At 46.0% G+C, this 288,358-nt stretch overlaps 1 protein-coding gene across 1 annotated transcript; it reads right to left on the bottom strand.

The window, feature by feature from the left end:
• Positions 1–101,930: 101,930 nt before the first annotated feature.
• FAM135B (family with sequence similarity 135 member B) lies at positions 101,931–288,064 on the bottom strand. Its single transcript, XM_084848731.1, has 19 exons — positions 287,988–288,064; positions 248,226–248,305; positions 198,876–199,015; positions 194,752–194,822; positions 189,847–190,020; positions 187,719–187,845; positions 162,262–162,415; positions 160,490–160,539; positions 153,699–153,854; positions 151,544–151,617; positions 146,116–146,270; positions 142,452–144,477; positions 137,879–138,045; positions 133,077–133,168; positions 124,980–125,077; positions 124,482–124,633; positions 122,298–122,408; positions 118,348–118,461; positions 101,931–102,527 (listed from the first exon to the last, which is right to left on the bottom strand). Exons 1-19 carry the CDS (start codon positions 288,062–288,064, stop codon positions 102,322–102,324), a joined length of 4,224 nt encoding a protein of 1,407 aa, XP_084704857.1. The 3' UTR covers positions 101,931–102,321.
• Positions 288,065–288,358: the final 294 nt, after the last annotated feature.

Genomic DNA, 288,358 nt, shown 5'->3' with positions numbered 1-288,358 from the left:
AGTGGCAAATGGTGCTCGGTGAGGGAGTGGATGTCTCCACGCCTCTGCTGAGCACCCCGTGTACTGCCCAGCAACTCTCCCTGCACCTCTCACCTTTGTCAGGTAAGTGCTAGGGGTTCAGCAAGCACTGCACGGGGTGGGCACAGGGTGATCCATCCATCCTTACTCCCATATGCCAAGGATTTTCCTGAATGCTATGGATCCTGGAGAAGTCTATATTTTAGGGGTATCTCCAAAAATGCTACAAAACAGCCAAGGTACCACTGGGTGAGACAGTTCACCTTAGGATCATTTGGTTGTCTCTATAGGTTCAGACTCACTGCTGGGACTGGAGAGGGCAGGAATGGATGAGCTCCTACCCTTTGCAACTATCTGACTGTTGTATGTGCTATGAGGGAAGGTGTGTCTGGCTTCTTGCCTTAGCAGGGATGAGTAAGGGACAGGGGAGGGCAGGTTGCAGCTGCTTCTTTTGGCCCATGCATAAACTCCAACCTCTTTTTTCCTCACCTATATTTCTTTTCCCTTTTAAATCTCACAGTAATTACAACAGTAAGATTTCTATCTTGACATGCTCACCTAGCACACCCCATTTAATTGATCACAACACTCATGTGTAGAACCCCTGGCCAGAGATGCTGATAGTGATACTCCTGAGGATATCACACATGTTCTGAAGCAAAAGAGAGGTGACTCCCTCCTCTAGTTCTTACAGAAGGGCTCCGTTACTCTCTTTCTTTGAAGAGACTGTAACACAACATTAGTTCTGTGCAGATGACTCTCCTCCAAGCATTCAGTGAACAAGTGAGAGGGGAGTGGGATCACCCCTGCTAGCCTCACCCCCAGTTGACAGTGAAGCCTGAATCACCCCCGCCCCCATCTGTAGCCACAGATGTCAACAAAACACACTCGAGTGGTGGGTTAGGAACAGACTTCACTGGGGATATAACAAACTTACATCTCAAGGTAAGCCAGCTGGTTTGAGCCCCATGGTCAGCATCACTTACAGGAGGAGGAAGGAAGAAGAATAAGAAAGCAGAGGGAGGGGACAAGGAAAAAGGCAGAAGGACCTCTCAGAGATCCCCTCCCACCTAACTCAGGTACATATTAGCCCTTCAAGTTCAGGTTAAGTGACTCATGGCCATATTCCCTCCAACAGACAGAACCCTGCTTGTGGTTTCCTGGTCAACAGCTGGTTGGCCACTTTATGAAGAGCATGCTGAACTAGATGGACCCTTGGTCTGATCCATCATGGCTCTTTTTATGTTCTTAATATTCTCTCACACACACACCCTGCCGATGCCTGTATCCACCATAAAAATGACTGTACCATAAAAGGATTACTCTCTAGAAAGAGGAGAACTCCGGGTTATCAGTTGTGTTTACTCAACGTGATAGTCCTTATGGACTATACAGAGCATGTCTCCCTCTGTATAAAGAGTTTTTGAGCAGCGCCCCAGAATAAACCATAATTTTGCTTGGCACATGTGAATGCAGCCAAAGTATAGTGCGCATGATTTCAAATGAATATTCTCTTTATTCCAACAAGGATGCCCAGATAACACACACACAGGTTCAGATAATGTGTAACTGGAGAGTGGAATCGTACTCACTAGCCACACCCCCAATGCTGATATATCTGACAGCTATGTCCCTGATGGCTGCGCACTGAGTGATATTCTGAAAGGGGCCTGTTACATGTACAGATGTGTACACATAGGGCTATTCCTTCCTTGGTAGGAGCTAGTGCTGTGCTGAATCCTGCCCCCTGTTTGGGGATTATTATTTTTTCTCTCCCTGCCAAAGAGGCATTGTTTTTTCTGCCTCTTTCATGGGAAGGGGGGGGGATTTTGAATAATTCTCATGTTGGTTAAGGGGACTACATTTCTACATACCTTTTTTTAAGTTTGGGAAGTGGCTGAAGATCTTTCATTTTTTTCAAAAACGTTTTTACAGACAGGCTTTTCCAGCCCAGGAGCATGTCTTGTGCAAAGACTTGCAAAGAGTCCTGGGCTGCTGCTGCAAACAAGAACAAATGGGGCTTCTGGAGCTTCTGGAAAAACTCTTGTCTTGCTTGCTCTGTGTTGCTGCAAGGAAGAAGAGGGGTTTGGTTTGTTTGTTTGTTTGTTTGTTTTTCTAAAGCTCTAAAAGCTCAGTTTGCTCTTTCTTTGCAAAGAAGCTTCTGCAGCCTTGGAGCGCTTCCTGAATGCCTGTAGGAGAGGGTGAGGTCACCTGGTCTCCTGGGAGTTTGGAAAGAGCTGCCGGGCTGGAGAAGCCTTTCTATAAAGTGTCCTGAACTACAGCAAGTGCAGGGGTGTTTTTCTAAAAAAAAAAAAATAGAAAGAAGACCTCCCCAGCCACTGCCTATATACTAAAAATGTTAAGTGGAAATCCTTTCCTCCTCCCCAAGGAGAACGCTATTCGAAATTCTCACCTCTTCCATTCTCTTCCACCAGAGTTTTTGTTTTGCCTCCACCCCTCCAATGAAATGCCAAAAATGGAAAAATTGAAATATTCAGCACAGTACTAGTAGGGACCCCCATTCACTTCCTGATCTAGGCATGGGAGAACTAGGGATGCTTGAGCTTCTCCAAACTTTACTTCAAACCTTGGTTCAGCTCTCTCCCCTTCTTGTTTGCAACCTGTGTTGTTGTTGTTGTTGTTGTTGTTGTTGTTGTTGTTCTTTCCAACAGGAAAAGTGCAGTTTTCAAAGTTGTGCATTTTTAAAGCTCTGCTTCCCCCCCCCCCTTTTTTTTTTAAGTGCACATTTTGCAAATGCAAGTTGGGGAAGTTGCAAACAGTTTCTGAGAACGTGCTCTCAGATTGATAAGACTAGTAGCCAGTGATAAGACTAGTAGCCAGTGATACTGGAGGGAGCACATAGCCATCGGGACTAGTAGCCATTGATGGCCTTCTCCTCCATGAATTTGTCCAATCCCCTTTTAAAGCCATCCAAATTGGTGGCTGTCACTACATCCTGTGGAAGAAATTCCTTAGATTAACTGTGTGTGGTGTGTTCGTATGTGTTCTTTTGACAACATTATATGCCAGACATCGGAAGTATATGGGGTGTGTTGTGGGATTTCTTCAGCAGCAATGGTGCTGTGGGGCAAATGTGTACAGAGAACTGAAAAATATAGATGTGTGCGCATGTGTGTGTGTGCGTGCATGTGTGTGTGTGTGTGTGAGAGAGAGAGAGAGAGAGAGAGAGAGAGAATTAAGCTGCTGTGGAATGCTTCCTTGAGAAACTGTGTTTCCTCCTGCTGCTTAGAACATGATAAAAATCACTTATTCATAAGAAAAAGACATCCATCCCCTCTCCCAACTGTTCCCTCTTCACAGTAAGATTTCATAATTCATTAGTGTGTTGTTGTTTTTTCTCTTATGAACACAGAAGTCTTCCTCCACAATATGTGACTGTGCTAGCTAGGGGTGTTGCAGTAATCTGGCAGGTTCCGTTTCTGATGTGGATATCGCTGTTCCACTGGGGCAGATAATTATCCCAAACCTTCATTATGTCTGATTTATTTCATAAGGACTGATTTTGTTTTCCATCAGAAAATAATAGTAATAATTGTTTCCATCACCTCCCACCCCTACCACATCTGGCACCATTGTGAAGCCTATCATAATACAGGCAATACATCCCTGCCCTTACTCTTCCTGCTGGGACAAAAATGGCAGCTAGGGAACATCCTAGCTGTCACTAGGACTGTGAACCACGTGGCAGCAAAAAAGGCGGGGGAGGGATGTTTAATCTCCCCTGGACACCCTGTCATTTTAAACTAAGCGAAAGCTTCTGTTAAAAAGATAGTTTTGGCCAGGCCCTACAGACGGTTTCAAAGGAGTATACGAGCAAAAGCTGTAATGCAGCTACTAAACAAGCTAATTCAATCCTTAAAGAGAAACAAAGTGTCCAGTTCACAAGAAGTAGCAACATCACTCTAGTCAATGCCAGTCAGACCTAGGGATGTTGTGGGCATCTGGCTGGGGTTCGAGGCCCAGTGAGAAGTTGCCAGTTCCCTGGTCCCCTGGACATCAGTCCACAGATTCCTGGGCTTCACCGACTTGGCACACAGCAAGTCCCCGATCCCTCACTGAGCTGCAAAATGGCAGCTTGGCCTTTTTCATAAAGGTTGATTTTACACAAATGGTGGCCATAAAGCAACCATTTATGCAAGATTACAGGCATAAATGGCAACTTATGCCTGTAATCATGTATACATGGCCTCTTTACAGTCACCATTTGTGTAAAATTGCCCTTTATACAAAATAAAGGCAGAGCAGCCATTTTATGCAAGATAAAAAGTGAGGGATTGGCTGGCTGCGTGTCACTCACTGGGCACCCAGAGACTGCCCTGTGACTCACCGTGCATGGCGAGCAGGGGCAGTTGGCCAGTGGGGGTCCAGCAAGCAGCATGCAACCTGGACCGTAAGTTCAGTCATCCCTAGTCAGACCACATCTGGAGTGCCGTGTCCATCTCTGGGCAACACAATTTAAGACAGATATTGACAAACTAGTGTGTGTCCAGAGGAGGGAGACTCTAGGGGTCTCTAGGGATGTATGAGACAGATGCAGAATAGACCCATCTTCCACATCTGGGACACCTAACCTTGACAGGGGGTCCTGCTTCTCTACAAGGGATGTCTTCCATGGGAACAGGGCAGCAGGGGAAGGACTCTGCAAGGGAATGGACTTCTGGGGTGTGACCTAAGATGCAACGTCAAGTTAAAGGGGTGGAACAAAGGTGTCTTTTGAGATGTAGCATGCATTTGTGAGCTAGGTTTCCTTGACAGGATCGAAAGTCTGATAGTGATCTTTAGCAGCCACTTTTATGTATTTAACTGACAACGGCAGTAGACTTTGCTGGATGCAACATCTTTCTAACCTGAAATGCTTTGTTGTCTTGTTCCTTTGCTGGAACTATGAATTTGTTTGGATTTATTCTGTATTTTAACTCCATATCTGTGTAGATCGTTTAATGGGAATACCAGAAACTGGACCTTGTTAAGGAACTGAATGATAACCTTTTCTCTGCTGATTTATATTGTGACTGTAAAGGTGCAAAGCAAATTCCTGTAATTGCTGCAATAAAGGCTTTACTCTGAAACCTGAACCACAGTGTTGGGAAGTTAGGATTTGGCAAAAACAAAGCTTACAATCTGATACAGACTTAAGATGGAACAAGCATTGAGATGGAATTCAGAGAACCTCAGTCAGTGGGCTCAAATTTGGCTGATTCACACATCGGAAACTGAGTCCGGTGAGGAATGCTTGGAAGAGCTGAGCATGGTTAGCTTGGAGAAGAAAAGATTAAGGAGACACATACTACCCATCTTCAACTATCTGAAAGGCTGTCACACAAACGATGGAGCAGAGTGGTGTCTATTGCTGCAGAGGCCAGGACTAGCACCAATGGACAAAAACAGGGATGGACGGATGGTCTTGCCAAGATGGGCTTTTTTGTGTTCAAGCTCATTCCATCCCATTTCCACACAAGCTTCCGTGTGTGTGTATGTGTGTGTGTGTGTTCAAAGGAGTCTGTTCAGACAGTCATACTCATTTTTCATAATGTATTCATTCATGTATGGATTTTTGTGTGCATTTTTAAACATATGCATTTTTGGATTCACAAATCTATTGACTAAACTGTGTTTGTATGCATTTTGTAAATGTGCCATTTTTCCTGGTGCATTTTTTTTCAAATGTGTGCACGATGTTGAACACATGTAAGCTCAGAAATGTGTAGTTTCCCAACCACAAATTGTGTTCAGGCCCACATTTGGACCCAGAAGGTTGAAAAACAGAGAAAATTTCTCACACATCCCTAGGTGGAAATTGCAGAGAGGCAGATTTTGGCTAAACATTAGGCTGAGAGCTGTTAGAAAGGAACAAGACTCCCTCGGGAGTTGGTGGGAAATCATTGGCTGCAGGTATTTAAGCAGAGGCTGGTGGCCATCTGCCAGGGATGCTGCAGTTACAGCCTGTACTGCAGATCCTATTTTGAGCAGAGGGTTGGACTAGGTGACCTCCATGGTACCTTGTAAATTGGAATGCATTAGTTTCACTTCCACATTTGAATGTTTTAAATCCTAAGTTCTTTCACTCCTGGAGATGAAGAAATGTGAAAATGTTGGTAAATGCTTATGAAAAAATGAACCAAACGAAATCCTCACCCATCTGCACTGGCCAAATGCAATAGGTACAGCTATTCCCGGCATAGAGTACCTGCCTGTCATATAGATGCTAAAGATGAGAAGCCTGTCAGGGGGTGGGGGGGATAGGTGGCAACCCTAATTAAGCACTAACATGGCTAATAAACAAGGATTCAAACCCAGAGTTTTAAGAGCAAAGCGCTTAAAACCCTGAATCTGGATGGATGAATCTGCCAATTTTGGTTTCTCCTACATTTGCATTTTTTAAAACCTCAGGTTCATTTTGTCCCAAATATGGAGAACTTTATGCATTTTGATAATTTCTCATCAAAATCAAACTGAAATGTAATTCACACCCATCTCTGTGTCTAACTCTGATCCTATCAAATTCATAGAAAAGAATAAGGCTTTCCTTAGAGCCAAGAAGCAGTGTGCTTTGGTTATTTGGTTATTTCGGAAGCAGAATGCCTTCCATTAACTCATCCTGGAGAACAAACGATGTGGGGAGTTCTCTTCCTTCTCTGGGTATGGACTTCTCAGCAGCATCTGGCTGGTCCTTTCTGGACATGGGATGCTAAAGCAAATAAACTTTTTGGAGCTGTATAAATTAACAAGGGTGAATAAAATTTGTATTTTAAGGCACTCCAAAAGTGCCATAGAAATTATTATTGATGATGATGATGGTCAGAACTATGGCACTGTTTGAGGGGAGGCAGGAATGCAACCTATCAAGAGGGAGAGATGCAATGTTCCAAGTGTGGTATAGGTGTGATTTTGTTTCTGCTTTACAGAAGCAGGATTTCAGGCAGAACTCCCTCTGAGTTGCAAGGACAAACGATGTGGGGAGTTCTCTTCCTTCTCTGGGTATGGACTTCTCAGCAGCATCTGGCTGGTCCTTTCTGGACATGGGATGCTAAAGCAGTCCCAAATATGGAGAACTTTATGCATTTTGATAATTTCTTATCAAAATCAAACTGAAATGCAATTCACACCCATCTCTGTGTCTAACTCTGATCCTATCAAATTCATAGAAAAGGATAAGGCTTTCCTTCTTAGAGCCAAGAAGCAGTGTGCTTTGGTTATTTGGCTGCTGGACACTACTACAGAATCAGTTCATTCCACTGAGGTTTCCCAAGACTGGCTTAGTCATTTCTGTGACCAACGTCCAAATTAATAGCTGAATAGATTCTCTCCTTCCCACCTCCGCCATTGCTCATGTAGTCTATGGTTGTGGTTGTTAACTCTCAGAAACACAGGCACCCCACATATCTGGGAACAGTCACTGTGTAGGTGGTGGGTTCTGGTAACGTGCACATCACCTCCCCTCTGCCCGCCCTGCAGAAAAGCCCTGCACAATAACTCATCATCTTGGGCCATGGGAAAATCAAGGCACTCCACTTTTTCTAACCTATTTGAGATGACATTTGGCTGCCTCTTGATATCCACAATTCCTCCTGTTCGGAAGGAAGGCGGGCAGGAGGCAGCCTGGGATGTTTGTGAACGAACAGCTCCACCTAGCGCTCACTAGATGATTCCAGCTTTTTTAAAATGAATTTTTAATGCTAATAAATACATTTGAAGCTGGAGATAAAATCTCTCTCTCTCTTTCTATCTATTTCCCCCGACATTTTGGGAAAGGGATTGGTGTTTGTGAAATGTGCACTCATCCCTGTTTTGTCTGTGATAAGGAGGTTTTACAAGTTTTATATTGTTCCAGAAACCAGAAAAACCTGTTTGTCTGGAGGCACCTGAAGACGGAAAGAAACAAGTAAAAGCAATGTCTCTCTCAAATCAATTTAACCTCCTTTAAAAAAATGTTGTCTGTATCAAAATTCAAACCTTTTTTTTTTTTCCTAAATGCATCACTGCCATTAAAATTAGACTAAAAATGTCTTATTCTTTAAGGTTCCATGGGTTTTTTTGTTATTGTTATATCATGTTGTTGTTTTCAAATTCATGAACCCCCTCTTTATGGGAGGCAATGGATTGGATGCAGTTTTATTTGTACATGAAACAGGCAGATACCTGGAAGCCTGTAAAAAGTAGGGATGTATGAGAATTTAATTTTAGTTCACAAATCACTCAGAAATGCCCTGTTGGCAATCTCGAACATGAACAGGAGAGCATTGTTCTCCAAAAAATGTTTTCAGATTGCTGAACTTGCTTTCACAATCACGCAATGTGTACCTGAAAAATGTGCAAGTTTCTCAAAATGTGCACATTTTAAATCATCCAGACTTTAGACTTTGAGGGAAATTTGCACCATTTGGGGAATTTATTTGCACAGATTTAGGAATTGTTTGTGCAACTTTGACATTCGATAGCTGTTCATTTTGTGCTATTTTCCCATTCACACAAAACACACAGTGAGCACAAACATGCCTGCAAATCGAGGAGAGATGAGATGAGCAATGAGCTGATGTACAGTGAAACTCGTCTCAAACTTTGCTCATTCTTAATTATGCATGATTTTTCTCACTGTTGTGAGCCTGTTTTTATTGTGCATTTGCATCACAAAGCTTAATAAGATATCAACCTTTATTATGTATAGCATGCATAATGCAAAGTCAGGGAAGAATTATTCAAGGAAGAATTCAGATAACTTTAACAAATTTGAACATTGCATGCTTGCCCATCCCTCTTGGTCTCTGTTAAATTTCATTCTGTTATTTTCTGTCCAGTTTTCTAGCCTATCCAGATCATTGTGAATTTCATTTCCATCTTCTAGCTATCCCATCTATTTTGGTGTCATCTGTAAATCTAATAAGCATCCCCCACCCCTCTTCCTCCAAGTCATTAATAAAATGTTGACAAGTCCATGGTCCAGGACCAAACAGCATTCATGTCAAGGTGCCTAGAGACAGAATGCTTTAATTTTCATGTCAGACTGACTGATCTACAATTCCTCCGATCTTCCTTTTTGCCCTTTTTTGAAGTCCGAGACAACATTTGCCCTCCTTCAATCCTCTGGTACTTCAACCATTTGCCAGGATTTTTCAAACATAATACATAGAGTTTCTGAGAGTCCATCTGCTAGCTCCTCTTAAACTTGTTTAAGGTGCTTAGATATTCCCTGATCATCTCTTTGTCCATCTCAAACTGCACATCTACCCGTTCAGCTTGTTCATCACATATGTCAGATGCGAGACAGGTCCTCTTTTGGGAGAAGACAGAGCCAAAATAGGAGTTGAGGAGTTCCGTGTTTCCTTTGTCACCTGTCAGCAATTTGCCATCTTTTATTTTTAGATCATTGCTCAGCTTTTTGGGTAGCCACATTGGCTTCTTCTGTTGTCTTTCCTCATTGGGATTGTTTTTAATTGCACCTTTAGACCCAGTCTTGTTGGTTTTAATTAGGGATGTATGAATCCCTTACCTGGCTCCGTTCTGGGGATCCGCGGTGGGGGGAAAGTGATCCGTCCCTCCAACGGGAATCCTCCCCGGCCAGCTCCGCTCCACAGCGAGTCCGCAGAGGGCCATCCGCAGCCAAACCTCCATCCGCTTCCGGGCTGCGGACGCAAATGGCAGCTTCTGTAGCGGCCACCATTTGCATCCCTGCATTGCCGTGATAGGTTACGTATGTATTTACATAGCCTATCATAGCAAAGAGCAGGGACTAGGGATGTACGAAAGTCACTTACCTGTTCGCGGATTATGTTGATGGGGGGGGCGCTCCGTCCCTCCACCAGAATCCTCACCGGGGGGGGGAGGCGCTCTGTTCCTCCCCCCCGGAATCTTCCACGGCTGGCTGTGCTCCACGGCAGCTCTGCGGAGCAGCCGGCCAGGCCCGGCCAAGCCAGAGCCATCTGCAGCCGGATTTCCAGCCGCGGAGGGCTCTGGGTACAAAACAAAAACAAAAATCGTGTACGCAAATTTGCGTTCCTTATTTTTGCCCTCTTAATCTATGTAAATATTTTCATAGACTATGATGGCAAAAATCAAGGGGAACGCAAATAGCGTAGTGGGCGCTATTTGCGTCCCTTTTTGATTCCCCGTTTTAGCCTTCGTAAATATTGACGTAGGCTAAAATGTTCCGCCACGGAGTTCGGGGGGCAGAATGCACTGGCATTCAGCCTCACCTTGACCCATGGCAGAATTCTCTGCCATCCCTAGTAGGGACGCAAATGCTGTAGCGGCCGTCATTTGTGTCCCTGTGTTAGCCATGATAGGCTATGTATATATTTATGTAGCCTATCACAAAAAGAGCAGGGACGCAAATGGCATAGCGGCCGCCATTTGCGTCCCTGCTCTTTGCTGTGATATACGTAACCTATTATGGCAACGCAGGGACGCAAATTGCACAGGGACGCAAGTATTTGCCAATACTTATGTAGCCTATCTCGGCTAACGTAGCAAGGGAAAGGGCAGCCGCAGACCAGAGCCTGCACCTGCAGAAGAGGGCAGCGGATGGCCAACAAAAGGTAGGGTCCGTCCCGGGGAGGTTTTGCAGGGTGGTGGGGGGGATTGCTCCATTCTGCCATGGACTCTGGGGGGCCGGATTCTAAAGAATCTGACCTCACTGTAGTCCATGGCGGAATTCTCTAACATCCCTACTTTTAATGGGACTCTTCTAAGCATGACTAAATCTGGATCCTAGCTAATGTACAAAATTGCATTAATGCAAGGTATACAGCAGAAGGTCATTTTAAAAACAAATGTGCATGCTATATGCAGTTTTTTGTTAGCTTTTCAAACAAAGAAACCACGAACGGGAATTCAAACATCATTAAGGAAAATAAACCCATTCAAAGTTTAAGGTGGGAGCAGAGTACTTCTTCTGCACTGGTTGTCAATCCATTCCTCAATCTAATTCAAAGTGCGGTTTTAACCACTGAAGTCCTAAATGTCTTGGGGAAGGTTTCCTGAATGTATGTCTCCTCCCATGTTTACCTACCTGGACAGTAAGTTCATCATCTGCAGTCCTCCTCTAGATGCCCCCGCAAAATGAGTCAAGGCAGATGGCTACAAGACAGAGGGCCTTTTTAGTGGCGGCACCCCATTTGTAAAATCCTCTCCCCAGAGAGGCTCGCCTGGCAGTGGCACCTACACATTCTGATCTTTCCTGTGCCCAGTGAATAATGAGGTGTGTTTTTTTTCCATTTTCCCCAGGCATATTAAGAACAGTTTTAGTCCCTTTATTCTGTTACTGGTTTTAATTTGGTTTTATGTTGCTGTTATGGTTTTATTTTTTACTACTAGTTTTGTCTTTGTTTTGTCCTGCATTGGTTTAATTTTGTTTTAATATTCATACCCCATTTTAATGCACTGTACACAGCCCAGAGAACTTTGGTTGTTGGGTGATTTAAAAGTAGAGTAAATAAATAAATAAATAAATAAATATTCTCCCAATTTTTCAATGGAGTTCTCCAATCAAAAAATGCATATAAAATGCTTATATTGGGGACAATAACATTAAAAGGTTATAAACAATGTGTACATTAGGTAAAATGCAGGAATTAGGAGAAATGTGCACAAAAATGCTGATGAACGTTGATGTAAAGTTTCAAAAAAAGATTCACAGTTCAGGAGAAATTGAACATAGAACAGGATAAATTTTCAAATTTTGAGATAAATTGAACACAAGACTGGAAAAAAAGAGAAACTGAGATTTGTCTATCCCTGTTCTCTAATGAACGTTTTTCACAACTCCAAGCTGTGGCCACTCTGCTCAGGTATACATAGAAAAATAAGTGTGAGACCTTGACTGTCTTCTATGACTTTCAGCTAGGAATGTAAGAGCATTATGTTAATGACTGCAAATCATGCAAATATTCCATGACTACAGCCTCAAATGTGAACATGAGCAGGAGAGCATGTTTTCCAAAAATGTCCTCAAATGCCTAAACTCGTGTTTGCGCTCAGGATGTTGTGAATTTTTTTATGCCTTACTCTATTGAGGAAGAGTGTGCATTTGGGGTGCACTCTTCTGAAAATATGCATGATTCCCATTCAAAATCCTCACTTTCCCCATTCAACCGAAATGAGAAAAGCACACAGACAAACCAACAAGGGGAAAGGAGGCCCAATGAGCTTCAAATTAGTGTTTGGAAAATCCAGGCAATCACGGAAATCATTTGTTCACCCATCCCTGCTTCCAGCCTCTGAATCACTGCATTAATTGGGTAAGTAAATCAGACATTAAGGACACAATCTTATGCATGTTTAGACAGAACAAAGTCCTACAATTCCCAGCATGCCCCAGTTAGGATTGCACCCTAAAGGACATTTCATGGTAGTTATCACATTGCAACTGATTGTGAAAACAGACTCTCAATATCCACCACCAAGTGCATCTTCAGATATTAGAAAAAAGCTAGATGACCAATGAAGGTTACTTTGGCTCCACTTCCTGTAACATCCAAATGTCCCCCCCCCCTTTCTTCTCCCTGCTGTTGTGTATCAGGCTATACCAGCTTACTTTTCTCCTTCTTGTAGCAATGACCTTCCTCATCCAAGTTCAGACATACGTACATCCTTTCTCTCTGTTTCTCTAAGCATCTGAACATCAAGGGAGATCAGCCAGTTGATAATTGGGTCTGATTGGAGATAGTAACATGCTTTACCTGCAGGCAAATTATACTCATTCAGGTGTGGAACATTTTCAAAATGTCATGGCACTTGCTTCCAGGCTGGCCCAATAAAGTCACCCACTTAGCAGTGAAATGGATAACCGTTTTTCTTCCCTGGTCAGTGGAGTCAGACTACATTGTAAATAATGCATGTGAAACCGGAGGGAGGAGGTCTCTGGTTTCTCCAGCCAAAAGCCTTTTCTATAACAACATGGGGAGTCTGTGGGTGGTTTTAAAAACAAATCTGCACAACTTGTAGCCCATCAAGCTAAACGCAGACTATTAGTGATGGTAGCCCATCGAAGAGCTCGACAAATGGGGGTATTGTGAGAAATGAAGTAAAAGAGATACAGCATCTACTACTGCTTGGGATGGTGGGAGCAGAACAATTATTTATTTATTTATTTAACCAAAACCCTGTCTTTCCACCAAGCAAATGGCATTCAAGGTGGCTAACAGTAATAAGAACAACAATTTTAAAATAAAAACATGGTTAAAACCATCATAAAACAAATAGATTAAAAACACATACTCATGCACACACAGCAATAAAATAATGAAAACAGCACCCAACAGACTAGCTTACATTGCAAAGTCTTGCTTGGATGAAGTACAGCAGAGATCCAGCCAGCCAAGCCTCCACTGGCAGACAGTTCCATAGCCTGGGAACCACCGCTAAAAAGATCCTCTTGTGTCACCACCAAGTGTGCCTCTGATCGTGGCAATACTGAGAGAAGGGCCTCCCCCCAAAATCTTAAAACCTGAGCAGGCTTGTATGAGACAATACATTATTTCAAATAGCCTGGGCTCAAGTCATGTAGGGCTTTATGGGTCATAAACAGCACTTTGAATTGTGCCAAGAAACAGATCGGTAAGCACTGACGCTGTTGTAACAAGGAAATCACTTGCTACTAGTAAGTGGCCCCGGTCAACAGTCTGGCCACAGCATTCTGAACCAGCTGAAGTTTCCAAACACTTTTCAAAGGCAGTCTTTCAGGTAGCCTGGTTCCAAGCTGAATAGTGCAACTGTCATAATCCCTGCTCCTCCTCCCAAAGTCAATGGATAGGGGATGCTGGAAGTTGTAGTTCAGTTCCCATGATCCCAGGCGGAAGGAAAGGGCACAGTTGCATCTCACTTACTGCATCTTCTTTCACTTTTGAAAGAAACACAGGGAAGGTAGATGAGGCCAGACCTGCTCACCAATTTCTTACTGTTGCCTACCTGAGACTTCAGCCAGCCTGTCAACCAGCCAGCTATTCCTCTTGGTGGGTCACAACCTGTACACATGTGACTTTTCTCATTGCTGAATTACTCCTCAATAGGAAGCTCTTGATATGAGCCAACATTGCATTTAGTCAGGCAATCTATCTAGGTGTGTCCATCTCTGTAGGATGACCACAGACTTCCAATATCTCAGTCTGACAGGCAGAGGAAGGGGTTCCTATCACCTGCTACATGAAATCCTAATAACTGGAAGTGCCAGGGGTAGCATTTGGGCTGTTCTACAGGGAAGGCATGTGGCAACTTGACCAATAGTTCTTCTTATCCTTCTTCTCAGTGGATTGAGCAAAAATTCTTGTCTCTGGTCATTCTGAAATCTTTGTAAATACTTGGGACCTCTGTAACAAGGATGGCCAACCTCTGTAGGAAAGGGGTAATTCTGTACTCCAGACATTAATATAAAATGTAATAAATAAATAAATAAATAAATAAATAAAGCCCCAGGAATTCTCCAAACCTGTTACCAGAGGATTCAGGCTTTATGATAAGGTTATCAGTCATCACCGTGCAGTAAATGTGCACAGGTGTGGAACACATATATGTGGATGGTATAAGGACATAGGTTGAGGAGTGGCCTGATAAATAAATGTGCTTCTTGAAATGTTCCCTCATCTGCAAGAGGCAGATTGGTGTGGTGCTTCCTTGTCTTTCAAGGATATTCACAGGGTAACATCTCTTCTCTATCAAATAAGCCTGGTGTGTGATATGGCTTAGGTCTACATAGTGACTGGAAAACTTACCAGGTGTCAAGGGCTCCTTGGAGGGCTCTCTCAGTCTAATCCTGTAGCTAAGTCCAGACACAGACAAAGGGATTCCTTTCAAAGCTTTATTCTTCTTTTACAACTTAACAACTATACCGTTTGCAACTAGATCTGAGCAGCACAGTACCTATGCCCTAAGTTGGAACAGCTGGTCCCCGTTTGAAAGGGAATTACTGGCAGACCCCTGAACTTAAGGACTAGGGAGAGTCCCTCCCCTTTTCCCTTGGAGCCTCTGGGCGCAGCCATTGTTTGCGCGCCAACCTGGCACTTCGCCTCCTTTCCGCGCCCTCCATCTGGCGCCGCTCTCTGCGTCTGCGTTGCGCATCCACCAAGTCTGCTATCTGTGCTTGGTCACTCCTTGGACTGCTAACTAAACTAGGAATGCTGGTGGGAGGAATCTCTGTCAGCTGTTGGTCCTGGGAAAGGGGAGCGCGCTCCTCTCCCAGGAACGACTGCTCTTCCTCAGAATCAGAACTACTCTGGGATTCTATGGGCTCAGTGTCCACCTTGACACCAGGACAGAAATCATAATTTGCTCCCAAGGTTCCAAATTCATTTGTCCAATCTTGGATGGAAGTTCTCCATTATTCTAAGTTCTTATTTTGTACGTATGAACTCCTACAGAGCACACATCTCCTCCATGCCTACCAGCCAGCTTGCCCAGGCTGCATTGCTCCCCTCCCAACCTCCTCTTCCTTGAAACGACATGTGTATGTGCTCCTAGAAAGTGCAGCTCTCTGCAAAGGTAGTGTTTCAGCCAGTGATTACTACCTAGAATTCCCATGTGACCACCCCATACGACATGCATTGGCATGGACCCATGACCATTCCAGCAAGTGCCTGTCAGGCAGAAACACTAACTCTGAAGATAACTGTGGTGCTACAAGTATGAAAGGAGGTTTCCTAACGAACTTTAGAAACACTCCTTTCTGGATGAAAGGACTGAAAAAAATAAGTCATGCAGGTGCTCATGATCAATCTTGATCTGAATAGCAAAGCTTGCTGGATAGCGATGCAAGCTTGGTATATATATGAGCATTATGAACATCTCACATTTGACTTAGGAGCCACCTAATTTCAGGTTTCACCAGCGTCACTAGGTCTAAGTAGTATTGTTCAACCAGTTTGTTGGGATGGATCCTTGGGACATTTGCTGAAGGGCAAGAGGAAGAAAATCAGTAGTTCTTTGTTTCATTTCCTACGATGATGACAACATTTCTGGGCTGGTTTCCAGAACTGCCACCAGAGGGGATTGGTGCTCCATATGGGATCCCTTAACTGGCAGCTGAAACAGTCATACCCTCTCTGGAGGATGACATTAGAATGTGAAACCAACCAGCAGGGCTCAGCTATTTAGACCACTGCTAACTACTTTCTATGGGACTGGAGTCTCTTGCTTTTAATAACTCAAGGAACCCAAGTGCAGGCTATGCACATCCCTTTGGTTCTTAACACATTGCCATTAATAATGCAGGCTGTTTTGTTTCACAGCAGCAGAATATTTTAAAAGGAACATCTTTGAAACTCTTTCAGATGGATGTTGCTTGTCTAATTAGCAATATGTTTGTCACATTTCTGCCTCATTCCAAAGAGAATAGCTCCCCAAATGCCAGAGTTTCCATTGCATCTCATTAAGAATGTATGGCCCATTACAGTTATGATACCTGTAATAGTATTGACTCTTTGGAGGAGGAAAACACATACACACACACACACTCCTTCAAAGGCTGGTCTTAAAAGAATGCACTGAAATCTGAAATTCAGGAGAATTTACACAGTCTTTTGTGTATTCCCCACATCAGTAAGTCAAGACATGTGTTTTACTAAAGCCTCTCTTTGAGAGTGAAATTCACCAAATATGTAACACCACTCAGCCTAGAAAGAAGGAGTCATTACTATTGGAGAGAAATATATTTGAAATATAACAGCAATGAATTCTAATGCTTTGACGCCAGCATAAACATTTGCAAAGCCTTTCTAATTTTAAAATTGTCCCCAAACCAAATACTGCCTATTAACATAAGGGCATAAGAAGAGCCCTTAAGGATAAAACCTGCTTCCTGTCATGTTTTCCAGTTTCAGTCCCCACTCCTGATTCAGAGGAGAACTCAACAGGGAGGAGGTTTCATCCAGTAACCCATCACTTGCTACTTTGGGACCTTCCAGGTCAAAGAGTCTGGCTAAACCAGACTACTTTGTCTCAGAGGGGACCCTTCCAATGCAGTCTTTGCTGCCTCCACACTGCAGGAGTCAGCAGCTTCAGAATCAGATAATGGTCCTTTAAGAAGTAGACAGCTCCTCAGAGGGGGCAGAGTTAACATCAGTTTCAGACCTGTCAGCCTTCAGAAGGCTTCAGAAGGCCTCTGCATGTTGCTGAAACAACAGCTCTTCTTGAGTAAGTTCCAGCTCATACCTGCCATAGTGCATGGTCCTGGCAGACCCTGCCTGCTCTTACCCTGCCATGCTACCTTATTGGATTTGACACTGCCTCGCTCTAGTAAGTGTAACTGATTCATATTGGCTGCCCTGGGAACCTTGAGAAAAGTTAGATGGGACACTTTACAGAGTGGCCAGCCAGATTCTTCCAGGTAGGTTATACATGGGGTATGAAAGGATAGGCCTTTCTCACTGGTGCTCATCAGCAACTGGTATTCAGTGGCATAGTGAACATGAAGGCGCCTCAGTGTAGTCGTCATGGTGAATTGATGCTGAGAGAGCACTCCATGGATCTGTCTAACCCCCTCTCAAAGCCATTAACGTTGGTTGCTATTACCCCATTCTATGGCAGTGAATCCATTAATTCATTCTGCATTGAATGAAGAAGTGATTTCCTTGTCTGTTTTGCTGGTCAGCTCCACTGGATGACCAGGGCCAGATCTCTACCTTGTGTCATATCGTTATGATCCCATCATGGCACCACTATAATCCTCCTGTGCATTCATACCTCATAGGACACACACACAATGACAATTGTTGCAGTGTTTTGGATAATGTGGAACAAAATACTGGAAATAACACTACAATACTGGTATATAGAATGTGCAATATCCCCCAACGGTTATTGGTGCACTTCACCCCCTCTATAAAGCAGTAGTGTAGATCTAGCCCTGGACTCTTAGGGTTATGGGAGTGGGGGGGGAGTATTTCAGTGTACTTCTCTGTACTATGTAGAATCTTATAAACCTCTACCTTGACTAATTTCAATATTTGATTTGAAAGTAGTGAATTGGACATAGCTGACCAAAGTACTGGGGGGGGGGGGATCTCATCAAATATTTGTGTTGGCTCTGTGTTCTAGGGCATCCTTTTGTTTCTCTGGCTGCTGCTGCTTCTCACCATTTTCCTCCTCCACCACCACCTCCTCCTCCTCCACCCACACTATCCCAAGATTCATTTACCCACACTGTCATCTAACCTCATGGGCTGTGGTGGAATATGGCCATGGGAGACCACCATCTGGTCTTCCAACCTCCCTGCTGCTCTTATCTCCGATTAATGATTGGCGATAAGAGAATTCCCCTCCTCTCTCCGATGCTGCAATCAGTCCCTTTAAAAAGCCTCCACTAGTGCCAATGGAGGTTTTTAAAAGCCTAATTACAGCAGGGGGAGGGGAGATTTGCTGGTAAAGGGAGGGCTAACCCTCTCCTCCCCAATGCTGTGACATTGGACAATGCTGTCCCCCCCCCCGGAAAACCATGCCTTCCCCAGTGTAATTAAGCTTTTCAAAAGCCTCCATTGATACCAAATGGAGGCACATATATGGTGACTGTAGTGGGGATGATGTGCATGTGATTCTGTGTGTGTATATGTAGGGGTCACATGCTGGCAGAGAAGTGGCCCCACCCACAGCTGGCATGGGCCTCTGACATGGTTGCTGAGAACCAATTTGGCCTTTTGTTCAGGGCAAAAATAGTTCCTCACCCCTGCCCTAGGATTAAATGGCAATGCAAGCAAATTGAGCAAAATAGAAGGAAATCGTGCTGAGAAGAACAGCATCCAAATGTACAAACTGAATGTGTGCTCAATGAGTGCGGAAAAGCTGAAAACAGAAGGCACATTTTGAAATTAATTGAAAATGGACACAAAACGAAGTGTGCAGTTTTGCCCCAGCTCTATCACAACAGGAATGGGAATTTCTCCCATGCCAAGATGACATTCTGACTTCAATTTTCTGTGCGTGTGTATTATGGTGTTTCGGTATGGCAGATGTGAGAGGCACCTGTGCCTCTGCAGACTCACAAAAATGCATTCTCAGATGTAAAGTTGTATATAAACAATGATGCCACCTGGCTGGTATTTTACCAGCCTGCTGGATTAGTAATGCTTGGGCTGTTTACTGGCCAGGCAGTGGAAGAAAGGTGGTCCAGGAATCTCTTCTCAACCTGCTCAATGGTAATTATCAACAGCCAGTGTGGTGTAGTGGCAAGAGCGTTGGACTGGGAGCTGGGAGATCCGGGTTCTAGTCCCCACTTGGCCATGGAAGCTCACTGGGTGACTTTGGGCCAGTCACAGACTCTCAGCCCAACCTACCTCACAGGGTTGTTGTTGTGAGGATACAACGGTGAGGAGGAGGATAATGTAAGCCGCCTTGAGTTCCTTGCGAGAGGGAGAAAGGCGGGGTATAAATGCAATAAATAAATAAATAAATAAAATTTTAAAAGGCTGGCAAGTCCTGAGTTTCAGGAAATGACCCACCACTCGGCTTGCAAATGCTCACCAAGTCAGGGGCGCCACAGGGATCCATTATGCCAGAAGTGAAGAGGATTTCCCCGTGACAGCCATCCCTAGTTAACCTCTGCCTCCAGTTCCCTGCCTTTCCCCTGTCATTTCCCCATGTCAAATTTTAGATGTAATCTCCTTGGGGCAAAGGAACGTCCTCTTATGCTCTGTAGAGTGCCATGCATGATGATGGCACTATGTATGAATAAATCAGTATGGTGTAGTGGCAAGAGTGTTGGACCGGGAGCCGGGAGATCCGGGTTCTAGTCCCCACTCGGCCATGGAAGCTCACTGGGTGACTTTGGGCCAGTCACAGACTCTCAGCCCAACCTACCTCACAGGGTTGTTGTTGTGAGGCTAAAATGGAGAGGAGGAGGATCATGTAAGCCGCCTTGGGTTCCTTGCAAGAGGAATAAAGGCGGGATATAAATGCAATAATAATAATAATAATAACAGCTGTCACCCCTAGGGGCCAGTTAATGCAGGCATGTTCTTCATCGATGACTGCAACCAGGGGTGGGGACGTAGGGCTTTTTGAAAGGAAAAATTAGAACTGCACAATGATGTCTGATTGTGCACCACAGCAGCACAGCTGTGCACTTTCCTTATGTGTGCAAACATGCTTTGTTGCGTAGGGCACAATCCCGTTGGGATAGGCAGCCACCTCCAAGCTTGGAGGAGACGGCCTATCCAATGCAGGGCAGGAGCAACATGGAGGGGATCCTCTCCTCCGCACTTCAGCCACCCTGCATTTGCGGCTAGACAGCTAATTTTGACTATCTAGCCACGGGAAGTCAGAGCGGTGGGTGGGGGGGTGGAGGCTGGATGACACATAGGAAGTGTTGGATAGGCACTTCTGCTCTCCCTGCCCCGTCCCCAACAATGCCCCATTTCTGCTGCTCTTACCAGCATGGAGTGCAGGGTCGATCCATGCTGCCTATGAGGCAGGGTGGGAGGAGGCGGAGGTCGGTTCTCAGGGAGCCGACCTTGGAGCATGGGCTCGGAGGTCAGTTCCCAGGAACCGACCTATTCTGTGGCCATCTAGCCACTGACTAGCGAGCATAGGATTGCACCGTAAGAGCCATGGCACGTGACATTTTGTGGCACACTCCCTGATTTGTCTCCACCAGTGGTAAATTTGGAAGTGCAGGCACTCATCATGACAGTCTCCATAGCCACGCCACCAAGGAGAGTCCAAAAATCCAGGCACCTGTGTTGATCCCTATCAGCAAACCAGCCCTAGCAGTTCTATCTCCACCAGGAACAGGTCTCTAGTAAAGCTAATGGATGTGAATTGCCCATTCAAGACCAAGCCACCATAACATACTTCTGCAGTACAACATGTTACATGGCAGTGTTGCTGAGAAAATTCATCCCACCCACTCCAACACCTGTGAAGATTGCAGCTAAGCTCAGAAAGCAGAGAGAAATCTGATGGGGGTGGCAGATGATGCCAGAGTCCATGCTAATCAAAAAGTGCAGGTGCTGCATCTCAGTGAGCCCTGGTGCCACTACACCACTGGTCTCTACTAAGCCCAAATGTGTGGGGAGAGGATAATTCCACTCTATGGCAACTGCCAGAAGAGTGGCACTCCGAAGGTGCTGAATATGAGCCAACAATGTGATATGGCTGCAAAAAAGACAAATGCTATTTTGGGCTGCATTAATAGAAGGATAGCTTCGAAATCACGGGAAGTACTAGTTCTCCTCTACTCAGCACTGGTTAGGCCTCATATGGAGTACTGTGTCCAGTTCTGGGTGCCACACTTTAAGAAGGATGCAGACTAGGGATGGCAGAGAATTCCGCCACAGATCTCGGGGAGGCCAAATGCACTGGAATTCAGCCCCCCGAAATCAGTGGCAGAATGGCCTGCCCCCCCGCCCCCCCCTTACGGATCCCCCCGGGACGAGACTTACCTGGGGCGGATCTTCCGGGCAGCGGCGGCTCCTGTGGCGGCGGCGGCAGCTGGTCTTCCAACCGGCTGCCGCCGCTGCCATTTGCAGGTTTTTGTTTTTGTTTTTTACACACACGTAATAGGTTACATAAGTTTTTACGTAGCCTAAAACGTCTGGGTAAAAAAAAAAAAAAAAGGCGTATGCAAATGGTGGTGGTACAGCCCAAACAGGGGGTTGGACGCAATGTTGTTATAGGCCCCTTCCAACCCTACTGTTCTAAGATTCTATGACATATACCTCTGAGTAGGGATGTGTGGATCCACCTGCCCACACTTGCCAGTCCCTGGACCACACCTGAGCCCCTCCTGCACTCAGAAAGCAGCCCACACTCACCCTGGAGGCCTCATCGAACTCCCTGGTCTCCATTTTTTAAAAAATAAAATGGCAATTGCAAAAATGCAAATTTTTGCAATCGCCATTTTATTATTTTTTAAAATGGTTATGGTGGAGCTCTACGAGGCCACTGGGGTGAATGCAGGCTGCTTACCAAGCATGGGCAGGGGACACGGGGGCAAGTGGGGGCAGGGCCTTGGCAAATGGGCCTTGGGGAGGTGGAAAGGGGGGGTTTCACCAGATTCCCTGATGGAATAGGGTGCCCACACCATCCCTACCTCAGAGTAGGGATGTACGAAACACCTACCGGGCTCTGTGCAGGGCAATCTGCGGTGGGGGGGAAGCGCTCCATCCCTCCACCCAGAATCCTCCCCGGCTGGCTCCAGTCCACAGCAACTTTGCGGAGCCGCCGGCCAGGCCTGCCCACAGCCGGACATCCGGCCGCTGGGCTGCAGAGGGATGCAAATGGCGGCTGCCATAGCCGCTGCCATTTGCATCCGTGTCTTTAGCTGTGATAGGCTACGTAAATATATACGTAGCCTATCATGGCTAAAGACACGGACACAAATGGCGGCGGCTACAGCGGCCGCCATTTGCATAGGGAAGTACGAAAATTCCGCCATGGATCTCAGGGAGGCTGAATGCCAGCGCATTTGGCCCCCTGAAATCGGTGGCAGAACGGCCTGCCCCCCCCGGCCCCCCCAGGACAAGACTTACCTTGGGCAGATATTCCTGGGGGCAGCAGCTCCAGCGGTGGCTCCGGCGGCGGTTCGGCAGCAGCTCTGGCGGCCGGTCTTCCGACAGGCTGCTGCCGCCACCATTTCCAGTTTAAAAAAAAAAAAATTAATAGCTACGTAAAGGTTTACATAGCCTATCACGGCTAGGTTTTTTAAAAAAAAACATGATAGGCTACGTAAATGTTTACATAGCCTATCACGGCTGACTTAAAAAACAAACAAACACGCATACGCAAATGGCGGTGGCCATGGCCGCCGCCATTTGCGTTCCTTATTTTGGCGTGTCTTAGTCTACATAAACATTTACGTAGACTAAGACGGCGAAAATAAGGGGAACGCAAATAGCGTAGCGTCTACATTTACGTAGCCTATCACGGCTGACTGCAGGGACGCAAACAGCGGTGGCTACAGCCGCCGCCATTTTTGTCCCTGCTAGCCAGCGGCCAGTTGTCCGGCTGCTGGCGGAGCTGGCCGACGGCTCTGCAGAATCCCTGCACAGAATGCACAGCTGGCCGGCCAGGATTCCGGGGGGAGGGACGGAACGCCTCCTCCCCAAACATAAACATAATCCACGAAAGGTAAGTGCCTTTCGTACATCCCTACATTTGCGTTCCTTCCTATTGCCGTGATAGGCTACGTATATATTTACATCACGTATCACGGCAAAAGACAGGGGCGCAAATGGCAGCCGCTATGCCATTTGCGCCCCTGTCTTTTGACGTGATAGGCTACGTAAATATCTACGTAGCCTATCACGGCTAAATGTTTGGATGCAAATGGCTGCGGCTACACCATTTGTGTCCCTGCCCTGAGCCATGATAGGCTATGTAGATACTTATGTAGCCTATCATGGCTTTCCAGGGATGCAAATGGTGGCCGGCGCAGTGGCCGCTATTTGTGGCGGCAGCCCGGCAGCAGCTGGAGCTGCCGCTGCTGCACCCAGGTAGGCTCCGTTTCACGGGTGGTGGGGCGGGTTGCTCTATTCCACCATGGATTCTGGGGGGCCGAATTCACTGGAATTCAGCCTCCCTGGGTTCCATGGCGGAATTCTCTAACATCCCTTCCTCTGAGTACCAGATGCTGGAGAGAGACCAAGGTATCCTTCTGGCCTCTCCTAGACATGGATAGGGGTGGACGAAAGTCACTTACCTGTCGTCGAAGGCCATTCACGGTGGGGGGGAGGCACTTCGCTGCTCCCCCCGCGAAGTTCAGGCTGGGGGGGAGGCGCCTCGCCTCGCCCGGCCGCGAACGCGAAAGTAAAAACAAAACAAAAAAAACTTCCCCTGATAGGCTACGTGACGATTCACGTAGCCTATCACAGCTAGATCTGCAAAGTCAGCCATGATAGGCTACGTGAATCGTCACGTAGCCTATCACGGGTGACTTTAAAAAAAAAAAAAGCGCGTACGCGAATGGCGGCCCCCATAGGGAGCCGCCATTCGCGTTCCTTATTTAGTCGCTGTAGTCTACGTAAATGTTTACGTAGACTACAGCGACCAAATAAGGAACGGGAATAGCGGCTCCCTATGGGGGCCGCCATTATCCGTACACTCTTTTTTTTTTTTAAAGTCACCCGTGATAGGCTACGTGACGATTCATGTAGCCTATCACGGCTGACTTTGCAAATCTAGCCGTGATAGGCTACGTGAATCGTCACGTAGCCTATCAGGGGAAGTTTTTTTTTTTTTCTTTCATTGCAATGGCGGCAGCGGCAGCCGGTCGAAAGACCGGCTGCCGCTCCCGCCTCGCTCGAACACCCGCCGAACCGCCGGCCGGACCAGCCACCTGGAGGGACATTCGGTGAAGGTAAGTCCCGTCCCGGGGGGGGTGCGGGGGGCGGGGGGGTGCGGAGGATTTCTCCCCGAAACTTGTTCGGGGGGCCGAACGCATTGGCGCTCGGCCCCCCGAAGTTTCGGGGAGAAATTCTCCGCCATCCCTAGCATGGACAAGTACATGAGATGGATCCTTGATTTGAGCCAGCAATTAAGTTCTTCTGTTCTTCTCATTCATTTTCAGAGTAAAGGTACCATTACTGAAGAATATGTAACAGCACTGCAAATTCACAGAAGTCCAGGTGTGCTGCCCAGCAGGTTGTGTTTCCCACAAGCCCACCTGTCATTCACCTGGAGAACAGTTTCTCCATCTTCCTTGTTTTCCTAGGGAGCTGGATGTTATTATTAAGCATTCCATTTCAAAAGGTGCATCTCTCTCTGTCTCTATTGCTTGTTCTCACTCGCTGCAAAACCGCAGCACTGTGCCACCACCAGCCTCTAATTGATGTTTTAATCCTTCATTTTGTTTGTATGAGTGACGGAGAAAGAGATGCCAATTAAAGAACCATTTTCCTGCTGTTATAGATAAAAAGATGTGTAAATGAAAGGGGGAAGAATAGATTGATGTGACATTTGGCAGAATTGTAATATGTAAACCAGGAATAATATGTCTCATGGCAAGATTTGCAGGGAGGTCTCCTATTCTTCTGAATTCCAATATTCATAATAATTATAGATGGATTTTGGATAACACCTTTGCACTTCACTATATAACTACTACATCACCACTACACACACAAATATGTTGATATATTGATTCAAAAAGAGCCATGCATGTCCCAAGGCCCAGCCACTTTTGCCCCAGTACCCTCCAACCAATCTACAGTGACAGATTGCCTGTAGTGATGTGTGCAGAGACCCACACCTTCCAAAAAATTCACTGGTTGTATGGAGTGCACTCTTGCTTTCTCTCTGTTTTATTCCCCTGAACTTCCTCAGATGTTTCTCCTGAGCAAGAATTTCATAAATCCTCATTTAGACAAAATGCAAGGGCAACTCTAATACTATCCAGGTATTACTAGCTTTGTCAGTAATATGGCAACACTACCCTTGGACTCCAAAAGGGACATCTAGGGATAGCAAGGAGATGAACCCACTAGCACTTCACATTTATGTTCAACACTGGTCATATATTTAAGAACATCAGAAGAGTCACACTAGATCAGACCAAGGTCAATCTAGTAAGACATGAGGGCAGTAGAACCCTCCCACTCCAGTAACTGGTGTACATAGGTTTACTGCCTCTGCTACTAGAGGTAGCATATAGCTCTCAGGACTAGTAGCCATTGACAGCCTTATCTTCCATGAACTTGTCTAACCAGCTTTTAATGACATCCAAATTGGTGGCCATCACTACTTCTTGTGTATCAAATTTCATACTTTCTGTGCTGTGTGAAGAAGTCCTTCCTTTTATCTGTCCTGATCCTGAATCTCCCACCAAACAGTTTCATGGGATGACCCCATTGGGTTCTAGAATTATGAGAGAGGGAGAAAAATCTCTCCCTCTCCATTTTCTCCACACAATAGATAATTTTGTACGCCTCTGTCATATCTAACATGAGTAAATGGATCAGTGATTCCTTCATTGGCAAAGCACCTAAAATATGTTTGACCCCTCTCTCAAAATCTCCACTGCCCCAAAATAGACCAAATCCCCCCCCCCCGCTCACACAAACACAAACACACAGATTTTCACAGGCTATGAACTGGACATGCTAATGATTTCAGATAAGGTCACCATCCCTATAGTGGCACAATGGGGTGGGTGGGTGGAATCAATGCTTCAGGGCCACTCTGATAGCCATGAGGTGGTAGATACATTCAAGCCACCCTTTTTGTCCTCTCCTGGCACATGACATGATAGGGAAGTCTTGTCTCTCAGACTGCATATCACTTCCACCACTCAGCTGAGCTACTTAAATGGGAGTAGATTTAGTTTTATCATTAAATCATAAGAGGTGGGATTAAGGATTGTTTCCTCTTTTTTATTTCTCAGCTTTCAGGGTTCAAAGCAGGAAGAATCTTTGACATAAGCAGCAACTCTAATACTGAGGATTAATTTATTCACTTCACTCAGTGGCTGGAGATGTCTCTACCTTTTCCAAGATATTATCCTCACCTCTCCCTAGTCCATCAATGCCTCCCACCTGCACACCTGATGAAGCCTTCACCCTCTACCCTCCCTCTCTCTCAAACATTTTACAGAAAAGCTTTCATTGTCTGGTTCCAAAATGCCTCTTGTTGGAGAGATTAAAACCTTTCTGAACTTCTCTGAACTTTTCTTCCTTCCTTCCTTCCTTCCTTCCTTCTTTCTTCTCAGAAAAGGGAAGGTGTGGAAGGGCAACAAAGAAGCTTGGCACTTCAAATACTAACAGATTTATTGTAACATGAGCATTCCTGGGCTAGAGTCCTTTCCCCTCGCTTCAAATTTTCACTTGCAATCATACCAGAAATGAAGAGGCGAGACTCTAGTGTTGGATTAACTAGGGCCAATTTATAATTTTGTAATAAAGATCTACATCAACAAATCCTAGCTGAGTGGGATATAGCTGATGCTAGCACCTGTTTACCCTTCATGGATCACTGATTAATTCAGGTGACCATCATATCTACGACTGTGGGCAAGAATCCCTTAGAAGAAATGGAGTAGCACTCATAGTCAACAAAAGGGTGGGAAAAGCAGTACTGGGGTACAATCTCAAAAACAATAGAAGGATCTCAGTACGAATCCAAGGCAAACCATTCTACATCACAATAATTCAAGTCTATGTCCCAACCACTGAGGCCGAAGAAGCTGAGGTTGATGGGTTCTATGAAGACCTACAACACCTTCTAGAACTAACACCAAAAAAAGATGTCCTCTTCATCATAGGGCATTGGAATGCTAAAGTAGGAAGTCAAGAAAGCACCGGGATAACAGGCAAGCATGGCCTTGGTGTACAAAATGAAGCAAGACAAAGGCTAATAGAGTTCTGCCAAGAGAACACGCTGATCATAGCAAACACTCTTTTCCAACAGCACAAGAGGCGACTCTACATGTGGACATCACCAGATGGTCAATATCGAAATCAGATTGATTATGTACTTCACAGCCAAAGATGGAGAAGCTCTATACAGTCAGTAAAACAAGACCTGGAGCTGACTGTGGCAGTGTGGCTCAGATCATGAGCTTCTTACTGCAAAATTTCAGCTTAAATTGAAGAAAGTAGGGAAAATCACTAAACCATTCAGGTATGACCTAAATCATATCCCTGATGAATATACAGTGGAGGTGAGGAATAGATTTCAGGGATTAGACCTGATAGAGTACCTGAGGAACTATGGACGGAGGTCCATAACATTATTCAGGAGGCAGCAACTCAATCCATCCCAAAGAAAAAGAAATGCAAGAAAGCCAAGTGGCTGTCTGAGGAGGCTTTACAAGTAGCTGAGGAAAGAAGGAAAGTGAAAAGCAAGGGAGAAAGGGGAAGATATACCCAATTGAATGCAGATTTCCAGAGAATAGCAAGGAGAGACAAGAAGGCCTTCTTAAATGAACAATGCAAAGAAATCGAGGAAAACAACAGAATGGGAAAGACTAGAGATCTCTTCAAGAAAATCGGAGATCTCAAGGGAACGTTTTGTGCAAAGACGGGCATGATAAAGGACAAAGAAGGGAGGGACCTAACAGAAGCAGATGAGATTAAGAAGAGGTGGAAAGAATACACAGAAGAACTATACGGGAAATAATGTCCCTGATAGCCAGGATAGTGCGGTCACTGAACTTGAGCCGGACATCCTAGAAAGTGAAGTCAAGTGGGCCTTAGGAAGCATTACTAACAACAAAGCTAGCGGAGATGACAGTCTTCCAGCTGAGATATTTAAGATCCTAAAAGATGATGCTGTTAAAGTGCTGCACTCAATATGCCAACAAATTTGGAACACAAAACAGTGGCCACAAGACTGGAAAAGGTCAGTTTACATTTCAATTCCAAAGAACGGCAATGCCAAAGAGTGTTCAAACTACCATACAATTGCACTCATTTCATATGCCAGCAAGGTTATGCTCAAAATCCTCAAAATCAGGGCTTCAGCGGTATGTGAACCGAGAACTACCGGAAGTACAAGCTGGGTTTCGAAGAGGCAGAGGAACTAGAGATCAAATCGCCAAAATTTGCTGGATCATGGACAAAGCAAGAGAATTCCAGAGAAACATCTATTTCTGCTTCATTGACTATGCTAGGGATGTCAGAGAATTTCGCCACGAATCTCGGGGAGGCTGAATGCCAGCGCATTCGGCCCCCCAAAATCAGTGGCAAAATGGTCTGCTCCCCCCCCCCAGGACAGGACTTACGTTGGGCTAATCTCCCTGGTGCCGGTGGCTCCGGTGGCGGTGCAGCGGTGGTTCAGCGGCAGCGGCGGTCGGTCTTCCGACCAGCCGCCGCCACTGCCATTTCCAAGTTTTTAAAAAAACAACAACACGTAATAGGCTACGTAAAGATTTACGTAGCCTATCACGGCTAGATTTTTAAAAAATACCATGATAGGCTACGTAAATGTTTACGTAGCCTATCACGGCTGAGTTAAAAAAAAAACACCCGCGCATACGCAATGGTGGCGCCCATGGGCGCCGCCATTTGCGTTCCTTATTTTGGCACGTCTAGTCTACGTAAACATTTACGTAGACTACGGCAAAAATAAGGGGAACGCAAATAGCATAGAGTCTACGCTATTTGCGTTCCCCTTATTTTCGCCGTAGTCTACGTAAATGTTTACGTAGACTACACGTGCCCAAATAAGGAACGCAAATGACGGCCCCCATGGGCGCCGCCATTTGCATATGTGCTTTCCCCCCCCCCCAAAGTCAGCTGTAATAAGCTATGTAAGGATTTACATAGCCTATCACGGCTGACGGCAGGGACGCAAATGGCGATGGCTACAGCCGCCACCATTTAAGTCCCGGCAGGACAGCAGGATTCATGGCCAGAGGGATGGGGCGCCTCCCCCCCGCCCAGAATTTCGGGGGGAGGAACAGAGCACCTCCCCCCCACCATGAAGCAAGCTGCGGGATAAAGTAAGGGACTTTCGTCCATCCCTGTAAGATGATGTTCTTAAAGTCAAATGGTATCATTAATTACCATTGGTGATCTTTTACTCAGGAAAGGCTTGTTTAATGCAGGATGTCTTTAGCAGATTCCAGAAACAGAGCGATATTGGTCCCTGCCTGATATCACTGGTGGGGAATTTCACAGCAAGGGAACCAGTACAATAAATTATGTGTTCCAAGAGGACTCTAAATGGACTTCAGGCCCATACAGAATCATCAGGAGTGCTTCATCCAATGATCTCAGTGACTGGACTGGTTGATATGGGAGAAGTTGCCCTCTCAAGTATCCCAGTCCCAAGTTGTTTAGCACTTTACACACCAATGGCAAAGCCTTAAACCTGGACTAGTAGCAAATAGGTAGCCACTGCATTTCCCTCAGCACAGATGTTACATGCTGAAAACTGGCAGCTGCATTAGCTGATACTTCTGGGCCAACCTTAAGGGCAGCCCCACATAGACTGTATTGCAGTGATACTTTCTTAAGCTCATCAGTGCCTTTGCCACTGTAGCCAGCCTATCCCTGCCGAAATAGCTTCCAAATAGTCCTCAACAACAGATCCATGTAGAATGTATTGGTCTAAGCACGATGTGAGCACCAGGGCATGGCTGAGCATAGCAATAATCCCTCTGGTAAGGCAATGAGGAACCATCTCTGTATTTTTCTTTGCATAGGATTGGTGGCAAACCTACTTAGATTAAATTGGCTTGCTTTGCATGTTAGCTTTAAACATCCTAAGGATTCTACAACATCAGGTTAGCTACATGTAAAAAGCTTGAAGCTTTCCACTCCTATGAAGCATCATAACTGTGTTTGATGCCTGAGTTCCAGTTGCTCTCTACTATCTTCCTCCTCCTTGAAAATCCTCTGGATTATGACCTTCATGGTCTCCCTAGACTGACCCCTCTTCTTTCTCCCCACAAGGACATAAATCAGTGGGTTCACACTACTTATTTTTGTTGTTTATTCATTTAGTTGCTTCTGACTCTTCATGACTTCATGGACCAGCCCACATCAGAGGTTCCTGTCATTCATCGCCACTCCCACCTTCTCCAAGCTCATGTCCTTCACCTCCAGAATATCATCCATCCATCTTGCCCTTGGTCAGCCCCTCTTCCTTTTGCCTTTCACTTTCCCTATCATCAGCATCTTCTCCAGTGTATCCTGTCTTCTCATGATGTGGCCAAAGTACTTTAGTTTTGCCTTTAATATCCTTCCCTCAAGTGAGCAGTCCGGCTTGATTTCCTGGAGGATGGACTGGTTTTATCTTCTTGCAGTCCAAGGCACTCTCAGAATTTTCCTCCAGCACCACACTTCAAAAGCATCTATCTTCCTTCGCTCAGCCTTCCTGATGGTCCAGCTCTCGCAGCCATAGGTTACTACGGGGAATACCATTGCTTTCACCTTTGTTGTCAGTGTGATGTCTCTGCTCTTCACTATTTTATCAAGATTTGTCATTGCTGTCCTCCCAAGAAGTAAATGTCTTCTGATTTCCTGGCTGCAGTCAGCGTCTGCAGTAATCTTTGCGCCTAGAAAGACAAAGTCTGTCACTGCCTCCACGTTTTCTCCCTTTATTTGCCAGTTATCAATCAAGCTGGTTGCCATAATCTTGTTTTTTTTTTTTAGGTTTAACCGCAACCAAGCTTTTGCACTTTCTTCTTTCACCTTTGTCATAAGGTTCCTCAGCTCCTCCTTACTTTCAGCCATCAAAGTGGTATCATCTGCATATCTGAGATTGTTAATGTTTCTTCCAGCGATTTTACCTCCAGCCTTGGCTTCATCAAGCCCAGCACGTTGCATGATGTGTTTTGTGTAGGGATGTACAAAAGTCACTTGCCTTTTCTATGGGGTGATTCGCGGTGGGGGGGAGGCACTCCGCACCTCCCCCCAAATCCTAATCTGGCCGGCTCCACTCCGTGAAGATTCTGCGGAGCTGCTGGCCAGGGTCACCTGCAGCCCAAAATCCAGCCGCTGGGCAGCCTGCAGGCAAAAAAACACAAACAGCGTACGCAAATGGCAGCGGCTACGGCGGCCACCATTTGCATTCCCTTTTTTCCTGCTGTTTTAGCCTACGTAAATATTTACGTAAGTTATTATGGTGGGAAAAAAAGGGGAACGCAAATAGCGTAGTGGGCGCCATTTGCATTCCTTTTTTTTCCCACCGTTTTAGCCTACGTAAATATTTACCTAAGCTATTACGGCAAAAAAAAAAGGAATGCAAATAGCGCCCACTACGCTATTTGCATTCCTCTTTTTTTGCCATAATAGCTTATGTAAATATTAACGTAAGCTAAAACAGCAAAAAAAAGGGAATGCAAATGGCAGCCGCCACAGCTGCCGCCACTTGCATACGCTGTTTTTTTTTTTTTAGCTTGACGTGATAGGCTACGTAGATACTTATGTAGCCTATCACGGCCTCAGCAGGGACGCAAATGGCGTCCCTGCATTAGCCGTGATAGGCTACGTAATTATTTACATAGCCTATCACAGCTATGATGAGGAAGCGAATGGCAGCCGCAGAGCGGCCACCATTTACAAGTCAGCGAGGATAGCAGCAGGTAAGTGCTCCATTTTGCGCGCCTTTCATGGGGGGGGGGCTTCGTTCCACCATGGATTTTGGGGGGCCGAATGCATTGGCATTCGGCCTCACCGAGATCTGTGGCAGAATTCTCTGTCATCCCTAGTTGTGTGTACAGGTTGAATAGGTAGGGTGAGAGTATGCAACCCTGCCGTACTCCTTTCCCAGTCTTAAACCAGTCCGTTGTTCTGTGGTCTGTTACCGTTGCTACTTGGTCATTATACAGATTCCTCAGGAGGCAGACAAGATGACTTGGTATCCCCATACCACCAAGAACTTGCCACAGTTTGTGATGATCCACACAGTCAAAGGCTTTAGAATAGTCAATAAAACAGAAATAGATGTTTTTCCGAAACTCCCTGGCTTTCTCCCTATCCAGCGGATATTGGCAATTTGGTCTCTAGTTCCTCTGCCTTTTCTAAACCCAGCTTGTACATCTGGCAATTCTCGTTCCACAAATTGCTGGAGTCTGCCTTGCAAGATCTTGAGCATTAACTTACTGGTATGTGAAATAAGTGCCACTGTTAGATAGTTTGAACATTCTTTAGTGTTTCCCTTAGCAATATTCAAATGGGAGAAAAAGCAGACAATGAGAAAGCCACCTGGCCATGGACCCCAGATCTTTTGAGCTGTGGCCCAGATCTTTTGAGCTGTGGCCCAGATCTTTTGAGCTGCCCTAATTGCTTTTTCTTTTTTACATTTTCCCATTGACTCGCATTGGAAAATAGAAACGGCCATAACTTTTTTTTAGTTTGCATGATAAATACATGAAATTTGGAGACCTGGCAGCCTTCATGGAGCTGATTGAACCTACACCAATTTCAGGCAGTTATGTCCAGTCACTTTTGTGCTAGTCACAGGTAGGGATGTCAGAGAATTCTGTGACGGATCTCAGTGAGGCCGAATGCCCGTGCATTCAGCCCCCAAAATCCATCGCAGAATGGTCTGCCACCCCCCCCTGCCCCCTGCGGATCCCCCCCCGGGACAAGACTTACCTGGGGCGGATGTTTCGGATGGCGGCGGCTCCAGCGGCGGTGGTGGCGGCAGCAGCTGGTCTTCCGACTGGCTGCCGCTGCTGCCATTTGCAGTCTGTGTTTTTTTCTTCTTTTTTTCCCCATGGAGGTGATAGGCTACGTAAAGACTTACATAGCCTATCACGTCTGGGTAAAACAAAAATGCGTACGCAAATGGCAGCGGTTACGGCCGCCGCCATTTGTGTTCTTTATTTTTCTCCATCTTAGTCTATGTAAATATTTACATAGACTAAGACAAAGAGAAGAAAGGGGAACGCAAATAACGCCCAGTATGCTATTTGCGTTCCCCTTTCTTTTCTTCGTCTTAGTCTACGTAAATATTTACGTAGACTAAGATGGCTAAAAATAAGGAATGCAAATGGCAGCGGCCGTAGCCGCCGTCATTTGTGTATGCGTTCTTTCTTCTTTTTTTACCCAGAGCCCTCCGCGGCCGGAAATCCGGCTGCGGATGGCCCTGGCCTGGGCCTGGCCGGATGCTCCGCGGAGCTGCTGCAGAGCACAGATGGCCGTCGAGGATTCCGGGGGGAGGGATGGAACACCTCCCCCCCACCATGAACAGAATCCACGAAAAGCTAAGTGACTTTTGTACATCCCTAGTCACAGGTAAGATTTGCTATTTCCAAGAAAATCTGTTAAAGCAAAGAGCTATAAAAAAATTTGTGCTTCCACATAAGTACATAGAGTTTCGGGACCCGGCATCCCGTATACAACTGACTGAATCTGCCAAATTTCAGACAATTAGGCCTAGTGGCTTTTATGCTAGCCACAGGTAAAATTTGCTTTTCTCAAGAAAATCCATCAAAGTAAAGAGGTATAATTGTTTTGTGCTTCCACATAAATTCATGGAATATGTGGCAACCTGACAGCCCCTATGGAGCTAAATGAACCTGACAAATTTCAGACAGGTCCAGTGGCTTTTGTGCTATCCATGGGTAAAGTTTCCTTTTCTCAAATACTAAGACAAACATTAAAAACTGTCAAGCCACATAGGGGATTAGAGATCCTAATTAGACGGTGTTTAAGGTGACCATTAGGAGATCACTATCCCTAATCTCTGGGGTAGCGGTTTGTTGTTGTTGTTTGTTTGTTTTTGAGGTGCAAAAAACCCTCTCTCTCTCTACTTTTCCGCTCTTACATGCCCACTGTTGGGAACTTGCTTGCAATGAAATTTTGAAGAGGGAGAAGGAAGGAAAGAAAGAGCTCCATTTGAAATACTGGTATTGCACACAGCATCTGATTGCACTGCCCCAAACTGGAACCATTGGCTTCTGCAGAAGTTTAGTAGCTTCAGTAAAGCAAAGGATCCAATCAGCTTCCACAAACGTCTTTCTCCCCCTCCACTGTAATTTCTACTAAATAGCTGTAGGACTCAAATTATCCCAAAAGGAGGGCTAGGACTATGCGGTGTCATGATCGAGAAACTGCTGGGGCGTTTAAAAACGTTCTACAGGGGTTTTTGTTCTGTTCTGTTCTATTGTTTAACAATGCCGTATCACTGGCTGATAGGGATGTACGAAAGTCACTTATCTTTTCGAAGGGTGACATTCGCGGTGGGGGGGAGGCACTCCGTCCCTCCCCCCGAAATTCTGTCCAGCCAGCTCCGCTCCGCAGAGATTCCATGGAGCCACCAGCCAGGGCCGCCCACAGCCGGACATCCAGCCACTGGGCAGCCTGCAGGGACGCAAATGGTGGCTGCTGTAGCTGCCGCCATTTGCATCCCTGTATTTTTCCATGATAGGCTACGTAAATATTTATGTAGCCTATCAAGGCAAGCAAAATATTTATGTAGCCTATGAAGGCAAACAACAGAGCATGCAAATGGCAGCGGCTACAGCGGCTGCCATTAGCATTCCCTTTTTTTTCGCCATTTTAGCCTACGTAAATATTTTAAAAAATTTTAAAAAAATAATGAAAAAAAGGGAATGCAAATGGCGGCCGCCATAGCCGCTGCCATTTGCATACTCTGTTGTTGTTTTTTTTGCTTGCCGTGATAGGCTACGTAAATACTTACGTAGCCTATCACGGCCTCCGCAGGGACGCAAATGGCGTCCCTGCATTAGCCGTTATAGGCTACATAATTATTTAGGTAGTCTATCATGGCTATGATGAGGAAGCGAATGGCGGCCGCAGATGCGGCTGCCATTCGCAAGTCAGCGCGGACGGCAGCAGGTAAGTGCTCTGTTCACACGCCTTTCATGGGGTGGGGGCTTCGTTCCACCATGGATTTTAGGGGGCCGAATGCACTGCATTCAGCCTCACCGAGATCTGTGGCAGAATTCTCTGAGATCCCTACTGGCTGAGGGGTATTGACTGCAGATGCAAATAGCATCCAGTATGCCATTTGCGGCTGTAAAGGTCTTAGTTTAAGCTAAATGCAGCCATTTATGGCTGCATTTACCTTAAACTAAGGCCTTGATGGCTGCAAATGGTGTAGTGGATGCCATTTGAATCTGCAGTCAATACCCCTCAGCCAGCGATACAGCATGGCGGCCATATTGCTGGTGCTCCAGAGCTGGAGGATCCAGCTGAAGAGGATTCTGCAGGGAGGCGGAGGTAAGTGCTCCATTCCACCACAGACTCTGGGGGGATGGATTCTTTAGAATCCAGCCTCATTGGGGTCTGTGGCAGAATTCTCCGCCATCCCTATATGCATGTTTTGTCATTTGTGGGTTGTTCGTTTTTTGCATGAATTCTAGCTTCAGTGGTGAAGCTGGGTAGCTTCAGTGGAAGCTATGGCACTTAGTACATCCTCACAGTTTCTCAATAACTTAGCCCTAGTTTTGAAAACAGACTCATTGGCTGAATCCTGGTGAAGTCTTGGCACAAATGAAGTTATGGGGAGGAAGACACAATGAGAACTTGTGCATAACAAGGAAGAGGTAGAGGAGAGTTGCAGCAAACAAGACATCTGTTTTTATGAAGAGTTGCTAGAGGATGGTAGGATGAGGAGGGATGGTTGCATGGAGGGCAATAGAATTTGTAGGGAGAGAATGTAAGTGCACAGTGGTAAAAGAAAGGCATTCTGCACATGCTCAGAGGCACTCTATATTTAAGAACATAAGAAGAGCCCTGCTGCATCAGACCAAGGTCCATCTAGTCCAGCATTCTGTTCACACAGTGGCCAACCGGATGCCCAAATGAACCCACAAGCAGGACTTGAGTGCAATAGCACCTTCCCACCCATGTTCCCCTGCTGCTAAATACATTCTAGTAATTCTAAATTTGCATGCATGTATATCCTACAGAAACTTCTCAGGTTTCTTGTCTTGGGGAAACTTCTAATGGCCTGTGCATTTTCATACAAATTTACCCAAAAACTATTGGGGAAGGGGTGAAGGGAAGGGATAGCAAATCACTCCCTCCCCCAAATTGGACAACTCCCCTTCCAAATGAACTGCTGCACCTATCCTTCTGAAACTTTGTCGGTTTCTTACTTAGGGACAACTCTAGGCTGTCTGTAATTTTCAGAACAATGGTCCATAAGGAACATAGGGATATTAATATGTCTTCTTTTGGAGACCTCAAAATGTCAAGGCCAACCTTGCACAAAAACCCTTGTGGCTATCATTCTGAAATTCAGCAGACATGATCTCCTCTGATGGGGCAATGAATCCTGAATTTTTAATCCAATTCTTTCAAGTAATACAAATGTTATTGGAAGTTTCCTTTAAAAGAAAATCAAAATATAAGCCCTGCACCTATTTTTCTGACATTGGGCAAGTGTAATCCCCGTCTAGTGGGCTACTATGCCTGAAATTATTATCCAGTTCTGACCAAGAGAAAAAAGTTACAGGTGTATTTTTTTTCCTAATTTCCCATGGTAGTCAACAGGAAGCAGAAAGACTCATTTTTCCAAACCTTGACTCAGGTTTTGGTGCTGAACTGAAGTGGTCTGACTACAAATTTGCCAGAGCAGAAGCGGGATGTTTTCCAAAATGCTGAATCAGGTAGGGATGGCGGAGAATTCTGCCATGGACTCCAGTGAGGCCGGATTGTAAAGAATCCAGAGTCCATGGCAGAATGGCCTCCCCTCCCCGCCACCCCGCCACCCCGCAGAAACCCCCCAGGATGGACCTAACTGGTGGTGGATGCGGCAGCGGCTCTGGCAGTGGCTCCAGCTGTGGATGAATCAGCGGCGGCAGCTCTGGCCACTGCCAGGCTGCTGAGGCTGCAAATGGTGGCCGTCGTAGCGGCCACCATTTGCGTCCCTACGTCAGCCTATGGCAGGCTATGTATATATTTATGTAGCCTATCATGGCTAAAGCAGGGACACAAATGGCATCCCCTACACCATTTGTGTCCCCACTTTAGCCTTGATAGGCAACATAAATATTTACGTAGCCTATCATGGGCAGGGATGTACGAAAGGCACTTACCTGGTCCCACAGCTTACTTTGTGGTGGGGGGGAGGTGCTTCGGTTCTCCCCCCGAAGTTCAGGCTGGGGGGGGAGGCACCCCACCTCACCCGGCCGAAATTCAGGCCAGGGAGAAGCGCCCCGTCTCCCTGGCCGCAAAATAAAAAAGAAAATGTAAAAAAACCCCACACACCCGTGATAGGCTACGTAACGATTTACGTAGCCTATCGTGGCTAGATTTCCAAAGTCATCCATGATAGGCTACGTAAATCGTTACATAGCCTATCACGGGTGACTTTGGGAAAAAAAAAGTGCGTATGCAAATGGCGGCGCCCATGGGCGCCGCCATTTGTGTTCCTTATGTGGTCCCGGGTAGTTTACGTAAAGATTTACGTAGACTACGGCGAAAATAAGGGCAACGCAAATAACCCCATTGCCCTTATGGCGAAAATAAGGGCAACGGGGGGGCGGGGGCGCGGAGAATTTCACCGCCAATTTCGGGGGCAATTGCCCCCAGATTCGTGGAGAAATCCTCCGCCATCCCTAACATGGGCTAGCGTAGGGATGGTGGCTCCGCGGCCTATCATGGGCTAGCGTGGGTTGGCCCAGCCGGTGGCTCTGTGGACTGGCCGTGGAGTGGAGCCAGCTGGGCAGGATTCAGGGGGGGAGGAACGGATCGCCTCCCCCCACATTGAGTATTCCGGGGGGAGGAACGGATTGCCTCCCCCCACCTGCAGACCCCAGCAGAGCCAGGTAAGCAGGGTTTGTACACCCCTAGAGTCAGGGTATGAGTGGAAGGGGGGGGTCAGTGAACAGTGAACACTTTGTCTGTCTGTATGTAATATATAAACACATGCAAGCACACCGCATGCACCCCACAAACACCCGTGCGCGCGCATGCGCGCGCGCGCACACACACACACACACATATATATATATATATATATATATATATATGATGTGTGCTTAGAGTCAGGGATAGATGATGGATGGATGGATGGATAGATAGATAGATAGATAGATAGATATGCTAATTTGTGTTATGGGCCTGTGCTCCAGATCTTTTAAGAACCTAGCAACACCCCTGGGGGCACTTAGAAATGTGCACATTTTCCCCAGGTACATTATATTGCTGAACTGCAGTGCCATGCACACATTTTTCAAATATATGTATTTTGTCCACACATTTCCCAATTGCGTATTTTGTGCTCTTTTTCCTGTGACAAACCTTGTTGGTCAGCTTGCAAAAATGTGGATTCCAGTATGCAACTATCTCTCAGCTTGCTGAAAGGCTCAGAAGGTGCAAATCTAGTAAATCCATTATAATTATTAATAAAGCACCTTGATTATGGCAACCAGTTTGATTGATAACTGGCAAATAAAGGGACAAAACGTGGAGGCAGTGACAGACTTTGTCTTTCTAGGTGCAAAGATTACTGCAGACGCTGACAGCAGCCAGGAAATCAGAAGACATTTACTTCTTGGGAGGACAGCAATGACAAATCTTGATAAAATAGTGAAGAGCAGAGACATTACACTGACAACAAAGGTGAAAGCAATGGTATTCCCCGTAGTAACCTATGGCTGCGAGAGCTGGACGATCAGGAAGGCTGAGCGAAGGAAGATAGATGCTTTTGAAGTGTGGTGCTGGAGGAAAATTCTGCGAGTGCCTTGGACTGCAAGAAGATCAAACCAGTCCATCCTCCAGGAAATAAAGCCAGACTGCTCACTTGAGGGAAGGATATTAAAGGCAAAACTGAAGTGAAAAAATGAGAAGACAGGACAGCCTGGAGAAGATGCTGATGCTAGGGAAAGTGGAAGGCCAAAGAAAGAGGTGCTGACCAAGGGCAAGATGGATGGATGATATTCCGGAGGTGACGGACTCAACCTTGGGGGAGCTGGGGGTGGCGACGGCTGACAGGAAGCTCTGGAGTGAGCTGGTCCATGAAGTCACAAAGAGTCGGAAGCGACTGAACAAATAAATAACAAAACCTTGATGAAGTGAATTTTCTCACCCATCCCTACTTGTACCAGCACTGTAGATCATCACATAGTGATGTTCCCAGTGGCTGTAGTGCCCCCTCATTAAATAATAATGAAATCACTCCTACCTGAATCTTTGCCCCCCACAAACCAATGCCTGCCTCTTCCCAATTTCAGGAGTCATTTCTGTCCCTGAAGACCCCAGGGATTTTTGCAAAAACATTTGCATATGAATGTTTTCCACAGCCATAATATGTTCACTAATCCACTGCATTGGCAATTAATGATACAAACCTGTACTTCTTCCTATGCCATGATAATTTAACAGCTGAAGTATGAAAGAGACCCATGATTCCAATTAAGTCCATATGGAATAAAATCCAATTTGCAGAAGAGGAATTTATTTCACATGAGAAACAATCTGCCACAAAAATAAATTCCTTAGCAGCAGCAGCAGCAGCAGCAGCAGGGCATGTGTGCTGAGTGGTAAATAGCAGAAGAACAATCATTCATCCTCTGGCGAACCTCATACATCACAGGACTCCCCACCAGGCTTCCAGAAACCAGAGCATGCTGTTTGTTTCTGAGCATACTGTTTGTTTCTCAGGCTTGCTAAATTATACATTGACAGAACTTTTGATCATCTGAAAGGGGAGGTAGAAACAGGGGAGAAAGTGAAGGAAAACCACAAGAAACAGCTCTGGCAAATTGCTGGCTGTAGATCACTAGCAATTCTCTCTCTTTTCAAGGTTCCCTCTACAACTGTCAGACACTGAAATATAGAAAACAGCCTTATATAGAAAGAATCAGCAAAAACAGAGACTTAAGGAGCTCCCAAATTACACATGAAATGAGATGTTTTCGTCATCTATTCCATTATTACATTTATATCCCACTTTACCCCCTCTTGCAAAGAACCCTAGGCAGCTTATATAGCCTCCTCTCCATTTTACCCTCATAAAAACAACCCTGTGAGGTAGGTTAAGCTGAGTCACCCAGTGAGCTTCATGGCTGAGAACAAACTTGAACCCAGTTCTCTTGAGTCCCAGTCCAACACTCCTACCACTAGACCACAATAAGTCACCTGAGTTTTCAATGTAAAATTTAATGTTTGACATTATAAGTGTCATTCCTCATTGAGGTAGTAAAATCTGTAGCTGGGCTGAACTGCTTCAGAGGAGTGCAGTTGGGGCGCTCACATGACTGAAACAAACACAGACAAATGCACACACACACGCACACACACACACACCTCTACATAGAAAACTAGAAGTTATGGAGATGGATACTAGACTGGTTTTCCCCCTCACACCTTACTTTTCTATGCAGAAGGAAGGAATGCCTCTATACAGAGTGTCTTTATACCTCCACTTGTGATATAAAGCGGTAAAGCCCAGACACTGTATTCATGTTACCACTCCCAATGAATGACAAACTTTAGAATTTCAAACTTTAAGCTCTGCATTCAAAATGTAGGTGGAGGGATGTTGTTTTTAATGTTGTTGTTGGTGGGGTGTGTGTGTGTGTGGGGGGGGGTAGCCACCATGTTTTTTCCCCAGAGATCCAATGTGTCACTCTGCAAACAAAATGTCTGGTGCCTGTTGAAAAGAGCTTTGCCAACCAATCCCATCCTAATTACATATAACAAATATTTTAAATTTTTACTACTTAAAATAGGAAAAGGGGGAAAGCCACATGCCACAAATGGTAAGCCCCCAAACTTTTCCACCACTACCCAAATTGGCTAAAATGCCACCTCCCCATCTGCCACATGAGGGTGAGATGGTGGATTGGGGGTGGGCATTTGGGCTGTTGTTTATTCGTTCAGTCGCTTCCGACTCTTCGTGACTTCATGGACCAGCCCACGCCAGAGCTTCCTGTCAGCCATCGCCACCCCCAGATCCCCCAAGGTCGAGTCTGTCACCTCCAGAATATCATCCATCCACCTTGCCCTTGGTCGGCCCCTCTTCCTTTGGCCTTCCACTTTCCCTAGCATCAGCATCTTCTCCAGGGTATCCTGTCTTCTCATGATGTGGCCAAAGTACTTCAGTTTTGCCTTTAATATCCTTCCCTCAAGTGAGCAGTCTGGCTTTATTTCCTGGAGTATGGACTGGTTTGATCTTCTTGCAGTCCAAGGCACTCTCAGAATGAATTTCCCTCCAACATTTGTGCTCAGCAGTGATTATGTTTAGGCAGAGCAGGGTGGTGTATTTCCCTGATTTTGCTGTGTTATTGCTCCCTACATTCATTCTGTTCTGCCTACGTTCTGGTTTATCTTGGAGAATTTCTAAACTGCGTTTTGAATTGTAGCATAACTAGGGATGGGGGAGAATTTCTCCCCGAAACTTCGGGGGGCCGAGTGCCAATGCATTCGGTCCTCCGAAGGTTGTTCGGGGAGAAATTCTCCGCCCCCCCTGCCCCCCGCCCCCCCCGGGATGGAACTTACCTTTCACGAATGCCCCTCCCGGCGGCGGGTCCCGGCGGTGGTTCGGCAGGTCTTTGTCAGGGGCGGGGGCGGCAGCCAGTCTTTCGACTGCCTGCCGCCACTGCCATTACAAGAAAAGTAAAAAAAAAACAAAAACGCCCCTGTGATAGGCTACGTAACGATTAACGTAGCCTATCACGGCTAGATTTGCAAAGTCAGCTGTGATAGGCTACGTTAATCATCACGTAGCCTATCACGGCTGACTAAAAAAAAAGCGCGTATGGCTAATGGCGGCCCCCATAGGGAGCCGCCATTCGTGTTCCTTGTTTGGTCCCTATAGTCTACGTAAAGATTTACATAGACTATGGCAAAAATAAGGACAACGCAAATAGTGTTGCCCTTATTTTCGCCGTAGTCTACGTAAAGATTTACGTAGACTACAGGGACCAAATAAGGAACGCGAATGGCGGCTCCCTATGGGGGCTGCCATTTGCGTACGCGCTTTTGTTTTTTTTTCAAAGTCACCCGTGATAGGCTACGTGACGATTAACGTAGCCTATCATGGCTGACTTTGCAGATCTAGCTGTGATAGGCTACGTTAATCGTTACATAGCCTATCACAGGGGCGTGGGGTTTTTTTTGAAGTTCGCGGCCGGGGAGACGGGGCGCTTCTCCCTGGCCTGAATTTCGGCTGTACGAGGCGGGAAGCCTCCCCCCCGGCCTGAATTTTCGCCGGGCGAGGAGGGAAGCCTCCCCCCCTGGCCTGAACTTCAGGGGGAGCAGCAAAGCGCCTCCCCCCCACCGCGAAGCAAGCTGCGAGACCAGGTAAGTGACTTCCGTGCATCCCTAAGCATAACTCAATGCAGCTTTCAGTTTGCATCTCCCCCTCTGAGGTTTTGTAATTTTGTCAGTGAAGTCTGGTGTCTCAGACTGATTTTGGTGGGGCTGTGAATCCATTTGGGGTTTCCTTCAGAACCAGCCAGAACTCTAAAGGTGCTCTCTGAGGTGCCGAATCCTATCCCCAAAATAGCTTCAACACCTTGAGTAACTCCTTCGGAGTTCTGGCTGGTTCTGACTAAAACCCAGAGTGGACTCACAGCCACCAGCCTCCAGTACAAAAATGAGTCTGTATCACTCTATTGTCTACCCTGCACCCCTCCTTCAACCATGGTGCCACGGTGAACTTCCCTACCTCCTTGTTCCACTTCCCAGTCCACAGACTGCTCCACAAAATTAGTCCTACCCACAGGGCCTGTGTGAGGATGAAATCACTGCTGAACTGAGAACTTTCCCTTCATTTCTCAGACGCTGGATTGGAAACATTCCACCTGCTTCTTTGCCACTAAGCAATTCATGACATGAGCTCAACTAATCGGTGTCAGAGGCTTCAATGCCGTAAGTGCAATACTGTTTATGTTTCTCAAGTGCTACAACAATGTGAGGTGTACGCCTCCGCAAAAGAAGAACCTAAATTGGTGTTTGCACTTTAAACTTGAATGCATCCAAGAGCAAACTTTTGATTGCTGTGAATGCGCATCCCATATCCCTTAAAAAAAAAAATCTTTCCAACCAACCTGAGATCTAAAATTGTGCCATGGGCAGGCTCAGTCGTGCCAGTGCCAGTAAATTCGAACTACTTTGTCTCCTCCATCGTAGGGCTGTTTTATTTGTTTCCCATCCACCCGGGGCTTCATATTCCCATACGCTTCAGATGGGAGCCAAAAGAAAATGTCACACAAATTTAAAATAATAAATAATTATTGTATTATAAATAATATAAACTGTATAACAAAAGACATGCCTGTCTGTCTGCCAACACCATAGAACCAAGATTGTGACAACTAGACTTTTGAAACCTGGCATGCATACTAAGGAAATCCTGTGGGTGGGTGCCTCATGGTTATTTTGTTTTTGAAGTTCATTCATTAATTGTCATTAATTTAAATGTGTCCATGTGATTGAAGCCTGGAGTAACATCTTCATCCACAAGGGGCAGACATCCCTAACCAGCACATAACTTTGCAGTGCATGAAGCTAGAAGCTAGGAGTGATTGGTAGGCAAAGGAGCCACATTATACACCAGCCCTCTCTCACCTGCAGGGAACAGAGTGCACAGATTCCTCCCTCTGGGAGCTATATAGGCGCTGGTGCACCAAGGCAGGGCATGAATGACCCTAGGTGCAAATAAGCAAAATTCAGACTTACCGAAATTCTCCAAATCCTACCTTGAAGCTCATTCCAGCTCAAGTCCATATCAGACTGAGAGCTTTATTTTTTCTTTTCTCATGAAAATCTGTGCATATTTTGTGCATATTTTTTCCAGATGTGCACATCAATTGAGTGTATCTTTGAAATGTACATATGCATTCTTCTCCCATTGATTAAAGCACATTTGTGCCCATTTTTCAGAAGTCCGCTTTTTTTCATGCACAGTCTTCACATGCTGTCGAACACATTTTGGGGAGGGTCCACGAATCACATTGCAAGCTCAGAAATGTATGGACTTTGACCACAGATTGCACACATGGCTTCATTCAGACAAGGGTGCATGCGATGTGTCCAATGCTGATAGTGGGGTATGTTTGCGTGGAAGCTTTGCCGTATCAAATTAAGGGCTATTTCAACCCATGCAAAGCTGGGTCTATTCACTAGTAAATATAATTAATAAATAAATAAAATTCAGCAAAACTTGGAAGCCCAGTTACTGACTGTTTGCTGGGCTCCTGACAATTGCTGCATTGGCTGGAGAGCATCGTTGAAAGATAAGCCCTGCTCAGAGCAATTGCTGTCCAGCAGCACTTCAAAGAACAAAAAGAAAACAAAATCCAGCTGGATGGAGACGAATCAGCCGCTTAAAAGAACATGAAAGCAATGTGTGCTTGGGGGCTTCTACCACTGGCTCTCTGCTTTTAGTGCTTTGGCATGTTCCTATATTTCATGCACTTTGTGAAATGTAAGCACCGCAGCAGCCTCGGAAATTGTTTTGCTTAATGTGGTCTGGGGGGGTTTCAGTGCATCAAGAGCTCTTTGGCTAAACCACTCGAACGATGATATATGTGTGAAATGTTCTGCTACCCACTTATGCTTAAACTTCTTTTCTTGTTAAGTTCCTGTCCTCTGAGAGAGGTGTTGCCATTTGGGAGGTCAACACAGGATCTAATCAAACAGACCAGTCCTCATGGAAGCGATTTGGGGAAGCTATTTTTTGAAGCCATAAAATATGCCATGTGAATTATCCAACAGTGCTGACGTTGTAGCACCTGAGTGTTGGCATAACTATGGTCCTCATGTTTAACAGCAGCATCAGCAGCGTCAGAAAGAACAGCAATTTACAACTTGGTCTCCAAATCTGAGACCTGGGTGCCCACTTCAGTCTCCTTCATACTTCATCTGGCCCTGTTCATTAAAGAAACAACATCACTACAGGAGTGTCTGTATTTTACAAATTGAACATTTTGCTGCCTCGTAATGGAATAATAAAAACAAAAAACAACCATCTGATTTCTATTGTTAAATAAGCTGCTAGCCCTTATTGTGGCTTTAAATCATGTCGTTTGCCTTGTATCTAGCAATATTTCCAAACAAAGGGAGATGGGGAAAAACTTCCAGGAGTAATTGCATACCTCTAGGGATGGACGAAAGGGACTTACCTGGTCCCGCGGCTTGCTTCGCGGTGGGGAGGAGGGGCTTCGGTTCTCCCCCTGAAGTTCAGGCGAGGGGGGGGAGGCGCCCCGCCTTGCCCGGCCGAAATTCAGGCCAGGGAGGAGGTGCCCCATCCCTCACTGCTGAAATTCAGGCCGGGGAGGAGCGCCCCATCTACCCGGCCGTGAAAAAAAAATAAAGTAAAAAAAGCAACACACACCCGTTATAGGCTATGTAATGATTTACGTAGCCTATCTCGGCTAGATTTCAAAATTCAGCCATGATAGGCTATGTAAATCATCATGTAGCCTATGACGGGTGACTTTGAAAAAAAAAAGTGCGTACGCAAATGGTGGCGCCCATGGGGCGCCGCCATTTGCGTTCCTTAGCTTGGCACATCTAGTCTATGTAAAGATTTACATAGACTACGGCGAAAACAAGGGAACGCTATTTGCGTTGCCCTTATTTTTGCCATAGTCTACATAAATCTTTATGTAGACTAGACGTGCCAAGCTAAGGAACGCAAATGGCGGTGCCCCATGGGCTCCGCCATTTGCGTACGCACTTTTTTTTTTTCAAAGTCACCCGTGATAGGCTATGTGACGATTGACGTAGCCTATCACGGCTGACTTTACAAATCTAGCCATGATAGGCTACGTTAATCGTCACGTAGCCTATCAGGGGGCGTTTTTTTTTTTTCTTTTATTGCAATGGCGGCAGCGGCAGCCGGTCGAAAGACCGGCTGCCGCTCCCGCCCTGCTCGAACACCCGCCGAACCGCCGGCCGGACCCGCCGCCGGGAGGGACATTCGGCGAAGGTAAGTCCTGTCCCGGGGGGGCGGGAGGGTGCGGAGGATTTCTCCCCGAAACATGTTCAGGGGGCTGAACACGTTGGCGCTCGGCCCCCCAAAGTTTCGGGGAGAAATTCTCCGCCATCCCTAACTTCCAGTAACCTCTTTATTTCTTGGCATAATTGGATACAACTTGCAGAGATAGTTGCCCCTTCTTATGGGATCAAGCCTGCTAAGTTTCAGTTGAATAGGTGCAGGGAGCTTTGTGCAAGAGCAGCCTTTATGGTTTGGCAGTTTCCTCCCCAAATGATGTGCTTATCTCCCTACATTTTTGGTGGGAAGTTGTTATGAAAATGGCATACAGCATATAGGTAGTCCTAGTTAAGAAACCTGCAGCATATAGGTAGTCCTAGTTAAGAAACCTGGAGCATTCTAAGGCATCCTGTGAGGCCTTGGCAAGGCACTTTGCAGGTAAAATTGATCAGATTAGGTGTGTTGCTCTGCACGCTGTGGATACAGTTAGTGAGCAAGAGGTGGCCTGTGGCAAACCGGTTTTGTGGGATTGGTTCCAGCTTCTTCCTCCTGATGAAGTGGACAAGGTGCTTTCATCTGTAAGGCCGACCACCTGCTTACTTGATCCTTGCCCATCGTGGCTCATTATGGGCTGCAGAGAGAGACCGGGTGAGGGGATCAGGGCGGTGGTGAACGCCTCCCTTGAGGAGGGAGTGATGCCATCAGCCCTCAAGGAGGCAGCGATAAGACCGCTCTTAAAGAAGCCCTCCTTGGATCCTCAAGTTCTGAACAACTTTCACCCAGTCTCAAATCTGCCATTTTGGGGCAAGGTGATTGAGCAGGTGGTGGCGGTGCAGTTGAAGGCACACTTGGAAGAAACTGATTATCTAGACCCATTTCAGTCGGGCTTCAGGCTTGGGCATGGAACAGAAACGGCCTTGGTCGCCTTGGTAGATGATATGAGGAGGGCTCTGGATAGGGGTGAATGCTCCTTCCTTGTTCTCCTTGACCTCTCAGTGGCTTTTGATACCGTTGACCACGGTATTCTTCTGGAGCGCCTGGAGGGGTTGGGCATTGGAGACACCGTATTTCAGTGGTTCCGGTCCTTCCTCTCCGGCAGGTACCAGAGGGTAGCACTGGGAGAGGAGGTTTCGGACCTGTGGCCACTCACTTGTGGGGTGCCACAGGGTTCCATCCTCTCCCCGATGCTATTTAACATCTTTGTGAAGCCACTGGGGGCTATCATCAGGAGGTTTGTGGTGCGGTGTCATCAATATGCGGATGACATGCAGCTCTACCTCTCATTCAAATCTTCACCAAGGTTGGCTGTAGAATCCCTGTCCAAATGTCTGGAGATGGTGAGTGGCTGGATGGGGAGGAATAGGCTAAAGCTGAACCCTGACAAGACCGAGGTACTTTTGGTGGGAGACAAGAGGAGGCTAGGGAATGTTGACCTGGTGTTGAATGGGGTACAGCTACCCTTGAAAGACCAGGTCCACAGCCTGGGGGTCATTTTGGACTCCCAGCTGTCCATGGAGGCTCAGGTGTCAGCTGTGAGCCGGACAGCGCTGTATCAACTCCATCTGATACGGCGACTGCGCCCCTTCCTTCCCGACCATCTGCTCCCATCGGTAGTACATGCCCTGGTCTCCTCTCGTTTAGACTACTGTAATGCGCTCTACGTGGGGTTACCCTTGAAGACGGTTCGGAAGCTGCAGCTGGTACAGAATGCGGCGGCTTGCCTGATTAAAGGCAGCTGCCGGCGAGATCACATCACTCCAGTGCTGAAGGAGTTGCACTGGTTACCAGTTGTTTTCCGGGCCAAATTCAAGGTGTTGGTTTTGACCTTTAAAACCCTATATGGCTCCGGCCCAGCCTATCTTAAGGAGCGCCTCCAGCAGCAACAGACAAGCCGCTTAACAAGATCAGCCTCGTATGGCCTTCTCTCTGTCCCATCAGCCAGGACAGCTAGACTGGTGGGGACGAGGGAGAGGGCCTTTTCTGTAGTGGCCCCCACTCTGTGGAACTCCCTCCCTAGGGAACTCCGTCATGCCCCCTCTTTAATGAGCTTCCATCGTGCATTAAAAATGTGGCTGTTCAGGCAGGCATTTGGGGTGGGTTAGGGTATTTTAGAAAATGTTTTTATTGTAGAATTTTATTGTTTTATTGTATGTTGTACATCGCCCAGAGTGGCTGGGTGACCAGCCAGATGGGCGATTAATAAATTAAATAATAAAATAAAATAAAATAAAGTTTCAGGAGAATAGGGACTGTAGTGTGTGTGTGTGTGTGAGTGAGTGAGGGGAATGTTCAATGGGGGCAATGTTCAACCCTTCTCCATAGATTTTTTGTTTTGGTGTTTTGTTGTTGTTAACTGGTATGAAAATTGCACATGTCATAGATGTGTCCCTAGGCAAGAAACCTTCAACAATTTCAGGAGGATAGGTGCAAGTGCTAGGTAGGGATGGCAGAGAATTTCTCCCCGAATCTTCGGGGGGCCGAGCGCCAATGCATTCGGCCCCCCAAGATCGGCGGTGAAATTCTCTGCCACCCCCCTGGGATGGGACATACCTTTGGCGAATGTCCCTCCTGGCGGCGGGTCCCGGCAGCGGTTCGTCGGCCTTTCGTCAGGGGCGGGAGTGGCAGCTGGTCTTCCAACCGGCTGCCGCCGCCACTATTACAAAGTGTAAAAAAAATATACCCTTGTGATAGGCTACGTAACGATTAACGTAGCCTATCACGGCTAGATTTCCAAAGTCAGCCATGATAGGCTACGTAAATCATTACGTAGCCTATCACGGGTGACTTTGAAAAAAAAAAAAAAGCGCGTATGCATTTGCGTTCCTTATTTGGTCCCGGTAGTCTACATAAAGATTTACGTAGACTACGCTGTAGTCTACGTAAATCTTTACGGAGACTACCGGGACCAAATAAGGAACGCAAATGGCGGCGCCCTATGGGAGCCGCCATTTGCGTACGCGCGTCTTCTTTTTTTTTCAAAGTCAGCCGTGATAGGCTACATAATGATTTACGTAGCCTATCACGGCTGACTTTGGAAATATAGCCATGATAGGCTACGTTAATCGTTACGTAGCCTATCACGGGGTTTGTTTGTTTGTTTTTTTACACTTTGTTTCACAGCCAGGGAGACGGGGCGCTTCTCCCTGGCCTGAATTTCGGCCAGGCGAGGCGGGAAGCCTCCCCCCCCTCGCCTGAACTTCAGGGGGAGAAGCAAAGCGCCTCCCCCCCACCGCGAAGCACCCCTGCGAAAAGGTAAGTGACTTTCGTACATCCCTAGTGCTAGGGAGGTATGGCAAATGAAAAACAGTTTAAGCCCTTTTGTTTTCTGCTCATTTGGCACTGAAGTCACACAGAAGTATCAGAAAGTGAAATAGGTAGATGATGAATGTGGAACTTTCAGTGGAAGAGAGAGAAGGACTTCCACATCCAGCATTTCTTAAGCAAGCGCCCAATGCAACACCTTCCCAGGTAGGGATGGGAAAATGTGGTGATTTTGGTTTCTCTCAGTTCCTCATTTTTTTCAGCATAGGGTGGATACTAACCTACTTAACAGGTTATGAGACACATTCCATGAGCATTCTCAATGGGACATTTGCATTTCCTTTAGAAAGTAATGGTTAAACCAACCAACAACTAGGGATGTACGGACTGCGTAAAATCCACTCTGCCTGTACTCCACAGATTGTCAGGCACTTTTTGTTCCATCATCCGCCCACAGATGGATGCGAATATTTTTTTTTCCATTGTGCGGAAAAACATGGAAATAATTGTGTAAATATTTACTTAAGTATTTACGTAAGCATTTACACAATTTACCTCAGTACATAACATTTAGCATATTGAACCTAGGGATGTCAGAGAATGGCCTGCCACCCCCCGCCCCCCGCGGATCCCCCCCAGGATGAGACTTACCTGGAGCAGATATTCCAGACAGCGGTGGCTCCAGCGGCGGCTTCGGCGGAGGGGGTGGCTGGTCTTCTGACCAGCTGCTGCTGCCATTTGCAGTCTGTTTCCCCCCCATTCGTGATAGGCTACGTAAAGACTTACGTAGCCTATCACGTCTGGATTTTTTTTAAAAAACACGCATATGCAAATGGCGGCAGCTACGGCGGCCGCCATTTGCGTTCCTTATTTTTGGCCGTCTTAGTCTACGTAAATATTTACGTAGACTAGGATGGCGAAAATAAGGGGCAACGCAAATAGCGTAGCTATTTTTTTTTTTTAACCCAGACGCGATAGGCTACGTAAGTCTTTACGAAGCCTATCACGGCTGAATACAGGGATGCAAAGAGCGGCTACAGCTGCTGCCATTTGCATCCCTGCTAGCCAGCGGCCAGATGTCCAGCTGCTGGCGGAGCAGGCTGGCAGCTCCGCGGAATCCCGCAGAGCAGAGCCGGCCAGCCAGGATTCTGGGGGGAGCGACAGAGCACCTCCCCCCTCCAGCAGAACCTGGCAGAGCCAGGTAAGCGGGGTTTTGTACACCCCTAATTGTCCCCCATTCCATTCAATGTTTCCTTGGACTCCACATGGCCTGAGGGGGCGCTCCACAGTAGATTCCACAAGTTGGATTCTTAGAAATCTGAGCTCATTTTAATCCATCTCGAATTTCTCCAGCATCCCTACAACCAATATCAGGACGTACAAATGCTTTAGTCATGCAGACTTCACAGGCACAGAACATTGCTATAAACCCATACTCACTCTTGGTCTGAATAATGAAAAAGCTAAGGTTCATTGGTTAGTCATCCAGGATTGGTACACACTGGGGATATTTTATTCTTGGTTGTTAAGTAAAAAATTGCTTTAAACCATGGTGATCTGCGGGGAGGGGGGTACTAGAAAGGGAATCCAAGGAAGAGAAGCAGCACAGCCCAGGGTGGCTGGCGAGCAAGGAGAAGATTAGAGCGTCGACAGATGGAAAGAGTAAGCTGGACTGAAGCAGTCTTATCCTTGACAGCAGCATGAGTCCTCCCACAAGGCCAATGCCTGTTATTTTGTGCATATGGGCGATGCATGGCCCCATTTTGTGTGTATGCAAATATGAACATTTTCACGATCACCGGGCTTTTGTTTTCTTTCAAAAAATGGCAAGTGTGGGCAGGGGGCAAATGGGGACAGGAGTTCAGTGAGCATGGCTCAGGAGTGCCGGGGGGGGGGGGTGTCTGCTGGATTTCCAGACGGATTTGGGTGCCCATGCTGTCCCTAGGTTGAACATGCTCAGTGGGCACAGAATGCTGAGTGAATGATGGGGAATGGACAGGCAAACATGGGGAAGGGAGTATGGAATGGAATATCCTGGAAAGGGCACTGCAGGCTGGCACCTTGAATAAGAGGTGCACTGCAACATTTTGTTTCAGGTCCCACTTGCCAACATCTCTCAGCCATGATCACTCAATGATATCTCCCTACTCAGAGACAGTAGGTTGGATCCAGATTTCGTTGTGCTGAGAGTACACCCCTTTGAAACGAATGGGACTTAAATAAGCCATGAGTAATGTAATGTAATTTCAGTGGATCTACTCTACGTATGACTAGATCTGGATCCAATGCAGCATATCTTTCTGCAGTATGCTTCTTGGGTATCAGATGCTGGAAACAAACAAGGTGACCATCACCTTCAAGACCAGGCTTGTGAGTTTCACGGAGGCCTCTAGGTAGCTACTCTTGGAAGAAGTATGCTGAACTAGACAGGCTTTTAGTCTGATCAAGCAAGACAGTTCTAAGCTGATGTTACCAAAACAGGTCTGGCCCTACCATTAGGCAGAGTGAAGAGGTTGCCTCGGGTGGTAGATGCTGGCTGGGAGGCAGCAGCAAGGCATTGGAGGACAGACCCATGTGCCATGCCACCTGCTGTGTGCTTCCCAAATCAGCCTGCTGCAGGGAGATTAAACTGCCAGTCCAGCTGGCTTTTCATCATCATCATCATCTATTTATTGGGCAACCAAGTGCAGGTTATGGCCAAAGAGAGGTATTGACACCTATCAATGCAGTAGAGGGTATTAGTTCTGTTACCAGGTTAAAGTTCTATTTTGAGTATACAAATGCTCAGTGCCTTACAAGAATATGCAGAGACCACTTTTTGTAAGAAAAACATGTATCTTTTGGGGCTGTTCTGAGTTCGGCTGCAAATCTAGCTGTGTTAAGCATAACAAACTTGGATGTTTTTGTTGTTGTTTATTCAGTCAGTAGCTTCCGACTCTTCGTGACTTCATGGACCAGCCCACGCCAGAGCTTCCTGTCGTCCGTCTCCACCTCCAGCTCCCCCAAGGTCGAGTCCGTCACCTCCAGAATAAATTTCATTTTAACCATACTATTAAGGTTAGCTACAGGTGCTCAACATCTCACTAAATATTTATCTCTTGGAATTTTATATAACCTGCAGCATAGCACGTAGTGCATTGTATCCTCAATCACATGACTGCCACAAATATGGAAACATTGTTTCCTGGAGATATACCATAGAATCATAGAATAATAGGGTTGGAAGGGGCCTATAAAACCCTCTGCTCAATGCAGGAATCCAAGTCAGAGCATCCCTGACAGAGGGCTGCCCAGCCTCGTCTTGAAGGCCTCCAGTGTGGGAGAGCCCACTACATCCCTAGGTCATTGGTTCCATTGGCATATTGCTCTAACAATCAGAGAGTTTTTCCCTGATGTTCAGCTGGAATCTGGCTTCCTGTAACTTGAGTCCTTTATTCCGTGTCCTGCACTCGGGGATGATCGAGAAGAGATCCTGGCTGTCCTCTCTGTGACAACCTTTCAAGAATTTGAAGAGCACTATCCTATCTCCCCTCAGTCTTCTCTTCTCAAGGCTAAACAGGCCCAGTTCTTTCAGTCTCTCTTCATAGGGCTTTGTTTCCAGTCCCCTGATCATCTTCGTTACCCTCCTCTCAACCCTCTTGTCTGCATCCTTCTTAAAGTGTGGTGCCCAGAACTGGACACAGTACTCCAGATGAGGCCTAACCAGTGCTAAGTAGTGGGGAACTAGTACTTCACATGATTTGGAAGCTATGCTTCTATTAATGCAGCCCAAAAGGGCATTTGCCTTTTTTTGCAGCCACATCACATGGTTGGCTCATGTTCAGCTTGTGATCTACAACAATTCCAAGATCCTTCTTGCTTGTAGTATTGTTGAGCCGAGTATTCCCCATCTTGGAACTGTGCATTGGGTTTCTTTTTTCCTAGGTGCAGAATTTGGCATTTATCCCTATTACACTTCATTCTGTGGTTTTCTGCCCAGCCTATCAAGATCACTTTGAATTTTGTTTCTGTCTTCCATGGCACTAGCTATCCCACCCAATTTTGTGTCAGCTGCAAATTTGGTCCTCATTCCCTACACCGCCTCCTCCAAGTTATTAATAAAAATGTTGAAGAGCACTAGGCCCAGGAGTGAGCCTTGCAGTACCCCGCTCATTACCTCTCCCCAGTTTGAGAAGATCCCATTGATAAACACTCTGAGTCCGATTCTGTAGCCAACTATGGATCCACTTGAAAGTTGTTTCATCCCGCCCATTTTTAGCTACTTTGCTAATCAGGACATTGTGGGGCACTTTGGGATACCCTCTTTTAGGATAAGACTGAGCCAAAGTAGGAATTGATGCAACCTTTGCTGAAGTTGAGGTATATTATGTCCACAGCATTCCCACAGTCCACAAGGAAGGGTACCTGATCAAATAATGAGATCAGATTAGTCTGGCAGGATTTGTTGTTGACAAATCCATGTTGGCTTTGAGTAATCACTGCATTGTTTTCAAGGTGCTTACAGATGGATTGCTTTATCATCTGCTCCAGAATTTTCCCAGGAATTTATGTCAGACTGACTGGTCTGTAGTTCCCAGGTTCCTCCTTTTTACCCTTTTTGAAGATAGGGACAACGTTAGCCCTCCTCCAGTCATCTGGCACTTCCCCCATCCTCCATGATTTCTCAAAGAGAATAGACAGTCGTTCTGAGAGTTCTTCTGCCAGTTCCTTTATTACTCTAGGATGCAGTTGATCTGGCCCTGGAGATTTGAACTCATTCAAAGTAATTAGGGGTTCCTTGACCACAAGCCTATCAATCTCAAGCTGCAATCCTGCCCCTTCAGCCTGTACTTCACCTTCTCCAGGGGGTCATAGACTCTCTTTTGGGAGAAGACTGGGCCAAAGCAGGAATTGAGCACTTCTGCCTTTTCTTTGTCATCTGTTATCATTTTGCCATCCTTATTTAATAGTTGGCTTTTGTACATAGAATGGGAGTGGGCATCATCTTGTCCTTCACATTAGGCAACAAAATGTCTCGGGCCACCCCTGCCTAAGAAGTGTGATGAACTACAGTGTGGACCAGCCCTACTGCCATTTCTTTTTCAATGCAGGCATAGTCCTGTTCATCCAGCTTTTGTTGTTTTTCACTGCCATCTATCTGGAGCTGCTGGCACTTTGAAGGCAGCTTTTAATCTTTCTGTGCCTCAGGAAGATCAATCTCACTGATGACCCCACTGCAATAAAAGCTCAGTGTTTGTATAATGGACAGTTATTTTAATATTCCTGGCTCTTACATACTCGAATGCAAAACAGTGAATGGGAAGCTAACGCTGTCGCCTTTTTGTGGCTCTGCTTCCTAGTGTGCTTAACAAAAGACACACCGTGTATCAGTGATCTGGCCAAGAATCCTCCAGATGCAGTTTTATTGGAAAGGGGACGATAGGACTGCATGAGGCATGAATTATGCAGGATGCTGTCACCAGCGAAGCAGAAACGTTTTTGTTTATGGTCCATAGCTGTTCTTTCAGCTGATGGCTCTCTTTTGTCCTGTGACTTCTGTTGAAGAGAACATGATTGCATTCCTGTCCATTTTCTGTCCCATCTCCATTTGGAACTAGTCCATATCCCTAAAGCTAATTCCCATGGAACTCAAAGGGAGGGCTTTTTGGCATGTCGATCCATGGTTCCATATGCTAAAAGAGCAATTCAGAACCACTACGAATAATTGCTACCTTTCCGGCAACAAAACTGAAATGAGTATTTTCTCATGATGGCCTGGAACAAGCCCTAGCTTGCATGGCCAATGGTCAGGGATTATTGGATCTGTAGTCAAAAACATCTGGAGGCTTCCTAACCCTCTTCTAATCCTTTCCCTAGAGATCCTGAGAAGGAAGGAACAATCCTAAAGCTTTACATGGAATGCAGAGCCTGGAAACCCAAAGGACACTTCCAGACAGAAGGCTTCTAGTGCTCACAACCAAAATGTCAGGCTTAATTCTGAGCTCAGGGAGACAGCAGCTCAGATTCAGAAGAGGAGCAGCCAGAACTGGGGGAGACTTTTTCACAGTCCAGTTCAGATATGGATAGGCGTGCTTCTCAGGTTACCAGTAGGGATGTCAGAGAATTCCTCCACGGACTGAAATGGGATCGAATTCCCTTCAGTCGGTGCCACGTAATCCTCTGCGGAACAGCACCACGAGGTCCTGCGGAGCCATTAGTCATGCGGCTTTTTTTTTGTCATCTGCACAGAGTCGCCAAATTTTCGTAAATAAAAACACAAGGTAGTATATTCCGATAATAAGTACGTAAGTTTTTTTTAAAATAAAAATAAAAAAATGAATTGTGCTCACCGCCTTGTTTGTGGGTGTTCTTTTTCAATTGAAATCCTCCATCTCCGTTTACTTTCAGCCAAAACACTTCCTCCTCCTCGGAGCTTCCCAAAACAAGGCTGCCCTAGGTGTGCCTGAGCGATGCACTCTTTGTTTAAAGCAACACTGTTTGAAAGAAAGAAAAAACCTTTTAAAATGACCATGCCGGTCTGGAGCCCTGCACGAGTGTTATTAGGGATGTACGAAAATCACTTACCTTTCGGGGATTATGCTGATGGGGGGGAGGCACTCCGTCCCTCCCCCCAGAATCCTGGATGGGGGGGAGGCACTCCGTTCCTACCCCCCCCCCAGAATCTTGGCCGGCAGGCTGTGCTCCACAATGATTCTGCGGAGCCACCGGCCAGCTCCGCCAGCAGTTAGTTCTCCTCTCCATTTTAGCCTCACAACGTCAACAACAACATTGGATGTGGAAATAGAAAGCTTAGCAGGGAGCATAATACCTCTCGTGCAGGGTTCCAGACCAGCATGGTAATTTTAAAAGGCTTTTTCTTTCTTTCAAACAGCATTGCTTTAAACAAAGAGTGCATCACTCAGGCACACCTAGGGCAGCCTTGTTTTGGGAAGCAAGTGAAGTGTTTTGGGAAGCCTTGTTTTGGGAAGTTTCCTAGGAGGAGGAAGTGTTTTGGCTGAAAGTAATTACTTCACGTCTCAGGGCAGGGGGAAAAATACATAAATATCTATGAAAAATAGCCTTTCTTACGGACGTTATGCAGACTCACAGAGATGGCTGGGCACCAGAATTACGGCTGTCGGTACGGATTTATCTTCGTAATTTTTGGAGCGAAAAAAAAAGAAGAGAATTCTGGGGGCTTGCGAATGACGGTACGGAGCACTGGCTGCAAACTGCAGAAGTCACGCGGCACGGAAGGTACACAATTCATACATCCCTAGTTACCAACTTCCAGGTGGCTGGGCAAGAAGCTTCATCCTTACCCCCCCCGTGAGAAGCAGCGAGCAGCCGGAGGAGGGGCTTGAGGTCTGTGACCTAAGAGATGCCTGGCGGAGATGCAGAGCTAAGAGGGAAACATCAGAGAAGAGCTCAGAAGGTCAAAAGTGATGTGTGAGAGGCTACGCAGGGGAGCAGCAGGCGAGGGGCGGGACCTCCCTCACTAAGGTAGCGTAGTCAGACAGCCACCCTTTCAAACTGCGGGCAGCTTTCATTTATCCCATTTGAATCCCCTGGAGGCATTCTTTTGTAACTAGAGAGTCTTTGAGGATTTGCATCTGTAACGAACCTGTGAACAATGAAATAAAGGCATGAGACTGAAGCCTCTCTTTTGTGTGTTTGTGAGTGCTTGAGGAAAGAGGGGGCCAAGGGAATCCTGACACAGAAGGAAGATGGTCCATCTTTTCCTCCTTAATGTATTTTCTGAAGAAAAGAAAAGGTTGGAAGTTGCAGTGCAAAGACATGGAAGGCCCCACTTATGCCTGTAATCCTGCAGTAAAAGGGCCCCTTTACAGCCGCCGTTTGCACAAATGGGGATTTATGAAAAAGGCTAAGCCTCCACTAAGGATGGCAGAGAATTCCGCCATGGACTTGAAAGGTTGTCACTTGAAAGGTTGTCACAGAGAAGAAGGCCAGGATCTCTTCTTAATCATCCCAGAGTGCAGGACACGGAATAATGGGCTCAAGTGACAGGAAGCCAGATTCCGGTAGAACATCAGGAAAAACTTCCTGACTGTTAGAGCAATACGACAGTGGAACCAATGACCTAGGGAGGTGGTGGGCTCTCCCACACTGGAGGCATTCAAGAAGACAAGGCTGGACAGCCATCTGTCAGGGATGCTCTGACTTGGATTCCTGCATTGAGAAGGGGGTTGGACTTGATGGCCTTGTAGGCCCCTTCCAACCCTACTATTCTATGATTCTATGACTCCAGTGAGGCCAGATTCTTTAGAATCCAGCCCCCTAGAGTCCGTGGTGGAACGGCCTCCCCACCGCACCCAGCGGAATCCCCCCAGGACGGACCTACCTGGTGGCGGATGCGGAGGATGCAGCGGCGGCTCTGGCTGCTGCCGGGCTGCTGTGGCCACTATTTGCGTCCCTGTGCTAGCCCTTGATAGGCTACATATATATTTACGTAGCCTATCACAGGCTAGCGTAGAGATGCAAATGGCATCCCCTACGCAGGATGCCATTTGTATTCACAGCAGCCCAGCAGCAGTTGGAGGCCCCGCTGCGGGTTGTCCTAGCCAGCGGCTCCGTGGACTGGCCGTGGAGCGGAGCTGGCTGGGCAGGATTCCAGGGGGGAGGAACAGATCGCCTCCCCCCCATCAAGGATTCCAGGGGAAGGAATGGATTGCTTCCCCCCACCTGTGGACCCCAGCAGAGCCAGGTAAGTTGAGTTTCGCACACCCCTAAGCCTCCATTTTTACACAAAGTAGTGGCTTGGCAGATTCGCAGGGACTGCCATGCTTGCCCAGCTCAATGCTCCCACAACATCCCTCTTGCCTTACAAAGCTTCTAGCCTTACTGCTGGAAGAGGGCTTCCCCTCACTAATCCATCCTGCTAACTACTGTTGTAATCAACAAACTGGCATGGGTCAACTCACAGGAGGATTTCTCTAGCAAAGTGGTAGGGCCTGGATGCTTCATAAGGCAAATTAGGACCATAACAATGTGGGAGATCCTTGCTGGTCCCAGTGACTCCATCCTGCCCTCCACATGTGGATTTGGGCCAGAAAGACCAAGGAAAAGTGCAGGGGCATCGAGGGTAAGTTGCAAGCAAGCACTGATCATTGGGGATGCCTGGCTTCCAGTTTCCGAGCTTTGTGGAACTTGAGCCAAAATGAGAAAGTCCCTGAGTCTGATGGACTCCCTCTGCTTGTGTCTCTGGGCTGCACCTGACAAGCTAGTGCCCCCACTCACATGCCCCCCACCCCGTGCTCGCTGAGCTGCCCTCACCTATCCTGAACCATCCTCAAGCCCCGTTGTTCCCTTGGTTTCCCTTTTGAGAAAAAAATTGCACCTCAGGAACTTCTGTAAAACTAATATTGCACACATAGTGGTCATAAAGGCCCCATCTACACAATATTACAGGTGTAAATTGGCCATTTACACCTCTAATATGGTATAGATGGGGCCTGTACGGCCACTATGTGCACAATATTAGATTTACAGAAGTTTCCAAGTCACCATTTCCCCCCCACACACAAAATGGCGACCGCAGGAGTGATGGGTGTTCAAGGACAGCTCATGTGAGGGTGGCTCGGTGAACACGTGGAGTGCATGAGCAGGTCTGAGGCCATGTGAGCAGGGGCAGTTGCTTGGCAGGCGCCTGGAGGACGCGGGGGCGAGTCCATCCATCGCTAATATTTTGCACTGTGCGTGTGTGTGCGAACCATCCAAGCCTTACTGTTTTGCGAGAGGAAAATGGTGAGTTGACCCATACCGGTTTGCGAATCCTCCTGTGAGTTGACCCATGCCATAGCAAATACTGTTTAAACAAACAAAATTTGAGTAAAAAACAACAACAACTCCTATTGCAACACACTTCATGAGGTTTTTTAAAAATTGTTTGCTTGTTTTTAGGGAGCGTTTGTTTTGATGATGATGAAGAGCATGATGATGATTAGCGTGTGGCTGCATGTGTACAATCCATCATTGGCATTCCAAAATTCATAATTCCTAATGTAATTCCTAAAGAGCAGAACCCAATGGATATTGGAATAACCATGCAAAACTGATGGAATCTACTCATATCAAATACATGTAACAGAAATATAGAGGTAATGCAATAAATGTATAAATGTATAAATGCAATAAATAAATAAATATAGAGGTACCATTAAATAATTGAATATCCCAATTTCTTACAACTTGAAAACGGTGGCTTGGATCTATCGGACTTAAGTTATGCATGGCTAGCTTGTGCCACTGAGTTCAGTGGGTCGAATCGAAGCATAACCAGGTCTGGATCTATCCCATTGTTCTTTGCTGTGTGAGTAAAATTGTGGGCAATTGTTTTATTGCACCTTAATTAACATTTGGCACAGTTGCCAGGGGCCAGGTGAAGTTCCGTTCAGGATCTGAATCACCACCAATTGGCCATTTTGCACTAGCTAATATCTCCCTCTTTTTTTACCTTATCTCCTGGAGTGTGAGCTTGAGTCATTTGCTTCCATCATCAAGACCTCTCAGGGCCATTCTGTGTGTTTGTGGCACACTGCAGTTCATATCCTGTGGGATAATCTTTGGGAATCTGATCCATGGAGAAAATGCTGCTATAGTAAATGCCACTGAAGCGAGTGCCCTTTACAACTTAGTTGTATTTCCAAGTGACTGGGTGCCGGAAGAACTGGGTTGCTCTCTCTCTCTCTCTCTCTCTCTCAGCACAGCTTGAAAATTGTTTCAAAGCCTCTGCAGGGCGATGAGGGGGAGATTTTACCCTGCAGCACTCTGAGGGAAATTACTGCAATTGCACTTTTTAGTTATTATCAACTTGCTCTCCAAGACCTTGGGGACAGCTATTTACATTATGGCCCCAGGCCTGTTCACAACCAACACAGCAGATAATAAACTATTAAACAGAGAGAGAGAGAGAGAGAGAGAGAGAGAACGAGCACACACTCTGGCCTGTTCAGTAAGTCTACAATCTAATGTAATAAATTAGAAGAACGTCATACAACATTATCCTTGCATTCCAAGCTGTAGTAGAATTGCTAAGGAAGCCAGGAAGGAGGATGGTGGTGGCAAAATTGTATATCACATCCTCTGGCTGCCATTGGCTTAATGTGTCTGATATCTTGGTTTTGGGGTAGCGATGTGCCCAGTTTTACTGAGGGCTGCCCTCTCTTTGAAGGGCTGTCAGATCAGATGACAGTCTCTATTTGAAAGCACCCTCTCTTCAAAGGGCTGTCCAGTCCAAGTCTGTTTAAAAAATAAAGAACCATAAGAAGGGATTGCTGGGCCTTAGAGTTGCTCCTCTACAGTTCACACTTGGATAGCAGACAGGGCAGGAACACAGGTCACCTGGTCCCAGTCTTCCCCCCTATGGTGAGATGTATTGCATTTCTACTTAAATGTGCATCTTTATATAAAAGTTAGTATATGCACATTTTGTGGAAATCTGTGTCCCATTTTGCACTCTCTCTCTCTCTCTCTCTCTCTCAGTGATGCATTTTTTGGTGATGTCTAAGACTTCACCTGATGTGGACTGCAATGCATCATATGTGGGGCTGCCTTTGAAAATGGTCCAGAAACTTCAACTAGTCCAAAATAGGGAAGCAAGATTGTTAACAGGGACTGGCCAACAAGCTCATATTATGCCAGTACTTTTCCAGCTGCACTTAGGGATGTCAGAGAATTTCTCCATGAATCTCGGGGAGGCCGAATGCCAGCGCATTCAGCCCCCCAAAATTGGTGGAGAAACGGTCTGCCCCCCCACCCCCCCTGGGACGGGACTTACCTTGTGCAAATATCCCTGGCGGCGGCAGCTCTGGCAGCAGTTTGGTGGCGGTTCGGCGGCAGCGGCTGTGGCAGCTGTAGGAGTGCACGAAAGCCACTTACCTGGTCTCGCAGCTTGCTTCGCGGTGGGGGGGAGGCGCTTCGCTGCTCCCCCCGAAGTTCAGGCCGGGGGGGGAGGTTTCCCGCCTCGCCCGGCCGAAATTCAGGCCGGGGAGGAGGCGCCTCGCCTCGCCCGGCCGCAAAATAAAAAGTTAAAAAAAAAATGCCCCCGTGATAGGCTACGTGACGATTAACGTAGCCTATCACGGCTAGATCTGCAAAGTCAGCCGTGATAGGCTACGTTAATCGTCACGTAGCCTATCACGGGTTTAAAAAAAAAAAAGCACATACGCAAATGGCGGCCCCCATAGGGAGCCGCCATTCGCGTTCCTTATTTGGTCGCTGTAGTCTACCTAAGTCTTTACGTAGACTACAGCGACCAAATAAGGAACGTGAATGGCGGCTCCCTATGGCGGCCGCCATTAGCCGTATGCGCTTTTTTTTTTAAGTCACCCGTGATAGGCTACGTGACGATTTACGTAGCCTATCACGGCTGACTTTGCAGATCTAGCCGTGATAGGCTACGTTAATCGTCACGTAGCCTATCACGGGGGCATTTTTTTTTTTACTTTTATTGGAATGGCGGCAGCGGCAGCCGGTCGAAAGACCGGCTGCCGCCTCTGCCCCTGTCGAAGATCTGACGAACCGCCGCCGGGACCCGCCGCTGGGAGGGACATTCGGGAAAGGTAAGTCCCGTCCCGGGGGGGGTGCGGGGGGCAGGGGTGTGTGGAGAGTTTCTCCCCGAAACTACTTCGGGGGGCCAAACACGTTGGCACTCGGCCCCCCGAAGTTTCGGGGAGAAATTCTCCCCCATCCCTAGGCGGCTGGTCTTCCGACCGGCTGCCACCGCCACCATTTCCAAGTTAAAAAAAAAAAAAGTGATAGGCTATGTAAATATGTATGTAGCCCATCATGGCTAGATTTTTAAAAAACACCATGATAGGCTTCGTAAATGTTTACGTAGCCTATCACAGCTGAGTGAAAAAAAACATTTGCATAGCCTATCATGGCTGACTGCAGGGACGCAAATGGCGGCGGCTACTGCCGCCACCTTTTGCGTCCTGGCAGGGCAGGATTTGCAGTGGGAGGGACGGGGCGCCTCCCTCCCGGCCAGAATTTCAGGGGGGAGGGACAGGGTGCCTCCCCCCCAGCCAGAATTTCAGGGGGAAGGACAGGGCACCTCCCCCCTTGCCAGAATTTCGGGGGGAGGGATGGAGCACCTCCCCCCCACCGTGAATCAACTTTCGGGTTCAGGTAAGTGACTTTCGTACATCCCTAGGCCTGATTCAAAGTGCTGGTATTAACAAAGTAGGGATGCTGGAGAAATTCAAGATGGATTAAAATGATCTCAGATGCCTAAGAATCCGACCTGCAGAATCTACTGCCAAGTGCATACCTCAGGCCATGTGGAGTCTGAGGAAACATTGAATGGAATGGAGGACAATATGCTAAATGTCCCCCATGGGGGTATCCATGGACTTTCAGATGTTGTTCTTTTTACTTTCCTGGAATTTACGCATATAAATTAGGGATGGTAGAGAATTCCGCCACGGCTACAGGGGGGCCAAATTCCAGTGAATTCGGCCCCCCGGCATCTGTAGTGGAACAGAGCCCCCTGCCCCTCCATCCCGCAAAAGCCCCACGAAATGGAGCCCACCTGGCTGTGGCTCCGGCTACAGCTTTGGCTCCGGTGGTGGTGGCAGCAGCAGTGGTGGTGGCTCCGGCTGCTGTCGGGCTGCTGCGGCCGCAAATGGTGACCATCGTAGCGGCCGCCATTTGTGTCCCTACGCCGGCCCCGTGATAGGCTACGTATATATTTACATAGCCTATCACAGCTAAAGCAGGATGCCATTTGGATTCCCATTTTAGCTGTGATAGGCTAAGTAAATATTTACGTAGCCTATCACAGGCTACCATAGGGATGCAAATGGTGTCCTCTATGCAGGACGCCATTTGCGTCCGCACCAGCTCGGCAGCGGCTGGAGGCCCTGCTGCAAGTTGGCCCAGCCGGTGGCTCCACAGCCTGGCCACGGAGCAGAGCCAGCAGGGCAGGATTCCGGGGGGAGGAACGGATCACCTCCCCCCACCTGCAGAACATGGTGGATCCAGGTAAACGGGGTTTCGTACTGTAGCAGAACCCAGAGTCAGAGAGACCACGGAGTGAAGGAAAAAGAGATTCTTTATTTAACGCGCGGGCTTAAGGCTGGAATCATTTCCAAAGAGCCAGAAGCCCCGATTTACATTAGCACATTGGTTTTATAGACATTGTGACACATATGAAATGGCTCCTCCTCCCCCTCCCGCATGGGGTTGCAATCCTCAACATTTCTTCTCTTAGCACTATTGTTTATAATACAAGAACTGGGTTATAGGGTAGCCATGATAAGGAGAGAACAGAAGAGAACAGCAGAGAACAAGATATACAACTGTATGACCTTTGACAAGATAAGGAATTCCTGTGTCTTGTCAGCTTACAACAATATATTCAAGGGAGAAAGAGCTCAGCAAGAACATGAAGCATGAGACTGCATGAGGCTACTTAGTCTGACCCCTGATATGGCTGCTACATTCCCCCCTTAAATGCATAATTTCATTACAATTATAGCATTTTTGATAACCATACAAAGCTTTTTGTGACATACATATTACTTAGCCTTTTGTTGGGCTATTAGAGCGTAGAGGGCAGCAGTTTTACTAGCTGAGACATAAAACAGATTGGTTAAACAGCGCATAAGACAAGGAACGCAGAGACATAACAGTATCTTTATGAACAACACTGGTAGAATTAGGATGAACAATGCTTTCAAGCCAGCTAAGATCTGGAAGCCAAGGGGTTAACTAATTTAGCTAATTGTTTTGTCTTATTGTTTTGTTAGCTACTATATTGTGCAGCTTGTTGATCTGTTCATCTACAGCATTGCCATTATCAGTTAAGTTAAAACAACAGAGCTTTTGGTGTGCCTCACAACTTAAATGATGAAGAAGGAAGAGGTAATCTATACTAGCTCTATTTTCTAGAACTGCACCTCTTAGATCACGCAACTCTTTATTTAACAATGACAATGCTCGTGAGGTGGCATTTATGCTTTTGGCTAAGCTGCAAGCTAACCGGTTGATCTCCAGACTATTAGCCAAGGCTAAACCTGGAACCCCAACTAGTGACATTGTTAAGGCCAATTTTTTCGAGTCAAAATATAACTGCACATGACTATTACAATTTTTAGTTAGCTGGAGTGCTCGAGGCTGCCGTTGACGGATTTTCTCGGGCTACAGGGGAAGAATTGGCACCAGTTCAATTGGCGGCTGAGGCAACATGGGTGGTTATTAGACAAGTTGGCAGGAATGAATGACCAAGTGCGGGAACTACATGTTTAAAACTATGAGGCAAAAGTATGTGGGCATCATTAAAAGATATGTTTTGAATTTTATTACAGTGGAAGGGGGCCAGGGATAGCTTTATATTTTCTGGAAAAAATTTTGACAATTAAGCATTCGTGCACACGTAGCATTTGTTTCTGCAACGATGGGGGTGCGTAAAGTGAACTCTGTAGGGGGTAGGATCTTTGCAACCACGCCCCAATTAGCATTTTGGGAATAAGTTAAACTTACACTATAAACTTTTAACATGGTATCTTTTTGAATTTTCCCAGGATGTCTACAGACAGGTATTAAGCAAGAGCTAATAAGCCTGTTTGCAGGTATACCTCTTGGCAAACAAAAATGTTTTACTCTCGTGATGTTAGCCAGGTGAAGCCAGTAATTATCAGCAAATCACTGGGACAAACTTCTCTTTCTAGCGGCTGGCCCCCCTTTTTGCACCTTATTAAGGAAACACAATGCAACACTACTAACACTACAACACGCATGTTTGATCTTCTTTGGGATCTGACCATACGCTGGGCAGCTATTCACCTGGCAAGCTGCAGTAGGGTCTAGTCCCCTTCTTCAATTCTCCAGTTGCAGGTCTGACCGTACGCAGGGGGACAGTCTCCCGGTGTGTCCACAATAAGGTCTAGCCTGAGTCTTCTTACTGCTTTTTCAGAATGATTTTTAAAGGATTTTCAGGATTTCTGTTTATAGTTTACTTTCCCCCTTTCGCTCTCTTGACTCCTGTCTAATGTATCCAGGGTTTAATTTTAGCTGCTTTCATAGCTGTGGGGGTGGAAAGTATGACAGTTTTCAGTCCTTTCCATCTGGGAGTCAAAGGGTTATTTTTCCCTCTTTAACTCATACTTTAACTCTTGGTTGGAAAGGATAAGCTTCTGTGATGGGAATGGCTTATTTTTTTTAAGACAAAGCGATGCTGGGCTTGAAGAACTTTGCTCAGTGTTTGAACTTCTTGTTTAAGGCTAACGTTTGCTTGCTTTTGATGCTGCTCCAGTGTCAATTATGAAGTCAATGTCACGGCCCCTCACAGTCAATGTCACGGCCCCTCTCAAGCTGTCTCCCTCTTCGCCCATTCTGGCCCCTTTGGTTTTCTCCTTTGTGTATTTGATTTATTTTATTTGGGCATTCATGCCACTAATGTCCATCTTGTCCACACTGGGCACACTGGTTCTTTTTTAAGAATCTTCTGCCTCTGCCGGGTCTTCTTCTTTTTTCTTTCGTCCACGTCTTCTTGGGCCTCTGGGTCGAGGGGGGTGTACTGGCGATAGGCATTTGAAAGACGCTCTAAGTACGCTCTGGGGCCTCGGTGGCACCTTGCAGCACTTTAAACACTTTGGTCATATTAATTGACTTCTTCATACCTGCTTTCATGGCTTCTAACAGCAGGGTTTGATACTGGGTGAGGCGCACTAGCCTCACTTGTGTTTTGGGATTTCAGCGGGGGGGGGGTTACTTACAAGGAGACTTTATTGGGTAACTTACAGCACACAGGCGTACTTAATGGTTGGATTATTCTCTGAACCACGAACTATTGGGCTAAATGGGTTTTATACCATACATGTTACCCATGAGGCAGCACAACACTAGCAAGCATTTTCAGCATAGGCTAGAAGTGTTTGGTTCTCAGGCACAGCTTCCTGTAAACAACTTCGCTTCCCAAAGTGCTTGATAATTATTTATTAGTATGGGAAGACAAATTTTTTATCTTTTTTTTGCTTTCTTTTTCTTTGCTGATCTGCCTGTATTGCAGATCATGTTTCAAACTTTTTATATAAAACTTTCTGATCCATGCACTAGCCTTGTTTCTTTATTTGTCTTTTTCAAGTTAAACTCACTTACTTAAACCTTTCTGCCTTACACTAGTCCCAATGACACACATTTGGGATAGGGTCTTTTTTCCTTCTAGTTACATTTTTTTCATCTTAAAGAACTATTACATTATTGTGGCTACTTTATTCCAGGTAATAAGCTCTAGGCACAATCAGCTGCTTTTAATTTACCCTGGGGGCAACTATGGCCACGCTTCTTTTCTACAAATGTTTTTTTTTTTTTTTGCCTCTTGCCTTTTTTTTCCCTTCTTTTTTTTTCTCCCTCTCTGTCTTCTACTTTTTCTACTTGACTTTGTCTTTTCTCCTTGTCATCCATTGGGAACTACACTTAGTATCATTTGGAGTTGCAACTAACACTAATCTGTAAATATCACATATATTTTATGATATTTAAGAAATCATAAAATATACACAACAAACTTTTTCTGCAATTTAACACAATGAATGGAAAACACTTTTTGCATGGTAAGGCATGATGGAGCAGATCCAGCAATCATACTGCTCTTCTGGCTGAAAGCTCAGGGCCCATTAAAATCAAGGGATGGGCATACCCACACACGCAAAGAGTTCTAGGTCACCATTTTTGCATCAGCAACTCTATGCTGCATGAGTTCTGGCAGAAGGAAATCTAAAAGTCACAGATCAAACTCAGCCTGCTGTACACTGAGCTGACTACAAACATAGACACACGGTCCACAGCGATGAGAGTTCAAGTTTATCAAAAGCTTCACAGCACTGTCCATGGCAAGTCTTTGACAATTCAAAATTTTAGTTCATGTGCAGAGTGTCTCTAAAAAGCCGAGACAATGATGGAGCCAAACAGAGAAGGCTCTGGGCAATGAAGATGAGATGTTTCCAGCAAAGGCTCTCCACTTTTGCATCAGTTTAAAAAGGGGAAGTGTGGCCCTACACCCCTTCTGACAGACAAGGGCCTTTAACTTTTTAGCAAGGCCTCTGTCTAAACAGAGCGGCACAGCTCAGCTCTCTAGCCGTGACGCTTTAACCTGGGCAACTCCTCTGTAAATTTTATTTTATTTCTGTCAGGTTCTCTCACAGACATTTTAAAAACTTACTCTTTTTTTTTTCTTCTAACCTGGTACACGAAAGCACTGAAACACTGAGTGCCGAAACTCAGGACGCTGGGGGGTGATGGGCATCGCTTTATACTTGCATTTTTCAGGCAGCCATTAATCTTCGGGGAGGCGGTGGGGTGATTTGCAGGACTTCAAAGGCAAGCTTCTCAGTTTGTTTGTATTTGTAAATCCCAAGCTTAAAACAGGACACGATGAGGTACAGGGTAGCCAAATTCTTGCTTTGGCACGGGCAACAAATAACTCGGGTCAGCTTTCTTCGCTGGGGTCTCAAACAGGAAAACAGTCTTAATTTAATGTTGTAACATCACTGACAGCGTCAGCCAGCCAGCTACACAGATCTCATTGTTTTTTTAATACAGTTGCTCCAATATCTTCTTTTCTTCTCAATCAGGTTGGGTCTCTCAGCTTACACAGTTTATTGCAGCTTTCAGGAGCATGGTAGTAGCGTGATTTTGGCTTGGCCAGGAACATGCTGTCTGGTTTCTTGGTTTCTTCAGCACACACACTTAGGCAGTGTAACACTGGACACTCAAATCAGTGAGATTTCTTTATTGCAGGGAATCCCACGGCAAAAGCTTAATGGTTACGCTCTTCAGAAATCATATAGCTGATGGTCAGTAGCTACAGGCTCTATGCAATTCTAACACAGTTCAAAGCTAAACACGGTTACCTTGACAGAGATCTTCAACATGGTCTTTCCGCTTCATTCTGCTTTGGGACAGTCTTATGGCACACTTTTCACTCGAAGAGGGGTCTAGCCTGTGCTCTGGGGGCTGATTCTTCACCTTTATTTTCTATTTTGCCTTTATCTTCTGGGTCTTCATTTTCAGTTTCCATTTCTTAGGGATTTTATCTCAATTAGGCGAGGTGATGATGTTGCACAACTCAGAACGTTGTGGGCAATTTTCCTGCCCCCCCTCTTTCGGCGCGCTAGGCTAACAGCTACTTCTTCGGCCTTACACTCTCACGCTCCCACGCTTTGTTAAAAGCCAGACTGTCCTGCAACAACATTTTTCTAATTAACAGCCTCAGATCTTGTTCTTTTTTTCCTCTCAGCTCGACCTTGAGCTTTTTGCTGTTTTCTCTTTCTATTCTGAATCTTTTTTAAAAAAACCTTTTTCCTTCTTTGTTTGACATACATCTCAAGGGGGTGCAAGGTTTGCTTCCCCCACCACCCATAGCCTCCCTCCTAAATTGAAGACAGACACAATTAGGGAATGGGAATTGGTCAGTGAGTAAGGGGTCTCACTGGCTGACACAAGAGGATTTTACACACCACGCACTTTGCTACTGGCCTGGGCACCCGGACGGTCAACGGTATGCTTCAGAAACCGCAGTAGCCACTCACACAATCATCAATCTCTCCACTACATTCATATGTCCCTGCCACCCACTTTTCCCACTTTTTACCAGAGCGGAAAACGGCTTCCCCAGCTTCCTCAGCTTCCTACTGAGTACTGGCGTGCTGGGTACTGGCGCCCACTCGGGGGTGTGATCAGGCCCCCCTTCTACCCGCAAGGAGTAGGTTCTTTTGTATACGTATACCACCAACACTGACCTTCTTCATAAGGTGGGGCCCTCTTTTTTTCTGCCCAGTGGCCTTTCTCCCTAAAGGCGGGGCCCTCTTTTTCCCATATACTTGCCTTTCTCCTGAAGGCTTCCAATGTGGGTTTCAACTCAATTGCAGCTGTGATACAGGCAGGGCTCAAGTTCCTTCCTCTGCTTCCCAAGGTTCTCTTGCCGCTCGCTATCGTTTGGGCGATCCCGGTGCAGGCTTTCTCCCATTCACTCGACAAAAAGGTCGGTGGCGCCAAGAAAGGGAGGCATGCGCCGAGCTCGTCCTCCTGGTGCGGCGATCAAGAGCAGGCAACTGCCACCTGTCTGGCTCAGAGCCTGCCACATCCGAGTCACGGCACCATTTATGTAGCAGAACCCAGAGTCAGAGAGACCACAGAGTGAAGGAAAAAGAGATTCTTTATTTAACGCGCGGGCTTAAGGCTGGAATCATTTCCAAAGAGCCAGAAGCCCCGATTTACATTAGCACATTGGTTTTATAGACATTGTGACACATATGAAATGGCTCCTCCTCCCCCTCCCGCATGGGGTTGCAATCCTCAACATTTCTTCTCTTAGCACTATTGTTTATAATACAAGAACTGGGTTATAGGGTAGCCATGATAAGGAGAGAACAGAAGAGAACAGCAGAGAACAAGATATACAACTGTATGACCTTTGACAAGATAAGGAATTCCTGTGTCTTGTCAGCTTACAACAATATATTCAAGGGAGAAAGAGCTCAGCAAGAACATGAAGCATGAGACTGCATGAGGCTACTTAGTCTGACCCCCGATATGGCTGCTACAGTACACCCCTAATATAAATCCGTAGAAAAATACGTAAGTTTCTGCTGAGGAAATATTGAATGGTATGGAAGACTATACACTAAATGTTACAAACTGGTATATTATGTAAATACTTATGTAAATATTTACATACATATTCCTGTATTTTTCCACATGACAAAAAAAATATATTCACATTCATCTGTGGGCGGATAATGGAACAAAAGAAGCCTGACAATCCATGAAACACAGATGGAGCAGTGTGTACATCCCTAATTCAAAGCCCTTAACGCCTTGGGGCCAGGTTATCTGAAGGATCGCCTCCTCCCATATGTGCCTGTCCAGAGCCTAAGACCATCCTCAGGGGTCCTCCTCTGGGAGTCCCCGCCAAAGGAAGTGAAGCAGGTGGTTACTAACAACAGGGCCTTTTCTGCTGTGGCACCCCAGCTGTTGAATGCACTCCCTAGAAGGGTTCGCCTGGCACCTACATTGAACTCCTTCAGGTGCCAAATGAAGGACTTTTTATTCTCCCAGTATTTTAGCATTTTAGCTTCCTAATCTTTTTAGCTCTGGCATTTTAAATCTCTGCATTGCTGCTAGGATTTATTCCGATTGTACTGTTATTTCATGGTTTTAAGCTGTCATATTTTATATCGTTTTATGCTGCACTTCGTGGTTTTAGTTTCTGTGAACTGCCCAGAGAGCTTTGGCTACTGGGCAGCATAGAAATGAAACAAAACAAAATGAAATGAAACAAAGAAACAAATAAAATATTTATCTATACCTAGAGAGAAGGTGAGAGACACTTAGCCCAGTTTGTTGGCAACTTTGGGACAATGGACAAACATCTGGTTCTACATTCATAGTCAATTATCTGCCAAAATTAAATACTAAAAGATTTCTGTTCAATTAAAATTAAATACTAAAAGATTATTTAAAAAGCCTAAGGATTTCATCCTTATCTAAAAGCCTAAGGATTTTTTTGAGTGACATTTTTTTGCTGGTGCGGATCATTTGCAGGCATCTCAGAGCTTTTTGACTGGAAGGGATAGGTCTCCCTAGCTGTCTATCAGGTAGGATAGACTCACATCATAAATCTTAATAACTTGTAACATCTGGCCTTCTCCTCAGGATGATTTAACAGGATTTTGGCATTTAAATATAATTTTCCATTTCCTGCTTGCTTGTCAGCTTTTGATATGGTGCGGAAACATATAATCAAAGAAAGATGGGCACCTAAAGAGCACAAGGATTACTGTGCTGTCGCTGAATAACAGTGCTAATCCTCAGACATGGCATTAATCAGCTCCTGGCTATATGAAGAACTCTGGACATTAGAAAGGACATTTGCAGTGTTTCCAATATGGTGCTGGCACCACAAATCATCGTATCAGGAATTCTAAGTGTTATATCATAGGGAACATCTGTTGTGGGCAACTGGGAATTTGGTGATGTTCCCCTGCTGAAATGAAATGTATAGCAATTATGTGTAGGGATGTCCGGGTTTTGTGACATCTGTACCATGTGTGTTTCATCGATTGTGCAGTGAGGTTCGTTCCAGCATCCATTCACAGATGGATTCCCGTTATGTGTATAAATACTGTAAGAAGGTTCACGACAATTTACGTAATTTATGTTAGCATGTAACATTTAGCTTATTGTCCCCCATTCCATTCAACTTTTCCCAATGTATATATTTTCCAGGATGGCATATGTCTCAGCAGCAGAAATGTGGATATTTTCCTATGAATTTCCTATGTGTGAATTTCAGGAAAGTGAAAAAACAAAAGATCCCAGAGTCCATGGACTCCGCGCCACCTGAGGGGGTCACTCTACAGGGGATTCCACAGGTCGGAATCTTAGAAATCCAAACTCATTTTGGTCCATCTCAAATTTCTCCAGCATCCCTAATCCTGAGACAACCCCTTAGGAGCAAAGGAGCTGCTTCTGTTTAGTTTTACTTTCTATTCTTCTTGCTAGTAGTTTTAGTCAGGGCCCGCATCAAGTGTTGGCATGATCAGGAATCTGCCAAGGGCCCACACCCCAGCAGAGCCCCATGGAAAAGATCCCCTAGACTTGCTCTTCCTCTTCACCATGGCAGCCTTCTTGCTCACCTGCCTCTTGCTCTGGTCCAGGCAATGGTGCTGATGAAAATAGGAATAATGAGAAAGAAGATGAGGAGCCAAAGCAGCTGGTGACAATGAGGGTGAGAAGGTACACTCACTAAGGGAAAGGGCCCACTGAGGGTGTCTTGCCCAAGGGCCCTCAAAAACATGGAGACAGCAGTTTGAGTTTGAGTTTTAGGGTTGGAGTTAGTTTTGCTCAGGCAGGTGCCAGAAGAGGCTGTTCTCAGATTCCAACAAAGTTCTCACTCATACGCAATCACAGCAAAATGCATTTTTCAATTCGTATGCCTACTTGCTGATGTGCAGTGTAACCAGAAAGGGAAATAAACAAATCATAAACTGAAAAAGGTACCAGACAGCCCATGAACCAATTCCAAAATTGAGGTTAGAATTACCCAAGTAAACCAGAAAGCAGATGGAATAGAATGTGGGTCAGAGCAAACCAATGATACTATAGTAATTTTACAAAATAGAGGGGATTAGAAATTTACTCATCCCTAATTTGAATTGGCTATTTAGAAGTGAAGGACAAACATGAATCAGTTGACTCTCAGTTTTCCAGCATTGGTCAGAAGCATTTTCAGTAATTCCGTACTCTCAGTCACTAAGAACCAGTTAACACAATGGGTCAGATCTAGACTTGGTCATACCTATACTTAATAACTTAAGACCCACTGATTTCAATTGAACTTCTCTAAGTATATCTTAAGTCTGGATCCAACCCAATATCTTGTGTACACCCACAAACATTCCTAACTTTCGCTGGATACACATTTATGTGTACAAATGTTAATGTTCAACCTAAGCAATCAGGAAAATGGGTGGCAGGAATCCTCATGACTGCATCTGCTAGTAAACAATATGGGTATGACCTCAGGAAGTCATGCTGGACATTTAGGGCACAATCCTATGGGGATAGCAGGCTGCCTCCAAACTCAGAGGCAACCAACTATCCAATGCAGGGCAGGCAGAGAGTGGAGGAGATCTTCTCCTCTATGCTCTGGCCATCCTGCATTTGTGGCTGATGGCCAATTTCGGCTGTCTAGCCAGGGCACCTCAGAGTGCAGGCAGGGAGGACGGAAGGCACATAGAAAGTGTCATAATGGCACTTACGCCATCTCCTCCCGTGCCCCCAAAACTCCCTCTTTCCCCATGCTCTGCACTGCTCTTCCAAGGGTAGAGCTGGGGATGAATTGTGCCTCCTTTGAGGTGGTGGGGAAAGGTTGAGGATGTGGTTTTCTGGGAAGCAACCTCGGAGCTCTGGCTCTGAGCTCGGTTCCCAGAAAACCAAAAATCCTATGGCTGTCTAGCTGCTATCTAGCGGCCAAAGGATTGCGCCCTTATAGGGGTACGTAACTATTTTGAGATGGGCAAATCTGTCAGTTTCATTTTCTCCGTCTTTCTTTCTTTCTTTCTTTCTTTTCAAATCACAAATTCTGCCTTTCCCAAATATGAAAGAAAAAAACAACTTGTGAATTTTGGTAAATTCTTATAAAAAATGAACTGAAACAACATTCTCACCCATCTACCCCAGTCAAATCCAAGAGATGCAGTTCTTCCCAGCATGGGTAGGACCATGATATACTTGCCCGCCATATATAGCTATAAAACATGAGGAACCTATCAGAAAAAAAGAGGTGGCAACCCAGTTCACCACACTAACATGGCTGAGTACACAGGGATTCAAACCCAGACTTTTAAGAGCAAAACACTCAAAGCCCCGGGCCTGGATGGACAAATCCAACAGTATGGGTTTCTCCCACATTTGGATTTTGTTTTAATCTCAAGTTCTTTGTTCTGAATATGGAGAGCTTTGTAAATCTGGGTAAATTTCTATCAAAATCAAATTGAAATAGAATTTGCACCCATCCCTAGGAATTACCCAGTCCATGATCAGACTCTGCACTCATACACAGGAGAACATGTCTGAACGTAGTTGTATTGTATAGAGTACAAGCAAGAACACTTAACATGGAGATTTTGTATGTGAGGCTGCTTTATATTAACTCAAACCATTGGTCAACCTGTCTTAGTATTATTTACTCAGACTAGCTTCCCAGGATCTCAGGAAGAAGCCTTTGGGGAATATAGAGGGCTGCCTTACTTTTGTTTTATCAGGGATGTACGAAAGTGACTTACCTGTTCGCGGATTATATTTATGGTGGGGGGGAGGTGTTCCGTCCCTCCCCCCGGAATCTTCGAACGGCCGGCTGTGCTCCGTGGCAGCTTCGCGGAACAGCCGGCCAGGCCCAGCCAGGCCAGAGCCGTCTGCAGACAGATTTCCAGCCGCGGAGGGCTCTGGGTAAACAAAAAACAAAAAACAACCCCGCGTACGCAAATGGTGACGGCTACGGCTGCCACCATTTGCATTCCTTCTTTTTGGCTGTCTTAATCTACGTAAATATTTACATAGACTATGACGGCAAAAATAAAGGGGAACGCAAATAGCATAGCGGGCGCTATTTGCGTCCCTTTTTGATTCACCATTTTAGCCTACATAAATCTTTACGTAGGCTAAAATGGCAAATCAAAAGGGGACGCAAATAGCGCCCGCTACGCTATTTGCATTCCCCTTTATTTTCGCCGTCATACTCTACGTAAATATTTACGTAGACTAAGAAGGCCAAACAGAAAGAATGCAAATGGTGGCGGCTGTAGCCGCCACCATTTGCATATGCGGGTTTTTTGGGGGTTTTTTAAACCCACCCAGCCATGATATGCTATGTAAAGATTTACGTAGCCTATCACGTTTTTTTTTTTTTAAACCCACCCAGCCATGATAGGCTATGTAAAGATTTACGTAGCCTATCACGTCTTTTTTTTTTTTTTTTTACCAAGACTGGAAATGGCGGCGGCGGCAGCCGGTTGGAAGACCAGCTGCCGCAGCTGCTGCCGCCGCAGCCACCGCTGCCTGGAAGATCCGCCCCAGGTAAGTCTCCGGGGGGACTTGGGGGGGGGTCTGCGGGGGGGGTAGCAGGCCGTTCTGCCACGGATTTTGGGGATTTCATTCGGCCTCACCGAGATCCGTGGCAGAATTCTCTGCCATCTCTAGTCTTATTTTGTTTTGACATATTTACTGTCTGCCTTGATTTGCAGCAGCTCCCCAGAGTAGGGGTGCATGAGAAATTTGTGGCACTTTGGTTTTGATCAAGATTTACCGGTTCACACCTTCCAGACCAAACATGGACTCAGATGCAATCTGCAGTCAAGGTCCGTACATTTCCGAGTTTGCAATGTGATCTGCAGAACAAAAAAAATATGTTCAACATAGGGATGGATGGACCCATCTCCGTCCAGTCCTGTCGGGCAATTGGTGAGCCACCTTCACCTCCCACACGCACACAAGCTGCACCATGGGAGCTACAGGTTGGCCCAAGCACCACCCAGGAAGCACTGAGAGGCCATCTGCCGCCTTACCAAGTTGCCACTGTGTGCAGAAATCACGGCTCGGTTACTTCCGTGAATCTAAAGTTGCATCTATGGCTGCCTTAAAGGGGCAATAACTCAGCATTACAGGGGTAAAGGGCCTGGCGGACGCCACCCCTCCCAGGACTCTCACGCCATCCCAAGTTCAACAGCATGTATGCATTTGGGAAGTGTTCATGGAAAAATGCATCCTGTTGAAAAATGCACACAAATACACTTCAGTAAATGGGAGAAGAATGCGCACAGTTCAAAGATGCACACAATTGATGGGAACATTGAGAAAAATATGCATGGATTTTCATGTAAACAGAAAAACAAAACAAAAAACCAATGCTTGCAATCTGATACGGACTCGAGTCGGAATGACCTACAAGATGATTCCCCCACACCGATAACCAAGGACTGCTTATCAGAATTGCAGATGACACAAAATTGGGTGGGATAGCTAATACCCTGGAAGAGAGAAACAGAATTCAAAGTGATCTTGATAGGCTGGAGCGCTGGGCAGAAAACAACAGAATGAAATGTAATAGCAATAAACGCCAAATTCTGCACCTAGGAAAAAGAAACCAAATGCACAGTTACAAGATGGGGGATACTTGGCTCAACAATACTGCAAATGAGAAGGATATTGGAATTGTTGTCGATCCCAAGCAGAACATGAGCCAACAATGTGATGTGGCTGCAAAAATGTCAAATGCTATTTTGGGCTGCATTAATAGAAGTATCGCTTCCAAATCCCAGGAAGTACTAGTTCCCCTCTACTCAGCACTGGTTAGGCCTCATCTTGTAGCAGAAATCAGAGTCAGAGAGACCACGGAGTGAAGGAAAATGAGTACTTCTTTATTTAACGCGCGGGCTTAAGGCTGGAATCACTTCCAAAGAGCCAGAAGCCCTGAGGCACAGCCACACATTACTTTTATAGAGATGATGACACACAAGCGACCCTTTCTCCCACTCCCTCTCCTGTGGTTTTACAGTTGGTACAGTTGTTTATAGTACAGGAAATGGGCCATAGGACATTCTATCTTGAGAACAAGGATACAGTCTTGCAGTAAGCAAAAAGGCAAAATCATGACTGTGTTGTGCAGTTCGGCTTGCTGACAGGGGAAGTCTCTACATTGCTGTTCCTGCCAAACTATGCTAGCTCAGCAAGAACATGAGACCACTTAGTCTGACCCCCGACATGGCTGCTACATTCCCCCCTTAAATGCATAATTTTATTACAATTATAGCATTTCATTACACAAGTAGACATCTCGGTTGGCAAGGCATAACACAGGATTTTTATGGCAACTTTCTTATTTAATATCTTGTTCAGCTATTAAAGCATAGTGGGCAGCTGTTTTTGTGGCTGAGGCAATAAACAGATTGTTTAAGCAACGCATAAACCAGGGGATGCAGAGGCATAACAGTACCCCTACCACTGCTACTGGTAAAATCAGAACAAATAATGCTTTGAGCCAGCTGAGATCTGGAAGCCAAGAGGTCAACCAGTCGAGCCAATTATGTTGCTCTATTTTCATGTCAGCGACTATTTGGTGCAGTTTGTTGATCTGTTCATCTACAGCATTGCCATTATCAGTTAAGTTAAAGCAACAGAGCTTTTGGTGTGTCTCACAACCCAAATGATGAAGAAGGAAGAGGTAATCTATACCAGCTCTGTTTTCTAGAACCGCACCTCTTAGATCACACAACTTCTTTATTTAATAATGACAATGCTCATGAGGTGGCATTTATGCTTTTGGCCAAGCTGCACGCTAACCGGTTGATTTTCAGACCATCAGCCAAGGCTAAACCTGGAACACCAACTAGTGACATCGCTAAGGCCAATTTTTCCGAGTCATAGTATAGCTGCACATGACTATTACAATCTTCAGTCAGTTGCAGTGCTCGAGGCTGCCGTTGATGGATTTTTTTAGGCCACGGGGGAAGGAATGGCACTAGGCGACTGAGGCAACATGGTTGGTTATCGGACAAGTTGGCAGGAATAAATGACCAAGTGCGGGAACTACATGTCTAAAACTATCCATGAGGCAAAAGTATGTGGGCCTCATTAAAAGATATATTTTGAATTTCATTACAGTGGAAGGGGGGGACCAGGGATGGCTTTACATTTTCCGGAAGATTTTTGACAATTGGGCATTCGAGCACACGTAGCATTTGTTCCAGCAACAATGGGGGTGCGTAAAGTGAACTCTGTAGGGGGTAGGATCTTTGCAACCATGCCCCAATCAGCATTTTGGGAGTAAGTTAAACTTACACTATAAACTCTTAACACAGTATCTTTTTGAATTCTTTCAGGATGGTTACAGACAGGTATTAGACGTGCTAATAAGCCTGTTTGCAGGTATATCTTTTGGTAAACAAAAATACTTTATCCCAGTGATGTTAGCTAAGTGAAGCCAGTAATTATCAGCAAATTGCTGGGACAAACTACCTTCTCCAGGGGCAGCCCCCCCTTTTTTACATCTTATTAGGGAAACACAATACAACACTACTAACACTACAACACGCATGTTTGATCTTCTTTGGGATCTGACCGTACGCCGGGCAGCTATTCACCTGGCTAGCTGCAGCAGGGTCTAGTCCCCTTCTTCAATTCTCCAGGTGCAGGTCTGACCGTACGCTGGGTGGACAGTCTCCAGGTGTGCCCACAGTAAGGTCTAGCCTGAGTCTTCTTACTGCCTTTTCAGAATGATTTTTAAAGGATTTTTAGGATGTCTGTTCACAGTCCATTCCCCTCCTTTCACTCTCTTGACTCGTGTTTAATGTACACGAGTTCATAGCTGTGGGGGTGGAAAGTATAACAGTTTTTGGTCCTCTCCATCTGGGAGTCAAAGGGTCATTTTTCCCTCTTTAACTCATACTTTATCTCCTGGTTGGAAAGGATGAATCTCTGTAATGGGAATTGGGGCTTATTTTCTAAGACAAAGCGACGCTGGGCTTGAAGAACTTTGCCCAGTGTTTAGACTTCTTGTTTAAGGCTAACATTTGCTTGCTCTTGATGCTGCTCCAGTGTCAATTATGAAGTCAATATCATGGCCCCTCACAGTGGCAGTGAGTAGGGGCTTCCCGGGGCTGAGATTAAGGGGGCCCAGTCTGTCTTATTTAAGACTTTTGGCTTTAGCCACTTTAATGAAGGGGGCTTCTTTATATATTTTTATAGACCCCTGCTTTCCAGTTTGGTTGCTAACTAAGCTGTCTCCTCCCTCGCCCGTTCTGGCCCCTTTGGTTTTCTCTTTCATGTATTTGATTTATTTCATTTGGGCATTTACACCACCAATGTCCATCTTGTCCGCACTGGGCACACTGGTTTTTTCTTAAGAATCTTCTGCCTCTGCTGGGTCTTTTTCATTTCTTCATCTACGTTTTCTTGGGCCTCTGGGTCGAGGGGGGCATACTGGCAATAGGCATTTAAAAGACACTCCAAGTACGCTCTGGGGGCTTCGGTGGCACCTTGCAGCACTTTAGACACTTTGGTTATATTAACTGACTTTTTCATACTTGCTCTCATGGCTTCTAACAGCAGGGTTTGATACTGGGTGAGGCGCTTTAGCCCCGCTTGTGTGTTGGGAGAAACCTCTCTCCCTCTCTTGCTTTTTCTCTCTTTTGCTGATCTGCCTGTATTGCAGATCATGTTTCAAACTTTTTATATAAAACTTTCCACTCTATGTACCAGCCTTGTCTTTTTGCAAGTTAAACTCACTTACTTAAACTTTTCTGCCCTACACTAGTCCCAATGACGCACATTTGGGATAGGCTCTTCTTCTCCTTCTAGTTACATTTTCTCATCTTAAAGAACTATTACATTATTGTGGCTACTTTATACACTGGTAATAAGCTCTAGGCATAATCAGCTGCTTCCAATTTACCCTGGGGCAACTATGGCCACGCTTTTTCTTTATAAATGTTTTCTCTCTTTGCTTCCTGCCTCCTTTTTCTTCTTCTTTTTTCTTCTCTATCTGTCTGCCACTTTTTCGATTTCTCTGTCTTTTTCTACTTGTCAACCATTGGGAACCACACTCAGTATCATTTGGAGTTGCAACTAACAGTAAAAAAACATCTGCAAATATCACATATATTTTATGATATCTAAGAAATCATAAAATATACACAATAAACTTTTTTTTGCAATTTAACACAATGAATGGAAAACACTTTTTGCATGGTAAGGCATGATGGAGCAGATCCAGCAATTATACTGCTCTTCTGGCTGAAAGCTCAGGGCCCATTAAAATCAAGGGACGGGCATACTCACACACGCAAAGAGTTCTAGGTCACCATTTTTGCATCGGCAACTCTATGCTGCATGAGTTCTGGCAGAAGGAAATCTAAAAGTTATAGATCAAACTTAGCCTGCTGTACACTGAGCTGACTACAAACACAGACACACGGTCTACAGCAATGAGAGTTCAAGTTTATGAAAAGCTTCACAGCACTGTCCATGGAAAGTCTTTGACAATTCAAAATTTTAGTCCATGTGCAGAGTGTCTCTAAAAAGCCCAGATGATGGAGCCAAACAGAGAAGGCTCTGGGCAATGAAGATGAGATGTTTCCAGCAAAGGCTCCCCACTTTTGCATCAGTTTAAAAAAGGGGAAGTGTGGCCCTACACCCCTTCTGACAGACAAGGGCCTTTAACTTTTTAGCAAGGCCTCTGTCTAAACAGAGCAGCACAGCTCAGCTCTCTAGCCGTGACGCTTTAACCTGGGCAACTCCTCTGTAAATTTTATTTTACTTCCATCAGGTTCTCACAGACATCTTTTCTAGCTTCTCTGCCTGCCAAGGCCAGACCAGCTAGGGAGTTGGGTGACTCCCCCTGGCTCTGAGAACGCTGACGGAGATAAGCTCATACAGACTTTGACATTTTAAAAACTTACTCTTTTTTCTCTTTCCTTTAATCTGGTACACGAAAGCAAAGTGCCGAAACTCAGGACACTGGGGGGGGGGGGTGATGGGCATCGCCTTATACTTGCATTTTTTTCAGGCAGCCATTAATCTTCTTCGGGGAGGCGGTGGGGTGATTTGCAGGACTTCAAAGGCAAGCTTCCCAGTTTGTTTGTATTTGTAAATCCCAAGCTTAAAACAGGACACGATGAGGTACAGGGCAGCCAAATCTATGCTTTGGCACAGGCAACAAATAACTCAGGTTAGCTTTCTTTGCTGGGGTCTCAAACAGGAAAACAGTCTTAATTTAAAGTTGTAACATCACTGACAGCATCAGCCAGCCAGCTACACAGATTTCACTGTTTTTCAAGACAGTTACTCCAATATCTTCTTTTCTTCTCAATCAGGTTGGGTCTCCCAGCTTACAAAGTTTATTGCAGCTTTCAGGAGCATGGTAGTAGCGTGATTTTGGCTTGGCCAGGAACACTCTGTCTGGTCTCTCGGTCTCTTCAGCACACACACTCAGGCAGTTTAACACTGGACACTCAAATCAGTGAGATTTCTTCATTGCAGGGAATCCCACAGCAAAAGCTTAATGGTTACGCTCTTCAGAAATCATATAGCTGATGGTCTACAGGCTCTATGAAATTCTAGGACAGTTCAAAGCTAAACACGGCTACCTTGACAGAGATCTTCATCATGGTCTCTCCGCTTCATTCTGCCTTGGGACCGTCCTATGGGCATGGCACACTTTCCACTCAAAGAGGGGTCTAGCCTGTGCCCTGGGGGCTGATTCTTCACCTTTATTTCATTTTGCGCCTTCATCTTCTGGGTCTTCGTTTTCAGTTTCCATTTCTTAGGGATTTCATCTCAATTAGGCGAGGTGATGATGTTGCACAACTCAGAACGTTGTGGGCAATTCTCCTGCTGCCCTCCTGGCGCACTAGGCTAACGGTTACTTCTTCAGCCTCACACTCCCACGCTTCGTCAAAAGCCAGGCTGTCTTGCAACGTTTCTCTGATTAACAGCCTCAGATCTTGTTCTTTTTTTTCTCTCAGCTCGACCTTGAGCTTTTTTGCTATTCCCTCGCTCTATTCCGAATCCTTTTTAAAACATCTTTTTCCTTTTTTTTTTTTTAACATACATCTCAAGGGGGTGCAAGTCTTGCTTCCTCCACCTCCCATAGCCTCTCTCCTAAGATAAAGGCAGACACAAGGAGGGAAAGGGGATTGGTCAGTGAGTAAGGGGTCTCACTGGCCAACACAAAAGGAATTTCACACCACGCACTTTGCTACTGGCCTGGGCACCCGGACGGTCAACGGTATGCATCAGAAACCGCAGTAGCCACTCACACCATCATCAGTCTCTCCACTGCATCCATATGTCCCTGCCACCCACTTTTCCCACTTTTCACTAGAGCGGAAAGTGGCTTCCCCAGCTTCCTCAGCTTCCTGCTGAGTACTGGCCGCGCTGAGTACTGGCGCCCGCTCGGGGGTGTGATCAGGCCCCCCTTCTACCCGCAAGGAGTAGGTTCTTTTTGTATATGTATACCAACACTGACCTTCTTCATAAGGCAGGGCCCTCTTTTTTTCTGCCCAGTGGCCTTTCTCCCTAAAGGCAGGGCCCACTTTTACTCCATACTTGCCTTACTTCTGAAGGCTTCCAATGTGGGTTTCAACTCAATTGCAGCTGCGATACAGGCAGGGCTCAGGTTCCTTCCTCCGCTTCCCAAGGTTCTCTTGCTGCTCGCTGCCGTTTGGGTGATCCCGGCACAGGCTCCCTCCCGTTTACCCGACAAAAAGGTCAGTGGCACCAAGAAAGGGAGGCGTGTGCCGAGTTCTCCCTCCCGGTGCGGCGATAAAGAGCAGGCAACTGCCACCTCTCTGTCTCAGAGCCTGCCACATCCGAGTCACGGCACCATTTATGTAGCAGAAATCAGAGTCAGAGAGACCACGGAGTGAAGGAAAATTAGTACTTCTTTATTTAACACGCGGGCTTAAGGCTGGAATCACTTCCAAAGAGCCAGAAGCCCCGAGGCATAGCCACACATTACTTTTATAGAGATGATGACACACAAGCGACCCTTTCTCCCACTCCCTCTCCTGTGGTTTTACAGTTGGTACAGTTGTTTATAGTACAGGAAATGGGCCATAGGACATTCTATCTTGAGAACAAGGATACAGTCTTGCAGTAAGCAAAAAGGCAAAATCATGACTGTGTTGTGCAGTTCGGCTTGCTGACAGGGGAAGTCTCTACATTGCTGTTCCTGCCAAACTATGCTAGCTCAGCAAGAACATGAGACCACTTAGTCTGACCCCCGACATGGCTGCTACAATCTGGAGTACTGTGTCCAGTTCTGGGCACCGCACTTTAAGAAGGATGCAGACAAGCTGGAGAGGGTTCAGAGGAGGGCAACAAAGATGATCAGGGGACTGGAAACAAAGCCCTATGAGGAGAGACAGAAAGAACTGGGCATGTTTAGCCTTGAGAAGAGAAGACTGAGGGGAGATAGGATAGAGCTGTTCAATAAAGGTTGTCACAGAGAGGAAGGCCAGGATCTCTTCTCGATCATCCCAGAGTGCAGGTCATGGAATAATGGGCTCAAGTGACAGGAAGCCCGATTCCGGCTGAACATCAGGAAAAACTTCCTGTCTTTCAGAGCAATATGCCAATGGAACCCATGACCTAGGGAGGTAGTGGGCTCTCCCACAGTGGAGGCATTCAAGATGAGGCTGGACAGCCATCTGTCAGGGATGCTTTGACTTGGACTCCTGCACTGAGCAGGGGGTTGGACTTGATGGTCTTGTAGGCCCCTTCCAACCCTCCTATTCCATGGTTCTATGATTCTATGAAATTTGATGAACTTTACTGATTCACACATCTCTACTCCAGATTCTCTGGCAGAGAACTTTCCTGTCACCTGCTACTTGGAGGTGTGAGGCATGTAACCTGAGTCCTACTGTATGTAAAACATGTGCTATTCCATTGTCCTATGGGTCCTTTCGCATCACCTCCTACCTGATCCCCCCCCTCCTCTTCCTCCTTCTTTTCTGGAGATGCCATGGATTTAATTTGGCCCCTCCTGCATGTAAAGGGTGTACACAACTGCAATGGCTCTTTGAAAGTTCACCCTTCTATGGTTTTCATTAGGGCTGTGCAGGGACAGCCCCCCCCCCCGATCCAACTCGGAAGCCACTTTGTGGCTTCGGAGGCAGGCCTGATTCAGCTCTGGCAGATTCAGGGAGACCCCAACCTGACTCAGACCCAAACCCAAAGCAGGATTTGGATGTTGAACCTTGCTTTGGGTCCCCCCTGACACCCCTGCGCAAACCCCTGTACCTTGCCACTTCCTCCTCCACTGCTGTCATCCTTGCCACTGTCCTTACCACCTCCGCTGCCAATTCTTGAGGCCTGGATGCACGCAGTGACTCTTACTGCAGGGAGTCAGCATTTTTAAAATGGCAACTTCCAGGAAATTCCTGGAAGGTGACAAGGATGGCGGTGAGGTTGGAGGTGGTGGCAGTGGCGATGGCGATGGTGATGGCGGCGAGGATGGCGATGGTGCGTAGGTGGCAGCAACTGTTAGAAAAAGCGACTCCATAACCATTGGCACCTCAGTTACGTAGGAGCCCGAGTGGCGGGAAAAATGTGGGCGGAGCAAAAAGGGGAACCATAATGACGCGCTCATGACTAACAGCTTGGTAAGCTGATACTGACTGTTTATTGGCTATTGGCTTGGTAAGCTAATGTACTGACTGTTTCATTGGTTATTGGCAAGAACATTAGAGGTGATAAGGTATAAAAGGCTTTTGCACACATGTCTCGGGGTCCAGACTGCTCTGCACCCATTTTGCAAAATGTTCAATAAAATAGTGTTGGATCCACTGCTGCCTGCCTGGCATCCTTTTCTTCTAAACCGAAAGCAAGAACTTTTTATCTAACAATTTGGTGCCGTGACTCTGATCCTGCTTCGGGGCGTGTCCCCTTTGCGCTGAGCCGAGGGGCCACGGAGGAGAAGTGGCCACAGGCGGTTGTTTAACACTGCCTTCTCCTCATGTCGGCGGCGGCGGAGGCGCTTGGGGACCAACGCCAGAGGGAGAGGGAGACGTGATCACTCCTTTTTGGCACCGGCAGTGGATCAATAGGCAGCTGGACGCAGCTGCGGGCGGGACAGAGGAGGCCTCGGGGTAAGTGAAACAGCTTACTTTAGGGGATACACACGGGACGGTGGTGTGTTTATGATTGTGTGAGACGCCTACGGGCGAAGCGAGTGAGGAGCCCCGATCTGCATTTCCCTGTCTTGGCGACAGGCTGGGTCAGAGGAGGGCGAAGCGCGAGATTTGTTGAGTGAAATCCCACCGTCATCGGCGGGTCCCAATCCAGGCTCATGGAAGAGTCCCATATGCCCTTGGAGTGTTGTTTGCGCAACTGGTCACATTTTAAGCAGGATTATGGAACTAAGATGACGAAGGATCAACTTGTCCTTCTTTGTGCCCAGGAATGGCCGGTATTAGAACCCAAATGGCCACCCGAGGGGTCTTTTGACCCAACCCTGGTATCTGCTGTGCGCCTAATAGTAACGCAGAGGGGAAGTTGGGATCAGTTCCCCTATATTGATTCATGGGCAACTTGCGTACTTCTCGGCGGCAGGCCCGCCCCGTGGGTAGTTAAATGTATGTCCTTGGCCCTCCCTGTGATAACTGGGAAAAAAATTGATGAGGAAGGGAATACCTAGGGTGGTAGTGACGGCCCCTGAGGATCCGTTACTTCCTCCTCCCTATGGGACTGCTGTCACGGGGAGACTACACCCCCCCCAGCCCCCACCCCCCCAAGGGAGCCTGCCCAAGAGTTACAACCATTAAAAATTCCCGAGATTGGGTCTATGACTGAGTTCGAGGACACTCTCCAAGATCGTTTGGACGCCCTCAAGAAAAATTTCAAAGAGATGAAGGGTGCTTGGGGGCCTTGAACCCAGGAAAAGGTGCCTGATAAAGAGGGGGAAACCAAAGGAGGGCCTAATTACAACTTACGAAAGGACCCTCAACCACTAGCAAAATTGACCTTCCCTATTAGAGAGGTCCTCGATCCTACCGCCCAACACCCACAGGGGGAAATGTTTGTTTACGTTCCCTTTACGACATCTGATTTGTACAATTGGAAACAGTTCAATCCTCCCTTTGAAGAGGACCCTGGTCCACTGTTGTCCTTAATGGAAAATGTGAGGCTTACACACAATCCTACCTGGGATGACACACAGATGTTGTTAAACACTTGCTTCCTTAGTCAAAAACCAACTATTCTTGCGGGGGCACGAACTAGATTTAGAGAAGAGAACCCCCAGGTGACTGAGGAGCAAATGGCAGAGGTTTTGCCTATTGGGAGGCCTGACTAGGGAGTGGCCACGGCAGCGCAAAGGCAATTATATGCCGAATACTTTCGGCTTGTTTTAGCGGGCATGAAACAGGCCGCTCGAAGGGCCCCCAATCTGCAAAAGGTCTTGACGTTGAAACAGGACAAAAGCGAGCTCCCCACTGTCTTCCTCCAAAGGCTGAGAGAAGCCTTTGCTAAATATACTGACATCGACCTGAATGACCCAAATAACCTATGAATTCTCACAACGCAGTTTGTAGGAAATAGCTGCCAAGATATTAGAAAGAAGTTACAAAAAGTCGAAGGAGGCCTGGTGGCTGATTTAGGAGTCCTGGTTGAGGTAGCCCAGAAGGTCTATGAAAGACGAGAGGAAGAAGAAGAAAAAGAAAAAGAAAAAGATAAAAGGAAGGCAAAACTACTTGCTACCGTTCTCAAGCCAGAGAAAGGAGGGACTAAGAAGGGTGGAAAGGGCAACAGAAAAGGGCCTCCCTTACGAAAGGATCAGTGCGCTTTCTGTAGAAAGATTGGGCATTGGAAGCAAGACTGTGAAGCCCTGAAACAGAAAGAGAAAGAAAGCAGGGGGGAAGAACAAAGAGTGTTGTATGAACAATAAAGAGATTAGGACAGACTGGGGCCCGGACCCCTCTTGGCCATTTCCGAGGCAAGACGGGACCCCATGGTCAAAATTAAAGTTGGGGGTCGCTCCTATGATGCCCTTGTGGATACAGGGGCTGCCTTGTCCATACTCCCCCTTAACAAGCCACCAACGGGAAGTGGGGGAACTACCACCATAATGGGGGTCGAGGGAAGGGCAATGCGAGTGCCCCTTTCTCGTCCTTTGTTTACTAAAATTGGAAAAACACACCTAGAACACGCATTTGTCTGTACCCCCTCCTGTCCGGTGGCATTGCTAGGGAGGGACTTATTGACTAAGCTCCAAATTGAGATCACTTTCACCCCTGATGGAAGAATGGAAGTACGACTTCCCAAGCCACAGAGCAGCAACTATCAAATGGCCCTTTTTAAAGCCATGGAGGAACCCACCTCAGAGGCAAATGAAGACTGGTGCTTAATAGAAAACAGAGTCAACCCACTGGTTTGGGCCGGGGTTGGAGGGGCCTCTCATGCCAAATTGGCAGCACCATACAAAATTCCTCTCAAGGAAGGGGCGAAACCAGTTCTTATGAAACAATACCCCCTTTCCCGCCAAGGGAAGCTGGGTCTACAACCAGTAATAACGAAGCTCTGAGAGGAAGGCCGACTCATCCAGATAATGTCCCCCTACAACACGCCCATTATCGCTGTGTCAAAAGGGGGGGGCAAAGGGTTTCGCCTTGTGCAAGGCCTCCGCCTCATTAACCAGCAAATGGAGGCCCCCCACCCTGTGGTCCCTAACCCACACGCCCTTGTCGTAAGAATTCCAGAAGATCGTGCATGGTTTACTGTCATAGACCTAAAAGACACTTTCTTTAGCATCCCACTCCACCCTGATTCAAGGCCTTTGTTCACCTTTGAGTGGGAAACCCCAGAGGGTGAGTCAAAGGTTCAATTAAAATGGACAGTGATCCCTCGGGGTTCAATCTTTCACCAGTTATTTTTGGTCAGCAACTTCAAAAGGACCTCGAGCCTTGGGTCCATCAGCACCTTGAGGTGCATCTCCTCCAATATTGTGACGACCTCCTGATCTCAGCCAAGGCTAAGGATATGTGCCTAAATGGAACAATTTCCCTCCTTAATCATCTAGCAGAGAGAAGCTATAAAGTGTCAAGGGAGAGGGTGCAGCTAGCCCGACCAACTGTAAAATTCTTAGGTTACCACTAGGGACGGCGGAGAATTTCTCCATGAATCTTCGGGAGGCCAAGTGCCGACGCATTCGGCCCCCCGAAAGTGTTGGGGAAATTCTCCGCCGGCCCCCCCCCCGGGATGGGACTTACCTTTGGCGAATGTCCCTCTCGGCAGCGGGTCCCGGTGGCGTTTCAGCGGCGTTTCGGTGGGGGCGGCAGCCGGTCTCCCGACCGGCTGCCACCGGCACCATTACAAAATAAAAAAGTGCAGGAAAAAAAAAAAACATCTGTGATAGGCTATGTGATGATTTACATAGCCTATCACGGCTAGATTTCCAAAGTCAGCCGTGATAGGCTATGTAAATCGTCACATAGCTAGGGATGGCGGAGAATTTCTCCCCGAAACTTCGGGGGGCCGAGCGCCAACGTGTTCAGCCCCCCGAACAAGTTTCGGGGAGAAATCCTCCGTGCCCCCCCGCCCCCTGCACCCCCCCCGGGACGGGACTTACCTTCGCCGAATGTCCCTCCCGGAGGCAGGTCCGGCCGGTGGTTCAGCGGGTGTTCGAGCGGGGCGGGAGCGGCAGCCAGTCTTTTGACCGGCTGCCGCCGCCGCCATTGCAATAAAAGAAAAAAAAAAGCCCCCTGATAGGCTACGTGACGATTAACGTAGCCTATCATGGCTAGATCTGCAAAGTCAGCCGTGATAGGCTACGTCAATCGTCACATAGCCTATCACGGGTGACTTTAAAAAAAAAAAAAAGCGTGTACGCTAATGGCGGCCCCCATAGGGAGCCGCCATTCCCGTTCCTTATTTAGTTGCTGTAGTCTACGTAAAGATTTATTTACGTAGATTGCCACTAGATGCTCCCATCCATCTCTTCCAACCGGGAGATGAAGTACTGCTGAAAAAGTGGAATAAAAAAGCTTTAAAGGAAGGGTGGGAAGGACCCTACCTAGTGGGACCAACCAGCCATTCATGTGTAAAACTTGTAGGTTCTAGCAAATGGACACACTGCAGCCGGTTGAAGCCATTTAGACGACCCCTGCCTCCTCCTGTCACCCGGAGAGAACAGGAGGACACAGGCAATGGTCCTCTGCTCCCTGGCACCCCCCAGGAAGCTGCCAGGGATACAGGCGAAGAAGCCATCCAGAAGCCACAGTCGCCTCTTGTTTATAAATCCCAGCACCTAGGAAGGGCCAAGATCTGACTTAATCGGGCTTGATAGAATAGCTACTCTTGCTAAAATGAAGTAGCTGTGGATCCTAACATTGCTTACCTATAGAGTAATGGGATCAAAACAATCTTGTTGCCAAGAAGGGGGAAACACAGTCTTCAGAACTTCTCTAGGGACAGAATACTACAAATCCATGAAGTCTATCACTTGCTTAGGAAAGAAGGTTTTCGAGATACAATTAACCGAACCCTACACCTATTATACTGGTACTTGGAAAAGCCAATTACCACTAGGGGCCAAAGTTTGCCTCATTAAGGGAGGGCAGTGGGGATTAGATCGATGGAGCCCACCGCGGGTCCATCAGACCATTAAGCAAGTTGTGCAGCAAGCCAGGTTAACCCCTGCAGCCCCACGTCTGCCCCCCTTAATAAAGATCCCAGAGATAGAGAAGCGCCCTGGAAAGCCAGATTAGGGGTCCCAATAACAGAAGAAACTGATAATGTGTGGCTAGAATGGGTAAAGTACACCGCCAAGTCCTTAAATAAGTCTGACTTTTTTATTTGTGCTGCAGGAAGGTCGGTAGCAAGGGTACTGCCTTTTCCTCTGGGATGGGACACTCCCTCCTCACCTGTGTGATCCGTTTGTTCCAGCACCCTAACGCATGGGGAGAGGAGGAGTGCCAGACTCTCAATAAATTGTACCCTCCCCTCAAATTAGAAAATCGTGTTATACCCCCTGTAGCTTTTGTGCAACAAAGAAACCATACTGGATGTATATACCGAAATCTTATAGGGGGAGGGGAGCCTGTAGGGAACCTGACAAACAGATGGAGATGTGTTAATTCCACTAGCTTTAAAAATGATTCCCTCCCAATCCCACGGGCTGATCTCTGGTGGTATTGCGGGGGTCTAGAGTTGTATGAAGTATTGCCCTTCAATTGGTCAGGAGTTTGTGGACTGGTCCAGTTGGCACTCCCCTTTTCAATCGCATTTCATCCAACAAGGGAGACTAGCCAACCCCGACAGAAACGGTCGGTAACCCCTTTTGATAATTGAATATACATTGACTCTATAGGGGTGCCAAGGGGAGTGCCAGATGAGTTCAAAGGGAGAAATCAAATCACTGCAGGATTTGAGTTTACCCTGTTTTGGTGGGCGACCATTAACAAAAATGTAGATTGGATCAATTACATTTATTATAATCAACAAAGATTTATACATTATACCCGTGATACTGTAAAAGGATTGGCTGAGCAGCTAGATGCCACTAGCCAAATGGCCTGGGAAAATCGGCGTGTTCTTGATACGATGTTAGTAGAAAAAGGAGGGGTATGCATTATGTTAGGTGGGCGGTGCTGCACCTTCATCCCTAACAACACTGCCCCAGACGGCACAGTAACAAAAACATTACAAGGTCTCACCACCTTATCTGAGGAGTTAGCTGAGAATTCAGGGATTAACAACCCCCTGACTGCCTAGCTAGAAAAGTGGTTTGGAAAATGGAAACACCTAGCAGCCTCAATCCTTATCTCGCTTGTAGTGGTGGTAGGAGTTCTGGTATTATTTGGTTGCTGCATTATCCCCTGTGTTAGAGGCTTATCCCAGTGATTGATAGAAACCGCCCTGTCAAAACAGATGCTCTTGCTTTATTGTACCAATAAGGAGGCTCCGTTTTAAATGCTTTAAGGCATGAGTAAAGACTTAAAGGAGGGAATTGTTAGAAAAAGAGACTCCATAACCGTTGGCGCCTCAGTTACGTAGGAGCCCGAGTGGCGGGAAAAATGTGGGCGGAGCAAAAAGGGGAACCATAATGACGCGCTCATGACTAACGGCTTGGTAAACTGATACTGACTGTTTATTGGCTATTGGCTTGGTAAGCTAATGTACTGACTGTTTCATTGGTTTTTGGCAAGAACAATAGAGGTGATAAGGTATAAAAGGCTTTTGCACTCGTGTCTCGGGGTCCAGACTGCTCTGCACCCGTTTTGCAAAACATTCAATAAAATAGTGTTGGATCCACTGCTGCCTGCCTGGCATCCTTTTCTTCTAAACCGAAAGCATGAACTTTTAATCTAACACAACTGAGGTGCCAGTGGAGGTGGTAGTGAGGATGGTGATGGCAGCTGCTCAGGGAAGGACCTGGTGTGGCTGGGCCAGGGGTGCCGAAGTTCCGAAGTGTACCAAGTGCTTTGGAGAGCCCCCAACCTGCTCTGGGTCACTTCGTGCCCCCTCCGCTTCACCTCGGAAGGGGCTCAAAGTGATCTGAAGCAGCCTGCTTCAACTCAGGGCCCAGGCCTCAGGCCGATGTGGTGCAATGCCCTAGTTTTCATGAGCACAGTATTTTCATAGGGATGGATATATCTGTCAGTTTTGGTTTCTTTCTGTTTGTCACTTTGCTAATCTTAAATTCAGCTCATCACACATTTTGAGATGAGGATAGGGATGTCAGAGAATTCCGCCACAGATCTCAGTGAGGCCGAATGCCAATGCATTCAGCACCCTGAAATCTGTGGCAGAATGGCCTGCCACCCCCCCTGCCACCCCGCGGATCCCCCCTGGGATAAGACTTAACTGGGGCGGATGTTCCGGGCAGCGGCAGCTGCGGCGGCGGCTTCGGCAGCGGTGGCTGTGGCAGCTGGTCTTCCGACCGGCTGCCGCCGCCGCCGTTTGCAGTCTTGTCTTTTTCTTTTTTTTTTTACAGAGACATGATAGGCTATGTAAGTTTTTATGTAGCCTAAAACATCTGGGTAAAAAAAAAAAAAAAAAAAGGCGTAAGCAAATGGCGGCGGCTATGGCCGCCACCATTTGTGTACACTTTAAAAAAAAAAAAACTTACATAGCCTATCACGTCTCTGTAAAAAAAAACAAAAACCTAAAGTACTAAAACATCTGGGTAAAAAAACCAAAAAAAACCACGTAGGCAAATGGCGGCAGCTATGGCCGCCGCCATTTGCATTCCTTATTTTTCTTCGTCTTAGTCTACGTAAATATTTACATAGACTATGACGAAGAAAAATAAGGAACGCAAATGGTGACAGCCGTAGCCGCCACCATTTGCGTACACTTTTTTTTTTTCCTTACCCAGAGCCCTCCGCGGCCAGAAATCCGGCTGCGGACGACCCTGGCCTGGGCCTGGCTGGCTGTTCTGCGGAGCCGCCGCGGAGCACAGCCGGCTTTCGAGAATTCGGGGGGGGGAGGACCAGATCGCCTCCCCCCCATCGAGGATTCCGGGGGAAGGGACGGAGCACCTCCCCCGCAGCGGAACCCGGCAGAGCCAGGTAAGTGGGGTTTTGTACACCCCTAGCTGAGGACTATTTTAAGTGTGCATGAAAAATCTTTGGATTGTTGTGCTCCTTTCTCCTAATGCATACATTTTTGCAAGCAATTTTCCTAATATATTGTATTTTTATGTTATTTCCCATTAAGCACACATTTTGTGTGCGATTCCCCCTGATATACACAGTTTTGTATGCACGTTTTTGACTAGGGAAGTGTATATCACTTTGAAACTCAGAGTAGCATGACTTTTGAAGGATAACAGAGTTTCAGTTCTTGTATTGGTTTGAAAGTGTGACATTAGATAAGCATGTTAAGATGTGCACCAATGAAATTTCTCCCTCATCCCTACACTTTCAGTCTAATCTACTCAGATTATTACCGAGGAGTAACTGTGTTTTTATGTGAGGAGACAGTGGCATCTTGTGGCTATTCACAGGAACTTCCTATGTTATTTTATTTATCTCCTTGGAAAGAAGCATGTTATTTTAGAACTTACGACTGGTGCCACAAGCTTATTTCTGATTTCCAGTACACAGTACCACCCTATCTTATGAGATGCATGATTTTCCAGTATATGGAGAAAGCAGCTCATGAAACATCACTGAGAGTGTAAGGCTAAATTAAATCCACACTTACATGTAAGGAAACCCACTGAACTGTGGGAATGTACTTCAGAGTAAACTTGTATAGGATTGGGCTGCACAATAAATGAATGCATTTTTTTCCTGATCCCTGTGACTTTGGGCTGATTCACCTGATATTAATGTTCAGATGAAAGTCATCCCTAGTCTTACCAATTCTTCGGCAGGGCCCCCCAGTTAGAACTCTTTCATCTTATTTATGCACCACTCCACTTCTAGACAGATTCTGGAGTGGTGAACAATAGTGTGTGTGTGTGTGTGTGTGTGTGTATGATAAGGTAAACAAATAAAACTCCATGTTAAAAATTGTTGTTGTTGTGTTGTCATTGCTACAGAATTCCGATAAAAATGTGGCTGCTCAATCAGGGAAGGCTTCCTGAAATAAAGATGTTTCAGGAGACACCAGAAACAATGCAGTGTTTGGTGCCTGCCTGCCTCCAGGGGTTAGCTGGGGCTGATGGTTACTGCAGTCCAAAACATCTGGAGGGTACCAGATAGGGGAAAGCCATGCTGGACCTTCCTTCCTTCCTTTTGTTCATTCTTTCTCAAATGTGAGGTATCCAACAAATGTATGCAAGTAACTGCTCCAATTGAGTCCAGCAGCATCTTGAAAAAGTTTCTAGGTTGCAATCCTATATGCACTCATAAGCTCCATTGGATACAGTGGGACTTACTTCTGAGTAAACATACACAGTGTAACAAAGCATCCCTACATGCTGCTATTGTTTGGGAAAGGTAGCCTGCATTTGGACAGAGAGGCTTTATTACTGCCTTGGAAAAGGCGCAGAAGCAGCCCTCCATTGTGAAAACTAAGGCTAAGTACCTAAAAGGTTGGTAAATACATTTATTGTCTTCTGATTTCCTCTAGTCCTCCCTCTCAGCACTTGCAAATTGCAGATCTCGGCTCAAGGCAAGAGCCACATAATCACCCACCAAGTAAAAGTTTGTCAAGATTTTTATCCTTCCTGTTTAAGCCATATGAAAGCAGAAATCATGTGGCAGTTCAACTTTAACCTTTTTACACTTTTGTTTTGCAAAAATTCAAAGCCCGATATGGTATCAGAACTGAACTGAAAGGCAGGCCACTTTGGCCTCAGAGAGAGAGAGAGAGAGAGAGAGACATAGGGACAAATAACTATCATTCCAAATATTTCCTTCCTACATGGTTCTCTTTGTCACTACAGTGAGGTCCGTTGTTTAGGACCACTACTGAGAGATCCTCTAGTCTGTCCCTCACATAGACTTGTGAAGGGTTGAAAATCTTCCCTAAGATATAGCCAGAGATTCTAATACAAGGCTCATTTCCTTCCCCCTCACATCAGGAAGAAAAAAACTAATTTTCAACTTTCCTCTCTTTTTCTGCCTGTTGTTGTTGTTGTTGTTGTTCAGTTGTTAAGTCGTGTCTGACTCTTCGTGACCCCATGGACCATAGCACGCCAGGCCTTCTTGTCCTCCGCTCTCTCCCGTAGTGTGCTCAAGTCCATATTCATTGCATCGGTGATTCTATCTAGCCATCTCATCCTCTGCCGTCCCCTTCTCCTTTTGCCTTCAATCTTTCCCAGCATCAGGGTCTTTTCCAGGGAGTTTTCTCTTCGCATTAGGTGGCCAAAATATTTGAGCTTCAGCTTCAGTATCTGTCCTTCCAATGAGCACTCAGGGTTGATTTCCATTAGGACGGGCTGATTTGACCTTCTTCCAGTCCAGGGGACTCGTAAGAGTCTTCTCCAGAACCACAGTTTGAAAGCTTCAATTCTTCAGCACTCAGCCTTCCTTATAGTCCAGCTCTCACAGGCATACATTACTGCTGGGAAAACCATAGCTTTGATTAGATGGACCTTTGTCGGCAAGGTGATGTCTCTGCTTCTTACTATGCTGTCTAGGTTTGCCATAGCTTTCCTCCCAAGAAGCAAGTGTCCTTTAATTTCATGGCTACAGTCACCGCCTGCAGTGATCTTGCAGCCCAAGAAAATAAAATCTGTCACTGCTTCCATTTCTTCCCCTTTCTTTATGCCAGGAAGGGATGGGGCCAGATGCCATGACCTTAGTTTTATTAATGTTGAGTTTCAAACCAGCTTTTGCAGTCTCCACTTTCACCCTCAACAAGAGGCTCTTTAGATCCTCTTTGCTTTCTGCCATTAGGGTGGTATCGTCTGCATATTTGAGGTTCTTGATAATTCTTTTCAGCAATCTTAATTCCGACCTGTGAGCGTTTCTCATGATGTACTCTGCATATAAGTTAAATAAGCAGGGCGACAATATGCAGCCTTGTCATACTCCTTTCCCAATTTTGAACCACTCGGTTGTTCCATGTCTGGTTCTTACTGTTGCTTCTTGGCCACATCAAGCTCCCAAATCCAATGAGCCATCTTGAAGTTTTCAAACTTTAGTCTTCATTTTATTTTAGTTACTAAATCCTGAAGGACAAGAGGAGCACGCCAATTCTCTGCATTCTAGTGTTTTTTGTCCCCCCCCCCAATCTGGGAAGGACCCTCACTCCCTGCTTAGAAGCATCTTCCTCCCCTTCTTTTTTCTCCTCTTTGTCTCCCCTTCTTGTTCCTGCAGTTAAGCAGAACTCCACCACAGCCAAGATGCCAGATAAAGACAGCAAAGTCTTTGTACTAACTCCTAACTCTTTCGACTGTCCCATAGTACTGTGTGGCTTTCATGTTAGCTTGGTTTAACATGATGCACTCCCGATTGTTAGAAGGGCAATGTGGAAGAATACCCTTGTAATTCTGGGAATACTGAAACATTGATACCTACCATGTTTTACTGTTTTTTTTATCGGGGGCCAGAAGCCAATGTTGGCATCCTTTCCTGGTCATTCAGATGTGCTGCTGCTACTGCTATTATATCTGGAGGGACATTAAGTCAACATTACCCAGGAGGTTGCAATATTTTTTTAAAAAAAATTCTGCTCATTAAACATTAAGTGTATCCAATTGATGTCCCACATTGTTACAAGAATATATTTTTATTCACATTTGAATTTACTTTTATTTGTAACTGGTTTGTGGACCACTTTTAAATAAATATTTTTCTCCCTTTCAATTCAGGGGTCAACTTTATGGGGCCCATGCCTTTGCCTTCTTCAGTGTCCCTAGATGTCCCCACACCATGCCAAATTCAGGGGAGTGGAAGCAGCAAAAGAACCCTCCTATAATGCAATGGTTTGAAGACCTTACAGCACTTTCAATGTTTGAATGGGTGGTGTATAGATGCCACCTGCAAACAGATATTTATTTGGATATTTGCCCTGCTTTTGTTGAAGTTAATGTATAATTCTTAGAAAGCTGTATGTGCTCTCTCTCTCTCTCTCTCTCTCTCTCTCACACACACACACACACACACACACACACATTTCATATGTGTGCATTGAAACTGATATATTTCCATTTATCTCCCAACATTTTTTTTTCTTTCCCTCTTGTTTTGTTGAAATTTCACAATTTTTTTTTTAAGGCATCCACACTTGAGGTTTCCCTTCCAGTCTCAGAACTGGAACCTACAAAACTATAGGGCTTGGATTCATATAAATCAGACCAGGGAACATTTTCATGTGTTGTAGAGGAAGGGACACACCCTAGTGATGAATGGATCTCTGTTTACAATCCATATCACATTTGTTCTTGAATCATGTATTTCCAATCAAAATTATGTATTTATTTAAAATATGTATTTGGATGCATTTAAGGTTGGGCCCAGATTAAGTCATATTTAGAGTAGACCCACTGAAATAAATGGGAGCTGAGAGCCAACATTTGTTCTTGAATCACGTATTTCCAGTCAAAATTATGTATTTATTTAAAATGTGTATTTGGATGCATTTAGGGTTGGGCCCAGATTAAGTCATATTTAGAGTAGACCCACTGAAATAAATGGGAGCTGAGAGCCATCTATTTTAGGTCCCATTGATTGAAATCGGACTTCTCTAAGTATGACTAAAACTGGATCCAGGCATTGAACTCAACCACTAAATTGTGAAATAATATTTGGAAAAGTGACATAATGATGCACACTTTAGTCCAAGGGGTATGGATCAAGACATTTTGTATATGAATTCTTAAAGTCCAAGTTCCTCGACCATTCCTGTGCTGCAGACAACAGGGCCAATGGTCAGGAATTATGGAAATTGTAGTCTGAAACATCTGGAGGGCACCAGATTGCGGAAGGTTCGTTTAATGCAACACAAAATATATACCCCTTCCTCCCCCTTGCCCTTCCCTTCATTTGCTCAGATTCCTTCCTTAGTTCTTGGCACAGTTGTTTACCATGTCATCCTGATCATGCAAACTCTGGTTACAGGCAACTTTTGGCTTCCACAAACCATGGTTTGCCTGATTCATATCTAAACATGGTTTGATGTTAGGTCTGGACCAGCTCATAATGTCCGTTGTGTTCTGGAGGGCAGACTTCCACTCTTTCACTATGCAAAGAGGATTACCAGCCTCGTCCAAGCATGAACTGGGTACAAGAGTCCAGTTGTGCACCCTTCCTTTGTCCACATGTGTGGAGAGATGAGTATATAATTACCAGTGTTGGTTATGAAAGCCTTCTTTAATCTAGTTAACCCACAGCAGGAGCCGTTTTCCTCCCAACAAACTAAAAGCCAAACAAAAAGAAGCAAACAGTTTTATTGACATTTCTTTTATACCTTACACAAGCCACACAAATTATCACCATAAAGCATATGTAGAAAAATAGTTGAATCATATTGGCACTGATGACTTTTCCTAATTATTAATATTGTCATTATTAGTATATTATTATCATCATCATCCTCTTATTATATAAGATTCATCATCATCACTGAAATAAATAATAGGCATTAAAATTTCACAGTGGCATTCTAAGCTTTACATTCACAACCTCGGTTAGATAAGGGACCATTTACTCCCACTTCTTAAGTGTGTTCAAAAGTAGTACCATTTAAAGTTTAAAAGCCCTTTTCTCTAAGCCTCCTCCAATTATCCCACTGTGTTCCATTGACTAGATCCCACAGAGAGGTCTACATTAGTCAGGAAGGCCAACTGAAAAACAAAAAAACAAAACACCTCCCCCCAGATTTAATATGAAATTGGGCTTCATGATGAAAGAAAAAAAAAAGGACACACATTATCTTCTGAAGGAAGAGGCTGAACCCTGGAGATAATATCTTCTACCTTTCATTGGGCCACAGGTTGAAGTTGCGCAAAGCTGGCAGATGCATTGCAGTAGGCACGTTGCAATCCAGAGATAGTTGCAAGCAGGGAGATCTTGCATATGACCAGCAATGCATGGGTATTATAACCACAAAGAGTGGTTTAAGTAAGGGAGTGAGATCACCCATTCCCATCTACATCATCAGACACATCCTAAGGTACCTCTCATCCATGCTTCCAGTGTTGTTGGGAATCTCACCTTCTGGATTGCATGCACATTTGGCTTGCATGCACATTTGGAAGAATCCAGTGCTGCCCATTCACTAGCAGAGCTGGCCACCGATTCTGGTCCATGCATGACCCCTACCACTTGCAGAATGTCAGTTTAACACTTCCAGGGCCATGCCCCCAAATGAGAGGAAATGCTCGTTTCTGGAAGGGGCAAGTCGGCAGAGCTCCTGCATGTGAGTTCTGCCGACCTGCCCCCTTGCAGAAATGAGTGTTTCTGCTAGAAAGTGATGGGAGCTGCTTGCAGAATGGCATTGTCAGGGATGGCAGCATTGGATTCTGCCCCCTACATCCACATACAATCCCTCCAGATTTCCACTGTCTGCAAGTGCTTATCACCTTGCTCATGTGTAGTGATATCACATGTTGACTGACACCTACAAAAGGAGGGTTCTCTGGTATATCGGTTCCCAATGAAATTTTATACACACACACAGTTGTACATACATCCATGTAATCAGGCTGGGTTGAAAAGCTCAAAACAATTGTTGGCAATATTCACTTGGAGTTTTACTACTAGCTAGTAATATGGACAGTCTGTTAAAAAAAAGGTCCAAGAAAATCAGACTTTGACAAAGATGTCAGACATCCAGCTATGTAGAGAGATATATATTATGTCTGAGTTGAACAGCCATTAACAAGGTCTTTTTCATATATCTATATATTTATATTTATATATTCCCATAGAAAGAGACATCTTAAAAGCCTTTTCAAAAGAGGCCAAATCCCAGCAATGTTCCAACATTTTCAATGTTGTTCTGTACAAGACAATTATCTTCTAAGGTTTTTGTACACGTGTAATAGCGTAAACATTATATATACTTTTGTGTAAGACATACAATACTCAAGGTCTTTACGAAGACAGCATCCCAATTTGAGAGAGGGAAAGGGAGAGAGAGATCTGACAAGATTATTATTGCCCATAACTTTGACACAATTGTGGCAGCATTTGTGAAGATGGAATCTACAATAGTTTATATAAAAAGAATGAGACTTCTGCAATTGATCCACAGAAAACCTTCACACGTTCTTGACTTGGCTGATCATACTAGACACAAGTCTCAGAGTGATTCATGATCCATGGATTTTCTTGGTGGGAGAAGAGGAACATCAACAAGAGTCTTCCATAAGTATTAGATCCAGCTGATGATACTATACAGTTATTGGTAGTCCATGGGTTTTCTCAGTCAGAGGATCAAACAATACTGAGTGGGTCTAAAATGGTATCTGAAATATCTAGTAAAGACACATCAGGAGGTCAACTTAGAACCAACAACCAAGCAGTGTCTGATAGTATCTACAAGAGTTAGGTGAGTCTCACATGAGTTGATCTAAAATGTCACTAGAACTCACTCCATGGTCTTTCCTCTATTTTAGTCCAGGTCATTACCAGACATGACACTCACACACAAAATACACATTCTGCTATTCAATATTATACACTGAAAAGATAAACACTGGGATTTGATAAAGAAAACAAACAAGTAACAAAGTTTACAATGGCTATGATGACCCCAAACTTCTCATGAGCAAGGGGAGCAAGCAAGACCTCTTGTCTTTAGTCTTGGGGAATGCTCTGTATGTGCATGCACATTACATTCATGTAATTAATTAATGGGATGACTGCTTCATTTACAAATGCAAAGCACTATTTCCCCAAGAACTTAAGTCATAAAGATTTTTGTTCTCCTGCTTCTGATATTGCCTCATTTTTAGATATGCTAAAAGTCAAGAAAATTCCAAAGATGCTATAAGATGGTCAACACGGTAAAATCAACACAAAGTGATTCATTTTCCAGTGGATTTAGGTATGCTGAACCCTTTGATTGATTCAACTGACATCCAAATTGTGAGTTGACACACCCTTATTCAATTTCGCTTGTTTTTGTGATCAATAACCTTTTATTTTTTGTAATTATTTCTTACCAGTTTGAAATGCTCAGCATCAGTGAAGAAACAACACATTATTTTCATCACATTACCATTTTCTTCATATTACTTTTCTTTTGAAAATAATCCAAATAGCCCACCCCCTTGAGAACTGTAATATATCAAAACCTATCATGTGATGAAATGCCATATTTTTATATACACAGGAGAAATTAACATGTACATGTTCTGGAAGTGTACATTGCAGATTTTAAGAAAATAAGATCCAATTTACAATAAATCTAAATTAAATATAATGCAGCCATACCATTCCAAGTGAGTGACAGCCCATCCAATCCAACCCTTTCATCAAAGATTTCTTGAGTCATGATCTGGACCCAAGTCAAACAATTCACAAGATTAGTTCAGCATATCCAAATGACCCAAGGATGTTTTGCACAAGCCTTTCCATAGGGAGCTGTCATAGATGAGGTCAGAATATTTGTCCAGCTAGCCCAGTATTGTCTAGTTTGACTAGCTGTAGATCTCCAGAACCTCAAGCAGTGGTGTTTCCCATCACCTGGACCTCGAAGATGTCAGCAATTGAACATGGGCACTTCTGCATTCATGCCATATATGCTGAGCTACCAACATTTACGATGTCAGATAGGATGTAATAAACCCTCTGACTGGCCTATAGATTTCATGTTCTGAGATAAAGAGCCTGTAAGAACAACCCTTAAATCTTGATTAGTCTACTGAGCCAGTATGACTTTTGGGAGGAGAGTAGGGAAGTGACCTACAAGGCATTCACAGTTGTCATCAAAGGCTGCACTTTCAATTGCATGCCTGCTGTCACAGCATGAGACTGGAGCCTGCCAGAGGTGTGTGGGACTTGAAACCAGTGAATTGTAAGTCTTTGTAAGTCTTTGAGGATGACTGCCTCCAGGTCCAACCAAGCAACCCACACATAATTTTAAACCTTTTATCCAAAACTCAGTGCCTCTCATCAGTTCCCTCAACCCTATGATTTCTTCTCTGCAATCCTCCTATTAAAAGGATAGGCAAATAGAGGCACACAGGCAAATCCCAGCCCCTGGGAGATTCAAATCTTTTCCACACACATAAGCACCCAAGGACACCCTCCTTAGTAAACCACCAGTTCCTCCCAGTTATGGCTAGAGGGCTCTTTCAGTCCCTGCCCCTCCAATCTTAACAGCAACAGGGGTACTGTTGACCCTTTAGTTCCTCACATTTGGTACATAAGGTTGCTATTCCTACAGGACAGAGGGAGGGCATTCAAGAGACCCTTGCCTGTGTTTCAAAGATAGTGGGCTGAACTGTAGTCCCTTCTGCTGTTCATATGGGGGAAGAGGCTGATAAAGACCTCTTTATCCGTGCCTTAATTTGTGCAGGAATGACTCAGTCGGTATAGCCAATGCTGGCCCATGTCTTGCAGTCCTTGATCAGCTCAAAACAGGATCTCTGTTGCCAATATGGGTCCTAAGTGCCTTCAACTCTTCTTCACTTATATTGCCTGCCATTGGCATGGCCCTTGGTCACACCAGTTCTGAAAACCACCACCATCTCCACCACACATTAGTTCAACTAGAAATTACAGAGATAATTTGATTACCCCTTCTGGGCTGGAGAGTGGGAGTTTTCCACATATTGTGTCTGGGATTTCTTATTTAATTTTTTATTCAAAAAGTGCTATAAATTCACAAATTCCTATTCCTAACTCTCCCCTCCCCCATTTTCTGATTTGCCATGAAGGAGAATTGAACCTGAGTTTCATGTTTGTTTTTTTCTGCTCGCGCTGATCACACAAACACCAAAACATCTACCAAACAAAACCACATCCCTATTAAACAAATCATCAACTAAGGCAGCTCATCGTACCTAGGTGGATTTTTAATGATGAAGGGGAAATAAAGAGTCACATATAGAGAGGCAGACTGATAATCTCACTCTCAGCATTGCAAGACCATTTTTAAGTGGTAGACGGACGAACAGAAAAGGACAAAAAAGCTTAACACCTAGATGTTTACATCTTTCGAAAAGCACCAATAATTGGCCCTTTGAATGCCTTATAGCCAAAGCACTTGATTCTTCCCCCCAAACAAGTAGGGTATGGGTGTGAGTGTGTGTGTGTGTGTGTGTCCATCCATCCCACCTTGCCATTGGCATACAACATTTATTCACAGTAACGCAGCACTCGCATGGCCCAGAAACCCCACACCACTGTATGCAAGGCTTTCTTTGTTACCCTGAGGCTCACGGTCCTATTTGAAATAGTTGAGACCAGCCACAAGGAAAAATTTCTCTAGGAACAGTTCAGAATCCAGCACTGCTATGTGCGCAGCCCGTCCAATCAGTGTGTTGGCTGTGTTTGGCAAGGTGTGGAACACATCATGACGGATTAAAGTGCAGTCTTTTGCTCCAACGACTGGCTGGAGGAGGTTATTGATCATCTCGGCATAAACAGGACCTTGGGAAATGAAAGAGATAACATTATATGATATGATATATGATATTATGTAGAGCTGGAAAAATGGCAGAAAAAGGACAACTAAAATTATCAAGGTGCTGGAGTATCTCCCCTTTGAGAGAAGGTTAACAGGTGGGATTGTTTAGCCTGGAAAAAAGGAGGGTAAGAGGAAACATGACAGAGGTCTACAAAATTATGCATGGTGTGGAGAATGTAGGGATGTACGAAAGGCACTTACCTGGTCCCGCAGCTTGCTTCACGGTGGGGGGGAGGCACTTCAGTTCTCCCCCCGAAGTTCAGGATAGGGGGGGAGGCGCCCCGCCTCGCCCGGCCAAACTTCAGGCCGGGGGGGAGGCGCCCCGCCTCGCCTGGCCGAAATTCAGGCCGGGGAGAAGCGCCCCGTCTCCCCGGCCGTGAAATACAAAAGTGAAAAAAAACCCCACACCTGTGATAGGCTACGTAATGATTTACGTAGCCTATCACAGCTAGATTTCCAAAGTCAGTCGTGATAGGCTACGTAAATCGTTACGTAGCCTATTACGGGTGACTTTGAAAAAAAAAAAGCACGTACGCAAATGGCGGCGCTCATGGGCACCACCATTTGCGTTCCTTATTTGGCCCCGGGTAGTCTACATAAAGATTTACGTAGACTATGGCGAAAATAAGGGCAACGCAAATAGCGTTGCCCTTATTTTCGCCATAGTCTACATAAATCTTTATGTAGACTACCCGGGAACAAATAAGGAACGCAAATGGCGGCGCTCATGGGCGCCGCCATTTGCGTACGCGCTTTTTTTTTTCAAAGTCACCTGTGATAGGCTACATAACGATTTACGTAGCCTATCATGGCTGACTTAGGAAATCTAGCCGTGATAGGCTACGTAAATCGTTACGTAGGCTATCACATGCTTTTGGGGTTTTTTTACTTTATTTTGTAATGGCAGTGGCGGCAGCTGGTCGGAAGACCGGCCACCGCCCCCACCTCCGCCGAACCGCCGCCGAACCGCCACCGGGACCCGCCGCCGAGAGGGACATTCGAGGGAGGTAAGTCCCATCCCAGGGGGGGCGGGGGGTTGATAATTTCACCACCAATTTCGGGGGGCCGAATACATTGGCATTCGGCCTCCCCGAGATTCATGGAGAAATTCTCCGCCATCCCTAGGAGAATGTGGATAGGGAGACATTTTTCTCCCTCTCTCAAACTACTAGAACCTGGGATCATCCTATGATGCTGAATGGTGGGAGATTCAGGGCAGATAAAAGTAGTCCTTCTTCACACAGCGCATGGTTAAATTATGGAATTCGCTACCACAGCATGTGACGCTGGCCACCAATTTGGATGGCTTTAAAAGGGGGGTGGACAAATTCCTGGAGGAAAAGGCTATCAATGGCTACTAGTCTTGATGGCTCTGTGCTACCTCCAGTACCAGAGGAAATGAGCCTATAGACCAGTTGCTAGAGAATATGGGTGGGAGGATTCTGTTGCACTCATGTCCTGCAAAAGCATCCTGGTTGGCCGCTGTGTGAACAGAATGCTGGACTAGATGGACCCTTGGTCTCATCCAGCAGGGCTCCTCTTATGTTCTTCTTGTATTGTATTATACTATCACCATCAATATGCATGCTGTTATTATACTTATTATTATTATACTTATTATTATTATAATTATTATACTTATTATTATTATTATTATACTTATTATTATTGTATTGTATTATACCGTCTTCAGCAAAGGAGATCGTTAACTTGTTGTGGTGCTGGAGCTTGAGCACATCAATGACGTCATGAGCTAAACCGTGAAGGGACACCCAAGACAGGAAGGTCATAGCAGAGAGGTCAGACTAAATACGATAACTGGGGAAGGAAATGGCAACCCACCCCAGTATTCTTGCCATGAAAACTAAATGGATCAGTACAACCAGAGATATGTCAGTATACTATCGGAAGATGGGACTCCCAGGTCGGAAGATGGTCAAAATGCTACTGGGGAGGAACAGAGGATAAGTTCAACTAGCCCCAGATGTGAAGAGGCAGCTAGCTCAAAGCCGAAAGGACGGTTAGCAGCCAATGGTGCTGGTGGTGAACGACGAATCCGATGTTCTAAAGATTAACACACCATAGGAACCTGGAATGTAAAATCTATGAGCCAGGGCAAATTGGATGTAGTTATTGGGGAGATGTCAAGATTAAATATAGACATTTTGGGTGCCGGTGAACTGAAATGGAGTGGAATGGGCCACTTCACATCAAATGACCACCAGATCTACTACTGTAGACAAGAGGACCACAGAAGAAATGGAGTAGCCTTCATAATTAATAATAAAGTGGCTCAAGCAGTGCTTGGATACAATCCAAAAATGACAGAATGATCTCAATTCGAATTCAGGGTAAGCCATTTAACATCACAGTGATCCAAATATACACCCCAACCACAGATGCTGAAGAAGCAGAAGTAGATCAGTTCTATGAGGATCTGCAGCACCTACTGGATAGTACGCCAAACAAAGATGTTATTTTCATTACAGGAGACTGGAATGCTAAGGTGGGTAGTCAAACGACACCTGGAATTACAGGCAAGCATGGTCTGGGATAATAAAATGAAGCAGAACATAGGCTGACAGAATTTTGCCAAGACAACTCACTGTGCATAACAAACACTCTCTTCCAACAACCTAAGAGACGATTTTATACATGGACTTCACCAGACGGTCGACACCGAAATCAGATTGACTACATCCTTTGTAGCTAAAGGTGGTGGACATCTATGCAGTCGGTAAAAACAAGACCTGAAGCTGATTGTAGTTCAGATCACGAACTTCTTATTGCACAATTTAGAATCAGACTAAAGAGAATAGGGAAGACCCACAGATCAGTTAGAGATGAGCTCACAAATATTCCTAATGAATATGCAGTTGAGGTGAAGAATAGATTTAAGGGACTAGATTTAGTAGATAGGGTCCCGGAAGAACTATGGACAGAATTTCGCAACATTGTTCAGGAGGCGGCAACAAAAAACATCCCCCCCAAAAAAAGAAAACCAAGAAGGCAAGATGGCTGTCTGCTGAGACACTGGAAGCAGCCCAAGAAAGAAGGAAAGCAAAAGGCAACAGTGCTAGGGGGAGATATGCCCAATTAAATGCAAAATTCCAGAGGCTAGCCAGAAGAGATCAGGAATTATTTTTAAACAAGCAATGCGCGGAAGTGGAAGAAGATAATAGAAGAGGAAGGGCAAGAGGCCTCTTCCAGTAAAGTACAAACATCGGAGGGAAATTCCAGGCAAAAATGGGTATGATCAGAAACAAAGATGGCAAGGACCTAACAGAAGCAGAAGAGATCAAGAAAAGGTGGCAAGAATATACGGAAGATCTGTATAGGAAGGATAATAATATCGGGGATAGATTTGATGGTGTGGTCAGTGAGCTAGAGCCAGACATCCTGAAGAGTGAGGTTGAATGGGCCTTAAGAAGCATTGCTAATAACAAGGCAGCAGGAGATGACAGTATCCCAGCTGAACTGTTTAAAATCTTGCAAGATGATGCTGTCAAGGTGATGCATGCCATATGCCGGCAAATTTGGAAAACACAAGAAATGCCCTAACCCCAGTGCCAGCTTGTCTGGCTGAAAAGGGGGGGGCATTGTGGGCGGGTGGGGTGACAAGACGTAGGGGCCTCTGATTGGTGCACCCCAGTGGCACCACCATGTGAGGAGGGGCAGACTGAGTTGCCTTAAACTCAGCCCCCCTCCCAATCTCAGCTCTCTGGCTTGATGCAGCAAGAGACGGCTTCAGCTCCTCCTGGAAACCATGAAGAACACCTGTCTGCTGAAGACCGGCTTCGTCGTCTTTCCAGCCACCTGGACTCGGCGTGCAATCTGCACGCCCAAAGCCTCGCTGGCGCTTGCGGCGGGGTGTGCACGCTCTGTCACGGCTCCATCATGGCCAGCGCCTGCCCTGCTGGCAGGAGCACCGGCATTGGTGGCGGCGCATGCTAGGGCGCGGCACCTGCTGCTGGTGGCGCTTGCTGCCCCCTGAGGGCTGTGGTGCTTGCGGCAGCAGCGCGCCCGCCCCCTCCTTCTCCTCGCTTCTCGCCGTTAGCTCGGCGTGCCTGCTCCAGGCTTTCCGGTGCTCGCAGCGGGGGTGCACGTGCGCGGGCGCTGCCCCAGTGGGAGCGTCAGTGGCTGTGCCAGCGCACGCCTGGGTGCAGCACCTGTTGTTCTGCTCCCCTGCTGGGGCGCTGGCGCTCGCAGCAGCCGAGCACCCGCCCCCCTTTTTTCTTGCCTCCTCCGGTGGTTGCGGTGTGCCTACGCCGCCGCGGCCCCGGGGTTGCCGGCGCTCGCGGCAGGGGTGCGTGTGCACGGGCGCTGCCCTCTCAGCTGGTGCTTTCCGCCCCGGCAGGAGCACCGGCGGCTGTGTCGGCACACACCCGGGCACGGAGCCTCTTGTCCCGCTCCCCTGCAGGGGCTCCGGCACTCGCGGCGGCCAGGCGCCCGCCCCCCTATGCTGCAGCCCCGGGGTTCCTAGTGCTCATGGCAGGGCACGCATCTTTGTACACCACCCCTCCTGGCCGTAGCTGGCCGAGCTGGTGGGAGCGCCGGCGTTCGTGGCGTTCGTGGCGGTGGCGCACGCTCATGTGCGGCGCCAGTGGCTGCCGGCACTTACCGGCCTTGAGGGGTGCCAGTGCTTACGGCAGTGGTGTGCCCACCCCCCCGCTTCTTTGCTCACTGGCGGTCGCGCGGGCCTGGGTGCCGAGCATATCGGCACTGGCTCTTGCTGCCTCCCGTGAACGCAGGGTGCTCGTGGCCGCGGCATGTGCGTCCCTCCTTCTCAAAAATACCCGACAGCCGCGGCTCCCTTTTGTGCGCTGACGGGTCGTGGGCACTCTTGGCAGGGGGCGTCCACGCTCAGGCGTGGCTCCCTTGGCCGCGGGCCCTTACTGCACCTCTTGGGTGCCGGGCTTGCAGCGGGTGGCAACCACGCCCTCTTCAAAAAGCCACTGTGGTGTAGTGGCTAGAGTGTTGGACTGGGACTAGAGAGATCCAGGTTCTATTCTCCTTTCTGGGGGCATAGTTCAGTGCTAGAGCCCCTGCTGGGGATGCAGAAGGTCCCAGGTCCAGTTCGTGGCATCTCCAGGTAGGGCTAGAAAAAGCCCTACCTGAACCCCTGAAAGAGCCATTGGGGTGCCACAGATTCTCCCCCCTGCCCTATAAACTAATAAAGCTAATGGCTAGACACACGGTGTCTTAAATGTGAACACACAGAGCTATACAGAAAGAGCATCAATGTTTTTGTGCTCACCTCTCTAGCCGCTGCCGGACACGGAGGGTGCCCCTCCTGTCTAGCGGTAGCGGTCCCCCCTTGGAAAGGCCGAGGCAGTAGGAAGCTCTGGTGGGCCCATGCCTGGTTAGGTTGGAGCCACTACTCCGGCTTTAAGATGCTACCCCAACAGGGTAGTAAGCAACATTTCTCCTCGCCAGGCGTCAACAGGTTCGTGAGAGGTTTAACAAGGCAGTACTGGCAGAAGGGTTATAGCCCCCCCCTTTCCACACTCCGATATCTACTCTAGGGATTTCCCTTCTCAAAATGGTGCCCAGGAAATCCTCTAGGGAGTTTATCCTGATTCTTAACCTCTCTTCCCTGAGGGCCAGTCTGTTAATCACAAGATCCCTGATCATCTGTGCTCAGTGAGATACACCTCGTCGATGTGGCAGTTGTCTTGGTTTGGGATCCTGGCCATGGGTCCCTGATGGGCATATGCTACATAGAGTCCAAAGATGGTGGTCAATGTTCTGACCTAATGCAAATATTGCTTCCCTTTCCTTTTACCTCGGTGTCCCTTAGCTTACAAAAGGCTGAGGGCCCGTCTCCCACATCAACAGTTGGTGAAGCCAATCTGATACCGTTAGGCATTATTCTCGCCTCGCTCAGGACAACTTTCAGGTCCTTTGGGCACAGCTCCAAGCAGTTATACATCTTCCTAGGGTTCCCCTTGAGGGGCCATGCAAGATATTGTTGGGCATCTTCTTTTCACAGTTAGGGTAGTGGCCCCTGACCATGCCTTCTCATGCCGGCTCAGTTTGGGTAGTGCAGGGACTGCGGCTGCTGCACCATTGACCCAGGGTCACTTCTGCTGTGCGCATGTATCCATGGACATGGCTTCAACTTAGTAGGGCTTTAATTGCACCTCCTTCCGGAGGCATGAGCCGCTCCTCAAAACCGGACTGCGGATTCACGGGGTTCCGCCGCTACCCCAGGTGGTTTCAGACTCATAGGGAAGGTCCGATCATGCTGTGGGTAGTGGACTGTAGAGTGGAGGCTGCCGCCACCAAGCACATTTTGGATGACCTCATAGCCAAGTCAGTAACCCCCCCTTCGGTATGACAACATGACCACATTATTCATTCCCCGTCCTCCTGAAATCGGAGGGTCATGTCATGTATCAGTGTGTTCGCGCTCCAGTATCGGTGTTACAACATCTGGTTCTGGGTCCGCCATGTGCCGGGTTAGGCAAAACCAATTGTCGATGCTTTGTCATGAAATTAGGTCAACGACTTCCGGGCCTTAGCCCTGCGGATGCGTCCATTCCCAGATCCCATCCTTGCAGTACTATGGGGGACTGGGAGAGTGAAGCCAGGCATGCCATCCTTCATTCCATAGCTCTCAGTACAGGAGCCGCCTGCGACAGAGCAGGTAGGGTGTGCCGCGCATTAGGCAAAGCTTCAGCGATAGGATTCATGGCCCTTACCATTATCATTGGCCACAATTTTGTGCCTCCTTAAGGAATAACAGACTATCTGGGACCATAAGTCGCAAGCTGGCCATTTAGCCTTCCAGCCCACAACGGTGGGATTCACTGACTCCATGTCAGATTTTTAGGGATGGCGGAGAATTTCTCCATGAATCTTTGGGAGGCCGAGAGCCGATGCATTCGGCCCCCCGAAAGTGTTGGGGAAATTCTCCGCCAGCCCCCCACCCCCCCCGGGATGGGACTTAACTTCGGCGAATGTCCCTCTCGGCGGCGGGTCCCGACGGCGATTTGGCAGCGTTTCGGCAGGGGCGGGGGGGGCGGCCGGTCTCCTGACCGGCTGCCGCCACCGCCATTACAAAATAAAAAAGTACAGTAAAAAAACACACACACACACCTGTGATAGGCTACATGACGATTTACGTAGCCTATCACGGCTAGATTTCCAAAGTCAGACATGATAGGCTACATAAATCGTCACGTAGCCTATCATGGGTGACTTTGGGGGGAAAAAAAAGCGCGTACGCTAGGGATGGATGAAAGTCCCTTACCTGTTCTCGAAGCTTGCTTCGCGGTGGGGGGGAGGTGCTTCGGTTCTCCCCCTGAAGTTCAGGGGAGGGGGGGAGGCACCCCGCCTCGCCCAGCCGAAATTCAGGCCAGGAGGGAGGCGCCCCATCCCTCGCCGGCGAAATTCAGGCCGGGTAGGAGCGCCCCATCTACCCGGCCGCAAAAAAAAAAGTAAAACACACACACACACACACCCGTGATAGGCTACGTAATGATTTACGTAGCCTATCACGGCTAGATTTCCAAAGTCAGCCGTGATAGGCTATGTAAATTGTCACGTAGCCTATCACAGGTGACTTTGAAAAAAAAAAAGTGCGTACGCAAATGGCAGCTCCCATGGGGACCGCCATTTGCATTCCTTATTTTGACACGTCTAGTCTACGTAAAGGTTTACATAGACTACGGCGAAAATAAGGGCAACGCAAATACCGTTCCCTTATTTTCGCCATAGTCTACGTAAATGTTTAAATAGACTAGATGTGCCAAAATAAGGAATGCAAATGGCGGCGCCCATGGGCCGCCGCCATTTGCGTACACGCTTTTTTTTTTTCAAAGTCACCCATGATAGGCTACGTGACGATTTACGTAGCCTATCACGGCTGACTTTGGAAATCTAGCCGTGATAGGCTACGCAAATCGTTACGTAGCCTATCACGGGTGTGTGGTTTTGTGTTTTTTTTTTACTTTTTTTTTCACGGCCGGGGAGACGGGGCGCTCCTCCCCGGCCTGAATTTCGCCGGCGAGGGATGGGGCACCTTCCCCCCCAGCCTGAATTTCGGCCGGACGAGGCAGGGCGCCTCCCCCCCTCTCCTGAACTTCGGGGGGAGAACCGAAGTGCCTCCCCCCCACCGCGCAGCAAGCTGCGGGGCAAGATAAGTCCCTTTCGTCCATCCCTACAGATTTTAGGGTTCGGGGTGCAATATAGGGTTGGGCACAGATGTCACCTGCTTTAGTAAATTTAGCCACCCTCTCTCCCCGGATACCCCTTTTGGGTTCCGGGGATAATGGCCCTCCATTTGCGCTTTCCAGTAAGATGTTTCCCTTTTCCACAGAGCAGCCTTAATGGCCTTCTTCAACCCGCCCCCCTTAGGAATTCAGGGTTGGTCTGGGCTCCCAAGTCCGACTTGTCCCATAGGGCCTTGATATACTTCAAGGTACAGGTCTGGCACAATGTAACCCACTGACGCATTTGGTGATCAAACTGATCTGTATGACGAGGGCACAACAGTGGCCCATGGCCAAACGCAAGTCAATGGGTTATACCCCATAGGGACCTTATGGGTTTTATGGAATGCCGCAGGTCTGAGGAGGGGCCTCTGTTTTATCACTTCAACGGCTTACTGTTGACATAAGGGCAATTTGGGCAGTTTCTACATTAGCTCTACCCCGCTAGGCCTAGGTAATTTGCAGTTCAGAACCCACTGCTGTTACATTGAAGCAGTCTCCATGGCAGCCGCTGGAAGTTTCTCTCACAGGCACGTTATGGCAGTTTGAAAATGGGGCTTCACAGCATTCCAGCCTGCGTTCGCGACTTGTCTGCTTCTTCCTGACACAATTTTTGCTTTGCTTGCCCTAATGTGCTTATTCCTTAGACCAGCAGTCTCGTCGTACGCTGGAACGGGTGCTCTTACGTGGGCACGTTATGATGTCTTGAGCTGCACGAAGGGCTTGTATGTCATCTTCAGACTTCAGCTTCTGTCACCCCGACACATTAAGACCAAGTGGCTTCACAGACGAGGCATATGTTGGGAGTCCCCTCTTCACTCTGTTCCACCAAAGTTTGTCAGTCTTCCTCCACAGGTCCAGGTGCTGCACATTGAGAGGAATGACTTCGGCTGTAAGCCAGGCAAGGACCTGATCGAACAGGCCTTGGTTGAGATGCAGGTGGTCCAGCATACCTGGCCGGAAGTAGCCTTATTGCATCCTCACTGCTCCCATGGATCAATTGGAAGGCATGGAATGATGTTGCCAGTGGCAGGGCACATTGGAAAGTGCACAGAGAAATGGCTTATGGCCTATGCGAAAGGGGTGATGGATGCACCACCCACCAGGAAATTCTGTGGACATGGAGGGAGCATTACAGGAAGGATGGTATCCGCCTTACATAACATATTTCTGTCTGATCTGCAAAGGGGCCTGCAGGAAGTTCTTCTGTGCAGGTGGGGGGAGTTTCACAAGCTCTAGGCTTGTGACTCCTGTGGAGGTTAGGATGGGCAAAACATGAAAGAGAGTAGGGATGGTGTGCATGCAGAGGCACCTTATGGTGACAGGTGATGCCTGAGGCCCCCCAAATGGGTTGTGCGGCTCAGCGGGGGGATAAGGGTTGCCTGGGAGACCAACCCTACTCACTCACTCAGGTGTTGTGCGGCACCGGGTTGGGGGTGACACCGGAAGGTCTACCTCCCCCAGAAGGGGCAGTCTGGAGGGATGGCAAGATCACCGCCACCCCTCAGGCTGGGTGTGTTTTCGCCCAAGAAGTGCTAGCTAGCCGCTGACACAGTTAGATGCCCGTCCTAGTTACCCCTTTGCAGGTATTTCAATAAATGTGGCCCATTTTTCAACCCAAGCTTGTTGTCTGCATCTTCTTTAACCCATCTCCGCTTGCAATGGCCAACAGTTTGGAAAAAATCAACTTATATCCCCATACCAAAAAAGGGAAGCACCAAAGAATGTTCAAACTATCGAACAGTGGCACTTATTTCACATGCCCGTAAGGTAATGCTCAAGATATTGCAAGGTAGACTCCAGCAATTTATGTAACGAGAATTGCCAGATGTATAAGCTGGGTTTAGAAAAGGCAGAGGAACTAGAGACCAAATTGCCAATATCCGCTGGATAATGGAGAAAGCCAGGGAGTTTCAGAAAAAAGATCTATTTCTGTTTTATTGACTATTCTAAAGCCTTTGACTTTAGGAAGCTCTGGCGTGGGCTGGTCCATGAAGTCATGAAGAGTCAGAAGCGACTGACCAAATAAACAACAACAATTATACCATCACCATCAATACGCATGCTGTTAATATACTTATTATTATTACTATACTTATTATTATTGTATTGTATCCTACCATCACCATCAATACGAATGCTGTTATTATACTTATTATTATTATTATTACTGGGCCTTCTTAAGTGAACAATGCAAAGAAATCGAGGAAAACAACAGAATGGGAAAGACTAGAGATCTCTTCAAGAAAATCGGAGATCTCAAGGGAACGTTTTGTGCAAAGATGGGCATGATAAAGGACAAAGAAGGCAGGGACCTAACAGAAGCAGATGAGATTAAGAAGAGGTGGAAAGAATACACAGAAGAACTATACAGGAAAGATCTGAATGTCCCTGATAGCCATGATAGTGCGGTCACTGAACTTGAGCCGGACATCCTCGAGAGTGAAGTCAAGTGGGCCTTAGGAAGCATTAGTAACAATAAAGCTAGCGGAGATGACAGTATTCCAGCCGAGCTATTTAAAATCCTAAAAGATGATGCTGTTAAAGTGCTGCATTCAATATGCCAACAAATCTGGAACACTCAACAGTGGCCACAAGACTGGAAAGGTCAGTTTACATTCCAATTCCAAAGAAGGGCAACGCCAAAGAGTGTTCAAACTACCGCACCATTGCGCTCATTTCACATGCCAGCAAGGTGATGCTCAAAATCCTACAAGCTAGGCTTCAGCAGTATGCGAACCGAGAACTACCGGAAGTACAAGCTGGGTTTAGAAGAGGCAGAGGAACTAGAGATCAAATCGCCAACATTCGCTGCACCATGGAGAAAGCAAGAGAATTCCAGAAAAACGTCTATTTCTGCTTCATTGACTATGCTAAAGCCTTTGATTGTGTGGATCACAACAAACTGTGGCAAATTCTTAAAGTGATGGGAGTACCAGACCACCTTACCTGTCTCCTGAGAAACCTGTACGAGGGTCAAGAAGCAACAGTCAGAACCAGACATGGAACAACCGAGTGGTTCAAAATTGGGAAAGGAGTACGACAAGGCTGCATATTGTCACCCTGCTTATTTAACTTATATGCAGAGTACATCATGAGAAATGCCGGGTTGGATGAATCAGAGGTCGGAATTAAGATTGCTGGGAGAATTATCAACAACCTCCGATATGCAGATGATACCACCCTAATGGCAGAAAGCGAAGAGGATCTAAAGAGCCTCTTGTTGAGGGTGAAAGAGGAGAGTGCAAAAGCTGGTTTGAAACTCAACATTAAAAAAACGAAGATCATGGCATCTGGCCCCATCACTTCCTGGCATATAGAAGGGGAAGAAATGGAAGCAGTGACAGATTTTACTTTCTTGGGCTCCAAGATCACCGCAGACGGTGACTGTAGCCATGAAATTAAAAGACGCTTGCTCCTTGGGAGGAAAGCTATGGCCAACCTAGACAGCATAGTAAGAAGCAGAGACATCACCTTGCCGACAAAGGTCCGTCTAATCAAAGCTATGGTTTTCCCAGTAGTGATGTATGGATGTGAGAGCTGGACTATAAGGAAGGCTGAGCGCCGAAGAATTGATGCTTTCGAACTGTGCTGCTGGAGAAGACTCCTACGAGTCCCCTGGACTGCAAGGAGGTCAAATCAGTCCATCCTAAAGGAAATCAACCCTGAGTGCTCATTGGAAGGACAGATAATGAAGGTGAAGCTCCAATATTTTGGCCACCTAATGCGAAGAGAAAACTCCCTGGAAAAGACCCTGATGCTGGGAAAGACTGAAGGCAAAAGGAGAAGGGGACGGCAGAGGATGAGATGGCTAGATAGCATCACGGATGCAATGAATATGAACTTGAGCATGCTCCGGGAGAGAGCGCAGGACAGGAAGGCCTAGCGTGCTATGGTCCATGGGGTCACGAAGAGTCGGACACGACTGAACGACTGAACAACAACAAATTGTATTATACCATCACCATCAATATGCAAGCTGTTATTATGCTTGTTGTTGCTTATTTGGTCAGTCACTTCCAACTCTTCGTGACTTCATGGACCAGCCCACGCCACGCCAGAGCTTCCTGTTGGCCATCGCCACCCCCAAATCCCCCAAGGTCGAGTCCGTCACCTCCAGAATATCATCCATCCATCTTGCCCTTGGTCAGCCCCTCTTCCTTTTGCCTTCCACTTTCCCTAGTATCAGCATCTTCTCCAGGGTATCCTGTCTTCTCATGATGTGGCCAAAGTACTTCAGTTTTGCCTGTAATATCATTCCCTCAAGTGAGCAGTCTGGCTTGATTTCCTGGAGGATGGACTGGTTTGATCTTCTTGCAGTCCAAGGCACTTGCAGAATTTTCCTCCAGCACCACAGTTCAAAAGCATCTATCTTCCCTCGCTCAGCCTTCCTTATGGTCCAGCTCTCGCAGCCATAGGTTACTACGGGGAAGACCATTGCTTGAACTATGCGGACCTTTGTTGTCAGTGTGATGTCTCTGCTCTTCACTATTTTATCAAGATTTGTCTCTGCAGTCCTCCCAAGAAGTAAACGTCTTCTGATTTCCTGGCTGCAGTCAGCATCTGCAGTAATCTTTGTGCCTAGAAAGACAAAGTCTGTCACTGCCTCCACGTTTTCTCCCTGTATTTGCCAGTTATCAATCAAGCTGGTTGCCATAATCTTGGTTTTGTTGAGGTTTAACTGCAACCCAGCTTTTGCACTTTCTTCTTTCACCTTCGTCATGAGGTTCCTCAGCTCCTCCTCGCTTTCAGCCATCAAAGTGGTATCATCTGCATATCAGAGATTGTCAATGTTTCTTCCAGTGATTTTAACTCCAGCCTTGGCTTCATCAAGCCCAGCACATCGCATGATGTGTTCTGCTTGCAGGTTGAATTGGTAGGGTGAGAGTATACAACCCTGCCATACTCCTTTCACAATCTTAAACCAGTCCATTTTTCCGTGGTCTGTTCTTATGGTTGCTACTTGGTCGTTATACAGATTCCTCAGGAGTTATTATACTTATTATTATTATTATTATATTTATTATTATTATTGTATTGTATACCATCACCATCAATACACATGCTGCTTTACAGAGTAACATAAAGATCACCACAACAACTCTACTTACATAGGACAGTATTGAACAGCATCATTCTGCACACACCCAAATAGCAGGAACTCTGCTGAAGCTTGCTGTTATGCAAGTGGTGGCCCATTATGCTTGTGCAACCAGTTGTGTAAGCAGTTGCACAACTGGTTGCACAAGTGAAATGGACAAATGCTTGCCCAATGGGTTCCGCAAGCATAATGCACAACCTCTTGTGCAACTGTCCTTGTGCGACTGCAACTTCAGCTGGATTCTTCCCTTGTGTATAGTTTAGAATAGGGATGTATGAAAGTGACTTACCTGTTCACAGATTCTGTTCACGGTGGGGGGGTGCTCCGTCCCTCCCCCTGGAATCCTTGAGATGTTTGCGTCCTATCACGGCTACCCCCAAAAAAAAACCCCCAGCGTACCCAAATGGCGGCAGCTATGGCGGCCGCCATTTCCGTTCCGTATTTTTCACCGTTCTAGCCTACGTAAATATTTACTCAGGCAATTATGGCGAAAAAAAGGAAACCGCAAATAGCGTAGTGGATGCTATTTGCGTTTCTATTTTTTTTCGCCGTAAAAGCCTACGTAAATATTTACATAGGATAAAACGGTGAAAAGAAAAGAACCCACTATGGTGGCCGCCATTTGCGTATGCTGGTTGTTTTTGTGGGGTTTTTTTAGGGGTTAGCTGTGATAGGCTACGTAAATTCTTCCGTAGCCTATCGCAGCTTGAAGGACGGCAATGGTGGCCGCAGCAGCCCAGCCATGGCCAGCCAGGAGACCAGCCACCACCGCTGGAGCTGCCGCATCCGCCCCAGGTAAGTTCCATCCGGGGGGATTCCACGGGGGGGGGGTGGAGTGGGGGGGCAGGAGACTGTTCTGCCTTGGATTCCGGGGGGCTGGATTCTTTAGAAATTCTTTAGGCTTTCACGGAGGAAAAAAAAAGAAACGCAAATAGCGCCCACTACACTTTTTGCGGTTCCCTTTTTTTCGCCGTAATTGCCTACGCAAGTTCTTTAGAATCCGGCCTCACTGGAATCCGTGGCGGAATTATCTGCCATCCCTAGTTTAGAACCTAGTTTCCAGTAGTGCAACATAATTTGCATTAGCATAATGACAGCTGGATACTTCCCATAGTATCCAAAGCACTTCACATGCAGCCATATCTCAAACCTCTTTCAGCCGAACAGCCAAATCTGATTTCAGAGAAGCACTTGGGGACCCAAGCATAGACATGGAGATAACCCACAATAGTCTCTTTCTCCCTTCCTCCCTACTCCCCTAATAACAGTTTTTATTTTTTAGAACAGCAGGGCTGAGGCTGTTGGAGAAATTCGAGATGGACTAAAATGAGCTCAGATTTCTCAGAATCCAGCCTGTGGAATCCACTGCAGAGTGACCCTGTCAGGCTGCATGGAGTCCGTGGACTTTCAAATGTTCTTTCTTTCTTTCTTTCTTTCTTTCTTTCTTTCTTTCTTTCAATTTAGGCATATTTATTCATAGGAAAATACAAACGTTTCTGCAGAGGAAAGTATGTGGGACAGTACACTAAATGTTATGCGCTAAGGTAAATTTTGTAAATTCTTATGAAACCTCTTACATAATTATTTGGTTATTTTTCCACATGACAAAAAGAAAAAGAAAAAAATAGCCGCATCCGTCTGTGAACAGACGACAGAACAAAAGGCGCCTGACAATCCGTGAAACACTGAAGGAGTGGATTTTACACAGTTTGTACATCCCTAGGCAGGGCTCAAGGTCATCTGAAAATGTCATCCTGTGATCTCAACATTTGTTAAGCCCTATGCATGTGGGCTCTTTACCCTAGAGAGGGGTGCACAACCACTTTCAGCCCAGGGTCCAAATTCCATTTTGGAGAAATTATCGGGGGCTGCATTCCAGTGATGGGGCAAAAAATGCCTGCATATTTTTTTAGCTTAAAGCTCTTACTGCCAGGAAATAAGACTTGGGAGATGCAGGTCAAACTTTAGACTGGAGAATGAAATGTGCAAGAGCTGGGTAACCAGCAAATGATTGGCACTTGGGGGGAAGGGGGTGGGTTTCTGAGAAATGCCGTAGGGACACATTAGTACCCTTGGAGGGCCAGATTTGAGGGGTGTAGAACCTCAGGCCTGAGGTTCTACACCCCTGATTTACAGTTGCTTAGGTTCAAACTGAATTAAGTGGTTCCCCTTTCTTCTGCATTAAGCTTGCAGAGGGCTGTGTGTATCTCAGCAGAAGTGCAAAGGAAAAATTTTGTTTTCTGTTCTTCTGTCTTTCCTTCTCCTCTGTCTCCCAATATTCTTAGATCAATGTCAATTATGGACCTTTGAGACAAGGAAGTGTATCTTTTCATAATCTATAAATCTGCTACTTCCTCTACTAGGATAAAGCGGTCTGGAAATCTTAACTAAATGTGTGCCTACATGAAAAAGAAAATAAAACAAAAATAATAATCAGTGGTTTTCTAAACTCAGGAAGAAACTTACCTGTATGCCTGTCTTTCAGTGCAGATTTACACATTTCTATTCTTGCAGAATGAAATGGTACATAACGGTCTTGGGGCGAGGCCACCAGAACAACATTTTTGAAATACTGAAGACCTATTTGAAAAAAAATGAAATAAAGAAGTCCATTAGGGATGTTGGATGTTGTTACGTAATATTTACGTAGATCAGACTTCTTCAGAAGGGGTGTGGAAGTATCTACCCGCTATGAGGTTTGGACAGGTTAGCCGAAAGATCATCTTTACCTATATGAATCATTAGACCATTATGTTCTTCAGGAAAGGCCTTATTGTCCATGTCACTTCCTGCAGAGTCCCATCTGGCGGCAACATGGTAATGGGCCTTCTCTGTGATGACACCTTCCCTCTAGAATGACTTCTCCTCTGCAATACGTCAGGCACCAATGCTTTCATGTGCTTTCGATGATTATTGAGCACTTACTTATTTATCCGAGCTTTTCCCAACCATTACCTTGTCTAAATGTTGTTGTGCTTTTATAATGATGTATTGTTGTATAGTTTTATAATGTGTTGTAAAGTGCTCTGGGATTTTAAAAATGGTATATAATACTCTAAAATAAAGTAAATAAATATGAAGAAGGAATTGTACCATGTGCCTTAAATATACTCAGCATGAAAGAAAATATTACACATACAGTGCTCTGTACTGTACCATCATATAAACTCACTCATCCTGCTCTAGTGGCCAGGGTGTGTATTTTCTGTAGGTCTTAGGGAAGAACCAGGCAGGCCATGCATATCTAGAAACTCAGTGTGCTTTCCAGGGCGACATAGTCGACTTCTAGATTGTGGCCTTTTTGAACAATTTAAGCAGGAGGCGTAAAAGCATTAGCCTTTAAGCCATCATGGGTGCCATTTTTTGGTAGAAAGGCAGGGCACAAATCAATCAAGCAAACAAATTAAAAAAATAAACAAGATGTCACACAGAGTTCTGTGTCTCTTTTCCCGGATTTTGTAAAGATGAAAAACAGCCATGGAACGTTGCATTCGAAGCGGAAATCTGATGGTGGAGGGAGGCAGCTTAATTGTTTCCTTTCCTGCCATTTTTCCATTAAAAATCCCCTGCCCCAGCTGCTTTCCCACCCATGAGGGAAAAAGAAAAAACAAACATGTAGATCTCTTGGGTTAGGGTACCCTAACAGTCCCACCCCCCTCAAAACCTAAATTCTGCATATGGAGTAGACAAAGGGTAAAACTAAATGTTCGGGTAATCATACATTGTGGAGTTACGTGTGATAGTTTTCTTTACCTTCATGTAAGTGTGCACAGCCCCAATTTGGATTGGGATCACAACCATCTGGGAGGGAGGAGGTTAAACATTCTACCCCATACCTCCCCCCAGTCTCTCCCACAGTGGGTTAAAAGAAGAAGAAAAATTGTTCATTAGAAACAAAAACCTCCACTGACTCTGACACCCTTTTTTTTTTTTTTTTTGCTTCTTTTGATTTATTTATGTATACTTATTTATTTAAAATATTTCTTGGCTGCCTTCCAGGGAAGAAACCCTTCCAAAGTGGCTTACAACAATAAAATACATAAAAACAGTGAAAATATTAAGTAATAAAAACATAAAAACAGTGAAAATATTAAGTAATAAAAACATAAAAACAACAATAAAAGCCAACAATAAAACCAGCAACAATGTTAACAGCATGGGGTGGGGGGAGGTTGGGAAAACATGGATGGTGGGAAGGATTACCCCCCTTCCCAGATCACCATTTTCCTGATCTGAATCAGAGCTTCATGCACTTAGACAAAGGTAAAGGAAACTATCACACAGAGCTTCTCCATCTGTGATAGCCCGAGCATTTCGTTTGGCCCCTAACATGTCCATTTGGCAAGTTTCCCAGAGTGCACTAGGGGCGTACAAAACCCCGCTTACCTGGCTCCACCAGGTTCCGCTGGGGGGGGAGGCGCTCCATCCCTCCCCCCAGAATCCTGGCCAGCCAGCTCCACTCTGCGGGGATTCTGCAGAGCCGCTGGCCAGCTCCGCCAGCAGCTTGACATCCAGCCGCTGGCTAGCAGGGACGCAAATGGCAGCGGCTGTAGCCACCTCCATTTGCGTCCCTGAATTCAGCCGTGATAGGCTACATAAAGACTTACGTTGCCTATCACGTCTGGGTTAAAAAGAAAAAAAAAAACCACGTACGCAAATGCCGGTGGCTACAGCCGCCGCCATTTGCGTTCCTTATTTTTGGCCATCTTAGTCTACGTAAATATTTACGTAGACTAAGACAAAGACAAGAAAGGAGGACACAAATAGCATAGCAGATGCTATTTGCGTTCCCCTTTATTTTCACCGTCCTACTCTACGTAAATATTTACGTAGATTAAGAGAGCGAAAATAAGGGGGAACGCAAATAGCATCTGCTACGCTGTTTGCGTTCCCCCTTATTTTTGCCATCTTAGTCTACGTAAATATTTACATAGACTAAGATGATGAAAAATAAGGAACGCAAATGGCAGCGGCCATAGCCGCCGCCATTTGCATATGCGTTTTTTTTTTAACCCAGATGTGATAGGCTATGTAAGTCTTTATGTAGCCTATCACGAATGGGGGGGGGGAACAGACTGCAAATGGTGGCGGCAGCCGGTCGGAAGACCAGCTGCTGCCGCTGCCGCCGCCAAAGCCACCGCTGGAGCCACCACCGTCTGGAACATTCGCCCCAGGTAAGTCTCGTGCCCGGGGGATCCGCGGGGGGGGGGGAATGGCAGGCCATTCTGCCACGGAGTTCAGGGGGCTGAATGCATTGGCATTCAGCCTCACCGAGATCCGTGGCGGAATTCTCTGACATCCCTAGAGTGCACACATCTTTCATTGTAGCATATGGAATTACTTAAAAATCTGTAACATTTGTGGTGTGGGTGGGAAGCATAAGTAGAGCTCCTTCATGATGCAGATTTGTGTTCTCAAAACCGCTCAAAGTGGCAGCCAAAAAAAGGACAGCTCCATGTTACATTCCCCACTCCTTCCATCACATCACATTGCATCATTATGCTATGCATTTCCCTGCCCGTGTTGTACCTTGCTGGAGGGCTCCGAAGCATCAGTGGGAAAGCACTCAGCGTAAAGATGTTAAAACTTGATTAAGCTGTAGTAGTACTCATTACAGAGCAAGAAAACTTGATATAGGTTTGTCATTTTTGGTGGCAGTGCTGTTCCTGTTAACCCTTAGTTCTGCTCAAGTGTAGGCCACAAGGAAGGGCTACAAAGAATGGTCACCTGGGAAATCACTACCATGTCTATCTGTTTTAGGTGGTTTTTTTTAACATTGCTTGTTAGTAGGGATGGCACGGGTGCCCGATTCAGTCCGGGAATCCGGCAGAACTGCTCTTGCCCACAACCCCGAGCCCCACTCGCCGAGCCCCTGACCCTGCTCTCCCCCTGCCCGCACTTAGTGAATGGTCTGCACTCACCCTGGCAGCCTTGTTGAGCTTCGCGATCACCGTTTTCTGAGAAATAAAATGGCAATAGCAAAAATGCACAAATGCGCGCACACACGAAAATGTGCAATTTTGTGAATATGCATATTTGCGTATGCGTGAAAATGTATATTTTACTAAAAATGCATATTATCGTACACACACTAATATGTGCCTTCACAAAAATGCACATTTCACACATGAGAATATGCGCATTCACAAAAATGTGCATTTTTGCACATGCAAAAATGAGCATTTTTGTGATTGCCATTTTGCGTTTTTTTTTAGAAATGGTGACTGCAGAGCTCGATGAGGCTGCTGGGGTGAGTGCGGGCTGCTCAATGAGAGTGGGAGGGGCTTGAGCGCAGTCCGTGGACCAGAGAGCAGGGCTGGGGGCTGGGCAGGAGTCCAGAGAACCCAGACAGGGTGAATTCGCACATCCCTACGTGTTAGTATAGGGGTTTTGATTTGAATCCAGTATTTGCCCACCTGTTTTTTGGCTGAGCTGATAGAGGAAACACTTCCGCAGATCTGCATTGTCCCTGAAGGTCAGCTGCAAAAGCGATCCAGATTTTTTGAGCTTCTGCATGAGCCACAAGCCTAGAATGATAATTTATTTATTTATTTTTATTTATTTATTGCATTTATACCCGGCCTTTTTTCCCCTTGCAAGGAACCCAAGGCAGCTTACATTATCCTCCTCCTCTCTATTGTATCCTCACAACAACAACCCTGTAAGGTGGGTTGGGCTGGGAGTCTGTGACTGGCCCAAAGTCCCTCAGTGAACTTCCATGACCGAGTTGGGACTAGAACCCGGATCTCCCGTCTCTCAGTTCGACACTCTCACCACTATACCACACTGGCTCTCATAATTGGTATTTGTTGATTTCCAAGTGCAAACATGAGATGAAAATGGATCTGAACATCAGTTAATAATTTCGAAATTTCTTACTGTGGCAAATAATATAAGATTCAAAAATTGGCAAACCACAAAAATGCCTTAAGGAATAACTGTCAAAGGTCTGGAATCTTTTTCAAAGTTAACTGAACTAGGTAGAAATGCAGCACAATTCCACGCATTTACACAGAAGTAAGTCCCACTCTGTTCAATGGGGCTTTCTCCCAGGTAAGTATGCGTAGGATTGCAGCCTTATAATATAAACCTCTGCATGTTTACTCAGAAATTCCATTGTATCACATGCAACTTATTACTTGCTTAAATTCAGTGAATAAATTACAAATAATATGAGCTTTATTTTCTTGATGACATTTGTATGTTGCCTGATAACATTAGTTGTTGTGTCCAAGTAGTCAAGGACTAGAGGCAAGCGAGCTGGGAGTCTTGAGGCAAGTGGGCAACAGCTATCCAAGAATAGCTCAGTGTTCACATGAGCAACCAAGGAATCTAACAAAATCTGAAGTTTTCACAGGACCCTGTGGATCTTTGACCATGTATGATAGTGGTACAGATGTACAACAGGAAGCAAGGCAGCATCTCTTCCCTCTGGCAAATAGATTTCACAAAGAGTAAGATATTTTGGTTCTACTGCTAAGATCCCCATGTTGAGATCCCTGGGACCTGTGCTGATCTGACATAGCAGTGGATATACATTTCTGTAATATGGATCAAGTAATCTTTGTGTTGTTGTTGTTGTTGTTGTTGTTGCAGGCATAAAGGGTGGAAAATAAGGAGATGAGACACAAGTGATTGGTATCAAGTTGGGCCACATTTACTGATCAATCTGCAAAGGGGAAAAGACCTGGACAGGCAATGAATCTGTGCCAGCAACTAGCTAGGCACTGTAATGGGCGAAACATTCAAAGCCTGCTGAGTGGCATCTAAGAGATTGCCACCTGCAGGACTACCCCTTTTGGGGCAGGTAGGCCTTCCCCTGTCACCCCCTCCCATGCTGCAAAACACTGGGTTGGTGAGGTGAGTTGGCCTCACAGGTAACCCTTATCCCCCCCTGCTGGGGCCAGAAAACCCAGAGCAGGGGGCTTCAGGGACCACCTGTCACCAAAACAGTACCCCTGAATGCTCACCATCCCTGTTCTCATCTGCCTTGCCTGTCCCTAGCAGCCTACCTGAAAATGTGACCAGATAACCTGACCATCAAATAAGGCTAAAATCCCCTACTGGACACACCCTCCCCACTTGCAGTGTGAAGCAGGCAAAAAGACTCACAGCCCTGGCCAATCAGACTGTGAGCCAAAAATTCCTACTTGGTCCCTAAAAGGACAACCAGCAGAACCCACACTGCATACAGGGAGGACAAGAGGGAGCCGCCCTTCCAAGAAGGGTTGAGGGGGGCCCTGGAGAGCTAAAAGTGCCTCTCAGACCCCTCCCACCCCCAGTGGCTCCACCTGACACCACCAATGTTGGTCCCCCACATCTCTTCCCTCCACTCGCTGCCCACAATGCGCCCCCATGCCCAGGCAAGCTGGACATGGGGTAGGGCATTTTTGTTTTACATTACAAGCCATGTCCCCTAGTTTACAAATACCTACCACATCATTGTCTCATTTCATTCATTTGATAAGGTAGGTTGTTCATTGGCTATGATTCTTCATCTCAAATGAACCATCCAACAGCACATTATATCCACCCTCATGCCATACTATTCTCCAAATCCTTCTCCAAGCAACTCAGACATGTTTTCCAGTAGGTCTTACCTGTACTAACTAAAGTACTGTTGTTGTACAGTGTTCCTAGATGGGGCCCAGAGAGGGACAGGAAAGTGTGTAGCTTATTGAGGTAATAGCGGAACCTGGGCCGGGTTAATACCGAACGGATGATGACGTTACCAAGGGAGTGACCAATAAAACTGTAGAGATACAAAATGACATGATCACAGTTACACTTGCTATTATTCAGTTTGAAAAGTCTCTCTTCTTCTGTGGATTAATTGCACCACTGAATAGTTATTTCCTCATGAAACAGTTCTAGCCTATTCCCTTCTTCTATTTATAAAGGAGAGGCAATGCAGATGCTTCGCATGCAGAAGTTCCCAGGTTCAGTCCCTGGCATCTCCAGGTAGCTATAGGGAAGAACCTTGCCTGAAAACCTGGAGAACCGCTGCCAGTCAGCGTTGACAATACTGGACTAAATGGACCAGGGTCTGACTCTGTATAAGGGAGCTTTCTCTGTTCCTATCACATCTTGCTCTTTACCTTATTCGTGATATCGACAAATTGTACAGCTGAATGTGCTGAATAATCTCATCAAGCAAACGGTCGGTCATTGTATCAAAGTCTGCAAATGTATCCGTCTGTTGATGAGAAAGAATGATGTCAGTTATTTGCCATCTTTCCATTTTCTGTGGTTTTATGGATAAAAAAAGGAATGTTTTAGAGAAATCAATTGAAGAAAATAAACAAAGATAAACATGGGGGTGCACGGGAGTACATGCTTCTAAGGTAATTATTAACATCAAGATATTTTAAGATTATTTTTGATACACGAAGGAGGAGTAAACCCCCTAGAGCCACTCCATTCATTTCAGGGATCGTGTAGTTGATAGAGATGTTTGAGGAATTCAGTGGCTCCAAATTCCAGAGTGGGCTCATCTAAGACACCTCTTGAACCAACATGCAGATTGGAACGTGGCTCGCCTCCAGAATTTGCACCTCACTGAATTCCAGCATCAGGTGTTCTTCTGAGGACTTTAAACAAAAAGAGGTACTAGCCACTTGGAGTGGCTCAGAAGCACGGATGCTGCTGCATGGATTGCAAGCAGACACGCAAAGCCCCCTGGGAGGGACAGGATAAGATGACATTCTGTACTTTTTAGGGACATCATAGAGAAAGAAAGATGGCCATGTGGGTTGTTGTTGTTGTTTGTTTGTTTGTTCATACAGTGTCCCTGGAAGGAACAGGATGTGCAACCCACATGGGAGAAGCCATAATTCCTGTCTGCTCCTGATGAGTACTACCTGTTTAAACACACACACACACGCACGCACGCACACACGCACGCACACACACACGCACACAAGGAAAATGTTTCAAACATTTTTGGACCAGCTTGTATTAGGGATGGCACAGGTGCCCCATTCTATCCAGGAATCCAGCAGAACGCCCCTCTGCCCACACCCCCGAGAACGCGCAATTTCACACATACACAAATATGCACATTTTTGCAATCGCCGTTTTATTTTTCAAAATATGGCTACTCCAGTGCTCGACGAGGCTGCCGGGGTGAGTGCAGGCTGCTTGCCAAGCATGGAAGGGGCCTGAGTGCTGTACGGAGACCAGTGAGCGCTGGCAGGGGCTGGGCAGGCACCAAGAGAACCTGGATGGGGGTGAGTTTGCACATCCCTACCTTGTATAACTGTCGGTAACTTTCTTTTTAAAAAAGTATGTTGTGTAGATTTTTTTGTTTTAATCCACACAAAATGGGATGGAATGGACTTGTCAAAGCACAGGCACAAAATTGTGTTGAACCAAATGTTGACTGATCATCCATTGGGTCCCAGATGCAGGGAATTTTTTTGGTGGTGGCAGACAACTTTCTCTGCTGGGCTTCTGAAATTTTTAGCATGAATTGACCACTCACTGTTCCCGGTATGATTTTTTTGTACTTGGTCACTGCAATAGAAGAATGGCGGAGTTTTGTGATTGTTCCTCACAGCTTCAGTGATCTGGTATGCTCAGTGCATCACTGTTGACACAGGGTGAATCCCCCCTCCACCATCCCACTGGAATTCACTACACCCCAACAACTTGACCCTGATAACACTGATGCACATGGGTGATGTGTTAAGTAGTGTTGGCCATTATGCAGACTCTTCTAGTTTAGCTGATAGGGTCAGAAATGTGTCTCTTAGATATCAGCAATGATGTAAGTAGATGGGAGACACATTAGGGGTGTACAAAACCCCACTTACGTGGCTCTGCTGGTTTCCGCAGGTGGGGGGAGGTGATCCGTTCCTCCCCCCTGAAATCCTGCCCGGCTGGCTCCACTCCACTGCTTTAGCCGTGATAGGCTACGTAAATATTTACGTAGCCTATCACAGGCTACCATAGGGACGCAAATGGCATCCCCTACTCAGACGCCATTTGCGTCCGCACCAGCCTGGCAGCAGCTGGAGCTGCCGCCTCCGCCGCTACCGCAGGAGCCAAAGCTGGAGCCGCAACCAGGTAGGCTCCGTTTCGCGGGGCTTTCATGGGGTGGAGGAGTGGGGGGCTCTGTTCCGCCATGGATTCCAGGGGGGCGAATTCACTGGAATTCGGCCCCCCCTGGGATCCGTGGCAGAATTCTCTAACATCCCTAGAGACACTTAGATTTAGAGTAAGGAACTAGACCACCTTATGATAATCATTCACAAGCTTAAAACATAATAGTTGCAAAGTATCGTATTAGGTATAATAACATACTTAAGGTATAAAAGGAGGTAGGGATGTCACAGAAATCTGGGAAGGGGGTGAAGTCCAGCATCCTCCTCCCATTCAGCCCCCTGGGCCCCCGTGCTTGCCCAACTTGGCGTGCACCACGTCGGGCAAGCTTGGGGATCCTTGCTTACCTGCAAGCCTCCATTTTGCAGGAAACGATGGGATAGGGTTTTTTTACATAAATGGCCATTTTGTGCAGAATGGCAGGGGTAAATAGTCTAATTAGACCATTTACTCCTGCAATTTTGTGTAAATGGCACTATTTATGGCTGACATGTTATGCAAAATGGCCATTTAGGCAAAAAGCTTACCCACTGTTTTCTGCAAAGGCTCATGGGCCAGCAGGATGCCACAGCCACTTGCCAGGTGCCTGCAGACCATCCGGTGACTCACCCTGCATGCCGAGCAGGGTTGGACAGCTGGCGGGGGTCTGGTGAGTGGCGTGTGAGGCACCGGCAGGTGAGTTCGGCCATCCCAAAAGGAGGTTTCACCTTATGGGTGAGGCCCCACCTTCTGTCCTGATTCTAAGGGAGCATCTTCTCAGAGGAATAGGAGACAGAGACTCTGCTGGCAGATTTGTTGGAAATCTAACTTGTCTTTCTATTTCTGTATTAAGTATGGAAGGTGTGTGTGAATGAAACCTTATAATAAAAGTACTTTACTTCATTGTAAACTGCTGTCACTGAGGGTGTTGTCTATGTGGACGTGAAATCCACCCATTTTAGCACCAGGACGGACACTTCTCCTGACCCTCGCCGAATTTTAGTTGACAGGAATTGGGAACCTGTCATAATTGTAAACAGGCTGCTTAAAGCAAAATCATACACTAATCACCAGAAAATCCTAATTTCCCTACACTCCAAAAATGCAGGCAGCTATGTTGTCCATATGTTAAAACATATGGGTGCAGTGTGTGCATGCATATACATACACATGAACACCCACCCATGTTCTTCCCCCAAAGAGCATCAGTGCATAGCCAATTTATTAGGATCAGCTGACAGTCATAGAATTGTGACCTGGCAAAGGACACTTTAGGGGCTAATATGTTGAACTTTGGCTTGAGAGATCTGACATCTGAGACCACGCAAGAAAGGAAACAAGAGGGATACAACATGTCCCCAAATAAATCTTCAGATTGGCTTCAGATTGTCCAGGAGTGTCTTTTTCCAGCACCAAGGATAATCACTCTGTTTCACAGTCAATAAATCAATTCTAGCAGTATTCATCTCCACCAGGTTTATAAAGCTAATGGGTCTTAACTGCCCATTCAAGACCAAGCCACTCCAAAATCCTTAGCATCACAACAGGGATATTTATGCTGGGAAAAATGCATTTCTCCCCAGTTACTGTAAAACTAAGCCAAGCTCAGAGGGAACAGAGAAGTCTGATGGAGGCAGCAGATGACATCATCATTCCTGCTAATCAAAAAAGTCCTGGTGCTTCAACCTTGGAAGCCTTGGTTCCACTACACCACTGCTTCCAACTATAGCACAGTATCATACAGGCATCATACAATTACCGTTGACCACAACAAAGCTGCAACGTGGTCCATATTGTGCTCGGCACTTAATTGATCCTCAATGATTGTCAGCTATGCACTTGTATAACCTATAAGCTTGGCATGATGCTGCTGTTTGTGAAAAACAGAAAGGAAATAATGGAAGGACCCATAGGGATCAGGATGGCAAATGAGTCTTCTTTTAATTATTTACTCTAGGAAGAGTCTGTTCATGCTAATTGTTAATCTTATAATCACTATTATCAAGTGCATTTGTATTGAAATAATGGAACACTGGAGCTAGGGATGGATGGATCTACGTCAGTCCGTGCTCTCCAGGTGCTTGTGGAGTTGCCGCTGCCACCCACCCTCATGAGCCCTGGACAGCCTGATGAGCACTCAGGAAGCACTGTGGGGCTGCCTGCCCTTTAATGAGCTGCCAACAAGAGGTAAGAACAGCAACAAGAGGTGGCGGGGCAAGTCCAGCACCTGTCGCTGTGCGCAAGCCTCCTTTCTTCTTGCTAGGGCACCAAGGGAAGCTTGTGTGTGACGACAGGCACTGGAATTGCCTGGCACCTCTCCTTGTGAGCAAGTCTCCTTCTCCCTGCAAAAGGGTGGCTTGCGAAGGAGTCGGACACTCACGGACCACACGGTGCTCAAGGACCAGGGTTGAGCAGTAGCAGCAACTCAGCAAGTGGGGCCCGGGAGGCCGAGCAAGGGGGAGTCCGTTGGACTCCATCCCCCTCTCAGACTCCTGCAACATCCCTATTTGGAACTGCTCTGTTCTGCAACCCAGTAGGCTGTGCATTAAATCCAAAACTAAGGAGATGGCAGAGAAATAATCATCAAAGACTGAGGCGGGGAATCAAGGGAAACATATCCAGTAATTAATGCATTTTGGTGAGAAAATTCATCTCACTAATTGCAGCTCTTGCAAAAGAAAAATAAACACACACATGCAAACATATCCAATTTGAAATTTGCCTTCCATTAAACATGCTCGTAAAATAAATATAGGCGTGCGCCTGTTTGTTTTGCCTGCATTGATAATTAATGGTTTTCTCTGAAACTTGGAATCTTCAGTCTTGCCTGTGACTTAGAATGCAAAGAATCCACTTACAGAGGACCCAGAAAAGAATGCTCATGTTCAGAGGCAGTATGTGTCTGAACATGGGATCTGAGTTTCTGAGGGCCCTCAGGCAAGACACCCTCAATGTGTCCTATCCCTCAGTGAGTCTACATATTCACCATCATTGTCACCAGATGCCATTGCTCCCCTTCCTCCTGTTTCTCATCATTGGTGCCACTTGCTTGCGTGACAGGCAGAGAGACAACGAGCAAGTAGGCCATGGCATCTCCTGCTCCTCCATCTCACCACCACCGTTGTCTGGGCCAGAGCGAGAGGCAGGTGATCAAGCAGGTTGCAACAGGGAGGAGGAGGAGCAAGTTCAGGGGGCTGTTGTCCAGGGGGCTTGATGACATATGATGGACATATCTAGTTGGCCACTGTGGGCACCAAGATTCTTTGGACTGATCCAGGTAAATAAGACAAAAATATAAGGGAGGGAGGGAGGGAGCTATACCAATGTTTTGGAGCTCCTGACTAATTTTGAGACTTTTTTATAAAGAGAATCTGAAAAATATACCATAAAATGTATTTTTGATATATTGCTCCTTTCTGATCCAGGAGGGCTCTTATTTTGTTCTTAGCCTTATTCTCCCCAAATCCTTCAAGTCTAGGTCTCCCCCCACCTCCCACCCACAAACTTCGGCTATCACCACTGCGTTGCTCACCCTCAGTCTCATTCTTCCCCAAAAAGGCTAAATTCCACTACAAAACCAAGAACTTTGAGTAACTTGAATAGTACGTTGAATGAAATACATGCATAGAATGCCTTTCCTTTACTCTCTAATATCAGATGTTAGCAGAATTTTATTTTTATTTTTTTCAAGAATTCATTCATGGGTCTCTTCCTAACAACATACATAAACACCTGTTCTGAAATGCCTGTTGACACATCTAGTCAGTGACATCTAGTGGGGTCACTACGGAGTACTGCCATCAGCCTTGGGGTGACTTTTGGGGTGTGAAGGGTATTCTGTTGCCTTTAGCACTATCTCCTTTAGCAAGGACAGGAGAAGTACTGTGGACATCTGCCCATTTGTTTAGATTTTCATTAGTTAAAAAAAATGCATTGCACAAGTAACCAATGGTTATGAATAGGTACATTTTTCATTGCTCAGATTTCTACCCATACCCAAGGTGGTGGTGGTGGTAGGGAGGTACCTCATTTAAGTAGCAGTTGAGCTGATTTTGGTAGCTGTTCCTGGTGGCCTCCATCTTGTTTCCCCATAATATCCTCAAAGAGCATCAGTCTAGGTGGGGGGAAGAGTCACCAGTGGGGCTACCCCACCTCAGAAAGTCATGAAATAATGCAAGGGAGAGCAACCTCTGGCCCACGGGCCTAATCCAACCTTCACTGAGGCCCAATCCAGCCCTTGGATGGGTTGAGCACCCTCCATGGGTCTTGCCCCTTCCTTCCCAAATTCCCAACTCCCCCTCCCCTAGGAAAGGAAGCACCATGTGCTCTCCATGCTCTTCGAGATAACATAGGGATTCCTCTTTGCACAGCTCATCTCTCATCAGAGTGTGAGCAGCCCAAAGAGGAATCCACTTGTTAACTCCTTAAGGATGTGTGAACCCCCCACACACCTGGTATCGGTGGGTGCTTGCTAAAGCATTTGAGCCCCCACTTGAGCCCCCTGGACCTGTGCTTGAGTCCCCGTGAGCCCAGTGAGCCACCCGCACTCACCCTGGGTTCCCTCCATGAGTGCCCACCATTTTGCCAAAGGGGTTTTTTTTAATGAAAAAGGAGCCAATTAAAATGTGCATATTGAAATATGTGCACATTCGGGTTGGGGAAGCTTGATCTATGCAAAACTTGGCAAAATGGCGGGTGCTCATAGACGGGTCCTGGTGAGTGCTGGGAGTGTCCAGGAGGACGCAAGTGGGTGTGGGGAAGCCCAGCAGACTCCTGGACCTAGTTGGGTGTTTGCTTCATCCCTAACTCCAATCCAAGATCAGGGATAAACTGGGGATTCCCCATATAACTTGGCTGGGGCTTGCAGGAGCCAATTCCTACAAGCCCCAGCCAAGTCCCTTCTGTTTATTTAATAATGCATCGTCAGGGGCATTCTGGAAAAATAACATGTCAACTACCAGGAATGGCTGCCAAACTCAGCTCTGCTGTGGCCACTACCAGAAACAGCAGTTAAAAAAAAAAAAAAATAAGGAAAAGGGGGGGGGAATTCAAATGAAATGAATATAAGTAATGAAATGAATTCAAATCAATAAATGAATCACAAAACCAATGTGTTAGTAATGAATGGATGAACAAAGTCAAAGAAGCCCTTTATAATGAAAAATAATGGAATAAAAACTGGGAAAAAAGATGACTGCACTATTAATTATTATTATTATTACTATTACAACTACTACTACTACTCTATACCACCCCATAGCTGATGCTCTCTGGGCTGTTTACAAAAGTTAAAACATTAAAATGCAATATACAAAGTCTAAAAACCATTCACATAAAAGCATACGGGCACTATATATACAAACAACATATAAGTAAAACAACTTTGAACTAAAAAAAAATGTTTTCTTTTAAACCTAACAATAAAACAACACAGCTTAATAACAACAAAGCTTAAAAACAGTATGCAAGAGTCAGCAGAAGGAACAAGAATTCTAAAGAGGGAAAGCCTGCCGGAATAATAAAGTCTTAATGCCTGCTTAAAAACCTTCAACGAGGTCAGCGGGCACATTTCAACCTGCAGGTCGTTCCACAACTGAGGGGGTGACAAAGGAAGGGGTCCTCTTGTGTGTGACCGGCTGCTAGTCTCACTTTAGGGCAGCCACAGCAGAGAGCCCTCAGAGGACCTTAGGTGGTGGACTGGGACGTAGGGGAGAAGGCGCTCCCTAAGGTACCTTGGACTTAGACCATGCAAGGCTTTAAAGGTAAAGACCAGCACTTTATATTTTACTTGGAAACAAATTGGCAGGCAGTGTAAAGATTTTAACACTGGTGTAATATGGTCTCCATGGGGTGTCCCGGAGACCAACCTGGCTGCCATATTTTGTACCAGTTGAAGTTTCTGATCTAAATATACAAACAGCCCCAAGTACAGAGAATTACAAAAAACAAGCCTAATTACTGTTAGTGCTTTCATATTTATTGTACTATGTTACCTGCATTGAGCACACCATTATGAGATAGGAAGGGGGACTACAAATCTTCAAATAAGTAAGTAAGTAAGTAAGTAAGTAAGTAAGTAAGTAAGGAAGGAAGGAAGGAAGGAAAGAAGATACCTGGTTCCTTTCTGACATCAGGAAGTCAAGCTTTCCTCCAGGGAGGCCCAGCTCAATGAAAGTTTTTACCAGTCGAAGATCTGCACTGTTACCTGGAAACACAACACGTCACTCCATAAGACACCGAACCAATTCCATCCTGAAGGAGACCATCCACCCACCTGTCCTCCAGCAAACAGACCCAGACCCATACTTGTGTCCCTTAGTGAGGGAATTGGTGGTACTGTTTCCCTCAGAATATTTTGGGGACATCTTGAAGGACATATTTTCAGTTATATGGGTATGATGCCCATAATTCACCTGCAACAGCTGCATGCTATCAAACTCTGCCTGATGACTGGTGAATGTTTTGTAGGGCCGTGCCAAATCCCTGTGTGCATGTGCACAAGCATGTGTGTTTGTGGATATTTTGTGAACAACATCACCCTTGCATAGTGGTAATTTGAGGGCTTCAAAGAGAGCAAAAGCATTCACATACACATAGCACACTGAGACAGCATTACTCTCCTGGGCATTATTGATGAGCATCGTTAGGGTTAGGGATGCTGGAGAAATGTGAGATGGACTTAAATGAGCTCATATTTCTAAGAACCCAACCTGGAGTGACCCCCTCAGGCCACGCAGAGTCTGTGGACTTTCAGATGTGTGTGTGTGTGTGTGTGTGTTGTTACTTTCCCAAAATTTCTGCATATTTATTTGTAGGGAAATATGCAAGTTTCTGCTGAGGAAACGTTGAATGGAATGGGGGAAATACTCTAAATGTTACATACTAAGGTAAACTCAAACTGTGTAAATTTTTATGAAACCTCTCATGTAATTTTTTACATAATTATTTACGTATTTTTCCACATGATGAAAAAAAAATCACATCTGTCTGTGAGCGGACGACAGAACAAAAGGTGCCTGACAATCCATGAAACACAGACAGAGCAGAGTTTACACAGTCCATACATCCCTAGTTAGGGTCACAGGAGCCCTTCCCCAGCATCAGTTCCCCATAAAAGAAAAGAAAATGGCCTCTTCTAGTTACCATTGGGGAGAGCACAACCCCATCCTGCAGCATTGGTGGCGCCATCATCATCTAATTATTGGCTATGTGACCATTTCAAAGCTCCCCGTGATCAAGGGGGAGTGTAGTGGAGCCAGGAGAAGCCATGTGATCCCAGTGGTGGTGGTGGGGACCAGTGGCATGATCCCACTGGCCTGGTTCACACAGAATGACAACCAAGGGTTTAACTCTGGGTTCCAGCTCTGGCTTGCCTCTCCCCTGATGAGCCAAAGTTCCTGGTTCACATGCCATAGCAAACAACCCAGGGAGGGATCGTCCCTGGATTGCTTAGTCACCAGTGGAGGCTGGTGGTTCTGATGTCAGTGGGCCTGTAAATCTACTCTGGGTTTCAGTCAGAACTGATTCAGCACCTTGGATTCAGCTCCTTTAGAGTTCTGGCTGGTTCTGACTGAAACCCAGAGAAGATTCACAGCCCCACAGATATCGAAGCCACCAGCCTCCACAGTTAGCCGTTCCTGCTGCAGTGAAAATGAGCATGCAGTATGCACTAGCACAGTGCTGCATTCAACCATCTAGGTGTTTGGGTTTAAAAAAGAGCCCTGGGTTGGTGTGATGTATGGATTTATTTATGTATTTGTTGTTTATTTGTGATACTTCTATACTGCTTAATATATTACAATCCCTAAGTGGTCCACATATAATTGGACCACTGACTCTTCATGCAGGATGGGAGAAGGGAGCTACAGTTCCCAGGCAAGGATGAATTGGGAGAAAATGGTGGCAAGTGTGTTACAAAATGAACACACACATACACACACACACACACACACACTGTGGTTTGGCTCAGCCCTACTAAACGGTCACCAGTCATGGGGCAGCTGATCAGGACTGTGAACACAAGCTGTTGTGAAGGGGGTAAGCCTTCGGGGAGGTTCATGGGATTCTTCAGCCTCCCCAAAGCTTCATGGGGTTGGACTCAATGGGGGGTTGGACTTGATGGTCTGGGGTTGGATTCAATGGCCTTATAAGCCCCTTCCAACCCTACTTTTCTATTATTCTTTTTTAAAAAAACAAAAAAAAATATTAGAGATAGTGATAGAGTAAAGAGGAGTGATTTGATCAGGTACATGTAGGGATGTACGAAAGTCACTTACCTTTAACGAAATTTGATTTGCTGTGGGGGGAGGCGCTCCATCCCTCCTCCCCGAAATTCTGGCCGGGGGGGGAGGCGCTCCGTCCCTCCACTCCCGAATCCTGGCCGGCCGGGCCCACAAATGGCAACGGCTGTAGCCGCTGCCATTTGCGTCCCTGCAGTCAGCCATGGTAGGCTACGTAAATATTTACGTAGCCTATCATGGCTGAGTAAAAAAACAAACCGTGTGTATGCTACACTATTTGCGTTCCCCTTATTTTTGCCATAGTCTATGTAAATGTTTACGTAGACTAGACGTGCCAAAATAAGGAACGCAAATGACAGTGCCCATTGGGGCTGCCATTTGCATACGCACGGATTTTTTTGTGTTTTTTTTACTCAGCCGTGATAGGCTACGTAAACATTTACGTAGCCTATCACGGTATTTTTTAAAAATCTAGCTGTGATAGGCTACGTAAATCTTTACATAGCCTATCACGTTTTTGTTGTTGTTGTTGTTTTACTGGAAATGGCGGCGGCGGCAGGTGGTCGGAAGCCCGGCCGCTGCCGCCGTCACCGCCACCGCCACTGCTGCTGAACCGCCACTGAACTGCTGCCGGAGCTGCCGCCGCCAGGAGGATTCGCCCAAGGTAAGTCCCGTCCCGGGGGGGGTGGGGGGAGGGCGGACCGTTTCACCACCAATTTTGGGGGGCCAAATGCGCTGGCATTCGGCCTCCCCAAGATCCGTGGCAAAATTCTCTGACATCCCTAAGTGCATGCCAGGTTATTAGGTGTGACAATGGTCCTTGGAAAATAGGAGTAAGGCGAGTGCCAATGAATGAGGCTATACTGGTTGTATGAGCACATTTGCAATCTAAAAGTGTAAACACCACAAAATGTCATGGTATCTACGTCTCTTTGTCCTTCAGAGTAGGGATGTTGCGGGCATCTGGCTGGGGCTTGAGGCCCAGTGAGAACCACCAATTCAGCCACCCAGATGCCAATTGGTGGATCCTTGCACCTGCCTGACTTGGCATACATCAAGTTGGGCAAGCAAAGACATCCCTGATCCTTCACCAAGCTGCAAAATGGCAGCTTGGCCTTTTTCATAAAAGTTAATGAGTTAATGCAAATGATGGCTGTAAAGTAACCATCTCCACAAGATTACAAGCATCTTGCATAAATGGCCTCTTTATGGCCACCAATTGTGTAAAATCAGCTTTTACAAAAAAGGCTGAGCCTCCATTTTTATGCAAAATGATGGCTTGGTGAGGGATTAGGTGGCCGCACACTGCTCACAGACTGCCTGGTGATTTGCCAAGGGAATTGAGCAGGGATAGTCAGCTGGTGGGGGTCAAGTGAGCAGTATGCAACCCATACTAGGGATGTACGAAAGTTCCACGACGGATCTCGGGGATGCTGAATGCCAGTGCATTCGGCCCCCCAAAATCAGTGGCGGAATGGCCCCCCGCCCCCCGCCCGCCCCGGGATGGGACTTACGTTAGGCGGATCTTCCTGGTGGCGGTGGCTCCGGCAGCGGCTGCGGCAGCGGTGTGGCGGTGGCGGCTGCGGCGGCTGGTCTTCCGACTGGCTGCCGCCGCCGCCATTTCCAGGTAAAACAAAAAACAAAACAAAACAACGTGATAGGCTACATAAAGATTTACGTAGCCTATCACGGCTAGATTTTAAGAAAACACCGTGATAGGCTACATAAATATTTACGTAGCTTATCACGGCTGATTAAAAAAGAAAAAAAAACACGCGTGTACGCAAATGGCGGCGGCCATGGGCGCCACCATTTGCGTTCCTTATTTTGGCACGTCTTAGTCTACGTAAACATTTATGTAGACTAAGACGGCAAAAATAAGGGGAACGCAAATAGCGTAGACGCTACGCTATTTGCGTTCCCCTTATTTTCGCCGTCTTAGTCTACGTAAACGTTTACATAGACTAAGACGTGCCAAAATAAGGAATGCAAATGGCGGCGGCCATGGGCGCCGCCATTTGCATACACGTATTTTGTTTTGTTTTTTTAATCAGCCGTGATAGGCTACGTAAACATTTACGTAGCGTATGACGGCTGACTGCAGGGATGCAAACTACAGCCACCACCATTTGCGTCCCTGCTAGCCTGCAGCCAGATGTCCGGCTGCTGGCGGAGCCAGCTGGTGGCTCCCCAGAATCCCTGCGGAGTGGAGCCGGTCAGCCAGGATTCCGGGGGGGGAGGAACAGAGCACCTCCCCCCCCATCAGGATTCCGGGGGGAGGGACGGAACACCTCCCCCCCCCAGCATCAGCATAATCCGCGGAAGGGTAAGTACCCTTCATACATCCCTAACCCATACCACTGTAAGTTCACCCATCCCTATTTCAGAGCCTCTTCCTGAAATCCCTCCTGTCCCAAATCACCCTCAACTATATGGCATTGCAAATGTTATGTTAACCATTTGTCTTCCACACTTATAAACAGGGAAAACTCCCTGTGCTAGCAGTAAATCCTGGATGACTTTAGGATCTCTACAAAGACCTCAGGCACTGATGTTGGTCTACATATCCAGTATAACTCTGCAGCCATCTGCAAGCTTATCCTCATTGGCTATATATTGAGTGAACATCCCACACTGAGAAGCATAATCATCCCCATGTCTGTCTTTGTCCTTACCATCCAACCCATGGACGCAGACCACTAGGTGAATCCCATCTTCCAAATTTTCTTCCTCTTCCTCTGGTGGAAAATATGGGATATCAGAAGCTAGTACAGATAAGTCACTGTACAGAAATCCTTCAGTCTTCAGTTCTTTTTTAAATTTTTCTTTGGCCTGATAAAAACTGGAGAATACATTAATCACAAGCTGAACTGGACATTCAATAAGAAGTGACTTGTGTTACCATTGGATTCACTGATGGGTGGGGGTGGGCTGTCACAACAGTGAATGTATCAATTGTAGGGGAAACAACCAAACTCAGATGTTCAATTCCCAATGCAAACAGCAGCCATTCAAATTCCCACTGATAAATGTCCTGCCCCCTGCCTACCTCCCCCACTACCTGGCAGCTTCTGGACTCTTTAGCCCTATTCAGGGACTAAGTATCAGGGATATTGAAACCATATAGATTATAATGGAGGAGATGAACCACTTTCAGCCTGAGGTCTGAATTCTATTTTGGAGGAACTCTTGGGGGTGGGGCAGAGGATCCATTCTAGCAGTGGTGGGCAGGGTCAAAATTCCAGCATATTTTAGTTTAAAGCTCTGACTGCCCGTAACTAAGCTGTCAAGAAACAAACTACTTCTCCCAGGGGGTGGAGTTAAGTACAGGTCTTGAACTGCTGGCCTTCATAAGGCTTTACAAAGGCTTCATAAAGCCTTTCACTGTTGCTGAATGAACAGTTCTCCTTGCTTGAATTTCAGCTAGCCAGGAGCTAGCCAAGGTCCTAGAGGTGGGTGGATCACTTACCTGGCTCTATTCCAGGGATCCTGGAAGACCCTGCCTGGTCTAACTCGCCTGTCTATTCAGCACTCTTACACTGGCCTGGCCTGGCCCCAGCCTGACTTTCCAGGTCCTTGCCTGTATGTACCTTGCTAGTTTTAGCCCCTCTGGGTGCCTTGAACCAAGCTGGACAGGACATAAGCCTTAGGAGAGGCACTTCCACCTTCTAGAATGGGAGAAAAGCTGCTTGAAATCTGGGAAACCACCAAACTGTTGGTGCTCAGGGAAGCTGGTGGGGTCAGGGATGGGAGTGTGGACATGTGGGTAACCCTGCAAGGCCAGGTTGGGACACCAGGCAGGCCAGATTTGGCCCACAGGTCTGAGGTTCTGCACTTCTGATTAGGATGAGAACCTTCTACCTGAACAGACCCCCAATGTGTATGCAAGTATAACCCACTGGTATATCTTTCTTTAAGAATTCTGAGTGGGAATATTCCTGCACATGCTCAGTAAAGGTGTGAGATAGGGAGTGGCCACCATTTTAGGCAGTTACCAAAATGCAGTGTGGAAGAAGTTTGCTTTCTCCTCTCTGTAAGACCCTGAACCCTTGAGACAGATTAGTAGGGAGGTTAACTGTTGAAATGTTTTTATAGAATCACGATTCTTTTTTAAACAAACACTATGAGTTCCCTGTTTGGTTATCCTCATTTATATTGTATAAAGAGATGTTTACAAAGTTGTTCCCGTGTTACCGGACCCTGGTCCTTTTTGAAGAGATTTCTGAAGAGCTGGTGTGAACTGAATAGAGAGTTTTCCTTCTTTGGCCAGCAGAAAAAAATCAAGCTTCAGAGAGAAGTGTTATTTATATTTTTATTGTGGACTCAAGCTGAAAGACAGAACTTTGGGAGGGCTGTGCTCTGTTTTATTGTTTTGGTGAGAAGTGAATTGTTATGCATGTAAAATTATTGCATGTGCATTATTATTGTTTTAATTAAGAAAATAAAATGATGTATGTTAATTGTCCCTGTACAAGGCCTTTGCTGTGTGTCCCTTTAGAGACCCTGAAGAAAAGTGCTATACAAGGAAGGTGCTCTACGTAGAATGAAATGGAATGGATATACTGCCTGAACAAAGCTAATTACTCAAAGCCAATCTACATGTTCTGATAAAGTGAGTGTTCTGGGTTGAATGGCAAAAGGCACAGGATAGAAGGCAAAATGTGTCCATGTTGAGCTCTATACAAGCAAAGCGATTATTTACTACTGGACTATACCGCCTCTTAAAAAATTCAGAGTTACTGTTGCCTGCCCCTTCAAAATCTGGGCTTGAGCAAGCAAAGCATGGTTTCATAGAAAGAGATAGAAGCAAAGAGCTACCAAGACTTAACTAGATTTGGGAGAGAAATAAGTTTGCTTCACTTTTAATATGAACTGATCTAATTTGCACTTCTTGAACTAATGTGTAGGGATGTCACATCAAAGGAATCTGCCCAGAGGGTGAAGATCGCTAAGCTTTCATCAGCTTGGCCCTCCAGACTTTGGCTTGCTTATCCCCGAGGTGGTCCGACTCGATGCAGCTCTTAGATTTTCTTTATTTCCTCCCATTAAATCAACATTTATACAAATTGCAGCCACAATTTGAAGCTTTGCCCCTTTTTTTGCCATGATTTGCTTAATTTGTGCAAATTGTGGCCCTAATAGGCTTAATTTTCTTAAACGTATTATAGCCCACTTGCACAAATTAAGGCTGAAATTTATACAGATTACAGCCACAATTTGTGTACATATGTATTTAAGGGGGGGGGGGGACTGAGAAGAGCTCCTGGATTTGGGGAAAAGCCCATGGCTCAGCTCACAGATGCAAGCCAAGCCAGGGGCTCTGGGGAAATCTGGAGAGCCTAAAAAGGGCCAGATTTCTCCATGACCATCACCCCTACTAATGCACCAACTGGAATGTGAATATCCATTGTTTATATTGCGATTCTCCAAATTTTGCAGTACAGTTCTCTGATCAAAGAATGCATGCACAAATGTATGACTTAGGGAAAATACCAAACAAAATATATTCAGGAAAAATACTTGCAAAAATGCATCTATTACAGAAAGTTGTGTACAAAAATACATACAAAATTTCATGCAAACTTTTTGGGAAAATGTGAAATGATGATGCAGAGAGAGAATAGATCAAACTGTGTTTGAAAATAATGTGAAGTTATAGAAAATGAAACAGACAGATTTATCCATCCCTGGACTTAACCCAATGACTTAGTAGAGGAGTCACTGAACTCTGGGGAAGTACATCCAGTACTCTTCCAATATAACAACCACTGTCATAATCAGAAGTACTGAATGAGCCCCTTGGATCCAGGACATTACAGCCCTAGGGATGTGAGATAATTCTGCCACTGACTCCAGTGAGGCCAGATTCTTTAGAATCTGGCCCCCTGGAATCTGTGGCGGAATGGCCTCCCCCCACCACCACCCTGCAAAATTCCGCTGGGATGGAGCGTACCTGGTGGCGGCTCCAGCGGCTCTGGCGGCTCGGGTGGCTCGGGCGGCTCCAGCAGCGGCAGATGCGGTGGCAGCTCCGGCTGGTCTCCCGGCCACTGCCAGGCTGCTGCCGCCGCAAATGACAGCCATCATAGCGGCCACCATTTGCATGGCTGCCTTTCTTCATGATAGGCTAAGTAAATACTTATGTAGCCTATCACGGCAAAGAGCAGGGGTGCAAATGGTGGCCGCTACGCCATTTGCGCCCCTGCTCTTTGCCGTAATAGGCTACGTAAGTATTTATGTAGCCTATCACGGCTTGGCAGCCACACAAATGGCATAGCAGCCACCATTTGCGTGGCTGCCTTTTGTCGTGATAGGCTATGTAAATACTTACCTAGCCTATCGCGGCTTGGCAGCCACAAAAATGGCGGCCGGCATAGCGGCCGCCATTTGTGGCCGCAGCAGCCTGGCAGTGGCCAGAATTCTGGCTGCGGCTGGCCATGACTGGCGGCTCTATGGAGTCACCACAGAGTGGAGCTTCTCCCCCCCCACACAGATGCCCCGGAACGGAACCAGGTAAGTGTTTCGTACATCCCTACAGCCATCTGTGCATGGTAGGAATGAAAAGTCCTTGGACATCCTTTTGGGCAGCCACAGCATTTAAGGGCTAGGGAATGGACATTTCCCAATACCATCTCCCCAGAGCCTTCAGAGAGCTAGGGTGTAGTGGTTAGAGTGTTGTACTCAGGAGATCCAGGTTCAAGTCCAAACTCAACCATGACGCTCACTGGGTGTCTTTGGGCCAGTCACTGACTCTCGGCCTAACCTACCTCACAGGGTGGTTGTGAGGATAACATGGAGTCAGAGGAGGAGGATCATGAAAGCTGCCTTGTGTTCCTTGAAGGAAAAAAAAGGGGGCTATATATGTAATAATTAAAAAAGTAAATTCATCAGCCCACCCCACTACCAGGAAGAGCTAGGGGCAGCAGATTATTCAGCTGCCCATGTGAGGAGATCCCCCAATCTCCCAGAGACAAAAACATCTGGTGCTACCTGGCTCTGTCTGCAAGACAGCACACACAGCCACACCACCACCAGCAGCAACTTCTAAGGCCTGGAGAGTAGACATTGTCCATCTTTGCCCCCTCCACGCTCCCCGAGCTTTTAAAATCACCACTGCCTTTTAAAGGAATCTTATTAAATGTCATTATTAGGAATTCATTCACGCTTATTGTCAGCCTCTTTAGAGAGCTATTGTTCAGGCAGAAAGGCAGAATATAAATAATTTAAAGAAATAATTAAATAATTCCTTACCTAAGCATTCTTTCATTGACCTCTTCAGCCATGTCACTGGGCTCACAGGAGATAACCCCGAAGGAGCCCACTGGTTGGCGAGTGATAGGAGAAGTGACCTGCTTGGAGGAGAATCCAGCCACTGGTGGTTTCTCTTTGAGAACTGATGAAAAAGGAAGACATGTGGCTGTGCAAGACACAGATAAGTTGACCACCTCAATTGCCTTTTTGCCCTCAAGTACCAGTGCCTCTGGAACCACAGAATAGAATCCTGTGGTGTTAGCCACAATTTTGAGCTCTCGGTTTTCTGGTTCAGCACAATAGGATCCACACCCAGATCTGTTGTCCAGTTCAATTTCTTGTAAGTTGGGAATTTCTCCACCACATGTTATTTTACCATTGGCAAGAGTGCCACAGTGCCCCTTTGTGGAGACAGGTTCAGATGCAACCTCTGATAAGGCTGGGATAGCATAACAAAACGCTGTTGTATGGTTCTCACAGTCTGAGAAAGCGTCAACATTTGTGGAATACAAACTGTGGCCTATGTGTAAATTTGCCTTCTTGCTGTATGTATCAGGATGAGCTGCATGTGTGTCCAAGTAATCATTCACTCTTCCCACATGGACCTCCTCTTTTCCCTTTGGCAACTGGTATTCATCTAGATCCCGATTTTGCCTTAGAAGCGTAGATTCTCCTGCTGCTTCCAAGCTAAAGTCCATCTCTGAAAAGCCTGCAACAGCTTCTGGTATGCCACCCTTACATTCAAAGTCAGAATTGGGATGCTCTATAGTAGCAGTTGACAGCTGTGGTCCTCCATTTTCTCTGTCATTCTGGCACATGGAAATATTTCCACTTATTGCCATTCTGGCACCCTCTATTTCCACATATTGTCCCTCTGCTATGTCTGAGATGGTTTTAGCATGCTTGGATATATCCATGTCATCTACAGACTCCTCAGGGCTACTGATCTGAGGGGCTGAGATAGATTTTGTTAGCTTGTTGGGTTCCATCTCCCTCTCTTCCTCCTCATATGGCAAGGAGCTAATAGAGGTGAGGGAGGCTTGTATGCCACTGGGCAAACTTGTATTGCTTTCTGTGTGTCCACCCTCTAGAGAGTTCCGGTGGATTGCATGTCTTCTGACAAGCTGGTGAAGGATCTCCCGATCACTAGGCAACTCCAAGGCCCTGCTCCGTGCATCAGACCAAGCAGCTGAGCTGGGCTCACTTTCAATTCCTGAGTCTGAGATTAGTGACGAAGATCTCTTAATGACCCCTGATGACAAGCTAAACTCTTCACACTCCTCTACTCTTTGCTCCTTCTGAAAAGATTTTGCCTCCTCAACATCTTTTATTTGGCTCAGTGATCCAAAATGGTCATTTTCATCAAATGTCCTCAATGCTGGCATTATAAACTCACCACCCTGATCCACTGTTTTCTCATAGCCATTTTGTTCATTCAATGTGAGTTTGTCTGAAGTGAGAGTAGACTCACAATTGTCCCTTTTAGCAGCTTGACTCAATTCAATCCCATCCAAGAGTTTGGGATGTCCATAGGTGCCACTGTCACACACAGTGGTCATGACAAGCGTTGCTTCTCTTTGGTAGGCACTATCACACATTGGGTTCATGTCCAAATATTCCACCTCTGTTGTGAGTCTGTCATTGCTTTCTGAAAACTCCATCTGTCTCTTAAGGCTTTCTGGAGGATCTTTCACAAGATCTGTTTGCAAACCAGACACTACACTGCTAGCCAGCTCTGACTGACTGTCACAGAACTGGACACCTCCATTCTTTGTATATACCTGAGTTGTGGAGTGATCCTTGAAACTCTTGACCATACAGGAATCTCCATCTGGATAGCTGCCATTATACACTGATTTCCCATTTATCCTATCTGTATGGATGATGAATGGGACATTGTTCCTGAAATCCCCCTTTGCTAAATCGCTATCATTGTTTGAGGAAGGATCCCCATTTTTCTCTAAGTCCACTTGTGAATTGTCCACAGCAGAAACCACATAGTTCGACAAAATGTCTAAGTCCTGAACTGAAAGAGAAATAAAGACTAAGAATAAAACTGCTCACACTGAGTTATTATACCAACACCAGAAAATAATCATTTCACTAGAACTAACAGCCTGATACTAAACACATGTGAAGGCATGTGCAAAACCCCATCCCAAGAAATGTTACTAATCTTATCAAAAATAATTTAGCTCCTCACAGCGTTCTTTGCATGCTTTGCCTGAGGAGGAGCTTCCAAATTCACATTTTGGTTTGGGAATATTCTGGTGATAGTGAGGTGGCATGCGAAACCTCCCAGATAAGTTTAAGAAGTCTTCTGATGTACAATTTAGAAGGAAACATTCAATTCATTTCAAATTTCATTCTTGGTGGCAGCACTACACATGTAGGACTGGTTTGGATGGTGGAAATAAAGATGTTAACATGGAACAGCACCATGGATAGACTCATGCAGAGAAAGTAACATCTGACCCAATATGTCCATAGTTGAATGTGCTGCTTTGTAGCTGAGATGCACATGAGTGCAGTGTGCAAAAAATGTGCTACCACACATGTTCAAATGGCTGCTGGGTAGTATTGTCTGTTACTATGGGTGTGCAAGTTTACTTCCTCTACATCAGGGGTGGGCAAGTATCGGCCTGCCAGAGTTTGGCCTACAGCTCCCATCAGCCTTAACCAGCATAGCCAGTGGTAAAATATCATGGGAGTTGTTGGTCAAAACATCTGGAGGGGCACACTTGTGAGTTAAAAGATCTGGAGGGCCACACAAGTTGCCCACCCCTGCTCTACATGGCCATGGCCATAGTACTGCTGAATCAAACTGGGTGGGTACATTTCATGAACATTTCTGCCTCCTGAAAAATTCCCTTTTGGAAATTTTCTCACTCCTATGTGAAAGGCTGCAAAACTATTTGCTTTGGGGTGAGTGTTGGGGAGAAGAAGGAACCCATGTACACGGATATATGTAACTTGACCCCTTCTTTCCATAGGTAGTTTCATCTTTCTTGGACACATAGATTCCATTTTTGCAAAGTGAATCCAAACCATGATTGCACATTGTGTGTTCTTATCCTCTGCAGTTGAGTGCCATGATTCCCATTAAAAAGCATAGCAGAACATATTTGAGTCATTGTTGCTCACCACATGTACAATTGGCTTGATTGCACATCATGGTGCACATTAACAAGAACAGGCTGCAGTATCAACTAATGCAGACCTCAATCATTGTGGCCCATCACATGTGTAACTGGTATGATTGTTTACCCTAGGGATGGGCAAGCGGGTGATGTTTGAGCCCTTTGAGGTTCTCTGAATTCCTCCTCAAAGCTCAGGTTGTCTTGTTCGCATTCCTAAACATGAGTGTCTTTTTCTTTGATGGGGGGGGAATGCACATTTTTAAGAGTGCACACCCAAAATGGGCATTTCCCCCCATAGGCTAAAGCATGAAAATGCATATTTTTGGGAGAACACAAGTTCGGGAAGTTGCAAACATTCCCCGAGAATTTTACTCCCACTCCTGTTCGCATTTGGGGTTGCCAACGGGATACGTCTGCATGTTCTGCAAACAGCAGCAAAATTCTTGTACATCCCTAGCTTACCCTGATAACTGTGTGAAGTTCTTAAAGACTACAGCCAAAGCTTTGCATATGATATGACCCACCTTTGTAGGGGAAATCTACGTATCTGTCCTCAAAAATAATTGGCAGCGTGCTCCAGTCTCCATCTATGTCGAGGCACTCTACAGGCAGGGGCGGCATGCTGGTGAGGTACTCAGAGTTCCGGACTTCTGATGAAACCTGGCTATGATGCTGGATACTGTTGGAAAACAGGGAAACCCAACAATTAATTTTCATTGATAACTTGCTTCTCTCCAGTTCCATTGGACTGAGTTTCCTCTCTCTTCTAAATAACCATGGTGTCCAGTAACCATAATTTCCTTTTAAGACAAACACACAATGTCCTCTCCTGTAAAATATGAAATACAATATACCCAAACCCCAACATACTGGCTTTACCTCTGTAATCTATCCTCTCCTTGAACCCATCACTCATTCATATTGGCTTCAAATTCCCCCTGTCTGAGAGGGGTGGTTCTATTAGAAAATAAGGAGTTGTTACAAACTAAAGTAAGGAAAATGGAGATGGAGTAAGAAGCACTTTTTTCCTCTATCTGACTTCCATTGTTCTACACAGGAGCCAGTAGTTTGACTTAAGAATGTAAGGACAATTCCGCTAGATCATAAATGTTGTTTGGATAAACACCCTTCACCATTAAGATTCCTCAGGGTGCTCACAAAGGGAACTTCTTCTACCCTCCTCACACTGATCTGCCTCCTGTGACTAGGGATGGTATGGGCACCTGATTCTGTCCTGGAATATGGCAGCCCCTTCACCCCTGCCCACACTCCCAAGCCCCACTCACTAAGCCCTCGCCCCTGCTTGCTCCCTGCCCCTGCTTAACGAGCAGCCCACACACAACCTGGTAGCCTCATAAAGCTCCACGGTCACCATTTTTTCAAAAAATAAAATGGTGATCACAAAAATGTGCATATTTGCATATGCACAAAAATGTGCATTCTTGTGAATGAGCATATTTGCGTATGTGAAATGCTCATTTTGTGCATGCACATATCTGTGTATGTGCAAAAATGAACATTTTTGTGCAGGAGGGGCTCGAGCGCAGTCTGGGGACTGGCAAGTGGGGGCAGGGGCTGGGCGGGTGCCTGGAGAACCCGGGCGGCAGTGGTTCGCACATCTCTACCAGTGACCAATACAAATCTTGCCAAATCAGCTAAATCCAATATTCCTCTCCTAGGAATCCATGCAATGTGGAACAGGCCAGACAAACAAGCACTCCCAGAAGTCAATTATGGGGAACACGATCGGGGAAACATTCTCAACCAGGAGTGTTGAACCTCTTTCAGCCTGAGGGCCCAATTCTATTTTGGAGAACCTCTTGGGGGCCACATTCCAGTGGTGGTTGGGGGTGAAGGAAAACGTGGCAGGGCCACAACTACAACAAAAACATACCAGCATATTTTAACTTAAAGCTCTTATTACAAGTAACTAAGCCTTTTGTTGTTGTTCAGTCGTTCAGTCGTGTCCGACTCTTCGTGACCCCATGGACCATAGCACGCCAGGCCTTCCTGTCCTGCGCTCTCTCCCGGAGCGTACTCAAGTCCATATTCATTGCATCGGTGATGCTATCTAGCCATCTCATCCCCTGCCATCCCTTCTCCTTTTGCCTTCAATCTTTCCCAGCATCAGGGTCTTTTCCAGGGAGTTTTCTCTTCGCATTAGGTGGCCAAAATATTTGAGCTTCAGCTTCAGTATCTGTCCTTCCAATGAGCAGTCAGGGTTGATTTCCTTTAGGTTGGACTGGTTTAACCTCCTTGCAGTCCAGGGGACTCGTAAGAGTCTTCTCCAGCACCACAGTTCGAAAGCATCCATTCTTCGGCGCTCAGCCTTCCTTATAGTCCAGCTCTCACAGCCATACATTACTACTGGGAAAACCATAGCTTTGATTAGACGGACCTTTGTCGGCAATGTGATGTCTCTGGTTCTTACTATGCTGTCTAGGTTTGCCATAGCTTTCCTCCCAAGGAGCAAGCGTCTTTTAATTTCATGGCTACAGTCACCGTCCGCGGTGATCTTGGAGCCCAAGAAAATGAAATCTGTCACTGCTTCCATTTCTTCCCCTTCCATATGCCAGGAAGTGATGGGGCCAGATGCCGTGATCTTAGTTTTTTTAAATGTTGAGTTTCAAACCAGCTTTTGCACTCTCCTCTTTCACCCTCAACAAGAGGCTCTTTAGACGCTCTTGACTTTCTGCCATTAGGGTGGTATCATCTGCATATCTGAGGTTGTTGATAATTCTCCCAGCAATCTTAATTCCGACCTGTGATTCATCCAACCCGGCGTTTCTCATGATGTACTCTGCATATAAGTTAAATAAGCAGGGTGACAATATGCAGCCTTGTCGTACTCCTTTCCCAATTTGAAACCAATCAGTTGTTCCATGTCTGGTTCTTACTGTTGCTTCTTGACCCTTGTACAGGTTTCTCAGGAAACAGGTAAGGTGGTCAGGTACCCCCATCTCTTTCAGAATTTGCCACAGTTTGTTGTGATCCACACAATCAAAGGCTTTAGCATAGTCAATGAAGCAGAAATAGATGTTTCTCTGGAATTCTCTTGCTTTGTCCATGATCCAGCGAAAGTTGGTGATTTGATCTCTAGTTCCTCTGCCTCTTCGAAACCCAGCTTGTACTTCTGGTAGTTCTCGGTTCGCATACTACTGAAGCCTAGCTTGTAGGATTTTGAGCATCACCTTGCTGGCATGTGAAATGAGCACAATTGTACGGTAGTTTGAAGAGTCTTTGGCATTGCCCTTCTTTGGAATTGGAATGTAAACTGACATTTTCCAGTCTTGTGGCCACTGTTGAGTGTTCCAAATTTGTTGGCATATTGAGTGCAGTACTTTAACAGCATCATCTTCTAGGATTTTAAATACCTCAGCTAGAAGACTGTCATCTCCGCTAGCTTTGTTGTTACTAATGCTTCCTAAGGCCCACTTGACTTCACTCTCAAGGATGTCCAGCTCAAGTTCAGTGACCACACTATAATGGCTATCAGGGACATTCAGATCTTTCCTGTATAGTTCTTCTGTGTATTCTTTCCACCTCTTCTTCATCTCATCTGCTTCTGCTGGGTCCCTGCCTTCTTTGTCCTTTATCATGCCCGTCTTTGCACAAAACGTTCCCTTGAGATCTCCAATTTTCTTGAAGAGATCTCTAGTCTTTCCCATTCTGTTGTTTTCCTCGATTTCTTTTCATTGTTCATTGAAGAAGGCCTTCTTGTCTCTCCTTGCTATTCTCTGGAACTCTGCATTCAGTTGGATATATCTTCCCCTTTCTCCCTTGCTTTTCGCTTCCCTTCTTTCCTCAGCTACTTGTAAAGCCTCATCAGACAGCCACTTTGCTATCTTGCATTTCTTTTTCTTTGGGATGGATTGAGTTGCTGCCTCCTGAAAAATGTTACAGACCTCTGTCCATAGTTCCTCAGGCACTCTGTCTATCAGGTCTAATCCCTGAAATCTATTCCTCACCTCCACTGTATATTCATAAGGGATATGATTTAGGTCATACCTGAATAGTTTAGTGGTTTTCCCTATGTTCTTCAATTTCAGCTGAAATTTTGCAAGAAGCAGCTCATGATCTGAGCCACAGTCAGCTCCGGGTCTTGTTTTTACTGATGGTATAGAGCTTCTCCATCTTTGGCTGCAAAGGACATAATCAATCTGTTTTCGATATTGACCATCTGGTGATGTCCATGCGTAGAGTCGCCTCTTGTGCTGTTGGAAAAGAGTGTTTGCTATGATCAGCGTGTTCTCTTGTCAAAACTCTATTAGCCTTTGTCCTGCTTCATTTTGTACACCAAGGCCATGCCTGCCTGTTATCCCGGTGATTTCTTGACTTCCTACTTTAGCATTCCAATCCCCTATGATGAAGAGGACATCTTTTTTTGGTGTTAGTTCTAGAAGGTGTTGTATGTCTTCATAGAACCCATCAACCTCAGCTTCTTCAGCATCAGTGGTTGGGGCATAGACTTGAATAACTGTGATGTTGAATGGTTTGCCTTGGATTCGCACTGAGATCATTCTATTGTTTTTAAGATTGTAGCCCAGTACTGCTTTTCCCACCCTTTTGTTGACTATGAGTGCTACTCCATTTCTTCTAAGGGATTCTTGCCCACAGTAGTAGATATGATGGTCACCTGAAGTAAATTAGCCCATGCTTGTCCATTTTAGTTCGCTGATTCCCAAGATGTCGATGTTCAGTCTTGCCATCTCATGTTTGACCACCTCCAGCTTACCTTGATTCATTGATCTGACATTCCAGGTTCCTAAACAATATTGTTCTTTACAGCATTGGATTTTCCTTTCACCACCAGACATATCCACAGCTGAGTGTCCTTTTGGCTTTGGCCCAGCCACTTCACTCTTTCTGGCACTACTTGGAAATACCCTCTGTTCTTCTCCAGTAGTATATTGGACACCTTCCGACCTGAGGGGCTCATCTTCCGGCGTCATATCTTTTAGCCTTGTGATACATTCCATGGGGTTTTCTTGGCAAGAATACTGGAGTGGGTTGCCATTTCCTTCTCCAGTGGACCACATTTTGTCAGAACTCTCCACCATGACCTGTCCATCTTGGGTGGCCCTGCACAGCATAGCTTATGGCTTCACTTAGTTATGCAAGCCCCTTCGCAACAACAAGGCAGTGATCCATGAAGGGGAACTAAGCCTTAGGAGGGGCAATTCAACGTTTTAAAATGGAGAAACAATGCATAACACCTGAGAAACTGCCAAACTATTGGTGGCTGTGGGAAAGGGTGTGGCCATCTGGGGAACCCCAGATGGCTGGATTGGGACCCCAGGAGGGCCACGTTTCACCCCCAGGCCTGAGGTTCTGCACACCTGCCCTAAAAGTTCCCATCAGGCAATTAATCAATCCTACGTTTTGGATAGGGAGTGGGAATGCTCTGGTGAAAACTCTACACAGAGGAGACAATGCCTGTGTTTTTAATGAAGCCCCAAAGCCTCCATCCTGTTGGTCCATCTTTCCTGCTGGGCCTCACACACTGGCTTCTCACTTTTCCTTCCTCCAAGGAAGAAGGGGTAAACTCATCCCCAACTTCAAGACACACATTGGGGAATGCCGATATAGGAAGAGCGGGAGAACTTGAGATTTTCCTCTCTTATTTGAGTAGTATTAGATATATAGATATATTAGAGAGGTACTCGCTTTAAGTTGTTGCAAATGCCTATGTACATTTGAGATCATTGTATTTGTACATGCTTATTAAGTTATTTAAAAAGGCAAAATATGAAATGCCTAATTTAGCAATTGCCATGGCACAAATACAAGAGGGGTGGAAAAGAATTAATTTTGACATAAAGCAAATAGAAATGTTCCACTCTGTTCTGCTAGACTGTCCATCTGTCAAAGTCATCTAATGTTATTTGAGATTTCTCTCAAAATTATTTATTAGCACAGCAATGTGAAAAGTATGCATCCAAAAGTACGTACAGGCTTTCCTGGAAAGTCAACACAGCAAGCTTTTGATGTTCAGCATAAAAGAAAGCCTCAGAGAATCTTCTTACCTGATGGATAAACATATATTACAATGCATATTACCTTCAAAACATACTACATGTACAAAAGTCTAATGCAACTAATTCTTCTGAAATCAGAGTCACAAGCACATTGAAAATCACTACACAATTCTGATACACAAAATAGCTGTATCTCAGTTTGCTCAGAGAAGTGAATTCAGAAGCTGTGAAAGGCCACAACAAATGTTAGGAATTAGCTAAAGCAGACTGTGATTAGGGATGTACAAATGTTGTTAAATCTGTTCTGTCTGTGTTTTGTGGATTGTCAGGCATCTTTTGTTCTGCCTTCTGCTTGTTGATGGAATTAGCTTTTTAAAACCAGAATTTCATTCTATTTGCTCTAAGCCACAATTTTGCATCAGCGTTAATGCGCCCTTGTGCAAATGTGCTAATCCTTATTAGTTGATGTGAATGAGTGCTAATGCGCATTAACTCATGCAGATTAGTGCAAGTGCACATTAGCACAGATGTGAAAAACTGGTCCGCAAGTCCGGGGAATCTGTGTGATGCTGAAAAAGCCAGTCCACTACCAAATCCACAAGCTAGATTCATAGAAATCTGAACTCATCTGAATCCTTTCCAGATTTCTTCAACATCCCTAGCCATGATTCAGTAAGGATGTTTGAACAATGCAGAAAATAATTTTAGAAGCATGCACTTCGAGAGGAAACAGATTTTAAAATATTGGAGTCTTATAGCACCTTAAAGATTAAAAATGTATCATGGCATAAGCTTTATGAACTACAGTGGACTTCAGAAGACACATCAAGTGTTATCCTAAGGTGCAGGTGTATATACACATGGTCGAAGGGATGGGATTATAGCCAGAGAGGCCAGAGGGAAGTGAAATGCAGAAAGTAGAGATAGAGACATAATCTTATGTTAAAAGATTGATGGTGACCATTCACAAAGCAATGCTAATGGTAACACAAACAACCTGGCATTGCTAAGTTCATCAACACATGTAGCAAGATTTATAAACAACAACAACAACACACATGCACACACACATTATCCCTATTCAAGACACAGATAATAGAACCAAACTTCTCAATACATTGTAATTCAGTAGTTTCATGTTGCAGTCTCTCTTTGAAATTCCATGGTTCAAGGGTAGCCACTGTAAGGATTCCCTTAGAGGATCCCCCCCCACCCCCACTCCCCACTGATTTTTTAATACTAATGTTTCTGGTGTCAGATTTGTGACCATTATTCTTTTGCATAAAAATGGGTGTGTTTGTCCAGGTTAAAATACAGGGCACTGATGGAAGATGATACCGTATTGTCACAGTGGAAGATGAGCAAGTGAGCAAAACCTTGATGCTTGGGTTCTTATTAGGCCCTGTCATAGTGCTGCCTTATTAATAGATAAGTGGACAGGGTTGGCATCTGGGTTTGCTGTAGGGTTTCTTCTCTGTGTTTGTATCTTGATTATGTGGCCTGTTTTTGCTAGTGAGTAGTTGTTTCAAGGTAGGGGGGCTGTCTGTAAGGAAGGACACTTTTCTTTCTCTTTTCTAGAATGATCCTAAACATACAGAGATCTCAATAGTGAATGCGATTACCTGTCAGGATGTTATTGAACCAATCAGATTTGGTCATGTGCTGACATCACTGAGAGTAAATTAGCGCACTTCCTGGACTGGCCATGTGCATCCTGGATTGATTACATGGATGCTCCAATAGGTAAACATGTGTCCCCTTTTTCAGTAATGCCCCCCCCAGCGCCGCCACCATTGCCCATAAGCACTGACAATATTTTGCATGAAAATTGCCATCCCTTCAGCTCAGCACTCTTTAAAAGTTGGCTGGTTTCCATCAATACAAATAAGGTTGAAATCAACATTTCATTGAAACAGTGGCAAAATTCCCATTGATTTTCATTGTTGTGAATTGTGCCCTAAAGAAAGAAAGAAATGTGATCATGGTCATGTGATTTTAGGGAAGGAAATGCGTGGTTCTGAGGAATCCCTAAGGGTGCAAAAGGCAATCCTAGAACTCCCCTAAAATTAATATCACATAATGTTTCATCCTATCAGTTTCTTCTTCTGGGCATCATTTTGCAATGTTACCCGTAGAGTGTGATGCTCCTGAACAAGATAGGCTGTGACATCTGGATGCAGGGTTACAACCTCCAGAAATTGGGTCCAGAGAGCCAAAAGATGGGAGCAGAGCCAGGCAAGGTCTTTGCTGATCTGCTCTGCTATCTTTTCTGGATTGTTCAGCATCTAGAAAAAGAAGATATAGATATTACCAAAGCAATCTAGTGACAGTTATATGAAACAATAGGATTCTTTTGCAAACAACATGAGCATCTGAATAAGCTGGAGGAAATGAAAAACATCTGGCTAAACTAAGCACTAATCCCATTGACATCTGCAGGCCATTCAAATAAGGTTCTAGCAGCTGATGTGATGGTTCCAGGGACAAAGGTTTCTGGGACAAAGGCAAATGTGTAATCCCCCATTTCCAAAAATATACACTCCAGCAGTTTATTCAGAAATGTCTCCAGCTTGAGCAAAGTCAAAGGAGCCCAAGATGAGGCTCCAGAAACTCTAGGTGAAACCATCCCATCACCTGCTAGAGCCTTATTTGAATGTGCAGATCCTTCCTGTTCCATCAAGTCAGTTTTGTTTGTTTGTTTGTTTGTTTTTTGTTTTCCTGCCCCAGCCCTAAGATCCTTGGGTTTAATAAAGGTATTACACTAATATGGATTTTGGAATTTTGCAAAAAAAAATTATGGCAAAAAATGGCTACCTTTGCTTTTGTGTGATAACAAGTAGAAGTACATGATGATATGCTGTTGTTTCCTTGGCAAATGTACCTGTGGGGCCTGCTGTGAGTTCCCCCCCCATAGGGTGACCCTAGTAGCCTCACAGGGAGAGGGGTGTGTGTGTGTGTGTGTGTGTCTGTGTCTGTGTCTGTGTCTGTGTGTGCATGCATGCACGGGCTAGGGAGGCGGTTGTCCCCATAGGTACATGGGGGAAGCTATCTATCTATCTATCTATCTATCTATCTATCTATCTATCTATCCACACATGCACGCACACACACACACACACACACACACACACACAGAGTTAACCAGCAAGCAACAGCACATCATGACGTACTTTCACTTCCTGTACTTTTTCAAAGGATTGTTTTGTTTTCGTTTTGTTTTTAATCACGCACATCAGGCACAGCACTTTTGAGGAGCTGAAAGGAAGCAGCTTTAAACTGTTAAAGGAAAGGGTAAAGAAAGAAGTCCCCAGACCACCCCATCAGTAGTGAGTGGTGCAAAAGGGATGGGGAAATGTGCACGGGTCTGAGGGCAGGCTGAGAACGGAGAACCTAAAGATGTTCCCCTCCAAATTCAATTCAAACAAAATTCAAACCCATCCCTTGCAGATCACTAAACAGTGTTTCATTTCCAGGTTCATAGATCATAAAATCATAGGGTTGGAAGGGGCCTCCAAGACCATTGAGTCCAACCCCCTGCTCAGTGCAGGAAGCCTGATTCCCAGCTGGTCTCCCATCCAAGTACTAAGCAGGGCTGACCGTGCTTAGCTTCCGAAATCAGACGAGATCAGGCAGATCTAGCCCTTTGGTTGTTTGTTTGTTTGTTTAAGATATTGGGTTGAAATCTGGCTGGAAATGATAGCTTGTGTTTCAGAGGACCCTTTGCTCATCTCCAATGGCTTGGGATTCTTTCTGCCTACTCAGTAGTACGGATTGGTGGGAATTTCATTAGGGATGGCGGAGAATTTCTCCCCGAAACTTCGGGGGGCCGAGCGCCAACGTGTTCGGCCCCCCGAACAAGTTTCGGGGAGAAATCCTCCGCACCCCCCCGCACCCCGCACCCCCCCCCCGGGACGGGATTTACCTTTACCGAATGTCCCTCCCAGTGGCTGGTCCAGCCGGCGGTTCGGCGGGTGTTCGAGCGAGGCAGGAGCGGCAGCCGGTCTTTTGACCGGCTGCCACCGCCGCCATTGCAATGAAAGGAAAAAAAAAAAAAAGCCCCCTGATAGGCTACGAGACGATTCCCGTAGCCTATCACGGCTAGATTTGCAAAGTCAGCCGTGATAGGCTACGTGAATCGTCACGTAGCCTATCACGGGTGACTTTAAAAAAAAAAAAGAGTGTACGGATAATGGCGGCCCCCATAGGGAGCCGCCATTCCCGTTCCTTATTTGGTCGCTGTAGTCTACGTCAATGTTTACATAGACTACGGCGAAAATAAGGGCAACGCTATTTGTGTTGCCCTTATTTTCACCGTAGTCTACGTAAACATTTACGTAGACTACAGCGACTAAATAAGGAACGCGAATGGCGGCTCCCTATGGGGGCCGCCATTCGCGTACGCGCTTTTTTTTTTTTTTAAAGTCACCCGTGATAGGCTACGTGATGATTTACGTAGCCTATCACGGCTGACTTTGCAGATCTAGCCGTGATAGGCTACGTGAATCGTCACGTAGCCTATCAGGGGGCGTTTTGTTTTGTTTTTTTTTACTTTCGCGTTCGTGGCCGGGCGAGGCGAGGCGCCTCCTCCCCGGCCTGAATTTCGGCTGGGCGAGGCGGGAAGCCTCCCCCCCGGCCTGAATTTCGGCCGGGCGAGGTGGGAAGCCTCCCCCCCCGGCCTGAACTTCACGGGGGGAGCAGCGAAGCGCCTCCCCCTCACCGCGAACGGCCTTCGATGACAGGTAAGTGACTTTCGTCCACCCCTACTTCAGTTTGGTTTTGATGAAAATTTTCCAAAATTCATAAAATTTGAGATGGAAAGAACAGACGAAGAAGAGAAAGAAGAAGAGGAGGAGGAGGAGGAAGAAAAAGGAGGAGGAGGAGGAGGAGGAGGAGGAGGAGGAAGAAGAAGAAGGAGGGTGGAAAAAACAAAACTGGCAAATCATCCACTAGATGGCACTGCTCTATCTATAATATATCCACGGGGGCAGGCATAACTTTTGTTCTGGACCTGCAGCATTTATCTTACCTGATCCTCACATCCCTTCCCAGCAGGTCAGCCTACGATTTGTTGCTTTGTTTGATTAGTTCAGAATTAGAAATTGGTGCAGGGTAACACACACACACACGTCTCAAGTCGAGGTATTGACAGAAGAACCCTTTCTTTGTTTTTTACCCCATGGTTATTTATAATCACAGGGTTCCTTCAGATGTGTGACTCAGAAGCTGCTGAAAAATTGCTTCCAGGTGGTTGTGGCTATATTTTGTAGACGTTAATTGTATAAGAGACGAGTTCCCAAGATCAGACAAATTCACAGATGCTGCTGCTGCTGCTAATGAGTCTATCAAAAACTGGTAGCCATAGTAGCTAGATGGACTTTCCATAATCAGCCACAGTATACCCTTGAGTAGCATATGCTAGGGACAAACAACCATGGAAGGACATCACATCTATGCTCCTCTTGTGATCTTCCCAGCAGCATCTGGTCCGGCAATCCGGGGAGGGGGGGATGTTTGGCTAGATTGTCTGATCCAGCAAGAAACTTTTTATCTTCTAGTGGAGGGGTGGGAAACCTATGGCCCTCCAGATGTCATTGGACTGCAACTCCAATCAGCCCTAAGTAGGGTTTTTGGAGAAATCTGCAATGGAATCAAAAGAGTTCAGATTTCTATGGATCCGACCCATGGATTCTGCAGTGGACTGGCTTTTCCTGAGTCACATGGACTCTCCAGTAGGGATGGTGCTGGAGTCCAAGGAGAGGGTGGAGTCCAACGGAGTCCCGCACGCACACACCATCTGGCCTGCTGGACCCTGTCTGCCAAGCCATGGGGTACTGACAGGCCCGATTGCTGACTTCCCCAGAGCTTGGCAAATGGCTGGGAGTGGCGCTGAGGACTCATCCTGCCTCTACTGGCTGTTACGGAAGCCCTTGACAACAGGTGCAGGCAGGAGGGGCCTCAGTGGCACCCAAGCACTCTAGCCCTACCTCCTCCCAAGGAGAACAGGGCTAAAGCACTGCGGGGTGCGCTGTTCAAGGACTCCAGCAGTCAACCCTTGTGCACATAAAGCACACGGGTGTGACCGCTGGAGTCCTTGGCACAGAGAGGAGGGGCAGCTCCACAGAAGGGTGAGCAGAGAGGCTCGCCAAGCAGGTCTGGGCTGTGTGAGCATAGGGGGGCAGTTCATTGAGCTCCCTTGCATCCCAGACAGAGCTGAGTCTGTTCATCCCTATTCGCCAGACTTTTTTTTTTTTTAACTTTCCAGAATTTTATGCAAATTTAGTTATAGGAGGAAAAAAAAACCAGCCAAAAATGCAAAATGCACATTTCCACCATAGGCTAAAGCATAAAAAATGTGCATGGGGGGATTTGTGCATTCAGGGGGGTGCACATTTTTGCAAGTGTGAAGTTGCACAAATGTGAATTTGCACAAATGTGGGGAACTGGGGGAAAAAAATCCAATTCTGCCAATGAGCAGATGACGGAAAGAAAGGCACCTGACAATCCCCCAAATGCAGACAGAACAGATTTTACACAATCCATACATCCCTAGCCTTAGCCAACATAGCCAGTGGTGAGGGATGATGGAAGCTGAGGTTCAGCAACATCTGGAGGGCCACAAGGCGATGAAGTCCTGACTGATGAGAACCACCTTCCTCAGCATTAATGCTGGATGACTTTTCACATTGTTCTGATGAACTCAATGAGGCTTTACTGTATGCAAATAAATCCGGTGCTGAGTGAAAATATTCCCTTGGTGATATTTGGGAGCAAGCTGAGAGAGTGGATGTTGGGAATGAAATGCCCCCAGGGGGGGAAATGCAACTGGGCTACACAGCTTGCTTCCTCTAGGGTTGTTCAGAAGCATCACAGCTAGACAAGCCAGGAGTCACAGCACCAAATGTGGAACAGAACTGTCGGCTTGCCTGGAAACTCCTCCCTTTTCATGTTTATTTCATTTTAGTACATGGTTGGGATGGGAGAACCCAGAGTGCTTGAGTTAACCCAGATTCTCCAAACTCCACTTTGTAGCTTGGTTCGTTTTGCTCCCATTCTCATCTGTAACCTGTGCTGTGGTTGTTTTTTCTTTTTGTTCAAATGTGGAAAGTGCACATTTTGAACCAGAAAAGTGTGCATTTTTGTGTGCATTTTTGACAAAGGCATTCTTTAAAAATTTAATCACAAGTTCAGGAATTTGAAAACACCTCCCCCCCCCCGTATGCTCCTGTTTGGATTCGGGATTGCGACCAGGGGAAGTCTGCTTTGGCAAACTGAAATTATATTCTTGTACTTCTGTAGCACCTGGTAAGAGCCCCCCTTCATCCAAGCCCCCACCCCATTTTACCTTTGCAACCAGCCAGTGAAGTATGTTAGGATGAAGATCACCCTGTTAAGCCTCCTAACCAAGTTGGGCTTGGAACTCAGCTCCCCAGCCCCACCCCAGTACAATACTCTAATCACTACACTGCCTGCACTGCCTCTCTGTGGTGGCTGGCTCAGGGGTTGAACAGCATAGAAAGTCTCACCATGGCTGAAAAAGTGGGCAAAGGGATGTGTCTATTTCCCTTTGCCCTCAGCCCAATGGACGAACCTCAGCCTTCATTAAGGCTATACATGTATTCTGTTGTCGTTCGTTTAACATCAAACGTTGCTCAGTTCAGACCTCTGAATGTGAAGGCAAGAGCATTTCTCAGGCAAAACTCACATATTCCTGAGTTTGCAATCACGTTCACAGACAGTGTTTGCTAGAAAAACACACACTTCAAAAATTTATATTTTGGAGTGCATGTTAAAAAGCACACTTTTCACATTCAGCAACAGCAACAGCTGTTTTGCAGTAGCAAAAAGCTCATGCTCAGGAATGAGGCAAATGAGCTTCGAGGTGGAACTCAGAGAAACATGACAAGCCTAGGCCTTGCCGATCTTCCCATCCCTACCCTTTATAGAAAACAGGTAAAGCATGGACAAGAGGGGTCAGGTAGCTTTGGAGTCCATGAATAAGGCAGCAAGCCTAGGGTTGGGGGTTCATCTCAGTCCTAAAAACATGCTTTACTTAGGTCTTTCACTACTGAGCAATGCATATGCTATCCCACCATTTTTCTGCCATAAAATACAGTCATATCCACCACAATCACCAACATTCAACTCATACTGCTATCCCAGATTCAGCAGACCCAGAGCCAAAGCTGTCATAACATTTCCCATTCCCCTCTAAAGAAAGTCACATGCATAAGAACACAAAAAAGGACTCCTGCTGGAACCCCTTTCAAAAAGCCAAGAGCAGCATCACATCTTGTGGGAGAAAATTGTATGAGCTAAGGAATTATGCATTGTGTGCAACAACAAAGCACTTTTGTCTGTCTTCAGTTGATTACCAATCAACTTCGTTGGCTGATTCCAAAGTTAAGAATTAAAAGAGAAGAAAAAACAAAAATGAAACTCTCTCCACACCATTCAGGTAGTTTTAAGGCCCCAGTCACTTCCGTCTTTCCTCATAGTTAAATAGGAACGCTTAAGGAATTAAATCTTTTCACATTCCTCTATGAAATGACCTGTTCTATACCTCTTGGACAAATGTCTGGATTGCAATTTAGCTATCCACTGGATTTCACATTTCTCCAAATGTTGCGACACAGTTCTCTACAGTTTAAATAAGTATTTAAATGCACATTAAAAAAAAGATTAATGCAGAAATGGAAAATAATGGATTTATGGGTAAAAACAAAACTAAACATGCAAAAATGAGAAGGATTGGAAATCAAGAGATTCACCCATTCCAATCCCTATACAAAAATCATTGCACTGACTGGAATGCAAAGCCCACATGGATTTTGCATTCTATTGTAACACTCTCTGCCCTCAAACACACACACACACACACACACACACACACACGTATTCCATAGTTGGCATGCTCAAGTACCTTCAGCTCTGCAGAGAGTTGTGATAGCGTCTCTTCCACAGCAAGATCCTCTAGCAAACAAAAAGTGAGATTCATTGTTTGAAAAGCAAAGCAGCTAACAGTAGGAACAAAAGGGAAAGCTCTAAAGACACACCAGATCAGGGAACATACAAATCACATTAATGCAATTAAGGAAAGTGAAAGATTCATAGCCAATTAAATGGTGAGAATGTCAGCTTCCTCCTCACCAAAGGAGATACTCTTTCATTCATTCTTTCTTTTTAGGATTTATACTTTGTATTTCCATTCCATCCCAAAGCCACAGAAAGTCCACTAGACTTAAGCAATGTTTATAAAATACATATGTCAGCAATAACATTGAACATCTAGAGCTGTGTACCTACTTTCAACAAGGCAAACAGAAAGAAAATTGAAACCACACCCCTTTTATATTTGGGTGGCATACGTGAGTTATATGTGATAGCCTCATAACAACCACAACAATTGCCAGTGAAGATGACAAACTGTTGACTATGAGAAATGGGCAGTTCCCCACATAATTAAGGGTAAAAAACTGAAGATTGTCTTCAAAAGAACACCCACTAGAACACTACTCTGTTGCCTAAATCTGGTATTAATTCTACCGATACAAGTATCTGGGGAATCAGTAAGAAAAATCAGGTACCCCACTCATCTGTAAACTCCTCTTAGTAGAATCTCTATAGAGCAGCCTTCCCCAAACTAGCACTAGGGATGTTTGTCACTGTGGAATCTAGCCCTTTTGGGGCTCAATGGAATCCCAGTGAGCACCTGACTAGGCTTGTATTTCCTGGTTTTTTTGTCCTGTTTTTTTTTTCATTTATGTAAATAGAAATGTGCACAAATTTTGGGCACAATTTGCACGATTTATGCAAATTTGAGCCACAATTTGCATAGTTACGCAAATTTCACCTGCAAGCTGCACAAATTATGGGCAACATTTGTGTAAATCATACAGATTGTGCCCCACAATTTGCTCACATTTCTTTTTATGTAAATATAAAAAAAACAGAAAAAATAATAGAAATCTGAACTCATTAGATTCTGTTGCAGATTGATCCTGTGGCCCTGCTTCCAATACAGAACATTTTGCTAGTCATAACCACAAGCAAGTCTTGGAAATAAAGCCAAATTGGAACTCAAGACAGTTCCTTTCTGCAGAGAGAACATGTGTGAAATTGTTTTTACTCAATTATAATGTGAAAAGCTGTCATTCTCCCAACATTCCATATAAGCAGAAAATTCCAAACTAACAAATCTTACAAGAAGCATGGGATATTGGATACCCACCTGAGTAAGCACTGGCATTACAAACAGCAACAACGATTGCATATTTCAAGGGCCCATTATTCATGAATCCTTGCAACTGCCTGTAAAGTAGGCCAGTATTGTTATCCTTGCATTGCAGATGGTAAGGGAGCTTGAGGCTGAGGAAAAGTGCCCTGTCAAAGGCTAAGCGTAAGGTGAAAGATGGATGTTCATTTTTGTGATATTTGGGGAAGAGGGGTGCTCAAAACAGCGCAAAAGTGTTCACACGAGAGAAGAAACCCATGAATTGATTGCCAAGGCAATTGGGCTGATGGTTGCAGCTACTTGCAGATGTTTCCTTGTGGAAGCAAAGCATGGCAAAAAGAAACATGGCCAAAAGGTGTGGGGGGGGGACTGGCATAGCAAAAATCAAGTTGTACTATTAGGTTACAACTATGAGTCACCTTAGCATAAGAACCAGTCACTATGTAGGACCTTCCTCTTACCTAACTTCAGCTGTGGCAAATTGGGAATCTCCTTTGTGATGATGGCATAGTAGACATGAAGTCCTCTATATGCATTCAAAAGTAGGAGGCAAAGGTCCTTATGCCACTTGTGTGCATGTTGCATGCAGTTTTCAGATGGCACATAAAAGCTGCCCTGCATGAGAGGGGGAGAAAAAAAAAGTAACAAGAGGAGCAGATATCAGAATTTTCACTTGACAAGAGTTCCATGGATGTCCAGCAGAAATCCCACTCATTTGGATTCAGTAAGCTCAGTATTATGACTTATGTTGTTTCATTGGTTGCTTTCTCAAGTAATGTTCAGAACATCTCCTGCAGACCATTCCTAAGCATGTTTGTTCAGATGTAAGTCCCATTCACTTCAATGGTTGTTGATCTCTACTGAACATGTTTAGGATTGCAGCCTTAGGCATAGTTCTTCCAATGCGCAGAAGAGGTGGCGAACTTGAGTCGAGAGACTGTACTACTTCAGATTGCAGGTAAGGTCTGCAACGATGCAATGCAATGATGCAATCCACCTCCAGTGGTACCTTTATGCATGTTTCCATGGATCTGTTAGCAGCTGAGAGGGGCAGTTTAGACCAGACAAAGTTGCCAGGGGAAGGGTTATCCCATCTTCCCCTAGCACTTCTTCCATCTTCAAACCAGCTACATAGGGCTGCTAATTACTAAATTGTAAACAACATGGAAGAAAGATCTGGATCACATATTTCCCACATGTATAATTTGGCCCTGAGATCCATGTACAAAGAAGGTTTTGGACTCAGTTTTCCCTGATCCAAGTCTATCTACTGCACCATGTATGCTAATATACCTAAATGTGTTACATCACCATTGGTACTATGTCAGGTACCAAGGACCTGTGCATGTAGAACAGACTGCTTTCCCCTTTAAATAACATGTGAATGGTGCCTGGAAATGAATCAAGCCCCAATGTGCAAGTATTTTAAAAAGAAAGAAAAATAGTAAGTTGCACTTGTATCTACCCATTCATAATAACTAATGTGAAGTGCATGCATGATGTATTAAGGTATGTGGTCCTGAGTCCAAAACCCATTGTAAGAAATATCCCTTGCATAGCAAAGGAAAGGAAAGGTTCCTCCTGTGCAAGCACCAGGTCATTCCTGACCCCTAGAGGGACGCCGCTTGTACTGGCGTTTCCGTGGCAGACTAGAGCAGGGTGGTTTGTCATGGCCTTCCCCAGTCATGACTACCTTTCCCCTAGCAAGCTGGGTACTCATTTTACTGACCTCGGAAGGATGGAAGGCTCAGTCGACCTGAGCCGAGGCCCGGCTTCCGCTGGGATCGAACTCAGGTCGCACTACTTGTGGTTAACTTAATGAGAATGTAAGAATTGCTGTGGTGGACCAGAACGAGGTCTAGCTAGTCCAGTGTTCTGCATGGCAAATTTTTCTGAGCTGTTCCAGGAAAGGCATAAAGAGGACAACCTTCCTCTGTCATGTGTCCCCAGCAAATGGCACTCAGAGGGGTAAACTACCACCCTTGAAGTTTCCATTTAGGTATTGTTGTTAAGAGCAGAAAGGGACATTATTTGGGACAAGAGGAAGACTGGTATGCATAGTCTGATCTAGGGATGTATGAATCCCTTACCTGACACCATTCCGGGGCATCTGTGGTGGGGAGGACGCGCTCTGTCCCTCCCCCTGGAATCCTCCCCAGCTGGCTCCACTCCGCGGTGACTATGCAAATGCTTACATAGCCTATCACAGCAAAGAGCAGGGGTGCAAATGGCGGCCACTACGACAGCTGCCATTTGCGGCCGCAGCAGCCTGGCAGCGGCCGGAAGATGAGCCAGAGCCATTGCCACATCTGCCGCCAGGTAGGCTCTGTCCCGGGGGGATTCCGCGGGGTGGCAGGGAGTAGGGATGTACGAAAGTTCTGCCACGGATCTCAGCGAGGCCGAATGCCAATGCATTCGGCCCCCCGAAATCAGTGGCAGAACGGCTCCCCACCCCCCCGGTGGTGGCTCTGGCGGCAGTTCGGCGGTGGCAACTGCAGTGGCTGGTCTTCTGACCGGCTGCCACCGCAGCCATTTCCAAGTTAAAAAAAAAAAAGTGATAGGCTACGTAAAGATTTACGTAGCCTGTCATGGCTAAATTTTAATTTTTTTAAAAAAAACCACCGTAATAGGCTACGTAAATGTTTACGTAGCCTATCACGGCTGATTAAAAAAAAAACATGCGCGTATGCAAATGGCGGCGCCCATTTGCGTTCCTTACTTTGGCACGTCTTAGTCTACATAAACATTTACATAGACTACGGCGAAAATAAGGGGAACGCAAATAGCGTAGCGTCTACGCTATTTGCGTTCCCCTTATTTTCACCGTAGTCTACGTAAATGTTTATGTAGACTAAGATGTGCCAAAATAAGGAATGCAAATGGTGGCGCCCATGGGCACCACCATTTGCATACGTGCATTGTTGTTGTTGTTTTTATCAGCCGTGATAGGCTACATAAACATTTACGTAGCCTATCACGGCTGACTGCAGGGCCGCTGCCATTTGCGTCCCTGCTAGCCAGCGGCCGGACGTCCGGCCGCTGGTGGAGCTGGCCGGCGGCTCCGCAGAATCCCTGTGGAGCGGAGCCAGCCAGCCAGAATTTCGGGGGGAGGGACAGAGCGCCTCCCCCCCAGCATCAGCATAATCCGCAAGCAGGTAAGTGACTTTCGTACATCCCTAGCAGGGAGGGGTTGCCCCATTCCACCACAGACTCCGAGGGACTCCTCACTGGAGTCCGTGGCGGAATTCTCCAACGTCCCTAGTCTGATCAATGGTGACAATGCGTGCACGCAATCAGAACACTTCATCATAACATCTCCTGATTTTAATTACAAATGGAGTATGACTTTCAGAGCAAGATGGCTTAAATCACAATGCAATCAAGCATTGTGCGCTGCGGGTGTCATTTTTTGGAACCCATTATTTTCAGCCATTGTCTGTATTCACCACACATTACAGCCCAGCATAAAGCACAGCCATGCGGAGGCTCCTACCATGGGCTGAGTACATGCACCAGTTCACACATTCAGCAGAATCAGTGGCTAAGTCTTTCCTGGGATGTACAGGGCTTGGCAAGGACTGGATCCAGGTTTGAGGTGGGGCACAAAGTGCCCCCCATCAGGCTCCCTTCAATCTCTGTGGGCACCTTACTGATGGTGGGCAGCCAGCAGCACTGCAAGCAGCAGCAATGGGCCATTAATGCCTGTAACCTTGTGTATAATGGCCATTCACAGCACCATTTTGCATAGGAGCAAATGTGTGCATATCTGCACCTGCCATTTTTTCACAAAATGGAGGCTGCAGAGACTTCTGGATGGGCCCTGGGTGAGTGTGGGCAGCTCAGTGAGCCGGGGCGGGGGTCAGGCACGGGTCTGGGGGCACGCGAGCGGGGGCAGGGGCTTGATGGGTGCCTGGAGAACCCAAACAGGAGGGCCATCCATCCCTAATCCCAATATGATTTGGGAAGAAGGGAGTTCAGAAACAGATGCTGATTTATTTCATGCGTGTGGCTTTGTGGTGATCAGGGAGGGGCAAAGAGATTCTCTTCTATCCTTCTTCTAATGCCAATATGTGGCAGAAAATGTTCTCCACATAACTGCATGCAACTGTCTCTGCATGGTGCTGGCTTGGGGTGGGGGGTAGATTGTAGGATAAATTTAAACATTTCAAAGATACTGGGATAAAGGGCACCATTAGGGTAAAAAAAAAGGGGGGGGATATAATCCACAAGGAAATTCTCCCATGCAAGCCCCATTAAAATAAACTGAGAATACTGTGCCTGACCTCAGACATACAGACTTTCTTTTAACATTGGTTGAAAAATGTCATTGTGACATTAAAAAAAAACAAAAACTGACATAATATGAATCTCAGCTTAGGATGGTACATTAGAAATCAGATCGACCACAAAAGGAGAGACATGTCAGTAAAGGAGAAGAACCATTTTTAACATTTTGGGTTGAGTAATTCAATCCATGGTTATTTAGAAACATTCCCCCCCCCCAACACACACACACCAGTCAAAAAATACTGCATAGAATACAACCAACAAGAAGACTATTAAATGATATTTCCAATTGTTTTATCATAAAGCATGCCACAAAACACCTTGTAACAGCAGCATTATGGAATCTCAAACTACCTTTTAATGTGCACATTGCATCATGTTAATTACTATTTCCCCCTGCATTTATTGATCTATTTCTTTTCTATAATGTGACAGGTCATTACAGAATGCTGCGAACTGCTAGTAGCAAAGTAATAAAGTTGTAGCATTGTATTTATCTGATGTAAATTATTTCCTCCCAACAGGAGCAATTTTGCAAGCACTATTAAAAGAAATAATTAGGAGGGATAATCTATTAATAATAGCATATTTCAGTCTGCACAGTTAGTGTCCTTGAAAGCAAGTCCCAAAGAAGATGTCTTATGAATGGTCTTGGTGTCTTCTAACCCATAATACTAGGACTTGTGGTGGTGGAGAGGTCACCAATGAAATAGATTAGTACTAGGCTTAGGATAAACAAAAAGAAGTACTATTCATTTTGATGCATGCTTTGCTTATGGAATTTGCAACCACAAGATGTGATGATGGTTACTTGGAGGTAACCTCCAACTTAGATTACTGCTATGCACTATACCTGCGGCTGCCTTTGAAAATGGTTCAGAAGCTGCAGCTCATGCAAAATGTGGTGGCCAATTGACAAGGTGGACCAGAAGGTTCGAACAAAAAAGACCAATTCTGGCCCGCTTGCATTTGCTGCTTGTATGTTTCCAAGTCCAATTAAAGGGCTGATTTTAACCTATAAAGGCTTACATGGCTCAGGACCACAATATCTGATGGAACACCTCTCCCAACACGAACCTACCTAAACACTACATGCAAGATCTAAGGTCCTCCTCTGGATGCCTACCCCAAGGGAGACATCAAGACAGCAACTAGGGAGATGGCCTTCTCGGTGGTGGCCTCCCAATTATGGAATGATCTCCCCAACGAGGCCCACCTAGCACTAACACTGTTATTTTTTTGGTGCTAGGTCAAGACTTGTCTCTTTTCCCAGGCATTTGGCTGCATGTTATGAGTTTTTATTGATCCTGGATTTGTTTTATAGTTTGGCTGATTGTTCAAAGTTGTTTTTAGATATATGTTGTCTCGGTGTATACTGTCTGTTGTGCTTTTTTAATGGGTTTAAATTTTGCGTATTGTATTTTTAATGTTTTTAATCTTTGTAAACTGCCCAGAGAGTTTTGGCTATGGGGCGGCACAGAAATGTAATTAATCATCATCATCATCAGCTTACATGGGTTTTTTAAAATAAAACTTGGAATAACACAGTCTCACACCTGTTCATTACTCAAATAACTCTGTAGTCCAAGTGAGAGGGTATTGACCCAGCATTTTCTCCTAGGATAACATCCAGATCATCTTGACAAGTATTTTTATGGCAGTTACCCAGAATCTACCGTAACCCTGCTTGTGTCTTGGTGTGTCTTCCTTTTAATAGAATTACTACTTTTACTTTTTTTACATTTTTTTAAAAAATCGTAGTTATTTATCGTTAAACATTTGGCATTTACATTCCATAATAACACATCCTATAGTGTTTTAAAAGAGGTAGATTAACAATTTTACAGTAACTTTCCCTGCAAGTCCAATAAAACAAAACCAGCTATTCCCTACAAATCCAGGACACCTTTCCCTAGCCCCATTAGGTCTTTTGCATGACTATTTTATTCCTATCATGTTCCTGCTCCCATATTTGTTGTTAGTTTCCCTCTTCTGCTGTCTTATATCCTCGCTCTGCCTCAGTTGGCCCTTCCCCCACTTCCTATCTTCTCTAGAAAGTTAGCCAAATTACTGCAGACTCCATCTGAACATCATTTGTGTACTTATTCTCCCCTTTTTTCCTTCCCCCCTTTTTTTTGCTATAAACAAAATAGTTTATAGCAAAATTGAGTTTTCTCAAATTCAGCTTATTGTCTCTTTACTCCTTTGTCCTTTCCCTACCTGAGCACATATGTATATTACTATACACAGACGGGGCCACAGGGTAACAAAATGGCCAAAAACCTTTGGGTGAGTCTAGGAATGCTTGTGCATCCCTAAGTGTTAGTGTTCAAGATGGCAGAACCATGAAAATGAATGGAAACAGTTTTGCTCATCCTTAAGAGCATATCCTACACCATTGCTGAAAGTCACACTCCAAAGCTTCCCTTCGTGGAAGACAGCAAGACAGCAAGGTTGACGTGAACCTGCTATCACCTCCTTAGAGCCACAAATTCAGTTCAGGTGTTGTCAGACCAGAACTGTAACTTGCCAATGACTTTTTCACATATCCTTTTGTGAGGATCCACAAGGGATGGAACAACTTGTCAGGTAGTAAAACAACACCCACCCACATGATCCACTCAAGAGGCCCTCCTGGCATCCAGGGGAGAAACACTTCGCTATCAAGCCAGTTGCACCACACTCAGCTGACTTGGTCTGTCTCCTTCTTTGGAAAAGAAGGGAGGAAAACAAGGCAGCTGGTTGTAATGTTGCTTTCACAAACACTTATTCACAAACACACAAACACACATAAAACAATTTGTCAAGCAATCGCTAGAGAGGAAATACTGAGTTGTCACCTACTGGTGATAAATGACTCCAGCTTTTCCAGGTTTATTTGCTTGACAGTCAGTCTGACATTTCCTCACTGAGGCCTTTCACTGCCTTGATTTTGTTTCTTTCGATGTAGAAGGCAGCTGTGTGTTTTCCAGCCCCAACTCCAATGAATTACAAGTGACTGTGTGGGAAGGGATTGTCTCTGAAAATCTCCTGTGCTGCCATCTGAGGTGCCATGTCTTAAAACTCCCAAAATGGAATTACCACTGAAATGTTGCCTAAAGCAAAATCCAGGGAAAAGCTCTAAATGTGTGTGTGCATGTGTGTGTGTTCACTGTGCATAACAAACACTCTCTTCCAACAACCTAAGAGACAACTTTATACATGGACTTCACCAGACGGTCGACACCGAAAGCAGATTGACTACATCCTTTGTAGACAAAGGTGGCGGACATCTATGCAGTTGGTAAAAACAAGACCTGGAGCTGATTGTAGTTCAGATCATGAACTTCTTATTGCACAATTTAGAATCAGACTAAAGAGAATAGGGAAGACCCACAGATCAGTTAGAGATGAGCTCACGAATATTCCTCATGAATATGCAGTGGAGGTGAAGAATAGATTTAAAGGATTAGATTTAGTAGATAGGGTCCCAGAAGAACTATGGACAGAAGTTCGCAACATTGTTCAGGAGGCAGCAACAAAAAACATCCCCCCCAAAAAAAGAAAACCAAGAAGCAAGATGGCTGTCTGCTGAGACACTGGAAGCAGCCCAAGAAAGAAGGAAAGCAAAAGGCAACAGTGCTAGGGGGAGATATGCCCAATTAAATGCAAAATTCCAGAGGTTAGCTAGAAGAGATCAGGAATTATTTTTAAACAAGCAATGCACGGAAGCAGAAGACAATAATAGAATAGGAAGGACAAGAGACCTCTTCCAGAACATTAGAAACATCGGAGTTAATTCCAGGCAAAAATGGGTATGATCAAAAACAAAGATGGCAAGGACCTAACAGAAGCAGAAGAGATCAAGAAAAGGTGGCAAGAATATACAGAATACCTGTATAGGAAGGATAATAATATCAGAGATCAATTTGACGGTGTGGTCAGTGAGCTAGAGTCAGACATCCTGAAGAGTGAGGTTGAATGGGCCTTAAGAAGCATTGCTAATAAAAAGGCAGCAGGAGATGACGGTATCCCAGCTGAACTGTTTAAAATCTTGCAAGATGATGCTGTCAAGGTGATGCATGCCATATGCCAACAAATTTGGAAAACACAAGAATGGCCAACAGAGTGGAAAAAATCAACCTATATCCCCATAGCAAAAAAGGGAAGCACCTAGGGATGGCGGAGAATTTCTCCCCGAAACTTCGGGGGGCCGAGCGCCAACGTGTTCGGCCCCCCAAACAAGTTTCGGGGAGAAATCCTCCGAATCCCCCTGCCTCCGCACCCCCCCCGGGACGGGACTTACCTTTGCCGAATGTCCCTCCTGGTGGCGGGTCCGGCCGGCTGTTCGGCAGCTGTTCGTGCGGGGTGGGAGCGGCAGCCAGTCTTTCGACTGGCTGCCGCCACCGCCATTCCAACAAAATAAAAAAAAAAAACGCCCCCGTGATAGGCTACATGATGATTAACGTAGCCTATCACGGCTAGATTTGCAAAGTCAGCTGTGATAGGCTATGTTAATCGTCACATAGCCTATCACGGGGGCGTTTTTGTTTTATTTTTAACTTTTGAGTTCGCAGCCGGGCGAGGCGGGAAGCCTCCTCCCTGGCCTGAATTTCGGCCGGGGCAAGGCGGAAAGCCTCCCCCCTGGCCTGAATTTCGCGGGGGGAGCAGGGAAGCGCCTCCCCCCCACTGCGAACAAGCTTCAGCAAAAGGTAAGGGACTTTCGTCCACCCCTAGAAGCACCAAAGAATGTTCAAACTATCAAACAGTGGCACTTATTTCACATGCCAGTAAGGTAATGCTCAAGATCTTGCAAGGTATACTCCAGCAATTCATGGAACAAGAATTGCCAGATGTACAAGCTGGGTTTAGAAAAGGCAGAGGAACTAGAGACCAAATTTCCAATATCCGCTGGATAATGGAGAAAGCCAGGGAGTTTCAGAAAAACATCTATTTCTGTTTTATTGACTATTCTAAAGCCTTTGACTGTGTGGATCATCACAAATTGTGGCAAGGTCTTGGTGGTATGGAGATACCAAGTCATCTTGTCTGCCTCCTGAGGAATCTGTATAATGACCAAGTAGCGACGGTAAGAACAGACCACAGATCAACAGACTGGTTTAAGATGGGGAAAGGAGTATGGCAGGGTTGTAATAGGGATGTCAGAGAATTTCACCACCAATCTCGGGGAGGCCAAATGCCAGTGCATTCGGCCCCCCGAAATCGGTGGTGAAATGGTCTGCCACCCCCCCACTCCCCCCCGGGGATGGGACTTACCTTTGGCGAATCTCCCTGGTGGCGGCAGCTCCGTTGGCGGTTCAGCGGGGGCGGCTGCGGCAGCCGGTCTTCCAACCGACTGCCGCCGCTGCCATTTCCAGTAAAAACAAACAAACAAAAAAACATGATAGGCTACAGAAAGATTTACGTAGCCTATCATGGCTAGATTTTTAAAAAATAACGTGATAGGCTATGTAAATATTTACGTAGCCTATCACGGCTGACTGCAGGGACGGAAATGGCGGCAGCTATGGCCGCCGCCATTTGCGTTCCCGGCTGGCCGGGAGTTGCGGCAGGAGGGACGGGGCACCTCCCCCCTGGCCAGAATTTGGGGGGGAGGGATGGGGTGCTTCCCCCCCCAGCCAGAATTTCGGGGGGAGGGATGGAGCACCTCCCCCCCACTGTGAAGCAAATTTCGTCAAAAGTAAGTGACTTTCGTACATCCCTAGTTGTATACTCTCACCCTACCTATTCAACCTGTATGCAGAACACATCATGCGACGTGCTGGGCTTGATGAAGCCAAGGCTGGAGTTAAAATCGCTGGAAGAAACATTATCAATCTCAGATATGGAGATGACACCACTTTGATGGCTGAAAGTGAGGAGGAGCTGAGGAACCTCATGACAAAGGTGAAAGAAGAAAGTGCAAAAGCTGAGTTGCAGTTAAAACTCAAAAAAATGAAGATTATGGCAACTAGCTTGATTGAGAACTGGCAAATAGAGGGAGAAAACATGGAGGCAGTGACAGACTTAGTCTTTCTAGGCGCAAAAATTACTGCGGACGCTGACTGCAGCCAGGAAATCAGAAGACGTTTACTTCTTTGGAGGACAGCAATGACAAATCTTGATAAAATAGTGAAGAGCAGAGACATCACACTGACAACAAAGGTCCACATAGTTCAAGCAATGGTATTCCCCGTAGTAACCTATGGCTGCGAGAGCTGGACCATAAGGAAGGCTGAGCGAAGGAAGATAGATGCTTTTGAACTGTGGTGCTGGAGAAAATTCTGAGAGTGCTTTGGACTGCAAGAAGATCAAACCAGTCCATATTCCAGGAAATAAAGCCAGACTGCTCACTTGAGGGAAGGATATTAAAGGCAAAACTGAAGTACTTTGGCCACATCATGAGAAGACAGGATACCCTGGAGAAGATGCTGATGCTAGGGAACGTGGAAGGCAAAAGGAAGAGGGGCCGACCAAGGGCAAGATGGATGGATGATATTCTGGAGGTGACGGACTCGACCTTGGGGGAGCTGGGGGTGGCGACAGCTGACAGGAAGCTCTGGTGTGGGCTGGTCCATGAAGTCACGAAGAGTCAGAAGCGACTGACCGAATAAACAACAACAACAACAACATGTGTGTGTGTGTTTGTGTGTTCAGTACTTAAGCAATATTGTTCAGCTCTTTAGTAGAGAATAGAGAGGAAGAGGGCGGGCAGCAGCTCTTTTGTAGAGAATAGAGAGGGAGAGGGAGGACAGAATCCAGCCCCCTGCTCTTCCTGAATGCCAGATTTGTGGGACTTCAGTGGAAGCATTGAGAAGAGAAATTGTGTGTACAGCACCCATTTGCTTGCTCATTTCTCCATCCAGATAGCAATGCACACAAGGAAGAATGCTTCCACGTGAGCATAATCCCAAGATGTATTGGCATGAGGGAGGCTGAAATGTGGGGTGTGCGCATGGGTGACTTTATCACTCCCTAAATGTCAAGCAAAGCATCTGGTTCATACTGCCGTCAGACCCAACAGCTGCTGGAAGGAAAGGAATACTGCCAGCTTGACTCTACACCCTATTGTACAGCAGCAAAAAATAAAGGAACACAAATAGCATCCACTACGCTATTTGCGTTCCCCTTTTTTTGTCGTTTTATCTTACGTAAATATTTACGTAAATATTTACGTAAGATAAATCTGCAAAAAATTGGGTACACAAATGGCGGCCGCCGTAGCCGCCGCCGTCCTACGCTGCGGGGTTGTTGTTTTTTTAGGTTAGCCATGACAGGCTACGTAAATTCTAACGTAGCCTATCACAGTCCAAGGAAGGCAATGGTGGTGACAGCAGCCCTGCCGCGGCCAGCCAGGTGACCAGCCACCAGAGCCGCCGCCGCCGGAGCCACCGCATCCGCCCCAGGTAAGTGCCGTCCCGGGGGGATTCTGCGGGGGGGCGGGGGGGCAGGAGGCTGTTCCTCCACGGATTCCGGGGAGCCAGATTATGAAGAATCCAGCCTCACTGGAATCCGTGGCAAAATTCTCCGCCATCCCTAACGCTCGCAACATCCCTAGGTGAAATACAAACAAGTATACCAAAGTTTTGCTCAGTACATTGCTTTAAAGCAAACAGTTCTCATTTGCTGCAACCCACTGCTGTGCATCAAAGAACATCTGGATAACTGGTGTGACAGAGATTAGCATAAACATTCCCTTCTTCTGGTAGTTTTTGCTTCTCTACTCCTGTAGGCACCTCCTGTATTATTCATAGTTTATCCATCATGCCTGAAGTAATTTACAGGCAAAGACAATGAAATTTTATGAGCCATGGAGCAGCTTATCATTATTCAGTAGGTCATTATGTTGTGTTTTCTTTCTCGGCAAACCTATACTCATTTACCTGGGAGCAAGTTGCATTGAACTCAGTGAGATTTATTTCTGAGTAGACATTATAGGATTCATTGTTAGCATGACCAGGGAGCGTGTGTGGTTGTTAGATTCTGAACCAGAAACATTGTCTTTGATCGATCTGGAATGCTTTCTAGACTTAGTGGACCTCCCTAGGCATACCAGGAGTAGACTAAAAGATCTCCCTATGATTCCACAATCCACTCTCATGTTTTGGATGATTGAAACTGATCCAGTCCCTGCTCCCCTGAAACTTTTCAGAGTAGAACTGCTTGGTTCTAATAATTACATAAAATCGCCTGCAGGGGGAAAAGCCCATACATAAATGCAGAATTCTAATCATCCTCATTTAGAATACATTGTAATTGCAAATATAATGCATGTACCTAGTTACTAACTTAGGTGATTTAATTACACTTGTAAGTGCAATTATCAATGACCTTGTAAGACATGTGCATTTAAGTTCTACCTTGTGGTTTATTTGAGTGATGTTATTACATTGCCCTAATGAAAAACACAGCATCATCCTTTCTTTAAGGAAGACATGTATTTGTAATGCTTTAAAATTCCTCTTAGTATAAAAGCTGGCAGCTTCTCTTCCAAGCATGTCATTTAAGATTATTAGCTCAGATGCTCACTATGGTGAACAGCAGGTATTAATGTGGCTATCAATTTTTTTCCTCATGAACTTGAAGTCAAACTTCCTTCAAGGGCAGCCCCATCTAGAGTGCACTGCAGAAGACTAAAAGAGAAGGGTACAAGGACAGGCACTGATGTGTTTAGTTCTCTATTGTCCTGTAAGGGGTGTAGTTGGTGTATCTGCTGAACCTGATAAAATGTGCCTCTGTCAGAAGCCCTGATCCTTCCATATCTCACGGTAGCTTTGGAGGATAGATTTTGAACAGAGCTGAGGTGCAGATGGAAGCTGATTGACTAAAGATAGGGGTGAGCATTCAGAGCGGGAATGCTCAAATATAGGAAACCCCCTGGTTTTTTACCCAAAGCAAAAAAAGTTAGAAGATCTGCACCACATCAAGTTTGGCCCTAAGTAGAAAGGACTGTGTTCTTTATTCCCAATGCATTCTGAAGCTTACTCTCCCCTCTTTTTTTCTTTTTTTCTTTTAAGAGATGGTTTGAATGTTACACTTCTGAAATGAATAATCAGTGTTGGATGAACACTTACTAAAAATGCCTGGATTCTGAACCTGCATCAATAGATCTAAAAGTTCCAGTCTCTGTCTGCACAATTGTTCATTGAACTTGGCTTGATCCAACAAGAACCTTCCTCATTTTTTCGACAAAATCCAAACAGCTCATGGCCTGGCCATGCCCTTTTTTTCTAGGACTGAACCTAGGGATGGTGGAGAATTTCTCCCCGAATCTTCGGGGGGCCGAGCGCCAATGCGTTCAGCCCCCCGAAATCGGCAGTGAAATTCTCTGCCACCCCCCCGCCACCCCCCTTACTTACTTGCTATTTGCGTTGCCCTTATTTTCACCGTAGTCTACGTAAAGATTTACATAGACTACAGCGACCAAATAAGGAACGCAAATGGTGGCTCCCTATGGGGGCCGCCATTTGCGTACGCGCTTTTTTTTTTTTTAAGTCACCCGTGATAGGCGACGTGACGATTTACATAGCCTATCACGGCTGACTTTGCAGATCTAGCCGTGATAGGCTACGTAAATCGTCACGTAGCCTATCACGGGTGACTTAAAAAAAAAAAAGCATGTACGGATAATGGCGGCCCCCATAGGGAGCCGCCATTCCCGTTCCTTATTTGGTCGCTGTAGTCTACGTAAAGATTACGTAGACTACGGCGAAACTAAGGGCAACACTATTTGCGTTGCCCTTATTTTCGCCGTAGTCTACGTAAAGATTTACGTAGACTACAGCGACCAAATAAGGAACGCAAATGGCGGCTCCCTATGGGGGCCGCCATTTGCGTACGTGCTTTTTTTTTTTTTTTTAAGTCACCCGTGATAGGCTACGTGATGATTTACGTAGCCTATCATAGCTGACTTTGCAGATCTAGCCGTGATAGGCTACGTTAATCGTCACGTAGCCTATCACGGGGGCGGGGTTTTTTTTAACCTTTAATTTCGCGGCCGGGCGAGGCGAGGCGCCTCCTCCTCGGCCTGAATTTCGGCCGGGCGAGGCGGGAAGCCTCCCCCCCGGCCTGAATTTCAGCCGGGCGAGGCGGGAAGCCTCTCCCCCGGCCTGAACCTCGGGGTGAGAGCAGCGAAGCGCCTCCCCCCCACCGCAAAAAGCTGCGAGACCAGGTAAGTGGGTTTCGTTCACCCCTAGTCAGAAATCACTACATTGAAATTGTCTGAAGTTTGGCTTTAGGGATGTACAGATCATGTAAAATCCATTCCGTCTGTGTTTTGTGGATTGTCAGGCCTTTTTCATTGTGTCGTCCGCCCATCACATTTGCCTGAATTCAATTTGCACATGCAAAAATGTGCAAATTCCCCCTAAAAGCACATTTCCACACTTTAGTCTATGAGATAAATGTGCATTTCAGGCTGGTTTTTTTTTTACTTTGTGTATTTTTCTACAACGAAATTTGCACAGAATTCATGAAAAATGGTCTAAAAGTCCACAGAATCCATCCAACAGGAGAGAAACCACTCTGCTGTGGAATCTGCTGGTTGGATTCATAAAAATCCAAACTTATTTGGTTCCATTGTGGATTTCTCTGACATCCCTCTTTGGCTTAATCAAATTTGGGAGCCTTTATAACTGCCTTAATTTTCAAATAAACAAGCTAATTAAACAGGGGAAGTAGTGACTGAGGACAAGAAATTATCAGAGAGAGAGAGAGAGAGAGAGAGAGAGGAAAATAGAAGAGCTAAACAGTTGTTAACTTCTTTGAAGAGATATATCATCTTGTTAAGATGCGAGACCATAAACATAGGGGCTGAATCTACACATAGCAGTTTTACTGTTATCATACTGCAATGATAACTATTGGTGCACATGGCACCAATGGACAGCAGTAGTTATCACTGCAGTAGGATAATGGTAAAACTGCTATGTATAGATTCAGCCAGGGTTCAGTTCTCTTGGTGTGGAAATTTTCGATGTTTTTCATTGGAAACTCTGTCACTAGAACAAAGTGAGAAACAAGTGATGTAAAGGGGAGACATGAATAAATATGAAGAGGTAGGATTAAAACACAGTACAACAGCCAAGCAGAGTACAGCAATCAATCACATCAAATATCATATTAAAGCGTAACACTATAGAAGTGAAAGGAAGACTGTGGCATTGTCACTCTGAGCACGGAGTAACCTCTGCTAGCAGAAAGGTCTATTGGTAATGTAAGCACTATGTTTTGTCATGTTTTCCTTTTCCTGTTTTAGTTTTGTCAACAAGTACCAAGGAATCTTTTTTTTTTTTTTCCTACACTTACCTTAAATATATTTGCCTTTTGTTCATCAGTGGTTTAAAACTTAATCTAAGGACATGAGCATCTATTTATACAGTAAATACATTGCCTATTTGAATCAGTACCTCCAAAGCAAACCAAGGCAGACTACATGTCAGAACCTAATCCAACTAGAGAGGAAGTAAGGGACTGTCACTAGTAAGCAGGGGGTCTGGTTGATTAGATTTAGGGTGCGATCCTATGTATGTTTAGATTTTTTAAAACTGTCCTACAACTCCCAGCATTTCCCAGAGTGCACTGCTGGGTGGGGAATGCTGGGAGTTGTAGGCCATTTTTCTGTCTAAACATACTTAATATCTTTCTTTACAAAGCCCCCCCCCCCAACTCTTATTAAAGGCCAATTCTCATGATGTGTTTTGGGGGTGAAGGCAGGCATGGGGAGATTAGGTAAAGAGGGAAGACATGCCCAAAGTGTTCCACAGTTAAGCCTGTCAACAGATTCATTCACTTTGCAGATTCAAAATGTTATAAACCACCCTTCAAAAACATATCCCAGGGCAGTTTGCAATTAAAAACAACAATATGTAAAATGCCAAGACTACTAGAATCAAATCAATCATAAATATGGGGTCAGATCCAGAGTAAGGCAGTTGAACTTTAGGTTCCATTGAAATCAATGGGACAAGATAGCCATGCCATAATTAAAGTCTGATTGACTTCAGTGGGCAGTAGCTGTAACTGACTTAGCCTGGATCCAACCCAATAAAAACAGCAATCGACTCAGTGCCAGATAAGAGGGCAGCATAAAACCATACCTAGGTGATGAAATATACAGTTAAAACGCTCAAACGAATTTTTAAAAGGTCTTGCTTGGTGGTCCCAAAATGACATCAAGGTAGGTACCAGGTGGGGAGAATATTCCTTAACTGGGTGCCAAAATAGGAATGGTCCTTTCCTTAGTCACCACACAGCACACCTGTGACACAGAGAGAGGGCCTGAAGAAGGGACTCTGGAAATGACCTTAAGATGATCTCCCTGCTCTGGAATGCTCCCAGCCACACTCCTTTCCAGCCACTATGCACTCCTCTTGCAAGCACGGAGGACGATGCTGTTCCTCCGAGGCAGTATGGAAGTGGGGGGAGGTCAGTTTTCCAGGAACTGACCTCGGAGTGCGGGCTCTGGGGTCCGTTCCTGGAAAAGTGCATATCCTATGTCCATCTCGCCACTGTGTTGTGGCCATAGGATTGCTCCCTCCATAACCCAATAATAATAACAACAGCAACAACAACAACAACAACAACAACAACAACAACAACAAAAAAAAACAATAATAATAATACCACCACCAATATGTTAGGGATGGGCAATTTATGGCCCTCCAAATGTTGCTGAACTGCACATTCCACCATTCCTCACCATTCCCAGTCCTAGCTAGTTGCAGTCCTACAACATCTGGAGGAAGGAAAGGCCATGGCATTGGCAACAGTGAGGAAAGGACAGACTTGCATGGCAGTGGCAGGAACAGGAGGAGAAAAGGAAAGGCTGCAACAGTGGCAGTGGAGGAAAGGAAAGGAAAGGAAAGGAAAGGAAAGGAAAGGAAAGGAAAGGAAAGGAAAGGTCATGGCAGTAGCAGTGAGGAAAGGAGGGGGTTGGGGTGATGGCAGAAAGGGGGAATGTGACAGAAAGGGGAGAAAGAAGGAAAGGTCAAATGGAGTCTGGTGGGCACACTTGGGGGACTTGGCCAGTGTCAACCCCTGTCATAAAGAGTGACTTGCCAATCAAACATTTTAACTTAAAAAAAGAAGTCACAACTGCAGGTGAAACAGTCCAATGTCCATCCCAATGGCCACAGCTCCAGGAATATATCACACTTAGAAATAAAAACTTCCAGGGACAATTGGCTGAAACTGCAATCCTGCAAAGATCAATCACTAAGCTAGTCTTATATCTCATGAAGTGTAGTGCAAGCCTAAACTTCATGAAGTTAAAAAGGCTAAAATATGCCCAAATGTTCTCCTTTGTCATTTAAGCAGAAGAAAAGATGGCTTCATGCCATTTCCCTTTTAATGGCTTCATGAATTAGCAGTATCACACTGGGCTGTGAGCAAAAGTAGAGAATACACTCTTAAAATTAAAATAAAATAATAAAAGATGCTTCTAGTATGTCACTTGGCAAGAGCCACGGGTATTGGGCCAATATAACCTTACACTCCTGACATTTAATTATTCTGCACAATGAGAATTCAGGAGCCCTGGTCTTAGATAAAGAACCTTTGATGCCTGTCAAAAACAGTGGCACAACATCCGTCCATGCACAGAATCAAAGCAGGGAAAGCAGTGAGAAAGAGGCTGGATTGAAACCCATCCCCTCTGCAAATGAAGGCAGCAGTGGGGGAATTCCTTGTTCTAAAAGAACGTGCTGATCAAACTGCTAGAAACCTTTATACTGGTATTCTGGAATCAGCTGGACAATCAGGAGAGATGTGATCTACAGATTTTTAGCAAAACCTCCAACATTTGGTAACTGAAGTGTAGTACCACTTGTTTCTACAGTGTGAAAGAGTACTGTGCAGTGGAGACCTCTATGGGGGTCTGAGGCATGGTAGGTCCCCCCTAAATGATTCAGGATTTTTTTTCCCAAGTGTGCATCTTTCTGCCAGCTAGATCCTGCCTTTGTACATTTGGAATAAATCTGTGGGGCTATTCACATGAACATCTGGATATGGGGATGTAATTTAGGTAGGGCAAAAGCAGTATCTTCCTCATTAACAGTGGTATCCAACTATCTATGAAATCAAACCTTTATTTGATTCATCTATTGCTGACTGAACTGATGGGTTGTAAATTGGGCAAGCACAGCAGTCCCCACTGGTCCACCAAGCCACTGTTTTGCGTAAACATGGCAGCTTAGCCTTTTTCGTAAATCCCCATTTGCACAACTGGCGGCTGTAAGGGGACCATTTATGGCAGCCATTTGCATTAATGGGGTCTTATGGAAAAGTCCAAGCCGCCATTCTTATGCAAAATGGCAGCTCAGCGAGGGATCAGGTGGCTGCGCGCCACATGCCAGGAGCCCCCAGACCAGCCAGCAGCTCACTGCACACAGCAAACAGTGTTGGGTTGGTGGCAAGCATCCAGCAAGCAGCACACAGTGCAGACAGGGGTGAGTTCAGCCATCCCTAGTTGTAAAAAGAGATGAAGATCCTAAGTAACAGCTGAGTGGCATATTGATCAACACACACATACACTCACTTAGGGATGGTGGGAGTGCCTGATTAAGTCTGGGAATCTGGTGGACCTGCTCCTGCCCACACCCCTGAGCCCCGTTCATGAGCCCCTACACCTGCTGGCCCCCTGCCTGTGCTTGGCGAATGGCCTGCACTCACCCCAGCAGCCTTGTCGAGGCTCACGGTTGCCTTTTTCTGAGAAATAAAATGGTGATCACAAAAATGAGCAAATTTGTGCACACACAAAAATGTGCTTTTTTGCGAATGCACATGTTTGCATATGCGAAAATGCACATTTTGCGAATGTGCATATTTCCGTATGCACAAAAATGCACATTTTATGCAAAATGCAGATTTTCATACACACACTAATGTGTTCCTTTGTGAAAATGTGCATTTTACACATGAAAATATGTGCATTCACAAAATGCACATTTTCACCCATACAAAAACATGTGAAATTTGTGATCACCATTATATATATATATATATATATATATATATATATATATATATATATATTTAGAAATGGTGACTGCGGAGCTCTACGAGGCTGCTGGGGCAAGTGCAGGCTGCTCGCCAAGAGTGGGAGGGGCTTGAGAGCAGTCCAAGGACAGGAGAGTGGGGACAGGGGCTGGGCAGGAGTCCAGAGAACCCGAACAGGGATGAGTTTGCACATCCATACACTCACTCACACAAAGTATTGATATACTAACAATGTATACAATCACATCAAATTGGCCTTTTTTGGTGGTACACGTGTTCATTGGTGAAAAACCACACAAAAATACAAACCTAAGGGGAGCAATCCTATGCATGTTTAGACAGAAAAAAATCCAACAACTCCCAGCATTTCCCAGCCAAGCCATGCTGGCAGGGGAATGCTGGGAACTGTAGGCCTTTTTTCTGTCTAAAGATGTGAGGATTGTACTCTAATGCTTCTTATGTTTTGCATGCTGTTTCCCCCAGTGACTGACTAGTTCCCTCTGGGAAATCCACAAACAGGAGGACATGAAAGCAATAGTCTTCCCCTGCTGATGTTCTCCAGCAACTTGGAGGGATGCTGCTTCTTAACCTGCATATGTCCATCCTGGCTACGGATAAATTTAAACTCCATGACATTGTCTAACGTTATCAGTGTGTCCATTGCATTGTTAATGGGGGAGGGGTAGAAATTAAGCATTGGAAGGAACTGGAAGCTGTAGCAAATTGCACATGTGAACAAAATCTGAACAAAAACAAACTTTAAAAATAATGGCACAATGTAAAATTCGCAATGCATCAGCTGCACTTCAGTGATAAGACTTAAGTAACTTAGGGTGCAATCCTATGCATGTTTAGACAGGAAAAAAAGTCCTGCAACTCCCAGCATTCCCCATCATTCCCCATGCTGGCTGGGGAATGCTAGGAGTTGCAGGACTTTTTTGCATAGGATTGTCCCCTTATGAACTCAAAACTCTATGAAGGAATTCCCACAAGGAAAAGTTGTGAAACACCCTAGGTATCGTTATTGCATTCCTGACAAGTCAGAGTCACTGCTTTCATTCATTCATTCATTCAGTGCTAAGCTGCAGAGACTTACCCCACAGAAGAGGGTGCATGTATCTGCATCTATACACTGGCTGATATTAATGGCAAAAACATGCTCAGATCAGAAATAGATGGCCTACATGTTCTTCTAAATGCCAGGCATTGAGTATGTTTGTTTATGTAGGACAGAGTGCCAAAAGAATGTTCTATGGATAAATTGCAGCTTGTACAGGCGGGTGACACTCTGGTGACCAATAGCACACCAGAAGGTGCTAAAAATCAACCACAGCTTTGGGATACAGAATGAGTGATGCATCTCAGAGATACAAACAGAAAGCCACTTTCTAAAAGGAAACAGCCCTTCTAGCTGAGCTGGCCCAAGACACTTTGCTGTTTTGGATAAAGGACAAGATGCCATCTTTGCCCAAACCAAACTAACTGGCAAATGAATTTCACTTCAACAGTGGTGACAGTATAGGGAAGAGGGCAGTAGGCTAGCATTGGAAGTGTGCCACATGGTTTATGGTACACAGAATTCCACCAGGTAGTGGTAGTGGGCTCACTAAGCTTTCATCATCTTGCCCCCCCCCCCCAGATTTTAGCTCATGTCATCTTGAGCTGGGCCAACTTGCTCTGCATTGAGTTGGGTCAGCTCATGGATTTTCCCTCCCTCCCTCCCTCCCTCCCTCCCTTCCTTCCTTCCTTCCTTCCTTTAATTGTAAATAGAACTTTGCACAATTTTGGGGCTTAATTTGCATAACTTGCACCAAAAATTTCATGAATAGAAATTTGCGCAAATTGTGGCCATAATTTGCGTAACTTGTGCCAATGTTGGTGTAATTTATGTCATTTGCGAGCGCAATTCGTGCAAATGTTTATTCACAAAAATAAAATAAAAACGGGAAAAGTTCCCAGATTTTGAGGAAAAAAAACCCAGCTCGCCTTACAAATGCAAACCAAGCCAGGGGTGCTGCAGAAATTTAGTGAGCCCCATAATGGTCAGATTTCTCGGCAGCAGACATCCCTACCCCTCAGTCAGTGTAGACATTATTGAGTTAGATGGGGGGAGGGAACCTTTTTAGTTTGTGGGCACATTTGGCAATTTGAGGAAATGGGTCTGGACACCACCACAAAATGGCTGCCATGGGAGGCATGACAAAGGACAAGAAACCTGCACAAAAGATTGAGTTTGAGGCAGAGGTGGGGTCTGAGCCTCCCCCCCAATGAACAACTCCTTTGAACCCACAGTTTTCAACACCAACAGAAACCTAGTTCACAGCAATCTCAGTTTCCTATGAGGACCATATTGCCTTCCCCTGAGTTAGATGGAACTTTGGTCTGACTCAGTAGAAGGAAACTTCCAATTTCCCATATTGCATGCTTGCCAAGTAGAGTCAAGGTGCAAGTGCTCTGTCTACAGTCTCACAGCTGACTCCTGCAAATGGAAGGGATCTCACATTGCTCTTTTTTTCTCCCATCCCAGAAACCTCTCTGATAGAACAAGGGAATTCTGAAGCTGGAGCCAGAGGAAGATGGGTTCCCATTCCAGGGCATGAAATGCAACAGTGCCTCACCCAGCCCAGGTTCCACTGCACTAGAGCTGTCACCAAGCCTTTGCCTAAATTGGAGCCCACAATGAATCTCTCGGGATTTCTCCTCAGGAAAACCACATGAGGTTGTTTCCTCAGGAAAAGCACATGTGCTCACTTGAGGTAAATACAATAATCTGTGTTGTTCTTGTTGAGGGGAAGCATTCTGCAATCCCTACATAAATTTAGGAGATGGGGTAGCAATGATATTGAAGGATTTGCTCTCCCTTCACTGGGAAAGGCAAGCACACTTTCTGCTCCCAAAATAAATTTAATCCCCTATTCTCAGTGCACATTACTCTCATGGCATTTGGAAGAACAGCAGGGGGAGGAGGGATGAAGAATCCTTGGAATTATGGGGGGATGCAAAACACAATGCTGAGGGCCAGGCAGTCAGCTCATGTGATACTTCCGGCATCCATACCAGCTGCATGGATTGCCAGTTCTTTTGCTTGCCAAATTTAAAGTCCATGTTTTAACCTTTAATGCCTGAAATGGTTTGGGCCAACATACTTGAAGGAACGCCTTCAGCCATATCAGCCTGTCCACATTCTGAGATCATCAACAGAGGCCTTTCTCACCTGCCCAAGGCCAAGTGTGGTTATGCTAGTGAATACAACTGAGAGGTCCTTCTCAGTGGTGGCCCTGCACCTCTGAAATCAACTTCCATCAGGGGTTCATCAGGCACCTACTTTTCATGTCTTCATGAAAGCTCTGAATACACATCTGTTCTCATTGGCCTTCGCTTAAGTCTGGGACATTGGTTTTTATGGATAGGTTTTGTTTTTATTGATTTTAATGGGCAATCTCATTTTTTTATGGATCGTATTAAAATATGTATTATGGGTTTTAAAAATTGTATCCACTTAGTGTGCTTTTTATCTTGTCTACTGCCTTGAGAGGGGTCTACCCTTAAAGGTGACCTAGAAATAATATGAGATAGACGAGAGCCCTATTCAGGGATTCTAAACAGCATGTTGGTTAATCTTGTGAGGAGGACAGCATCCCACCCCCCCACCCCCATCACTATCATCATGCTGAATATGTAATTTTGTGAAGAGGACAGCCTCTTCTATCCATGAGTGATCTCCATGTGATCTGGAATGCTGGATAATCAGCATTCTGGACTGCATGGTCTCTGGAGAACCCCCATGGATAGAGGAGGTTCTCCTCTTCACGAAGTTGCCTTCCACACATCCCTTTAAGCAATACACTGTTTAGAATGCCTGAGCAAGGATGGATGGAGAAAGGGAGAGAGAGAGTGTGGGGTCAGCATAGCTCAGGTTACATGTCTGAAGGTCCATTAAAATTCATAGTCATCACAGAGCTTCATTTGTACCATTTCCTTAACTATCTCTCTGCATTGCTAGCTTCAAATTCAGCAGATTGCACTTAGCACCTCATTCTTCTAAGTAGCAGCCACATGGAAACCATATCACCCATAAAATGGGGAAAGAAAAGCAGCAATAAACAATTACTAAACAAGCTATGTACTGTTGATAAACAAGCTCATTATCTCAATTATCTCTGTAATCGACACAGTCTAGGCAAACTGAAAAGCAAAATAGATCATAGCTGGAGCTCTCTCAGCCCTGCACTTCAAAAGAAATCAAATAAATAATAGGGTCAAGATCAAATTGACCTGTCATAGCGGACTATTGTAATTGGAGCCTTTTCTTTTTTTTTCTGCACTGCTGTCACTCATCAAGCAGCACAGTAAACGGAACACAGATGTTATTAGGATATAGTAATAGTGTTTGCCTAATAAGGAGATGCATTTTCCTTGCTGGTCTATTCTTAAGGCAAAGTAAGTATAGCATCTGTCTATGTACATTTTCTACAACTAGGTTGTTGAGGTTAGACCAATTGGTATTGCAGATCTGCTCATCTTTTCTTAGGTTCACTTCTTAAATCATGTGTCATGATTAGGAATGTATGAAAATACTCCATGTTTTTCATTCTGTAAATATTTTTGCCCCCCTAATACGTAGCATCAGATGATATATCAACAAAAACTGAAATGTAATTGATACAAGAGTAGGATTTTCTAAACAGATTGCTGCCTTACAATCATTTAAAGAAAGATGAATGTGATAAAGCTAAAATGCATGTTGGGAGGGGAGATATCAAACCTTCCTAATTTAAATTAGGTTGTAAGTAGGGATGTCCAGATTGTGTAAAATCCATCAGGTGCCTTTTGTTCCCTTGTCCACCCATCAACAGAATTTGATTCCTTTTGTTTACAAATTTGCACAAATTTGCATATGCAAAAATGTGCAAATCCCCCCAAATGCGCATTTTCATGCTTTAGCCTGTGGGGGAACTGTGCATTTTGGGCCAGTTTTTTAAATTTTTTGCATATTTTTAATGATGAAATTTGCACAAAATTCCCAAAGGTTAGAAAAATGGTCCACAAGACTGTTGAATCACCCGACAAGGGAAAAGCTGATCAGCTGTGGAATCCACAAGTCAGATTCATAAAAATTTGAACTCGTTTGGTTCTGTTGAAGATTTCTCTGACATCTCCATTTGTAAATATTCAACTTTATATTCTCCTAATTGTGTGTGTGTGCTATAATATTCCCAGTTATGAACACTTTTGGATTTAGAAATTGTAGGGGAAAACAGGGAAGGGGGAAATGTACATATTAAATTTAGGAAGCTATAGCTAGCAAACTATTTCATTTGCAACACATAAAATTCAGTTTTCCAAACATTTCAAAACACAACATTTAAAATTTGAATTTTGACAATTTAATAGATTGCAAATTTGTAAGCATTTTCTTTAACTGTGGCTCACACTTCCAATGATATTCAAAGGAGCTGCCAAGTATAACTTAATGCACAAGGGAGGATTCTGAAATAGTTTCATAGTGAATTTCCCTGAATCAAGGTGTGTGTGGGGGTGGGAAACCCAACCTCCAAATAATGAATTAGTTAATTCTGCTAATATTCCACCTGCTGAGAAATGTTTGAGGACATGTACATGGTCCTGGAAATCACATAAATATCAATCCATCTAAAAACATAAAAAACAAAACAAAATGGAAAGGGGGGTGGGGGGGGCAAACCATAGAAGCCAGCAGAAGAATATTGACTAACAGTGCAATCCTATGCGTGTTTAGACAGAAAAATGTCCTACAACTTCCAATATTCCCCACCCAGCATGAATGACTGGCCAGAGGATGCTGGGAGTTGTAGGACTATTTTATGTCTAAGCATGCATAGGATTACACCCCAAATAAAGCATCTTCAAACAGTAAAAACCAGCTGGTATCACTCATGAAAGTCTTCTGAACTTGACCAGCTTTCTGAAAACCAACAAGCTGATGATCCAACCCAACTTGTCATGCCACCCAGATCAGAAAGACCCTGCTTCACTGGTCAGCTGCTGTAAGAACCCCTCAGTGAGGGAAACTTGAGCAAGGTCCATCCCACTGATCTGGTGAGAAGATTGTTGTAATATCCTGTATGGCATAGTGCATACAAGAAGAGTTGCTTCCCCAGTGAAGACCACTGAGCTTTGCCATTCAGTTCTCAGAGAAGAAAGAAAAAGGTAGACCTAAAACATAGAATCATAGAATCATAGAATAGAAGGGTGGGAAGGGGCCCACAAGACCATCGAGTCCAACCCCCTGTCAATGCAGGAATCCAAGTCAGAGCATCCCTGACAGATGGCTGTCCAGCCTCATCTTGAAGGCCTCCAGTGTGGGAGAGCCCACCACCTCCCTAGGCCATTGGTTATGACCTGAAGTGCCAAAGTATGCAATGGCTGTAAGCAATAAGCTTCTGAGATAAGTAAGGATCTGTCTATTGGACACCAAACTCCATCAACCTTCAATGTAACACAAGAAGCATGTAGCTTCCACCTAATGGCTCCATTCAAGGGTGGGTGGGTGGATGGACACATGAGAAAAACTCACCTGTCTCTTATCAATCTACTGATCCTACCTAGAGACATCCAACTACATCTTTGAGAACTAGGAATCTAAAACCATCACAAGCAAGCAGCTGTCCCCTACCTCTGAAGCAGCAGGCTTGCAGTAGCCAGCTCCAAACACCAGAGTTTCAAGCGACATCACCGACAGATCTGGCCCCATTTCCAAGCTGCCTTTACCAAGCCACGAGCCCTTCCCTGGACGAGCAAAGCTAAATGAAGACACAAGTGGGACATGAAATATATATATACAATTTAGAAACATCAACAGCATGCAAGGGGATTTTTGCTGCTATCCGCAGTTTGACATAACAGCAGGGAAGCAGGTGGCGGGAGACTCAGCCACATTGGGGGGGGGGGCTGCCCTTCCGAGTCCAGGCTGAGTCCTTTTGTGTGGCTTCTTGTGCTATATGGAGCTGAGGGCTCAGCTAGTGCTGAGGAAAGCATCTTCCAAGCACTGGCTATGTGGCGTTGCACAACCTTCCCTCTATCCCATGGGAATGGCACATGCCACATGAAACCAAGGACTTGGCTGCTCCACCTAGCACTGGCCGGGTCCCTTTCTCCATGCTGAGAGAGGCACAGAACTCCCTGCCTCTCCCAGCATGGAAAATGGCAAGCCTCTTTTGTGGGGGAAGAAAATGTCTGAGGAGCTGGAGGACAGGTTTGAGCACAGCACTATACTAGGTCGGTGGTCTTCAAATGCAACATGACTGCACTCTGACATGTGATATTTGGAAACCATCACAATGAGTATTTGAAGTGGAGCTTCAGACTTCTTATGACATTCCTGCACTCCATCCCATTCCTTTGTGAAACTTAGCAACTTTCCACTTATCTTTAAATCCCCCATGGCCCCCAGCATCGCAACATACAACATTACACATTCACAGTGTCTAGACATATATATATAACATTTCCCATGGTTTGCAGCATCCAAAGACCCATTCCCATCGGTATTATTCTCTAGAGCTAGGCATGGCGGAGAATTCCGCCAGGGATTTCAGTGAGGTCGAATGCACTGGCATTCGGCCCCCCGAAACCCGTGGCGGAATGGCCTCCCACCCCCCGCCACCCTGCGGAATCCCCCTCGGGACGAAGCTTACCTGGGGTGGATGTTCCGATGGCGGCAGCTCCGGCAGTGGCCCTGGCGGCGGCTGCGGTGGCTGGTCTCTCGGCCGGCTGCTATGGATGCAAATGGCAGCCACCATAGCGGCCACCATTTGCATCCTGCCAGGCTGCCGTGACAGGCTACGTAAGTATTTACATAGCCTATCATGAGCTACCATAGGGACGCAAATGGCGTCCCCTACTCAGGATGCCATTTGCGTCCACACCAGCCCGGCAGCGGCTGGAGGCCCCGCTGCGGGTTGGCCAGGCCGGCGGCTCCGCAGCCTGGCCTCAGAGCGGAGCTGGCCAGGCAGGATTCCAGGGGGGAGGAACGGATCGCCTCCCCCCCATTGAGGATTCCGGGGGGAGGAACGGATCCCCTCCCTCCACCTGCGGAACCTGGCGGAGCCTGGTAAGTGGGGTTTTGTACACCCCTACTGCTGGGGCACTTGAGCCAGACTCCAGAAGGTCAGAAATCCAGCCCAAAATGGCTGCAGAGGAAGAGGGGAAACGGACATGCCCAAGCCCCCACAATACTAATGAAAACATGAGCAGGCAATCAGAAGAGCATGTGGTTATTTCTAGACTGATGGCAGGTGTTTTTAATTCATTACTAGAGGAAGAATATCCTGCATAGTGTGCTTATGGAAATAGTGTCAATGCTGCAAGTAAGACAAGTGCAAGAGAGAATATATATGTGTGTGTGTGTGTGTGTGTGTGACTTGTGGTTTTATTTTTTGTGAACTGACGTGAGACCTTCAGCTATTGGGCAGTGTAGAAATGTAATAGTAAAGAAAGAAAGAAAGAAAGAAAGAAAGAAAGAAAGAAAGATAGATGAATGATAAGGAAAAGGAGGAAAGGAATGGTGGAAGAGAAGGGAAGATATTTTGTATTAAGGACAAGGAATATATTGTTTAGAGTTTGACCTACTTTGTCATTTAACCATCCATTGATTTTCCATATTTTAATTGTTGCATACATACAGAATGTGTGTGTGTGTGTGTGTGTGTGTATGGATTCACATAGTGAAGATTGTTAAACCCAAGTGGAGAATACAAACATTGATTTTCTTGTCTTTCTTCTGAAAGCAGTGCTTTGTTTACCTGATTAGGGGCTGATGTAGAGCCACCAGAGAGGCATGCAGGATAACAGAGATGGCCGACAGATGGAAATAGTCAAACATGACAGGGATATGATGGTGCAGGCCTTGCCTCGGGTGGAAGTGAAGTCCCAAGGTGCGGCTGCTTATCACTGGGATGGCCATGACGTCTCTGAGCCTGGAAGGAGAAGTTTGCAAAATTGAGAAAAGCCTTCCGTCAGCTCACTCTGCTGCATCATTAGAGCCCGAGACAACGGTGTGTTCAGAATTTTTATCGTTTTCTTTGGTCATGATTCTCTTGGCAACAAGGAAATTTACAAGGCTGGTTCTTAGCTCTTAATTGTACTTGTAGCAGCAGTGTCAATATTATGACACTGCCGTGAGAAACCCAAAGTGACTTGCATTTCACAGATCCACTTCTTTTCTTTTCTTTTCTTTTCTTTCTTTTTTTTTTTAAATATAGCTATTGGGCTTAAACATGCATTTGTCATTTTGTGAGAACCTGCCATTGCAAATAGACTACATATCCAGCCTGTGTTCGGGAGAGTGGAGCAGGAGCGTGAATGGGAAAAAGCTAACAGTGTTTTCTGTACCTATATTGTTAATGGGAATGTGCAGAGCGAGAACAGATAGACTCACCAAAACCAGTATAATTGACAAGGAACATTTGAGTACCCACCATGAAAAATTACAACCCACCAGTAGAGATGTCATAGAAGCTCATATTTCCTGGCATAGAAATACAAACTGAGGGAGAGGGGGGTGTCATAATGCTTGACTCCTATTCAGTATGAGCATTATGAGCCTTTACTTTTCCACTGCCTCAGATATTAACTGATGTTGGAGGAGAATTCAACTCCTTCTCCAGTGCATCCTGACTCCCCAAGAGCTCTCACTTTCCAACCTCTCACTTATCTACCTGCTGTTTCTGCTCCAGAAGCAAGCAGGATGGAAGAAAGAAATGAAGGAGGCCTAGAGATATGAAGACTCAGAAAGTAATCTAAAAATGGCGGGGGGGGGAGGTCTGATTCCCCCACACACACACAGATTTTTGTTTTTGTTTGTGTTTTCCCTTGATAATTTGGGAAATTGAAAAAAAAAGATTATGAAATATTTTCTTTTTGAATTATGAAGAAAATGTTCAAGACAAAGTATTCATATAGTGCTACCCAGTCTTGACTCCTGCAAAATGATTTCTAAACATTATGTAATGTAGGATTAGAGATGTAGAATTTCTGGAAAGTTTGAAGGCATGGGGTGGTTTGTTTTTTTAATCCTCTCTGTTAAGATTCCCAGCATAGTTATTTTCCACCATTCCTTATTAAGATTATTGATCTAATGTATCATTTACTGATAGGCATTTAAGGATGTTCCATGTCATACTCAATTTCCCATCATCACCATATAATGATAAGCTATCTTTCCCAGAGTCACCATATCATTATATGTCAAGGAAATGTCCATTCTTGACAATTTCCATTTAGTCCTGTCTTTTCTGGGCTTGTTCTGGTGAGACACTGTAGCAGCCCATGAATGCAGTTCTAAAACCCTAACATGAAAGAAACCCTGTAGGTTATCTCACCACTACCACCGTATGTGACAGAGCAACTTGTGAGTCACCCTACTTATGATTCTTAAAAACAAAGCAACACTTTTTGTCTTGGGTCTATGGCACTCACTGCCACAGTTTTTAATTAAGTTCTGAAATAGACCTCACTGTTAGGGAATGCCTATCAGCTACAGAACCCATATCCACAGCCACCAGAATCATCCCTCTATACCTAAAACTGGTTCCTATACCATGGGATCAGATTGATACCACCACCACAGCCACCTTTCAAAATTAACACAAAGTATGTATGTGTATTAAGGGATATTATTTACAAAAGGATATACGTTTAACACTTCAGATAACAGCTTGAGATTGCTTAAAGGTTCTTCAATTAAATACGGTTGCTTACCATTCCTAATAGGTAAGAGAGTCTTCCCCAGCTAAATAAGCTCTCAAAAGCTTTTCTTTTAGACCAGATTTCTTTAAATTCTACCCCAACCAGTTCCTCACAAACAGGAACAGACGCTTAGCCTCTGTGCCACTGTTCCTTTGACTTCAGCTTCTCCTGCTCCCTTCTGGCTTCTAGGATGATTCAGATGTTTCAACTACTTGTTGAAGTTCCGTCTCATCAAGGATACATCAGAAACCTAAATGTATTATGTATAACTTGGTTTGCTAATAAAATTATCCTGTTCTGAACATTAAATGTAAAGTTGTCAGACAATAATTATAAATGTACTGAGTTCACTTATAAATATTTGTTTTTTAATGATGATTTTATGAGCAGACCAAGGTATACATAATACATTTTATATTTCCCCATCTCGTGCCCACTGCGTTGCTGCACTGATTCAAGTGGAACTGATTGCTGCATTTTCCCAAGATATAATAGGTATGTATGAGAAATTCTTTTGTTTCTTTTTGACAGTTCACACTACCCAGAACCGATGTCAGTCCAGACAAAATCTGTGGTCAAAGTCTGTACATTTCCTAGGTTGCAGTGCAATTCACAGGACAACAACAAAAATGCATTTGAAAAATGTGTATATTTGAAAATTGTGTATATTTGAAAATTGTGCATGAATACACATTACTCAGTGGGAGAAAAATGTGTGCATTTCAAACATGTGCACAACTGATGTGTACATTGGGGGGGGAAACGTACACAGGAAAATGCACATTTTTGTGTGAAAAGAAACAAAAAGAACAAGCTTGCAACCTGATACAATCTGATATAGACATGAGTTGGAACAAGCTCTGAGGTGGAATTTGGGGAACCTCTACAAGCTCGTGTTTTGCTGATTTGTACATCCCTAGGTGATATCCACAACAGACCTTGGGAAAACCAAATTTACCAAGTATACTTGTGACTGGTGGTGTGCTATGTAGCAGCAACCCAGGTTCTGGAGCTAGGCAGGGGAGAGACCTCCTGTTGTTGCCACTGCCAGAGCAAGCAGCCAGACAGATGGGAGCAGGTTTGGAGGTTCCATATAGCTGTCACACCCAATAGCCATTGATAGACTAAGGCCATCAATCCATTGTGTGTGGCAGTGAATCCTGACCCTCTCCACAGAGGGTGGAGATGTTCTTTCAAGCATCTGATCAATCAAAAAACAGGGCAAGCATCAACTCTCATGTTTACACAGCAGCCAAGTCAAGGGATGCTGTAAGGTAGGGGTGGGGAATGTTCTTTTCAGTCCAAGGGCCAGATACTAATCTGGGAAAGCTCTTGGGAGTTGCACTCCATTTGTGGGCATGGCCAAATGCAGTGTGGGTGGGTCTAAACATTATTACTTATTTTTGTTGTTGTTCAGTCGTTCAGTCGTGTCCAACTCTTTGTGACCCCATGGACCATAGCACGCCAGGCCTTCCTGTCCTGCGCTCTCTCCTGGAGCGTGCTCAAGTTCATATTCATTGCATCAGTGATGCTATCATTACTTATTTTAAGCCTACTCAAAAGTAAGCAAGTGTGTGTCTACTCAGAAGGAAGCAGGATTCCCCATCCCTGCTGTAAGGGCATGTCTTGTCCCAGTTTCTGCATGCCTGCTGAGAAGTAAGCAGGACTGAATCACTCAGCAGTATTTTCAAACAGCATCCAAATGCCATCCAATAGCATCCCATCATGTTTGCTCAGAAGTAGCCCGAGTAGCATGTCTACAAAGAAGTGAGCAGGACAAGCCTCTGTAAGAATGGACTCAGAAGTAAGCAGGACTGAATTGCTCAGTAGCTTCCTCCCCAGCCCCAAACCCTCTCCCTTGCAGGGAAAAGCTCTTATCTCTGATCAGCTGTTGATTGGAGATAAGAGCTTTTCTATGGCAGAAGAGGAAGAAGGGCCTGGAGAAGAAGCTGGCATGCCAGATAGGGATGGGTGGCATCTGGCCCAAAGGGTGCCTGCTGTAAGGGTATGTCTTGTCCCAATTTCTCCACTTCTCCCAAATTCTCACCACATTTTGTTCCAGTTTGCATGAAGCTGACATATAACAAATCAGCCCACTGGCACATCTAGCCCAATAATCTGAAGGGTAACGACTCTCCGAGGATTCAGACAGAGGCATTTACAAACATGCTGCCTGTGGTGGTGGTGGTGGTGGTGGTGGTGGTGGTTTTAACATGGAGATGTGGGAATTAAACTGAGCACCTCCCACACATTATGGCTCTCCCCAAAGTTCCATTCATCCCCACACACAAATTTTTGCAACTAATAATCCAGTGCCTAACATTGCTTTTTTCCTCCTCCCTCCCAATCCCATTTCCTTTGGTGTCATGTCCTTAAGAAGGTAAGCCTGCCTGCAGGCAGGGACTGTCTTATATTCTTTAACTATGTAAACAGCTCTAGGAGCCTTTTCTTGTCTAATGGGCAGGACAGACATGAACGGAGCTGTAGCTTTGAAAAGGCTCTTGAATGTGCTCACTCCATCTCCTTTCCATATAAATCTATATTTTTAAAAGAAAAAACTGCACAAAAATCCACTTGTTAATATGCATTTTCTCTCAAAGTAGCATTTCGAAGGGTGCAATCCTATGCAGGTTTAGATAGAAAAAAGCCCTACAACTCCCAGCATTCCCCAGCCAGCTATGCTGGCTGGGGCATGCTGGGAGTTGTAGGGCTTTTTTCCATCTAAACAGGCATAGGATTGTTCCCTAAATATATTTTTAAAGTGTAGTTTTAAACGCAGGGTTTTTAAGCCAAGAACCATGTCGTAACATTCAGAGGAGTGTGGAATCTGACAGACAGATATGTTCTGATCTACACTTTAGTCTGGGAGGGGAAGATCAAGACTGTTCTTATCAGAATTCACAAGATCTCATCATTCTATCACCCCGAGGTGCTGCCTTAGTAAAGTGAAAGGTGCTCACAATTGTTCACTGTCTGTGAAGTGCAGGTCCAGCTTGAGTTGAAAATCTGCTTCACTGAGTGCCTCTTCTGCCTGTAAAGGTTACCAAAAAAGACAAACTGCTATGACAAGCTAAGCCCCACAACAAACAGGGATGACAGACAGAGATAGAGGTTGGTAACAGTAAGGTGAAATGCAACCTGAAGTGTGTGAGAGCTCTGTCAGGGGAAGCTCTCCATTGGAAGGACTTCTTCACACAGCCCATAGTTGAACTATGGAATTCACTACCAGAAGATGGTGTGATGGCCACCAGTTTGGATGGCTTTACAAGGGTGTTGGACAAATTCCTGGAGGAAAAGGCTATCTTGATGGCTAGGTGCTACCTCCAGTACCAGAGCAGTGAGCCTATGTATAGAGGTTGCTGGGGAATATGGGCAGGAGGGTGCTGTTGCAGTCGTGTCCTGCTTGTGGGTTCCTGGTTGACATCCGGTTGGCCACTGTGTGAACAGAATGCTGGACTAGATGGACCCTTGGTCTGATCCAGCGTAGCTTTTCTTATGTTCTTGTGTTCTTAATGGGCACAAATAAATCACCACCCATTTACCCCAGACAGAAAATTCTCATCAACCATCAGTAAGTATCGATCAACATGTAGGCTAAAGTGGCACTGAGGAAAAATAACTACCACAGAGGCCAGCTGGCCTATAACTTAAAGGATGGAGTACTGAGATGGTAGGTCCTGGGCCAGCTAAGTTGTCCTGTGTGTGAAAGTCTGTCCAGGCTGCTAAGGCATAGAGGTGAAGCCTTGGAGGTGCAGGGAACACAGTGGGACATGCTTCCTGTGGTGGTGGTGGTTTTAACATGGAGATGTGGGAATTAAACTGAGGACCTCCCACACATTATGGCTCTCTTATGGTGGGAAACAGCCGAGAGTGAGCTCCCTCAATTCCAGAGGACAAAGAACAACACAGAATGTTAAGGGCCATATTCAGCATCGTACATACAGATCAATTTCTCAGTGTCAAATTCAGTCATATTGTTAGATTGATATCCAACAAACATTTATACTGAAGTGATTGTGAGTGGATAAGTACCTGATTTGATCATTTATCCTTGAAAATGGGTAATCTGTTCTTTGTAACAAAACAAAAGTAAATATAAAGAAAGAAACAACAGACGATGAAGAACATGGTGGTGGTGGTGGCGACAATGATGATGATGAAGATGGTGATGATAATATAGCAATCATCATTAAAAAAAGAATGTTAAGGGCCAAACCATATGTGACATTGGGAGATCTATGACTGAATCTCCTGTGATTTCTTAAAATGCAGGGGGTGAGGGGGACACATTAGTAACACAACACAGTGGGAAGGGGTTTCAACTTTCTCCCCTCACATCATTTTCCTAATCTGTAGTCCACTCATTCTTGAGTTGCTAGGTGTTTAATGAGTATCTGTAAATGGTCTCCTCCGGGGCAAATTAAACCTCTGGAAGGAGAGTGGGTCAGACTGGTGAAAGGCTTAACATCTCCCCCCAGTACCATAGCCCTGATCTGTTGCAGGTATCTCCTCCACCCCTGTCCAAAGTGGCCTGGTTCTCATAAACCAATGTTTTGCCTGAAGCAGGCCTGCCTAAGCTGTAACCCGCTGAGATGAATGCCATCTGCAGGTATGTGTAGGGGCCTTTGGGAGAGGCTGTAGGCAGCAGTCTGAGGTGAGCCAGGAGCCATGGAGCAAAGCCAGTTGTCAAGTCCGAAGAGCACATCAGAACCAGAGAACAAAGCTGGAGATAGGACTGAGGATCAAGCCAGAAGTCAGGATGGAAGAGCAACCAAGGTTGCTCCAAAAGGCCATAGCTCAGGCCATGTTGCTCAAGCTATCCATGTTGCTCAAGCTATGTCCTGATGTATGCAGTCATGCCACACACACATGCACACATGCATGTGCACACACACACACACACACATACATCTGTAGTCTAAAGTGGTACAGGCCAGATGTAAGGTTTACCATTTGTTTGTCAGGACTAGTTAGTAAAGGGCGAGAGAGTGTAACTTTGGGTAGTTTGGGTATCTGTAATGGCTCAGACACAGGCTTACTGAGGAGTTATGCACCTGCTTCAGAAATGACTGCCTATTAATCCCTTGTCTATCAACATCCTTTATGGCCACATGTGGCGCAGAGTGGTAGGCGGCAGTATTGCAACCGAAACTCTCCCCATGACCTGAGTTCGATCCCAGCGGAAGCCGGGTCTCGGGTAGCCGGCTCAGGTCGACTCAGCCCTTCATCCTTCCGAGGCCAGTAAAATGAGGACCCAGCTTTCTGGGGGAAAGGTAGTCATGACTGGGGAAGGCAATGGCAAACCACCCCACTATAGTCTGCCACGGAAACGCCAGCGTAAGTGGCATCCCTCTAGGGGTCAGTAATGACCCAGTGCTTGCACAGGAGGAACCTTTCCTTCCTTTCCTATTAACATGGTGTCTTTCCAACTCCTACTGCTTCTATCCCATCTCCCACACTTCTTTCCTACCAACAGCAAGCTGGGGAAGAGTGGGGGACATCTGTGTCCACAGGATGGAAAACCTCTGGTGTTTCCCACCTGAAACTGTTCAGCAACAGACATCAAAGTTCTTTCCTTCCATCCATTAAAATGTTCTTATTTGAATATTATGGAATGGATCCAAAATAGGTTAGTTGCCCTTAGTTTACATTGAAAGCAAAAGGGCATAAGTCACCATCAACTTCTCCCATTGATTTCAATGGGATCTAAGTGTAAGTAACTTAGTCTGGATTCAGCCCTGTGATATCTCCATCTCATCATATCCCCATATATCCTCAATCATCCGAATTTGATATTTATATTTATTTATACTATAGATTCTGTAGTGTCTTTATGAGAGAGAGAGAGAGAGAGAGAGAGAGAGAGAGAGAGAGAGAGAGAAGTAGATTTCCTTTTTGCAAGGAACTGGTTCATGTGACAGCAGGGCAGTCACACTGGTACCTTACTCTGTCAACAGGGCAAGATCGAAGCCCTATTCGGGTGTTTTTAAACTAGGGATGTCAAAGAAAACTGTTGGGGGGGGGGAGTTTAACCAGTTTTCCTAGGCTCAGCCCCCTGAACTTCATTTCCATGCCCAACTCAACCTGCAGCGAGTCAGGCCAGTTTGCAGATTTCCAGGAATTTTGCAACTTTTTTTTTAAGTTCTGTGATTTGCACAAATATCTGAGCAATTTGCACAAATTACAGCTGTATTTGTGCAAATTTAGTCATAATTTGTGCGAAGTTGACTGCAATTTGCCCAAATTGCTCAGGAGTTTGTACAAATTGTGAAACCCTCAAAAATGAGCACAAAAGTTCCCAGAACAGCCCGCACCTCAGCTCGCAGACGCAAAGTGAGTTTTACATTCCACAGAACTCCACTGAGCCAGAAAAAATCCAAATTCCCAGTGACACACACCCCTATATTAAATGGAGTATAATAAACATGCAAGAAGAGGTAGTGCTCTAACTCTGCCCCCTCCTCATGTGTTTCTGTCACCCTGTACTTATGGAGGGAGATGGTCTGAAGAGAGCCTCCTGTGTCTGTGGAGGATCTCCAACCAATTAGTGATGTCACAACAGTCTGTGGGGGGGTGGATCCTGACAGACTCCTTCTTGCCCACCCTCCTGAGATGTTCATGGACCCTCTAAGCGAGCAACCCATGGCTTGGCGAGCACCCAGCAGCTGCCCATCCTCCCTAGTGGGCTGCCATGGTGAGCAACAGTGGTGGACCAAACACTTCTCGGTAGGTAATGTTGTGTATCTGGTGGCCATAAAGGATCCATTTATCCTATATTACAGGTGTGAATGCTCCAGCAAGTGGGGTCCAGGCAGATGGGCAGAGGAAGTCCAAAGGACTCCACCTCCACTCCATGGAGTCTCACAACATCCCTAGTAACATATAACTGTTTGTGACTGAAAACAGCAGCTGATAAGTAAAGGACAATTTTCTCAGATTTGAATAGGGCTTCAGTCTGTGCACTATGTGCATGCAGTGTGTCTGTGCGTGTGTACATGTGTTCATGTGTGTGTGTGTGTGTGTGAGAGAGAGAGAGAGAGAGAGAGAACTGTATTAGAAAAAAAGAAAGAAGAAAACACCTCACCCTCTCGCCATCTAGGAGAAGGTGAACCCTGAAGTTCATGGATTCATTAATGATAATCTCTTCATTCCTGTACAAGATCTGAAACACTTTGCTGTAGACGCTGTTCTCATGGACACAGGCTGAGCAAAGGATCGAATCACCTGCAAAACAAAATCAGACTCAGTATACTAGTTAGTGTATTGCCCCTGCAGTAGAGCCTGTGGCGCAGAGTAGTAGGTGGCAGTATTGCAACTGCAACTCTCCCCATGACCTGAGTTCGATCCCAGAGGAAGCTGGGTCCCAGGTAGCCGGCTCAGCTTGACTCAGCCTTCCATCCTTCCGAGGTCAGTAAAATGAGTACCCAGCTTGCTGGGGAAAAGGTAGTCACGCCTGGGGAAAGCAATGGCAAACCACCCCGCTACAGTCTGCCATGAAAATGCCAGCGAAAGCGGCGTCCCTCTAGGAGTCAGCAATGACTCGGTGCTTGCACAGGAGGAACCTTTCCTTTCCTTTCCCTGCAGTAGGCATTGAGCTCTTAATTTAGAGGTGCCAAGATAGTGATAAATCAGATCCAGGTTTACTTACAAGGAGATACTTTATTGAGTAACTTATAGCACACAGGCAGACCCAATGGTTGGATCAGACAGCTTCTCTGAACCCAGAGCCATGGGGTACAATGGGCCTTATACCATACATGTCAGCTGTGAAGCAGTGTGACACTAGCAAGCACCAACTAGCATTCATTCCCAGCACAGACTAGCAGTGCTTGGTTCCCAGCACAGCCACCTGCAGCTTTAAGACAGACAAACTTCACTTCCCAGGCACATCTTGATAAGATGCTCCACTCATTAGTATGGAATGTGCTTGACTACCACCCTTTGACTCATCCTGGTAAATCAAGAGGCCTGTTAAGGAAAACATCAGCCTTCTGAACCAAGTCAGAGAGCATTAGGGGGCATCTAAGCCCCTCTAAAACTACTAGTAGCTTGGTTCAGGCCTGGGGCCTTACAGTTAGTGAGATATTTTCATGGAGCTCATGGAAGGTCACAGAAAGAGGAACCTAGGAAGGTCCAAGAACTAGACATTTGCTGACTTGGGAGTTAGAAAATAGTTACAAAGAAAAAAAGTGACCTTGGCTGTGAAATGAAACCACAGTGAAAATTAAACTCCTACATGATACATCCCAATGGCAGATACACCACGTGGGCCTTCTTCTTTTCATCTCTTCTGGCTTCAATTGTGAACTGGATCTCTGGAATACTAACCATGTTTTCCTTCCAGAATATTCTGTAACATACTGAAACCCTTCCGTGTTCAGTCCTACCTTGTCAGCCAAGGACGGCAATGGATGCATGGACAGCAAACAATGAACACTCATTTACTTTGCTCTACTTGCAGTAGCAAGGAAAAAAATGCATGAGGCAGATAAGCTTCTCAAAGACAATTGACATGGTCCTATTTATTTTCATTTAAAACTCATCATTTTAGAGTCATCAGGCAAATTGCCTTGAAGGCCAAATGTATTCACTTCTCAATGTAGTGGGATGAAAGAGAAAAGCAATTTGTCTGTATTATTTGATTTTTAAAATTTTAAAATCTGTCTCGCTGTGTATTATTTGATATACTGGCTGCCTTCAGAGGTGCAAAACCTAATGACATTTTCTCTTTCAAATATACTCTGGCTGAGACCACTGCTTGCAGCATGTTAGAGGCATTATTTCTACTGGGTTAATCAATTATAAAGGCATATCTGGGTCCTCGGGAGAATTGTAAACATGCTGATGGTCTCCAGGGAATCTCCAGATTTAATAGTACCAGGCCCTGGTAAATCACTCTCACAAGTTTGTCTTTGGGGGATATTTTTGGATGCATTTTTTTTTAAAAAAAATGTTCCTTGTTTGAGTTGCAAACATTCTTCACAATTCATCCCTCTCCCCTGTGTCCCTAGAAGTTCAAGAAGGGAGCTGTACCTTGGCCTGAATGCACATGTGGCCTTTGGAGGTTGGAGAGGCACCAACGCTGGGTTCTTTTGGTGCCTTCTGAAGACATTGTTATTTTGAGAGGCCTTCCTTGAGCGACCAGCTGCGCTTTATTAAGTTTGAAAAAAATATCTGCATTTTCACACACACGTAATATGCGCATTCGCACAAATGTGCATTTTTGCATACACGAATATGCACATGGACAAAAATGCGCATTTTCACACATATGCAAATATGCATGTTTTTCCGAATGCCATTTTATTTTTCAAAAAATGGCAATTGTGGAGCTCGATGAGGCTGCCAGGGTGAGTACGGGCTGCTCACCGAGCATGAGCAGGCAGCAAGTGGGGGCAAGGGCTCAGTGAGTGGGGCTTGGGGTACAGGCAGGGGAGGTTCTGCCAGCTTTCCAGATAGAATTGGGCTGCTGCAATCTGCCTGGCATCCACTGTTTCATTTTCCCAAAATGCATGAGATTTTGCCTCAGTCAGGTGCATTGTAGGAAAGAGAAAATGGTGGCCACTGAGAGGCTGCCTCTAAGGAGATTTGCTGCTTCTCACAATTAAAATGGATTTTTTAAAAAGTCCTGATGTTCTCTCATTTAGGAGTGCACGAAAGTCACTTACCTGGTCTCGCAGCTTGCTTCGCGGTGGGGGGGAGGCACTTCGCTGCTCCCCCTGAAGTTCAGGCCGGGGGGGAGGCTTCCCTCCTCGCCCGGCCAAAATTCAGGCCGGGGGGGAGGCTTCCCGCCTCGCCCGGTCGAAATTCAGGCCGGGGAGGAGGCGCCTCGCCTTGCCCGGCCGCGAAATAAAAAGTAAAAAACAAAACAAAACGCCCCCGTGATAGGCTATGTGACGATTTACGTAGCCTATCATGGCTAGATCTGCAAAGTCAGCCGTGATAGGCTACGTTAATCATCACGTAGCCTATCACGGGTGACTTAAAAAAAAAAAAAAGCGCTTACGGAAATGGCGGCCCCCATAGGGAGCCGCCATTCGTGTTCCTTATTTGGTCCCTGTAGCCTACGTAAAGATTTACGTAGACTACGGCGAAAATAAGGGCAATGCTATTTGCTGACTTTGCAAATCTAGCCGTGATAGGCTACGTTAATCGTTACGTAGCCTATCACAGGGGCGTTGTTGTTTTTTTTACTTTGCTTGTAATGGCGGCACCTGCAACCGGTCGAGAGACCGGCTGTCGCCCCCGCCCCTGACGAAGACCTGCCGAACCGCCGCCGGGACCCGCCACCGGGAGGGACATTCATGAAAGGTAAGTCCCATCCCGGGTGGGGCGGGGGGGCAGAGAAGTTCTCCCCGAACAACCTTCAGAGGACCGAATGCGTTGGCGCTCAGCCCCCCGAAGTTTCGGGGAGAAATTCTCCCCCATCCCTACTCTCATTCCACAAGATAACCCCTCTAGTAAACACTGCAACTAGGTTTACACAACAGGCTAACCCATACTGAGTGGTTCAGTCAGTCTGGGTTGTTGCTGAACCCTGGATTGTTTGCTGAACCATGGGTTAGTGTGTTGTCTGAACCCAGGACATTTTCCCCAGGGTGGCTTGTTAACCATGCATTGTGGCTTATTTTTCTCAAGCAAGCCACCTTGAGAACCCATAGCTTGTTGTTGGGTTGTTCAAGGTGGTTAACAATCCACACTGCGTGGTGAACAAGCCACCCTGAGGAAAATGTCCTGGGTTCAGGCAACATACGAACCCACTGTTCAACAAACAAGCCATGGTTCAACAACAAGACACACTCAACCACTGTATTTGCAGTGATAGTGGAAATAAAGAGACAAGACAATGGTGTTGGATGGGAAATGGGCCACATTTATTTAATTATTAACCAGAATCTACAGAAGGGGGAAAACTGATTGTGTGGGAGGCTTACTCCAGGTCAGGCATCAGCCTTTGAGCCATTAGGGCTGAATCTGCACATAGCAGTTATACCGTTATCATGCCATTATCATAACTATTGGTGCCCACTGGTGTTATGTGTACCAATAGTTGTGATAACGGTATGATAACGGTATAACTGCTATGTGTAGATTCAGCCTAGGGCCTCGAGACAGGAGTGGGTAGGATATTCCCACTCCTTTCTTAACCCATACCTTCTAATGTTTAGGGCCGCCTTCCCAGACCACTGCTCCCCAGTGTCACACAGTGGATGAGGCAGGTTAGCTCCAGAAGCCATCCTTACCCTGCCACTAGGCCATGCGGCCCTAAGTGACAAGTCTCAGGAATGGCTAATCACCATAAAGGTGCCTCAGGCTGCTCACCACTCCTTAATCCCTACCTGTCACTTCCCGCACTTCCCTGCCAACCAAAACAGCAACCAAATGTGACCAGATTAATCTGCCTCAGCTGAACTAAATTAACCCAGGTCCTGCACTCCAGGACAGAGTAGGCAAAAAATACACCAGCACTGCCAATCAGTTGGAGGAAATAAAAAAAATCCTACTCTGACCCAGGAAAGAGCGACCCGCTAATCCTGTACTGAAAGGGAGGAAGGGAGGGTGCAGCTGAAAGGAAAGAGGCTGAGACAGGGGCCAGAGCAGGCTTATAAATTCTCAGCAATGCCCCACCTTTCAACCGCATGTTATGAGACAACACGCCACACTGGATAAGCCTCATCTCTCTCTTCCATCCCTGCAAAAGTGTCCCTGACCCGCATGTTCCAGCCAATTGGTGGAACGATCATGTTGGTAAATTATTTTCAAACCCAAACTGAAGCAAAATTCCCACCCATCCCTAATGTTAAGACACTAATTTCAAACGGTTGTGTGTATGACAGGATGTTGTGGAACATTTTCCCCCATCTTCAAAGGGGCAGCCATGTTCATCTGTTACTTTAAAACCAACAAGGACTCTTGTGGAACTTTAAAGTTGAACACATTTATACAGCATATGCTTTCATGAACTAGAGTCCATGGAAAGCTTCTGATTAAAGCACTTCAAAGAAATCATTCCACAATCCAACTCTGATGAAGTGGACTCTAGTCCACAAATGTGCATGCCATCATAAATTTGCTAGCCTTTAAGGTGCCACAGCACTCTTTTTTGTTGATGTGTGTGTTTTTCCAGAACTTCTAGAATAACAATGGTCCTCTATGCTTTAAATCAATGCAGGAAATGCTACTGCAAAGTAAACTGAGAGGCATCATGATTATGCTTTCTTTCTTTTTTTCCTGGTCAGCTTCAACAAGGTTTTCAATCGGTGTTGTTGGTAATTAAAATAAGTTGCCTTTGACCTAAGATAGCTAGGTGAAAGCACTGGCATTGTGTGAGACCCCTCCTCTGCATGCTAATTCAAATGAACCTTCCAAAAACATGGGCCGCAAGAGGAAGCAAAGCTTGTTGAAAGTTAATTAATTGCTGAATTAATGCGTAAGCCCAGGCTTCCACAGATCTCAGAGATCTAATGCCTTGCAGAAATCTTGCAAGACAGGACCTCTTTGCATACTAGTTACTTGCTGTGCTAATTCTAGTGTGCCACATTTAGTTTGATTAATCAGATAAATTAATTAAAAACGCAGGGATTGAATAAAATGGTACCCCTGACTAATCTGGGCAGCATTCTTTTTTTTTATTATTTTCCATGATAATGAATAAATAAATGAACAAATAAATAAATACACCGATTACACCCCCCCCCCTTTTAATACAAGTCAGAAGTAGGGTTGTCCGTCATGGGAAAAACAGGCCCCCACAATACCCCTGACTTGGTTTGCCTTTGTGAACTAAGCCACGGGTTAGTTCCCAAAATCTGGGAACTTTATTGGAGGGGATTTATTTGCACAAATCACAATTTGTGCAAAATTGTGGCTGTAAACAGTGTAATTTGTGCAAAATTGCAGCCGCAGATGGTCAAATTTGCACAAATTAGACCACTCACAGCCAGTCTTTTGCACAAATTGTGCTATTTACAGTGCTATAAAACCACTCACGGTTTTTTTTGCACAGATCACAATTTATGCAAATAAAAAACACCAAAAAATGCCAACCTGCTCAGACTCTTTCTGTGCCACGTTGGGCCAACTCACAGATGAGCGAGCCAGTGGGGGGGCGAGCCAGTGAAAACTCACCAAGCTCCATCCCCTAAATGGATTCCTCCAACATCCCTAGTCATGAGACAGCTGCTATCCTAGAAGTTGATTTCCCACTTCTTTCCCATGCAGGAGAGACTGCCACTTTTGAGATGGGACTGGACTGTACATTTTTGGCACTGTGATCATTTGTTGTTGTTGTAACAGAATACAGCTTGTTGAAGTTCAAGACAAGAAGAAGTAAAGTATGCTCTTATTTTCTTTAAAATATATCATTATTCATACACAAATTTGATTGATTCATTAAACAATGCATAAAAACAAAATCACATACCTAAGTGACTAAAGTTTCTTTAACCAGGTACCAGACCTTGTAAATTCCTAAACATTAATTCCTGTGTACCACCAGATCTAATGGAAAGCAGGACATTTCACAGTCTTGCCTGTTTATCTGTTAGCTAAGCAGGAGATGGATGAATAGGCCAACAAAGAAATCTAATCTTTGCTAGACTGGTCTCACCCCTTCATGGATCACTGCCTTGTTGTGGCGAAGGGGCTTGCGTAACTCAGTGAAGCCATAAGCTATGCCGTGCAGGGCCATCCAAGACGGACAGATCATGGCAGAGAGTTGTGACAAAATGTGGTCCACTGGAGAAGGAAATGGCAACCCACTCCAGTATTCTTGCCAAGAAAACCCCATGGAACGTATCACAAGGCTAAAAGATATGACACTGGAAGATGAGCCCCTCAGGTCGGAAAGTGTCCAATATACTACTGGGGAAGAGCAGAGGGTATTTCCAAGTAGTGCCAGAAAGAGTGAAGCGGCTAGGCCAAACCCGAAAGGACACTCAGCTGTGGATGTGTCTGGTGGTGAAAAGAAAATCCGATGCTGTAAAGAACAATATTGTTTAGGAACCTGGAATGTTAGATCAATGAATCAAGGTAAGCTGGAAGTGGTCAAACATGAGATGGCAAGATTGAACATCGACATCTTGGGAATCAGCAAACTAAAATGGACAGGCATGGGCGAATTTAATTCAGGTGACCATCATATCTACTATTGTGGCCAAGAATCACTTAGAAGAAATGAAGTAGCACTCATAGTCAACAAAAGGGTGGGAAAAGCAGTACTGGGGTACAATCTCAAAAACGATAGAATGATCTCAGTACGAATCCAAGGCAAACCATTCAACATCACAGTAATTCAAGTCTATGCCCCAACCACTGAGGCCGAAGAAGCTGAGGTTGATCGGGTCTATGAAGACCTCCAACACCTTCTAGAACTAACACCAAAAAAAGATGTCCTCTTCATCATAGGGGACTAGAATGCTAAAGTAGGAAGTCAAGAAAGCACCGGGATAACAGGCAAGCATGGCCTTGGTGTACAAAATGAAGCAGGACAAAAGCTAATAGAGTTTTGCCAAGAGAACACGCTGATCATAGCAAACACTCTTTTCCAACAGCACAAGAGACGACTCTACACATGGACATCACCAGATGGTCAATATCGAAATCAGATTGATTATGTCCTTTGCAGCCAAAGATGGAGAAGCTCCATACAGTCAGTAAAAACAAGACCTGGACTGACTGTGGCTCAGATCATGAGCTGCTTCTTGCAAAATTTTGGCTGAAACTGAAGAACGTAGGGAAAACCACTAAACCATTCAGGTATGACCTAAATCATATCCCTTATGAATATACAGTGGAGGTGAGGAATAGATTTCAGGGATTAGACCTGATAGACAGAGTGCCTGAGGAACTATGGATGGAGGTCCGTAATATTGTTCAGGAGGCAGCAACTCAATCCATCCCAAAGAAAAAGAAATGCAAGAAAGCCAAGTGGCTGTCTGATGAGGCTTTACAAGTAGCTGAGGAAAGAAGGGAAGCGAAAAGCAAGTGAGAGAGGGGAAGATATATCCAACTGAATGCAGAGTTCCAGAGAATAGCAAGGAGAGACAAGAAGGCCTTCTTAAATGAACAATGCAAGGAAATCGAGGAAAACAACAGAATGGGAAAGACTAGAGATCTCTTCAAGAAAACTGGAGATCTCAAGGGAATGTTTTGTGCAAAGATGGGCATGATAAAGGACAAAGAAGGCAGGGACCTCACAGAAGCAGATGAGATTAAGAAGAGGTGGCAAGAATACACAGAAGAACTATACAGGAAAGATCTTAATGTCCTTGATAGCCATGATAGTAATGTCCTTGATAGCCATGATAGTGCGGTCACTGAACTTGAGCAGGACATCCTCGAGAGTGAAGTCAAGTGGGCCTTAGGAAGCATTAGTAAAAACAAAGCTAGCGGAGATGACAGTATTCCAGCTGAACTATTTAAAATCCTAAAAGATGATGCTGTTAAAGTGCTGCATTCAATATGCCAACAAATGTGGAACACTCAATAGTGGCCACAAGACTGGAAAAGGTCAGTTTACATTCCAATTCCAAAGAAGGGTAACGCCAAAGAGTGTTCAAACTACCGCACAATTGAGCTCATTTCACATGCCAGCAAGGTGATGCTCAAAATCCTACAAGCTAGGCTTCAGCAGTATGCGAACCAAGAACTACCGGAAGTACAAGCTGGGTTTCGAAGAGGCAGAGGAACTAGAGATCAAATCGCCAACATTCGCTGCATCATGGAGAAAGCAAGAGAATTCCAGAAAAACGTCTATTTCTGCTTCATTGACTATGCTAAAGCCTTTGATTGTGTGGATCACAACAAAATGTGGCAAATTCTTAAAGTGATGGGAGTACCAGACCACCTAACCTGTCTCCTGAGAAATCTGTACGAGGGTCAAGAAGCAACAGTAAGAACCGGACATGGAACAACCGAGTGGTTCAAAATTGGGAAAGGAGTACAACAAGGCTGCATATTGTCACCCTGCTTATTTAACTTATATGCAGAGTACATCATGAGAAATGCCGGGTGGGATGAATCAGAGGTCAGAATTAAGATTGCTAGGAGAATTATCAACAACCTCCGATATGCAGACAATACCACCCTAATGGCAGAAAGTGAAGAGGATCTAACGAGCCTCTTGTTGAGGGTGAAAGAGGAGACTGCAAAAGCTGGTTTGAAACTCAACATTAAAAAAATGAAGATCATGGCATCTGGCCCTATCACTTCCTGGCATCTAGAAGGGGAAGAAATGGAAGCAGTGACAGATTTTACTTTCTTGGGCTCCAAGATCACTGCAGACGGTGACTGTAGCCATGAAATGAAAAGACGCTTGCTCCTTGGGAGGAAAGCTATGGCAAACCTAGACAGCATGGTAAGAAGCAGAGACATCACCTTGCCAACAAAGGTCCGTCTAATCAAAGCTATGGTTTTCCCAGTAGTAACGTATGGCTGTGAGAGCTGGACTATAAGGAAGGCTGAGTGCCGAATAATTGATGCTTTCGAACTGTGGTGCTGGAGAAGACTCTTACAAGTCCCCCGGACTGCAAGGAGGTCAAATCAGTCAATCCTAAAGGAAATCAACCCTGAGTGCTCATTGGAAGGACAGATACTGAAGCTGAAGCTCAAATATTTTGGCCACCTAATGCGAAGAGAAAACTCTCTGGAAAAGACCCTGATGCTGGGAAAGACTGAAGGCAAAAGGAGAAGGGGACGGCAGAGGATGAGATGGCTAGATAGCATCACCGATGCAATGAATATGAACCTGAGCACACTCCGGGAGAGAGCGCAGGACAGGAAGGCCTGGCGTGCTATGGTCCATGGGGTCACGAAGAGTCGGACACGACTGAACGACTGAACAACAGACTGGTCTCAGAAGCTAAACAGGGTCAGCTGTTAGTATTTGGATGGAAGACCACCTGGGAATCAGGCTTCCTGCACTGAGCAGGGGGCTGGACTCGATGGTCTTGTAGGCCCTTCCAGCCCTATGTTTCTATGATTCTAGACTCTTCTTGCATGCCTTCCTGTTTCTTTCCAGGAGGCTTGAGAAGGAGAACATCCTGGTGGAATGTGACCCATGATACTTAATGGGAGGGGGGCTGTTAATCTTAAGTCAGCTTTCTCTAATGTGGTCTCCTCCAGATGTTTCATACTACAACTCCCATCAGCCCCAGCCAGCATTGCTGGGGGTCAGGGATAATGGGAGTTATACTCCAAAATCTCTAAAGGCACCTTCAGTAAGCAGACAATGTTGTGCTGAGCTGCACCGCTGGATGTTCCAAAATTGTCTAGTGTTGGGCTTTGCCCCCATTAAGGAACACACCTGCCACCCCCCTCCCAGGTAACATTAGATTTTAGTTGAAGACGTCATACTCTAACAAGCAAAACCATCACATCTTAACATGTCCTATATATTTCCAGAAATCAGATGGGTGGATGGGGTTCTGTCTTCTCCTCCTCCTCCACATCTGCTTTTGCTAACTCCATGCGGAGCATTAACATCCCCTTCTCTCAAAATCCTTTGATGATGTTTAAATTAGCAAGGTGATGGTAAATTAGACTTGCATTAAGAAACCAGCAAGTCATATATCAACCAAGGGTGGAAAAATACAAGGGAAGAAAAACATGTGTCCCCCCACATTTCTTCCACTTGCTATTCATTTTTAAATCAAATATGATTATTTTAAAATCTCTTTCCCCCCCCCCAATGACTAAAAAAACAGTATGACAATATCAGTACGCAAATACATGAAGATACTAGACTCTGAGCTTTCCCTAAACAACAACCCTCCTGCCTGAGACTTCAGGAACAAAACAGTGCTCAAATTAATTGACGTGCCCAGCATTGCAATGATGTCTCTGCAAATGCTGCATCCACCTTAGACAGGTGTTCTGTTCTGTTTTTCTTCCTTCTAAGATTGCCATATAAAATGTTACCTGAAGAGTGGCTGCTATGATTGCCTTTTAGTCAAATATGACAAGACACTCCAGTTTCAGGTTGAGAAACACTCCAATTACAAAAACAGCAAAGAGTCTCAGGGCACCTTAAAGACTAAAGCATTTACCATGGCATAAGCTTTTGTAAAGCTTATGCCAATAATGCATGACTATAGTCCATGAAACCTATAATGTGTTATAATAAATGTGTTAAGTCTTTAAGGTGGCACAAGACCTTTTTGCTGCTGTAAGCTAACATGGCTACTCCTCTGGGAATTACTCCAGTTACAAGTGCAGGGATTATTAAGTGCAGGGATGCACAAGTTGCCATTAAGTGCAGGGATGCACAACTCTCCCAAAGGTTGACCTGAAAACAGTGGGGGGGGGGTTAGGGGGGTGCAAACATTTAGTTTGGAAGCTTGCAAAAGCTCAGAATTTCCCAGAGATTCTGGGACTGATACCCACAGTCCCACCTCTGGCAGGAGAGTATGCTCTGCCGAGGTTCTGAGAGCATGCTTCCCTTCCTTTGCCTCCTTCACCAATGTTGCAGGCATATTTCTATGGCTTTGGGCAGTGGGACAGGTGAGGAGGCAGGGGCAATTACAGTCTCAAAGGGGGCCAAGCCTGCTCACCTCAGTACTGGTAAGCATTCAGACAGGGAAGCTCATTTTTGCAAGGGCTCCTAATCGAATGCTTGCAGCAGATAGGGATGTGTGAATCAGCAAAACTCGAGCTCCCTGAATTTGTCCGAATTCCATCCCAAAGCTCATTCTGACTCAAGTTTGTATCAGATTGCAAACTCTGTATTCCACACACACACACACACACACACACACACACTTTTTGCATGAAAATCCATGTATATTTTCCAGATATATGCAGCTATCGTGTGCATCTTTGAAATGCACACAAATCTTCTCCCACTGATTAAAGTGCATTTGTGAGCATTTTTCAAATACACCCAGGCTGTTGATTGCACTTTTCTTGGTCTGCGAATCACACTGCAAGCTGAGAAATGTATGGACTTCGACTGCAGGTTGTGTCTGAGACCATGTTTGGTCTGGACAGTGAGAACTGGGTAAACCCTGATAGAAAATGAATTGAAATGAATTTCTTATACAGCCCTAGTGGCAGCAGCCTGCCTAATCACATTTAGCCCACAGCAACATGTTTACACAAGTTCCAAACTTCGAGCTTGGGCACGACACAAACAGATGAGCTCTTATTTTCCTCCAGGGGTAGATACCATGACGAACACAATGCAATAGTATTATCAGTGCAGGACCATGTTAGAGGGGTCCAGGCTCAATATATTTTGCTGCCTGAGGCAAGGGACAAGATGGTGCCCCCTCCCACTCCATGTACAAAAGCCAACTGGAGTAGCAACTGAATCTATCTTCAATACCAATGATGGGGCAGCATCCTCCACTGCACCTAACGGCAGCAAAATAGCTGAGGGGGGGGGCACTGGGGAGGCTGCATGGCACACTGTTCTCTCCTCCAACCTCTTGATGTCACCTCCAAGCATCTGCTGCCTGGGGAGATTGCCTCACATTGACTCATGGTAGGGCCGGCCCCAGGGAAGCCCATGCTATGGCCCCTCTCTGTGTCATTGTTAACACCATTTGTTGTTGGTAGGGGGAGGAAGCCCTGTGGTCTCTGTCCATGTTGTCTGATGCTCCTCAGGGTATCTTGAAGGCACAGGAAATGACAGTGACTCCCGTGACTCCATGTTCTGAGGGCCCTTGCACCTGGTTTGGAAGCTAGTGCAGAATAGTGCAGAAGGTGGCAGTATGGCAACAACAACGGTGGAGGAAAGCATGGGAAGCAGCAGGGCAAGTGAGCAACTGGGCAAGGGGAGCAGAAATGATTGGCCAGTTGGGCAGGTGGGAGGAGCAGAAGTGGCTAGCAAGTGTGGAGGAGGGTGCAGAAGCAAGCAGGCAGGCAGGTGATTTAACAAGCAAATGAGTGAATGAGTGAGTGGGAGAGCAGATGGGAGTGAGTGTGGCATTGGAGATGAAAGGGAATTGGAGGCAGGGAAAGGAGAAGGAGGTGAACAGCAGCAGAAAGGAAAGCACAGGTAGGTGGAGGAGCATAAGGCAAGCACAAGTACAGCAGCAGTGGAAAGGAAATATCAGGTGGGTGGGAGGAGGAGGAAGCAACTGAAATTATGAGGGAGCATGTGTGTGGTGGCAGGGAGAAAGGAGAAATCCCAACTGAGGAAGAGGAGGAGGAGGAGGAAGGGGGCAGAAATGAGAAGCCATGAGGGGAGGGAATCCACAGAAGAGAGCAGAGAAAAGAGGATTCAAAAAAGAGGAAGATAAAATGTACAGGGGGAGAGAAAAGAGAAGATCCACCTGCGGAGGGGGGATCCATACAGGGGAGGAGAAGAGAGACTGCCGGGGGCGGCGGGAAAGGCGAATGTGCCCATGGACCCAACAGTGTTGCCTACCCCTTGTGTAATCTATCAGCATTGTAACCCTCCTCAAGCTGTTTTAGGGAGGGAGGAGAGGGACAAAATCCTGTAGCTGTAGAATGTGGAGGTAGTGACAGCCACCAATCTGGATGGCTTTAAAAGGGGGTTAGACAAATTCCTGGAGAAGAAGGTTATCCATGGCTACTAGTCCTGACGGTTATGTGCTACCTCCAGTACCAAAGGCAGTGAGCCTATGTACACCAGTTGCTGGGGAACATGGGTGGGAGGGTGCTGTTGCGCTAGTATCCTGCTTGTTCCTGGTCGACAGCTGGTTGGCCACTCTGTGAACAGAATTCTGGACTAGATGGACCTGGTCTGATCCAGCACAGCTCTTCTTATGTTCTTATGTTCCTGTTCAAGATACTCCATTCCCTTTCCCACCCATTTTTTCACCCTTCCCCAACTGTCAATCATCATGCTCTATCTTCATTGGGCTGCTCTCCCCCCCTGCCCTTAAAGTTTTTTTTCCTTCTTTTTTTTTCTGTCCCACTAATTACTTCTGCAAACATTTGTGTTCCCACAAGCCTACTGATAATTTCCTCTGGTGCATGGACGGTGCCATTTGGGCTACATAAGTTCTGGCACTGAGAGAACTGTGTTTGCTCTCATTATATATGGATAATGTGCCTTAATTAGCAAGCTCAACTGGCTCCCTTTTTTTCCCTGAAGGAGGTATAGGGATGTTAGAGAATTCCGCCACGGATCTCAGGGGGGCCGAATTCCACTGAATTCGCCCCCCTGGAATCCATGGTGGAAAGGAGCCCCCCACCCCTCCACCCCGCAAAAGCCCCACAAAACAGACCCTATCTGGCTGTGGCTCCAGCGGCGGTGGCAGGGGCGGCTCTGACCGCTGCCGAGCTGCTGCGGCTGCAAATGGCCATTTGCGTCCCTATGCTGGCCCGTGATAGGCTACGTATATGTTTACATGGCCTATCACGGCTAAAGCAGGGATGCAAATGGCATAGGGGACACCATTTGCATCCCTGCTTTAGCTGTGATAGGCTACGTAAATATTTATGTAGCCTATCACAGGCTTGCATAGGGATGCAAATGGCATCCCCTACGCAGGATGCCATTTGCGTCCGCACCAGCCCGGCAGCGGCTGGAGACCCTGCTGCAGGTTGGCCTGGCCGGAAGCTCTGAGGCTTGGCCACAGAGCGGAGCCATCTGGGCAAGATTCCAGGGGGGTGGAGGAACAGATCACCTCCTCCCCATCGAGGATTCCAGGGGGAGGAATGGATCGCCTCCCCCCACCTGCAGAACCCGGTGGAGCCAGGTAAGCAGGCTTTCGTACACCCCTAAGAGGCACATTGGGCCAGTCATATGAAGCTGCCTTATCCTGACTCAAATCCATACCTTATCCAGTCAAGCTGGCAGCAGCCCTCCTCAGTCTCAAGCAGGAGTCCTTTTCAACTCTGCTGGAAGCTCTTAACCAGCAATGCCAGGGATTTCTGGGGCCTTCTGTATTCAAAGCACGTGCTCTACTACTGAGCGACAGGCTTGAACTTACACTGCAGCATCACGTTTTACAACCCATGTAACTGTCTGGACCATGGAAAAAAATGTCGCAGGGAGAGACGAGAGCTCACACGCAGATAGTGATGTTTATCAGGCTTCTGCATTCCTTTCCCGTTGCTTTGGCCCACATGCTTTCCTAAATAAAACCTAACAATAGGCCCATTGCAAGTATGAACTGGCAACTCCCCTTGCTCCTGTCTTTACTACAGAAGGAATAGGTAAACACAATTTCTTAGCGATGGGGGAGGGCATTCATTTGCTTCACATTTTATTATGAAGGAGCCTATTTTGCACTTTGCAAACTAATATACAAACCAGAACACCATTATCTTTCAGCTTTCACAATCCTCCTAATTTTGCACTGCAATTCTCTGGATGAAAAAAAATGCACTAAAAATGTTTACATTAGGGAAAATCATGTATAAAATTAAAATAGCATACATTTTAGGAAATAGAGCATCAAAAGGCTAGCAATGTGTGAACCCACCCCTGTCCAGGTGCCTGCCCAGCTCCTGCCCCCACTCGTCAGTCTCAGGACTGCACTCAAGACCATCCTGTGCTCAGCAAGCAGCCCACAATCACCCCAGTGGCCTCGTTGAGCTCCGCAGTAGGCATTTTTGGAAAAATAAAATGGCAATCACAAAAATGTGCAAATATGTGCATTCATGAAAATGTGCATTTTCGTGCATATACAAATATGCACATTTTTTTCTGATCACCATTTAAAAAACAGGAGGGGCTCAGCAAGTGGGGCTCGGGGGGTGTGTGTGGAGAGGGGTTCTGCTAGATTCCCGGATTGAATAGGGTGCCCACACCATCCCTAAAAAAGGCATATATTAAGGCAGGGATGCAGAACTTTGGGTGTGCCAATCCAGCTCCCAGGGTTCTTCACTTCCCCCACTTCCCCTGGCTCCACCACCTTTCCCCTGACCACCAATTGCTGGGTGGTTTCCTATTTTTTGTGCACTTTTCCCCATTCTAACAAGTTGAAATGCATCTCCTAAAGTTTACTTACGGGCGGTAAGAGCCTTAAGCTACAATATGCTAGTATTTGGGGTACATTGGCCACACCTCTTTTGCCTTGGACCCCACCCACCACTGGAATGTGGCCCCACAAGCTTCTCCAAACTGGAATTTGTCCCATGGGGTGAAACAGGTTCTACACCCCTGTATTAAGGACAAGTGCTTACAAAAATGCTAGACAAAATTGTATAGAAAAATGCATGTATTAGGATAAATGTACAAAAAAATCCATACAAACATGCATGCACGCGCGCGCGCACACACACACATATATATAAAAGTTCAGGAGGTACTGAATTTCAGATTGGAAAAGAAGAAGAAGAAGAAGAAGAAGAAGAAGAAGAAGAAGAAGAAGAAGAAGAAGAAGAAGAAATGGAGAGAAACCAAAGTGACCGATTCATCCATCACTTCATAATATTGAAACCCCATCATCCCTTAATCCTTATGAAAATCTTTCATCCTTAACAACACAAAAATAGTATTCCTTTTAATGCCTCCAAAGGTGATATTCTGAGGGAAAATTCATTTCACTAAGAATGCTAGTTAATAAGAATCATTTCAGAAGGATTTAAGACATTTGATGGTAACAACAAAAAAAGAAATGTTCCCCATGTTTAATTTGGGGAGAAGGGTTATCACAGTGAAACCCATGTTATGATTAAAGTATTATTATGCACTCATAAAATGGTAAGTGTTAATGCCTATGGATTATACTAAGGCTGTGAAGGCCAACATCTTTTCAATACAGAACATTATTTCATATGATCACTCCCTGAAAATATAATCTGCTAACCACATCTGGGTAATGCACTGTTTGATATCTTACAAAAAGGAAAAAGAAAACAAACAGGAGTGCATTAAAATAAGGAGTGAAAGGATGTCAGGAAGTGTACATTTGCATTCAGATAAATTGGCCATTATTCCCACGCCTACTCAAGGAAGGTTTATTGTAGTGAGGAATCATATGTACACTGTTCAACAGACAAGAATTTTGTTCATATTCAGTGAACATGGGAAGAGGTGGAATTATGCCTGCTTCCCACGCACCCCAATCTTTATGTGTTCAGCCAAATGTCTAAATAAAGTCTATGTGCATACAAGTTATATACGTATAAGCTTTCTACACATGATCAGGAATCCTGAAAGAGTCGCCCATCATATGCACACAAGCAAAGCACATTCGACTTGCACGAGCTTTGTTTAGACATCTGGCTGAATGTATTAGGGATGTCAGAGATTTCCACTACGGATCTCAGTGAGGCCGAATGCCAGTGCATTCAGCCCCCCGAAATCCGTGGAGGAACGAAGCCCCCGCCCCCCCACCCCACAAAAGGCACCCAAAATGGAGCACTTACCTGCTGCCATCCACGCTGTCTTGTGAATGGCGGCCGCAGCATGGCCGCCATTCACTTCCTCATCATAGCTATGATAGGCTACATAAATAATTACATAGCCTATCACGGCTAATGCAGGGATGCCATTTGCATCCCTGCAGAGGCTGTGATAGGCTACATAAGTATTTACGTAGCCTATCACGGCAAGCTAAAAAAAAAAAAGCGTACGCAAATGGCGGCGGCTATGGTAGCTGCCATTTGCGTTCCCTTTTTTTTGCTGTTGTAGCCTACGTAAATATTTACGTAAGCTATTATGGCGGAAAAAAAAGGGGAACACAAATAGTGTAGTGGGCGCTATTTGCGTTCTTTTTTTTTCACCGTAATAGCTTACATAAATATTTACGTAGGCTAAAACGGCGGGAAAAAAAGGAACGCAAATGGCGCCACTACGCTATTTGCGTTCCCCTTTTTTTTGCCATAATAGCTTACCTAAATATTTATGTAGGCTAAAACAGCGAAAAAAAGGGAACGCAAATGGCGGCCACCATAGCAGCCACCATTTGCGTACGCTGTTTTTTTTTGTTTTTTGTTTTACCTGCAGGCTGCCCAGCAGCCAGATGTCCAGCTGTGGGTGGCCCTGGCTGGCGGCTCCACGGAATCTCCACGGAGCGGAGCCGGCCGGACAGAATTTCGGGGGGAGGGATGGAGTGCCTCCCCTCCACCACGAATGTCAATCTTCGAAAAGGTAAGTGACTTTCGTACATCCCTAGAATGTATAGAGTTTGGGAGAAGGGACATTCAACATAGCCTCAGTGCTGCCCCCTACTTGGCTTAGGCATGCAACATGGTCACCCCAGCTTGCTGGATCCATGTTTGACAGTGTTCACATTGTGAATTGAGCTCCCCCACCAACTTGTATTTAACTGCATCCAATTGCAATCACCTTGAAAAATGAACTTTGGTTTATGAAACATAACAGAGATAAGTGACTACATTTATATTACTGATTTGCACATGAGGAAATTAATAGGAGTATCTTAGTTTTCCATCTTCACATAATGGGATAGTGTTCGAGAAGCAGTTTGCTATTATTCTTTCCAATAGGCTAATTGGAAATGTCAAAAGGCAAGGTTAAGATGAAGAATTGATTATAGAGCAGTGTGACTTTAATCAGAAGTTATACTTTTGGAAGAAAAATATGAAACATTGAGTCTCTAATCATAAAGACAAAAATTTCCAGGATGCCTTACATGCTAATCCTAAACACACATTGCTCAGAACAAGCTTGCAGAATGTGTGACCCACCACGCTGGAGGAAGTCCATCAGCCAAATCCGGTGGTCTGCTAGGAGAGTAATAAACCTCCTAGGAGTTATAACTGCAGAAACCACACAACAGCTATCTGGCTAGTATGCTGCATTTACTTTGGTAGGTCACATCATGCAGGTCACACAGATTTCCTCATCTTTCATACCAGCTTTTCGGTCTGTATTGTGTTGGGCCCTTTCAGATGAATGAGTTCCATCCACCCAGAGAACATTGGTTATTGGGTGGACTAGAAAGGTAATAAAATCAGTCAATCAATCCCATGGCCTGGGAACTGCTGGAGCTGGGGAGGGGTTTTTATTTATTTTATTTTTTTTGCTTTAATTCCTCCCTTGCTCTTGTTATACAAGTTTAAATTTCTGGATAAGGTAACTGGTGAACTGTCTAGTTTAAAATAACAGTGTTCAGTGAGTCAGTCCCTTGTTTCAATTTACACAAAGTCGAGCATAGAATTAATGGAGGGTCTGAGTGCTCACCCTAAAAATGAGGTATGCACTATGCCCTCCTCATCTCATCCTCAGCTCAGATTTTAATCTAACCTAGTGAAGAATTCAAACATCCTCCCTCCAATCCATGCACAGTACTCCAGTTTTCAGGGTGTGTGTGTGTGTGTTTGTGTGCGTGCGTGCGTACGTGTGTGTGTGTGTGTGTGAGAGAGAGAGAGAGAGAGAGAGAGAGAGAGTCAGCGGTGTAGTGGTGGTGGGTCATACCTGGGCTTCACTCCGGCACTTCTTTTGAAGCCAGCCCCCAGCCAGCTCACAGTCTGCTAGGGAAGGCAGAGGGAGCAGAGGGAGTGTGGGTGGCTGCCTCTTGTCTACTATGTAGACAGACAAAAGGGCGGGGGAGAGAGAGAGAGAGAGAGAGACTGAGGGAGCTCAGCAGCCTCCTCTCCCCCTTCTCCTCCTCGGCTTCTCTGCCTGTCCCTGCTCCGTGCCTGTGTGCCCGCCCGGCACTGGCCTCATCTCCTGCAACACCAGCCACCCATTCAGGACTGCTGCCGGTGCTGGCCACGGCAGCAGCGGGGGATGAGGCAGGCACTGCCATCATTATTTACTTATGGGGCAAGGCATGTGGCTGGTTAGTGCCAGTTTTTAGGATCTATCACACAATCCTATGCATGTTTACTCAGAAGTCAGTCCCACTATGTTCAATGGCCAATTGGGCCTTCTCCCAGGTAAGTGGGCAAAGGACTGCAGCCTTAGCTGCCTTCCCAAGATCTCTGTAAATTTAATTCAAAATAAACATCCATTGGATTGCACTGTTAATAGGGATGTCAGTGAATTCCGCCACAGATCTTGCTGAGGCTGAATGCCTGTGCATTCGGCCCCCCAAACTCCGGGGCAGAACGAAGCCCCCCACCCTCTCACCCCACGAAAGGTGCGCAAAACGGAGCACTTACCTGCTGACATCCACGCTGACTTGCGAATGCCATCTGCACTTCCTCATTATAGCCGTGATAAGCTATGTAAATAATTATGTAGCCTATCACAGCAAAAAACAAAACAAAACAGTAGATGCAAATGGCAGCGGCTATGGCAGCTGCCATTAGCGTTCCCTTTTTTTTTTTTTGCCGTTTTAGCCTACGTAAATACTTACATAGGCTATTACGGTAGGAAAAAAAAGGGAACACAAATAGCAGCCACCGTAGCCACCACCATTTGCATCCACTGGTTTTGGGGGGGGGGGTGCTGTGATAGGCTACGTAAATATATACGTAGCCTATCACAGCAAAATACAGGGATGCAAATGGAGGCGGCTATGTCCACCACCATTTGCGTCCCTGCAGGATGCCCAGTGGCCGGATGTCTGGCTGCGGGTAGGGGTGGACGAAAGTCCCTGACCTGTCCTCGAAGGATGTTCGCGGTGGGGGGGAGGCGCTTCACTGCTCCCCCCGCGAAGTTCAGGCTGGGGGGGAGGCTTCCTGCCTTGCCCCGGCCAAAATTCAGGCCGGGGGGGAGGCTTCCCACCTCGCCCCGGCCGAAATTCAGGCCGGGGAGGAGGCTTCCCACCTCGCCCGGCCGCGAACGCGAAAGGGTTTTAAAAAAAAAAAAACGCCCCCTGATAGGCTACGTGACGATTACCGTAGCCTATCATGGCTAGATCTGCAAAGTCAGCCATGATACGCTATGTCAATCGTCACATAGTCTATCATGGGTGACTTTAAAAAAAAAAAAAAAGTGTGTACGCTAATGGCGGCCCTCATAGCGTTGCCCTTATTTTCGCTGTAGTCTACGTAAATCTTTTCGTAGACTACAGCGACCAAATAAGGAACGGGAATGGCGGCTCCCTATGGGGGCCGCCATTATCCGTACACACTTTTTTTTTTTTTTTAAAGTCACCCGTGATAGGCTACGTGACGATTGACATAGCCTATCACGGCTGACTTTGCAAATCTAGCCGTGATAGGCTACGGTAATCGTTACGTCGCCTATCAGGGGGCGTTTTTTTTTCTTTTATTGCAATGGCGGCGGCGGCCGCTACTGCCCCGCTCCAACACCCGCCGAACCGCTGGCCGGACCCGCCGTCGGGTGGGACATTCGGCGAAGGTAAGTCCCGTCCCGGGGGGGGGCGGGGGGCGGGGGGGGTTCAGAGGATTTCTCCCCGAAACTTGTTCGGGGGGCTGAACACGTTGGCGCTCGGCCCCCCGAAGTTTCGGGGAGAAATTCTCCGCCAACCCTAGCTGCGGGCGGCCCCGGCTGGTGGCTTCGCGGAATCTCCGCAGAGCGGAGCCAGCCGGGGAGAATTTCAGGGGGAGGGACAGAGCGCCTCCCCCCCACCTCGAATGTCACCCTTTGAAAAGGTAAGTGACTTCCATGTATCCCTAACTATTAATTCTTGAACATTAATTTCTACAGTAAACAGAATTGCCAAGTGCAACCTGCTCTGTCAGCTACGCTTTTTGGTACAAGGTTGGCATGTAGCTGAGCAGACAAACCCTGGTGGAGGGAAGGCAAACAGAAAAAATTCAGTTGGGGGAGAGGAGAAAGAAAGTAGGTGTGTGTATGTGTGTGTGTGTGTGCGCGTGCGTGTTTCAATCCAGCTCGGTGTGGACATAGGGATGTACGAAAGTCACTTACCTTTTCGAAGGGTGACATACGCGGTGGGGGGGAGGTGCTCCATCCCTCCCCCCGAAATTCTCTCCGGCCGGCTCCGCTCCGTGGAGCTGCCGGCCGGGGCCACCCGCAGCTGGACATACGGCTGCTGGTCAGCCTGCAGGGACGCAAATGGCGGCTGCCGTAGCCACCGCCATTTGTGTCCCTGTATTTTGCCATGATAGGCTACATAAATGTATATGTAGCCTATCATGGAAAAAACAAACAAACAGCGGATGCAAATGGTGGTAGCTACGGTGGCCACCATTTGCATTCCTTTTTTTTTTTTTTGCCGTTTTAGCCTACATAAATATTTATGTAGGCTATTACGGCAAAAAAAAAGGGAATGCAAACGGTGGCCACTACTCCATTTGCGTTCCCTTTTTTATCATCGTAATAGCCAACGTAAATATTTACATAGGCTAAAATGGCGGGGCAAAAAAGGGGACGGAAATGGTGGCCACCATAGCTGCCGCCATTTGCGTCCACTGTTTGTTTGTTTTTTTCCATGATAGGCTATGTAAATACTTACATAGCCTATTGCGGCCTCCGCAGGGACGCAAATGCTGTCCCTGCGTTAGCCGTTATAGGCTACATAATTATTTACGTAGCCTATCACAGGTATAATGAGGAAGCGAATGATGACCGCAGACATGGCCGCCATTTGCAAGTCAGTGCAGACGGCAGCAGGTAAGTGCTCCATTTCGCCCACCTTTCGTGGGGTGGGTGGGAGGGGGGGCTTCATTCCACCATTGATTTTGGAGGGCTGAATGCACTGGCATTTGGCCTCACTGAGATCCGTGGCGGAATTCTCTGACATCCCTATGTTGACATTTCTGTTGCAGGATGGGAGACCTATAATGAAGGACCTTAGGAAAGGCTAATGGGTATTGTTGGGGTGCTAAGGGAGAGTGCAAAGGGGCTGGTTGAATGTAGGGGTGTACGAAACCCCACTTACCTGGCTCCGATGGGGTCCGTGGGGGGGGTGGCAATCCGGTCCACCCCCCAGAATCCTCGACGGGGGGGGAGGATATCCAGTCCTCCCCCCCCCCTGGAATCCTGCTCAGCCAGTCCTTGGAGCCGCCGACCAGTCTGATCCGCAGCAGGGCCTCCATCCACTGCTGGGCTGCTGCAGACACAAATGGCTTTCTGTGTGTGGGGGGGGCATTTGCGTCCCTACGCTTGGCCGTGATAGGCTACGTGTATATTTGTTGTTGTTGTTCAGTCGTTCAGTCGTGTCCGACTCTTCGTGACCCCAGGGACCATAGCACTCCAGGCCTTCCTGTCCTACGCTCTCTCACGGAGCGTGCTCAAGTTCATATTCATTGCATCGGTGATACTATCTAGCCATCTCATCCTCTGCCGTCCCCTTCTCCTTTTGCCTTCAGTCTTTCCCAGCATCAGGGTCTTTTCCAGAGAGTTTTCTCTTCGCATTAGGTGGCCAAAATATTTGAGCTTCAGCTTCAGTATCTGTCCTTCCAATGAACACTCAGGGTTGATTTCCTTTAGGATGGACTGATTTGAACTCCTTGCAGTCCAGGGCACTCGTAAGAGTCTTCTCCAGCACCACAGTTCAAAAGCATCAATTCTTCAGCGCTCAGCCTTCCTTAGAGTCCAGCTCTCATAGCCATACATTACTACTGGGAAAACCATAGCTTTGATTAGACGGACCTTCGTCGGCAAGGTGATGTCTCTGCTTCTTACCATGCTGTCTAGGTTTGCCATAGCTTTCCTCCAAAGGAGCAAGCGTCTTTTAATTTCATGGCTACAGTCACCGTCTGCGGTGATCTTGGAGCCCAAGAAAGTAAAATCTGTCACTGCTTCCATTTCTTCCCCTTCTAGATGCCAGGAAGTGATAGGGCCAGATGCCATGATCTTCATTTTTATAATGTTGAGTTTCAAACCAGCTTTTGCACTCTCCTCTTTCACCCTCAACAAGAGGCTCTTGAGATCCTCTTCGCTTTCTGCCATTAGGGTGGTATCGTCTGCATAACGGAGGTTGTTGATAATTCTCCCAGCAATCTTAATTCCGACCTGTGATTCATCCAACCTGGCATTTCTCATGATGTACTCTGCATATAAGTTAAATAAGCAGGGTGACAATATGCAGCCTTGTCGTACTCCTTTCCCAATTTTGAACCACTCGGTTGTTCCATGTCTGGTTCTTACTGTTGCTTCTTGACCCTCGTACAGGTTTCTCAGGAGACAGGTAAGGTGGTCTGGTACTCCCATCACTTTAAGAATTTGCCACAGTTTGTTTTGATCCACACAATCAAAGGCTTTAGTGTAGTCAATGAAGCAGAAATAGACGTTTTTCTGGAATTCTCTTGCTTTCTCCATGATCCAGCGAAAGTTGGCGATTTGATCTCTAGTTCCTCTGCCTCTTCGAAACCCCGCTTGTACTTCCGGTAGTTCTCGGTTCGCATACTGCTGAAGCCTAGCTTGTAGGATTTTGAGCATCACCTTGCTGGCATGTGAAATGAGCGCAATTGTGCGGTAGTTTGAACACTCTTTGGCGTTGCCCTTCTTTGGAATTGGAATGTAAACTGACCTTTTCCAGTCTTGCGGCCATTGTTGAGTGTTCCAAATTTGTTGGCATATTGAATGCAGCACTTTAACAGCATCATCTTTTAGGATTTTAAATACTTCAGCTGGAAGACTGTCATCTCCGCTAGCTTTGTTGTTACTAATGCTTCCTAAGACCCACTTGACTTAACTCTCTAGGATGTCCGGCTCAAGTACAGTGACCGCACTATCATGGCTATCAGGGACATTCAGATCTTTCTTGTATAGTTCTTCTGTGTATTCTTTCTACCTCTTCTTAATCTCATCTGCTTCTGTTAGGTCCCTGCCTTCTTTGTCCTTTATCATGCCCATCTTTGCATAAAACGTTCCCTTGAGATCTCCAATTTTCTTGAAGAGATCTCTAGTCTTTCCCATTCTGTTGTTTTCCTCAGTTTCTTTGCATTGTTCATTTAAGAAGGCCTTCTTGTCTCTCCTTGCTATTCTCTGGAACTCTGCATTCAGTTGGATATATCTTCCCCTTTCTCCCTTGCTTTTCGCTTCCCTTCTTTCCTCAGCTACTTGTAAAGCCTCATCAGACAGCCACTTGGCTTTCTTGCACTTCTTTTTCTTTGGGATGGATTTCGTTGCTGCTAGGGTTGGCGGAGAATTTCTCCCCGAAACTTCGGGGGGCCGAGCGCCAACGAGTTCAGCCCCCCGAACAGGTTTCGGGGAGAAATCCTCCGAACCCCCCCGCCCCCCGCACCCCCCCTGGGATGGGACTTACCTTCGCCGAATGTCCCTCCCGGCGGCAGGTCCGGCCGGCGGTTCGGCGGGTGTTCGAGTGGGGCGGGAGCGGCAGCCGGTCTTTCGACCGGCTGCCGCCGCCGCCATTGCAATCAAAGAAAAAAAAAACGCCCCCTGATAGGCTACGGGACGATTCACGTGGCCTATCACGGCTAGATTTGCAAAGTCAGCAAAAAGTGTGTACGGATAATGGCGGCCCCCATAGGGAGCCACCATTCCCCTTCCTTATTTGGTCGCTGTAGTCTACGTAAAGATTTACGTAGACTACAGCGACTAAATAAGGAACGCGAATGGCGGCTCCCTATGGGGGCCGCCATTAGCATACGCGCTTTTTTTTTTTTTTAAGTCACCTGTGATAGGCTACATGACGATTGACGTAGCCTGTCATGGCTGACTTTGCAGATCTAGCCATGATAGGCTACGTGAATCGTAACGTAGCCTATCAGGGGCGTTTTTTTGTTTTTTAAAAAATTTTCGCGTCCGCGACCGGGCGAGGTGGGAAGCCTCCCCCCCGGCCTGAATTTCGGCCGGGCCGAGGCAGGAAGCCTCCCCCCCAGCCTGAACTTCACGGGGGGACCAGTGAAGCGCCTCCCCCCCACCGCGAACATCCTTCGAGGACAGGTAAGTGACTTTCGTCCACCCCTAGTTGCTGCCTCCTGAACAATGTTACAGACCTCCGTCCATAGTTCCTCAGGCACTCTGTCTATCAGGTCTAATCCCTGAAATCTATTCCTCACCTCCCCTATATATTCATAAGGGATATTATTGAGGTCATACCTGAATGGTTTAGTGGTTTTCCCTACATTCTTCAATTTCAGCCGAAATTTTGCAACAAGAAGCTCATGATCTGAGCCACAGTCAGCTCCAGGTCTTGTTTTTACTGACTGTATGGAGCTTCTCCATCTTTAACTGCAAAGGACATAATCAATCTGATTTCGATATTGACCATCTGGTGACGTCCATGTGTAGAGTCGCCTCTTGTGCTGTTGGAAAAGAGTGTTTGCTATGATCAGCGTGTTCTCTTGGCAAAACTCTATTAGCTTTTGTCCTGCTTCATTTTGTACACCAAGGCCATGCCTGCCTGTTATCCCGGTGATTTCTTGACTTCCTACTTAAGCATTCCAATCCCCTATGATGAAGAGGACATCTTTTTTTGGTGTTAGTTCTAGAAGGTGTTGTAGGTCTTCATAGAATCGATCAACCTCAGCTTCTTTGGCCTCAGTGGTTGGGGCATAGACTTGAATTACTGTGATGTTGAATGGTTTGCCTTGGATTCGTACTGACATCATTCTATCGTTTTTAAGGTTGTACCCCAGTACTGCTTTTCCCACCCTTTTGTTGACTATGAGTGCTACTCCATTTCTTCTAAGGGATTCTTGCCCACAGTAGTAGATATGATGGTCACCTGAATTAAATTCGCCCATGCCTGTCCATTTTAGTTCACTGATTCCCAAGATGTTGATGTTCAGTCTTGCCATCTCATGTTTGACCACCTCCAGCTTACCTTGATTCATTGATCTGACATGCCAGGTTCCTAAACAATATTGTTCTTTACAGCATCGGATTTTCTTTTCACCACCAGGCACATCCACAGCTGAGTGTCCTTTCGGCTTTGGCCCAGCCGCTTCACTCTTTCTGGCGCTACTTGGAAATACCCTCTGCTCTTCCCCAATAGTATATTGGACACCTTCTGACCTGAGGGTCTCATCTTCCGGCGTCATCTCTTTTAGCCTTGTGATAAATTCCATGGGGTTTTCTTGGCAAGAATACTGGAGTGGGTTGGTGGGTTGCCATTTCCTTCTCCAGTGGACCACATTTTGTCAGAACTCTCTGCCATGACCTGTCCGTCTTGGGTGGCCCTACACAGCATAGCTTATGTCTTCACTGAGTTATGCAAGCCCCTTCGCCACAACAAGGCAGTGATCCATGTATATTTACTAAATATAAAGAGGGGATGCAAATGGTGGCTGCTACGCCATTTGCATCCCTGTCTTTTGCCGTGATAGGCTACGTAGATACTTCCGTAGCCTATCACGGCTAAAGCAGGAACGCAATATTTGCTATTTGCGTTGCCCTTATTTTCGCCGTTGTCTACGTAAATCTTTACGTAGACTACAGCGACCAAATAAGGAACGTGAATGGCGGCTCCCTATGGGGGCCGCCATTTGCGTACGCGCTTTTTTTTTTTCAAAGTCACCTGTGATAGGCTACGTGACGATTAACGTAGCCTATCACAGCTGACTTTGCAGATCTAGCCGTGATAGGCTACGTTAATCGTCACGTAGCCTATCACGGGGGCGTTTTTTTTTTTTAACTTTTTATTTCGCGGCCGGGCAAGGCGCCTCCTCCCCGGCCTGAATTTCGGCCGGGTGAGGCGGGAAGCTTCCCCCCCGGCCTGAATTTCAGCCAGGCGAGGAGGGAAGCCTCCCCCCCAGCCTGAACTTCGGGGGGAACAGCGAAGCACCTCCCCTCCACTGTGAAGCAAGCTGCGAGACCAGGTAAGTGGCTTTCGTGCACTCCTAATCAGTACAACCAGAGATATGTCAGTATACCATCGGAAGATGCGACTCCCAGGTCGGAAGATGGTCAAAATGCTACTGGAGAGGAACAGAGGATAAGTTCAACTAGCCCCAGATGTGAAGAGGCAGCTAGCTCAAAGCCGAAAGGACAGCTAGCAGCCAATGGTGCTGGTGGTGAACGACGAATCCGATGTTCTAAAGATCAACACACCATAGGAACCTGGAATGTAAAATCTATGAGCCAGGGCAAATTGGATGTAGTTATTGGGGAGATGTCAAGATTAAATATAGATATTTTGGGTGCCAGTGAACTGAAATGGAGTGGAATGGGCCACTTCACATCAAATGACCACCAGATCGACTACTGTGGACAAGAGGACCACAGAAGAAATGGAGTAGCCTTCATAATTAATAATAAAGTGGCTCAAGCAGTGTTTGGATACAATCCAAAAAATGACAGAATGATCTCAATTCGAATTCAGGGTAAGCCATTTAACATCACAGTGATCCAAATACAAGCCCCAACCACAGATGTTGAAGAAGCAGAAGTAGATCAGTTCTATGAGTATCTGCAGCACCTACTGGATAGTATGCCAAACAAAGATGTTATTTTCATTACAGGAGACTGGAATGCTAAGGTGGGTTATCAAACAACACCTGGAATTACAGGCAAGCATGGTCTGGGAGAACAAAATGAAGCGGGACATAGGCTGATAGAATTTTGCCAAGACAACTCACTGTGCATAACAAACACTCTCTTCCAACAACCTAAGAGACAACTTTATACATGGACTTCACCAGATGGTCGACACCGAAATCAGACTGACTACATCCTTTGTAGACAAAGGTGGTGGACATCTATGCAGTTGGTAAAAACAAGACCTGGAGCTGATTGTAGCTTAGATCACAAACTTCTTATTTCACAATTTAGAATCAGACTAAAGAGAATAGGGAATACCCGCAGATCAGTTAGATATGAGGTCACTAATATTTCTAATGAATATGCAGTGCAGGTGAAGAATAGATTTACGGGACTAGATTTTATAGATAGGGTCCCGGAAGAACTATGGACAGAAGTTCGCAACATTGTTCAGGAGGCAGCAACAAAAAACATCCCCCCCAAAAAAAGAAAACCAAGAAGGCAAGATGGCTGTCTGCTGAGACACTGGAAGCAGCCCAAGAAAGAAGGAAAGCAAAAGGCAACAGTGATAGGGGGAGATATGCCCAATTAAATGCAAAATTCCAGAGGTTAGCCAAGAGAGATCAGGAATTATTTTTAAACAAGCAATGCATGGAAGCGGAAGAAGATAATAGAATAGGAAGGACAGGAGACCTCTGCCAGAATATTAGAAACATCAGAGGTAAATTCCAGGCAAAAATGGGTATGATCAAAAACAAAGATGGCAAGGACCTAACAGAAGCAGAAGAGATCAAGAAAAGGTGGCAAGAATATACGGAAGATCTGTATAGGAAGGATAATAATATCGGGGATAGATTTGACAGTGTGGTCAGTGAGCTAGAGCCAGACATCCTGAAGAGTGAGGTGGAATGAGCCTTAAGAAGCATTGCTAATAACAAGGCAGCAGGAGATGACAGTATCTCATCTGAACTGTTTAAAATCTTGCAAGATGATGCTGTCAAGGTGATGCATGTCATATCCCAGCAAATTTGGAAAACACAAGAATGGCCAACAGATTGGAAAAAATCAACCTATATCCCCATACCAAAAAAGGGAAGCACCAAAGAATGTTCAAACTATTAAACAGTGGCACTTATTTCACATGCCAGTAAGGTAATGCTCAAGATCTTGCAAGGTAGACTCCAGCAATGCATGGAATGAGAATTGCCAGATGTACAAGCTGGGTTTAGAAAAGGCAGAGGAACTAGAGACCAAATTGCCAATATCCGCTGGATAATGGAGAAAGCCAGGGAGTTTCAGAAAAACATCTATTTCTGTTTTATTGACTATTCTAAAGCCTTTGACTGTGTGGATCATCACAAATTGTGGCAAGTTCTTGGTGGTATGGGGATACCAAGTCATCTTGTCTGCCTTCTGAGGAATCTGTATAATGGCCAAGTAGCAATGGTAAGAACAGACCATGGAACAACAGACTGGTTTAAGATTGGGAAAGGAGTATGGCAGGGTTGTATACTCTCACCCTACCTATTCAACCTGTATGCAGAACACATCATGCGACATGCTGGGCTTGATGAAGCCAAGGCTGGAGTTAAAATCACTGGAAGAAACATTAACAATCTCAGATATGCAGATGACACCACTTTGATGATTGAAAGCAAGGAGGAGCTGAGGAACCTCCTGATGAAGGTGAAAGAAGAAAGTGCAAAAGCTGGGTTGCAGTTAAACCTAAAAAAAAAAAAAAGATTATGGCAATCAGCTTGATTGAGAACTGGCAAATAGAGGGAGAAAACGTGGAGGCAGTGACAGACTTTGTCTTTCTAGGCACAAAGATTACTGCAGTTGCTGACTGCAGCCAGGAAATCAGAAGACGTTTACTTCTTGGGAGGACAGCAATGACAAATCTTGATAAAATAGTGAAGAGCAGAGACATCACACTGACAACAAAAGTCCGCATAGTTCAAGCAATGGTATTCCCCATAGTAACCTATGGCTGCAAGAGCTGGACCATAAGGAAGGCTGAGTCAAGGAAGATAGATGCTTTTGAACTGTGTTGCTGGAGGAAAATTCTGCAAGTGCCTTGGACTGCAAGAAGATCAAACCAGTCCATCCTCCAGGAAATCAAGCCAGACTGCTCACTTGAAGGAATGATATTAAAGGCAAAACTGAAATACTTTGGCCACATAATGAGAAGACAGGACACCCTGGAGAAGATGCTGATACTAGGGAAAGTGGAAGGCAAAAGGAAGAGGGGCCGACCAAGGGCAAGGTGGATGGATGATATTCTGGATGTGCCGGACTCGACCTTGGGGGAGCTGGGGGTGGCGACGGCCGACAGGGAGCTCTGGTGTGGGCTGGTCCAGGAGGTCATGAAGAGTCAGAAGCTACTGACTGAATAAACAACAACATGGATGGTTTTACACCAGAATATTATAAGGTATTGTTAACAGAAATAGAACAGCCATTATTAGGTGTACTGAATGAGATCATGACAGCTCACTCTCTTTTAAAAACCTGGGAGGAAGCTTGTATAGTAGTGATTCCAAAAAAAGATAAAGGTATTACAAAAGTTGAGTCTTATAGACCTATTGCTCTTTTGAATCAAGACTTTAAGATATGGACATCCATCCTTGCCAAAAGATTAAATGGAATAATTGCTAATCACATATCAGAACATCAAATACACTTTATTAAAAATCAAAACTGGCAACCAATATAAGAAAATTAGTAAATAGAATATATCTTATTAATAAATCTAAACAACCATATGGACTAATTTTTTCAGATACCGAAAAGGCATTCGATGGCCTAGAATGGAAGTTCTTGTTACAGATTTTGGATAAAATTGTTTAGGGTGCTCGTTTGCTGAATGGGTTATAATGATCTATACAAACCCCAGTGCTCGTGTCTCTGTGAATGGTGTTGATTCAGACAAATTCTTTCTGAGGAGGGGCACTAGACAAGGTTGCCCTTTACCTCCTTTGTTATTTGCGTTATATATAAAGCCTCTTGCTCAAGCTATTAGAATGGAAAATATATTAAAGGGGGTAAAGGTTGGTAGCGAAGACTTCAAAATTAATCTCTATGCTGATGATGTAGTTATTTATTTATATGATCCTATGAATACTTATGATAAACTTTTATTTTTGTTGCAAGAATATGGTCAAGTATCAGGATATAACATTAATATTACAAAATCAAAGTTGATTGGATACAATATGAACTATTCTACAAAATTAAAATTACCAAAGAATATAAAATCCCTTGGAAAGATACTCCAGTTAGATATCTAGGAGTATGGATTACACAAAATCTTGATATCTTAACAGAATATAATCATCGTAAGGTCATGCTTGAAGGAAAGATGACTTGGCTCAGTGGAACCAGCTTCATATTTCATGTATGGATAGGATATCTGCCTTAAAAATGGTGGTAGTTCCAAACATTTTATTTTTATTCTTAAACATACCATTAAAGGTCCCACAAAAGATACTTGGAGACTGTCAAAAAGTGTTCTTAGATTTTGTTTAGAATGGGAAAAAACAAGAGTAGCAAAAAAAAAAAAAAAACTTTAATAAAACCAACAAAGAATGGTGGATTAGCCTTCCCATCCATTATTTATATATATATATATATATATATATATATATATATATATATATATATATACTCTGTGTGTGTGTGTGTGTGTATGCAGCTATGCTTATGCATTTGAAGTAGGGATGTACGAAAATCACTTACCTTCTGGGGATTATGCTGATGGTGGGGAGGAGGTGTTCCATCTCTCCCCCTGGAATCCTGGCTGGCTGGCTGTGCTCTGCAGCGATTCTGCGGAGCCGCCAGCTGGCTCCGCCAGCAGCTGGACATCCGGCAGCTGTCTAGCAGGGACGCAAATGGCGGCGGCCATAGCCGCCGCCGTTTGCATCCCTGCAGTCAGCTGTGATAGGCTACATAAATGTTTACGTAGCCTATCACGGCTGATTTTTTAAAAAAAACAACGCGCGTACGCAAATGGTGGCGGCCATGGCCGCCACCATTTACGTTCCTTATTTTGGCATGTCTTAGTCTACGTAAACATTTACGTAGACTAAGATGGCGAAAATAAGGGGAACGTAAATAGCGTAGCGTCTACGCTATTTGCGTTCCCCTTATTTTCGCCGTTTTGGTTTACGTAAATGTTTACATAGACTAAGATGTGCCAAAATAAGGAACGCAAATGGTGGTGGCCATGGCTGCCGCCATTTGCGTACGCACGTTTTTGTTTTTGTTTTTTAAGTCAGCCGTGATAGGCTACGTAAACATTTACGTAGACTATCATGGTGTTTTTTTAAAATCTAGCCGTGATAGGCTACGTAAATCTTTACGTAGCCTATCACTTTTTTGGGGGGGTTGTGGTTTTTTTTTACCTTCAAGTGGAGGCGGTGGCAGCTGGTCGGAAGACCGGCCACCGCAGCTGCTGCCACTGCCGCCGCCAGGGAGATCCGCCCAAGGTAAGTCCCATCCCGGGGGGGCGGGGGGGCGGGCCGTTCCACTACTGATTTCAGGGGGCCAAATGCGCTGGCATTTGGCCTCCCTGAGATCCGTGGCGGAACTTTCGTACATCCATAATTTGAAGACATGGTTTAATTCAGACGGAGCAACTGAAATAGAACAGTATAATGTTTCAACAAAGTCAAAAAATACTTCATGGTTCTGTAATAAATTTGACAGAAATATATTAAGAATGAACCCATGTACCAAAATCCTGTTTAACAACTGGTTGAAACTTAAAAGAGAATTAAGTCTGGATTTATCTCCATTAATAACTATTACATATAATGACGAGATGACAGATGAAACGCAACTAGGCAATCTATCTTTATGGTACAATAATGGGCTAATAGAAATAACAACACTTATGTATAGATAAGAGAACATTTAAATCATATGAATAAATACGGAATTAAATGCAATACTTCCAACCTTTCTTTTTTTCAGTATCTACAGCTTAGAAGTATAGCCTTAAGGTTACTAAGGAATAGGGGTGGTGGAGAATTCCGCCATGGACTCCAATGAGGCCAGATTCCAAGAGTCCGATCCCTTTGGGACCTGTGGCAGAACAGAGCACTCACCTCTGCCTGCCCTGGAATCTGTTCTGGCCGGCTCCGTGAATGGCTGCATTTAGGCTAATCTACCAGCTTTACAGCTGCAAATGGCATAGTGGATGCCATTTGCATCCAGAGTTAGTTAGCCCAGTGAAGTGATACAGCACGGCAATGGCGGCCAGCTGTATCGCCAGCGATGCGGACCTGGTGGCTGGCTCCACAGGATCCCCGTGGAGCGGAGCCAACCCGGACGGATTCTGGGGGGGGGGGATGGATCACCTCCCCCCCCGTGCCCCCCCAGACTGGAAAGGTAGAGGATCCATACACCCCTACTAATGAAATCCAAACTTCTTCAGGAAAAAAAACACCTTTGAAAATTTGATGACACACTATCGGGAAAACCTATTAAGTAAGCTTTATAAAGTTCTATTCTATTTAGATCTTACAATTACTAATTATCAGAAAAGCTGGGAAAGAGGACTAACTTGTCTGATTCCAGTAGGTACCTGGACTTGGATCTGGAATAATATACCACAGCAGACTATTAGCACAAACCTGAAAGAACTTTTTTTTCAAATTTATATTCCACTGGTATTTAACGCCTGTAACGCTTAACTGCATTTATCGTAAAGGTGATAACAGGTGCCGGAGATGTAAAATGCCTAACGCAGATATGGCCCATGTTTTTTGGTTTTGCCCAATCATTAAGGACTATTGGCTAAAGATAATAGATGAAATTGAGATTATATCAGAATATAGACTACCTTTGGATCCAATAATTATTCTTTTCTGTTATGTCAAGGAAGTTATTCTATCTGATGACATAGAGATGATAGTTTATTAACATTTATTAACAGCCATCCGAATGCTGGTATCGGCAAACTGGAAAAAAATTGAAAGCCCCTACAGTTGATGACTGGATTATTAAAGTATGGGAAATAATATATATGGTTAAGTTAACTAATATAGTAGGGGTTAGAGGAGGAAGACAGCAAAATAATAGATTTATAGAAAGTGGTCATTATTTGTAATGTATTGGTGTAATAAGAATCAAGAGAATGTACAGCCTTATGTGTTATTGGGAACTTTGTGATATCTCCTGGTTTTGTTGATACATTTGATTATATTCTATATTGTTTGAACTGTCGATTAATAATAATGGTGATGATGGTGATGATGATGAATATGCATCCAAAGTCATATGCTTTCTTTCTTCCAATGTGGTACACATTCAGAAGTTCTTCCCATCCTTAAGCCTCAAGCTGACTTGTGCAGAAGTTTCTTCATCATGCTGCTGATTATTCTTTCCTTGACAGAAAGTAAATTGGACAGCATGAATCAGATAGAAGTTGTGTTTGGGATAATTGTAGGGATGTCAGAGAAATATATTGCAGACCCCAATGAGGCTGGATTCAAAGGAATCTGACCTCCAGCGTCCACAGCAGAATGGGGCACTCACCTTCGCCCCCCAGAATCCATTGTGAAGCCGGCTCCTTTCCACAGCCAGCTCCATACAGTCAGCAATACATCTGCCATTGTTGTACCATATCACTGAGAAGGAAGGAATCTGGATGCAATTGGCATCCACTACGCCATTTGCAGCTGTAAAGCTCTTAGATTAACCTAAATGCAGCTGTAAATGGCTGGATTTAGCTTAAACTAAGGGCTTTATGCCCGCAGATGGCATCCACTACACTGTGTGGATCATAACAAATTGTGGATCATAACAAATTGTGTTGATCATAACACATTGTGGCGAGTTCTTGGTGGTATGGGGATACCAAGTCAACTTGTATGCCTCCTGAGGAATCTGTATAATGGCCAAGTAGCAACGGTAAGAATAGACCACACGGAACAACAGACTGGTTTAAGTTTGGGAAAGGAGTGCAGCAGGGTTGTATGCTCTCACCCTACCTATTCAACCTGCAGTCATTCCCTCGCTTGAGGGAATGACTGCAGCCAGGAAATCAGAAGATATTTACTTCTTGGGAGGAGAGCAATGACAAATCTTGATAAAATAGTGAAGAGCAGAAACATCACACTGACAACAAAGGTCCGCATAGTTAAAGCAATGGTATTCCCCATAGTAACCTATGGCTGTGAGAGCTGGACCATAAGGAAGGCTGACCAAAGGAATATAGATGCTTTTGAACTGTGGTGTTTAGGGATGTTGGAGAATTCTGCCATGGACTCCAGTGGAATCTGTGGAATCTGTGGCGGAATGGCCTCGCCCCCCCGCCACCCCCCGCAATCCCCCCCAGAACGGACCTACCTGGTGGCAGATGCGGTGGTGGCGGCAGCTCCGGCGGCAGCTCTAGGCCGTCTTCCAGGCTGCTGCGGCTGCAAATGGCGGCTGTCATGGTGGCCGCCATTTGTGTCCCTGTCTTTTGCCGTGATAGGCTACATATTTATGTAGCCTATCATGGCCTAGTGTAGGGATGCAAATGGTGTCCCCTACACAGGATGCCATTTGCATCCGCAGCAGCCCGGCAGCGGATGGGCCCCCTGCTGTGGATGGGCCCTGCTGGTGGCTCCGCAGACTGGCCTCGGAGCAGAGCTGGCCGGGCAGGATTTTTTTTGGGGGAGGAACAGATCGCCTCCCCCCCGTTGAGGATTCTGAGGGGAGGACCGGATCGCCACCCCCCCATGGAACCCAGCAGAGCCAGGTATGTGGGGTTTCGTACACCCCTAGAGGTGTTGGAGGAAAATTCTGAGAGTGCCTTGGACTGCAAGAAGATCAAACCAGTCCATCCTCCAGGAAATAAAGCCAGACTTCTCACTTGAGGGAAGGATATTAAAGGCAAAACTGAAGTACTCTGGCCACATCATGAGAAGACAGGATACCCTGGAGAAGACACTGATGCTAGGGAAAGTGGAAGGCAAAAGGAAGAGGGGCCGACCAAGGGCAAGGTGGATGGATGATATTCTGGAGGTGATGGACTTGACCCTGGGGGAGCTGGGGGTGGCAACGGCTGACAGGAAGCTCTGGCGTGGGCTGGTCCATGAAGTCACAAAGAATCCCAAGTGACTGAATGAATAAACAATAACAACAAACACAACATTTGCGTCCTTGGTTTTTCCCGTGATAGGCTAGCCTAAATTACAGGCGTAAAGTGCCCTATTTATGGCCGCCATTTGCACAAAATGGGGATTTACGGAAAAGGCCAATCCACCATTTTTAAGCGAAATGGAGGCTTGTGAGTGTCCCCATCACTGCCCACCAACCCTCATTCTCTCCTTGCAAGGAAAGAAGAAGGGTTTGGTGGGAATCACTGGACTCCTGCCCCACTGTGTGCCAACCCCTCATTCTCTTCTTTCAAGGAGAGTGCAAGGGGTTGATGGGTGGCAGAAAACCATTAGCTTTCCTTACTCATCACACAACTAGTTGGGAAAGCTAAGGGATGCACAAACCAGAGTCCAGGGGAGGGGGGAGCTGACGATAGCTCGCTGAGCTCTAGCTCTACCCCCAAAATGGAATACTCTGACATCCCTAAAAAAGGCATACATTTCCAAAATGCATACTTGGAAATGCATAATTGCATAATTGCATAATTGTTGAATACATTTGGAAAATCTGATGCAGACACAAGTTGGAATGAGGTCTGAGCTCGAGTTCAGCTCATTCACACATCCAGATCCCTAATATAGTTACTTCTGCCCTTTTAAACTTTGACCTGTAAAAGCCTGTACATGATTAAGGTGAGTTTATTAAGCCCTCTAATCAGAATTTCATGACATTCACTAGTAAATAAAAATGTTTATCTTCTCCCTTGCACATTGGAACTAATGGTAGAAATTTGACAGCATTCAGAGTCTTGATTCTTCACTGCTTCACTGAGTAAAAATCAACACAGACTTGTTGGGACAGCATTAAAGGGCTTATCATTTTTGCAAAATCAAGAAAAGTGGTCTTCCTTCATTGATTTAAATATAACACAGCAGCTAGGACAATGTAAGCCAGCATTAGAATAAAACTGATTCAAAATCCATGGGGTTTCCTTTCACGGAATGGAAGCAATTCAGACAAAGTTCAGGTATCTTATACTAAATACTGCAACTATAATAGCCCTAACTGGGAAACTCACCCCTCTGACTTGGATTCCTGCATTGAGCAGGGGGTTGGACTCAATGGCCCTGTAGGCCCCTTCCAACCCTACTATTCTATGAGTCTATTAGTCTATGAGTCTATGATTCTATAATTCTATAATTCTATGATTCTGTGATTCTATGATTCATAGAATGAGGGGGAGAGAAGGACTAGCTTGCTGGCCCTGCCCCTCTGACACATCAACACCTCTTGAACCTGACACCTGCTGAGGACCCATACTCCAGCATGGACCTTCTGAACAGATCCTCTCGAAGTTGTTCCTCCTCTTCACTCCTCTTCACATGCCTCTCAGTCCAGCCCAGAGAAAGTTGGTGGTGAGAATGAGAAGCAGTAAATGTCACTGCCTCCTTGCTCGTTGAGTCTCTGCTTGTCAAGCTAGTGGTAATAATGATGAGAAAGGGGATGAGGAGCAATAGTGGCTGGTAGCAATAGTGCTGAGACTCACCGAGGGAGTGGGCCCATTGAAGGTGTCTTCACTACGGACACTCAAAAACCTGGAGCCGACACTGGGGATTTCAACTGACTGCTAACAGGTCTGTGATAAATATTGTATTCATTATGAGCAACACTCCCAAATGTAAGTCATAACATTTATGAGTAAGAGACAACTTCAAGTTCAGAACTAAGATCAAGGAAACCCTCATTCCACCCTGTTTCATAACTTAAACTTCAGCCTTATTAATCATCATCTTCCACCAAGCATCAGGAATCAGTTATGACACACTTCTCAAGGAGATTCTTATAATGTTTTAATGGCTTAAGCTATTCCTGCTTTGATGTCAGTCCTGTAAAGCAATTAGAGTCCTCATTAGATTGCATTATTCCCATGCAAGTCAGTTGCTAATCCTGTAACAACACCCCATGCTACAAATTCCTCTGAAGGTTTTAAAGCCTTTTGCATGGCTAAATAACAAATGTTCAGCTGTACTGATGCGCTCCAGACCAGCCTAGGCAAAGCATCTACCATAGGGATGGTGGAGAATTCTGCCACGGATTCTAGTGAGGCCGAATGCAATGGCAGTCAGCCCCCCGGAATCTGTAGTGGAACGGCCTCCTGCTCCCCCGCCCACCCCACAGAACCCCCCGGGATGGCACTTACCTGGGGCGGGTGCGGAGGATGTGGCGGCAGCTTAGGCGGCAGGTGCGGCGGTGGCGGTGCGGTGGTGGTGGCGGAAGGTGCAGTGGCGGGGGCAGCAGCAGGTGCGGCAGTGGCAGCAGGTGTGGCGGGGGCGGCAGTGGGGGCACTGGTGGTGGCGGTGGGGGCGGCGGCAGGGGCGGGGGTGGGGGCGGCACGGGTGGTGGCGGTGGGGGCGGCGGCAGGGGCGGCGGCAGGGGCAGCAACTTCGGCGGCAGGTGCGGCGGTGGCGGTGCGGTGGTGGTGGCGGAAGGTGCGGTGGCGGGGGCAGCAGCAGGTGCGGCAGTGGCAGCAGGTGCGGCGGGGGCGGCAGTGGGGGCACTGGTGGCGGCGGTGGGGGCGGCGGCAGGGGCGGGGGTGGGGGCGGCACGGGTGGCGGCGGTGAGGGCGGCGGCAGGGGCGGCGGCAGGGGCAGCAACTTCGGCGGCAGGTGCGGCGGTGGCGGTGCGGTGGTGGTGGCGGAAGGTGCGGTGGCGGGGGCAGCAGCAGGTGCGGCAGTGGCAGCAGATGCGGCGGGGGCGGCAGTGGGGGCACTGGTGGCGGCGGTGGGGGCGGCGGTGGGGGCGGCGGCAGGGGCGGGGGTGGGGGCGGCACGGGTGGCGGCGGTGGGGGCGGCGGCAGGGGCAGTGGCAGGGGCAGCAACTTCGGCGGCAGGTGCAGCGGTGGCGGTGCGGCAGTGGCAGCAGTGGGGCGGTGGCAGGGGCAGGGGCAGGGCGGCAGGTGCGGTGCGGCGGTGGCGGTGGCAGAAGGTGCGGCGGCGGGGGCGGAAGGTGCAGCGGCAGGGGCGGCGGCCAGGGCGGTGGAAGGTGTGGGGGCAGCAGGGGCGGCGGGGGCAGTGGCGGGGGTGGAGGGTGTTGTGGCAGGGTGGCAGGTGCGGCGGCGGTGCTGGGGTGATGGCAGCAGCAGAAGGTGCAGTGGCAGGGGCAGCAGGGGTGGCAGGGGCGGCAGGGGCAGCAGTGGAGGTGGCAGTGGAGGTGGCGGTGGCAGCAGTAGCAGCAGCGGTGGGGGCAGGGGCGGCAGCGGCTGATCTCCTGGCCGGCTGCAGCTGGGCGCAGCGTACGCAAATGGTGGCTATGGCAGCTGCCATTTGCATTCGCTATTTTTAGCCGTTCTAGCCTATGTAAATATTTACGTAGGCTAGAACAGCGAAAAATAGTGAACGCAAATGGCGGCCGCCGTAGCTGCTGCCATTTGCGTATGTTTTTGTTTTTTTTTTACTTTGCCGTGATAGGCTACATAAATATTTACGTAGCCTATCACGGTTAAGTACAGGGACGCAAACGGCAGTGGCTACAGCCGCTGCCATTTGCATCCCCGTTGCCCAGCGGCCGGATGTCCGTCTGCTGGAAGAGCCAGCCGGCGGTTCCGCAGAATCCTCGCGGAGCGGAGCCGGCCAGGCAGAATTCCGGGGGGAGGGATGGAGCACCTCCCCCTCCACTGAGGATTTCGTGGGGAGGGACGGAGTGCCTCCCTCTCCACTGCAAAGCAGATCCACGAAACGGTAAGTGACTTTTGTACATCCCTAATCTACCAGCTATGCTGAGGGATGACTGCGGGCTCTCCAGGACCTCATGGTGCCATTCCGCAGGGGATTCCATGGAATGGACTGAAGGGAATTCAATCCCATTTCAGTCCGGGGTGGAATTCTCTGACATCTCTAATAGGGATGGGGGAGAATTTCTCCCCGAAACTTCGGGGGGCCAAGTGCCAACGCATTCGGTCCTCCGAAGGTTGTTCGGGGGGAAATTCTCCACCACCCCCCGCCCCCCGCCCCCCCCGGGATGGGACTTACCTTTCACAAATGTCACTCCTGGCGGTGGGTCCCGGCGGCGGTTCGGCAGGTCTTCGTCAGGGGCAGGGGCGGCAGCTGGTCTTTCGACCGGCTGCCACCGCCGCCATTACAAGAAAAGTTAAAAAAAACAAAAACACCCCCATGATAGGCTACATAATGATTAACGTAGCCTATCACGGTTAGATTTGCAAAGTCAGCTGTGATAGGCTACGTTAATCGTCACGTAGCCTATCACGGGTGACTTTTTAAAAAAAAAATAAAGTGCGTACGCTAATGGCGGCCCCCATAGGGAGCCGCCATTCGCATTCCTTATTTAGTTGCTGTAGTCTACGTAAATGTTTACGTAGACTACGGTGAAAATAAGGGCAATGCAAATAGCCCAAACAAACAGCGTACGTAAATGGTGGTGGCTAAAGCGGCTGCCATTTGCATTCCCTATTTTTTGCCGTTTTATCTTACGGAAATATTTACGTAGGATATTACGGAGGAAAAAAAAGGGGAACGCAAATAGCATAGTGGGCGCTATTTGCGTTCCCCCTTTTTTTTTTGCCGTAATAGCCTATGTAAATATTTCTGTAGGATAAAATGGCGAAAAATAGGGAATGCAAATGGCGGCCACCGTAGTCACCACCATTTGCATACGCGTTGTTTGGGGGGTTTTGCTTGCCATGATAGGCTATGTAAATACTTACAGAGCCTATCATGGCCTCCGCAGGGACGCAAAAGGCTTCCCTGAATTAGCCGTGATAGGCTACGTAAGTATTTATGTAGCCTATCACAGCTATGATCAGAAAGCGAATGGCGGCCACAGGGCGGCCGCCATTCGCAAGTCAGCGCAGACAGCAGCAGGTAAGTGCTCCGTTCCACGCACCTTTCGTGGGTTGGGGGGGCGGGGGCTTCATTCCGTCACAGATTTCGGGGGGACGAATGCACTGGCATTCGGCCTCACCAAGATCCGTGGTGGAATTCTCTGCCATCCCTATCCCCAGCTAAGGCCTTCTTCCTCAAGAAATGCTTTGAATGTGGGATAGAGGTTTTTGAAATCTGTAAAAACAGTCAATATGATATGGGATACAAGGAGAAATCCAATTCTAGTTCAAATAAGATCCACTTAGAACAAGTGATGGTAGGACATTTAGTACTAAGCGACCCAACCAACAGTTCTATAAGATAAAATGATGTGGTGCCACATCATGGGGTGCCACAGCATTCCAATCTCTCCCCGATGCTATTTAACATCTATGTGAAGCCGCTGGGGGCTATCATCAGGACGTTTGGGATGCGGTGTCATCAATATGCAGATGACACGCAGCTCTACCTCTCGTTCAAATCTTCACCACGGTTGGCCGTAGAATCCCTGTCCAAATGTCTGGAGACGGTTTGGATGGGGAGGAATAATCTGAAGCTGAACCTTGACAAGACCGAGGTACTTTTGGTGGGAGACAAGAGGAGGCTGGAGGATGTTGACCTGGTGTTGAATGGGGTACGGCTACCCTTGAAATACCAGGTCCGCAGCCTGGGGGTCATTTTGGACTACCAGCTGTCCATGGAGGCTCAGGTGTCAGCTGTGAGCCGGATAGTGCTGTATCAACTCCATCTGATACGGCGGCTGTGCCCCTTCCTTCCCGACCATCTGCTCCCATCGGTAGCACATGCCCTGGTCTCCTCTCGTTTAGACTACTGTAATGCGCTCTACGTGGGGTTACCCTTGAAGACGGTTCGGAAGCTGCTGCTGGTGCAGAATGCGGCAGCTTGCCTGATTAAAGGCAGCCGCCGGCAAGATCATATCACTCCAGTGCTGAAGGAGCTGCACTGGTTACCAGTTGTTTTCCGGGCCAAATTCAAGGTGTTCGTTTTGACCTTTAAAACCCTATATGGTTCCGGCCCAGCCTATCTCAAGGAGCACCTCCAGTAACACCAGACAGGCCGCTCAACAAGATCAGCCTTGGATGGCCTTCTCTCTGTCCCATCAGCCAGGACAGCTAGGCTGGTGAGGATGAGGGAGAGGGCCTTCTCTGTGGTGGCCCCCAATCTGTGGAACTCCCTCCTAGGGAACTCTGCCATGCTCCCTCTTTAATGAGCTTCTGCCACGCATTAAAAACGTGGTTGTTCAGGCAGGCATTTGGGGTGGGTTAGGGTAATTTTAGCAATACAATGTTTTTAATGTAGAATTTTATTGTTTAAAACTGTTTTTTATTGTTGTACGTTGCCCAGAGTGGCTGGGTAACCAACCAGATGGGTGATTAATTAATTAATTAAATAAATAAATAAATAAATAAATAAATAAATAAATAAATAAATAATGTGTTTCTTGGTATACTACTTGTACCTACTAGGGATGTTTGAAAGTCACTTACCTTTTCGACGGGTGATTCGCGGTGGGGGGGAGGCGCTCCACACCTCCCCCCAAAATCCTAATCCAGCCCGCTCCACTCCACGGAGGTTCCGCAGAGCCGCCAGCTGGGGCCGCCTGCAGCTGGACATCCAGCCACTGGGCAGCCCACTACGCTATTTGCATTCCCCTTTTTTTCGCCATAATAGCTTACGTAAATATTTACATAGGCTAAAACAGCGAAAAAAGGGAACGCAAATGGCGGCCACCGTAGCTGCCGCCGTTTGCATACTCTTTTTTTTTTTTAGCTTGCCGTGATAGGCTACGTAAATACTTACGTAGCCTATCATGGCCTCCACAGGGATGCAAATGGCATCCCTGCATTAGCCGTGATAGGCTACGTAATTATTTACGTAGCCTATCACAGCTATGATGAGGAAGCAAATGGCGGCCGCAGCGCGGCCGCCATTCGCAAGTCAGCACAGATGGCAGCAGGTAAGTGCTCCGTTTCATGCGCCTTTCATTGGGGGGGGGCGGGGGCTTCATTCCACCACCGATTTCGGGGGGCCGAATGCACTGGCATTCAGCCTCACCAAGATCCGGGGCAGAATTCTCTGACATCCCTGGGTACCTACAGGTAAATTGGATGATATGCTGCAATCCAGGGATACACACTCTACATTCCCTCGATGTAATGGGAAAGTCTATATATAAACCAACTGAGGGTGTGAGGGAGAAAGATGCCCTTGAATCCTTCTCCCTTGCCTGCCAGTTTTGTGTGTAGAGGTGGTTTTAATTAATAAATTATTTGAACCATTTAAACATTAATTTCAGTTAACTGTAATTCAAATATTTCACCTCCTTGCTCCAATTAGCAGTGGTACAGCCCAATAAAAGTTGCATTGTAACAATCCCGATCATGTGCTTAACCTCTGAATGAACTGCTGGACATGGGGGACAGCATTGCTGTGAAAAGATGCAACACTAACTATGCCCACTAACTGCAAACTGTATTAAACTAGGGGCTTGATGCAGTTCCCCTCATAACGGAAAGTATTGCGCATGACATTTCAAAGCATTGGAACAACCACTGTTGTAGGTTTTTTGTCACATTTTGTCACTGAAACCCAGCGTTGTGTAGTGGTTAGAGTGTTGGACTGGGACTCAGGAGAACTGGGTTGTACTCCCCACTCAGGCATGAAGCTCACTGGGTGACTTTGGAGCAGTCACCAACTCTCAGCCTAACCTACCTCACAGGGTGGTTGTGAAGAATAAATGGACAGGAGGAGGACTATGCAAGCTGCCTTGGGTTCCTTGCAAGAGGAAAAATGTTGGGATATAGTAGTAATAATAGTAGTAGTAGTAGTAATACATTCTGTCACAGAGCTAGGAAATCAGAAAAAAAGAATAGGGGGGAAAAAGGTAAGTATCACTTGCAAAAGAGGCCTCGCTGTTTGGGCTGTCAACCACTGGCATCATTACTGCTCTACCTCACTGAAGGGAAATAAGGATAGATATGAACTGAAGGCTAGGGAACGCCTGTCTAGACCTTAAGATCATCCTTAGTGGCCCTCCTCCATGAGCCCCTGCCAAAGGAAGTGAGGCGGGTGCCTACTAGGAGGAGGGCCTTTTCTGCTGTGGCACCTCAGCTGTGGAATAAGCTCCCTAGTGAGGTTCGTCTGGCACCTACATTGTATTCCTTCTGGAGCCAGGTGAAGACCTTTTCTATTTTCTCAGGCATTTTAGCATTTTAGCTTTCTAGACTTTTAGCTTTGCTGTTTTAAATCTGTATTTTAAATCTCTGCATTCTTGCTAGGTTTTATTCTGGTTTTATTCTGGTTGCATTGTTATATTGTAGTTTTAATTTTTTTATATTATATATTGTTTTACTGGGTGCTTTTTGGTTTTAATTTTTGTGAACCGCCCAGAGAACTTTGGATATTGGGCAGTATAGAAATGAAATAAACAAACAAACAAATGGGGAACGAGAGAGCATTGAAAGGAAGTAATAAGTGCATGAAGAACACTGATAAAAAAAACTAGTGATGTACGAAAGTCACTTACCTGGTCCCGCAGCTTGCTTCACGGTGGGGGGGAGGCGCTTCGGTTCTCCCCCCGAAGTTCAGGCCGGGGGGGGAGGCACCCCTCTTTGCCCAGCTGAAATTCAGGCCAGGGAGAAGCGCCCCGTCTCCCCCCCCATGAAATAAAAAGTGAATAAAAAAAAAACACCTGTGATAGGCTACGTAACAATTAACGTAGCCTATCACAGCTAGATTTCCAAAGTCAGCCGTGATAGGCTACGTTAATCGTTATGTAGCCTATCACGGGTGACTTTGAAAAAAAAAAAAGCACGTACGCAAATGGCGGTGCCCATGGGCACTGCCATTTGCATTCCTTATTTGGGCTCAGGTAGTCTACGTAAAGATTTACGTAGACTACGGCGAAAATAAGGGGAACGCTATTTGCGCTTTTTTTTTTTCCAAAGTCACTCGCAATAGGCTACGTAACGATTTACTTAGCCTATCACGGCTGACTTTGGAAATCTAGCTGTGATAGGCTACGTTAATCATTACGTAGCCTATCACGGGTGTGGGTTTTTTTTCATTCACCTTGTAATGGTGGTGGTGGCCACCGCCCCCGCCAAAACGCCGCCATAACGCCGCCGGGACCCACTGCCGAGAGGGACATTCGAGGGAGGTAAGTCCCATTCCGGGGGGGGGGGGTTGCAGAGAATTTCACCAACAATTTTTGGGGGCTGAATGCATTGGCATTCAGCCTCCCCAAGATTCATGGAGAAATTCATGGCCATCCCTAAAAAAAACACAAAGAGGGAGTCATTGCAAGGAGAGGGTGGTGAGATCAAAGTAATGGAAGAGACGGATACAAAGCTTTCTGAAACGACTGGAGAGGAAAGATAAGGCAGCAAATGAGAGTGGACTAGAGCAGGAACAAACATTTCAACTCATACCAGCTTCAGGGTCTTGTTGGGAGTTCTCCTGAAAGGCACCCTCGTGGTTAAAACAGATGTGATGTAGGAGATCGATAAATATTTATTTATTTTAAAGCAGGTGCAGGGAGCTGCAATTTTGATGAAAGCAATTATACTGAAGGAAGGGATGTTCTACTACGGATGTACAAAAGTCACTTACCTTTTGACAAAATGTGATTCGAGGTGGGGGGGAGGCGCCCCGTCCCTCCCCCCGAAATTCTGGCTGGGAGGGAAGTGCCCCATCCCTCCCCCCTGAAATTCGGCCGGGGGGGAGGCGCCCCATCCCTCCCTCCCAAAATTCTGGCCCGTCCCTCCCGCCGCGAATCCTGGTCGGCCGGGTCTGCAAATGGCGGTGGCCGTAGCCACCGCCGTTTGCGTCCCTGCAGTCAGCCATGATAGGCTACGTAAATGTTTATGTAGCCTATCCACAGCTGAGTAAAACAAAAAACCACACGTACACAAATGGCGGTGCCCATAGGCGCTGCCATTTGCGTTCCTTATTTTGTCACGTCTAGTCTACGTAAACATTTACGTAGACTACGGCAAAAATAAGGGGACCGCAAATAGCGTAGCATCTACATTTACGTAGCCTATCACGGTATTTTTTAAAAAAATCTAGCCATGATAGGCTACGTAAATCTTTACATAGCCTATCACGTTTTTTTGTGTCTTGTGTTTTGTTTTACTGGAAATGGCGGCAGTGGCAGCTGGTCGGAAGCATTAAAAGATGACTGTACAATGAAAGAGAGGATCCTAACGCACCCTCCTCAGCCACCTCATAAGTAAAGTAAGCACAAGAACCCTGAACCCAACCCAGAGAATTTCTCTGAACTTTTCTTCTCCTTTGAATTTCTTTTTGAAAGCAATTCCTTTTCTATGCAATTGAATGAGAGTGGTCAAAAACAATGTGGCAGACATTTTCGGCTAATATATAATACTGTGAAATTGCTGAACTATATGGCAAACATCACCAAAACTCAACCTCTTCAATAGAAGATACTAATACTGTAACGTGTGTTTGCACAATAGACCTGGTTGGCACTGGATTCAGGACAAACAAAAGGAGGCATCTCTTCATGCCATTTCAATATTAGCAAACATAATGTATTGACACAGGAGGCTGTGATAAATAGGAGCACAGATGGCTTAAAAATGACTGCATATGAATGGCTATTTTGCCATGTGAACATGTCCAGGCCCAACACATACATTCATATCTAGCAGTTATGTCTTCTTCTTTTCATTTTTATTCTAGAGTTGGTACAGGGGTCCAATCCAGATCTTAAAAGCCCTCTACCCATCCATCCCCATGCCAGGGTCCTGATCTAGATGCTGCTTCCTGAACTTACTCTAGAGTAAAAATGAAAACAAACAAACAAACAAACAAACAACAACAACAACACAGAGACATAGTTGCTAGATACGAATTTAAAGTAATCTCTGTTTTGGGCCTTGGAGGCAGAATGGCTTTGTGGACCAGATACCTGGGGCAAACAAGAAAAGAAGATCATCTCCATTATGTCCTGTTCTCCAGATTCCAGGAGTGGAGACAGGTGAGAAATGTGTTGGGTTCCCATGTGAGGCTACCCAATTTTCACCTCCCAGAACCCAACACAATTTGCATTCAGCCATCAGCCTTCCAACCAATAAAATCGTTGTTGTTTTCTGCTAAGCAGGAGTAATTCTGAAATCAGTCATCATCCTTATTTCCAGATTCCAGCTAGGACATAAACAGGATTCATCAGACCCCAATATCAGATGGGGAGAGAAATCCTATGGCCCCCTAGACGTAGGGGGGAGGGGCATAGGATCTTTTGGATTCCTGGATCCAAGGCCAGTGACAGTGCTCTGACCAACAGACCCAGGAGTCCAAGCTCCCCCTTCCCCCTCACAGCCAGTGTGGCGAAAACTGCACTGGCTGCCTCTATGAACTCGGAGAGGAGGGAAAGGGGGCATGCCAGTGATCAGGGAGGGGACTGGGGAAGCAGGGATATGAGCAGTCCCTGGCCCTCCCCAGCTTCCATCCCTCCCCATCCCCTGTGCCTCAGCTAGACAGGTGAGAACAGCTGTCTAGCTAAATTGCAGAGCATGAGGCTCAGCATGCCCCCGGCTCTGCTGTGGATACTCGGAAGCCTCCGCATGTGGAGGCCTACAGGTATCAAAGGCGGATCCAATAGGATTGTATCCTTACTGTAAACAGCTGCAATTTAGGTCAAAGTCAGTGCTTTACAGCTGCAAATGGCACACAATACACAATTTACGGCTGTATTTTTTTCCCCATGATAGGCTAATGGCAGCCACCATTTGGCAACAAAGATGATCAGGGGACTGGAAACAAAGCCCTATGAGGAGAGACTGAAAGAACTGGGCATGTTTGGCCTTGAGAAGAGAAGACAAAGGGGAGATAGGATAGCACTCTTCAAGTCCTTCAAAGGTTGTCACAGAGAGAAAGGCCAGGATCTTTTCTCGATTATCCCAGAGTGCAGGACACGGAATAATGGGCTCAAGTGACAGGAAGCCAAATTCCGGCTGAACATCAGGAAAAAGTCCTGGCTGCTAGAGCAATACGCCAATGGAACCCATTCCCTAGGGAGGGGGTGGGCTCTCCCACATTGGAGGCATTCAAGATGAAGCTGGACAGCCATCTGTCAGGGATGCTCTGACTTGGATCCCTGCATTGAGCAGGAGGTTGGACTTGATGGTGTTGTAGGCCCCTTCCAACTCTACTATTCTATGATTCTATGATTAGCATATCACAATGTATAGGAAGCCTGACAGCTGCTCTGCAGGAACTCCTCCAAGCCTGGAGGTAAGTGTGGCCACCCCGTCGCGGACTCCAGAGGTTGGATTCTTTGGAATCTGGCCTCATTTGAGTCCACAGCGGAATTGTCCAGCATCCCTATTTGTATCCCGCCCTATATCATTAAGATATCAGGGTGGCATACAGATAAAATCAATGTAAACACTATAAAACAGTAAATAATTTAAACAGCCAAAAACAAGCTAATATCAACTGAATCCTAAAACAATAAAACAGTTAAAACAGTGTGCTACTTTGGGGAATGCATTTAGCCCTCAAAGGCTTTGGCAAAAAGCCACGTTTTTACTTGGCACTGTAATGAAACCACTGTACATGCCAATCAGGCCCCCATGGGGAGGGCATTCCACAACTGGGGTGCCAGAGCAGAGAAGGTCCTCTCCCATGTTCCACCTTAGGACTGCATCCTTATTTATTTTAATTTTTTATATGCCACCTTTCAGGTAATACCCTCCGATGTCACCTCATATCAGAACAATAACATAGGGATAATTTAAAAATCCATTAAGACACAATGTAAAAGTAAAAACATTTAAACATTATGACAGTTAAACCCTTTAAAAAGCCAAAAAAAGTAGGGACCATGTATATCTTCCTAGCGAGGGAGATTTATACAAATATGAGGCCACCACAAAAAAGATCCTGTCCCTCGTGCCCACCATTCTAATAGATCTCAGTGGTGAGTCCATGAGCAAGGCCTCAGATACATATCTCAAGACCTCAGACAAGTTCATATGTGTGCAGGTGGTCCTTCAAATAACCTCACCCTGAATTATTTAGGACTTTAAGGTCATTATCAGGACTTAAATGGGGCCCAGAAATGAATAGTTCACCACTGCAGCTGGTACACTTGTGTAGACTCCCCACACTTTGAGGCACACACAGCACTATTCCTGAATTGTGGATTAATTCAGATGTCTGCATTACACTGCACACTTTCACCCTTGCCCTCTTGAGACTCTGGATCTCTCCTTCAAACCAAGTTAAGCTCACCTCATTTCTCTCTCCATTTTTTTTTTCTCACCTGTTTGTTCCACGATGGTTGTCAACAATCGATGTGGGATCCTGGATGGGACTTTCAGACTTGCATGCACCAAGTAATACCTAGAGAAATAAGGTTTGGGGGGGGGAAGAACATTAGCAACTGCAGTTCTCCTTAGTGAGGGTAAATGAAAAGTCCACACATTCTGTGTGAGAGTTGTCTTCAGCAACTCAAACTGAAGTTTCATAATGAATTTGGAGGTCCTGCTAAGGCAAAATAGCTGAAGAGTTTTGAAGGAAGCCAAGGCTTGGATCCAAAGGTGCCCTTCTGCCAGTGGAACAGAAACAGCTGGCAGAAGTGATTTCCTCCCCCCCATCCCCTCCTAAAAATTTGCCCCAGAGGTTTTTCGCAGTGGGGAAGTTGTCAACTGAGAAATTGAATACTCAAATTGAGAATTTCAGCCCTGTGGAGTAGTTCAAAGCAAAACCAGAAACAACTTTCCTTATGATGGGAGTGTGAACTTCAGGGTCAGAGAGCAAAAGTCAAATTAATACATACTTTTTCTCCATCCCAAAAGACAGCAGAAATCAACACACAAACTCTCTCTCTCTCTCTCTCTCTCTCTCTCTCTCTCTCTCTCTCTCTGTTGATGTCTGGAAATAGGAGTCCAAAAGGGAGGACATTTCTTACACTCCTAGTTTTGAGAAGACCAGTGAAATTTCTCAACATGTGGCAGTGACTGGGGAAAGAATTTCATTAAGATTAACAATATTTCTTCTGAGGAGTTCCACACATTGATAAATTATCTTCTTGATATACTGCTTTTTAAGCATCAAAGAACAATAGGAAAGAGAACATTTATTGAAAAGAAGAAATACTTCCTTCTCACACATTTCATCCAGAAATTTAAAAGTCAAAGAGGATGACATAAATTATCCACTCCAATGATTTCCAGTCTCTCTCATTCCAAGAGGTCAGATACCCCTTTATGTGGTAGATGGGCACCCACTGAAAAGCAGCATCAGTTAGGATATCACTGGGTAACCCATCCACCAGCCCAATAGAGGTCTTCAGTACATGTGAGGGCTGAATTTAATGACATTGATCAGGGTGAACAGATACAAAGGAGTCCTGTGCCTTTGAGAACTGTATATTTGCATTTATACCATGGCTGTTTTGTTCTCTTTGGGTTGGTTGCTTAGTTTTGTTTTTGCTTGTTAATAGCTTTTAAATGTCATTGTTAACTGCCCAGAGAATGTCAGTTATTGGGCGGTACACAAACACCATTAATACAAAATAAAGTAAACAAGGAAGAATTTTGGAAGGTGTGCCCCCCCCCATGACAAACTGTGCTTGATAATATTTCCTTTCTGTCACATTTTAAAGAATTTGCATCTGGCAACCTGCTTATAATAAAGAAGATAAATAATGCAGTTCCCTATAGAACCAGGGCATTGCATCACTGCAGGGGGCGAAACCTAGAAGAAAGCAAGAGTGAATGAGGTGGATGTTGCAAGACATGGCTGTGCAACTTAGAGCTTTAGCTGACTCCTGCCGGTGATCCAGCCACAAGTAGGGATGGGCGGATTACTTATCCCCTGCCAGTCCGGGCATCTGCTGGGGGGAGAGGCGATCCATCCTTCCCCCCGGAATCCTCCCCCAACCGGCTCTGCTCCATGGCAAGTCCGCAGAGCCACCAGGCAGGCCCGTCTGCAGCCGGATGTCCGTCTGCTGCTGGACTGCAGCTGCAAATGGCGTCCAGCATAGCAGCTGCCATTTGTGTCCCTGCGTTAGCCGTGATAGGCTATGTAAATATTTATGTAGCCTATCACGGCAAAAGGCAGGGATGCAAATGGCATAGCCGATGCTATCTGCATCCCTGCTGTTTGCCGTGATAGGCTATGTAAATACTTAAGTAGCCTATCACGGCTAAAGTAGGGAGGCAAATGGCAGCCACAGACCGGAGCAGCCATTCACAGCCACAGACCACGGCAGTGGATGGACTGGACTGGCCAACACCAGGTAGGGTCCGTCCCAGGAAAATTTTGCCGGGTGGCGGGGGGGAGTGCTTCGTTCCACCACGGACTCCAGCGGGCCAGATTCTAAAGAATCCAGCCTCACTGGAGTCCGTGGAAGATTTCTTCACCATCCCTACTCACAAGCTACCATTCTGCTAGAAAATCAGAGCTCAGCTTTCCAACACTAGTATCTGTGATTGTTTAGACATTGTCACCTGTGGCTTGGTTCATTAATAGGAATTATTTAGAGTTCTAGGTTCTGCAGGTGACATTCTCACTAAGGATGTATGGATTTTGTAAAATCCACATCATCTGCATTTCACAGATCATCAGGTGCCTTTCATTCTATCACCCACTCATTGATGGAATCAGAGTTTCCAATTTCCTGAATTTGCACAAATTGCGAAAATGTGCAAATCTCATCAAATGTGCATTTTAGTGCTTTAGCTTGCTGTGGAAATGCACATTTTCAGCCAGTAGTAGTTTTTTTTTACATATTTTTAAGACTACATTTTTGTAAAATTCTGGAAAGTACAAAAAAGAATGGTTCACAATTCTGTGGAATCCATGCGACTTGGGAAACCTAGGGATGTATGAAACCAACTTACCTTTTTGAGGAATCTTTCATGGTGGGGGGGATGGGGGGGGAGGCAATCCGGTCCTCCCTGCCAGAATCCTCGATGGCCGGCTCCACTCCGTGGCCAGGCCACAGAGCAGCCAGCCAGGGCCATCCGCAGCCAGATTTCTGGCCACGGGCGGGCTGCTGGGGATGCAAATGGGAGCCGCCATAGCAGCTGCCATTTGCATCCAGCCAGACAGCCGTGATAGGCTATGTAAGAATGTATGTAGCCTATCATGGCTAACCCCCCCCAAAAAAACCCAGCATACGCAAATGGTGGCGGCTACGGCGGCCGCCATTTGCGTTCCTTATTTTTCGCTGATTTATCTTACGTAAATATTTATGTAAGATAAAATGGTGAAAAAAAGGGGAACTCAAATAGAGTAGGGGCACTATTTATGTTCCTTCATTTTTTGCCATTCTAGCCTACGTAAATATTTATGTAGGCTAAAACGGCAAATAAAAAAGGAACGCAAATAGTGCCCACTATGCTATTTGCGTTCCCCTTTCTTTTTTTTTCACTGTAATAGTCTACGTAAATATTTACGTAGACTAAAACGGCAAAAAATAAGGAACGCAAATGGCAGCCCTGTACGCCTTTTTTTTTTTTTACCCAGACATGATAGGCTACGTAAGTCTTTACGTAGCCTATCATATCTGGGTAAAAAAAAAAAAAAAAGACCAGACTGCAAATGGCGGCCGTGGCAGCCAGTCGAAAGACCAGCTGCCGCCGCAGCTGCCACTGAAGCCGCCGCCATCCGGAACATCCGCCCCAGGTAAGTCTCATCCCAGGGGGGATCTGCAGGGTGGCGGGGGTGACAGGCCATTCCACCATGGATTTTGGGGGGCTGAATGCCAGTGCATTTGGCCTCACTGAAATCCGTGGCGGAATTCTCTACCAACCCTAGGGAAACCTGGTTCTCTGTGGAATCTATGGGCTGGAGTCATCAAAATCCAAACTCATTTGATTCCATTGTGGATTTCTCTGACATCCCTAATTCTAAGTAATTACAATACAATACTTTATTGCTTAAAGCCATAGGCCACCACAATGTACATTAAAGAGAGAGAGAGAGAGAGAGAGAAACAGTACAGTCACATATTTGTATATACATAAATTCATACATCCAACAGAATCATCCCTAGTAGGCTGTTTGGGCTTTGGCACATATTTTCCTTGCTGCCAAGGCAAATTTTGCTACCTGGGCAGTGGTGAAAGCATCAGTGCCAGAAAGAAGGACACATATCTGTTCTAAATGTGTTCTATTTAGGAGGCTCTGGGAAATAATGGCAAGAAATTTATGCCTAGGATGGCCATAGAGAGGGCATCTCAGTAAGTAATGAGAGACATCCTCAACCTCCCCAGACCCACAGATACAGAGTCTGTGATGGACTGGGATATTGTCAAATCTTTCCTCCAAGAAGGCAGAGGGCATGCATTGTAGACACAATGCTGTAAATGATTTCCATAAGTGAGGCACAGTCAGAGTTTTAAAGTAACTCTCCAGACCAAATGATGTCTTACATAATGGGTACCAGCAAGAATAAAGGCATTTGTGAGATTGCAACCAAATCCATCCACTTAGAATAAAGGTTTTTTTTCTTTAAGCCTCTGTTTTATTCTATCAGAAGGGAAAGAAGGAAAGGACTTAGTATCAATTCCATAAGCTTGCAACACAGGTTTGGTCAGGTTTAACCAAGACTTTTGGGATGGGGTCTGAAGTTGCTCTTGAAAGCATTTTTTTGGAAGGTGGGAATTGCTCATATGGGTCAACTTGAGCCAATACAAAGCTAGAGCAGTGTGAATAGATGTTTTAACTGAAATCAATCCTGCCCTTAGAAGGGCCCCAGGTGTACTCCAGGGGACAGTTAAGAGAGATCTCATAGAAGAGTTCTGAACCACCTCAAAAATAGAGGTATTTGTGTATCCCCCTACCTCAGCCCCATACGTCAGTTGTGAAACTACCGTCTTCTGAAATATCTCAACTGCAGGGGCAACCAAACTTCCTCCTTGTGATCGAGAGAACTGAAGGAGAGATTGAGTAGACTGGGATGATTTCAGCTTAATTACATCTAGATGTTGTCTCCACAAAAGTCAGGTGTTGAAATTAAGGCCCAAATATCTAAAGTTGTTCATTTGTTCAATGGATTCATTGTCCAACTTCCACATATGTGTTTTCCTTTTCTTCCTAAATACTACAATTTTAGTCTTGGCATAGTTAATAGACAAATGCTGTCTTGTGCAAAATGTACTCAACTTTCTCAAGAGCCTTCGCATACCAATTAATGTAGTGGAAATCAATGCGATATCATCTGCATATAGGAGGACTGAGAGTTTAACATCCTGAATAGAAGCTGGGAAGCATTCCAAATCACTCAGTTCTTGTACAATGCTCTTAATATAAAAATTAAAAAGAAAAGGGGCCAATAAACATTCCTGACGCACTCCTTTATCAGTTGGAATGCTTTCTGATAACAATCCATTCGCTCCCAGCCTAACTCTAAGAGTAGTGTCAGAGTGAAGCATTTGGATTAAAAGAAACAGCCTTCTATCAGATGTTTGGGGCAGATAGCTTTTGCCAGAAACGATCTATGTCTACAAGGTCAAAGGCTGAACTAAAATCCACAAAAGTAACAACTCTTTTCTATCATGCTGAGAATATTTCTGTATTAGGTGATGGAGAACAAAACACTGGTCTATTGTAGATTTCCCTTTTGCAAACCCAGCCTGTTCTTCAGCTAAAATCAAGTTTTCAGCTGCCCATGACTCTAATTTGTGTAAAAGATGTTTAGTATATAATTTTGAAACAACATTAAGTAGACTGGTTGGTCTAAAATCATTTGGATCTGCTTTAAAGCCTCTCTTGTGACCAGGAACAACAATGCTCTCTTCCCAGCCCTGGGGGATTTTTCCTTGCTGGTTTATATAAGTAAACATTTTAGCAAGAATTGGGCTCCACCAAGTAGAATTAGATCTAAACAATTCACCAGGAAGCATATCCTCTCCAGGGGCCTTTTTAGGAGGCAGGGAGGCAATCAAATCACCCACTTCATCCCAAGTTACTGGTTCTAAGTAATTCTGGCTAACAATTTTCTTCTGAGTTACAGGGTTGCTAGCCAACCAGACCTCCATTTCCAGTCCCAGTTATAATGATCAGACCCTGCTGTGAAGCATCTCTGCCCCTGCCCCTGACATTTGTGCACTTAGTGTATATGAGGAATGACTCAACAGGGCTATCAATAGGCTACAGTACAGAGTTAACCATACTTAAGCCCATTAATTTGAATGGATCAAAGCCTGCATAGTTCCATGCTGAATTATGACTATAGATTTCATTTTGTTGCCAACTTTCTTTCCTGGCAGAGCTCCTCATGTAGGGAGACATTCAGTGGATGAAACTTTGCCAAGCATGGGAATGGAGTAATGAGAAACATTTAATCTGATAAATTCTCTTTGTTAGGCAGCTGTTAAGGCCATAGGAGCCCTGTCAGGATAAAAGGGTCAACCTTTATATAAACAACTTCAGAAAATTGAGCATACGTGTGTGTGTGTGTGTGTGTGTGTGTGTGTATACACACACACACATACCTATACACAAACACACATATATGTCATTATAATTTACAAATTAGAAAATGATTCATGTTGGAGATATAGGAGTTGCATGTGGATCTAACATATTTGGCTTTTTGTTTTTTGTTTCTTGAAAATGTGACCCCATCCCACCCCCAAGGATTGTTTTATATAATATTGAACACATCATTGGCTATAAGATTCCAGAAGATCCAATAACTATGTTGAATTATCTATATAGAGTGGGTAATATAAATCATGGTTCATGACCTTTTCAGACCCAAGGGTCGCATCAGGTGTCTGCTGGGGTGGTGGGGGGCCACACATGTGTGTGAGGGAGTGCCCATGAGCAAGCACATGCATGCACACACCAAGGACACACATTCACAAACACACATAAACACCACTCACACTCTCCCCATCAGTAGCAGCATCTTTTCCATGCCACAGCATCAAGGTGAAAGCATCAGCCAGAGAAAACATCAGCCAGAGGGATGGTACAGACAATGGGACACGCCTCCCACAATGAGGAAGGACCCCCTCAGAGCCAGGCATTTGGGCTGGCTCTCTGGCCCACTCTGAGAGGATGCTCAGAGGCAACCAGAGGGCAGGTGAAGGCAGAGGCAATGGCGAGGGATAAGGATGGGGATGGCACGGGGATGCGGGGATGCGTGTGTGCCCTCCAACCTCAGGTGGTGTGAGAGCTTGTTCCGGTGCTTGAAGGTAGTCTATAAAATATTCACTGAATGAAGAGCAAGGACAGTTCAGGTTTCTGTTATATCTGTAGCTCCCAGTATTAAATAGTCTGGCATTTGAAACTGAAAAAGCAAAACCAGCGTTTTGTCTTGACACAGAAGAATTTATCATCCGGCAGGATGCCATAAGAAACACAGTTGTGATCACAGTGTGTCCTCACCCTGACAGATTGCTACTCTGCACTGTGACAGCAAGCTGTGCCACTTGCCAGTGACAGATTACTCCAGTGCATACTGACTTGCTATTCCCCAAATGTCTAGGAGAGTAGGAGCTCTGGGAGCAGCCAAGTGTGTGTGTGTGTGTATGGGGGGGGGGGTAATCTGGGGCTAAGTATACATACTTAGTGAACTATCTCTCTATTGGCCTTTCCAGATGAAACACTAAACTATAGTTCAGCATTTCGTGAGCAAATTTCAGGCTTGCACACTCTGCTTTCCCATTCCACCTCCGGTGCAGTTGGGAGGAGGACACCGGAAGCTTTTGCTTCTGCTTTTAAACAAATTAGAGTTGTGTTCCATCCATAATCCAGGGAGCTTTAGTTAGTTTGAACTATGGGTACTTCAAACCAGCCAGGATGAATCTGTGGTTTATGATTTTGGCTTGTTCACTGATTGTTTAAACTAACCAGAGTTCTCCAAGATTGAGTGTAATGAGGAACTCTGGCTAATTTAACAGGAGAAGCAGATCTTTCCAACCTCTTCCTCATGGCCACACCAGAGGAGAAGGGAGAAAATCTGCAACCTCCTGTATACAAAAGCCCCCCCCCCCTTTTGAGCTGGTGGGCACATTTGTAATTTTGAGGGAATACTGTGGGGTCTCACACAAAATGGGGGCTTGCCCATTCACAAAATGGCTGCCATGGTGGTCCATCTTCAAATACCCATTTCCCTAAAGGCAAAATGGTCAGGCTTGAAGAGACGTAACTTACCCAAGAATCTAAGTACAAGGCAGAGGGTGGGTTCTGAGCACTAAAATGCAAAACAACAATGACAAATAACACTCTTTCAGAGCCACAGTTTTCTGTTCCACACTCATTTCACAGAAGGCAAACTGCTGAGGCTCAGAGACAAGTAAGTTGTCCAAGGAACTGAGTACAAGGCAGCGTGGGATCAGAGACCCAAGTGCCAAGTCACATATTTCCTCAACAAAGCCCAACAGGCAACAACAAAAACCCATTTCACAGAGGGCAAACTGGTGACATTCAGAGAAACATGCATACACACAGGCAAAACGAGGACACACACACTCCACACATACCCAAAGCACATCACACATACACACACAATCCAGGTAAAACATACATCACACCTTAAACACGCAAACAAAACCATCCAACACATACAGGGAAAACACCTCCCCTGCTCTCCCCCACTATATAGTCCCCCAGAATGCTTCCTAGCACCCTATAGCTTCTCTCTCTCCCTCTCTCTCTCTCTCTCTCTCTCTTTGGGTAGCTGCATGTACTTCAAAAGGAAGCATTGGTTGCAACCAGTCACTATTTTTATTTTCTCAGAATGGATCTAGGGCCTTGCAGCATTACAGCCACACAGTTGTTGTTGCTGTTGATGATGATGATAAGAAAATGTAGAAACACAAGTTTTATTTAAAAAAAATCAAGAGGGGCAGGTGCCAAGGGTGGGGAGGGAGTTGTGTCTGGCCAAACTCTGTTTTGACCAAGAAGAAATGCCCTAACCCCGGCGCCAGCTCATCTGGCTGGGGGTGGGGGATATTGCGGGCGGGTGGGGAGAGATGATGTGGGTGCTTGTCAGTTGCACTCGCAGTGGCACCACCAAGCAGGGAGGGGCAGGCAGAGTTGCCCCCTCCCAACCAAAGCTCTCTCGGTCACACAGCTCCCTCCCACCCTCCCTTAAGCAGTGTGGGTTTATCACTGGTTGCCCTTTTGGGAGCCATGTAGGAATTTTTGGCTCACAGTTCAATTGGCCTTCTACTGTGAGTCTTTTTGCCTACTTCACACTGTTATTGGGGTAGGGTGCGTCCCGTAAGCGAATTGGTCCTATCTCTCATAGGTCACATTTCAGTTTGCGGCTAGGACGGGCAAAAGCAGAAAGATATTAGGGATGGTGTGCATGCGGAAGCACCTTATGGTGAGAGGTGACGCCTGAGGCCCCCCAAATGGGTTGTGCAGCTCAGCGGGGGGATAAGGGTTGCCTGGGAGACCAACCCTCCTCGCTCACCCAGGTGTTGTGCGGCACCGGGAGGGGGTGACAGGGGAAGGTCTAGTGATAGGCTACGTGACGATTTATGTAGCCTATCACGGCTGACTTTGGAAATCTAGGCGTGATAGGCTACGTAAATCATTACATAGCCTATCACGGGTGTTTTTTTTTTTTTTACTTTCCTTTTTTTTTTTGCAATGGCAGCGGCAGCCAGTCGGGAGACCGGCTGCCGCCCCCGCCCCCGCCGAAACGCCGCCGAAACGCCGCTGGAACCCGCCGCCGAGAGGGACATTCGCCGAAGGTAAGTCTCATCCCGGGGGGGGCGGGGGGCTGGTGGAGAGTTTCCCCAACACTTTCGGGGGGCTGAATGCATCGGCACTGGGCCTCCCGAAGATTCGTGGAGAAATTCTCCGCCAACCCTAGCTAGGGATGGGGGAGAATTTCTCCCCGAAACTTCGGGGGGCTGAGTGCCAACGTGTTCGGCCCCCCGAAGTAGTTTCAGGGAGAAATTCTCCGCCCCCCTGCCCCCCACCCCCCCGGGATGGAACTTACCTTTCCCGAATGTCCCTCCCGGTGGCGGGTCCCGGCGGCGGTTCGGCAGGTCTTTGACAGGGGCAGAGGCGGCAGCCAGTCTTTCGACCGGCTGCCGCCGCCGCCATTCCAATAAAAGTAAAAAAAAAAAAAGCCTCCGTGATAGGCTACGTGACGATTAACGTAGCCTATCATGGCTGACTTTGCAGATCTTGCTGTGACAGGCTATGTTAATCATCACGTAGCCTATCAAGGGGGCATTTTTTAAAAAAACTTTTTATTTCGCAGCCGGGCGAGGTGAGGCGCCTCCTCCCCAGCCTGAATTTCAGCCGGGCGAGGCAGGAAGCCTCCCCCCCGGCCTGAATTTCGGCCGGGCGAGGCAGGAAGCCTCCCCCCCAGCCTGAACTTCGGGGGGAGCAGCGAAGTGCCTCCCCCCCACTGCAAAGCAAGCTGCGAGACCAGGTAAGTGGCTTTCGTGCACTCCTAATCACGGCTGACTTTTGGGAGGAAAAAAGCGCGTACGCAAATGGCGGTGCCCATGGGGCGCCGCCATTTGCGTTCCTTATTTTGGCACGTCTAGTCTAGGTAAAGATTTACGTAGACTACGGCAAAAATAAAGGAACGCTATTTGCATTGCCCTTATTTTCCCCATAGTCTACGTAAATCTTTACGTAGACTAGAAGTGCCAAAATAAGGAACACAAATGGCGGTCCCCATGGGAGCCGCCATTTGCGTACGTGCTTTTTTTTGTTTTTTTTCAAAGTCACCCATGATAGGCTACGTGACGATTAACATAGCCTATCATGGCTGACTTTGGAAATCTAGCCGTGATAGGCTGCGTAAATCGTTACGTAGTCTATCACGGGTGTGTGTGTTCTTTACTTTTTTTTCGTGGCCGGGTAGACGGGGCGCTTCTACCCGGCCTGAATTTCGGTGGCGAGGGATGGGGCACCTCCCCCCCAGCCTGAATTTCGGCCGGGCGAGGCAGAGCGCCTTCCCCCCCTCGCCTGAACTTCGGGGGGAGAAGCGAAGCACCTCCCCCCCACCGCGAAGCAAGCTGCGGGACGAGGTAAGTCCCTTTCGTCCATCCCTAAGGTCTACCTCCTCTACCTCCCCAGCTGCCGCCGCCTCCATTGCTATCAAAGAAAAAAAAAACGCCCCCTGATAGGCTACGTGACGATTCACATAGCCTATCACGGCTAGATTTGCAAAGTCAGCCATGATAGGCTACATGAATCGTCACGTAGCCTATCACGGGTGACCTAAAAAAAAAAAAAAAAGAGTATACGGATAATGGCGGCCCCCATAGGGAGCCGCCATTTAGAGGTGGACGAAATTCACTTACCTGTTGTCGAAGGCCGTTCGCGGTGGGGGGGAGCGCTTTGCTGCTCCCCCCGTGAATTTCAGGCCGGGGGGGGAGGCTTCCCGCCTCACCCGGCTGAAATTCAGGCCGGGGAGGAGGCGCCTCACCTCGCCCGACCGTGAATGCGAAAGTTAAAACAAAAAACAAAAACTTCCCCTGATAGGCTACGTGACGATTCACGTAGCCTATCACGGCTAGATCTGCAAAGTCAGCCATGATAGGCTACATCAATCGACACGTAGCCTATCACGGGTGACTTTAAAAAAAAAAAAGCGTGTACGCGAATGGCGGCCCCCATAAGGAGCCGCCATTCGCGTTCCTTATTTAGTCGGTGTAGTCTACGTAAATGTTTACGTAGACTACGGCGAAAATAAAGGCAACGCAAATAGTGTTGCCCTTATTTTCGCCATAGTCTACGTAAACATTTACGTAGACTACAGCGACCAAATAAGGAAGGGGAATAGCGGCTCCCTATGGGGGCCGCCATTATCCGTACACTCTTTTTTTTTTTTTTTTAAGTCACCCGTGATAGGCTACGTGACGATTCACGTAGCCTATCACGGCTGACTTTGCAGATCTAGCCGTGATAGGCTACGTGAATCGTCACGTAGCCTATCAGGGGAAGTTTTGTTTTTTTTTCCTTTCATTGCAATGGCGGCGGCGGCAGCCGGTCGAAAGACTGGCTGCCGCTCCCGCCTCGCTCGAACACCCGCCGAACCGCCGGCCGGACCAGCTACCGGGAGGGACATTCAGGGAAGGTAAGTCCCGTCCCGGGGGGGGGGGTGCAGGGGGTGGGGGGGTGCAGAGGATTTCTCCCCGAAACTTGTTCAGGGGGCCGAACGCGTTGGCGCTCGGCCCCCCGAAGTTTCGGGGAGAAATTCTCCGCCATCCCTACCGCCATTCGCGTTCCTTCTTTGGTCGCTGTAGTCTACATAAATGTTTATGTAGACTACGGCGAAAATAAGGGCAACGCCATTTGCGTTGCCCTTATTTTCGCCGTAGTCTACGTAAACATTTACGTAGACTACAGCGACCAAATAAGGAACGCAAATGGCGGCTCCCTATGGGGGCCGCCATTCGCGTACGCGCTTTTTTTTTTTTTTAAAGTCACCTGTGATAGGCTATGTGACAATTCATGTAGCCTATCATGGCTGACTTTGCAGATCTAGCTGTGATAGGCTACGTGAATCGTCACATAGCCTATCAGGGGGCGTTTTTTTTTTTTTTTTACTTTCACGTTCGCGGCCGGGCGAGGCGACGCGCCTCCTCCCCGGCCTGAATTTCGGCCGGGGGAGGCGGGAAGCCTCCCTCCCGTCCTGAATTTCGGCCGGGCGAGGCGGGAAGCCTCCCCCCCCGGCCTGAACTTTGCGGGCGGAGCAGCAAAGCGCTCCCCCCCACCGCGAATGGCCTTCGACGACAGGTAAGTGACTTTCGTCCACCCCTACTTAGGAGGCATGAGATTAGCCACAAAATGTCCACAGAAACTATTTTTGGATGGATACCTGCTCTGGGTAAAAGTCCATATTCTGGAAAATGGTCCGGAAGACCAACTTCAAAGTAGCCCAGAACACCAACTTCAAATTCAGCAGTCACACGTGATTATATGGGGGTGATGGAATAAGCTATAAAACTATAAAGTGAGACCAATCAACCAAGATCTCCTGTCACATGTAACTAACTACAGAGGATGGATGCGATAAGCCACAAACCCTCCACAGAAACCATGCCCAAGGTCCATTCAAGGCAATCGTCCATATTGTAGAAAATGGCCCAGAAGGGCAACTTCAAACGAAGCCAAATCAGCCAAATTCACCTGTCACACGTAACTGGGTGGGAGTGCTGCAACAAAGCACAAAATCTCCACAAAAACAATGTTCCAATAGCCAAACTTACAGTCTAGGTTTTGTACATGTGTTTGTGGGTTTTTTTTGTTTGTTTTTTTACTTTTGTGGGGGATTTGTGCAAATGTGTACTTACAGACGTATGCATGCATTAACCCGTGCTTCAGTTCCTCCCAGCATTGTTAAAAGAATAGCAAATCTAGCATGCCTGTGCTGTGTTTGCTGGCACTGGGTGGGGTTTTTACCCTCCCCTGTCTCTTTCTAGCACCAGCTATTGGAGCATGCTCAGTAAGTACTCTTCTGGGTGGGCTGGCTTCTTTTAGAAGATTCTGGCAGTCCAGCCTTGATCAAGAAGAGAAATGCCCTACCCCCGCGTCTGGCTTGCCTGGCCGGTGGGGGTGGCATTGCGTGCAGGCAGGGTGAAGAGGCAACTCAGGCTGCCTTTGGGCGTCACTAGGGGTGCACAAAACCCACTTACCTGGTCTCGCAGCTTTTCGCGGTGGGGGGGAGCCGCTTCACGGCTCTCCCCCCGAAGTTCAGGCCGGGGGGGGAGGCTTCCTGCCTTGCCCGGCTGAAATTCAGGCCGGGGAGGAGACGCCTCTCCTCACCCGGCCGCGAAATTAAAAGTTAAGCAAAAAACAAAAAACGCCCCCGTGATAGGCTACGTGACGATTAACGTAGCCTATCATGGCTAGATCTGCAAAGTCAGCCATGATAGGCTACGTAAATCATCACGTAGCCTATCACGGGTGACTTAAAAAAAAAAAAGCACGTACGCAAATGGCGGCCCCCATAGGGAGCCGCCATTTGCGTTCCTTATTTGGTCGCTGTAGTCTACGTAAATCTTTACGTAGACTACGGCGAAAATAAGGGCAACGCAAATAGCGTTGCCCTTATTTTCGCCGTATTCTATATAATCTTTACGTAGACTACAGCAACCAAATAAGGAACGGGAATGGCGGCTCCCTATGGGGGCCGCCATTATCCATACGTGCTTTTTTTTTTTTTTAAGTCACCCGTGATAGGCTACGTGACGATTTACGTAGCCTATCACGGCTGACTTTGCAAATCTAGCCGTGATAGGCTACGTTAATCGTCACATAGCCTATCACAGGGGCGTTTTTGTTTTGTTTTTTTAGTTTTATTGGAATGGCGGCGGCGGCAGCCGGTTGAAAGATCGGCTGCCGCCCCCGCCCCTGACGAAGACCCGACGAATGTCCCGGAGGGGTGCAGGGGGTGGGGGGGCGGAGAATTTCTCCCTGAAACTTGTTCAGGGGGCCGAACACGTTGGCGCTCGGCCCCCCAAAGTTTTGGGGAGAAATTCTCCGCCAACCCTAGGCAGCACTTTGCGCCATTCATGAGGGGAGGGGCTGGAGAGAAATATTGTTCTTGATCCGCACCCCTCCCCATGCAATCTCTCGCTCATGCGGCTCCCTCCTGCCCTCCCTTAAGCAGTGTGGGAGACAACCAGTTGCCTTTTCACAGGGGCCAAGTAGGAATTTTTGGCTCACAGTCCGATTGGCTGGGACTGCACGTCTTTTTGCCTACTTCACACTGTTAATGGGGTTGGGTGTGTCCTGTAGGTAATTCTGGTCTAATTCTTTCTTACTTTAGGTTGCATTTCAGTTGGTGGCTAGGATGAACAAAAGGAGAACGAACTTACAGATGGTGAGCATTCAGAGGCACCTTATGGTGACAGGTGATGCCTGAGGCCTCACAAACAGGTTTTGTGGCTCAGTGGGAGGATAAGTGTTGCCTGTGAGACCTGCTCACCTCACTCACCCAGGAGCTGTGCGGCCCCAGGAGGGAGTGACACAGGAAGGTCTACCTCCGCTATAAGGGGCAGTCGGGGGGGGCAGCAATGCTGACACACCGCCCTTCAGGCTGGGCTGGGTATGTTTTCACCCATAAAGGTGCCAAGCCTTAAGCAGTGATCTGACACCAATTTGGAAGGCTTTAAAAGTGGGTTAGACAAAGTCCTGGAGGAAAAAACTATCAATGGATACTAGTCCTGATGTCTCTATGCTACCTCCAGTATCAGAGGCAGTAACACCAGTTGCTGGGGGACATGGTTGGGATGGTGCTGTTGCACTCATGTCCTGCTTCTGGGGGCATCTCTACACCAACCTAAAATTTAAAATTTAAAATGGGGCTTTCTGCTTCTGTTTTAAATGCAGGATCACATTCACAATGACTCCCTTTTTCACCTGCTTCCTTGTTCTCCTCCCCTTCCTCCCTCCTTCTCCCATTATCTGAGTCTTGGGATGTGCGAAAGTCACTTACCTTTTTGAAGGGGGTGATTCGCGATGGGGAGGAGGCGCTCCGCACCTCCTCCCGAAATCCTAACCCGGCTGTGCAGAGCTCTGCAGAGCTGCCAGCTGGGTGCATTTGCAGGCATGCGGAACCTGCGGATGCAAATGGTGGTGGCTACAGCAGCCGCCATTTGTGTTCCTGCTTTTTTGCCATGATAGGCTACATAAATATTTACGTACCCTTTCACGGCAAAAAAACAGGGGCGCAAATGGCGGCGGCTATGGCCGCCGCCATTTGCGTTCCCTTTTTTTGCCGTGAGAGGCTACGTAAATATTTACATAGCCTATCACAGCCTCCACAGGGATCCAGATAGCATCCCTGCATTAGCCGTGATAGGCTATGTAAGTATTTTTGTAGCCAATCACAGCAAAAATGGGGAAGCGAATGGCAGCCACAGACGTGGCCGCCATTCGCAAAGCAGCGCGAACAGCACCAGGTAAGTGCTCCATTTTGCATGCCTTTTGCGGGGTGGGGGGTGGGGGGCTTCATTCCGCCATGGAGTTCGGGGGGCCGAATGCACTGGCATTCGGCCTCACTGAGAGCTGTGGTGGAATTCTCTGACATCCTTAGCAATAGCTAGCGATGTACAAATCCCTTACCTTGTTCAGGTGGCGGCGTCCGCTGGAGGGGGGGAAGCACTACATCCCTCCCCCCAGAATCCTCCCCAGCTGGCTCTGCTCTGCAGTGACTCTGAGGAGCCGCCAGCCAGGGCTGCCCACAACCAGACATCTGTCCTCTGGGCTGTAGAGGGACACAAACAGCGGCCACCGTAGCTGCCACCATTTGCGTCCATGTCATTAGCCATCATAGGCAACGTAAATATATACATAGCCTATCACGGCTTGCCAGGGATGCAAATGGTGGCACCTATGGCGGCCGCCATTTGCGTTCTTTCCTATTGCTGTGATAGGCTACAATTTAGGGATGTACGAAAGTGACTTACCTTTAACGAAATTTGATTCAAGGTGGGGGGGAGGCACCCTGTCCCTCCCCCCCCAATTCTGGACGGGGGGAGGCGCTCTGTCCCACCCCCGAATCCTGGCCGGCCAGGCCGCAAATGGCGGTGGCTGTAGCTGCCGCCATTTGCGTACCTGCAGTCAGCCGTGATAGGCTACGTAAATGTTTACGTAGCCTATCATGGCTGATTTAAAAGGAAAAAAAAACATGCATACGCAAATTTGCGTTCCTTATTTTGACACGTCTTAGTCTATGTAAACATTTATGTAAACTACAGCGAAAATAAAAGGAATTCAAAGAGCGTAGTGTCTACGCTATTTGCATTCCCATTATTTTCACCGTCTTAGTCTATGTAAATGTTTACGTAGACTAAGATGTGTCAAAATAAGGGACACAAATGGCGGCGCCCATGGGCGCCGCCATTTCGTACACGCAATTTTTTTTCCTTTAAATCAGCTGTGATAGGCTATGTAAACATTTACATAGCCTATCATGTTATTTTTTAAAAATCTAGCCGTGATAGGCTATGTAAATCTTTACGGAGCCTATCACTTTTTTTTTTTTTTTTTACTGGAAATGGCAGCGCTGGCAGCCAGTTGGAAGACCAGCTGCTGGAGCCGCCGCCACTGAACCGCCGCCGCTGAACCGCCACCGAACCGCCGCCGGAGCCGCCTCCGCCAGGAGGATTCGCCCAAGTTAAGTCCCATCCCGGTGGGGGGCGGGGGGGCAGACCGTTTCGCCACCAATTTCGGGGGGGCGAATGCGCTGGCATTTGGCCTCCCCAAGATTCATGGCGAAATTCTCTGACATCCCTAGGCTACGAATATATTTACGTAGCCTCTCACGGCAAAAGACAGGGGCACAAATGTAGGGATGGATGAAAGTCACTTACCTGGTCCTGCAGCTTGCTTTGCAGTGGGGGAGAGGTGCTCCGTTCTTCCTCGCTGAAATTCTGGCTGGGGGGGAGGCGCCCCGTCCCTCCGGCCGTGAATCCTCCTTGCCGGCCGGGACACAAATGTTTGCGTCCCTGCAGTTAGCCATGATAGGTTATGTAAATCCTTATGTAGCCTATCACGGCTGACTTTGGGGGGAAAAAAAGCGCATACGCAAACGCGTTGCCTTATTTGCATTGCCCTTATTTTCGCCATAGTCTACGTAAATGTTTACGTAGACTACACATGCCCAAATAAGGAATGCAAATGGCAGCGCCCATGGGCGCCGCCATTTGCGTACGCGCTTTTTTTTCCCCCCAAAGTCAGCCGTGATAGGCTATGCAAGGATTTACGTAGCCTATCACGGTGTTTTTTGAAAATCTGGCCGTGATAGGCTATGTAAATCTTTACGTAGCCTATCACGTTTGCTTGTGTGTGTGTGTTTTTTTATTTAGAAATGGCGGCGGCAGCAGCCGGTCGGAAGACTGGCCGCCGCCGCCACACTGCCTCCGAGAGCCACCAGTGCCAGGGACATTCGGCAAAGGTAAGTCCCATTCCGTGGGGGGCGGGGGGGGCGGACCGTTTCTCCACCAATTTCGGGGGGCCGAATGCATTGGCGTTCGGCCTCCCGGAGATTCGTGGAGAAATTATCTGACATCCCTACACAAATGGCAGCCGCTACGCCATTTTCACCCCTGTCTTTTGCCATGATAGGCTACGTAAATATATATGTAGCCTATCACGGCTAAAGACATGGATGCAAATGGCAGCCACCACCATTTGCGTCCCTGCCCTGAGCCGTGATGGGCTATGTAGATGCTTACATAGCCTATCACGGCTTGCCAGGGACGCAAATGGCAGCCGCCGTAGTGGCCACCATTTGTGGCCGCAGCCTGGCAGCAGCTGGAGCAGCCATCACCGCCAAGCTGCAGCCAGGTAGTCTCCATTTCACGGGTCTTTCGCGGGGTAGTGGGGCAGGTTGCTCCATTCCACCATGGATTCTGGGGGGCCGAATTCACTGGAATTCGGCCTCCCTGGGATCTGTGGAGGAATTCTCTAACATCCCTAGCAACAGCACCTTCCCAACCATGTCCCCCAGCAACTGATGTTACCGCCTCTGATACTGGAGGTAGCATAGAGGCATCAGGATTAGTACCCATTGATAGCTTTCAGGACTTCGTCTAACCCACTTTTAAAGCCATCCAAATTGGTGGCAGATCACTGCTCAAGGCTTGTCCCACCTCTATTACACATTGAAGCTCTTATCTGCCTCTTGTGGGGGTGTTGCTAGGCACAAAAGATTTGGGGCCATGCATATGCTAATGTATATCTATATATGTAAATTTAGACATGATTCTGATTATTTATTTAAATTTCACAGGTGGCAAAGCCAGCCAATTAATTTCTCATCTAGATAATCTCAAAAAATTGAAGAGTTAATTTTAATTTGCACCCTGCCCCAGATATTCCTAAACCAATGGAAAAGTTTCCCACCCCTCAAGTTTCATTGCCATGCAGGGAGAGATGGGGGGGTTCTTGCAGAATGTGGAGAGGGGAGAGTTAAATTGCAATCTCCCTTGAAAATTGCCCTTTGCATGGCAGTTAAGCTAAGCAAAAAACAACCTTGACTCGGCACTCAGGCATCTGGGAGATAGAGCTGGGGCCCTGGGAAATAGATTTCCCCTGATCTCTTGTATACTGCATTTAATCCGTTCAGATGATCATGAATTTGTTTAGCGTTACTTCTGAACCAGCCCTTAGTGTTCATGGGAGCACATCAATTTCCATGCATGTACACTAGAGTCAATGTCCATTCATACACACACACCTCAGAGATTTACTTCTAGACTTGGGGAAAAAGATGTCTCTTCTATTTAGAACTGAGATATGCCACCTTTGAGGAATAGTTTTCCAAAAACACATTGGCCCTAATTGATACATTACTTGTTGTGAGGCTGGCCTAGATCACAGCTTGTGGTTTGAGCAAAAGAGTGTTACGGGCAAAAAAGGACTGGTTAATATTCCATAATGGTCAGGGAATGCCCCTTTATGTCAAGAGTGGGGAACTGGCAGCCTGTTGGCCAGGTGCAGCATATACAGCCTCGCCTCCTTGCGCCACCCCCTACGCATAAATTAGGCTTGAAAAACCCCTTCCATTGCCACCAAGGACCTATCTTGCTGAGCATCCTCTTTCCCACAGGGGCCAACCAGATGCCTATAGGAAGCCCACAAGCAGGAAATGAGAATATGATCTCTTCTCGATCATCCCAGACACGGAATAATGGGCTCACGTTACAGGAAGCCAGATTCCGGCTGAACACCAGGAAAAACTTCCTGACTGTTAGAGCAATACAACAATGGAACCCATGACCTAGGGAGGTGGTGGGCTCTCCCACACAGGAGGCATTCAAGACAAGGTTGGACAGCCACCTGTCGGGGATGCTCTGACTTGGATTCCTGCATTGAGCAGGGGGTTGGATTCGATGGTCTTATAGGCCCCCTTCAACCCTAATATTCTATGATTCTATGATATATTAGCCCTCTTCTTTCATTGTTCTGCTGAGACTGGTATTCAAAAACACATTGTCTCTGATCCTGGAGGGTGTATAAAGCCATCTTGACTAGAAGCTATTGACAGCCATTTCCTCCATGACTTTGTCTAAATTTCCCTTTGCAGCCATCTAAGTTGGTGACTGTCACCACATTAGGGCTGGCGCAGGCACCTGACTTGGTCTGAGAACCCACTGAATCCCCCCACATGCCCCCAAACCCAACTTGGTGAACCCCCACCCACTCCACGCACGAGGCCGGGACTCACCACAGCCACTTGGTGTCCATGCAAGCAGCCATTTTTGCACAAGATGGGGCTCTGTATTTTCATAGAACTTCCGTTTGCATAGTAGATCTTCACAACCATGGCCATAAAGGTTTATTTCAGCCATAGAAATGAACCTTTACAGCCACTGTTATGTAGATCTACTGTGGAAACAGTAAATCTATGAAAATACAGAGCCCCATCTTGTGCAAAAATGGAGCCTCATCGAAAAAAATGAGAGCCCCCCACCAGATGAGACAGTGGCTCGCCCTGCACTGTTCACTGGGTCGGGTAAGTAGCATGGATTCAGCAAGCAGCACGCGGGGCTGGCAGGGGAAATTTCGTCCATCCCTATACAACATCTTGCATAGGGAAGTACAAAAGCCACTTACCTTTCGCGGATTATGTTTATGGTTGGGGGGGAGGCATTCCGTCCCTCCCCCGGAATCCTCGCCAGGGGGGAAGCACTCCGTTCCTCCCCCCCGAATCCTGGCTGGCCAGCTGTGCTCCACATCGATTCTGCGGAGCCGCCGGCCGGCTCCGCCAGCAGCCGGACATCCGGCCGCTGGCTAGCAGGGACGCAAATGGCAGCAGACGTAGCCGCCGCCGTTTGCGTCCCTGCAGTCAGCCGTGATAGCCTACGTAAATGTTTACGTAGCCTTTCGTGGCTGACGTTAAAAAAAAAAATGTGCGTACGCAAATGGCGGCGGCCACAGCCGCCGCCATTTGCATTCCTTATTTTGGCATGTCTTAGTCTACATAAACATTTACGTAGACTAAGACGGCGAAAATAAGGGGAACGCAAATAGTGTAGACACTACGCTATTTGCATTCCCCTTATTTTCACCGTCTTAGTCTATGTAAATGTTTACATAGACTAAGACGTGCCAAAATAAGGAACGCAAATGGCGGTGGCCATGGCCGCCGCCATTTGCGTACGCGCATTTGTTTGTTTTTTAAAAAAAGTCAGCCGTGATAGGCTACATAAACATTTATGTAGCCTATCACGTTTTTTTTTAAAAAAAACCTAGCCATGATAGGCTACGTAAATCTTTACGTAGCCTATCACGTTTTGTTTTTTTTTTTAACTGGAAATGGCAGTGGTGGCAGCTGGTCGGAAGACCCGCCGCCGTGCCGCCGCCGGAGCCGCCACCGCCAGGAAGATCCGCCCAAGGTAAGTCTCGTCCCGGGGGGGCGGGGGGGCAGGCCGTTCCGCCTCCGATTTCGGGGGGCCAAATGTGCTGGCATTCGGCCTCCCCGAGATCCATGGCAGAATTTTCATACATCCCTAATCTTGCAGCAGTGAGTTCCATAGCTGAACTATGTGATGTGTGTGAAGAAGTTCTTCCTTTCATCTGTCCTGAATCTCCCACCAGTCAGTGTTCATTGGATGATCCCAGGTTCTAGTATTATGAGAGATAGAGAAAAAAATTCTCAATCCACTTTCTCCACACCATGCAACATTTCCTTCATCTTGTAACAGATGGGCATATTTATGAATGAATGAAGGCTTGAGACTTTGAAGACGCTGACTTCGGCACCAGTTTTGTGGAACAATCCCTGTTCAAATGCCAACATTGTACTATAGTGAAGACTGGTCTAGGCCTCAGGCTTCTAGGTGTGGATGATGGGAGATAAATTTGTTCAGTTTACATTTTAGCCCAGTTTCACATTGTCACAACAAATATGTGAAATGAAACTTAGATTTCCTTCAAAATTTCCACTTCTCTGAATTTGGCAATTGAGTCCTCCAATTCCCCAAAGCATACAAAAATCATATATTAGGTGGAAATCAAAACAAAATTGTGTATATTAGTGAAAACATTATTAAAAAATGCATTATATTAGGAAAATTGCTTGCACAAACAGATGCTTGCACAAAAATGCAAGCATTATGAGAACTGCAAGCAAAAATGTGCATGAATCAGCATGCGATTCTCAAAATTCAGGATGAACCAAATTTAAGGTTGGAAAAATAAGTAACGTAAAGAAACCAAAAATGGCAGCTTTGCCCATCCCAAACCATAAGCCCCATCCTATCGTGCCAGCCTGTGCATTCTGGAAATACTTTGGGGAATAAAATGCAGCATCCTTTGACGTCACTTTTAAGCCCCTGCCTGATCCAACTAAGCTTTAAAATAGGAGGCTAAGCTTAAAAAAAAAAGGGGGGGGGGATGTGGACAAACCACAGATTGGATCTTTTCTTTTTGATGATTATTGCTATTATTTTTAGCTTTGAAACCAAATGGCAGTTTGCCTTTAGCAGCTTGCACTCCCAGGCATCAGAAAAATAAATTCTCTAACCTTCTCATCCCCCGCAGTTCTCTAACAACTGCATGAACAGGCTTTCTTGAAAACTCCTTTTATGCTCACCTCAGGAGCTCGTGCCCTTCTTGGCACACCACAGTAGTGAGGCCTGCCTTTCATTTTCTCCTGTTTTGGCATTCTTACAGGAACCTGCCCTTTGCTTCCCCTTCAGGATGCTTAGTGGAGCAGGGGACAATAAAAGGAGAGAAGCTGGGGAAGAAGGGAGGCTGGACAGGAATAGCTTTGTAGCATTGGGTTCCAGCTTAGCGGGGATGAAGAACAGAAAAGAAAGAACAGAAGTAGCAGGGAATAGGCAAGAACCAGACAAGGGGTTGGCCCAACAGGGGAGATGGTGCGTAGATGAACACATTTCTTCTGTTTTCTTTGAATAACTTTGTTTCTGCTTCAGAGTGGTTTGCCATTTCACTTGGATGCTCTGACTTAAACTCATGTGAAAACTTCCAAGATCCTTAGATAACCAGGGCCCCCTCCCTACCACCACCACCATATTTTCAGTGTGGTATAGTGGTTAGAGCACCCTCCCCCAAGCTGGTGTCCTCCAGATGTTTTAGACTTCAACTCCCAGCAGCAGCAGCCAGCATGACCAATAGTCATGAATGCTGGGGAGTTGTCAGCCAAAACATCTGGAGGGGACCAGGTTGGGGGGAGCTGAGTTTGAGTGTTGAACTGAGGAGACCTAGGCTCGCCTCTCCACTCAAACTTGAAGCTTACTGGGCAACTTTGGGACAGTCACTCTCTCTCAGTCTAACCTACTTCATAGGATTGTTGTGAGAATAAAATGGGCTGGGGTTGGGAGGCAGAACTATACGTGTGGTACGAATCTTGAGCTCCTTGGACAAAAGGCAGTAGATACATGTAAGGTATAAAAAAATACAGTTGTCCCATTTTGTTATTTCTGAACGTAAACTACATCCCCACTATGACAAACCTGATAACTCCAAATTGTTCACTGGCAAATAGGTGAGGTTGTGGTTCCAAACCGAATGGACACTCTAAATAAAAGGCACACAAGGCCAGCCCTACCATTAGGGAGGGTAAGGTGACCATCTCAGGGGCTTTTCCTCCCTGTTGGGGGACAGAGCTGAGTATGCCACCCAACCTGTCCTGCCACCCCACCCCTCAAGCCAGCCTGCTGTCTGAAATGTGGTGGAGGATGCTATCTTACCACAAGCATTTCCATCTGCCAGTCCAGCTGGCTTCTGTACATGAGATGGGAGAGGGTGCCATCTTGTATTTCGGCTCAGGCACCAAAATGTCTTGGGGGACACAGTTCAGCTTTGAAACCCAGCAGAGAACATGGAATTCCAGTATCAACATTAGAATCCACCAATATTAGTAGAATCTCACACTTAGTTCTATTTCCCCTTAAAAGCTCTGTTGCTGTTTGGAACATCTACAGGGGATTGTTGGAACTCATCCAAGCTCACCTGTTTTTCTTTCCGAGTTGTTGGCAACTGTGCAAACCAGGGTATTTTTTCCCCTCTCCCCTTCTCCCTGAGCAGAGTAAACACTTCAAAAAAGCACATTTAGTGCTGATGAAAAATGCCAGAATGACAGCCCAGGAGATGGCAGACTTCTGTTTACCTTTGTGATATATGCCTCTCAGAGAGCTGCATTGCAAAGTTCCTTTGCCAGCATGACTCAGTTAGGAAGCCTCTTGTAAGGAATGAAGGGGATTGGCTCTCTCTGTGAGGTCTTCTTCAGGAACTTTGCTCCTGCCCTTGACACACCAAACTACATTGCAAATTTCAATGGATGCCACCAGACCCAGACTTAGCAGCACTGTGTATCCTGGGCATTTGGGGCCCCATTACCACAGCATTGCCCACCAACCTTCCTCCATGCCAGGTGGCAGTATCAGTGAGCCTTTGTTTTAATTTCTCTTAATGCCTCTTAGTGACACTATGATAGGCACTCCACAGGATTGTGAGAAATGAAAATGGTGGCTCCCAGCTACCCTTGGCGTGTTGCAAACACTGCTGAGGGAATCAATGCAAAACATGCCCACAAGAGGGCACTTTCTGCCAAGGGCCTCCTGTGGAGCCGGTAGGAGTGCATGAAACCCACTTACCTGGTCTCGCAGCTTTTCGCGGTGGGGGGGAGGCGCTTCGCTGCTCCCCCCCGAAGTTCAGGCCGGGGGGGGAGGCTTCCCGCCTCGCCCGGCCGAAATTCAGGCTGGGGAGGAGGCGCCTTGCCTCGCCCGGCCACAAAATTAAAAGTTAAAAAAAAAACGCCCCCGTGATAGGCTACGTGACGATTAACGTAGCCTATCACGGCTAGATCTGCAAAGTCAGCCGTGATAGGCTACGTAAATCGTCACGTAGCCTATCACGGGTGACTTAAAAAAAAAAAAAGCATGTACACAAATGGCGGCCCCCATAGGGAGCCGCCATTCGCGTTCCTTATTTGGTCGCTGTAGTCTACGTAAATCTTTACATAGACTACGGCGAAAATAAGGGCAACGCAAATAGCGTTGCCCTTATTTTCGCCGTAGTCTATGTAATCTTTACGTAGACTACAGCGACCAAATAAGGAACGGGAATGGCGGCTCCCTATGGGGGCTGCCATTATCCGTACGTGCTTTTTTTTTTTTTAAGTCACCCGTAATAGGCTACGTGACGATTTACGTAGCCTATCACGGCTGACTTTGCAAATCTAGCCATGATAGGCTACGTTAATCGTCACGTAGCCTATCACGGGGGCGTTTTTTTTTTTTTAGTTTTATTGGAATGGCGGCGGCGGCAGCCGGTCGAAAGATCGGCTGCAGCCCCCGCCCCTGACAAAGACCCGACGAACCGCCGCCGGGACCCGCAGCTGGGAGGGACATTTGGGAAAGGTAAGTCCCATCCCGGGGGGGGGTGCGGGAGGCGGGGAGGCTGAGAATTTCTCCCCAAAACTTGTTTGGGGGGCCGAACACGTTGGCGCTCGGCCCCCCGAAGTTTTGGGGAGAAATTCTCCGCCAACCCTAGGAGACGGTCCTGAATACCACTAGCCCTGGAACACTCAAAGACTTTAGATAGTCCTACAGATACATGGAAGTCCACCTCCCAATTTTTTGAACTCAAAATGGTTAGGGCTTCCTGGAAATTCCCCTAAATTCACTGTGACCTATATTTATGTATACCATTTCTATACTGCTCACTAACAAAACATCCTCTGGACAGTTGGTTTACATGAAAATTATAAAACTATAAAATATAAACATACAACTGAGAACGTAGCATATAAATAAAATTTTAAAGAGCATCAGAGTGAAACTAGAATAAAGCCACAAATGGAGAGAACATTGATGCCTACATCTAAAAAAAAACCACTTAACCATCCCCCATATTTTATATGACTGAAAAGCCTTTTACTGAAAAGTAAAAGCAGCTTCATCTGGCAGCAAAAAGATCGGAGCAGAGGCACTGGATGAGCTTCTCTGTGAAGGGCATTGCACAACCAGGGTACCACCACTGTAATGGTCCTCTCCTTGGTATCCATCCATCTCACCTGATTTGATGGGCCACTTGGACAAGAGCATTAAGTAGGGATGGTGCAGGACTCTGAAGAGGGTGTGGAGTCCGACAGACTCCCCCTGTCTGGCCTTTTGGGCCCCACTCACTGAGCTGTGGAGGGTTGACACACTGCTGAGTGCCCTTGGATCTCAGCGAGCAGCTGGGAGCAGTGCCAAGGACTCATCCTTCCTCTGCCAACTGTCAATCAATCAAGCCCCTGAGAGCCAGGATGGGCAGGAGGGGCCTCAATGGCCCCCCAGCACTGTAGCCCTGTCCTCCTCAGGAGGACAGGGCTAGAGCATGGGGGATGCACCATGCCAAGGGGTCCGGCAGTCAAGCCCTTGTGCACATAAAGCACAAGGGATTGACTGCTGGCGTCCTTGGCATGGAGAGGAGGGGCCGCTTGGGTGGCTCGGCAGGCAGGCAGGGCAGGCAGGGAGGCTTGCTGAATGGGTCCTGGCCACGCAAGTTGGGAGGGGGGAGCTCTTCAAGCTCCGCTGTACCTTGGCAGAGATGTGTCCATGCATCCCTAGCCTTAAGATGCTCTTCTACAGGAATGTATAGGAGGAGACAATCCTTCAGGTATAACCTCCCTCTCCCAAAACACACCTCCCATCTGATATGACACACTCCAGATCTTTGCCGACTCAGGGTGAAGCTACAATTATGTTCATTGTGTAGCATATAGCTGACCCCTCTCTCGGTTTCTTACTGTACAGTAAGTGTGTGCAGACCATATTTGGACTGGGACCACTGTGCACCAGGAGGGGAGCATTAACACACACACCCGAGCTCTTTGTTCCCCCACCCAACACACAGGGGTTAAAAATAGGGGGTCCATTGGCATTAATGGAGGCTTTCTTTTCTGTTTCTAATTCTCACACTGGGGCAGGGGGTGGACTTCTAGAAGCCTACAGCCAGGGATGGTGGGTTTCCTCCTCTCATAATGCTAGGACCTGGGTCATCCAATGAACCTGAATGGTGAGAGTTTCAGGACAGATAAAGGGAAATACTTCTTCACAAGTGCATACTTAAACTATGAAATTCACTTCCACAAGATGTGGTGACAGCCACCCTTTTGGATGGCTTTAAAAGGGGATTGGCAAATTCCTACAGGAGAAGGCTATCAATTAGGGATGTACAGATTCCTCACCGTCCGTTCCGGTGGGAAATCCATGGAGGGGGAGGCGATCCATTCCACACATACACACCCCAGAGTCCTCCAGAGTGGCTCTGCTCCACAAGGATTCCTGGGAGGGGGAGCCCGGCTTGGGGGCTGCTTACCTTGCCACCTGCTGGCCAGAGCCGTTCACCTCCTCCCTGCCAATTGCCATTTCTTTAAAAATAAGGGAAAAAAATGGTGATCAGCAGGATTTGCCCATAGACGTATACTCAAATAGAGTTGTGAATCTTGTGTATAAGCCTATGGACACATAGACTTCTATGCAAGATTCAAGGCTGTATTTGCATATAAGTCTATGGGCTCATCCTGCTGGTCGCCATTTTTTTTTTTTTTTAAGAAATGGCACAGAAGAGGTGAACAGCTCTGGCCAGCAAGAAGCAGCTGAGTGCCGTTCCGCCTCCAATCCTCCTGGATCAGAGGTAAGTGGTGCCAATCTGCCATGGACTCCTGAAGAAAGAATCCAGCCCCATTTGAATCTGCAGCAGATTTGTCCAACAGCCATACTATCCATGGCTGTAATCCTGATGACTATATGCTACCTCCAGTTAGGGATGGACGAAAGGGACTTACCTCGTCCCGCAGCTTGCTCTGCGGTGGGGGGGAGGCGCTTCGGTCCTCCCCCCGAAGTTCAGGCGAGGTGGGGGAGGCGCCCCACCTCGCCCGGCCGAAATTCAGGCCGGGGGGGAGGTGCCCCATCCCTCGCCGGTGAAATTCAGGCCGGGGAGGAGCGCCCTGTCTACCCGGCTGCGAAAAAAAAAGTAAAACACACACACCCCCGTGATAGGCTATGTAACGATTTACATAGCCTATCACGGCTAGATTTCCAGTCAGCCATGATAGGCTATGTAAATCGTCATGTAGCCTATCATGGGTGACTTTGAAAAAAAAAGAAAAAAGCGCGTACGCAAATGGCGGCTCCCATGGGGACCGCCATTTGCGTTCCTTATTTTGGCACGTCTAGTCTACATAAAGATTTACGTAGACTACGGCGAAAATAAGGGCAATGCAAATAGCGTGCCCTTATTTTCGCCGTAGTCTATGTAAATCTTTACGTAGACTACCCCTGTCCAAATAAGGAATGCAAATGGCTGCGCCCCATGGGAGCCGCCATTTGCGTACGTGCTTTTGTTTGTTTTCCAAAGTCACCCGTGATAGGCTACATGACGATTTACGTAGCCTATCACGGCTGACTTTGGAAATCTAGCCGTGATAGGCTACGTAAATCGTTATGTAGCCTATCACGGGTGTGTGTGTTTTTTTTTTTACTTTACTTTTTTTTTTTGCAATGGCGGCGGCGGCGGCAGCCGGTCGGGAGAGTGGCCGCCGCCCCCGCCCCTGCCAAACCGCCACCAAACCACCGCCGGGACCCGCCGCCGAGAGGGACATTCGCCGAAGGTAAGTCCCATCCCGGGGGGGACGGGGGCCGGCGGAGAATTTCCCCAACACTTTTGGGGGGCCGAATGCATCGGCACTCGGCCTCCTGAAGATTCGTGGAGAAATTCTCCGCCAACCCTACCTCCAGTATCAGAGCCAGCATGTCTATGTGCATGAGTTGCTGGGGGACATGGGTGGGAGGGTGCTGGTGCACTCATGTCCTGCTTGTGGGTTTCCTACAGGCAGCTGTTTGGCCACTGTGTTAACAGAATGCTGGACTGGATATGCCATTGCTCTGATCCAGCATGGCTCTCATGTCATTATTTATGTCTGGGGAGGAGTGTGTGTGTGTGTGTGTAGTTTGTTGAGTTACAAGTTGTGCAGGTTTGCTATAACTACTCTGTGGGAAGGAAACAGCAACCTGACGAATATCAGACACATACATTTTGCTGACTAGCAGAATGCCAGTTCTCAGAGCATGATATTCTTAATGTCCCCCAAAGTGATTGCTATTGTTCTTGTTGTCTTGTCTCCCTTAGTGGTTACATTTTCAGTTCCATTAGAAACCAACGTCTTGCTTGTTTGAGGACATCATCATTAAATATCTCATGCACAGCCAAATGATTATGCTGCTCTATTCATTTTGCTAGTTTTGCTACCGTGGGTGGGGGAAATAAAATTATACTGCCAAGAAATAAAGACATACATCTTGCCCATGGATTAATGGATATATCTTGAAAACCAAAATTGGATGTAGACCGATGAAAGGATTGACTTGCATTTAATCACCTACTGCCTTTGCAGCCAGCACTTTAAGTAATTAAAGTTCCCAGTCAAGAATGTTGTACATTTATACTGCAGAAGACAAAGCAATTAAACCCCTTTTTAAAAGTCTTCAGTGCAAAAGACCCATTTCCTTTGACACATTTCACTGGTGTTATAAAAACCTCCCCCCCCCTTTGTATTTCTTTGATATTTCACCCAAGCAGGAACTTTCAAATTCTTATTAACATGTCACTTGAAGTAAAAATTGGGGGCAGATCTATAGTTCACAAGGGAAGGCTCTGGTAAGTGAATGCAGTGATAACAAGACTTCAGACTTTTACTGTTGTTTGTGCCAGATTTGCTTAGAGGAAGTCAGAGAATGATGAAAATCACTCCAGAGAGCTGGATCCACCTTTCCTTTCCTTTGATTGGGTTCCTACTTCATGCTAGCAGTTTAAAATGAGGCAGACGCTTCTGTAAGATTGTGTGCATTCCTAGTTAAAAGCTACAAGCTTGTCTTTAAGCTAGCTGAAGATGTTTTGTTAAATCTCAAAGTATTTTACAAGTTGAATCTATGAGTCTAAAGTAAGCATTACTGAATTCTATGGACCTTACTTCCAGGTAATGCTGACCCTAATTAACTGCGTACTGCTGCTGCTTGATGTGCATGTGTGTGTTAGGGATGGGGCGAGGGAATTCATTCAGTTCTCATTCTAATGTGACATTACCGACTCCACACTTTGAACCACCACGTGCACTGAAACAGTTTTCCCTCAAAATTTACACTTCTCCCTATTTTGCAATGGAATTCCTCAATTAAAATGTGCATGAGAATGTGTATATTATGGAAAATAACATTCAAAGTGCAGTATATTAGGAAAACGGCTTAAAATGTGTATATTAGGCAAAAATGCATTAAAATCCGTATATTAAGAGAAATTAGCACAAAAATGCTTATGAATTCTCATGTAAGCTTTTATTTTAAAAATTTCTCAAAGTTCAGGATGAACCAAACTTAAAAGTAACAAAATTATAGGGATGTCAGAGAATTTCGCCACGAATCTCAGGGAGGCCGAATGCCAGAGCATTCGGCCCCCCGAAATGGGTGGCGAAACTGTCTGCCCCCCCCACCCCCACCCCCGGGATGGGACTTACCTTGGGCGAATCTCCCTGGTGGTGGCAGCTCCGGTGGCAGTTCGGCGGCCGTTCGGCAACAGCGGCCAGGCTTCTGACCGGCTGCCGCCACCACCATTTCCAATTAAAAAAAAAAAATGTGATAGGCTACGTAAAGATTTATGTAGCCTATCACGGCTAGATTTTTAAAAAATACCATGATAGGCTACGTAAATGTTTATGTAGTCTATCATGGCTGAGTAAAAAAACAACAACAACCCATGCGTACGCAAATGGCGGCGCCCATGGGCATCGCCATTTGCGTTCCTTATTTTGGCACGTCTAGTCTACGTAAACATTTATGTAGACTATGGTGAAAATAAGGGCAATGCAAATAGCTATTTGCGCTCCCCTTATTTTCGCCGTAGTCTACATAAATGTTTACGTAGACTAGATGTGCCAAATTAAGGAACGCAAATGGTGGCACCCATGGGCGCCGCCATTTGCGTATGTGCGTTGTTGTTTTTTTACTCAGCCATGATAGGCTACATAAACATTTATGTAGCCTATTACAGCTGACTACAGGGATGCGAACCACAGCGGCTACGGCCGCCGCCATTTGCGTTCCCGGCCGGCCAAGATTTGCGGTGGGAGGGACGGGGCGCCTACCCCCCGGCCAGAATTTTTGGGGGGAGGGACGGGGTGCCTCCTCCCCAGCCAGAATTTCATGGGAGAGGGATGGGGCACCTCCCCCCCAGCCAGAATTTTGGGGGGAGAGACGGAGCGCCTCCCCCCCACCCCAAATCAATTTCGTCATAAGGTAAGTGACTTTTGTACATCCCTGCAAAATGCTCATAGTTTGAAATGAGTGTGTGTGCATGTGTGTGTGTCTGTGTGTGTGAACACAGTGTTACACAACTGGTAACACTCCAAAACTCTCAGCACAGATAACTATCTGACAATAGAACTCCCTGAGCTGCACATATCTAAAGGCTCTAATTCCCTGCCTGTATTAGTTTACTCCACATTGTCACCACCTTCAAGTATCTAAAACCAATGGGTATTTGTTCTTTTCAGGTAAAGATATGTTTAAAAAAAAAACATAATTGTCCTCCTATATGTTATCAATTGTTGTTCAGTATCTGTAATAATACTATACTATCTTTCTGGGCAGTATCCAACTGTGTCAGTCCATTAGTGTGTGCAACTGGTGTTGCACTACCAGAAACTAGGTTCTGAGTAGGGATGTACAGATTCCCCACCATCCGTTCCGGTGAGGAATCCACCCCGTGGGGGGGGATCCGTTCCTCCCCCCCACCAGAATCCTCCAGAGCGGCTCCGCTCCACGAGGATTCCATGGAGCCCCCGACTTGAGGGTTGCTTACCTGGATGGCTGGAGCTGTTCTCCTCCATGCCAATCACCATTTTTTTTAAAAAAAATGGCGATCGGCACGGAGAACAGCTCCGGCTGAGCAAGCGGCCAAGTGCCATCCTGCATGGAATCCTCATGGAACAGAGGTAAGCGGGGCCGATCTGCTGTGGATTCCAGAGGCCGGGTTCCAAAGAATCCTACCTCATTTGAATCCGCAGCAGATTTCTCTAACATCCCTAGTTGTGTGAGCTATGTGCAAAAGAAGCAGCCAACTAAAGTTATATTTGTGCGAGTGAGGTTGTGCCACAAGTTCTGCATAACTCTTGTTTGGCCCAATGTGCAACTTGTTGTGCAACCCGTTGCACAATCCATTTGTGCACCTTGTTGTGTATTCTGCTTGTTGCACCACTGCTTGTGCAAGTATAGCGGACAACCACTGCTGCAACGGAAAGATTCAGCAGAGCTCTCCTACTGCTATTTGAGTTTGTGGAATGGTGCTGTTGGATACTTTCATGTAGTCATTGTGTATGACTAATTTTGGTCATTTATTTTTCATTGTGGGTGGCTAATTGGTCATGTTTTCATGTACCCTACCTTAGTGTCCTCAAAGATGGAGGGCAGTTTAGAAATATTTCACTTACTTACTTCATATTTATTTATTTATTATTTAATTTATTAATCGCCCATCTGGCTGGTCACCCGGCCACTCTGGGTGATGTACAACATACAATAAAACAATAAAATTCTACAATAAAAACATTTTCTAAAATACCCTAACCCACCCCAAATGCCTGCCTGAACAGCCACGTTTTTAATGCACGATGGAAGCTCATTAAAGAGGGGGCATGACAGAGTTCCCTAGGGAGGGAGTTCCACAGAGTGGGGGCCACTACAGAAAAGGCCCTCTCCGTCGTCCCCACCAGTCTAGCTGTCCTGGCTGATGGGACAGAGATAAGGCCATCCGAGGCTGATCTTGTTAAGCGGCCTGTCTGGTGCTGCTGGAGGCGCTCCTTAAGATAGGCTGGGCCGGAACCATATAGGGTTTTAAAGGTCAAAACCAACACCTTGAATTTCGCCCGGAAAACAACTGGTAACCAGTGCAACTTCTTCAGCACTGGAGTGATGTGATCTCGCCGGCAGTTGCCTTTAATCAGGCGAGCCGCCGCATTCTGTACCAGCTGCAGCTTCTGAACCGTCTTCAAGGGTAACCCCATGTAGAGCGCATTACAGTAGTCTAAACGAGAGGAGACCAGGGCATGTACTACCGATGGGAGCAGATGGTCGGGAAGGAAGGGGCACAGCCGCCGTATCAGATGGAGTTGATACTAGGGATGGGGGAGAATTTCTCCCCGAAACTTCAGGGGGCCGAGTGCCAACGCATTTGGTCCTCCGAAGGTTGTTCGGGGAGAAATTCTCTGCCACCCCCCTGCCCCCCACCCCCCCCGGGATGGGACTTACCCTTCACGAATGTCGCTTCCGGCGGCGGGTCCTGGCGGCGGTTCGGCAGGTCTTCGTCAGGGGTGGGGGCGGCAGCCGGTCTTTCGACCGGCTGCCGCTGCCGCCATTACAAGAAAAGTAAAAAAAAAAAAAAATGCCCCTGTGATAGGCTACATAATGATTTACGTAGCCTATCACGGCTAGATTTGCAAAGTCAAATGGCAAGCACCCAATGAAGCTGCAGGGCCACCCATCCTCCCTAGCAAGCCACTCATGGTTGCTTGGGTGCTTCTGGGTAGGTAATGTTGCATACTTGGCAGCCATAAAGGGCCCATTCATGCAATGTTACAGGCATGCATGCTTCATTCACACATGTAATGTTGTGTGAATTCAGAAACTTAAGTTATTCAGCAAGTTATTCAGCAAGTTATTCAGCAAGTTATTTAGCAAGTTATTCAGCAAGTCCAGTATTTAATTTGCAGAGGTTGAAAATCCACAGTTTGATTGATGTAAACTGTCTCTCAGTTGCTTCAGAATTTTTCTCTGAATGTGGTTGCCTTTGTTAGCTCTTCACAAATTTATATATAAAAAAAATAGACACAGAATTGTCAATCAGTTTGAAAGGCAAAAGAAAAAAGGGGGGAATGGAATGAAGAGTTCTGACACAAGCAGACAAATCAATTAATTGATCTCTGGCAAATCTGGATAACTTTATTTCCCAGTTTATTAAAGAATGTCAGAAGCCTTAAGCTAATTTTGGCAGAGGCTCAGCTGTCAGCAGTCATTAAATCACATATGATGAAGTGAATCTCTGGATGAGCAGAGGAAGCTTTCACATTTGTTTACATTTTCAAAAATTGCACTATTTATGCTTGATGTTTAGAACTCAGTAAATAGTTCCATGCCTTCTCCCCACCCCACATTTTATAGGGTGTCTGGTTGTTGAGGGCCATAAACATTGGTTGAGTCTTCAAGTTCTTTATTGCATTTATTTCCAAATGTCTTCCCAAGCAGCTCAGAGTGGTACCCATGGGATAATACTATTTGATTCCCTGAAATGTCACACTGGAACAATTGATTTAGGTTGCAATGCTATACCCAACTACTGCAGGGATGTATGAGAAATTCATTTCAGGTTGTTTTTTTATCAGATTTATCCATTTTTCACCTCCTGGCCTGGGCACAGACTTGAATGCAATCTGCACTTGAAGTCTGCACATTTCCGAGCTTGCAATATGATTCATGGACCAAAAAAATGTGTTTGACAACATGTGTACATTTGAAAAATGTGCATGAAAAATGTGTACTTTTAAACAGTGTGCACAGACACACCTTAATCAATGGAAGAAGAATGCATACATTTCAAAGATGTGCATAATTGATGCATACATTGGGGAAAATATGCATTAAAAGAAAAAAGGGAGGATTGCAATCTGATATGGATGAGATGGAACAAGCTTTGAGGTGGAATTTGGAGAACTTCAACAAACTGAAGTTTTGCTTGAATACACATTCCTGCCTACCTGGGAATAAGTCCCACTGAACTCAGTGGGGCTTAGTTCTGAGTCACCTTGTATAGGAGCACGCTGTTATTTCTTCATTGGTGTTTGTTGTAAATCAGCATTGTGAGTATTTAAAATTGACTAGCAAATCCAAAAATCTGCATATGGGTAATACCTTTATCATAGGGGTGCCAAAGAACCTCTTTCAGCCTAAGGGCGAAATTCCATTTTGGAAAAGTTCTGCTTAAAGCTCTTACTGCCATGACTAAGCTGTAGGAAAGGCATTTCAACTTTTTAGAATGGGAAACCACCCAACAATAGTTGGTTGGGGAGGAAAGGCCAGGAGAAGTGGATGGAGCCTTGTGGGCACTCCAGAGGGCCTGATTGGAACCTCTAGAGGGCCTGAAGCTCTCCACCTCTGCTTTATTAGGACCAACCAAAATGTCACAAAAGAATGTATTGCCCAACAGTGGACTTTGGATCCCTGCCACCCAATGGGCCAACACAGCTATCTTTGCTTTTAAAATCAGGGATGCTAGCCTTCAGATTCTCCCACCACCAAGATGGCAGAATATAAATCAATGAATGAATAAAATCACTATAATGTCCTAAGCCTCATGACTAATACCACTTTCTCACTCATTCTGCCAACACATTTCATAGTCGCCCCCATCACCACCATTACTTTAATTGACTTGCGTCCCTGAAATCAATCTAGGCCCTATCAGAGTTAGATGAGATCACTGAATCCATCTGTTGTTTGGATACCTTCTGAAAGGTCTCAAAGCGGAGATTTTAGCATGGGGGGCTATGAGGGAATGTCCCCCCTTCACTACTGTGGTTCTCAGCATACATAGACGAATAGCTGGTGTGAGGTCTGCAAACGGTCATAGGGTGGTTCTGCAGCTTTTGCCTCAATGGGGCTCATGTGACATAGGGAGCCAATAGGGTTCCATCTAGCACTGTGAAATTGCTGACTCTTGCCTGGCTTCTGAATTTGGGCAATTCATTGTGCTAGCAGCACTGTTGTACATTTGGTTTTTGACTGATAAAGGGCAGTATCCAGGATTGCCCTTGCACTAGCAGGAATGACTGCTAGTGCAATGGAAAGCTAGTGCTTGACAGTGCAACTGGAAACTAGCTCAAACTAGCACTTTCCAAATGGGTAAAGTGGGCAGAGCTTGCAGAGAGGAGTTTCCCCGACTTCCCCTCTTCCAGAAGCACTAATTTGAGCTAGCTTCTGGGGTTGCTCCATGAAGCACTAGCTAGCTTCCTATTGGACTAGTGGTTATTCCCACTAGCACAATATGATTGGCGCTGGCACACTGGATGCTGCCCAGAGAAGTTGGACAGTCACTCATTCACTCTACTGAACTATCTGCCTACCTCCACACCACTGGACTTCACCCATAGATGGACAATGGGAGTGAGACATTCACAGCACAAACTATTAGCTACACCTAATCACCCTGTTTGAACCCCATTTCCTTTGTCCTTTCACAGAATGGATTGTGGGCAGCACTGTGGCCCAGTGGTAGAGCACATGGGTTGCATGCAGAAGATCCCAGATTAAATCTCTAGAATCTCCAGGTAGGGTTGGGAAAGACTCCTGCCAGAAACCCTAGAGAGCCACTGCCAGTCAGTGTAGACAAGGCTGGTTTTGATGGACCATTGACCTGACTCAGTATGGTCCTGAGACTTTGTTCATTTATTAATACATTTAAAACAGTGGCATTCACATAAAAATGTCACAGGACAGCTAACAGGAAAAAAGAATCAATAAAACAACCATCAATATAAAATACCAGAGACACAATGTCACAACATGTACTAGAAGCTGGCACTAAAAGCAGAATGATATATAGGAATAAATCACATTCAAGTTGGAAAGTGCTTTTCAGAAGCCTGTGGAATCAATAAGGTCTTCTTCATCTGGCATTGAAAATTAGTGCTGTACCGAATCCTGCCCTCTATTTTCAGGATTGTTTGGTCTTTCCTTGAAATAGAGGCATTATTTTTTCTGCCTCTTTTTCAGGGAGGGGGAAATTTTTTGGAGAATTTTCTTCTTGGTGAGGGTGACAAGGTTTCCACATACCTTTTCAAGTTTGGGAGGTGGCTGAAGGATCATGAAAAATGACCCCAGCATGAGACTCTTTTCAGAGAGGCTTCTCCAGCCTGGGAGCACAGATACCATGTGACCACGCCTCTCCAACAGGCGTTCAGGAAGATCTCCCAGGCTGCAGAAGTTTCTTTGCAAAAATCTTCTTCGTAAGAACAAATGGGACTTCGGGAGTTTTAGAATAACACTTATTGTGCTTGCTTGGTGTTGTTGCAAGGAAGAGCAGAATTTTTCTAAAGCTCTAAAATCCCCAATTGCTTGTGCTTTGCAAAGAAGCTTCTCCAGCCTTTCCTGGGTGCCTGTTGGAGAGGGTGAGGTCACATGGTCTCCTGGGAGTTCAGAAAGAAGTGCTGGGCTAGAGAAGGGTCCTGGGCTCCTGCAAGTGCAGGAGGTGTTTTAAAAATAATAATTAAAAAATAGAAAGAAGACCCCCCAGCCACTGCCTACACTTTAAAAGGTAAGCTGAAATCCTGTCCTCCATAAGAGAAAGTTATTTAAATTCTCACCTCTCCCAGCCTCTTTTGCTAGAGTTTTCATTTTATCCCCCCACCCACCTACCCCACAAAATGCCAAAAATGGGAGAATCAAAAATTTGGGCACAGCACTACTGCATATATGGTAATGTAGTGCTGAGCAAGTCTCCCTTAAAAGACTGTTCTACAGATGGGGTGCCACCACTAAGGATGAGAGAACCTGTCATTATTTTTTCTCCCTCACTTTCTCATTTTTCCAGTGTTCAATGTTCTCCATCCTATTTCTTCATCAATTAGCAATTTCCTTTCCAAAAAAGAAAAAGAAAAAAGGCCACACATAAACTTGTATGCAATTTTGAACAGAGTTCTCCTCATATATGCATCTTTGTACACACTTTTGCCTAGTACATGGATTTTTGAAAGCTGTTTTCCATGATGAAATGCTTTTCTTGTAAGTTTATTTCCTGTATACTCACATTTCTGGGAACACGTTTCCCTAATATATGCAAGTTTGTATGCATTTTTTGTTCCAAGAACTGCATTGCAACATCTGGAGAAGTGTGAATATCGAAAAGCAACTGTGTTCTGGTCTGCATATTGGTTCAAGAAGGGCACATTTGGTCATATTAAAATGTGAACTGAATGAAATTCTCCCCCAAACCTAGCCAGCACTAAGAAAGCCCTTTCCCCTGCCTCCTCTCTCAGTGTTCCATATCTTGGCAGGGATATAGGATACCTGGAGAAAAGCCTCCCAAAATTACCCCAGTGAGCAGCAGGTAGTATTTTCATGGAGGAGGGCAAGAACCCCTTCCTACACACAAGGATTTAAGAAATGCTGTGTTGGATGAGACCATCTACCCAATCCAACATTCTTTTTTTCCATAGCCAGTTTCTGAAAGACCACAAGCAGGGTATGAAGACCCCAGAAACAGCTTGTTATTACTAGGGACTGGTGAGAACATATCAAATTCACAATTTCCAAACTTGCACATGAGCACAGTTATATGGTGTTATTCACACGTCCCAGAATTCTGCAGTGTAGTTCGCAATTTTTTTTAAAAATGCATATAATCAAAAAGGTGTGCACAAAATGTGTATGTTGGAGAAAGAGTGCACAAAATGCACCATACTATGGAAAATTGTTTGGGGGAAATTTGTACATTTGGAAAAGTGTGTACAAAACATCTCGGCTGTAGAATGAGCTCCCTAGAGAGGTTTGCCTGCTGTCTACATTGTACTCCTTCCAGCATCAGGTGAAGACTTTTTTATTCTCCCAGTATTTTAACATTTTAGCTTCCTAATCTTTTGGTTCTGGTGTTGTAAATCCATATTTTAAATCTCTGCATTGCTGCTAGGTTTTATTCTGGTTTTAATTTTTGTGAACTGCCCAGAGAGCTTCAGCTATTAGGCAGTATAGAAATGGAATGAATGAATGAATGAATTTTGAGAAATGTGCACAAAAATCATATAAACCTTTATATTTTTAAGGAAAAACTTTGGAAATGGATGCAGAAACAGGACAAAATGAACATAATTTGGAAAGATGAGAACATTAGTGGAATCAGACTTGACACCCTTGCCTGTTATTTCTCCCAAACAACTGATATTAAGAGATATAATTGGTATCTGCAAGAAAATGTTGCTGCTACTATTCAGGATTCCAGCCACACCATATCTATTCTACAATGGTCAGCCAGATTCTGGTTGAATATCATGAAAAAACTTCCTGACGGTTAGAGCAATACAACAAAGGAACCAATTACCTAGGGAGGTGGAGGGCTCTCCCACACTGAAGGCATTCAAGATGAAGCTGGACAGCCATCTGTCGGGGATGCTTTGACTTGGATTCCTGCATTGAGCAGGGGGTTGGATTGGATGGTCTTGTAGGTCCCTTTCAACCCCACTATACTATGATTCTAAGATTCTGTGATTCCCCCTCTCCCCCAGTTTTCAGTTATTTTCCCAGAAGTCAGTTAGCATTCCATGGTCACTGAAAAATAGGGATTTATGAGAACTTCGTTTTAGTTCATTTTTTATCAGGATTTTACCCAGTTTGCATCTTCCAGATTGACCATGGACTCAGATGTTATCTGTGGGTGAAGTCCACATATTTCCAAGCTTGCAATGTGATTCACAGATCAAAACCAAAACCACCATGTGACAGCATGCATATATTTCAAAAACGTGTACATTTCAAAATGAGTGTATTTCAAAAATGTGCACAAATACTCTTTAATCATGGGAGAAGAATGTGTACATTTCAAAAGGTGTACATTTAAAAAATGCATACATTTCAAAAATGTGCACAATTGATGCACACATCTGGAAAAATACACACAGAAATTTGCATGGATTTTCATGTGAAAAGAAAAAAAAATCCAAGGCTTGCAATCTGAGATAGACTCAAGTTGGAACGGGAGAGATGAAATACAAAGAACTTTGGTAAGCTCAAATTTTGCTGATTCACACATTCCTACATAAGTATATTTGATCACTTACACTTAGTAATTTTTTCCCCTTAAAGTATTGTGGCACTTCTGCATATCTTGGGGTTTCTCTAAGCCTGTTGATACCTCTCATTTTTTGTGTGGATGGATCTGTTTTGGCTATGGAAATAATGACATTCACATCCTGGACATTGGAAATAACAGGGATGATTCTCCTCTAAACATGGAGGTCTGACTTATTTCAAGATACTGCTGTTTCTTGTTCATGAGCAACATTTACATGAAAACATTGACTCACCCTCTCTGGAAGAGGTCCACATTATGGAATTTGTGCAGCTCCACAGAAAAGTCAACAGTTCCCTGGACCTCCGACATGATGTTTTCAGGTCATCACCTAAAGAATGGGTAAAAAAGGGAGAGGTAGTTTGGAGTAGCCTAAGCAGATGGAAAAGGTAGCATCTGAGAATGGAAGCTTCTTGCAACCCTATATCAGTGTTAGGCAGAAGGTAGATCTTCGGATGATTTGTAGTAGATCAGCAATAGTTTGCCAATATCAGCCACAAAAAACTCCCTCATCCCCCAAATTATACTGCTGAAATAAGACAACTTGGGATGGATTTAAGTATGGAAGTGAGCTCCATTCTCTTCTAGTACTCAAAACAAATTCCT

This window comes from Heloderma suspectum, chromosome 4, assembly GCF_057233095.1.
Source record: "Heloderma suspectum isolate Gila_16-S chromosome 4, 16-S_ref, whole genome shotgun sequence".
Lineage (NCBI taxonomy): Eukaryota > Metazoa > Chordata > Lepidosauria > Squamata > Helodermatidae > Heloderma > Heloderma suspectum.
Note: the sequence above shows the minus strand (reverse complement) of the source record. Positions and strands in the feature narration are given on the sequence as shown.

What these genes read in the sequence shown, in the direction of transcription:
- FAM135B (XM_084848731.1), bottom strand. Translation starts at nt 288,064, where the DNA reads ATGTCGGAGGTCCAGGGAACTGTTGACTTTTCTGTGGAGCTGCACAAA. An exon ending in TTCACAGACAGTGAACAATT is followed by an intron (nt 190,021 to 194,751) that starts GTGAGCACCTTT and finishes TTCTCCTTCCAG; the next exon opens with GCTCAGAGACGTCATGGCCA. An exon ending in CGTAGATTTCCCCTACAAAG is followed by an intron (nt 144,478 to 146,115) that starts GTGGGTCATATC and finishes TTTCTCTTTCAG; the next exon opens with TTCAGGACTTAGACATTTTG.